Here is a 260,577-nt window from a genome sequence, read left to right as displayed (position 1 = left end):
ATTTACCTGATGCTTTGCATCCTTAATCCCAAACTCTGGTACATGTAGCTGTTTGGGCAGCTTCTTCCTGCAGAAGCTCTGAAGGGGAAGCAGCCTGGAGTTTGTGATGTTACTCCACCTCTAGTGCCATACAATGCATTGCAGTTTGACACCTTGGCATGGAAGCGAAGCCAGGAGATAGTGAATGCGCACATAAACAATTATATTTAGGAATTTCAGTTCAGTTTAGCTACTCTGGATAAATCTCTCCTGATGATTACATGGCTGTGATATGCTGCAATTTAGAGTTAATCAATTTAATATTATTTGGCTTTTACTGAAGACTATAACAGAGCTTTTGTATTGATGTAAAAAGCTGCCAGTAAGTAGTTATTGAAAAAATAGCAATTAAAAAAAAGGAGCTATTTTGAAATGCTTTTTTTGTTTCCTGGGAAGATTTTTCTGGGCTGTATCATGTTGTGCCTTTGATATGTAACAGGAAGTTGACTCTGTGTCAGAGAGAGGGGGATTGGTTTGTCACAGGGCCATTTTTAATATTTTCTTGTTATTTTTAGGTCATTTTCATGACTAGTGGTAAAAGGAAGATGTAGAAGTTGTGGTATGAAGCTTGTTTGTCATTTAGGTAACATCTAGCAAAGAGCTTCTGTAAGTGTGAGATGCTGGGGGACACGTCATCTGCTGCTCTGCTCTGGTCCATTTCAGCCTCTGCTCATGTTGTAATCCGGAGGATTTGGAAATGTGTGGGACTTGGTGGCTTCTGCTGTACTGGACCATGTGATCTGTGCTGAAGAGCAGTATCTTTTTGCTTGAGCATTCCCCAAATCACCAAATGCAGCTTCATTTGAGCTTGTGAAGAGCACCCAACTCCAGGAGAGCTGATTCTGCCCAGCTCTTAGGTAGTTCTTTAGAGCTGGACTCACGGTGTTCGATGGCTGGTAAAACTCAAGTTAAAAATCAATACCATGTGCATTTAATTTGTAGTAGGTCTTAGTCCCTGAAGCTGGACCTGTCAGCATATAATTGATAACAAATAGTGCAGGGCTCTTTGATCAGCTTAATCAAGGAGGAAGGAGACTGCCCAATAAAACACCCATGGGTTACTCAGTCTGGTTTCCAAAAAGATCAAAGCTGGGCAGGTACTCTTTATCTCTGCTGAGTAGCACTATAAATGCATTTTAAAGTGCTCCTTGCATCACTTCTGGAGCTGGAACATGACTGAAGAAACTGAGCTGGTCAAATAGCAGAAACTGCTAACTTTATTTTCTTGGATATTTACTTTGTGATTTCTAGAAGCCTAAATCTTCTCCCAGTGCTTTCCTAATCGGTAGGTGACTATTTTGGGTACTAGCTGCCTACTAGCAACTTCAAAGCACTGGTTCTTTTTATTGCTAGTGAATCTTTGTGTAAGGACCCCATCTCCAGACAGTGATGTGCTTTTGTGCTGGGGTGGAATGCTGTGGTTGGGCTGATGGTCAAGTAAATGACCTGACTTCTCCCGTCAAATTTGAACTGATTCCTTTCAGTGTTTATTCTGTGGACACTTAAAAAGTTGAAAGGAAACAATGATGGTATGTGCAACACTTTTTACGCGGTCATAAACCAAAGCTGTAGTTTGAGACTCACCCCTCTGCTGTTTGCAGAAACGCCTCTTTTTGAAGAAGTGGTGTTTTATTGTAGTAACTCCTTTCCTGGAGTTACTTCTGTACACCTCTGAGTATCTCTGTAGTGCATACAGCCAAGCCTTCCTTGTAGCACTGAGGGCTTATCTTCTCTTCTGCAGTCTGATCCACTGCTGAAGGCTTCCCAACTGGAAGAGGAACTTGATCAACTGCAGAATCTTGAAAAATAAAAAAAATCCCAATTATGTGATAACCAGCTCTCCAACTAAGCACCTTGCTAGATTTTTGAGAGAACTGTCAGTAAAAGCCTTGTGATGCTTGCTGGATAAAGTATCCAAAACCCATGCAGAATTGATATAATGGGGCCAAATTTGACTGGGAATGTTCTCTACTAGGAGGTGCCAAACTTTTAGTGTGGTTGTTGGATTTGAATGTGTTTTGAGGGTGATATATTCACAGCCATGGACTTCCTTATTTCTGGTTGAATGTTAATTTTTGTAGTAGTCCTGTAATGAGACCCTGTCGTGGCATTTTTAGCACAATGATTACATCCAAGCAGGAGCCAATACTGGATGATCAACAGCTGTTTGCTTAATCTAGCAGGCCTGTTAGCAGAGATTAATAGAAGCATCTCTGAAAACCGGATGGCCTAAACTCTGATTTCCAGTGGGAGCCACTGATTCAGTCAGGCTGATTTTGAGTAAACCACCAAACATTCAGTGCTTCAGATTGCTGGGTGTGAAGTACTTGCTGTGAAGTTTTGCATTGGGTGTTGACACAGAGTTTGCTGAGACAAGCCATGACTCCCTGCTGTCCATATTTGCATTCCCGCATGAAACTGCTAGGGGACAAAAACCCCAAATTAAAAAAAAAAAACCTTCAGGTCAAAGAAATAATACGGAAAAAGTGAAATTATGAGATCTGTAAAGAAAGGGGATGTTGGGTGCCTCTGCCTACCTTGAACCCTGAAGTTTTGATTTGACCTGCAGGTAAGAGTGTGCAGTCAGAGACGTGTTTGTGCTGAATGCTAGATGGCTCTATGATCATTATTTAATGAAAACCACACATGACAAATTATCAGGCCAGATACTTTGTTCTTTGCTGTAGAACACATGGAACAGCCCCTAAAATCTGTCAGCCTGCTGGTGCTGTTTGTGTTTTTTTGGAGATGGCTGTGTTGGTAACAGTTGGCTCCTGCTAGTCTAGGTTGAGCAGTTAATGGCTATCGAATTCCTGCAGCATCAGTAATGCCAGCAGCAGACTGGGGCTGACACAGGAGACGGTGATTTGAAAAGAGGGAAAGTCGAAGTTAGTGATGCAGAAGCACGGTGGGTGCACACATGAGGGACAAGAGGCTTTCCAGAGCTTTTGCTGACAAGGGATGCAATTAGTTAGAGCCAAATCCACTGGGTTCTGCCTTGTTTGTTATCCCTAAGGACTGCTGTTTTTTTCAGCTGCTTTTCCACTTGTCTTCTCTTTTCAGTATGAAGGACTGTCTGTAAATCAGTCTGAAATGTTGAGCTGGCATGATTCCTGCAGTCAGAGACTGAATTCAGTTGGAAAATAGGTAAAGTTCTCCAGCTATTGGAACAGGCTGAGCAAACATGTAGGATACACTGCCCTTTGGGAGCCTGGGGTGCCATCGGGGTCAGATGTGGCTGGAGACACTGTCACAGAAACCCTCTCCTGGCTGTGGGGCAGAAATGAATGCTACAGCCATTTCTGCAATGGAAAGATGACTCTCTGGAGTAGAAAATGCAAGTAAAAGAGATGGCTCCATGTGCTCATTTCTCCATCTCATCCTCTTTTAAAATTATATCTATGGATTCAATGAAAGCTCTGGGCTTTCATAAAGGTTTCCTTTGAAACTTAGTCTGAAATTCTGCATTGCTCTACTTCTAGTGTCAAAGCACCAAATATCCTTATGTGATTGGCTCCTACCAACTCTACCAACAAAGTCTATTTTTGAGTTAATTCAGTTAGAAAAAGGTGTTTCTAGAGGATATTTTGGGAATTCCCAGTGAGCAAGTATGGAAACCTTCCATCCTTTTTTAAATATCTCTGTACATAAGGGCTCACCAGAATACCCTCTGGAGCCAAAGGAAATGTTCTAATCCATTCTAGTAGTGAAAATCCTGTTAAATCAACATCTATTCTTCCTCTTTTTATAAATTTTGTCATCTCAACCAATTTTGGGTTTGACCTCATCCTTTTTCCTTGCATCAATTCTATCCTCTTGTTGCTGTGGGTAATAATTGTTGTAGCTGCTGTTCAAGGATCATCATTTGGAAGGACAGTCTTGTCTTATGATGATGAATGGTGGGGAAACAATAGCTTGATTTCTTATAAGCATGCAGTGCATCCTAAGCAGAGCAGCCTCAACTGGAACTGGTGATGTCTTTGAAATGCAATCATCCACTTGAGCAGTAGCTAAATGTACCATAAATGTTACTGACCTCACATCTGCCTCAGCTGAGGATTTGTCTTGGCTGGGAAAGCAGACAGCAGGGTAGTCATGCTGACCATGATGCAGGGCTCCCAAACAGCAGCTGCCTTGCTCTGACTTACCCTTCTAATCACCACCTCTCTCACCTGACCCAAAGTTGCCTTTGCTGTACTGCACCATACCCAGCTGGGATGGATCACCAGCTGTTGTCACTCACAGACGCCATCACAACCTTTCCCCTCATGTGAACGAGCTGTAACTTAAACCACAAGTAAAAGCTGTGCCATGTGAGTTACAGGTGTGTGTTTCTTTCTCAGTGGGAGCCACATATTCAGAAAAAAGCCTAATTTCTAAAGCTTGCTCCTTCGAATACAGTTAATGGGATAACTGGGGAAAGATAACTCAGAGCAGAAAATGAGGTGGCAATGAGTGTAATTGAGGCTGTAAATGTTGTTAGTGAAAAATTAGACCGGTTTTAATAGCACAGCCAGGATCAACAGCTCAGCTTCTCCGTCTGGATGAACAAGAGCTGGGGTTACAAGACTCAGAGATTGTCTCTGTTTTCACGCTGATGACTTGCAATTAGGACTTGGTGGATGTGACCACAGTTTTTGAACAAGTTCTCCTTTTCCATTAAGCTCAGAAAATAATTTTGCCTCTGGTTAGTGCTACTATATTACTCAAAAACAGATGCCAGTTTTACATTTGCACCTTTGCTTTTTCCACTTATGCTTATCTTAGGATAACATTCTCAAGGACACGCACGCTCGTGAGTACGCAGTGGTGGTGTCCCCTGTGAGCATTTACTGAATGCCTGGTCCTCAGGCAAAAAATGACATGGCCAAAACCCGTGCCAGTCATGGTTTTAGCTGTGCACAGTTCCCTGGGGCAGAGGGGATGTTAAAAGTATTCTTATGCTTTCATGGGCAGCAGTCAAGGGCTCTGGAGTGTCTGGTGTCACATGAATGCAAACCTCGGCACTTCTCAAATCTTGATTCCTCTAGCACCCTCCATCAATGAATCTGCTCTTCTCTAGTTACTGCTCATGCCTCAAGCACTGTGGAGGGATGATCTGATGGCATGAAACACTAAATCTGACTCCTGCTTTACTTAGAAAGAAGAGCAGCAGAGACTCATTTTCTGTGCCACCCTCGAGCTTCTTACTATGGACATGAAGTTAATAACTCAATAAGCCCCTTCCAGCCAGGACACCCTGTAGGGAATACTTCCCTTCTTACAGGACCAATAAAGGAGATTCAGACATTCAGAATGTATGGGAGTTTGGTGCAAATGAGTTGCTCTCTGGTGAGTAGGTGGGTGCTGCTCTCCATCCAGTGACACCTGGGGTGGTGTGGAGGAGGAGCTGTCCCTGGGGAGGGGGAGTGCTGGGAATGTCTCTGAGGGCTGGGGCTGCATCATTGCCACTGAGCTTTAGTAAATGCAGTGTCCCACAGTGTCCCAGCAGCTGAGTCTTTACAGAAGGGCAAGCAGAGGAGAGGGAATGCCAGTTTCACATTTTAATACAGAGGGGATTAAATATTTGGCCTCTGGTGGGGAGAGCTGCTATGATTTCAGGCACTGCCATTGCCTCATCTCTTACACACCTACGGGGAAGAAAGGGTTGACACTCACCCCCTCACACACAGCCAGCACTGAAGGGGGGAAAACTAACTTCTGAAGCCAACATTTTAGTAGAGAAAAGGCCCTCTAATGAGAGTATGGAGCAAGCCCAGTGCTTGTTACTATGCTGATTGGGAGTGACAAGTATATCTCTGGATATTAGGGAAGTAGTTTAAAATATGCCATAGTTTTTAGCATAATAAGATGCACTGCAGATATGTCACATCCATTTTATTTTCCACAGCTGTTTACAAAAGGAAAAAAAATCCCCAAAACCCTGAGATTGGAGCAGCTGTAGTCACTCAGCTGTCAATATGGGACAAGGCTCTTTCTGCTCTTTTATTTCCACTTCACTCTGTTCTGCTGCTCATATTTGGCTGTTCTGTGAATTTGCAGATCATGAGATTTTTTTTCAATCTGCTTTTGATCTATACAGAAAGACTCACCCCGTTCTCATTTGAATTCATTAATACTTTGAGTAGGCATTTTAATTTTATGTTTACTGGCTTGTTTCCCTTTGTAATGTTATCTAACTGACAAGTTTGTCATGCTCTGCATTACCTTTAGACTTCTGAATCTAAAACATTTCCTCTTTCCTGAAAGCTATGATAATTTTCAGAGATGCTACAAAGGCATCTTCATTTCCTCAGGAGAAAATCTGAATTACCCTCGGCTTTGATTACTATCAAATCAACATTGAAACACATAATTTCTTTTACAGCATGAACAAAGTATATTTTACACCATCAACTATAGTTTGAATTGTAGTTTAAAAAAATCTGCTTAAGCACTAACAGCAGCATTTTGTTTGTGATTTCCATGCCAGGGAAGTCACAGCATTAAAGGAATTTTCTGTGTTGGAGTTTTTCCCACAAAGGTCTGCTGTCTTTTCCCCAACAATTGTGAATTTAGCACAATGTACAGAATTTTAGCAAGAACCCTCATTCCTAAACATTTGGCCAGAAGGATGAGGAAAGGATTTGGTTTTTGTTGATCAAGCACAACCATTTCAGTGGAGAAAATGCACTACAGCTGGTCAGACAATTGATCTCCTTGGTGGGGTAGTGTTGTCTTTGGGGAGGGTATAGGTGTTAGCAGATCACCAAACTGTGAATCATTCACTGTCAGAAGCATTTGGCTTGTCTCTTCTTTATGTTCTTGTGGTCACATGTGGTACAGTGGGCTTGAGAAGGGAATGTGTTTTGGATGACCAGGATGATGAATGTATGATGCTTCACATTTATTTGTAATGTCCTTTTTATACTTAGAAATTGCTTACATGTGTATCTGTATGTAAATAAATGTTTAATCCTTTCCACTTGGTGTCTAAAGTGTTGGATTCATTTGGTTTTTGATTTGGACTGCAGAGCAAAGTTGCCTTAAATACAAAGCATTCAATTGACATGATTTGACATTAGACCAGCAAATGAACGGCTACTGAGGATTTTCTGCTTGGGCTGAGCATACCGAGGCTCTTGCAGCACTGAGACCTCACAAGAAGAGCAGATGTAGAGCTGCTGCCCATGGGAGCAAGGTCCCTTTGCAGTAGAAGAGAAAAAAATCCAAACAAACCTCAAAGTAGGAGAAATTGTAGACTTGAAATGCCAAAGAAATGCCAGCATCAGGCACTAGAGGGTGGCCTTTGACAGGGGCACCGTCCACCCGCTGACCTTGCAAACCTATGGCAGGTTAAACTCTTGTTCATGCAAGATGCTGAATTTGTGTAGGATAACTGCCAGATGATGGTTGAGTGCTTTGGTTGTCTTTTATTCTTTGACCTAGTCATTTTTTTGTTTTTTAATGCCATTCTTTCTGTTCAGCCTTCAACTTGCTGTTTTCATCCTCGCTGAACTCCCCTGAAGTTCCCCAGTGACCTGCCTTCCTCAAGGCCCTAAAATCCTTTTGGACAAGATCTCCCATTTTAAGCCTTTTGTCTTTTGGTAAATACATTTCAGTTTATGCTCTGACTTCTGGGGCTCAGGTTTCCTCCCCTGTGCTCTGCCCCACATCAAAGATAACTCCTGCTAACACTTAACACTGGGAAATGAGCTGTGAAGCTTGAAGACACCATGTGTCTTTTATTGCCTCTTCCGCTGACCTTGAAGCTCCTTCCTTGGTAAATGTCTGACATGAGGGCTGGACCATCTGCTCTTCCTTCCCCAGGAAGCTGGCAATTTGAGTCTGTGAGAGAACAGAGGTATTTGGACAGGGAAAACTCCCTGTATGCTTCCAGGTAGGTACAAGGCAAAGGGAGGGAAGGAAACATCCTTCAGATGCTCAGACCTCTTGAGGAGTGAATATTTACAGAAAGAGAGGAGGGCTGGAGTGTGTTGCTCTTGGGAGTTGTGTTATGTGTTGCTTTTGCTGGAGAAAACAGACCAAACTCTTCCTGGGGAAAGGTAAGGGGCAAGCGAAGAGTAGCAGCTCTTCCTTGCAAGGAGCATGAAACCAGTGTGATGTGCAACCTGCTTCTTGTTCAGCAGGTGTAGCAGCAAGGGTACAGCCTGTGCCAGGCTTTGCTGGGCTTGAAAGGAATGGGAGCAAAGGCTCCCTGCAAAAAGGGAACAAGCCCAGGGGAGCACATGCAAGGCTGGCTGACTACAGGAGCGAAAGCAAGAGAGCTTCTTGTGCCTCTTCCATCCTCTCATGGTCAAAGTCTCCCTACCGAGCATGAGGAGAGCTCTGCCCAGAAGATGCCATCTTGCTGACAGGGGCCTGTCACACAACAATACTTTTTGCTCTCACTCTGTGTGCAGTCCTCTTGCACAAAGCACAGGAGATCTGAGTGCTCTGCTTTAATTTCAATGGTATGGCACAGACAGTCCTGCCTAATTTAAAATCTAGTCTTGATTTATGGATTTCTATGCATAGGGAATCAATCACAAACCCAGTGTGCATTTTCAGGAGTTTTATTACCCTCAGAATTAAACATGCTGAGCTTTAGTATTTTTGTGCAAGCTTATAATTATAATCACATCAGCCTGCACCAAAGCTATCACTTACCCTGGTATGTGAATGAATTGTCTGCTGAAAAAAAATCATTTATGCTGGACCCAACATTTCTTGTCAAGATGCTGTCAGGTATATGATGTAGAAGCTCTAGCAGTGTTTCATAGCCAGCTGCATCGAGTCTCTGGTGTCTCACTTGGATCAGCTCTAACTCCTGGTGATAGAGTGGGTATCAGTCCAGTTCATCACAAGGGGGTGCTTAAAGAGCCAGTGATAACTGCAGTACCCTATTATGTGCTGCAGTAGAAACAACTGGTTTCAAGTGTTATGATGTCTTAAAATCTTTTCTGTATTGCCTTCCCTGTGCTCAGTGATTTGGCTATGAGTAATGCTATCTTTCACTTCATTTCTTCTACATAAGCTATACATGCAGATTTATAATCTCCAGGCAGGCAACATTTCTTACTCCTTTTCCACTTGCCCCAAGGGTTCATCAAGCTGGGTTTTATTTGCAATACATAAAATCTCTTCACTAGGCACAGCACTTGGTAAATGCTGGCATGAGTTCAGGCCTTTTCACTTGGCCTCATCCTGGAGCCCTGCCCTACCCTGACTGAAGCAGCCCTGGTGTGGTTTCGGTGTGCTGATTTGCTGGGCTAAAGCTCAGCTGGACAACTCAGCAGCAGCTTGCAAAGCCCTTGTACCTTCTTCTCCTGTGTGTGCCAGGAGGCCTTGCGTGGGGAGCTCCGTGTCCTTTACAGCAGAGCCCTGCCACGTTCTGCAACATGTTCTGCTGTCACTGGCACCACACTTTGCAGGCAACTACACCCACAGGTTACCTTGGTCACAGAACCACAGAATGGTTTTGGGTTGGAAGGGACTTCAAAGACCTTGTTCCAATCCCCCTGCCATGGGCAGGGACACCTTCCACTACACCAGGTTGCTCAGAGCTGCATCCAACCTGGCCTTGAATGCTTTCAGGGATGGGGCATCCACAGCTTCTCTGGGCAACCTGCGTCACTGCTCACCACCCTCACAGTGAAAAATTTCTTCTGTGTATTTAACCTAAATTTCCCCTCTCTGTTAAAAAACATCATTAGTTTATCAATTAAACATTGTTAAAAATTGTGATGCCTAATTCTGCTCTTTTCCTGTCTCTCTCTTTGCTATAGCAAGATGTTCCTATGTTCCTTTTTCTTCTGTTTATGTCTAGGGTTCAGGGACTGTAGAGCTCTAGGCTTGGACCTGTCAGAAGAAATCTTGCGCCTCTTTCCACTGCCATCTGCTGTTGCAGGATCCTTAAACACCAGAGGAACTTTTGTGGTGGGCTTGAGATTCTTGCTGGGGACAGCAAGTAGAGATAAGGTCTTTCAGTGATCTCCAGAGCTGTGCTCCCCTGTCTTTTCAATGCCAGGCAAGTCTTTGAACCTGTGCCTAAATTTCAACTGTAAATAAGGAGGGAAAAAAACAACCAAGCCAACCAATGCTGGCTTGAAAAAGCTTCTTTGTAGAAGGAATTTACCTGTGCAGACCTGCTGCATAACCATGTGTGACTTTTTCTTGGGTCAGCCTAAGGAATGCCTGCAGCCTCAGCACATCTGCACCCCTGGCAGGAGAGGCTGTACCTCATTTATACCCTGCTCAGCCACAGGAGAAGCTTATTTGATTCCAAATACCCTCCTCCCTCCCATCTCTCAAAGGGAAAAGCATTTGATTAGAGGGTGCAGAAGTTAGGCTAGAGACTGAGAAACTGAAAATGTTTACCTGTATGTTCTGTGATGGTGATCTATGCTAAAAATCATGGATAAGGAACAAGGTAGTGAGAGTAACTGCCCTTATTCCTGAAAAACTCTTCTGAACAAAGAGAGAGGCTTAAGTAGATGCTGTAGAAATTATGAGGCCTCAAACATAGGAAGATAAAAACATCTGCCTTGCAGCTGAGAAGGAACCAAGTAACCCCTCCCTGTCACCAGGCACAATGTAAATGGTTCATGTTCATTTTATACCTCAAAAGTCACATCAAGTCCTTTTAGGTCTGTTTATGGTTCTACAAGTGTGATGCATCCCTTCTCCCTTCGGGCCACAGTAGGACCTCAAAACACTCATTCACAACAACATGTCAGCTGCTCAGATCCTGTGACACCAGATTGCCACATCCTTCTGCAGAACCTGGCCTACAAGCTTACAAGCAGCAGATCCAAGATTTCTCTGTTCAATGATCCCAAATGCAGCTGGCTTGAATTTGGGATACAGAAGACCTTAAAGCAAGGGGAGGGAATACACTGTCAGGAATCTGCCACTAGCAGTCTTTAACTTGAAAAAGCCTGTAGGAAAACTGGGAGCTGCTGCCAAGCTCTCAGGATGGTCCCCTCCACCCAGCTCAAGGCTGTCACAGGATCTCAATGGGCTCAGATACAAGGCACCATCAAATCTTCAGTGAAAATTTGGCCCTTCTCCTGAGAGTCATCAGGCAAAAATGTGGAGTGGACATGGATTCCAGTGCTGCTCTTGTGATGAAAAGACAGCAGTGAACATTAAAATACTTCACGCACTTGTACTTTATGAAGTGAGATCTATTCAATACACACACATTTACAAAAGTGTTTATTGCACATCCTCATTAATTTTCAGGAGAATATAGTAACTACAAATTCTCATTTCCCTCATCTCTGTGGTACAAAGGTCTGAAAATAAACCCAAGGCCTCTTTGCAAGATACATGCTGACAGGTGTATAAACAATTTAACTTTTAAATAGCTCTTCTCTTCCACCAGATAATTCCCTAAAGTTTAAAAAAAAATTAAAAAGAACACAACATAGAAATGTATCTCTCCTAGTATTTTGGCTTCTTGGACAAAGGGGTCCGTGCTTGGAGGAACAGCTCAGGGGACCAGACTGTTGGCCTTTCTAACACAACCCCTGAATAATTTCCACCTGAGAGGTGATTCTCACCTTCTGAAGGGGAACAAGTTTTCAGGACAGGATCACTTAAAAACAAGGTCTTGGTGACACTTGCAGATAAAGGAGTTGTTAGAATCCTTGCTCTTTCCCCAGGGCTTATTCTCTCATTTTGGATGAAATTTTCATCATTTTCATTGCTCTTTCTGCTTTCAGAAATAGGGTTCCTGCCAGTGTGCCCACAGGTGGATTGCAAATCAGCAGCCCAGCTATCTGCTTTTAAATTTAAAGATGCAGCTGGTTTCAGCCCTTTGGTTGAAGATGGAGGGATCCACTCCTCCAAGCTGGCAGGCAGTTGGCTGCTCAGGAACTTCTGGGAAGCAGAGCTACCACTTTCTTTGTCCTTCCTGCTCCTTGGTCTCTCATGTTTCACTAACCTGCCGGTAAGCTGCTGCAGCAGAGTGTTCTGAAAGGAAGGCCTGGATCGCTTGCCTTTGGAATGGATTTTAGTGGGATCTTTAGGGGTGAAGAGGGTGGTGAAAGAGCTTCTTTCCCCAACAGGCCATAGTCTCTGCAGAGGTTTTGTCATAGGAGTTGACTGTGAATGAGGAACAAAGTCCTGAGCACAAACTGAACTGTATTCTGAATCCCAGAAGGAGTAAGTTACAGGTGTGCTGTGCTTACTGAAAGCATGAGGGGACCTGGGTAGGGATGAGCTCAATTTTGAACTGTTACAAGGAACACCTCCAGGAGAAAGCACTGATTCAGCTGTGACCTTCTCTGTCAAAGTATCTTCCTGTATTGAAGAACTACATGATTTATTTAAGAATTCCACAGGTTTTGCTACATCTCTTACACTTGCATCAAAGAGATCAGCAGAAGCATTGTAGCTGCCTTCAGGGAAGATGTTGTTCCACTGCAGCTCTTTCCTACTAACACTTTTGAAGGTATTATCTGACAGTTCTGTCAATGGTTTTAATTCTCTTTTATATAAACTTCTTGCATTGTTGGGAGCTGGTGGATCAGAGACCTGGGCCTCTGTGAGTATAAGATCTGTTTTTTGGCTCGGTGTAGAATAGTTTTCTTTATTTTCACAAGAAGCTAAACAGCTTTCACATGCAGAATGCACACAGGTGGCTGTCTTGCTCCTTTTTGAACAGGAGGTTTCTCCATGCAGCCTAATAAAAGACCAAGGTGAATTTGCAGGGTCATTATTTGCTTCTCTGGAGCGCACACATCTGCTCTGAGAAACAGAAGGCTCTGGTGTAACTGGTGAGGACGTTCCACCTTCCTTGAGGGTTGAAGATAAATCACTAGGGGAACACTCATATTGTGAGACGTCACTTGGAGGGTTTGCATTTGACTGAAGACAAGCAAACACTGTGGTCTCCCAACTATCATTCCCTACTGCTGGCAAGAGCCTCCCTGAGACATTGGCTGCAGGCAAATCACCTACAGCTTGCCTGGAATACGATTTGTTAACATTTACACCCAACTTGCTGCTCTCAAGATGGACAAGTTTGCCTGCATCAAGGCTGGGTGATGTTACAACACTCCTGCCATCCTCTATTCTGGCCAACAATTCATTTAGGCTTTCTGACAATGGGAGCTCTTCCCAAAGCGTGGAGTCCATTTGAGACACTCCAGTTACATTTACGTGATTAGGAGCTGAGGCATCTCTCTTGCAAACAAGGGAGTTGTGGGATTTTTCTGCATAAGAATAATTTCTACTATTAGTTTTTGGGTAATTGTTTCTTACCTCATATTCCAAGGGATGTTGTAACAACTTGGAACTGTTTCCATGAGAATGTTTGGTGTTTGAAGAGGAAACTCCAATTTATCCGTTGCAGAGATACTGTCAGTCCGACTAAGCTGAGAACTTGATTCATTATCCTTCTCTTTATCCCCTTCCTTCACAGCAGAGATCAGAAACTGTGAGTCCCAAAGAGTTTGATTGTTGAGGCTTACACTGCCCAATTCTGCAGAGACAGGCTTCTCCTCTTGTTCATGCTGTTCACTCACCAGCTTTCCCACTTCCAGAGTGGGAAAGTCTTCCGCTGTTACCCAAGCAACAGATGAAGTCAGACTTAAGGATTGCTGCCAGCACCCTAAAAAACTTTCCCTGCCACTAGACTGAACAGAACAGGAGCTCCTGCTCAGGCTAGACAAGCTGCTGAGCTCACTGAGAGGTTCATCTATGGGAGCTGATGACGCATCAGGTAAATCTGAGCTGTTCCTGCAGCTCCTGAGCTGTGCCGAATGCAGGAGATGATCTAAGCAGCTGATAACAGTGAAGCCAGTAACAGCAGCGCTTGGCGGGAAGATCTGGCACGCCACAAGGCTTTTCGTGCTTCTATTAATTCTGGAACACTTCTGCAAGATGCTGCTGGCAGCAGAATGCCCTCCATCTTCCCTTGCACAAACCTGGGCGAAGGGAAAGAAAACAAAAAAACAATAAACTAACAGAAAAAAATATTAACACATGTTCTTCTAAGTCAGGCGTAAATTCAGATCTCCCTTTTTGTCAGGATCTGCAGGGGAGAGAATACAAAACAGTCTATCACACAAGGCCCTCCCTGGGAAATAAACCCTGGCAAGGGCTGTAAAGGGCATCACAGTGAGAAGTTCTTTGCTTGTTGCAATTACAGAGTTTTGGAGCTGGAAAAACAACCAAGAACTCTGAGAAAGGACTTCACAGAAAATTTCTTCCTCCCTTTAGGGCACTGAATGCTTCCGGGCCTCCTCTAGTGCAGTTCAGAGTGAATGGCTGGCAGCCTAAGGCCAGTGCTTTGCTTTTATGCAGGAGGCACTGGGCAGCACTTGAAACAAAGCACTCTGGTAAGCAGACACTTGACTTGGCAGCTCAGCTGCCAAAGCCAGCGTGGTACTTTCTGTGCACTGCATCCGTGCAAGGGAAATAAGCTGCGACCTTCATCTGCTCAGAGTTTTTAGAGAGCAGTGTTTCAAAGGAGCTTCAACTGCAATCCTGTATAAAACCTGCTTCTCTCTACACTGAAATTACAGGTGAAAAATGACATTAAAAGGAGAGGGAATCAGCTCATATTTCATGAAGTGGATAAACCCTTTCTCATCTACCCCTCAAGGTCTGGCAAAGCCAGAGAGGCCAAAAAGCAGTTACAGTTATCTCCAACAACCCTCCTCCTCCCTGAGTCTGTGCACAGTTTGAGGCTGAAGGCTGTTAGCCAAGGACAACACCCTACTAGGTAAGTCTTTAGAAAGTATGTTATGCTAATTCTGAGAACTATCTGGGACATACACACAGCTGAACACAACTGCACAGAAATGTCTACAGTCAAGGGCTGAACAAAGTCTTTGAATGTGTGTTCAGCTCTTGTGTGTGCACGAGCAGCCACAAGGCTGCTGATATCTAGGATTAGTTCTATTTGTCAAGGCATCAGGCCCAGAGACCAGGTCAAGGGTTCCCGGTAAGTAAAGTTAATCCATTAAGTCCTCCAACTTCCATTACTTAAGGTGCTGTCCACCAGGAAAAATCTCAGTTCAGATACAAGCTGTGGGAGAGGCAAAACACCTGCCAGGTAGGATTTAGTTCAGAGATTTCACAATATGAATGACTCACATAAGCACCACTTGAAGAGAACTTTGAACACTGTTTCTATAGAAATATTGCTAAGAACTAATATTTCAAAGGGTGTTAAACACACAAAAGAGCCACCAATGCAGATGCTGAACAGCTGTACTTTAACAACATTTTGAAAATGCTCTTGAATCCAGAAATATTAAAATGCTACAAGGGGATGTGCTTTTCCTTACATTTCAGACTGGAAAGGAGAATACACAGCATGGGAAAGGTAGGGCAGTGCTTGGAAAGAGAGTCTGTTTCTTGCTCCAACCGTACATGGTTTTTTTACAGGCTGCAAGCTGTTACTGATATGCACAGGAACTGGCATTGCTCAGGCTCTCCAAAAAGCACCCTGACAAGCTGTTAAGCTGACTACTGCCATTCAAGATGATTTTTGGATGTGACTCATTCAAAAAAAAAAAAAACCAAACCACAGGAGTTTTCGGGAAAAGAAGCAGAGTCCTTCTCATGTCCTAGCCTTAAATTTTCTCAAAAAGAAGTTGTACTTGAAGCTTTGATAAGTCAGTCTATACCCCTAACTGGCTACAGAAACTCACTAAAAGGCCATAATGTGGATTAAAAGTTACCTTCACTCCAAATATAAACCTTTTTCCAATGAAACAGGTTTCCACTGCTTGAACTAACGCTCTTGCAGTTGACTCTGTGCTTATTTCTCCTGACAGCTGATTGAAGTCTTGAATATACCTAGAATAAAAACACACAGAGGTATTGGATCAACAGAGGAAGAAGACTTACACAGCATTTTAGCTGTACTATAGTGCTAATGAGGACACATGTTAAGGAAAATATTTTGTACTAGCTTCAACTAAACTCAGAATGAAAACAGGAAAACCAAGAAGCTATAAATTCAATTCTTTAGTTCACCTAACTTGTTAGTGAGATAAAGTAAACAAAACAACCACTCTGAACAAGGTCAATACACACACAATTTTCAGGTGTTCCCCATGTGGTTGTGATTTTCCTGCCACCACAGTGACTGTACAATGCTGGTCAAGATGCTGCTGCTCCTTACACATCCCTCCTGCCCAGCCTTTACAGCACAGCAGTATCCATGCAAGACATGGAAATAACTGCTTTCCACAGCTGACAGCAGTACAGCAGTGTAGGGCAGAATGCCTGTCATGGCATGTTATTAATGCTGCTAATATGCCATTACAAATAACTCATCTATGAGCCAAGGCACTGGGAAAATAACAGACTAGAGAAAGAAGCAGGGAATCTATCTGAATATCCCATCCTGGCAGTTTCACATTTCCGAAAATCTGAAGCCTATAATGTGGGTGGTCAGGCTCTGAGGACTAACAGACTTAGAAATCCCTTCTTTCTTCAGGAAAATATGGTTATACTGCCAATTAGTCACAAGGTGCATTCAAACTGTTAAAAAAGAAAAGCCAGAGGCTCTATCTGGAAGAGCCAATTTACTTAGACAAAGGAAATTCAATCATCTCAAAAAAAGGAGAAAGGACATAAGGAGGAAACCAAACCAACCAAGCAGTGAGGCTCACTTAACAGGTAGAAGCAGCCTTCAATAGACAAGAGGAGGATTTCTTTTACTACCTAGAAGTAATCCATCTCAAAACATCAAGACTTCAGGAAGAAACTAACTTCCCCACTTTCTCAAGGTGATGGGTACCAAGGAAATGCTGGAAGGGAGCACTTTAGCAGTTACTTCCCACTCATGTTCCCACCATCTAGGCTGGTTGCAGTTATTTTAGGCTGAACAAATAGCAGCAGCTATATGGTCAGACAATCTATTCCTTACCTCTGCAGATTCTCTGCGGTGACCCCAAAGAATGGATCTAAGCAACTTCCAAAAACAGTGATGTCAAACAAATCATTGGTGTCAGCAATCTTTAGGGACAATCTATATCTGTAGCTTGCATCTTTAGCTTCACCTGTGCGGCCACATTTTAGACAGCTGAACCTGACAAAAGACAGTAAAAGGATAGAAAAGATTGAATAGATGAAGTTCTGTTAATTACTGCTGAGGTAAGAATTTATCTGCAGCTGTAAATATTACTACTATAATGTGTCAAATATTCATCAAGAACTGTAAGATTTTTTCCTTATTCTTTACTCCTTGAGGTGAAGCATTAATCTTACCAAAGGCTCAGAGCAAGATGTGTGTATTATGACAGAATGTCTCTGGTTTCCTTCACTGATTTATTAAATGCTAGCCTGTTGTGAAATTGAAGGGACAGTGGGTTTTCAGAGACTGTTGGGGTGCAATTTTGAATTTTTGAATTTCCTGTGCTCACTTTTCTCACATTTCATTTTGGTTTGGGATTTTTCCTCCTGCAGCTTGAGTATAAATACCTAGGTTTAAAAAAATAACCAGGAAACAGCACTGTTATTTTGTACTTCAGCATTTGAGACAACAGATATCCTTGTTTTACAAAGTCAGCTCCTTCTATTTAGTGCTGGCATTCATTGATTTACTCTTCTTCTGAGTGTCAGAGATTTCACCCACTGCTGCAATTAAAAAAGAAAGCTCATCCCTTTCTGGACATGCACTCAGTGAAGAGTCATGCAGGTGCACTGCACTTGTAGAAGGAGATGAAAAAATAAAATCAGGATTTGATCTGGAGGGGCTGGATTTTCATCACTTTGTTTAGGGTTCAGCTAACAGAGTAATGGAAATTAGTAAGTTAATGGAAATCAGCACATGATCCCCCAAACAGGACATACCTCCTGGAATGCAGTATCAGCCTAGAAAAGCAGTTTTGACAGGCAGGATAGATGAAGCAGGAATTCTGGATGGAAATCACTGAGGCAGCCAAGAGTCCCTGCACACCATTCATGTGCTCACAGCATCACCTGAAACGAGAAAGTTGAAATGGTTTGAAGAGTTCTCATGAGATGTCAACATTAACTGCTTTCAGTTGGGTTATTTGAACATTTTGAACAGCGGCTTTCAGGACATTATGATCTCTCTTTGAAAACAGAAATTCTATAAATTACCTCTTAAAAAATAAAATTTAAAAAAGGATAAAGTTATGCAACATGAAGGAACTGTTCATGGCATTTGTACACCATTTGCACACCATTGCACACACTTGAATTTAGGGATCTTTATCAGAATTATCCTTGGGCACAGCACTGCAGGAAACAGCTTTTTAACTATTTTCCTTAATTTAGATTGAAGTCACAACATGGGGTTAAAAACTGAAATGATTCTGCACTTGTAATGCTACAAATGTTTCAACACCAATGACTTGGAGACGTTACTCAGAAAATCCTGAAAAAGGCTCACAACACAAACTCTATTTGCTCCCATATCATGCTCTTTGTGCTAAAAGGGAAGCTCCTGGTCAACAGAGGCTGCACAGATTTGACAAATAAATTATAAACTAAAGAAATAAATAGGAGTGAATTTATTTTTATTCAGTATTACTTTCCTGTAGATTTATTTGGGCTTTATTACACTATTGTGCCCAAAAACGTCAAGTTTTAGGAAACTTCCAGTATTTTAGACAGAGAACTTTTTTTCTCAGCAGATGTCAGGAAAATGTAGGCAACAATCACAGAATCCTGGAATGGTTTGGGTTGGAAGGGACCTTAAACATCACCTATTCCAGCCCCAAGGCCATGGGCAGGGACACCTTCCACTAGACCAAGCCACCTGGAGCCTCATCCAATACCTCAAACCACAGAGTTCCCACTGAAATGGCCAAAATGTTCTCTACAGCTGAATCAAACAACTCCTTAGAAGTCTGTATGTGCAAAAGCTCTTTTATCACAGCCACAGCTAAAGATAAATCTCTCTTTGATATAAACTGCAGAATAGGAAGGGAATTCCACATCTTCATTCCAAAACTCCCTTGAGAGGCAAAAGACCAAAGAGATAGAAGAGACTCAACTATGGTATTTACAGGTAAAAAAAAATTACCACATTCTATAATCAACAGTGATGTTTGGTCATATTTTGCCACCAGGAAGTTAAACTTATGGGCTATTCCTTTGCCCTTTGGAACACCTTTCTCAGCATCCTGGTGAACACAAGTTCTGTAACACTGAGTACTAGAAAAATGTGAGTGACTAAGCTCATTGCCTCTGAATAGGTCAGATAAAAAAAAAAAAAAAAGAATCCCAATATTCCCTTATTCCCTACATCTGGAAAATTGAGGTAGGAAAAGAGAAAAGCTGTAATAGGGGGCCAAACACAATAAGAAAAAACCCATCTCTTCAGAACATACATATTAACAGAAACTAATTTGACTCAGTATATTGAATGGTAAATGCCTTCAACTCTTACCAAAAGGGAACTATTTTGTTCTAGTAACAAAGACTTTGTTTTAGTACAAGACAACAGCAAAAAGTACATGGAAAATACATCAATATATAGAGGAGAAATAAAGTTGAGTCTGATTTTTTTATTGCCCAAAAAGGTGGGCTTGGAGAAACTAGCAGGTGCTTCATTCCCACCTTTTTTCAACTCAGAAATCCAGAAGCGAAGTTTATTACATAGTTTTTGTTACGTGCACTTTTTCGAGACATTAAAAAAAACACAACAAAACCACAAACGCACACCCCAGAAAACAGAGAACACTGCAAGTATTAAACTGAAATAGGGGAGATGAAGCACAGCGTGTAAATGCTAAACTGAAATAGGGGAGACAAAGCACAGCGTGGAAGTGCTCACACAAGTTCTGTCAATAACAAACGGACTCGAGGTCTCCAGCCCAATTTCCCTTCGGCACAAATACAGCACTCGCTACCAGGACGCACACTGACAGAGGCCGGCAAGAACAGATCTGTTTTACTTGAACTTTTTGTAACAAACCAAAGAACGCAAACCTCGGTGCCCGGCCGGGCGATCTCAGAGCGCTGCTGCCCTCGCTGCCGTTCAGCGCGGTCCCTGCTGCCCTCTGGCGATCCCGCTGCCTCGCTCTCTCCCTAAGGAAAACCAAAGCAGGGGTGGTTAACACATCTCGCTCCCGTTTGCACCCCTGAGCCTTCCCAAAGCCGACAGCGAGCGAGCGGCCGCTCCGGTCCCACTCACCCGGGCCGGTATGGGCCAGCAGCGGGGTCTGGGCCGGCGGGCGGGGCCGGGGGCTGAGGGCAGAGCGGAAGGGCGGAAGTGCGGCTGCTGAGCGCCGCCACGGGGGCGGGACGAGGCTGCGCTCAGCCAATCGCGATGCACTCTTAGCGGACAGTAGCTCGTCTCGCCCAATCACAGAGCGAGAATGTCGGCCGCGCCCCCGCACGGCGCGGAGCGGAGAGGCGGCTGGGTCACGTGCTTCGGAGCAGCCAATCGCTGCCTCCCTGCCTCAAGCCGCGCGGCCGAAACACCTATGGAAGCCGCCCCGGCCAACGGCCGACCGGCAGCCAATGGGAAGGGGCCGCTGGTTCGGGCCCGCCCCTGCACGTGTGGGCCGGCCCCGCCCCCAGGGCCCCGTCGCTCCCAGCGGGGCAGCCCCGGGCGGGGAAGCCGGGCGCGGATAAAGCGGCGGCGCCGAGCCCGCTCCCGCTTCTCCCCTTCCCGCTCCTGCTCCTGCCGCTCCTGCCGCCCGCGGCGATGCTGCGGCTCCTCCTGCTCCTGCCGCTCCTCGGCGCGGCCGGCGCCCTGCCCGCCCCGCTGCTCCGCCGCCGCCGGAGCGCCTCGCTGCCGGCCGGGCCCTACCAGACGCGCTACCTGAGGCAGCAGGTGGGAGCCGGCTGCGGGGGGACGGAGATTCCTTCGGGAGCGGGGGGCGCTTTCCTCTGTCATCAGCCTCACTCGGGCCGCGGGCGGGACACGAGTGTTCGCTGCAGGCTTTTAAAAAAGCGCTGAGTGCCGGCTCTCTTCGGTAAAATATTGCAAGCCGTGCGTGTTCCGGTTAAGCGCAGGTATTTAAAGTATTGCTGCACACGGCGAGGGGCTGCGCTCCGCGGCTGCACATACATCGTACCTGCGAACAGCGCAGCGTGGGGACTTTTGTTTGTTTGTTTAATCACAGAATGGTTTGGGTTCGGAGGCACCGTAAAGGTCCGTCTGATTCCACCTTCCCCCCCAGCCATGGGCAGGGAGAAATAGCTTTTCCCTGGATGAACAAAATAGGAAAATAGCTTTTCCCTGGATGGTGATATCCATTTCGTTTTTACTTTTTTTTTCCTTTTATACGTTCTCTATGTTCTTCGCACGTATATTCGTAGCTCTGTAGCCCGTTGTACTAGTGGCTGGTTTTTCCAGTTATTTTCTATGGCCTTTCCCTAGACAAAACAAATTCCAGAGCTCCAGCCCCAGGGGGCACAAGGTCCCTCTCCTATCTTGGCTCTTTCAGGGAGCCAAGGTTGAGAACAGCTCTTGGAGATACATTTCATGGACAAAGTACAGCTGGTGCCAAAGGGGGGACTCCAGAGAAGGGGCTTGACCTGGGGGGGGGAATTGCATCACCACTTGTCCTCCTAACTGCTGCTTTTTATTAATTATTCTGATTTCTCAAAACCTCTAAAAATATACTCAGCCCTGTGGGGCTGGGCTTCTGTGGACATGTTTTCATAGCTGCCTCTGAAAGCCTTCAATAAAGATCCACTTTTATGTTACCGCCTTAGTAAACTATCTCGAGTTTCATTAGAAAAAAAGGCAAAAATGGAACATGAAACAGATTTCTATTGCTTACTTGGACTTTGTCATCCTGTCTTGTCCAGCAATTCCTTGGTGAAATCCATGGCATGTGGATAGAAGAGAGGGCTCTGCAATGTCTTTAAGTGTTGGTGTGGTTTTATTGAATCAGGCTTTAAACCCTCCTTGTTAATAGATTTTCATAAAAGCAGTCAGCAGTTCCTTGGATGTGTCGAGCAGTGTTTGCAGCGTCCCCTGTTCTGTACCTGGGTTTCCTGGGGGAGGCAATGGTTGTTTTTGCTGGGAGGCACAGTAAGGGAGGTGGATGTTTTCCTAGTCCTAGGCCTCTCTTGGTTTGTTCAGAATCAGGCTTGGAGCATGTGTCTGAATTTCATGCCCTGGTCGGCATAGGGAGCGGTGCAAAGGAGAAGGCGTTTAATTTAGGATAGAATAATAAGAATAGAGTAGTTTAGGTTAAATTGAATTATAGAATAGAATCATTTAGGTTGGAAAAGACCTTTCAGATCATCTATTATTAACCCAGTACTGCCAAATGCACTACTAAGCAATGTCCCCAAGTTCCATATCTACATCTCTTTAAAAATCTCCAGGATTGTTGATTCAACCACTCCTCTGGGAAGCCTGTTCCATGCTTAATAACTCTGTCAGTGAAAAAAAATATTTTAATATCTTATTTAAATGTCTCTTGGTGCAACTTATGGCTGGGCATCTTGGATGATATGTGGATTGGATATCTCCTGTTTCAGCTTTGTACAAGATGAAGTTATGGTGGAGTGAGCAAAATGGGAAGATTACACTCACAGAGAGGACAGATGTAAAGAAAACAGATAATCTTTGTAAGATTATGCTAAATACCTATGGAATAATTTTAGGGTCAAGGTCCCTGTCATTTGAGGTGGAAGGTAGATTTGGAATGATTTTAGTGAGAAATCCAGCCACTGAGATTACAGTCTTCTGCAGGTAGTGTTAATGGTTTGGGAATGCTCCTGTTCCAGGTATCTCCCTGCATAAATCACAGAATTCCTGTGTCTTGCCAACATCTCTGCCATGTCCACTCAGGTAATTATTTGAGATCTGTGTCCTGCATTAACTCCTCTAAGAGCCCTGGGCTTGTATTGTGAGCATAGTGCAGATACTTCGGCAGTGTGTGGCCAGTGCTGGCCAGGACGCCACTCCTGCAGCAGTGCTGTAATTAACCCTCGTTGTCGCGGCACACTGGCTGTTGCACATTGCGATCATAGTATCAGTGGTACTAATTTTGTGCTGTGAGCTGAGCCACCCTTTGTCACACTTCTGTCCTCACCTCCTCCCGGGGCCGTGCTGTCACCTGGCTGTTCTCCTCAGCCCTGGGTGCCATCCAGCTGCCAGCAAAGCAGCAGATCTGTGGGGTTGCGACCTGTGGATTTTGGGACGTAGGTATTAAGAGATGGGAGGGAACAGTCACAGTAACAACCTATTTTAAATATTGATGCCCCATCTTGTTCACCCTTCTGTCTCTTCCTCTCATGCCTCAAGCACAGCCATCTTGGCTGAGAGCGGCTGCTGCAGGAAGGAGGGAGCCCGTTCACCAGCCTGGAAATCCTTGCTTTCCATTCCAAAGACTTACTAATATTGTTGAACAGAGTGTGAGAGGTTTGTTCATCAAAGATCTGAATTCTGCTGCATGACACTTGAAAGATACAGGGGTAGCATGAGAGGTCCAATCTCACGGAGAGCATAGGACACTGTCAGTAGCACAGTGTGTAGAACTGATGGCATTCAGCCCTGATAAAGCATGCACTCAGTGCTCTTGTCTGGGAATTTGTAATTGCATTATTGTCCTGTAGTGCAACATAAAATTATGTTTGTGATTAACATGGTAAATAAGGTGGGGTGACACTTTGCCACCTCTCAAGATTGTTGAAGTTTAATTACTTACATTATATTTCTTATGACATGAATTATCTGCTTGTGTTCCTTGCTGCCAAGTCTCTTCTTAGCTAAGGTTCCTGATTTGATTCTTGTTTCTCTCTTTGGTGATTTTCATCACAAGTTGAAATAATTTATCTAAAAGCATTCAATATAAAAAAAAAATACTTCATAATATGGCAAAATACTATGCTGTCACAAAGGAAATGTTTTTATACCTAATATTAAACATACCTTTAAATAGAGTCTTTAAATGCTTAATACTTCTACAGAAGAAAAATTTGAAAGGGTAAATAGATTCCTTACATGATTTGTTGCCTAAAAAGTTACTTCTTGATAACTGTGAATAATTTATTGGAATCTCTGGGCATGACAGTCTATAGACATGTAACATTGTTTGAGTGTCTAGTGTCAGCTTTTGCTGTGAATCAGTGACATTAAAGTCTGTTTTCATAAAAATGGGGAAATAACAGGGTCAGAGTTAAGCTCAATGCTCATTGCATTAAACTTCCTCCTGTTTACCACTTAAAGTGTCAGACATCTGTGATGATGGGGCTAAAGTCTAGAATATTGAGAAATCAGTCAAGCAGTGCCTGCGTCACTGTGACTAGCATCTTATGTTGTTTGCTAACTTGTGTATGCATTTAATAGCTTTTATTATTTTATCTTGGAGGTGTGATTTTTTTTTTTTTTCTTTTCCTCTCCCTTCAAAAGTAACTGATGTCTTTCAGCCCTCTACTCCTCCTATGTATGAGTGAAATACAAAGTTTTTACTCCAGTAAAAAGGTACCTCATGCACACCTAGAAGAGGAGATGGTCCTTGAAGGAGAAACTCTGCCATCAGCCACATCTTTAACAAATTTTGTGTGTTTAGGGGATGATTATTTCCTTTATAGCTTTTCTGATGTATTAATGTGACTTTTGTAGGCAAGTCTGTGGTAATTTGTTTGCCTGCTACGCAGTTGGTTGTGATTTGTGTGTTAAATTAATCCATCCAAAATGGAACTTTACAGAGAGAATGATGTGTAGAATGTGTAGAGCTGTAGCAGGATCACCACTGCTGGGATGGCTTCTTTGTAAGCAGCTGGGTCTGTGACCACAGTTCAAATTCATTGGAATGACTTGGTGAGGCATCCAAGATCCGTCCAGTTCTCTTTACCCAAGCAGAAATAACATTACAGCATACTGAGGAGGGTCTGGAACTAGTCAGTTCTGACTTTTGGTGAGCCTTGTCTTGTACCTTTGTGTCTGTCTTTGGCACACATACCAGTGTTACAAAACCCACAGCCTGAGGACTTGTGGTGCTTTATATGCAGTACTGCTGAGAGCATGATGCCTTAAAATTGCTGATATTTGAAGGCTTCTCAGTGATAAACTCATCTTAGAGAGGAGAGTGGACCTGGTGTCTCTTCACTCAGTTTGATGATTGATGGCTGTGTGAGACTCTGTGCTGAGGAACCCTTCACCTCAATCACAGTTTGTGAACCGCTGTGACTTTGTCTAAGAACAAGCGTAACAAGTACAAATTAATTTTTGTTCAGCAACTTCCTGAGTCTGGTCCTTCAATCAGATTGTCTTTTGAACTAATACAAGTCAGTTGTGTCACCCCTTCCAAAAGAAGGATTCTGATTACATTTCATAACTTCCTAGGTTTCACACCTATGTCAGTATCTTGTAATAAATTCACATGAAGTCTTTGTGCTCTGAAATGCATGCACACTTCATATTGTGTGTACATAAAAGGAAGATATGTTGAAGCTTCAAAGTGATGAAGTTTAAAAAGTAATGCAAATTGATCCTTTCTGGCTTTATCAGGGGTCTTTAATACCCTATTTTTTATTACAGACTGAAATTCTGAGGTATAGAAAATACCCTGATTGAAAATGTGAACATTAGAATGAATATGTTTTTTTAAACCTAATGAAGTAATTTTCTATCACAGGTCTAAAACTTGTTTAGGAAGACACTGAGATGGGTTGAGGTTATAATTTTTAATTGTGGTTAGCATCTTATTTAGCATATTATTGTGACTCAGAATAGTAACAGATGTCGGGAATAGTTAAGATGGGTTTGTTTTTCATGCCTGGCACCATAATACAATAGCACTTTTGGCTTCTGGTGAAGGAAAAAACAAAGTGCTTTTTACAGAGCCCCTTGGTACCAATTAAAAGTTATGCCGGTGTTGAGAGAAGAAGTGATGTTGATGTTTGTCTCTGAGGTGAATTACTTGGAATACGTGTTTTACTCATCAGGTAGTACAGGGGTTCTTGGCAGCTCTTTCTCTGTGATTTCATAGCATGATTTAAAATGGGAACTGTAAGCTATAAACCAGGAACAATAGCTCTTACTCAGTGAACAGGAAAACGGGGAAGTACTTGTTAAAGCTTGTCAGTGAAATTTTATTTTTATGCACTACTTATCTGTGGGGTCACAATGCAGACATCAACTTCTCAAATTAATCAGGAAACAATTTCCTCACAACTTGCAGCCTCTTCCTTCAAGTGAGCAGTTAATACTAGTGACTCAAAAAACATCAGTGATCACTACTGCCTCACTGAAAATGAGCCAATCTCACTAGCTTTAATCGTTCAAAGCTGTAATAGGCTACTGAAAGATTTCTGATAGGCTGTCTTGATTAAACAAAGTCTAAAGAACAAAACAGTAAGCAGAACTGCCTATGGCTGAAGTAGCAAGCTGTTCCCAAGCCAGATGTGCATGAGAACTCCTGTTGCCTCCATTAAATTTGGCTTGTGCCATGAGATTCTACAAGTTGAAGTAGAGTCTTAGAGCTGATTTTTTTTTTTTGGTGGGGAGATATGGAGGAAAATGAAGTTCAAAATGAAATTTTATGCTAATGAGTTCTGTATCTATTTCTTCATCTGTCTTTGATCAAAACCAGCCATCAGCATAAGAAGTTGTTGTAGATCACGCAGATAATTTGTAGCATTTTGCCAAGAGAGAGACCAGAAGTCAAACTTGATTATTTAATTTTAAGCTTTCAAAAATCAAATACCTTAATTTATTTCATACATCCTGTCATATTTGGATTTTATATCTAAAGCTGTGAGGCTTATAAGAAATTTAGTGGGGGTAAACCAGGCTGTACTGGGCCCTCTTACTAATATTCACAAAATGGTTAATTTCTTTGTTTTCCAGGCATGTCAATTCAGAGAATTAAACATACAAAGAAGAATGGGGATTGCATTTCTTTTAAGAACAGTCAGTAGATACCCTTTGCCTGTGGTGTAACGGGATAATTTTTTTTTATTTTAAATTTCTAGTTTGTCTCGTGCTTTTGTTCAGCTCTAGCACACATGTAGTATGTTCTGATACTTGGTGCTGTTAGAGTGCTGCTGTCAGGTGTGCTCTGCGTGCTTGTTTTACTCTAAACACACACAGTGAGCAAAGAACAAAACTTCTGATCCTTGTGTGCTGTTGTTTCTAACTTTAAATTGATGGAACAGCTTTTTCCATTATTCACATCTGCCGCCAAGATACAGAGCTTATGTACAAGTTCACGCTTGTTCAGGCTTGAAGCCAAAGTGGATATGTGAAGATGAGCTGGAAAAGGTGCTTGTGGAGGGAAATTTGAGATGTGTCTCTTTCCTGCAGATGGCTCACTGAAAAGCCTGTCTGCATGGGATACCGTGGAGCCATGATACTGTGTGATGTCCTTTCCCTCTGATTGCCAGTATGGATACACTCGGTGGTGCAGGGAGCCACAGATATTTCCCTGAATGCTGCTGGTTTCCCCATCATCCTGTCTACCAGCCCTGCAAGCAGAAGTTGTTCCTTGGTGTTGCAAGCTTGCCCAACTAGCTGCCACTATGGTATTTTTGCTGTTGCATCAGGGCTGCAGAAGTAATTGCTGCTTTCCTGCTTTGTTTTGTGAGATTTTCTCTCCCCCCACCTCAGTGCTGATCAGAATTGGTGGCTACTAAATGCATGATCCACAGTGGCACGTGTAAAACACTTAGCCTTTTGATGCTGATAAATTGCCATCCCTGCACTGAGCTGTTGTCATTTAGTCTGTGCCCTGCCTAATTAGAAGATTATCTGGATAGATGACAACACAGTTTTCCTGTTTGTTGTCATTGTTCATCTCTATTTCCTTGGATCCTCGTTTCTAGGATTAGCAATAGAAAATATAATACAAATAATAGTGGTTGAACTACGTTTGGGAGAATGATAAAGCAAATTTGTTTGTTGTTGTGAAAACTTGGGAAATAAAAAAGTTGTAAGCTGGGTTAAACCTTTTAAAATGTTTAGCAAATTAGACAGTTCTAGACCTTTTTGTGGTAGAGGTAGATCTGGTTTAAATATTTAATTTGACTAAATAAAAATATTATCTTGGATCTGAAATGCTTTTATTCCCTGTGTCTTTATGCAAAAAAGAAAAAAAGAAAAATTGAGGAAGTCTTTCAAATGAGAACCATGTTCATCAGAAAAAGTAAAATTTTGCAAATTCTCTTGTTTAAACAATTAGTCCTACACAGAACTTTAGGTCACTCTTAAAAAACCTGGAATGCTTTTATGCTGCTTAATCTGTGACATATTGACATTTCACATCCAATTTTTTCCTCTCCTCTGAAGTTAATCCTCTGAATGTGATGGATTTGTAATTCAATCTGGAAGGCACATGGAAAATATTAGTGGCCTTTGCCTGTTAGGGGTTTGAGAGGCCTTGCACAAGGGTAACTTTGTTCTTGCTGGTGTATTGCAACTTTGTGGTTTTTTCAGCCTTGAGAAATCACACCTTGTGAAGTAGGGCTCTGAGCTGGTTGTTCCCCATGCTTTGCCCCATCCCTTGTCCTGTGGAAGAATTTCACCAGGAAAATAATACCTTGAATGGAAGCATCACATTTGGGGTGTTTACTGCCTCAGTGGTTAGTAGCAGAGGTATGTAGCTGGTGGAGTCTGAGCAGCACAAGCCTCTTCGTGGCCCTGAAAAGAACCAGGTGGCAGGGGATGGAGACTGGTTAAGGAGTGACAGCTGATTGAAGAGATTCCTGCCTTGGTCACCCATTCTCCCCCTTGTGCTGGAGCTTTGTGGCTCTCAAGTCTGGGACAGAAACTGGTGAGAGTGCCTGTGGTACTTCTCCTTCCAAATGGAGGAGCTTTAACAGAGAATAGCACCTTCACTGTCTGCTGGAGGATTTTAAAGCCAAAATGTGTTTATGGACTTCATTTTTAAATGGTAAGCAGAATCTGGAGGTTCAGTTGCAGCATAAACCTATTAATGGTTTGTGGAAGTTGAAATCAATTTGTGTTCTCATTAGCTGGTTGGGCTTCCAACATAAAAATAACCTTTCATCATGTACTGTTTGTTTCTAACAAGGGCTGACCTGAGTACCCTGGTGTTTTCCTACAGCATATCCTGTCACTGTTTAAATTTTCTTTGGTCTTTTCCAGTGCCTGTCCAAACTGTGTGACTCAGGTAGAGTTCCTGTCTGAAGTTTTCCTTGTTTGTGTCTTTTAATCACTGAAGAGATAAATCAATGCTAAAAATCAGACTTCCTTAAACATCACAAGAGCAGGTGCTGTGATTTCTGCATCATAAGAGAAGCTTCAGAAAGATACATGAAGTGTAGATTCATAAACACATTTAGGCTGGAAGAGACCTTTAAGATCATCAAGTCCATTTGTAATGTAGCACTGCCAGGTCTATCACTAACCCGTGTGAATTATCAAAGGCCAGTTCATTCTCATGGACACAGTTGCAGTGATAGATTCTTTCTATTACAAGGATTTGATCTTAACCCTGCATTTGCTTTGGGGGCATGGTTGGCTGGAAGCTCATTATAGTCAAGGAAAACTTGGTAACAGTTGCCCTAGACTATTTCAATAGTTGAATAGAAATTGCAAACTATAAATAGTCAAAAAGCATGTCTGTTGTTATCCATATGGTTTGGTAACGATGATGGCTTAACAATTAAAATTAAGTCTGGTGAGCAAAACCTCTGAATTACGGATCTTGTGGAAAATAACAATGACAGAGGCAGTCCTGGCTTGGATGAGCATACTCTTTGCTGGGTGGAAAACTGGCTGGATAGCTAAGCCCAGAGAGTGGTGGTGAGTTGGGTTAAATCCACCTGCTGGTCTTCTGGGAGGGCAGGAAGGCCCAGCAGAGGGATCTGGACAGACTGATCCATTGTCTGAAGCCAGTTGTGTGAGGCTCAACAAGGCCAAGTGCTCAGTCCTGCCCTTGGGTCACAACAACCCCAGGCAGTGCTACCGGCTGGGGGAAGAATGGCTGGAAAGCTGCCCAGGGTAAAAGGACCTGGCAGTGCTGGTTGACAGCAGCTGAATGTGAGCCAGGGTGTGCCCAGGTGCCAAGAAGGCCAATGGCACCCTGGCCTGGATCAGCACTGGTGTGGCCAGCAGGACCAGGGCAGGGATTGTCCCTGCACTCAGCTCTGGTGAGGCCTCACCTCAAATGCTGTGTTCAGTTCTGGGCCCCTCACTGCAGGAAGGACATTGAGGGGCTGGAGCGTGTCCAGAGAAGGGAAATGGAGCTGGGGAAAGGTCTGGAGCACAAAACTGGTGAGGAACAGCTGAGGGAGCTGGGGGTGCTTAGCCTGGAGAAAAGGGGGCTGAGGAGAGACCCTAATGTTCCCTACAACTTTGTGAAAGAAGATTATAGGTAGGTGGGTTTCTGTCTCTTAAGTAAAAGGCAATAGAATGAGAAGAAATGGCCTCGAGTTAGAACAGGGGAGGTTTAGATTGGATAGTAGGAAATCTTCACTGAATGGCTTGTCAGGCACTGCAGCAGGATGTCCAGGGAAGTGGTGGAATTGCCATCTGAGGACCTGTTCTGAAGGTGTGTGGTTGTGGTTCTTGGGGATGTGGTTTTGGGCTGGGCTTCTCAGTGCTGTGTTAATGGTCAGTCTTAAGGTGTTGTTCCAGCCTAAACAGTTCTGTTATTCTAACCTATGATCCTATCTCTTAAATTTCTGGTATTATTTACATTGAAGACTTTCCAGTTAGTGAGTTACACAGCCTGATGCAAAAAGGTGCAGTTTACATCTCCCTGCTCTTCCACAGAACACCAAATGATTATGCATTTCAACAGAGGGGTGCAAGTCTTCAATCTCTGCTGTTCCTTGCACAACTATCAGCCTTGAAAGCAAGGAATCACCTCAATCCTTGCATTTAAAATGAAAAATATGAAACAAAGCTAAACTTGATTTTCTTGTCTTTTTTCCCCCTCCCTTTCCTGCACTGAGCAGGGACAAACAGAGAATCTTAGCAGGTACTGGTGGGATGAAACTTCAGTCCTGGCAGGCTCAATAAAATCTGCCCCCCACCCCTTCCTCCTTTTTATACAGACATGACAAGAAAGTTCCTGCCCTCATGAACTTCAAATTTGAGTAGAGGAAGCAAAGGTTGTAAGAGGAAACAAAACTAATAGGGCCAGCTGACTGGAGTCCCCCACAGCCCATCAGGAGTAAAAGCAGGAATAGAAACACATCAGTGAAATTCCAGGGGGAGGCTAAGGTCTACACTGCTGTTCACACAGGAGGATATCCTCAGGCTATCCTGTATCTTCCTGTCCTCAGGAAATAATTCAGACAGGATGAGCCCTCGAAACAGCTCCACGTACATGAGGAGAGTAAAGCGCAACTTAAAATCCCCTGGCTTCTCACCAGTAAAACAACTGGCTTGATTTCACGTGCAATATCCAGTTTGGGGAAACAAAGCTATCGCATAGAGGATTGAAATTCAAGGCATCACAGAAAAGCTTTCAAATGCTCACAATCTTGCCAGAAACCCAAAAGCATAAAGCCATCAGGTGCTGATTTACCACCTCAAATGGTATTAGATGCCTTTGGTTAAAAACTGCCCTGTGAATTATAGTCTTTTCTGGTAAAGGCTTGGCTTTGCTGCCCTGTCTCTGTAGTCACTGACGACCTTAAGGTGCTGCTGGGAAGGAAGTGGGTTTTAGCCCATGTGTCCTGTTTTGTCTTTGTACTCTACTCATTGCCTGAGTTCCTGAGTACTTCCAGAAGTACATTAAGCAGACTAACATCTGTACAATAGCTAACATCTGGTGAGCCTTTTTTGTCTCCTCCCCAGGGGAGATGTGTGGCAGAGTGGCTTGTTTTATTTTAATGGACTTTTAAAATAGCAAAAAAGCACATTGCAAAAACCACCTTGAGATAAGTAATCTTTGAGAGGTTAACAAAAGTACATGGTACATGTGCACTTATAAGATAAAGCTACAGAAAGGTGCTGTGTAGTTCAAACTGAAAGCACCAAGGTGGAGTTTGGCCAGTCCTTCCAGTGTGAGTTTGTTCAGTAAACCAGTCTGGGGAAGGTGCCTCACCCTGAGCTGAGCAGCTGCACTTCTCTGTAGAAAGTTTCTCAGAGCTGAAGGATTAAAGCTGCTGACTTGAGCCGTCAGTCTGCTCCTCTCGTCATCCTCATGGGCTCAGTGCCTTGTGCTGCCCACTGACATTTGTCCTCAGCTCAGGGAGTGTAGTTCCCAGCAGCCCTGCCTTGGGCAGCACCCACAGTCTTCCATCAGAGCTGCCTGTCTCACAAGCCATCTGCTGTAGGTTTGCTTTTATTTTCCCCAAATGCTTTGTGAGTCTTTGCACTCAAAGGTGTGCAGGAAAATACGAGGCTTTCTTAATTGAGCAGTATTCACAAAGGTTTTTGTATGTGGAACTGAAATTTAAGTGTTCACTTTGCCATCCTGCCTGCCTCAGCTGACAAGAATTTCTCTTAAAAACTTATGAATAACTTATGAGTTTCAGTGCTCCTTTTTCTAATTTTGTCCTTCCTCTTATTAGTATCAGAATGACTGTTCTTGTGTCAGTAGATCATACTTTCATCTGTAAAACATTTGTGTTGCATCACTGATGATGATTGTGTTATTATTTTTTATCAAACTTGCCACATAGTGCTGTTTACAGAAGCTTAGAACTTTGGGCTGAGTAACTGGTTTGCATTAATTCTAGAATTGTTTACTTTTAGAAGTGAACTGAGCCATCATCTCTTCAAACCTTCCACACAAAGTAGGGCCAATTTAAAAATTGTTTAGGATTGCTGAAGACCTTGTACTTACTGCTGACATTCTGGACATGGTTGTAATTATGAAAATTTTAATTGGAAAAACCACATATCTGCTGCAATACCATAGCCATTGTTTTAACCAGCAGTTAAGGTATTTTAAGTGTGTTCTGAACAGGTATTTTTTTCCTTTTTGCTGTTATGTCTGGTTGTAAAAGTAATTGCTTTTATCTTACTTCATTTGTGTTAGAGTGCAGAAAAAACCTTTCTCGTTCAACTTTTTAATGACATCTGCTTAAGGAAAAAAGCTATAAAAATACGTGGTTAATTTGAGTACTACAGTAGGCATCACTACAGTCGCTGGGGTTTATTACCTGTTTGCATGCCTTTCCATAAAGAATGGTGAGGTACAGCAATTGTTTGAGACCCAGCAGCCCCTGTGCCCAGCCCTGCCCGCTCCTGCTGCACTCTTGGGCTGCACAACAGCTCCATCTGCTGTTCCCCAACTGCAGCTTTCCTGTGTGTCCAAACCCTTCACCTGTGTATCAATGTAAAATATTCAATTTTACATTGATTATTGGGCTTCTTCCCTCTGCCTGGAAAAATTTTAACACAGTTTTTACTCTTTTGAGAAGATACTCCTTGGAATACCTCCACACTGTTTTGATGTTCTGGATTTAGAATTTCTTTAAATTTCTGGTTAATAACCAGCATTTGTGACACTTTTGTTTCTGACTGCCTTACAAACATTAGGTTTTGTTATGGCTTGGACTTTTTTTAAACTTATGTTGTATGTCTAACCCTCGCAAAGACAAGCTAGTACCAGGTATGAAGCCCCATCATCTAGAATTGAAAGGGTTTCTGCTCTTCAGCCAAGTAATGGCTACTTGTGATTTTTTTTCTTCTGGAGAAGTCTGGATTTGTGTTTGTTCTGCCTGGGATCATAGATGTGTCCACGGTTGGATGTGCTGTGAGTGTGTTGAACAGAGTCAATGTGGCTGTTGTGGGAGTATCAAATTTCTACAGATTGAGGGAGGAATAGCAAAGAATAACATGGCTGATGGCAGTGAGGGTGTGTACAGCATGTCAGAGTCAAGACAGAGGATCGTGACTCTCTGCTCAGTGTGGTTACTAAAACTGCCAAAAGAGAACTTAAATTCCTGTATTTTTTTCTCCCTCTTGGTTTTGGAAGACAGACTCACTAGAGCATTGTGATTTTGTGGTTTGTTTTGGGGAAGTAGATTTGCAGATCACATCAGAGGAAAACTCCAGTAAATCACATCTCTAAAGAAAACTAGCCATAATTTAGGAAAAGATATGCATGTTGGAGTATCACTCTCTTAATTTTCTAGCTCTTGTGAAATAGGAAGAGTAAGGTGGGCTTTAGAATCTGTTCTGCATAATACCCCATTGGATAAGTTCAGCCTAGTAGCAAAAATTTTCCGGTTTTTTTTGTTTGCTTGGGTTTTTTTTTGTTTTTGCTTTGGTTTTCCCTCTGCACTCTTTTTTGTCTGTTGCATGTTAAGTTGCCTGCACTGGTATCTATCTTTGTAGTTAGGAAAGTTGAATATTTTTTGGGGTGCAGTCCTCTAGCTGGCACTCTGGCTTCAGGCAGGAAGGATGCAGAATCAAGTTCTAAATCTAAGTATTTAATTTTATTTCATTTAGATGATTCCATAAAAGGCAATCAGGACACATGGGCCTGTATTTCCTATCTCTGGCAAGCAGCCTAACAAGAAATTTTAAATGAAAAAATAATTTCTCCTATTTACAAACAAACATGGAACAAAAGATGTGTTAGTTGTACTTTGTAACAGTGTTGAAGTTTATCAAACTATACAGTGACATTTTAGATGTGCCTTAACAGATTGTTCTCTTTAATTGTCCCAAGGTCTTATGACCAGAGGCTTTTTGAGTTGCTGACCTTGTTCTGCCTTTCTGCATTTAATCACTCTTAATAGGTGAAACTAAAATTAATAGCTGTGCAGGTGAGTTGTCAGTGTGAAACAAGCCCAGTGTGTGCTGGCAGTACTGAAGCTCAGTGAAAGAGCACTGAAACATGACATGATATAGTATTACCATGCACTTAAGAGTAAGGAGCAAATGGCTTCCTTGAGGAAAACTGAGAGTACATAAAATATTCGGGTCTGGAAGCAGTCACTGAAGTTACTTACTGAAGGCAAAGACTTTGTCTCTTGTTTGTCCACACCATGCCCAGACCTCCATGTGCTCCTGCTGTTGCAGCAGTGAGCTGCAGCACACACATCCTCCCACTTGAGTCCAAGAGTGAGTAACCCCTGAGGGAGTTCAGAAAAGACATTTTGCAGCAGACTGTGCATCTGAAATAAGTTCCTGTGCTCTCTTTGACCCAAAGCAAAGATAAGTACCTGGTGTGGAGTAGCCGGATCCTGCAGCTCAAGCATTAGGCTTTTCTGAGCTGCCCAAAGGAATCCACCTAGCAGGTATGTCACTGTGATATCAGCAAGTGCTTGGGTTTGGGTGCAGTCTGCTGCTCTTCAGCTTTAACTTGCAGATGTTCCCAAAACAGGGAATGTAGAAGTTTGTTTCCTGTAGCAGCTGAGAGATGTGGCACAGTTTGGGTGTGAAGGAGATGGATGGGTGAGCAGAGATCCTCAAGCCAGCAGATGTCAGGCTGTTACCACCAGCAGGAACTATGACAGGAAAAGGTGGATTGATGCACTGATAAAAGTCAAAATTGGGAAGCTACAGGTCATCTGCAGCTGATGAATAAAAATAGTGGAGAGCTGTGAATACATGGTAATTAAGTAGGATAGGTCTTCTGGAGTAACTCTGTGGTTTGGTTTGATTCTTTTTTTTTTTTTTAATATTTCATAGTAAAAGCCTGTATGGGTATTCCAGAATAAGATTATGCCTATGCAGGGAGTTACTTGCAAAAGCAATTTGCTTGTAAAAGCACCACTTTCCAGAGTGGATGAATTCTAGGGAAAGAGTCGAGGTGGATAGTGAATACAAAGCAGTCTCAGTAAAAGCTGAAAAAAAATGGCCTTAGGAATTGAATTTCTAATGAGAGAATAAATCTAACACTGTGGGGTTTGGGTTAAGGGCTATGATGTATATAGGCTGGCAATATTTGTAGAGCAGTGGTGAACAATAAAAACCCACTTTCTAACAAGAATCTGTTTAAATTTAATTCTTATGCCAGAAAGAGGACAGAAAGAAGAGGTGGGATTTTTGTTGGTTTTAGTTTTGGAGTTCTTTTTTGTTTAGTTTGCTGGGTTTTTCTTAGTAACTATGCTAGTAAGGTTTTCATGAGACTCAGAACATCCTGTGATGACTTTTTACTTGTTGATACAGTTTTATTGCATGAGGTACTTTGTGACCTCTCAGCAGATTTGTCCAAATTCCTAAATATATTTAGAATATCTGTTAAGTAGGATGCTATAAAAGGGGCATGGATTTTTTTTCTTAATGCCTGAAGATAGCATTTTTCCTTCAGTATAAACACATAGTAATTTGACTATTTTTTTTCACAAAGCAGAAATAATTTGATGAATTAGGAATATAAATTAATTTAATGACATATTTTTTTAACCTGTTAAGTAACTGTCAGCACTCCCAGTGGGCTCCAGGATCAGTTCTTGCTTTCTGACCATGTTGCTGACGCTTGTTCCTACAGATTGATCACTTTGGATTTGATGAAAATGGCACATTCCAGCAGAGGTACCTGGTAGCAGATCAGCACTGGAAGAAGGACGGTGGACCAATTTTGTTTTATACAGGCAATGAAGGAGACATCGAGTGGTTCTGCAACAACACGGTAGGTGGGAAACAGTGGGATTGCAGTCCTGCCTGCCAGCCATGGCATCCTGAAAAAGGGAGGGGAAGCAAGAAGACAGTCACAGAAGGTCATTGAAGGATAAGTTTGTAATGATTGCTGTGGTTGTTATAGGAGGAAGAGGAGCTGAACAAAAGCACAGAAAAAGTTTAAGGAGGTTCAGGGTCCTATTTGAAGCCCAAACAAATAAAGGGATACACTTCTGTTAAATTCCTGGGGCAGTGAAGAAAATTTTTAGAGGAAACACTGTAGTTGCCCTGAGCTAACAGTTCAGAATTTTGGACCAAATGAAACTTATCCTAGTACTTTAGAGTTCCCAAGTAAAATGGAAGGTTTTCATGTTTGGATTTTTGTTTCTCTATTAAGAAAAATATGAAGGGAAGTGGAAATCAGAGCCAAATAATTTTTGTTCTCTACAGTACCTGTGGAAGTTTTTACTTTCCTGACTGATACAAATGCAGAATGGAGTGTGTGGGTATTTTTCAGCCATTTCAATACAAAGTCCAGTAACATGATCGGAGGTGGCATGTGCTGAGCTCAAAGCCACCAAGGACTGCTTGCAGGCTTTGTGCTGCCAGCTGATGATCTCTGTCTGCTTCTTCTCATAGCTGGTGGTAACAAACTCTTATCAACAAGTAATGACAAGTTGTACTTTTTTATTAGTTGAAAATAACTGTATTGCAGTGCTCCAGATTACTGGTTATTGCCAAACAAATTTTGTGTTTTCTGTAATGTAGTCCTAGGTCAAATGCATGGTTTTCTCCTGTAGCCTGTTTTATTTTCTGTGTATTAAGCTTGTGCCATAGGAGTTCTGTTAAATTTCCTATGTGTAGTCACAAAACAAGGATATTTAATATTTTGCAGCATTGAACTATACATACTGTCTTTGTATATATCAGCTTCCCTGGGTTGATATCTATTTTGTGTGTTTCCTTACTTCAGTGATATCTTAAAACCAAATTGCACTCTGTCTTTCTAGCGGCATTTTGATAGTGATAGCTTTCTAATCAAAGAATTGGAATACACTAGATTGAAACTAGAGACTTTTAAACAAGTTGAGTCAATTACTTTCAGTGTCTGTTTTCCTCCACCCAGGGTTTTATGTGGGATGTGGCTGAAGAACTTAATGCCATGTTGGTATTTGCTGAACATAGATATTATGGAGAATCTTTGCCCTTTGGGAATGAATCTTTCAGTGTAAGTGTCATCTTTTGTCTTCCTAATAAATGTATTCCCTACAATCATAATTCTGCGTGTTTTAATTCTTGCCAGGGCATTGAGTGTTAACTTGAGTAATATATAACTCTTTTGTAGCTATCAATTCTAGGGTAAAAAAATAAAACCAAACTAGAAGGTTCTTTTTAGTGCTTCAAGGGACACCTGCAAAGAATATTTCATTTGTTCTCAGGCACAGATTTAGACTTGTGATTTTAGCTGTACACCTGATTTTAGCTGTAGCTGCTGTGGGGAACAGAAAGGCTGTTGCTGGAAATCACTTGTGCTGTCCATAACCTGTCTTCTTTCTCTCAGGATTCCAAGCATCTCAATTACCTGACATCAGAACAAGCTCTGGCAGACTTTGCAGTACTTGTTGAGTACTTAAAGACAACCATTGCAGGAGCCAAGCACAGTCCAGTCATAGCTATTGGAGGGTCTTATGGAGGAATGCTTGCAGCCTGGTTTAGGATGAAGTATCCCCATGTGGTGGTTGGGTGAGTGTGCTCCTCCTGCTTAAACATAGCAGGCGTTTGTTACTGCTGTGCTATAAATGTTACTGCTCTGGGAGAAGTACCATAATTCAAGCTGGTGTGAATTTTTCAGTACTGGGAGAAGGATTCAAGTTACTTTGAATTTGGGAAGAGGTGCTGTTTGCCTGACAAAGGCAACTGTCAGTCAGCAGGTACTGGATAGTGTATTTTGTCAGATTTGTGAAAGCAACATGTGAACACTGACTTGGTACCTAACTTTTTAGGGTCTCCAGACTTTAGGCAGGCCTTTAATCTCTTCAATACCCTAGTTACCCTCTTGGAAACAAGCTGGAGTGTATATTTTCATGGACTGGGCCTCTCTTCATTTGAGTTCACACAATGCTTAGTGAGAAAGACCTAATTGATAGGTGAGAATAAAAAGCAATAAAGTAATCAAGTCTGAATTCCTACCTTTTGTTTGCTGATATTGTTGTACCAGTGTCCAAGACTTATATCCTCCAGCAGCCTTTTGCATACAGATGTGTGGAATAATTTTGCAGCATTATGGTTGGCTCACCTAGAACCCAGTGTCCAAGCTGAATTATAAATGCTGCCTGGATAGTTGCTATTGGGCATTTTGGGATATTGCTATATGGAATTCCTTTTTGCAGGGGTTCAGGATCTTTTTATGTCCCTTTGCAGAGCTCTGGCAGCCTCTGCCCCAATCTGGCAGTTTGGTGATCTGGTTCCATGTGGCACATTTTTCAGCATAGTGACCAATGATTTCAAAAAGAGTGGCAAGGGCTGCTCAGAGAGCATCCGGAACTCCTGGAATGCTATTAACCACCTTTCCTCAACAGGTAAGACCTCACCAGTGCTTTTTCAAAGAATAGTAAAGATCAGGAGTGTGTTATGACTTTCACCTTTGTGTGTATTGGGTTTTTTGAAACTGCTGCTAATATTGAAAACTTCAATCTAGCACTACTTTTCAATGCCTGTTTTGTTGTATCACAGACTTCTTTCAGGCCTGGTGGGATGTAGAATCCAGGTCCAAACATTCCTAAGGTCAGATAAGGACAGACTTAAAATCAGAACCTCAAGGCTAATATTCCTTCTGACAAAATAGGGCAGATTGTCATTACTATAAAAAAGTACTTTGCCAACTGAGACATTGAAGAAAAGAAAATTACTGCAGTCACTGTGAACTCAGTGACAGGGATTCAGTTGGACTTGAGGATCTTTTCTAACCTAAGTGAGTCTGTGATTACGCAACTACCTGAAAAGAGGTTACAGTGAGGTGCTGACTAAAATTTGATCTGCTGTGCTTGTATGTCTGTGGAATAGTTTCAGTAAGTTAGTTAGGCTAAGTGAAAATGGTTTTTTAGTAGCAGCACAACTGACGTATGTGTTAATAGTACAATACATTAAATACTGTTTTATTCATTTGTTTTTATTAAAGATGCAGGTTTGCAGTGGCTTTCCAACACATTTCACTTGTGCAGCCCCTTAAAAACTCCTCAGGATGCTGCTGTCTTGAAAAATTGGCTGAGCGAGACATGGGTAAACTTGGCTATGGTGGATTATCCCTATAAAGCTGACTTCTTGCAGCCTCTGCCAGCTTGGCCTATACAGGTAATTTAGAATCAGTACTTTGTGGAATTGACTATTTGGTTTAATTAATTCTCTCCTCCCCTCCTAGCTTGCAACTTTTCCTTTGTTTTCTTGGCTCCATAGAAGCAATGTGCTGAGAAAAGATAACCAAGATAATATCTTGTGCATATCTTGGTTTGTTGCCTAACTGCCCCTTGTAGGTGTAACAAGTTACTGCAACAGCCCAGGTGAAAAAACGTGTCAGGGATGACTGAGAAACCTCAGCTGTCCTGCAGAGCTGTTCTTGAGTAGCAGAAATGCTGCACAAAAAGCACATGCAATTAGAGTTTCTGATGTCAGAATCAGCTGACAGAGCTTACAACAAACAAGTTTTGAGCCTATGTCCTTTTTGATGTGGGAAAACCAGTGAGAGAAAATGTGGATCTCCACAAATACACTCCTTGCAGGGTCTTTTCTCAAAGCAGAACCTCTTTTTACACTTGCAAGCCTTAGTTTGTGCAGTTCTCTTTATCCTTGGAGTGTTCTTATTCTTTTAAAACTCTGCCTGAATTTCCCTGCAGGACTTTGGGTTACTATGTGAGGTAGGTAAGATACAAGTATTTTAGGCAGTAGTTAATTATAAAATAAAATCTTTCCCTTGTGTAGAGCTGCCTGATGGAGGAGGGAGTGAAATGAATCTGTCCTATGTGGCTGTCTCGAAGAGCAGAATAAACACCTTGAAAATTATTTTTGCTTATAAACCTAACCCAGAAAAGGCCACTACCCATTGGACAATACTAATGTATGAAATCTGATTTATATAAGTTGTTAAGATACTTTATTTTCTGAAACAGTAGCTCTATTAGGACTCTGAGGGCAAGAAAGTGGGAGGGAAATGTGGACTTGATGATCTTGGAGGTCTTTTCCAATGTTAATGAGTGGCTGGATATGTATTTTTATACATATATTTATATATATATATATATATATGTATATATGTATGTATGTCCGTGTGTATGTTATTTAATCTGTTCTCTCTTGTGATCTACCTGCATCAAACTGCAGGGAACCCCAGTCAATACCTGGAGCTTCTCTGTTAGATATCTGTATGTGCTATCTTTAATTACAGAGGTACTAAATACTATTTATTAAATATAATCAATTTTAAAGTATGGAAAATGGATTGAAAAATTTGGTGAATGAAACATTAAGGTGGAACTGTTGGGTTTTGAAAAAAAAATTTTAGTCAGGAATTGCAAAGTTTCAGGTTCCTCATAGTAGCATGCACTACACATATATGATACTGCATTTTGTGATAATCAGGGTATATAACTTCATAGACACTTTCTGGAAGTGGTCTGATTGTGGAGAATAAATGAATATCACACCAGGTGTCATGTATTAATATTTAATTACTATAGCTTGAGATGACTTCTTTTCTCTTCATTGCAGGAAATCTGCAAGTTCTTGAAGGATCCCAGTCTCTCTGACAAATTGTTGCTGCAGAATGTTTTTCAGGCAGTAAATTTATATTACAATTATACAGGAGAGGCCTCATGCTTAGATGTGTCACAGACTGCAACGAAGAGTCTGGGTGAAATGGGTTGGTACTACCAGGTATGCTCACTAATCTTTATAAATTACAAGTTAGTGGTGGTTTTTTAATCTAGAGCTAATGAGAATTGTCATTTAGCTGTCAATATATTGTGCCAGAAGTATTGATGTGTGCTGATGACAAACATAGTCACAAACCAAGTGTGACTGTAGTGGGGAAGACAAGGCAGAAAAGAGAAGCAGCTTTCCCAGGAGGTTTAGATTGTATCTTCATTATCTAGCTACTTGCTGAGTTTCAGCTGTTCACTGACTGGAAAATGATGTACAGCAGACAGTTGTAAGTTGTGTAGGGCAGTCAGTTGTACAAGGTCTAACAAGGCCAAGTGGTGGGTCCTGCACTTGGGTCGCAACAACCCCAGGCAGGGCTAGAGGCTGAGGGCAGAGTGTCTGGAAAGCTGCCCAGGGTAAAAGGGCCTGGGGGTACTGGTGACAGCAGCTGAACCTGAGCCAGCAGTGCCCAGGTGGCCAAGAAGGCCAGTGGCACCCTGGCCTGGATCAGCACTGGTGTGGCCAGCAGGAGCAGGGCAGGGATTATCCCCATGCACTCAGGTCTGGTGAGGCCTCACCTCCAATCCTGTGTCCAGTTCTGGTCCCCTCACTGCAAGAAGGACATTGAGGGGCTGGAGAGTGTCCAGAGAAGGGAAATGGAGCTGGGGAAGGGTCTGGAGCACAATTCTGATGAGGAGTGGCTGAGGGAACTGAGGTGTTTAGCCTGGAGAAAAGGAGGATGCTGAAGAAAGACCTTACTGTTCTCTAGAACTTTGTGAAAGGAGATTGTAGGGAGGTGGGTTTCTGTCTCTTAAGTAGCAAGCAATAGAAAGAGAAGAAATGGACTCAAGCTGTACCAGGGGAGATGTAGATTGAATATTAGGAAAAATGTCAAGCACTGAAACAGGCTACATAGGGAAATGGTGGAGTCACCATCCTGGAGTTTTTTAAAAGATACTATGCACTTAGGTACATGGTTTAGAGGTGGACTTGACATGTTTTGGTTTATGGTTGAGCTCAGTCTTACAAGGTCTCTTCCAACCTAAATGATTCTGTAGTAGTTAAGTTGTAATTACTGATCAAATGCTGTTTGAGCCTGCCTTTTTAAATACTGCAGTAACAGCTATTGGATGTTCTCCTCAGAATATACTCTATTGACCTGCCCTTTCTTTCAGACTTGCACTGAGATGGTGATGCCCTTGTGCACAGATGGTGTCCATGACATGTTTGAGCCTCAGAAGTGGGACTTTGATGCACTTTCAGAAGAGTGTTACAGGATGTGGGGAGTGATGCCTCGCCTCTCTTGGATTCTTTCTATGTATGGAGGAAAAAACATCAGTTCACACAGCAACATCATCTTCAGGTAAGCCTTGTTTCAACTGATGGTGTAGTGTCTTCCACCAGCTTGTGTTTCCAGTGTAGAGAATCTGCTCCAAATAGCAAAGGCATGATAGCAAAGGGATCTGTCTCCAGCACTGCAGCAGAATAAATGATGGGCATGCTTTGTGTTGCTGTTGAGAGTAAAATGGTCAGTCTGCAGTGGCCAAAGAAGCCAACTGTTCTGTTACTGCCTGTGTGACTCTAAAACAAGCATCTGAGCTGGGATTCTGCCAAACATCTTCTTTCCATGTGGATTCCTTCTTACCTTGTGGCCAAATTCCAGGTTTCCCATGCTGGTGAATTCCTACTTTTATGAACCCAAAGCTCTGTTGCTTTACACACAAAAGGAAAGTCTAAATGAGTTCTGACTGTAACACAGAACCTTGGTCACCAAAATTACTGCTCTGAGAGATAGCCTTGTGAAGGGGCTGGCATGGCATTCCTTTTTGCCTTTCATACAGAAAGGAGAGGGAAGTAACTTTGAGAGTTTTTCTATTACTGCCAACAGCTTTTTCTTTTGATGGCATTTAGTCCAGTTTCAACAAACTTGTGTAAGATCTAGATACAGAGATGTTTCTATTTTTGTAAGGAATACTGGTAATACAACAAAAGTTTGTCTGAAACACATTTGTATGTGGACAAAAAGTGAAAGAAATGTTTCAGTCTAGCACAAAAAACTAGTCCATGCTGCTTGCTGTCTATTCAGCCTTTACTTCCCTGACTTTTAAGATTAAACTCTGCTGTCTTTAAAGGGAGGTTCATGTGGTTTTACTTATGCTGTGAGGTGATTCAGGTGAGTATTGTCTATCCATCTTATGTGGGTGGGAGGTGTTCCACAAACCCATTTGAGAGCTCAGGAGTCCTGACTTGCTGTACCCATTGCCCACTCTGGGAAGCTCCTGGATATGTAGTCCTCTGTGCTCTGGTTAAAATTTTGCAAGGCCTTTTCTTAAAACACCTTGCCACTTCTACAAACCAAGGTCAGAATTAGTCTTTTGGATATGGTAGATAGGTATGCAGTTTAAAAGTGGAAAGTTCTCACTTGAATTATTGGGGATTATTTTCTGGATCGCAGCTGTTAGTGTCGGTCTGTTTGGCTGCAAAGGCCTTTTGCTTTCCTCTTGTTTGCCTCTTGCTGTTTCTGTCCCAGCAGGATATCTACTCTGGAGGGAGAAATCCACCCTTTTTTGGAAAACTTTGTAATAAAAAAAATTTGTTGGTTTCACTTAGTTTCTGCAGAGTGTTGCTTATTTCCAAGGCTGCACAGCTCTGTACAGTAGAAATCTGCTTTGTAAGCGATAGACAAACAAATCTAAATAAGTGTTTAAGAATTTATGCCAGCTGAAGGAGCTGCAAATGAGAAAAGCCTGAAAGCAACCAAATGAATGTTAAAGTAGTGCTGTACACACAAAGCTTTTGGATCTCAAGCTGGGATGTTTCTCTTCAAACAAATACATTGTCAACACTGTACATTTTATATAAGAGCCTTTTATCCTCAAACACTGCTGAGTGCTTTACAAAAAACATCCCAGTGTTTACCAGGGGATGTGGCTCCCTGTGGGCTGAAAAGGACTGTGTTTCAAGTGACAGGCAACTTGCACAACAGTGTAGAGCAGGAAAGGAAAAGTACTCCATCTGAAGAGAACCACTGTAGGGTGGATTTATCCAGACACAGTGGGATTTGGCCAGGATGCTCAAACTGGTGCTGCTGCTTCTCCCTCTGTGAGCAGTACATCACTCTGCACAGTCACACTGTTGTTTGCACTGTGTGGGATTAGTGCAGGGAATTCCATTGCCATTCTGGTACCTTCCTGGAGTAATGTAGTGTGCAAGTGGTTACTTAGGCTGTGCGCAGGTGGTACTTGCCTGTTCTAGGCAGTAGAGCTTTATTTAAACTAGTCTGAGGAAATTGGGGGTTTCAGAACACTGTTTCCCCTTTCTCTTCCAGCAATTTCCCCTCTTCTTATGGGAATATGCTGTGTACTTCTTGTGGAAGTGTTGCACAGTGGTGGGAAGTGACATTTTAACATTGTTCATACATGTGGTGGCAGAGAGCTTGTAGCAGTTGTAGTGTCATCAGTATACTGTGTAGTCAGAATCAGCCCAGGTTATATCAGACAGTATGAAATTTGGTGTGCACAGTCTAAAAATGGGGGTTTTCAATCTCAGTGAATCACACCTAAGTTGTAGGCTTCTGAGTCAGGGCACCCACATATCCAGTCCTGCACTGGCACGGGAGAGGCAGAAAGAGAAGGCTCTGTTTTAAGAGATTCTGGTGCTCTGTGCAGAAGGGAGAATTGTTAGCACTAAAGGAAGGAATGAAGGCAGAGAAGACAGAACAACGTGTTGCTGAAGAGAAAAGGTTAGAGAAAAAAGTTAACAGGAAACATGACAATTGTGGAGGGTGGTCGTGTTAAAAAAGGATGCACAGACAGTGCTGCTACAATTGTGTAAAACTTCTGGACAGGACAGGAGGGCTGAAGAAAATACAGGAAACGGAGCTGTGTGCTGTGGGATAGGCAGAACCCTGTGGATGCTGTCAAGGAAGTATATGAATTGAAAGCAGGACTAGCATGCTGATTTTTGCACAAATTTTTTTCTGAAGTCCTGCTTGCCTGGCCACTGCTATAAAGAAATGGCTGACTTATTCTTTCTCTTCTTTTTCTTCTTTGGTTTATACTGGGAAATTCCTGTGAGATGGGCAACTGAGTACTTAAATGCTTGCTTAGTTTTAACACATAAATGATTGATTCCAGTTGGAATGATCTTAATCTGCAAAAACTGTAAAGATTTATGATTTTGTGGTGAGCCCTCCATCGCCCCTCCCTTCAAGTTTCACTTCCCAAACTGCGTCAGTGCCTCTGGTGCCATCCTTTGGAAGGAGCTGCAGAGGATGCAGCCAGAAGCTCACAGAAAAGCCTGTGGCATGCTTAGCTTCCACATGACTGGGACCAAAAGGTCCAAGTTCATGTGCATCATGGGTCTCTCAGCAACTCATTCCCCTGTTGCCAAGGTGCTCTGCTGATTCAGGTGACCTTTTAAATCCAATGCTTTTGGCTTATTGGGCGGCTCTCAATGCTTTTTGTTTTGCAGATACAAAATGTTTCTCTTGTCCTAAGTCATATTTAGAATCACTGAAAGTAAAGAACTACAGAGACTCAAGATACTTGGTTGTTTTGTTTTTTTTGCAGTGGTGAAACAAGTAAAATATTAGTTTAGACTCCAGGTTTTTACTTCTAGTTTTTTCTAAAAAGGCTTTAAAAAAAAAATCATTATTTTACTGTTATTTTCTGGTGCTACCATTGTGGTATTTTTCTAGCTGCATATCTCTGTATCAAGGATGTTTTAATTTCTTAGCTTCTTCTAGAAATTTACCCTCTCAGCCCATCTCTGACATTTCCTTTTGTGGGCAGGCCCAGTGTTTAAAGTGAGAAACGGATCTAGGTTTGTGTAGTTTTACAAGTATATGGATGTTGCTTTCTTTGTGCAGAAAGATGGGCCATGTGTGGGAAGGTCATTGCAGTAAAGGAAAATAAGATGTAGTTGGGGTTATTGGATCAAGTCCAAAGCTAGGAATGAGAGATGGAAAGCTCTCTCCCAGCTGAGCCATTGGCTCCCTGGACTATTATTTGGAGCTGTAACTATAGTGTAAGGAATTTTTAAAACTGATTTAGGATGAGAGAGAAGGAGGAGTAAATGGTATTAAGTTGTCCTGTCACAGAGGAAGAGTCAGTTTAGACAGTTTTTTAGGGATATAATCTTCATTTTCATAGGGTTGTTATTAAAGTCAATGCACTAACAAACCATCCAAGCATTTCTTTGCAAAACCAGGTTGGCACTCAGCTGAAACAGCGAAAGGTAGAACTTCCTAAAAATTGAGCTCTAAAGGGTCCAGTGGGTAATTTTTTTATGGCAGACTGTGAAGAAGGAAAGTAAAGTGCTTTGGTTTGGGAGTTTGGGCATGTTTTGGTAGAGGGAAACCTGAGACTTTAATGACAATTACAGGTAGCAGCATATTTCTCTTCACAGGTTTTTGAACTTTTATACGTTATTATCTGAATTAGCAGATAATTAATGAGAAGTATAGCCTTGCTTAAGCTGCTGATAGCTCCATACCTCTGTCAAAAAGTTGTTTATTAGCAGAGGGGTGGGCACAAGACATTCAGACAGGGCTGAGCTCTGTTTCTGTCGCTGCACGTGCAAAACTAGTAGAAATGGTGATGTGAGCTGCAGTCTTGCTGTTGACTGCTGTGCACATGTCCCCTAATGAAACCCCTAATGAAATAGTCTTTCCTTCCAGCAATGGTGGCCTGGATCCATGGTCTGCAGGTGGGGTGACCCAGAACATCACCGATTCCCTCGTGGCAGTTGTGATCCCGGATGGAGCCCATCACCTGGACCTGCGCAGCCGCCACCCTTTGGACCCCAAGTCTGTGCAGCAAGCTCGAGCCATGGAGATCCGCCTCATGAAGGAGTGGATTGAAAAGGCCAGGCACAGCCGCTGAAGTGCTACTGCAACATCTGTGGCCATTGCCCCTCTCTTGGCTTTGCTGGGAGTAGGGCCAGGCCTTGTGATACGTTCATTGGAGCATTTCCCTCCTCACCTGCAGCACAGTGGTCACCATGGCTTGTGTCCATGAGAGAGGCAGGCAGCAGATGGATGGAGAGCATGCTCAGATGATAAACTCCAGTCAAAGTGCATGGATTGAGCTGCCTGCTCTGGTTTGCTTTCCTCTTCTGCTCTTCTCAAATGCTGTGCTTTACTGCACAGTAATGGGTTCCTGTTCTAGGCTTGTTGCTCTTCCCCTTGCTGCACTGAGTGATTGTTCCAACTGCAGGTGGATCCAGCAGTGGATTACATGGGAGTGCTGTTGGTAGTGAAACTCTTGCTGTCTCCAGTGTGATTGAATTTCAGACATCCTCTGCTGGTGGAGATAACGAGGGAACAGAAATCACATCTTACTGTGATGTTTGGTGGAGATGTAGGGAAGGCCTGGGGAAAGTGGCTGTGCTGTTTGTAAGGAAACTAAACCCTTACCCAGCCCTTACCCTTTGGAATCAGTGTTGGAAAAGAAATAAATATACAACTTTTTTTCCTACCTAGTTTTCCAGCAGCTTATTAATCAGTGGATTTTTGTATTCTGTGCTGTACTGAATGGTCAGGGCTGGGCCCAGACTCACTCTGCTGATAACTGGCTGAGCATGCAGAATCTGCATCAAGATTTTACTACTTCTTTTGCTATGAGTCCTAATTCTGAGATATGTCACTCTCTGTGCTGATGGTTACCAAAGAAAAATGAGTGTATTTTGTTTATGTATGTGTGTGTATCCCTCACAAATACTTAGCTTTTTAAAATCAGGAAGCTTTTGAAGCTATTCTCTTGAAGAGCAAATGGGACACTTGTGCTGGCTACATCCTGTGAAGTGACAAATAATTGGGGCAGTGCCTTGTGTGGGTTCTTCCCTCCCCTCCATTCTGCGTATTGTTCAAATTCTGCATGATCTGTTTGCTGATGGCTCTTCAATAAAAGCCTTTTAAAAAAATTGTTTGCTGGACAAACTATTGAAAACACAGAATGCAGCTATTCCCTTGGATCAGCCCAAAGCCTGATGCTGAGCTCACCAAGCCAGGTGCACTGGCTTTCTGTAAGGCTTCCAAACCAGACAAACTGCCCTGATTCATGAGACAGCATATTTGACATTAATAAATGGCTGGGGCAATCCCCTTGTTTTCCAGCTTTGGCTTCATTCACACTGCAGCCCTTCTTCAGAAAGGATTCTTTGCAGTTTAAAGGACAACTCCGTTTTAGAATGACTCAGGCAAGTCTTCATGTTCCCAGACTTTTAAAATTCCATCTCTGTTGAAAAGTTTTCTCAGCTTTGGTGGTATGCCTGACAGTGGAGCATATTCCTAAGATCCCAGGTGGCCTTTTCTGTTTCCAGTCTCCTGTCCTCTGGGAACAAAGAGAACCCAACACTGAATTTTTATCTTTTCAAACACTCCTTAGATAGCAGATTATCTAAGATAATCTATTATCTTTTTCCTCATCTAGTGTTAAACATGGCATTTATGTTCAGACTCTGCAGTCTGAACATTCCTGTGCTTTTGAGCAAGGTAATTTAGAGACTCCAGAGAACAAGGCCAGGGCTAAAGGATGAGCTGTGGAGGATTTGCCTGAAAGCTGTTGGTGTTCCCCTTTTCCAGTAGTTCCAGTTTTGCTGTAAATATACTCCAGACTCTTACTCGTGGACTTTAGAACAACATATCCTTGATTCTTTTGAAATGAAATGTATTGCTTTTTAATCAATTATGTTACAGCAAAGTTTTTAGAAATACACATTAATTGGTGTGTGGTAATGCCCTGGTTCACTGTGGGGTAAGAAATGAAACCTGTAAGACTTAGTATAAATTTGGGGATCAGAAATTATTTACTTGAGCAAACAAGATCCTTGGTCCAATCACTCCCCACTAATTAGGGAGGCTCTAATTAATTAGGCTCCCACTAATCCACTGATTGCTCAGGGTGCTACTCCAAGTGAAAATTTTGGGATAAGCATTTCCATGTTGTATGCATAAAGATGTGAACAGCCCAAATTAACAGCTACTGTGTATTGTTAGTCAGCTTGTGTCTCCTCTCTCTCCCCTGCTCGTGAACTTACTGTCTCAGGAAACAGCTGCTGCTTTGTTGTATGGAAAACACTTTTTAGTGTCAAGCAGCATAAGTAATTTAAAATTTCATTGCTTTTCATTTGCTTTTCACTCCTTTCATAAGCAAAATGTTACCTTCAACAACATTTAGGACAACATGCAATTTTTCAGTTTTAAGTTTTGTGAAATGACACTTAGAAAATTTTTTTTCAGAGGGGTTATGTGTTTTTTGTTTGTTTGGGGGAGGATGTTAATAGTCCTTAATGTTCCATATGGTTTCTGTCTCTGAGACTGATTCAAGTGCACTTTGGATCAGGTTCTTATTGGTTGGACCAGTTTATGAATTATGTGACTTGTTTTTATGGTATTTTTAATTGATTTGACTTTTTTCCCATCAAGCTGAGTAGGTCTTATTTATCTCAAACATCTCAAAGAGGTCTTATTTATCTCAAACCTTCAGACCTCGTCTTAAAACCCATGCACACATCTCTGAATGCTACCAAGGGACTGCCTTGTGATTTGGCTGCCTTTTCTAAATGTTAGCTCTCCTGTGTGTTTCATACAGATGAGAATGATTTGGGCCATAACAAATGGCTTGATGTATCTTTCCAGGCATATGATGATGGGCCATACTTCATCTCAGGCTTATATAAGTTCTTGGCTTGTGTCAGAAATTACTGGAATTTAAGACTTAAAATTTTAAATTTCCTACTCACTGGGAAAAATGCAGAAGGAAAAAGAGTTAATGTTTTCCCCAAAGCATGAATCTTAGTGGTGAGCCTGCAGTTTGTATCAATAAAAATGCGTTAAGATAATGATGAGTTTCTGAAACTGGATTTTGTTTACAGGGACATAAATTTTGTATCCTTTGGCAGATTCCATGTTCTGAAAGTGACATTGTCTTGTTTGTACTTGACTGTTGAGGAGTGGGGGAAGAGCTGGTCACAGGAATCCTGGAGTCACACACATGGCAGTCAGGATGGCAGATGGTGAGTCTGCACTCCTTTGGGAGTTTCTCACTTCAGAGCTTTGGCTGTGCTGAGGAGCAGGTGTATGAGCTGGCTGTTCTCTGTAGGTGACCACACTGGATGCAGTCAAGCTACCTATAATGGGAAAAGTCCATTTTCCTTTTGAAAGCTTTCCCAGGCAAACACACACTTCCCTCATGTCCATACTGAGGAAGGTTGTGAGGACAGATCTGTAACCTCCCCTCACCTGGCAAGGGAAGATTTTATCCAAATAGTTAACAGGGCAGAGCTAAGGCTGCAGACTCTTGGGAAGGAGCTGAATAAGTTCTGCAACTCATTTTTTTTGTACAATAATTTTAATTTTGAAGATGAGCAAATATTTCATCATCCAAAGAGTGTATAGAAAAGAAACTCCCTCCTGGAGCATGGATTCTAAATCACAGGAAAAGTGAGAAGTTTTGTCACCCATGTTGTCTGCCCACCAAGGATGTTGCAAAAAAAGTCATTATGCTTTAAATAAAGGGATTTCTTTTTCTACCTCTGCTCTTAAAAGGGGTATTTAGCTGTTGTGAATTGAATCTCTAAGGAGTAATGAGTGACCTAAAGAGCTTTATGTAGGTTAAAGACAGCACAGAGACTCTTGGATATTTCAGCTCCTTGCAGGACTAATGGTGGAATCATTGTGCCTTTCTGGCAGTCAGGAGGACACTATGAAGCCACTAAATACGGGATGAAAGAATTCATGGGATTGTATACTCCAAGCCTCCATTTTTAGCTCTCCCTGTTGATTCAGAGCATCATTGTTATGCTGTAACTGGCATCTGACTGGATGTTTATACTGTAGCCTCTAGGTTTTGGGTTTTTTTTTAAATAATCTAACCTCTCTGTGTGTTTTTAAACCAAAGCCTTGGTCTTATGAAGATGACTACAAATCTGTCTTTTTTTAAAACCGTCCCTGTCAAAAATCCTAAAATGGTTTGTTTTGGCAGCGCAGGTTAGCAGAAAATGTGCAGTGAAGCAGTGGCAAAAAATATGAACTGAAGATATCTGCAGTAAATGAACAGTGCTTAAGTACTTTTTAATTTCCCTTCTATTGTTAAAAAAATCTAGATTTATCATCTAAAGATGCTGCGCATTGGAACTTCCACTGGTCTGAGCAGACTTGTGCTCCTGTTTTGTTTGCATTCTGTGATTTCCCAGTTGAGCATACTGGGAAATATGGAACATAAGCCATTATGCAGGAATATAAGCCTTTCTTGTTTTATCCCCCAGCCCAACTTTATTTTACCAGCAAATCTGAAACCATTTAATCCACATGCCTTAAGGCAGTGTCCATCTCTGTACACTTTCCATACAAGCCCAATGAAGAAATTGCTTTACAGCAGAGTTAGACTGCTGACAGCTGATTGTGCTCCTGGCCCGGACCCTGCTGAGGTGGGATGTGCTCTGTCCTTGCTGCACCCCCTGTGGGCATCCCTGGGGTGTGATGCAGAGACAGCAATGCCCTCAGCACCCACACCAGGGACGAGTGAGGAGGATGTGCTCCTTCAGCACAGAGCACCTCACAGCAGTGCTCTGCAAGGCAGCAATCAGCTCAGCCTCAGCTGTGGCTGCTCTTGCAGCTGGGTTTTGGATTTCTGCTGGATATTCAGCAGAGGAATATCAGCTGTGGGGCTGCTTTGGGTGTAACCCGTGGGCATCTCCATGTGTAACAATGTCCTCTCCAAAGCCTCAGTGCAGTACCCAAGTGTTTCCTGTGGGTGGGGGCTGCCCAGCTCTCAGGGGCTTTTCCCTCCGCTGGTGATTTGAAAAATCTTTTGGTTCCATCCCCCAGTTTAGAAAGTAGGGGCAGTGAAACACTGGGGCCAGGAATAGCAAATCCCTTCCGTTTGTCTTGTTGTTTTCTAATGTATGCGACCTCTCTGGGTGGTTTAAGCGGTTTAGGTACTTTCTATAAAAGGGATCTTTTAATGACAAAACTAATGTGATTATCTTACCAAGTGTGAGAGGCGTATTCAAGGTTTAAAGAAAATCTGTTAGAATAGCTGAATGTATCTGCTTAATCCTTTCTCTAATGTGGGTGGACAATGCTCTGGGAAGCAATTGGGCTTTCTTTCTTAGAGTAAATGCCTGGTCTCCAGAGGTAGGAACTTGTTTGCAGCTTTTTATACCCTTACGCTTCACCTTCTAGAGAATACAAAGGCACAGGAGAGAGGCAGAGAGCTTTGAGAGGCCAAGTTTTACCTCAAATAGCTGGGGGTGTAACCAATACAGGGCCAATTCCGGCAGGAGGCTGAGCACTCTCTGCTCCCTTTGACTGCCACCTGAATAGAGGGTCCGCCTTTTTTGCCCTCCTGCAAAACCACGCTCCCTGCAACATGGAATACAAGAATGCATTCTCCTTTATGAGCGTGTGCTGAAGTTGTCTGCAGTTCCTTGGATGATAAGACCCTGTCTGGTTTTGTGCTTTGGGTGAACAGCCCTACTGATGCAGATCCAGGGCTTTAGACCCTAAGGTCCAGTTTTCTGTATCAACCCCTTGGAAAGGTTTGACTTCTGACAAGTTTTTGCAGGATGGTGCCTGAGCAGGGGAGGGAGGACAGCACCAAAGGGTGATGCTGTGGGATGCAGCTGGACCTTGTCTGGCACCAGCCTGGTGGTGTTCAGCTTCTCTGCTCTTCATAGGCCTGTGCTTGTGATTCTTTGATTTCCCCGTGTCTATCTGAAGGCACAGGTTTTAGACACATTAGAAAATATTGTTGGGAACAGCTAGAAAGATAGGTAGAACCCCCCATGTTGCTGAAGCATTTAACAAAGCAAGTAGTGGCTCTGGGACGCTTTAGCAAATGCATTTGGCTTTACAGCAGAGACAAACATGTTGCATTTTCTAATTTGTTTTCTGAGCATCCTCAAAACAGCACATCAGGAGATAAAGGATATTGAGCTATTGCCTTTCCCAGTTGTAATGAAACACAATCTCCTCTCACCACCCAGTAGAACAGCACAGGAAAAGGAGATACCTCAACATCAGTGTGTCTTTCATGAAGACAGACACTCAGCTATACTCTTATATCTCATCTACCTGCCTTGACTGTGGGCTTGGTGCTGGGTTCTCTGTTGTGGAGAGAGAGACAGTGTTCAAGAACTTAGTGCGCCACATAACCAGTCCCAGATTGTATTAAACTGAATGTTCTGAAGGAGGGAAAAGCATTCTGCACCACTGCAATGAGTCCTTCCTTCCAAAGGAACAGGATTTTGTGCTCATTCTCACTGAATGCCATGAAGTTCTTGTCTCCCTCTTTCAGCACATGTATGAATGGCCACCCTTCCTTCAGTTCTTCCCGCTGACTTGGTGTCATCTGCAAGGCTAAGACATTCCAAAGAATTTGAAATCTGGGAACAACATAGCTTCTTCATTGTCTTTCTTGTAGAAGATATGCTTGGACTTGTTTTGAAAACACTTTTTCTCTAAAACTTTGGCAGCACTGAAAGGCTGACCAGCTTCCTGCTGTCTGCATCCCTACATCAATCCTGTCATGGATTCTCAGCTGAGATCTGACCAGCTGCCAGGACTAGAGAGGAAAAGCTTTGGCTGCTCTGAGCTTTAGAAGTGATGTGTAGTCCTCACAGCCTCCATGCTGCAGTGAAAACAGTGCCCAGTCATTTCTGAGGGACTGTGAGAGAGGTTTGACAGTTTATCTCTGTCCACACAACTGGGATGAGGAAGAGGAGCAGTCTGGGCTACTCCATACAAGGGTAAGGAATTTCTTTTGGAGGGTGGTTCAGAGGGTCAAACAAGTCTGAGAGGGCTGTGTATGGGATCACCAGTGCTTCATCACAGGTGTTATATAACTATCTCATAAGTGGGAAATTGGAACCAGAATAAGATCAGTCAGGACTAGACTGTTTTTCTTCAGAAGGAATTATAAACATTTTGATGTGCATCTCTGTCCAAATCTTGAGCGGTGCTCCAGGGCTGCTCAGCATTCCCTGGGAAGCTATCCAGTCATCAGGAGAGATGGCAGGCACAGCTCAGTGTGTCACTGTTTCCAGGACTGGCTTCCCAGGGCTCTGCTTCCACACCCGCATACCTGCATCAGGCTGATATGAAGCAACCCCACTTTTTGCAGTGCCTAATGTCTCTTGGTGCTCCTCCAAGCATCTCACAGCTGTGCTCAACTCCTTGACTGAGCAGGCTCTGGTGATGTGAGCCCCATTCCTTCAGTCTAAGGGGAGGAGAGCGCGCTCCCTCCACGGGACGCGTATCCATGTGTGAGCACGCAGATGAGGCCAGCGCTTGCTAGGCAAACGAGACTAATAAATGTCGGGGCAGCAGGAGGTGAGTGCAATCAACTGTGAGAGCCTGAGTTATAGCGGTAACCTGCTGAATTCCTGGGTCACAAAGTAATTTACAGAAGAGCCCCGATGTCACTCAATAATTGCTGGGCCAGCCCGGGCCCCGGGGGGTGCAGCCTCCTGCCGTGGCTGTTATTAATACCATCAGCCAGCAGCAGGATGTTGGTGTGAAGAAAAGAGCCACAGCACAAGCGTGTGAACCTAAGGAACAAATGGAAAATGGTATTAGTAGGATATTGGACCAGACTCTAGAAACTGATCCATCTTGTCCTAGCAAGGCATTCAGCGGAATATGAATGTGTCCCCAGTGGCAGGGGCTGATGGCAGCTTGCGGCAGGAGGGGAGGGAGATCCATGTGTCCGTGCTGCTCATTTCTGTCGCCCAGCCCCTGCGATAGTCCCCATGGAGACTGAACGGGAGCGGGGGGGAGGTGGTTTCTAAGCACCTCAGAATAATTTAAATTAATATCCAGTGAACAATGTAAACCTTCCCTTTGACGTGGCGTGGGAATAGGCAGTCCCAGCACTCGGGCTGGGTCAGCCGAAAGGGAAGGTAATGCCACAGCCCAGGATTTGATCAGCAGAGTGAGCCTGGGGCTCGACCTCTGCTACCTCAGTTCCTCCCTTCCCTTCCTACCCCCATCCTCCAGAACGCTGAGAAATGGCAGCAAAAATACCTTTTGGTGAATGGAGAATTTCTGGATAGAAAGGATGTATAGGAAACCTGTGAGTGGGTGTAGAGGGCAGTGCCTTCTGCAGTGTGTGTGGACCCCGGCATGTGGGTGCTAGGAGATGCAAGTGCCAGCAGGGTGGCATTGGAACAGCTGCAATTTTAAATCATTTCACAACACCACTTTGGGTTTTCTGAACTTTCCTGTCCCACTCGAAGTTCTGTGTGCTCTAAAGGTGACTGCAAATGCACAATAAGGAATTATGTGGGCAAAGCCTGAAGGGAATCAAAGCTGAAGTAAACCTGAGTTGTTTCTCAGCTGAGAAATGACAGCAGAGGGCTACTTGCTACTTTGCTCTGATCTGGTGCTCATGGCAAATAAACAGAGCCCTCCTGGTTGTGATCCTTCCTCATGCAGAGGAGCACACCGTTTATTTAAACATGAGGGCAAGTGATTCTCCAGGGCTTTTAGAGCATCAGAGCTGTTCCTGGCCCTTATGTCAGGGATAAAATAGCAGACATTGGCCTGTAGCAGAAGATCCTTAGGCCCAGGGCTGTTCCTGTAACACAGTGATGGAGCTGGACTGTTATCTCACACCTACCTGAGATGATGGATCCATGTCCTTGCTTGATCCAGCACCATGTGTGTGAGGAATAGGCCACCACCAGTGACCAGAAGTGACCATCATGCCTGGGGTGCCCTGCTCTGCACAGAGCCCTCCTGGAACATCTCTGGCCACAGGGTCAGGCTGTTACAGCATCAACACTTTGACTTGCAGTATGAGATGAACTCAGCGGTCCTTTTTGCCACTTTAATGTGCAAAATGAGTAAATCTCCTCAAAATTTTGTGGCAAACAGAAGCTGGCCATGTCGAGTTGCCCAGTGGCAGGCAGTACCCTGGACAAGTTCATCCTCCACTGGGCATGCCGGGTATGTGAGGAGTGAACACGGCCAATTCACTGCATTTTCATAGGCTGGATAGAATCCAGATGTCTGTGTAACTAAATCAGAATTAAGCAGAAGTCCAGCAGCTGATAAATGTTCATCTGCCAAGGAGAAGTGCCCAGGAACCTGCAGAACCACCAGGCTTGGAGAGAATCCCAGCAGGCAGGCATTTTATGACTTGGAAAATGCAGGGAGGGACAACTGTGGGGATGCTTCATTCCTAGAAATGTTCAAGGCTGGGTTGGATGGGGCTTTGAGCCATCTAGCGAAAGATGCCCCTCTCCATGACAAGGGGAATGTCCTAGATGGTCTTTAAATGTCCCTTCCAACCCAACTCATCTGATCTAAGGAAATGTGGTGATGGGATTTCTGGCTGGGAATCAGGGGGAAGTAGGATAGATGAGTGTGTCCTACACCCACCGTGAGCAGTCACAGCCTGAGGTTTAAGAAGCAGCTCAGCCATACAAATTGTTCCACTGGCCACAAATGACTTCTTTCTGTCATCTTTTCCAATATTAGACCATTTCAATAGAGACCAGCACTCTTTTTCAGTTCTCATTTCTGCTTTGCTTTTGTGCTGCCAGTGCCTATCAGGCAGACAGGAGGTCTGCAGAGCACTGCAGGCACTGATGACAGGAGGTGTGGGGCATTCTGATATTAGTTTTAGGCTCTGGGCCCTTCCTTTTGTTCACAGTTTAGCAATATATTGCTGGTGACCTCCCCCCCATCTAACGTCTCTCCTTGACTTTTCCTACACAGCACTGCCAGAAGTGACTGCAATTTTGTGCTTGTGCTGCTTCTCTTGATGAGACCCAGGAAAAAGGGGTGAGAGATATGTTATTGTGATGTTATCACTGTTGCTGCCTAAGAACAGGATTACCAAAATTCTTCTATTTCCTCTATTTCTCCTTTTGTGCTCATGCACGGATGTTGCGGCTGATATTCCCTGAATTCCCCTGAAAAATAAAGAGTGTTTTATCCTATTCCCCAAGTGCCCAATACAAATGCAAATCAGCTCTGGGCCATTGGTTTGTTGTTTGTTTGGTTTTTGGTTTTTTTTCTCTGTCTGGCCAGCATTGCTTGGCAGGCCTTTTCTCACTTGTTTCTTTTCCTCCCTTTCCTTTAGCTGGTGTGTCCGAAGCGAGGTCCCCAGGAGGGTCAGAGACCTGCTTCATTCCCACTCCTCTGCCTTCCTCTTCCTCCTCCTCCTGTTGCCCAACTTGTGTCTTCATTAACCCTTTGTGCAGAAAGAGCTGAAGGGCTAAAAATAGACCAGAACTCACTCAAATTCCCTAAAATAACAGTCAGGTGGGCCACTCTGGTTCCAGATGAGCCATTATGTTCCTGCTTTGTTGCTGCTCTGCACAGCTCATCCCTTGGACAAAACTGAGTAGGAAATCACAGCTCTGGAGACCCAAGATCAGGGGGAGGAAGGACTCTGAACTTTCCCATTGCTTTAAATACGTTGGGATTTTTAGGTAATAAACTACCTAAATGAGTGACTCCTATATCCCACAAGTGGGATTTGAAAAAGGGGGATTTAAACTAGTGAGGCTGGTGATACTAACCAGTTCCCTAAACCCCTTGGGCCAAAGCAAGTGCCTACTCACTTAGAAAATTCGTGCACAATTTTTTAAAAAGGACAGAAAGTAGACTAGGCTGCCAGGTTAAAGCCATGCCTGCCCTTTCTTCTTCTGCAGTTGGCACATTTCATTATGTGCTCAAATTTCAGTCTGATGCTGACTCTCTGTGACCTCAGCATCTCTTGCCTATTTTAAAAGAAATTGCTTTTAATTGTATTTAAAGCTACAGCTGAACATATTTACAGGTTATGTTTGGTATGTACAAGATTACTACAGGGAGAAGTGAAAAATGGGATACCAGCATCAAAATTCAGCTCTAACAATGCAGCCAAAGGCCGCCTGCAGGTGCTGTGATCCTGAGGTGAGCATCACTGCCAGGGGCAGCCAAGGACTTGGTCAGGATCCTTGCCTTCCTCTCATGGGTTTCAGATCAACCAAACACTTAAATACACATTGACTAGTGGTGCACGAGCAGCTCCTGCCTACCAAAGTGTTCCTGCAATGGGCCTGGCATTTGGGACAGCCTCAAACCCCAGCAAAGGGCTGGTGAAGCCTGGGTGAGGCTGAGATGTGGCTTCCTTCCCTGCTTGGGTCCACAAAAGAGGCTCAAGATCCCACAAATCTGCTGAGCCTGTGGCTTCATGTTGTGGTGTTGGGGCCCATGGAGACCAGGAGCTATCTGCTGGGGGTGAATGAATTTGTGTGGGAAACATGTGGGAACCAGCATGACCCCCTGCATCCCTTCATTGCCATTTCCCATTTCCCAGGTGCTGACACCAAGCGGTTTGTTCTGCCCTCAATGCTGCAGCTGAGCTTGTTCCTAAAAAAAAAAACAAAACAAAACTCAAAGGGAAAAAAATAATTTGTGTGGGTTTCCTTCTTCCCTTCTTCCCTTCTTCCCTTTTCATCTTCTTTCCTGCTGCTATTCATTTAGCATGAAATAACCCTCCAAATCAATCCGGAAGAGATAATTTGCAACTGTTGCTGTTTTCCCATTGCTAATTGCTGGTTTGAAATCCCATTCACATTGCCCTGAATACACAGTCCAATGTTCCTAAGCTAAGTGCCTACCAGGTATTTTTCCCAATGGGCTTTTATTTCCCTGCAAAAACCCCCACAAACAACCAGTCCTGGATCACTGGTTGGATTTAATGGGACAATAGCATCTCCATAGTACATCTTGTTTCCGAAGCAGAGCAGTGTTTTGGCAGGCACCGACCTCTGCTGAGTTTCACAGGCCTGGTGGCATGTTTTGGTACTGGCAGAGCCAGAAATGAAGCAGTTAATTGCCCTACTGGGAAGGAGGAAATTTCTTGTAAAAATCCAGAATCTGGTTGAACAATGTGGCCTTTTATTTTTCAGCCTTGGAATCAAGCCTGGCTGCCCTTGTAAACAAAGAAAGGAAAGAATCACTGAACCAACCCAACACATAAAAACTGACCACGTCTGTCTTTGAAGTTCCCTTTATGTTGTTTGGAAAACTTGGGATTATAGAGATTTTTTTCTTTCCTTTTTTTTTCTTTTCTTTTCCTTCTTTTTTTTTTTTTTTTTTTTTTTTTTTTCCCTTAGAAAAAGAGGGATGGAAGTTAAGGGCAAAATTTTTCTTAAACAGAGCAGAAGTCATTAATTAAGTATCCCATTCATCCCCGAGGCACCGGCTCATCAATCAGATTTCTTATTAGCATTCTGATGACCCGCCTGACCCCCTGTCTCTGCACTGTCTGCATGACGACACCGAGCAGCAGACCACACACCGAACGGAGCAGGAGGAGCAGGAGGAGGAGGATTATTCCACACTTTTCCTTGCTCCAGGGCAGGGCACCGGGCTGGGAAGGGGAACGAGGATGGATGTTGCTGTTTTGGGTTGAGGCGAGTCAGTAAGTGGCTCCTGGAGAAGCAGCCCTGGGAGGGTGACTCAGGAGGTGTCAGCTGCGTGCACAGGGCTGGCACCCATGGCTTGGTGCTCTCACAGGGTTATATCAGCTATCATAGGGTATTTCTGCTCCCACCGGGGTCACGGGGCGCTTAAATCCAGCGGGAAGATCAGGATTTTAGCACAGTGATCACAGTGCTCTTACTCTCAGGTAACCCCTATCAGGAAATGATTGGGTCCAGAAAATGGGCTCCATAAGTAGGCTGTGTCCTCAGGGTGGGTAAGGGCCCCACATTACCACTCCTCCAGCCTTTCTCCTTCCAAATTATCCTAATTACAAGCTCTTATCTGATTAAATCTTTACAAAACTGCTTTTGAACAAGGTTTTATGTTTAAAAAAGAAAGAGGACAGTGACAGCAGCAAGCTGGGAGGCGGACACATCTTGAGAGAAAATGCAACTGCAGCGGTCCCTTGTTCAGAATGGGAATTTACATGTGCACACACATGCTCAGAGCATGCAGGGTTGAAGGAGTATGGGTTCAGATTATGTATAAGAAAGAAGTTCTTTGCAATGAGGTACAGAGACACAGGTGTCCCAGAGAGGAGGTGGATGCCCCATCCTTGGAAACATTTGAGGCCAGGTTGGATGGGGCTCTGACCAGCCTGATGTAGTTGAAGGGGTCCCTGCTCATTGCAGGTTGGTTGGGCCAGATGGCCTTAATGGTCTCTTCCAACCCAAAGAATTCCATGATTCTGCCAGGGAAGGCCGTGGCCAGTGGAGGAAGGCAGCAGTGGCAGTGTGAGTGGTGTGCCCATGTGTCAATAGAACCAGGAAGAGAACCAGGAATATGGCACTACTCTTAGGGCAACTTGTTACCAAGAGTTGGCTGAGATTGCTAAAGGAGATTTTTTCTGCCAAGTGTTCTTAAAATAAGACATTTTGACGAAGCTGGGGCTGCTGTTTTCCTATTTCTTTGTTATTTTCTCTTTTTCTTTCTCTTTTTCAAAAGCAGAAGGAAGGTGATGTGGTGGTGGATGGGCAAAAGGAAAACTGGGAAATGTGAATAAAATTCCAAAGTTTCTAAAGTATAGTTGGCTTGAAGCTGACCAAGTGTCACATACTCTCCTTAAAGTCTCCCAACGCTGGAGAGTTATCACCACAGATCATCTCTGGCCTTAGGCAATATTCCCTGAGTCGTGCTAAAACTGGTAGGGATTAGACACCTTCAGGAGTCTGAGCCTCAAGATTTAGTCCAACAAGAAAAGTCCCTGCAAATGCAGCAAATTGCATCTTCTCTCCAGCCAAACCCCAGTGCATGAAACATCCTTGTCTCTGGGGCTCATCCTCAAGGCAGAGGGTTGCTGTGACAATAAAGAGAACACAAAGATCCTTCCTGGAGATACCAAGATGCACATCAGTCTTTGCTGATGGAGGAGGAAATGGAGAGGATGGGAATGAAAGTGGGCAGCAGTTTCATTGTCATGTTAAACACCAAAGCAGCACTGGGAGCCAATACCTGACCCCAGGGCTTCACAAGCCACGCAGGAGCCTTTGGCACAAAGCTACAGGAACTCTTCAGCTTGCTGTCCCAATGCACCCTCAATTACTGGGCACCAGTGTGAGGGGTGCAAGTCAACTTCTTCTGCACCGTGCTCTGAAATTAGCATTTTGTTGTGGTTTAACCCCAGCCAGCAGCTCAGCCCCACACAGCCATGCAGTCATTCCCCCCACCCCTAGAGCAGCACAGGGAAGAGAATGGGAAGGGTAGAAGTGAGAAATAATGACAGTTTAATAGGTGAAGAAAAAGCTGCACACACAAGCAGAGCAAAATAAGGAATTTGTTCCCCACTTCCTAGGGGCAGGCAGGTATTCAGCCATCCCCAGAGGAAAGCAAGCAATGGTGACTTGGAAATGTTTTCTTAAGCATCAGTCTGAACATCCCAGGCAGCCTCTGTGGCCTCAAGTGCCCAACTTTGACTAATACTACAGAGGTGTAAGCATCCCCTCCTTGGCAAATAACTGTGGACCAGAGCCAACAGGATCAGCTGGGCCAAAAAAAACAAAACTCAAAGGGAAAAAATAATTTCTGTGGGTTTCCTTCTTCCCTTTTCTTCTTCTTTCCTGCTGCTATTCATTTAGCATGAAATAACCCTAAGGATAAGGGCAAGTCAGATATTAGACTATCAGTCAAAGTAGCTGGAAACTGCTTCCCTGGGCTACCAACACAGATGTATCTTCCATGCTGTCAGAAAGGGATCTGTGCATCCCAGACACTTTTTAAAAGGCCATCTTTTTTTCTTGGTGATGGGAAGAGTGCTTTGACAGACAGCTCTTAATGATGGTGCCTGACCCTGGGCATCCTCCCAAAGCTGCTACTGCTCTCAGAGCCCTAAAGACTGATACCCCATTGGGTTATTGCTGGACCTCTCTGCACAGCCCTTCCTGTCATGGAGCAAATCATGGATGGCACATGTCAGACTGTGAGGCTCATCCCCACACCTCCATCCAGCTGATTGCTGGTGTGTGTTCTGCAGCTGGGAAACACAGAAAGGAATTAAACCCATCACTTCCTGAAATGTTAAGGGGGTGGTTTAGATATTGACAGTGAAGTCTAGTTTTCATGGCCCTTGTTAACCTAAGTATCAGGTGGGGAGAGACTTCTGTGTGGGAGATCAGAGAATGCACAGAATTGTGAGGAAGAAGGCTCAAACCCTCTCCAATCTCTCTGGTGCAGCAAACAAGGAGGTGAATTCAGCTGGGTACCAGTTTGGTGGCTGCTGTTCTGGTGCTGGACCATCTCACAGTCAGGTATTGTTTGCAAAGATGGCATAAATTAAATTCCATGGAAAAAAATGAAACTGGATCTCTGGTGTCAGCAGCTCCTCTTATCATTTTTGTAGCCTGTTCACATTCCCTGGCAGATAATTGCCATGACTAACATTTATCTGACACAGCCAATTTTGCCACCAAAATCTGTTTTCTGACCTTAGCTGACAATTCACAAACATGACAGCTCCCCCCACAATAGTATAAATGCTAACAAAGCTCTCCTAGAAAATATATCGGTTTTGTGGGCACTACAAAATCAAAACAAGATGTGATGAATGCCAGAGAGCTGGATGGAGGTGCTGAGTGCCTGTTATTTCTCCGTCTTAGTGGTGGTTTGCTTCATCTGATTTGTTTATTCTGCTGCTGTCTGTTGTATCTTCAGACGCAGACACAATTTGTGCAGTTAGATGGCCATGCTGGAGAACCTGACTTCTGGGCTTCCTTCCTCTGTGATTTTCTGTATTTCCAAGAGGTCTGTAAGGTAGGAAAAGCTGGTATAAAGGACAGGTTTGGCAATGCAGTGGAGGGCTCTGGGGGTTCAATCAGTGTTCAGGTGTCAAGATTGAAAAAGGACAGATTTATCTTTTAGCAGCAGTTTGGGCTGTTCACCATGGGGCTGTGTGTGATGCTGGCCACAGGCAGTGGTGGGAGCTGGGCTGAGACAGGGAAAAAGGAAGGACCACAGCAGAAAGAAGTGCACAGGTTTGCCTGTGGCTCATCAGCAGATTTCTAATCTAACAAGATTCTGCTGCCCTGCCCAATTCCCTCTGAAAGGGACCCAAGTTTCCATAGATCTCCACTCAAGTCATGTGCATAGTAAACCCCCAGTTTGTCCTCTGGGACACAGACTGGGCAGGATCTCAAGGAGCCCTAGCTGGATAGATGTGGGAACATTTCATCCACAATGATTTTTTGAGCACCTGATAGTTAAGTTGTCTTTCTCAAGAACTAAATTCTGCAAGTGAATCTGCCCACCCTTTCTAAAATTCTGTTAACAGTTCTTCTGCCCTCTTTCTCCTTCTGATTCTTCCTCCATGAAGCCCATACCATCCCATGAACCAAAATCATGCTTCTAAGGAAAACCACCTTTAAACAGTGCATCTAGGCCATGAGTTAACTCTGCAGTGATCCACACTAGTGGTTCCCACCTGAAGATCAGAGATGAAGGCTCCAGTCTGCAGAGACGGCTCAAAGATGGTATCTTGCACAAAAAATATCACCAGATGTACTGAAAACAGATATACATAACTTCCTCTGGGCAAAACTGAGAGCACAGTATTTGTATTTCCATATCTCCATGTCTGGCTGCTTGTGAGGGTGACAGGCTCAGAACTGGCCTGAGCCATTGGCAAAAGGGCCCACCCTGTCTGTGTCTGAGGATGTAGTCTGAATCCTCTCATCCCTCAGGGTTTTCCAGTGGATTCTATTCTTCCTCCTTGTGATGACACTAGGAGACTGAATTTTGTCGATATTGGTGAGTCTCCCCATCCAAGCTGAACGACGGCCCCATATTCCCTTTCAGATCCTTCTTAAGAGTCCCTTTCATAGGCCCACAAGAAATAATTAAAAGTTGTTTGGAAAATAATGTCTTTCCTCACTTCCATTTTCCTGAGCATCCAGTCATATGAACAAGGCTTACTACATCTGGCAACTATTTGTTGTGCTGTCTGTACATTCTTGGCATGAGGCTAATTATGGATATTTTGATATATTAGTAGATTTTCTAAACCTAAAAATGGGAGTAAGAGGGATTAGATGACTTGGAGATTTTGGAGAGAGGTGCTCTCTGTTTCTCCCTTTTCCAGCTTTGTTCCCAGTCCAGTTTAAACCTGCAATGAACAAAAGTAGTTACTGGATGGGAGTGTCCCCCTCAAGAAGGAGCGTGGTGACCTCTGAATTTCTAAAAACCATTTTCAGGACATTTTGGGCAACTGCCTGCACTGGTTTGGCGCTTGTAGCTCCAATGGATGTTGGGACAAATCTGGCAATTCTCCAGATCTGGTTGAGATTAGTTTGATTAAGTTGATAATGGGGCTCTTTTCAAGGTCAGCAGGAAAACAAGGTCAGCAGCATCACTGAAATAGGACAGGGGAGTTACTCTGGAGCTGCCTGCTTCTCCCCATGAATAAGAGATTAGGGGTGAGATCCCGCAGGGTCCTCTTTGACAGCCACAGTCAATGGCTTCGGAGTATTTCCTGTTTGGTTGTCCTGTGGCAATCTGGTGGGCAGGGCCTTGTGGTCCTCACTGAGGTCCTTGCTGAGCTGGATGAGGGCTGTGGCCATGGCTGTGCCCATCCTGGCTGGCACAGCCGGGCTCCTCTTGTGGCTCCATGGGGAGGGGATGACGAGAAACCCTTGCACAGCCCACCTGAGGGAGGATGGGTGTCCTAGGGTGATGTTATGATGCTTGTATCCCCATTGGTGTGTTCTGTTTATGCTGGATATCATGTTCTGTGCCTTCAAGACTGGCTCTGAAGAGTGAAAGTTTCGTTTTGGTTTCGTTATCAGCCTCTCCCCCATGGCTGGCGGGACACACAGATAGGGCGGTACATAGTGCTGCTTTTGCTTTTTGCTTTGCTCTTGCTCATGCTTCTGCTTTGCTTCTGCTTTGCTCTTGCTTTTTGCTTCTGCTCATTAGCTAGTTTAGCTAAGCAGTCCGAATTTTCCCTGGACTGTTTTTCCTTTCACTTTTTTGAACATACTTGAACCTGCTCCAGACTGGGACCTGGGAACACTGGGAGTTTTGCACCTTGTGGCTGCAGCAGCTGCCCCAGCACCGGAGGGACTCATAACAGAGTGTCCACCCCCAAAAGAGACTTTCTGAATTTGTCATCTTTTTCAGAGCGGTGACAGAGTGGTGTCATCCGGTATTGTTCATTTTCTGTGCTGGGGGGTGCTTTGCCTGTTAAATAAACAGGTTCTTTCCACTTCTCTCCAAGAAATCCTTCCTTAACTGGTTGAGACGAGGGGTCATGTGGATTTCCTTTCTGGAGGGGCCCCCTTTTGGAGGTTTTCTCCCAAATTTGCCCTAAACCAGGACAGTGGGAAGCAAAGAAACCCTGCATCCTCCAGCTGGGAACCCCTGAGAGCGCAGGGACGGAGACAAGAGCATCAACACACGGAAAGGGCTAGGCCTGAATGTGGTGATGGAGGCCCCATGGAGGGGGGCATGGAGGATGCTGGATGGGGCATGGAGGATGGCAGCCATGGAGCTGGTGCTGCCAGGCCCCACCTGTCAGGGACCCCCAGCCCGTCCCGCCTGGCGCTCCGGGCACGCCGGGCGGGAGCAGCACGTTCCCACCGCCGGGTGCGATATGACGGCGTGCCAAAGGATCTCTGCGAGCTGAACAGGGGGGAATATCCTGGCATAGAATTTAAAATGTGCTCTAACCTTTTCTGCAAACTGAAAGCAAGAAAAATGCTCATAAAACTAGTCTTTGTGCACAGAAAGAAGTCCGTTTTTATACTGTTGCTAAGTTCCTTATTGTTTTCTGGCTGTTTTTTGTGTTTCTGTGGCAGCCTTTTCTGTGGGCCTCTTTCAGTGACTTAGCTATATTGGCCTGCAGATAATTAGATCAGTGCTATCATTTTCACTGTCCTTTTTCCTCTGGAGCAATTTGCATGATAATGGCAGTTTGTGCGACTCTCTCCCTCCGTCTCCCTCTCTCTTTTAACCAGACACCATTTTTAAACATGAAATAATTCAGGGAACAATCTGTGAGTGGCTCTGTTAAGAAAAGACTGAAAAATCTGGTTAAGAAAATATTTCTGGTAACCAAGAATCCAATATTTATGTCAGCTGTAGGTTTAAAAAAGAGGTCTTTTCTTAACAGCATTTTTGGTCTATATTTTAGTCCATATACAGTATTGGCTGTATGCAAAGCTCCTAACCACAGCATACTCCCAGTCTGGGTATAAATGTCTTTATTATATGTCTATCTAGACAATTTATAGGAAAATAAAATATTAGAATCTAAACTCCTAATGAAACCTACGACAGGTACCATTTGAAAGGCAGCTGTGCCCCACAAACTTGCTCTGACCCCTCTTGCTGTGAGCAAAGCCTTTTGTCCTTCAGGATATGCCCAAATCTAAGCAGGAGAGCAAACCCACTGAGACCCAGAGCTTGGCCTGGGTGACTGACACTGGTGCTGTGGTGATTTAGGGTCTGGGCTTCCCATGGGACAACATATCATGGGCCAGGGAAGCTCTTTGTACAGGAGCAGAATCTGCTGCCGTGCCCAGGTCCTGCACACCAGTGGCCATCTCAGCCTCCAGGCCGTGCTGCACCACTGAGAACATCATCTTTGCTGTAACAAAGGGGCCTTGGGACCAATTCCTGCTCCTGATGAGATTAAACTCCCTGCAGACATACCTCAGCAAGGGAGAAAAATAAATAGTGGAAAAAAAAATAGAGAGTTAATAAAATTGATCCTGGTATCTGAAGACTGTGAAATTAATTTGAGACTCTGATTTCCCTGTGGTAGGTCAGGCAAGGAACATCAGCTGTCCTACACCTGCTAATTTTTCACATGGATCTTCATGTCACCCTGGCAAAAATGTACTCCTGGTCTGGCTTCAGATCTTGGAGGGCCCCTCAGAGGAGCCCAGTGCTGCAGTGGATGGGTAGCAAGGCTGAATATAAAAAAATCAAATTTGCCTGTTGAGTTAAGCTTATTAAAGATGATTTGAAATTTCCTAAAAGACAATTTTTGATAGGCAAGACTGGACACAGTTTTGATAGCTTTCTAAGTTAAAAGCAAAACAATTAAAATTTCCACAGTTGTTTTTCTTTTTATGAGAAAAAGGTTCCTGTAAAGAAATGGGGTTTAATGAGTTTTCATTTATGTGAGTTAATTAACCAATTATTTTTATTTAAGTACTGGAACCTGTTGCTGAACATGAGAAAAAGATTCTTGTAAAGAAATGGGGTTTAACCAATTTTCATTTATGTGAGTTAATTAACGAATTGTTTTTATTTAAATACTGGAGCATGTTGCTGAACAGTATTTTTACAGATGAACTTGTGCTGCAAATATCTCATAACAATTGTAACACATCAGAAAAACTTCCCTGTGGGTAAATATCTGCAAGGATTGGGCTCTCTTTTTGTGTGCCATGGGGTCACACGAATCCCAGAATGGTTTGGGCTGGAAGGGACTTTAAAAGTCTAATTCCAAACCCCTACCTTGGGCAGGGACACCTTTCACCAGACCAGATTGCTCAGAGCCTCATACATCCTGGCTTAGAACACTTCCAGGCTTGGGACATCCACAGCCTCTCTGGGCAATCTATTCCAGAGCCTCACCACTCTCTCAGTAAAGAATTTCTTTCTTACATCTAACCTAAACCTATCTTCTTTCAGTCTAAAGCCATTCCCTCTTGTCTTGTCACTCCAGGCACTTGTGAAAAGCCCCTCTCTGTCTCTCTTGTCGCCTCTTTAGGTACTGGAAGGCGCTTGAAGATTTCCCCAGAGCCTTCTCCTCTCCAGGCTGATCCATCAGCTTAGCTGCACTGAGAGACACAAAGGAGTAGGAAAAGTTATGATAACACTGCTGTGGTCAGATGTGCCTGAAAATCACCTTCAATTCAGACAGAAGTCACCTCCAAGTCAGCCTGGCTGAAGCATCATTTCAGAGCTGCCCAGAGAGGCAGAGAGTGCTGATCCCAGGCCACGGGGGAGCTGGAAGGACAAGCAGAGTCCAGCTCATTGCTACACGGAGCAAAGATGCCACAAATCATATGGAGATTTTGACATGGGGTTTCCTGGCTCAGGAAAATTGATTATTCCCAAAGAGAGGGCAGGGACAGGGAGCGGCTTACCAGAGTCATGAGAATTGCTGATGCCCAGCAATTGTGAATGTTATATCCACCCAGCAGAGTTATTCATCCCCCAATGAAATCCAGTGGAAGTGGCTTCACTGGGAATGGGACCAGGTCCTCACCTCAGAGCATAAATGCTGACAGAGAAGGCTTCTTTCTGCAGCAGTGCTGCCAAGCAGTGTGTGACCATGGCCACAGGCAGCCCAGAGGGCGCCGGGCCCTCCCCTGCTCTCCCCTGTGCTGTGGGTGCTGCATGGCAGGCCCTGAGGGACACCCAGCACCTCTGGTACCAGGGCCCACGCTGACATACATGAAGGCTCTTCTGCAGCGTTTGTAAATCCTCACCCTTTGCATCAGGTAAGGTTTGAGGAGCTCCTGTCCTCCCCAAAGCCACACAGCCCCTTCTCAAAGGCATGTAGCGCCTCCTCAAAGCCTGCCAGGGACCAGGAGATCAAACAAGCTGGCTCCTGCCAAGCAAAAAATCCCAACATTACAGGGAAGATAGTCTGCAGCAAACAGGACAGTGCTTGACATAACTTGCTGCCTGATAGCATTTCACATTTCATCCAAGAAGCAACCTGCACTACCAGAGAAATAAAGGAAGGAATTTGATCCTAACCCCTGCACATTTACCTTCAGAAATGTCCCTGAGTGAAGATAAAACCCTGAAAACTTAAAGGAATACACAAGAACTGAGGACAAAAAAAATTCTCAATAGTGTGAAAAATGGTTTATTTTCTAATTCATTTTATGTATTTGTAAATGTTTCCTCATAGAATATTTCTACCAGTAGCCAAGTGCCAGATTAGGAGCAGGACTTAATGAAAAACAAAATTACAATTTCAACCCCCAAGTCTCTTTCCTGAAGATGCCAGTGCTGTTTTTTGTACAGCACTTGCAGTGGTGAGTCAACAGTTGATAAACCACAAGAGGTGGCTTATCAACTTATTAAATGCACTATTTTTTTCACAGACAAGTTCATGATTTTGCAATTCTTGTGGGATTTTGATCTACTCCAGGTAATTTATAATCAAACTTTATTTTAATCTACTCCAGGTAATTTATAATCAAATTTCAAATAATTATAGACAATTTAGGTGGAAGACTGACGTATTTCAGCTAATTTCAGCATTCTTCCTGAATGCTCCATGTTTTCAGAGTATGAAAAAATATTAAGCCCATTGAAGGTAGCTTCAGTAAAGAGCTGAAAGCCTGCTGCCATCACTTTATATACAAGATTTGAACAAAAATCAGAACAGTGTGAAGAAGATGAGGGTTTCTTCAATCAGGAAGTTTACATAAGGAAAAAATAGCTACAATGTGAAATGTAATAGCAATACTACGTTTTTTAAGCTGATGCTGAGGTTTCTTTTCCGATGAGCTGCCCCAGGAATTAGATTTGGACATGGTCCCTTCCCCATTGCACGTTTCTTCTGATGTTCTTGTCCTTAAGCTTCCAGTCTACATTCACACAGATAGATTCTCTTCACAACATTTCATATATAAAGTACAGAACACAAGTGAGGAACAGGATTTAAAATTTCCAGATAAAGGAGACTGAGATGGCTGTGATGGAAGAGCTGACTCACTGCCCCAGGTTTCCACTGGAGTAACCTCACTGAAATAAGGAATTTCACCCCTCCAAAACCAAGAGTTGGGTCAGGCTCAGCTGAATGATGGAATTTTGCATTTATTCAGAAGATTAAATGGAGTCCCCCATGTGTGCTGGTTTTTCAGCTGAGTCCTGCACACCTCACATGGGCAAAACACCCCCTGCACTATGAGCAACATGATGGCAGACCTGGGCACTGAAGGACTGGACTGCACAGCACCGCAGAATTTCAGAAAATACTGGCAAACTGGAAATAAAGTGTTTCCCTCATGACTTTATGAACTCAGCTCCAGTGGAAGCTTTGCCTACATAAAGTTGATGTGATGAGGGATCTACATACAAATATTAAATTCATGTTAAGGGGACTAAATTTGGCTTAAGTGGAAAATGCCTTTCATCTCTCCTGATTTTATTGAGTATTTTATTGCAATTTTTTCTTTATTAGTGGGAAAGCAAATCAGTGTGTTTTAAAATTGTTCCCACTGTTGTGAGTATAAACTTCCTGAAGATTTTAGCCTGTTTGCAAGAGATTGAGTAAAATAAAGATTTTTTTTTTTTAGGTCAACATTTTCTTCTGGCAGACTGAGCCTGAAGTGCACTTTATTTCCCTTTAATTTAACAGCTCCAGCAGCTTTTCCAGTTAAATCGACTGTTCATTATTGAGCCCATTTATGAAGGGCTGTGCAGTGCAGCTTAATGAATCCCTGGCACAAAGCTCCCTTTCAGTGTAGGGAAAGAATAGCAGCCTATTTAGGTCCTGTAGGGCTGTATGTCAAAGGCTGCCTATAATACTTGTCAGGGAAGGGCAGAAATTCCCACTGATATAAGAATGTGCAAGAAATCAACTTTCACAACCAAGTCGCCGATTAAGGCGCGATCAGGAAATGAGTCTGTAGGTTGGGAGCGGTGACACCTGTTTGGGCAGCCAGATTTTCCCAGAACTCGATAACCATATGGGCCATACAACCAGGAAGGGGGAAAAAAAGAAAAAAAGAGCCCTCCCTCCCCTGTCTCAGAGATTTCCTTACTTTCACACTGCCTCCCTGATGCCACGATGAAAGGAAAGTGGGTGCTGTGAATTGTGAGAGCCGGGCTCAGCGCTGGATTTGGTTTGCCTTCCCTAGGAGAAGGTTTTGCTAGTGATCATAAAATCATGGAACAGTTTGGGTTGGAAGGGACTGCAAAGATCGCCTGGTTCCAACCTCCCTGCAGTGAGTGGGGACATCTTCAACAAGACCAGCTTGCTCAAAGCCTCATCCAGCCTGGCCTTGAACACTTCCAGGGATGGGGAATCAACCACCTCTCTGGGCAACTTGCACCAGTGTTTCACAACTCTCATCATAAGACATTTCTTCCTTATATCAGCCTGAATCTATTTCCTTTTAGTGATGAGGCACAACATGAGATATTTCTTTCAGGCTGAATCCCAGTGAGATCCTTCCCTGGCATGGAAGAGGATTTACCCTGGGACACTTGGACACTGAGGTGAGCAGCCCCATGAGCTTCAGGAGGGCAGACAGAGCTTCTGCAACTGGCTCCAGTGAGGAGCTGCTCCCCAGAAGTGCTGGCACTGTAATGCTGCCCTTGACTATGCAATGCTTCCTCGCTTGTGGAAACTGCTCTCCTTTCTGTCCCGCCTGGGCTGCAAGGATAGCAAATTGTTCTTCTTGTGAAGGGCTCAGTCGTGTGGCCATGAGCTCAATCTGTGGTCAGAGCAAAGCATTAGTGATCAGGGCATGCTCCTACTCCCTTTGATTCTCAGTGATTCTGCCCTGGTTTTCTAAAAAAGCCAAGTTTGATGCCAAGGGTGTTACTCTCAGAAGCCTTGGTTCAACCCCCAGACATGGTTGAGATGCTGCTCCCTATAACAAGCATAGGAAAATGCACAAAGCCAGATAAATTTCCTATGCAAAAGTGAGAAAAAAAAAAAAGCAGTATAACCCCTGGAGCCCATTAGTAAGCACTGAGTGCTTTCCTGTGGGATGAAGGTTTGGGATGGTGGAAGCAATTCTGCAGCCACTTCACTCACCCCAGTCTGTTCAGGGTAAAGTGCAGGGAAAAGCACATCTGGTCCAAAATTTTGCCTGGGACTGGGGCTATTTTGTGGGTCTAAACCCAGCATTTCCTGGACATTAGACCCTGCTAGTGAGCTGAGGTGGATAGCTGGGCCTGAGAGTCACCACAAGCGGACTCAGCATCAGCATCCTGAAAGGGCACAGGCAGAAGACAAGCAGTCTCATACAGCTGCTAGAAAAGAGATGTTTTTCAGAAATAACCAAACTGTTATTTCCTTGAAAAAAATCAAGTTTCTTTAAAAGTTGTTGACATCATGTGGCTTAGCAAATTTCCCTCCAGGCATTGCCCAACTCGGGGTAATCAGCTCTGCCTGAGAGAACACGGAGAATAAGCATGTTTAATGCAATTATGAAGGCTTTCTAAATCTCCAGATCTGGTTGAGAATATGTAAATTCAGCTGCTTAGCACAACTGAATGCAAACTTTCCTTTGCATGCCTGACAATTGTTTTAATACTCTCCAAGTTTTAGGAGGTAATAAAGTCTCCCGCTAAACCGTAGCTGAGCTCTCAAAGCTGTTTAATTGAATGAATTCAGCCTTACAGAAGAGAAGCTGGGGCTTTCAGCTCTTTTTTATCTGAGCCACCGGATATTTATCCACTCTTCATATAATGCCACCCAGACTCATTAACAAACCCTTTAGACAAGCCAGGGAATATTGCTGCTACAATGCTGAGGCGGATGCTAATTTGAGGACAACTTCATTGCCGCTCTCTTTGAATAATTTCATGTTGCTCACATAAGAAATAATCCCAGACTGTCTGCACATCCTGTGAAGGACAGTGACCCCCATTTTCTAGACCCATGTCCAGCTCAAAGTGGCCTCACAGGGGATGCAAAACTATCTAGTGGAGCACATGGGGGATGTATATGTTGTTCTTTACATTTTCCCATCAATAAGGGAGCTTGGAGCAGGCTGCAAAGCTTGACAGGGCTTGACAGGGCCTGAGGGTAACAGCTCGGATCGTTAATCCCTGTCAGTTGTATTCCAGCTAAGTCCTTTAAATCCACCTTCTATGTAGACATACTCATTCTGATATGGAGAGATACAGAAACTTCCCAGAGCCCTCTGCCTACCAGGGATCTTTTGCTTCAATCACACAGTTACACTCAGAGCAAGTCCCGAAATAAGAGACTCCGGGAGCCTCCAGCTGAGCAAGTTTGGCAAAGGCGACCCAGTCCGGATGGGCCGGCAGCAGAACCCAGGCTGTGCCTGGGACTGTGAGGTTCTGCTTGCTGCTGGGACCTTGCTGAGAGCTGCTGGTGAGAGATCAAGAAAATCAGCAATCTTGTTTTGTAGAACATATTGCGCCTTCTTTTCCTCCCACGAAACACATGCTTTCTCCTGTTTTCTCTTTGCAATACTTGCTTTGCATTCAACAAGTGTTTCAAACCACAGTGAGGTGAATTTGGCTAGTTTTTCCATTTTACCACTAATTACAGTCCAAGTCCTGTCTCACTTTCCTTCTGCAGTTTTGGTTTCTGTTTTTTCCTCCCAATATAAATCTGCTGCATTTCCAATGAACTGATGCAGACATTGAAAACTCACTTTATTTAATTCCAAATTGGATATGAATCTTCATTTAGTTTTGAGCATATAAAAACATTGAACATAAATCTGGAGCTGGGTTGTGGGTTGTTCTGCATCAGTGTAAGAGTTTTCTGAAGACAAATTGAAATACCTTTTCCCCATAAAAAAAGACAAGATAGTTTCTTCAGGAGTTGTTAATAGTACTTTAAGTAGCTTCACTAACTTTTTTATCTTTTATATGGAAGATTTATACTGCTGCTTCACTCAGCCCATGCAACACCACAAGCAAGGTGGTCCAGTGGAAGGTGTCTGTGCTCACTGTAGGGAAGTTGAACTAGATGAACTTTAGAGTCCCTACCAGTCCAAACGATTACATAATTCTGTGACTTTAAGTCCCCACACCCCAGCCGTTTGAAATCTCTACTGGATCACAGCTCTGATTTTTCTTAGGACTTGACTAGACAGAGAATACGCCACACAATGTGCATATCAATGAGCTTGGAAAGAAGCATCCTTTACAAATCAATTTAAGTGTGTGTATCCTGGCGGCTGTCAGAGCGGGAGCATGTCCCGAGCCCTCGCACCCAGAGCCGTGCGAGCGCCGGGCCGGACCCCAGAGGGAGGAACACGATTTGTGCCAGCCGGGCAGCTGCAGGAGCGGGGACACGGCTAATGGGGACTGAAGGATGCTGCGCACCGGCTCTGGGGTGCCTGCGAGTGTCTGGCCAGGTGATGCCGTGCACCTGTCCCGGAGAGTGTGTGTGTGTGTGTGTGTGTGTGTGTGTGTGTGTGTGTGTACACCTGTCCCGGGGTGTGTATGTGTGTGTGTACACCTGTCCCGGGGTGTGTGTGTGTGTGTGTGTGTACACCTGTCCCGGGGTGTATACACCAGTCCCGCGGGGCTGTGTCTCTGTCCCAGGGCGGGGGTGTCCCAGTCCCGGGGCGATGCTCGTCCCGCCCCGCCGCTGCCGGTGTTCCCGCCCGGCTCGGTGGGTTGGGGGGTGCAGCCGGCCCGGCCCCCGGGCTCCCGGCGGGGAGGGCCGGGCCAGCCCCGCTCTGATCCCTCCTCCTCCTCCTCCTCCTTCCCCGCCCGCCGCCTTTTCCCCGCTCCGCCGCCCGCCGGGCGCATCCCAGCGGACTCTGTCGGGACTCAGGGCGGCGGCGTTCGCCGCCGGCCATGGCCGTGCCCGCCGCTCTGCTCAGCCCGCACCACCTCCTCTCCTTCTGCTTCCCCGCCTCCGCCGGCGGGCTCCTGGGCTATGCCGACCTGGAGAAGGGCTACGAGGGCGGCGGCGGCGGCGAAGCGGGGGACTTTAGAGAAGCCACCCGGGACCTGCTGAGCTTCATCGACTCGGCTTCCAGCAACATCAAGCTGGCGCTGGACCGGCCGGTGAAGTCCCGGCGGAAGGTGAACCACAGGAAGTACCTGCAGAAGCAGATCAAGCGCTGCACCGGCATCATCGCCGCCGCCGCCCCGCCGCCCGCCGCCTGCCCGCCCGCCGCCTGCCCCGCCCGGCCCGCGCCGCGCCGGGAGCCCGCGCCGGGCAGCAGCCTGCAGAGCAAGAGCCTGGCCGCCCTCTTCGGCTCCCTGCAGCGGGGCCGGGGCGCGGCGGGCGGCGCCGAGGCACGGGCGGGCGGCGCGGAGCGGGCGGCGGGCGGCCCGCGGAAGGTGCCGCTGCGGGACCGTAACCTGCCGCCCTCCTTCTTCACGGAGCCCGCGTTGCCCGGGCCCGCCGCCCGCGGGCCGCCCTCCAAGGAGCCGGAGAAGGGCGGCGGGGCGGGCGGCGCCGAGGCCACCGAGTTCCTGGAGCTGCTGTGCCCCGAGTACGGCGCGCTGCTGCCCGAGCACGCCGCCCCGAGCGACGCCTTCGGCGGCCGGCTGCCCGCCGAGCTGGGGCTGGAGCACGGGCTGTACGAGCTGCCGCTGCCCGCCGGGCCGCACCCGCTGCTGGGCGGGCTGCTGTACCCCGAGCCGCCCTGGAGCCCGGCCGCGCCCTGCAGCCCGCCCAGGAAGGCGCCGCCCGAGCCGCTGCGCCCCATCTACCCCGGCGGCGGCGGCGCCGAGCCCGTGCCCGGCAGCGAGGAGCCGGGGGGACACCTGCCCGCGGGGTTCGCCCCCTTCTTCCCCGAGTGCCCGCTGCCCCCGCCGCAGCCGCCCTACGACTACGGCGGCGGGTACCACCGCGGGGCCTACCCCGGCCTCTAGGGCCGCCGGCGCCCCGCGGGCAGTGGGGCAGCGCGGGGATCCGCACACTGCGCTGCATGCGAGAGCCCCGCAGCCGAAACCGCAGCCACGGCCCCCGCAGGATTTACCCTTGTGCACTGCCAGTCTCCTCCTCCTGCGGTTTGGGCGACGCTGCAAATAAAATGTGAAACTTTGGGTTTCTTCAGGTCTTTTTGTAGCGGCCGGTGCCCCCCTTTCATCCTCCTTCCTTAGGGGCCCGGGCCTGGCTGGCTGTAGGCGGACGCGTTGCTGAACCTGTGGGCGACCTGGGGATAGGGGCTGCGCTCCTCAGAGGCCGCGGGGACCACTCGTCAGTGATTTCAGTCTAATTCTAAAGCTCGTGTCAACACTTGAGGTGCGTTTAACATTTTTCCCAGGCTCACGTTTGTCACAAGTGCTGGCAGGTGTTCAGCTGAGGACACAAAGGCAAGAAAGCAAAGCGAAATTAAAAATGCTGCTACAAAAACTCAGTGTCCTGAAATTTTAACAGCGTCTTGCAGAGTCTTGCAAAACGGCAATTTACAGCGATTCGTAAGTTAATTGATGGTGTAAGTTCGGGACAAAAATGTACTGTAGCCACTGCGGCCATGTGATTCCTACAGACTGTTGGATTTCTTCCAGGAATGTGTCAAAGCTCAGAAAGCGATGCGGCTCCGTCTCATTGTGTACAGGAGATTATTTGATAATCATTTAAGTTATGTAAAAGAGTCTATGATAGGTCCTATAAAAATAAAGCTACACAATAGATCCGAGATGTGTGGTTGTTACTGCTGTTGGGACGCGACGTTCAGGGGGCTTTCACCTCCATCCTCTGTAATAGTTTCTTGGCAGGAGTTAAGACAGGCAGCGGGTTTTGTCTTTTCCAAATCTTTTGAAATTGTGTATTTTATCCACAGCGACCCGTGCTTGTTTGGCCTTCATTTGTGCCGTCTGTTTCTGTAACTTGGTAGAAAGAAAGGAGCGATAATATGCTACAAAGTCAAGGGATGAAAATTGTTACAGTTATGAAAACAGATCAAAATACTCGGAGGTTTCCTATTGAAATGCAAGTTTTCAAAGGCAATCCTGCAGTCTGGCTCCCTGCCAGTGGATTGTTTGTTTTTTAAACGGGATCCACATAGGGATCAGCCTGGGGTTTTACCCTCAGCCTGGGGTTTTACCCTTGGTGGTGGTGACAAATCCTTGTGCCTTCTGTGTTTTAAAAGATAGTGTGGAAGGTAAAGCAATTTTTTTTCATTCTTCTACCCAGGTTTAACTTTTCAGAGATTTGGGGTCAGCATGCTGGGAAGTGTGGAGAGGTGAAGCAAAATCTTTTGGAGATAAACTGAGATAATTGTTTTGGCAAATGTTTTAATTTTACTTTCATAAGCAAGAGCTGTAACTGCTGCCTCCTCTTTCCTCCCCACAAGCTGCCCAAGTGTCCACAAGCTGTATGGAAGGAACCACCGTGGATGAATGTCCACAACACTCCAGCGTTTGATAGCTGGGTGCTGTTGAGGAAATGCACTTTTCAAGAACAATTTTGCAGCAGTTTATTTCACTCAGCTTCTCCAGAGCGTGTATGAGGATCAATGGCCAGCGTGTCCAGCCAAGGTAGCTACAAATTAGGTTAATCCTGCCCTGCTGCTGGTTTTGATGATGGGACAGTGTTCTGCTCTGTGAGCTCTGTCCTGCCTTCTTCACTTTGGCAAACCTCCCAGCTTGCATTAGTGAGCTGCACACTGCCAGCTCCCACCAGAGCTTGCATCCAACTGCGTCTGAGACTACCTGGGCAAGACCAGCTGGAAGGTTATTGCAGGTGGAGATGTGTTGGATTATTTTTTTGTTTGTTTAGCTCCTACTTCAAGCATGTCAGTTTGCAGTGTGTCTTGATACCTGCTCAGAATTATTTCAGCTTAATGATGCTGTGCTAATAATCTGAGTGCCCATTTTTCTCCCCTGAGCTGTGCACCTAAGATTTGCAAATGATGGGGGAGCTGATAATGCAGTGGTCCCAGGTAAGGAGCAAACCCACCTGTTTTAGGATTTATATATCTCATAACCTCAGTAGGCAAATGTGTATTAACTGGGCATCTAATCCTGAAGACTTTATAGCCTATCATGTCAGCTGTCTCACAGGTGTGAGATTTGCTCAGAAGTCAAAAAGAGGTTTTCAGGCATTGGTTCTGGGATAGACATTGCAAACCTGAATAGTCTGATTGCCCACAGACCTAATCTTCTTATTCCAACCAGCCCTGAAGGGCCACAAATCTGAGCAGCTGGTGGTTTTTGCTCATTTGGTGCTCTGCTGCCTTGTAGGTGGTGACCTGTGGTGCTCAGAAGCTGAGCATCAATCAGCATTCTTGGGTTAGGCCTTGTCTAAAGCCAGTGGGAGAAGCAGCTCTGTGGGTGCCAGCAGAGCTGGGCTGATCCAAGGCTGGGCTGGCAGCTCATTCCCAGTGCTGCCAGCTTGGGAGGGTTCTTTGTGGGCTTGCAGGTACTTTGGGTCAGGCTCTGGGAATCAGGCCGACAGAGCAGCAGCTGCACAAGCCTCTAACCTGCTATAGTTCCTTAAGGGGGATGCTCAGATTATGGGAGCTTGCACTAAAAGAAAAAAAAAGAAATCTAGAAATCAGTGTTTTTCTAAGTATGGCTACATTGCTGCCAGAGGATGATGTATTTGTACATGAGGAGTACCTGGCATGGTAGTCTGATAAGCCTGGAAAGGAGCTAACAGCAGCTTTTCCCAACACAGACCAAACAAAGACTTCTGTGTAACTCTTGAGGAGCAATGGAGCCCTTCTCCATGCTCTGGAGGTGGTGAGGGCACTTGGACAGCCCAGGGGTTGCCATCTAGTGAGGCTGCATCTCTGATCTCCTTTGTGCATGTGTGGGCTCTTTTTGTTGGGTTGTTTCCCCCACCTAGAACAGTGCAGGCACTGAAAACATCACCTGACAGTCTCGCTCAGAAACACCCTGGGGAAATTGTTTTCCCCTCTGAAACACTGAAGATCATCATCTTAAGCACCTGCAAGAATAGAAGCTTTTGTAATTGAACAAGATACTTTGGTTTTTTTGATGCACTTTTATAAGGAGTCTGTTCCTAAGGACTAAAGCTGATTCTTTTAAGCTTTTCTGTCTTAAAAGAAGTGTCTCCCTTTGAAAGGAAGAGGGTTCTGTTTGGTTGGATCGAGGTCAGACTACCAAACTATTTCATTTTAACAAAGCCTGCACTGAGGTCCTCAGATACACTAAACTCCATTTTATTGCTGATATATTTTACACATATTGCCTGATGTTACTGGAGGTTTTGATGGGAAAGCATACATGTGTTAATAATTTTTTATATATAGTCAAAGATGATAAAGGGGGATGACAAAAACCCTTGCTTCTCATTTTAAATGAGGGAATCTTAACCTTTCCTTAATGGTGATTTACTGACAAGTAAGTAAGGGTTCACCATGAATAATTACTACTGTGTCTCAGTATTTTGTGACTTAAATAGTCTGGGTCTATTCCAAAGCCACTTTCAGAAAGCAGAAAGATTCCTTTTTTAAAAGTGTTTTGAAACAGGCTCATTATTTCATGGCCTGAGCTTGGGAATGCTCTAGTACAGCCCAGCCATTGATGATGAGTTATTTTTGTTGAGCTTACATGCTTGATCAAAGTGTTTGTGAAAAAGATACAGAAGTTTATTCTAAACTCTTTTTGTTTTCTAACTTTCTAAATAAACTGCTTTTGGCTGCAGTGCAAAAACTGAAGGTCATTCTGCACTTGGCCACAGGAGAAAAAAGGTGGTGGAGCAATTCTGTAGAGATGTGCAAGAAATTCAGATGAGACTGTGAGAGTTCAAGCCTACAAGCCTGACTATATGAAGTGAGAGCTGGGAATGCTTTTAGGATAGCTTTGTGTCAGCCAAAGAGACTGCTGAACACTTCCTTAAAAATCCAGTGGTGTTTGTAACACATCTACAAAACCAGCCAAAAATAGTGTGTGGTAATGAGCGCTCTCTCCCCAACTCTGTGTGGGTAAATACTGGCAGGAGATTGCTGACAGACAATGCTATGAATGATGAAGGTGTTTTATGACATATTTTTCAATATCTCACTGTAACCCTGATTATCCCCTCCCTTACTGGCAAATAACTACTTCACCAGCCTGCAGGTTTTCAGGCTTTAATGCTTTTTGGACCCCCTCCATGTGAAATGTAAACAACTGTGCTGTCAAACCTTATCTTTAGGGCTGTTATGATTGTAGTCCACAGACCTGCAGTTGTCCAGAGGTCACAGAATCAATGTCACTGCATTGCTGTCAGTGGAATATATTTTTAATTACTTGAATTGGCCAGTGTGGGATTTGAGGAATAGGCAGCATTTCCCAAATGATCCTTCATCTTTCCTTCTCTGAAATGGGGGAATCACATCTTAGTTATACAGTCTGTGTCACCCTCCCAGAGGCAGCAGAACTGCACGATTTACCCTGTGCTCCCTCCAGGGATTCCCCAACAAAGTTGGGCATATAAGAAAATGTGGACTGGTCTGCAGTGAAGGAGGGAGGATTCAGGATCTGTAGTAAGGGGCTCTAGTGTGCCTGTTAGTGCATGTTTTGTGTGCTAGGATGTCTCCTGGTGGGCATTTTAGACTGCTTCAGCCTTAGCAGCTAATTGTAGTTCATTCTGTGGGCTCTGCTGAACATTCTGGCAAATCCTGCTGTGCCAGATGAAGAGGTGGCTGTCTCCATTTCCTGCCCTGTCTCTTTGCCATAGGTGCCATCCCTTAGCTACGTGCTGAAGAGAACTGCACCTGTGCCTCTGTTGCTACAATGTGTGATGAGTGCCCAAGTGCATCCTCCAGGAGGGTCTGGAGTGAAGTGGGGGCAGCTTGGCTTAGCCCAGGAATGGTTGGAGCTCAGCTCAGCCATTTCAGCCACAGCTAAGTGAAGCAAATCTCCTGTCAGACTGAGAGTGAGTTAAACCTAAAACACTGCATAACACATCACTTTACTGGTGCCTGTAGATGGGGAATACAGACTGCTCTCTCTTGGAGAAGTTGGCCATAATTGTTACTAACTTTATTTTTGTTGGGCTTCATGAAATATAGAGCCCACAGTTCCAACCCTTTGTACCTCCACTGTGGTGAAAGCTCAGTGAAGGATTTTTAATTTGATGTTGCCACAATACTCTTCAATCAGAGGAATCCTGCCTGAGAAGCTGCTGGACCAAGGATGCTGTCACAGGAGAAGTGGTGGCCCAGATTTTGTCCCTTTTTTAAATAGCAGAATATGATACAGGCTTTTCTGTACCACTGAGTAAAGGAGAAATTTATAGGAACTAATCCCCATGGCTCATTTCAGTGATGTAGCAGACATGACCTTTTCTGTCTTCCAAACCTCACAGCAAAGAGCTTGAGCTTGTGCCAGGTGTGCTCAGGACTCTGCTCTGGGGTGACAGACAAACACGCCAGGGTGTCATTGAGAGTTGTCCTGGACCCTCCCTTAGTATGACATTCTTATTTCATTCTCTTCCCATCTCTCTTTGATGTGTTCAGCTCCCAAGCTCACCAGAATGGTTTTCTGGGTATTGAGGCTGAGCACCCTGATAGGTGATAGAGGTTCATAGTCAGTCTGTGAGATCTCTGGACATCTCAGTGACTTTCCAGACCAATCTGCAGGAGTTGCAGATTAAAAAACATGTAGTGCTCTGACTGCTGACTGTATGAACACAGCCCTGGGTGACTGTGAGTTGAGCTGGGCTCTGGCAGATCTTGTTTCAATAATACCAGCAGTGTTACAGTTCTGTGATCAAATCCCCATGCCATGCCAGCAGTCTCTTCCCTGCCAGTGGTTTGTCAGCTAGATTTGCTAGGACTTGAGTAAACAGCCGTGTTATTCTCAAGGTACAGAAAGCAGAGATCAGAGGGGTAAAATTGGGTATGAAGTTTAAATGAGGAGAAATTCCATCCTTCTACCACCATTTTTCATCAGTGGGTAACTAATCATTTTTTTGCATAGAAACACCACACAGTAGAACTGGGCTTCAAATAACAGCTATAATTGCTTCTGTGCACTCCAATAATTGCATATAAATCAATTACCACCATTTTAGGTATTTGAACAGCTCGCTCTATGAAGAAAAACCTTTCTTTCCTGTTTAATAGCCAGACCTTTAGCTTCTTTGTTTGTCCACATATCTGGGACAAATGATTCAAGCTCAGTCATTAATTAGTGATTTTTTCAAGATTTTCCTTTCAGGATGGAAAGGTCATCACACCCTTGAAGTGCCAGCAGAACAAATGTCTCCCATTTGCACATGAAGTCAGGGCTTGTAAGGAAGAAGCCTCAGAACATGACTTAAAGGGTAGAGGCTTAATTTGGTTTGGCTACTTGTAAAAACATCCTAGTACAAATGTGATGGCCAGACATCCTGACTTTCTTCCTAAGGTCTGTGGTTAATTCTTTTTATGGCTTAGATGACCCTTAACACCTACAGCCAGCTGACAGAACACCAGGCATAGGGGCTGATGTAAAAAATCAGGCCAGAGGAGGATGGCCCTGACTTCAACATAATTTATTTTTATTGTATTGTCCAGAGCTCCTTGGGCTGTCAGAGCCACACACTGGTTCCTGGATGCTCCTGGAGAAAAGCCAGTGCTACAGCCTGTGGCAACTCCAAGCAATGTGCTATCTTGGCCAACAGATGGGCCCTGCCAGGGGAAGAAGAACATATTTTACTACAGGACAAATGCTACCTGGCTAATCCAGACCAACTGGAATTATAAATAAGATGAAATTTTGTTAAATAAGAGGAGAGACATGAGTGATTAAGCAAAGAGAAGTGAAGGTTTTTTCCTGGCAGAGGTAATTTAGGTATCAGGAAATTGCCAGGCCATCATGTTTGGATGAAACAATAATAGTTTCTGAGCTTGAAATAGGTATTATATAGGTATTAAATTAATTGCTAAATTATTGTGTGTATTGATATATTTTTCTTGTGTTTATGCTAGTTATATCACTGGTTTCAAATTACCTCCTTTCTCAAAGGAAGGAAAAAAGAACAATTTTAGAATAGAGACTTTTCCTGCTGCTGAGAGAAAAACTGGGAACAGAGAAATCCCAAACGAGCTGCTAGAAATATCCTTGCTTTAAATTAGAAAACAAAACACAGCAGCTAAAGTCCCACACTATTGAACTTGAGTTTTGCCTACACCAATTTAGTCTCTTTTATTGGTTGGTGTTCCTTGTAGGGCAGGCACCCAGCAGCTCCAACTCCAGTAAGTATTCCCTCTGCAGGAGACTTTTCCTGTGCAAGACTGGACAAGAAAAGAATATTCACTGCCACTGCTTAAGTCCCTGGTAAATGTGAGGTACTGCCGACAGGGCCTTCTCTCCTGGGGAAAAGCTGCACATGGAAGTGCTCTGCAGCCCTCCAGTGGTTCCCTTTGAATCCTACACGGTGGGAACACAGGCATAGCCTTGCTGCCATAAAAGGCTCCCACCCAACTTGCTGTGCTCCCCGAGCACACCTTCCCTTCAGCCCCACCTCCCTTCTGCCCCACCAGCACAGGGAGTGTGTGCTGGAAGAGTTGCCAGCAATCCCTGTGCTCTTTCCCAGTTATGCTCAGGAGCACCCATCCTGCTGGGATAGTATTTGGTGAGGCATGACAATGTCACAAGGCTGGGGGAGACCTCCCTGGAACTTTGTGACACAGAGAGACTCCCAGCGAGCCCTTGGCTGGTGGCAGTGCTTCCGTAGCTGTATCCATCAGGAGCTGTGATGCCTTTATGTGGTTTTGTGAGGGTCCTGCTCTCTGGCTTGGCCATCCCCTCTGTGTCCCTTCACTCTTGTTTTCTTCAGGGCTCCCTGAAGGGAGGAGGGGAGAGGTTCTGTTGTCCCCAAAGGGTTGTGGGAGGTTTTGGGGTTTGTTTCCATGGGGTGTGGCACATGACAGTCCAGGCTGTGTGACCCATGCACCAGTTTGGGTTGGTTGAGACTCCCCAACATCAGGGAGTTCAGAAGCAGAAAAGAGCAGTGCTTCCCAAGTGTGCAACTCTCCCAGGGCAATGCACACACTTCCCAATACATCCAGAGAGCCACAGACAAAGTGTGGCTCTCATGTGAGAGGGATGGCCACATGCATTTGAGCTTCCTAAGGGCACTCCCAGTAGCAATGTGATTCTGTGCTTCTGAGGTGGGCCAGGTAGCTTGTCCCAAGGCAGCTGAGAGCAGGCAGCATGTTAAGCAATCAGCAATCAGCAGTGCTGACTGACTGGGATGGGCTGCAGCCAGGCTGTCTCTCTCCTTGGAGTACCCACTGCCCACCCTGGACTCCATTTTATTCCCTACTGACATGCTCCCCCAGACAAAAATCAGTGGCAAGTAAAAAACAACTTGGATTAATTTACTTTTATCATTCTGCAAGCCTGGATTATATCAGCAATGACATGGGCCACAGGAACTGATGGCAGAAATGAGAGAACAATTCTCACAAACATTATATATGTTGTGTTTCCATGGCTGCAGGGGGCCAGCTGTATTCATCAAAAACAAAAGAATCGTAGTCAGAGCTGTACATGAGCTGTCTCACAAAGCTTTCCTTGTCTGCTGGCTCGGGGTACAAAGAAGCGAGGCCGTGCTTGTAGGCCCAGTCTACAATCTGCAAAAAGATAAACAAAATGAGCTGTTGAAACAATGCTGGCACATTATGGAGCTGAAACCAACTGCAGTTTGGCCCTGTCTGTGTTTTCTCTCTTTCCTCCTCTCAGAATTGTACAGTTTTTTGCTTTTTTCTCTTTGTGAGTCAGCTGCACTTCACCCTCAGTTGGGTGAGGGAATGTAAGCTGCCTGCAAGCAGTGGCTGCTAAGAAAAGCACTGCCTGCCCTAGCAGAATGGTTGGGGTGTGCAGGTGAAGGAGGAGAGCAGCCCTTTGGCCAGCTCTGCTCACACCTATAAGCTCTTCAGCCATGCTCTGCATCTATCAGGAGCTCTGAGCAGGCCAAGGAAATTCTCAGTGGGTGTCTCTGAATCACAGATCTGATGTATACAGAGCACCAAACCCATAATTAGACAAGTCCAGATCTGGAATAGTAGTTATGTACTGAGGTCCTCACCAAACACATGAGGAAAGGTTCCAAAATAGCAATTTGGAACCTAAAATCTTTTGGCAATTTGAGTCATGCTTGAATTTGACTCTAAACCTCATTTTTTGAAGTGCTGAAGACTCACAGCTTCAAGCAATAAAGCAGAGCTTTGTGAGCTGTGAGGCACCCAGAATCAGAATGTATTTTTCACATCTGGGTTTTAATGATGGAAGAAATCAAGGCAGCAATTATGGCCAGAATTCCTGAGAATGACTGTTTTAGACTATAAAATAAATTGAATTAAAAAAACACAACCAAAAATGATGCCAGGGCAATTCCTTCCCTTCCTACCATGAAAAGTGGAAATAAGAAAGGAAATACTCACTTTCACAGCAATTTTGAGAGACACTTCTCTGATGTTGTCCAAGGGGGGATAGAGTCTTCCTTCTGCAAGATGCTGCTCTGTCACCTCAGCAGCAATAGTCTAGAAAGAAGAGGATGGCAGTTTTTAGGGATGGTCTCAAGCAAACACCACATTCCCTCACATTACATGGTATGTGGCTGAAACCTCAGCAGCATCAGGGCTGGGACTAGTCCTGAGTGGGAACTCATGACCTGTTCAAACACACATGTGTACATGTTTCATCACAGACTTCAGACTGCAGCCAGAGTGGGGCAGTGCTGTGTTAGGGCAGCAGGTGTGGAGAAGGAGAACCCTGTCTTGGCCTCTGCACCTCTGCAGGTGTAATGGAAGCATGAGCTTTCCTGAGCCAGGAGAAGGCTGCAGCTTTTTGCTGAGGCTGAGCCATTTCCCCTCCACACAATGTCCTGGGCCAGGTTCTTTAAAACACCTGAAGTAGATACGTATGCCTCTTATCATCTTTTCTACAGTATCAGTGAAATGTCACTTGGAAACCTCTGCTGTGATGAGGAAGATTTCATCGGAGATGTGCCGGACCCCGCTGGCAATGACTCCCAGAGCCACTCCGGGGAAGACGTAGGCGTTGTTTCCTTGGCCAGGGAAGAAGGTCTGTCCATTGGGCAGCGTGACCTTTGGGAATGGACTCCCACTTGCAAATATTCCCCGGCCCTGATCAAAGAGAGAGAAAAAAGCATTCAGGTTCTGAAGAGATTTCTGCTGCTCATCATGACCTGTGCTCAGGGGACACTGGTGACAAAGTTGCCAAAACTCAGTCAGCAGAGGCATCTCCACCACAGCCACCTCCAGCTGACACTTTGGGAGGACCCACACATCCAGAGGCAGGATCAGGGCCTCTGGAAAAGGCTACCATGCACTGAACATGTGTTTGTACTGCAAGTGCTCTGATCTTGCTGAGGTCTTTCTACCTCTCTATCAACCATCTATGGAGTATGAAGAGACTCGTGGGATAAAGGTCTGGGGCTGTGTCATTGCTCTGGCCGTAGGTAGGTGGTGGGGAAGGCAAAGGGAAGAGTGAGACAAGAGTGAGACAAGGGCTCCTCTCTCAAGCCAAGTCAATCCACGTGACTGTAATTCTTCAGTGACATTGGGTCTAAGTTGGGTGATGAAATAGTTATATAAACAACTAGGTTGGGGTAACACAGGGGACAGAAACAGGAGAGAATGGGACATCTCAGACATGTGGGTGAAAGAGGCCAGCACTTTCTTTAGGGGATCACAAAGTAATTCAGGCTGGTTGGGACCCAAATTCTTGCTCATAGCAAGGTCAGCTGTGAAACCAGACCAGGCTGCTCAGGGCTTTCCCTAGTCTGCTCTTGGAAAACTTGCAAGGACAGAGACTGCATGAGCAACCTTGGCCCTGCCCCCTGCTCCACCTCCTGACCCTCCTCACAGCATCAAAGTCTCTTTTTACACCTAGCTCAACTGTCTCTTATTTCAATTTATGCAGGCTGTCACTTGTTTGCCAGCATGCCCCACTGTGGTGTCCTGGGTCCAGCCAGGCCCCGAGCTCCCTGTGCCGGGCCGCGGTACCAGGGTGAGGTACCATGGTGAGGTACCAGGGTGAGGTGGTACCAGGGTGAGGCAGTACCAGGGTGAGGTGGTACCACGGTGAGGTACCAGGGTGAGGCAGTACCAGGGTAAGGCAGTACCAGGGTGAGGTGGTACCTGGGTGAGGTTATACCAGGGTGAGGCAGTACCAGGGTAAGGCAGTACCAGGGTGAGGTGGTACCTGGGTGAGGCAGTACCAGGTGAGGCGGTACCAGGATGAGGTACCATGGTGGGGCGGTACCAGGGTGAGGCAGTACCAGGGTGAGGTGGTACCTGGGTGAGGTTATACCAGGGTGAGGCGGTACCTGGGTGAGGTACCAGGTGAGGCGGTACCAGGATGAGGTACAGGGTGAGGCAGTACCTGGGTGATGCGGTAGCACTGCTCCGCTGTGCACTCCGCTTTGCTGGTGGGGTTGCTCAGGGCGAACACGATGGGTCTCTCATTGAAGGCTGCCATGTCCTTCAGCAGCTTCTCGGTGAAAGCGCCTGCAACAGCCGCCACACCTGGAACAGCAACAGCAGAGTGAGTGTGCCTTCCCACCGTGCGACTTCAGAGCATGGCGCTGCTCCCTCTGGGACTGGTGAATGAACTGTGGCAGGGAACCAGCTTCATCTCTGGAGATGCAGTAACAGGCAATGTTACTTTCTCATATGACAGTGAGATTTAAAGCCTGTCTCAAAATAAAGCCCTCTGCTCCTCCAGGCAGAGTGGGCCCCAGGGTTTTGGCCAGCCTGACTGCAGCGCTCTGACTCCTGAAGAGCTGCCTGAGGTGCCTGTTGTCATCCTCATCCTGCCCAGCCTGACAGGGCCAAGTTTGTTGCTTGAGAGCCCCTGATCCTGCCTCCCCCAGCACCTCCCTCTACAGCCCTGTCTGAAAGAATTCTTGCAGCTCCAAAAGTGAGGAAGCCTGTGCCCCATAGTTAACACAAAAAGGATATGGAGAACTCAACTGACAAAATGGGGGTGAAAAAAAGCTCAATTTGTTTTGACTAGGAGAACAAAAGGAGACTCTGGAGGAAAGACAGAAACTTTCCTAAGAATTGAATTGACATGAAAAGGTCGTATTAAATGAACTCCACCTATAACTGCTGTAGGCTTCACTTTCTGCACAACCTCTTCCAGTGAGTCCACGTTGGGGTGGTCCTGGGCAAACATTTCTTTCTCGTGGTTCAGGTGGCTCCTGCCCTGTGAGGAAAAAGGAATCAAACTTTGGTCTGTTGGCAAATGATGGACACATAACATAATAACTCATCTTCAGATAATTTTGTCACTCAGCCCTCTATCTAAAGCAGATTCCTCATAGCAGGACCTCAGCATCAGCCAGTCAGGCACTGAGCAGTTGGTGTAATGTCACACTGGGCTGGCCTCTGCTCCTCTCAGCCACCGAAGCACATTGAGTGTGTGGAGGAAGGACCTGGCTGCTGTTCACTTGTACATAAAGCACAAGTCTCCTCCAGTCTGAGGAGGGACAAGGGCAGAGGCCCTGGGGACACAGGGAGTGCAGAATGGAGCTGGGCCAGGCTGGGTCACCAAGCAGGGCGGAATTTTTCTCTGATAATGCCCCATATAATGTGCAAGACTTCCAGCGCTGCTTGAGGCCAGCAGTGTATCCTTCCACTTTAGAGACCCAGCCTGAAGCATTGCCTTTAGGGCAGCCAGTGCTGCTGGCACACTTGTCAGCATGAGACCTCCTCTGAAAGCAGGAGTGTCAGCAATGCTGACACCAATACAACTGCAGCCTTCACTTCAGGGCTGAGCAGGGGTCCAAGGTATCTGCCTGCTCTGGCCTCTCTAGCTGGCAATGGATGGCAGGTGAGTGGAGCTCAGCTCTGGAGACAAATTCACCTTCACAATCAGTCCCTTGGAGTCCACCATCCAAATTTTTTTGAGGGCATCTTCTCGTGAAACTCCTTCCTTTTCCATGGCCATGAGGATGAGATGACCTATGCCCATTGCAGCCTGGAACACAGTATATAACACTTCATTGGGATACCGTCATCTTTTGGGGGAAGATTTTGAATGAGAGGTGGGTTGGATCATCCCCCAGCACTGCACAAAGCAGGGAGACTTTCTGTTGTACAGTGCCAAGGCATGGGGCTGATTTTAGCTTTGTAGGTGCTGCCATAAATCAAAACCCTCACAATCATTCAGCAGAGCATGTTGCAGGTGAGGCTGAAGAAGCAGAGGTGGTACCTTGACATGCAGGGGCTGTCTCCATAATTTAAACCAGCTGCTGCAGGGGAGGAAGAGAGGCAGACACTTAAAAAATGCTGGTGGCAATGCCAGTACGGAGGAACTCAAATCCAAGTGGGAGTGCTGCATCTGAAATACGGCCATGAGGAAAGTCTTCTCCCATTCCTGCCTGGGAAAGCAGCCCTGGATATTCTGTGTGTTTGTGGGCTATAGCCACGCCCCTTCTGCCCAGATGGGGACTAACAAGGCAGGAGGGACTTGGTGCCACAGAGATGGTGACCAGCACAGACATATCTGGCAGCAGGGGTGGAGAGACAGAGAGCCATCTTTGTCTCAGTGAGGGATATACAAGTAATAACAGACCTTCCCAAAGTCTCACAGGTGGGTGAGAGCTGAGACAGGTCCTGGACCAACACCTTTAGTCCATGGACCAGGCTTTGGAGGGCTCTTCTTCCTCTCTCTTTGAGCAAGCTGCCATGCAGGCGACCTGGCTTCTGCCATGGAGCACTATGACTGGCTCCAGATAGAAAGGTTGAGTTCTTACAGTTCTTTGACTCTGAGTCCTTTGGATTCTGCTGCTAAAGAAATTCTGGCTTGCCCTCGACATCAACCCTGAGAACTCAAACCAGCCTCCTTCATATTCCTGCTTCATAAGGAACTTCCCTAAAGGTACCTAAAGCCCCACTGACACATGGGCAGCCTCAGAGTACCCACAGAGTCTGCCTGGGACTCGTGGGCCAAAAAATCACTGACAGACTGTTGGTAACTTCCACACAGCAGCAAAATCCACCTGTAGAGCCCAGTCCTGCCCAGTGACAAGGAACCTGCTTCTGTGCTTCAGCCTCATGAAGCCAAGCCTTGCAGGAAGTTTCAAAGGTGACTTTTCTCTCTCTAAATTTGAAGATGGAGCATATTAAGGTATAAGATCAGGAACATTCCTACCTCTCCAGCTCCCTGGAAAACAAACTTATGGTCAGAGAGCTTGTTCTTTGTGATCCTTAAGGCTGCAATGAGGCCAGCGACTGCAACAGATGCTGTGCCTGAAAGAGAGAAACACCATGAGATGGACATCCTGGCAAATGCACTGCCTGCCCTGCAGAGGAACTGTCAGAAACCTTGTGGTAGGAATCATTCTCTTAGATTCTGTCACTGAAGGATCAGAGCGCCTTCCCTATGCTGAAATATAATATTGACATTCAAATTCTCCTGCAAGGCTGGAGAACACAAATTTTCCTCCATGTAGAGTCAAAGGGACACCAAATCCTAGAGTGTCAGAGGAAGTTAATACCTAACTTGCAAGGGTTTAAGATGCACCTGACTTCCCTATGGTCACATAAGACCCCTGTAGCAGAGCAGTGGTTTCAACTTGGGTCCCCTTGCCAAAAAATCCTCTGTGATTATGGAATTACCATCCTCTTCTCCTGTTTACCTTCACAGCCCAGCATCACCATTTTTTTACCTCTCTAACACCCTGGTACCCTGACTCCCAGCCATCATATCCTGCTGCTAAACATTAAGAAGTCATTGAGAACAGGATTTGGTCTCAGATTAGTGAGGAACAATGCAGTAAATGGAGCAGAGGCCTGTTACAGCCACTGTGATATCTACAGCTTGCCATGCATTAAGAGGGGCAAATGTCCAGACTGAATAACCTGCCTTTACCCCACATAGCTCACACATAAATCCATGCAACATTCATCTAATGTCCTGTCCCAGGTGAAAAAATATGGTGGAAATAAATAAGACACAAGCCACTAAGGATTCAGGCACTGGCAGTATCTCAGCTCATCTGGGCAAGCACGATGCAACATTAAAGGGGACCTGGGAGTGAAGGTAGAAGTTTGATAACAGAATATGGAAAGTTGGAAGGACCCTTAAGGATCATAAAGTTGACTAATATTCTTCCTTAACATTTGAAAGAATATCAGTTTGGACATGCCCTGATCTATTCCCAGCTTTTCCCTAGAGTTTTGATCTGTTCCCAGCTCTAGTGGTCTCTCCATTCTCATCTTTAGAAGCTTTGTGAGGAATCAGGGAGACTTGATAGTAACAAGTAATGAGTCTTGTGGGGGTGGTCATGGCTGGGGCAGGCAGTGACCACTTTTAGTCTAATACACCTGATTTCAGCAAATTTCCAGAATTTCCTATTTTGCTGCCCATGTAATCAGCCAGTGGTTCAGGGTTTTAAGTAGCCAGTGCTTCACTGAGGTTCCCTGCAGGGTCCTTAGGGCCTGGGGTGCTGCAAGGCATCAGGAACCAGCAGCTCCGAAGCAGACACAAGCACGAGCAGTGACACCAGCAGATGGAGCTGCTGTTTATCTCTGAAGGACCCACAAAACAAATTCAGCTTTACCTGCTCCTTTTCTTTAGTGCAAAAGCCACAGACAAGCTAGGAATCTGCTGGTATATAACCGGGGAATGATTCACACTCTTAGCATTTCCTAGCAAGCAGGAAATATAGTGGAAGCACAAGTACTCTGTCAAAGAAGTACTTTTATTGACACGACTTATCTTGTTTAGGGAACCTATATACACTGCTCTGACAAAGAAAATCTTTATAGGCCAGACCAGAAGGATTTGTCAGTACAATGTGAAACATTTTGTGATTGCAACTCAGATGAATTTTGCTCTCCAAAAGCTAATAATCAGCCTCTCTTAAGAGTGATTCTGGTTTAGCAGAGGTGACAGCAGCCCCACTTCTGCAACAGATGTGGTGCCCACACTGGCACAGTGGTACAGAATGGCAGCATCACTTCATAGAACCATGGAGTAGTTTGGGTTGGAAGGGACCTCAAAAGACATCTAGTTCCAACTCCCCTGACACAAGCAGGGACATCTTCCACTAGATCAGGTTGTTCCAAGCCCCATCCAACCCGTCCTTGAACACTTCCAGGGATGAGGCATCCGTGACTTCATGAAGGCATTGCAAGCATTCATGCCTTAAACACAAAACAGACTAGACTGATGGGTGATAACTTTGTACGCTTCTTTTTTGCAATGAATCACTTGAGACACTTGCTTCAGCACCTGAGACACTTGCTTCAGCACCAAGGATGAATTCCCTTTATCAGCTCAGAAAAGCTTTTACCATTACATTTCCAGACCCAGATCATCTGAGCCCAGTCACTTTAAAAGAGAGTTGATGGGGAGGTAACCAGCCACTGAGCACCTTGTTCCTTCAGTATTAACATGTCACACAACTGAAGGAAGTGTACAAAGGATTTCCTCTTGCTCCTCCTGCACTACATCTCTGCCTTTTAATGCTCTCTTTAGAGTAGTGTATTTGCCTGGTGAAATTCCACTGGACTGGGAAAATTACAGAGGAAGATAATGAACGTCCAGGAAATTTAAAAGAACACTGGATAATTGCCTTGTTTTTAGATTTTGTGTTTTATGGGTGTCACATAACCAGTCCATGCTCATTCTCTGTGTTAGGGTGAGTCTGTAATCAGCAGGACCACTTGGCTTGCCATGACAGATGCTGAGGATGGGACTCTGAACAAACGTGTATGATCCTGCTTATGCTAAAGCAGCCACCTGAACTGGGTCAAACGAAATAAACCCTAGAAGAGCCACTACCACCACATGTTTTTTAGAGAGACAAGGTAACTGGAATACATGTAGGCACTTCTGCTGCAGACATATAATCTGTGCAGGAAGAGATTCCACTCTGTAAGTCTGAGCTGCAAAGAAATGGGAAGAGACCAGGGTCCCCCAGCTGTGAGCAATGCCAAGCTTGTGACATACAATGGAGTATGAACATCTGTGTGTACACTCACACATGCTCACACACTATCTCCAAGGCTTACTTTGCACAGAAATCCCCAAATCCCTGTGTGGGCAGGAGTGGGGAACTGATCAAAGTTAAAAAACCAGAAGTGAAACCATTAAAGTGTGGTGGTGTAAGTGTCAGCTCATAGCATTAGCAGTGATAGATGCCTGGAAAGTATTGAAAAGACTGAAATGTAACTGGAGAAATATCTTGTTTCTCTTGGTCCTGACCCAGGCAGAACTGCTTTATACCCTGCAATTGTCAAGAAGTCTGATGGGACAAATGCTGGTATTTGCAAACCCATTTAAGTGGGAAATGCTCTTGAGAGATTTCAACAGAGGGAGGTGCTTGAGGTACTTTTTAAAGGTGTCACTAGCAGGAATTTGACAAGTGGTGTGTATGGAAAGAAAGGGGGCAGACTCAGTCTGCAGAGCAGAGACCTGTGGGATTGGGTGTGCCATTACTCATCCCCTGCACTTGTACTGCAACTTTGACTAACAGCAGGGCTCTGTTCAGCTCTGCCACTCCTAATCCTCCTCTCTTGTTCCAATGTGTTTCTAATCCCTCCAGTCTCCCAAACTTCATCTCACCCCCATTACTCAAGTAATAAAGTTACTGTACCTTGGCCTTAGCTCAATATATTTATTTGATAATTACAGTTTCTGAGCACAGAACAACGGAGTATCTCTGTGGAGAAGGGTTCACAGCTGGTTCATGTAAAGAACTGGCTAATCATTGTGCTTCAGTTCTAAAAGAATCACAAAGTCAGGCTGGGGCAGGGAACTCCTCAGCATGGCAAGAAAAAACCAGCCATCAGTCAACACATTGGTCTATCTGTTTTCCAAAGAGAATGAGTGCTGCTATTGCAGATAACTCCTTCCTAAGTAATTAGCAAGAGCCAGCTTGGCTGGTCTCTATCTGAGGTGAGATACAGAGGGATACAGAGAAAAGAAAGGAAAGTTCTTGCAAACCATCCTGTCTATCTCAGACTTAAAAGTGAGTGCTAAACTTGATATCACAAAATAGCAGGCAGACCTCGGGACCTCTCTGGGAAGTCCACAGCAACAGAACGAGTATAAAAAAAAGGCATTTATAACTAAGGCACAGTCAGGAACATGGCCATCTCTGCAGGAATCAATTTCTGACACTCAGGCACATTCAGAATATTGTAAAACATTAAGGAAAACCCTGTGGGGTTGATGTTCCACTTGTACTACTGCAAGTGAGAACAAGCCCCAGTAGGTGTCAGTGGAGATACACTGGAGTATTAGCTGATAAAGTATCTGTTCCCCAGCATCGCAGGGAAAGGCTGCATCAGAGAGGATCCCATTCCCGGGGACCTGACCCTTCCTCAGAGAGGGGAGAGGGGGCAGAGGGGGGAGCAGCTCTGCACTGGAGTGACAGGAAGCACTGCACGAGTCTCCGGGGAAAGCGCTGCCCAGTGCCGAGGACAAGGCTGTGCCGTGGCTGCCAGCAGCCAGTGGCTAAGCAGGGAACATGGGGGAAAGCATGGACCATGGGGGTGCTTGGGGGCAGGAGTCCTCTCATGCTGATGGCTGGCACTGCCCTGTCACCTGTCCTGGAGGCCTGACTGAGCTGAGCATCACCACCATGCTGAGTCCTTCCAACAGCAGCAGCAATGGGAACGTGCAGCCACACCACTGTCTGTTTCTTCACACAACACCTGTGTGAGTGATTCCTCCTTCTCCACAGTACACTGGTGGAAAAGATGACCACATTCAACCTGATCTTTTATTTTTCACTCTTGACCTGCCTGCTTACATTTCGCCCTGTCAAAACCATGCCAATATGAGGGCCCGGGGAACAGCAAACTCTAGTTTAACAGCTCCAGCAAAGGCCAGCCAGGGAAATATATCTAAATTTATGGATGAGGAGGAAGCCTAGGGCTTTTCCAAGTTCTGGTTCCCATTAACTCCCTGCAGCAGTTCCGCCCATTACTGGAAAGCAGAGTAGAGCTTGTCCAGATCCACTCTAAATGCATACTCAAAAGTCAAATACAACAAAGCTGGAGCAGAAAACTGCCACAGTGTTTGCAGCTCAAGGTCTTCCCCTCCATGGCTGTGGGCTGGTGTTACCCTTCCCCAGAGGGCCTCTGTAAGACATTAAGAAAATAAACTTAGAAACGGTGCAGAGTGAGTCAACAAGAAGAGCAGTAAAATGCAAAGCATTGATGCACAGGGATGGAACTTGCTCTCTGAAGGGTGACCCAGAATTGTTGGTGGCATGGAGAAGACCTGTCTGACAATGGAGAAGCCTAATGAGGCCATCTCTAGGTTCCTGCTTTTAATCTTTCCACTGTAAAGTGCTTGAACTGTACTGTGCATACCCTTAATGACGGGTTCTGACCATGGCAGCAGTGCCCTCCCTCCTGCCTGTAGGGTGCCAGCCTGCACCCGCTGTGCTCACGCAGGCTGAGCCCCCTCGTGTGCCCACATGGGCAGAGGCTGTCAGGCAGCTGCCTGCACTCTGCAAGAATGCATCCCAATCCCCATCACAGCACTGGGCACTGCTGCACACCAACAAGCTGAACCAGGTCAGAGCACAGCCCTTTCTTCTGTTCCTTTTGCCTCCTTTGCCTGGACTTAAAAGATGACAGACAGCTTATCACAGAGGGGACCTGTGCTGTTCTTCACTGCAGAGGAGGACTTGGCAGTGGCATCCAGTGAATGAGATACACAGCAAACAAGAAAAGCAGGAAAAGAAAGGGAAACAAATGCCACAATTCCCAAAAGTGACAGAAGATGAGGGCCTGATCTTTACAGTGCTGCACAGATGAGCCCAAGAAACTGAGGCCCGTTTACAGCCTGGAGTCCACACTGTCCTGACCTGCCTTGTGAAGCAGTCAGTGTGTGAATGCAACACAAACCCAGGAGCTGGCCCTTACAGCCTCTTCTGCTGTGGAGCACAGCAGGTCCAGAGGGGCTCTTAATAGTGCACCTCTGCAGGACTGAGAACACCTCCACATCTATCTCCAGGCTGGATAAATCCCCAGGGAAAGCGTGCTGCTCAGGAGCTGCCTGGCAAGACATTGCCTGCTTTGTTCCACAGTATGGTCCCGTCCCGCACTCCCTTCCTATTGTGCTTCCCCCTCCTTAGCTTCCTGTGATAATTACCCATGCATTTGCCACGCCAGCTGAAACAACAAAGTAAGATACTGTACCATTTTAATCTGCTGAAATTAGTTACTGCTGAGCCAAGAACTCTCACTTTGCCTGCTTCTCACAGCACATGGAAACGTGCCTGTGAAACAGGTCTCCTTTGCACATGATTGATTTCCAGCTTGCCCAAGTGTTTGAAGCTGCTCAGATTTGTGACACTGGAGTCAGCCTGTTCCCAGCCTCAGCTGAGATGTGGAGCACTGTTGCTTCAGGCCAGGCACTGCTTCCTGAAGTGTCTTGGGAAGGCTATGGAAAGGTTATCTGCTAGGATAATGAGAAAAGGTGGCTGGTGGGTCAAGAGATATTTTGAGGATCATCAGCAGTCACACATCCTACAACCAAGGGGAATCATTGCTGTAATGACTTGGAAAAGACTCAGAGGTGTTCTGTGAAAGGGGGGACCCTGAGCATTGCCCGCAGGCTACTTCAGATAACAGGCTCTATGCTTTTGTGCACTGCTGTCTTTGCCTTGCCTGTATGTGTGAAAAACTTTTGAATGACATGATCTGACACAATTAATAACACATTAAAGATTTCTTAATTTTTTCTGGAATTCTGTCTAAACTTGCAGAACTACTTCTGCTGTTCAGTACTGAGCAAACACCTCAAGAGGCAGCTACGTTGGTCAGGTATGATTTGCCTTGGTAGATCTATTCTGTTCTCATTCACCTTCATGTTCCTAGGTCCACTTCCAGAGCACTTGTTTTGTCATTCCCAGACACTGTGGTTAGGCTAGCTGGGCTAAAATTCCTTGGATCTTTCTTTTTGCCTTTTCTGGAGATAGGTGTGACATTTGTCTTTTTTTCAGGAATTAGGATCTCCTCAATTACCATAACCTTTCAAAGAGTGACTTTGTAATGCTGTTGGCCACATATCTAAGATGACTTCTTAGATGCATCTTATCAGGTCTCATGGACTTTGTGTCTTGAACAATCCCTGCTAAATAGGCAGAAGTCCATGGAGATGCTGTAATTTTGCATGCCTGAAGTTCTTATAATGGAAATAAAACTCTGGATGCTTTCCTTGATCTGCATGAGGCCTTTGACATAATCTCCCAAAATATCCTTGTAGCCAAACTGGAGAGGTACAGACTGAACAAGTGGGTGAAAAAGTGGCTGGGCTGGTAGGCTCAAAGGTTTGTGTTCAGTGGTACAAAGAGGCCAATGCTATTTAAGTTCTCATAACAATCTGGATTATAAAACAGAGTGCACTTTCATAAAGTTCATGGATGATTACAAGTTGGGGATAGTGATTGACACAGTGGTGGTATGACAGTCATTCAGGGATCTCAGCAGGCTGGAGAAATGGGCTCAGGGAAACCTCGTGAGGGTCAGCAAAGGCAAATGCTAAGTCCTAAAGCTTTGCAGAAGAAAACTTTGGGATCATTATGGACAGCAAGTGCAAGATGAGCCAGCAATAAGTCCTTGTGACACAGAAGGCCAACAGGCTGCTAGACTGTGTCAACAGTAGGTCAAAAAAAGTGATAATTTTTTCTATTTCAGTACTTTTGAGGTCATCCCTAGACAAGCACATCCCATTTGGGGCTTTCAGCACAATGACCAACTGGAGCAAGTCCAGAGGAGGGACACAAATATGACCAGGGTTTACAAAAAGGACTGAGGAGCTTGGGTTTGAAAGGGCTTGAGAAGACTAAGAGGATATCTAATTTCTGTTTACAAGCACTGGCTGGAGTGTTTGTAAAGAGGCCAGATTCTTCTCAGAGCTGTACAAAAAAACAATGAGGGGCAATGAACACAAATTTGAAAGTTTGAAGTTTGAACACAATTTTTAAGTTTGAAATCACCCTTTATTTGAGTGAGGACTAGCTGATGTCCAGAGGACCCTTCCAAACTAATGCCTTCAATGGCTTTATGTCATTTCTTGTATGAAGCAGGAATCCAGAGATGCCTGCTTCAAGGATTCACCAGACTTGACAACTTTGTGAGACTTTTAAGTTGTCTACTTTCTGTTTAACACTGTGAACAACTAAGTGGAGCAAAGTTAGAGGAGGAAGAGAAAGAGCAGGAGCTAAAGCCTTCTCATGTACCTCTAATCTTCTGTGCTTCAGAGCCTGCCCTTGTACTTTACTGGGAAAAAGGAAGAAGTGACAATCAATTTTCTCCCTCAGAGCTGTAATTGAAGCTGTTGCCCCTTGCATGAACCCAGACAGAGCTGGGAAAGGACTGATGTCATCACCCCCTTAGAGGAAGGAGAAGCACTCCCTCAATGGGAGCTCCCACACATGGGCACTGTGAGCCAGCTCCTGCCTAGATCCCAGGCTGATGGCTTTCAGAATAAGCTGCCACCTCATCCCAGTTGGTGGTACCTGGAAGGCATCCCACTCAGCATCAGCAGGCTGGCTCCAACTGGAAGGGTCTGAGTCACCTTCATTCTCTGGGGTTAGGATGGATTTGGAAATATAGTAATTTGTAGGACAAAAAAAAAAAAAAAAAAAAAAAAAAAAAGTAGGTATTAATATTTTAAACTGTTTTTCATTTTGTGTAGGCCCTGGGGCAGCAACAGGGAGGCCTAAAGGATCTTAAGGGAAGCAATTTATACCTTTTTTCCTCATCTCACCTGGGTGTGTATGTGTAGGCACACAGCATCCAGAGTCCCACAAACCAGTGGTCAATGAGTTTAATACTATAGCTCAGGCCTTATCTACCTTGCACTGCTTGTGCCTAAGATGTGTTTTTAATTCAACATACTTAAAACATTGCCAGCTCAGAAGTTGGAATAATTCAGGTTTCAGAAAGTCTGTTCCTGTCTTGCCTGAGTAAAATTAATCAGGCCTGCATTAAGAAGGCTTTGTATAATTCTCATTAATCATTTAAACACCACTTACATTGAAGTCTAACACTTTTTTAAGTAGGTGAGTTATGAAAGATCATCACGTTAGAAAAGAGAGTCTAAGGTAAACCCAAAGAACAGGAGGGTGTAAGTGAGAAAATGCCACTTCCTACATTTCCATGCCATCTGAGGACACAGAGGGATATATTAGAGTGGGTAAATCAGACTACTCATCCCAGATTCAACTCTTTTATCTCTGACATGACTCCAAGACAGAGGTAACTGAGTAGATCCACGTTACTTCAGCATTCCAAAGGTCCTCAAAACTGATTTCTGACTACAATCCTTGCTTGGATTTTCCTTTTCTTTCTGACAGCTCCATAAAAAAGCCTAAACAGGTGCTTGCTTACTTCATTGCTTGTTGTGCAAAAGCTCAGCAGGATTTCTTTATTATCTACTACTGAGAAACCAGTGCCAGCAAAATGCTTTATTTGAGACTATTACCATGTTTTATTACAAAGACGTAAAATCCTACTCTTTCAAAAGGCAGGAGTTCAAAGAATTTTCAGGGGACTTGACATCTCCTATGCACTGTGACATGCATCTAACTGGGCAGAATCAGATAAGGTCCATTTTACGACAATACTGTTTTACAGCATCCCCCTGGATTTGGTTTGCTGCTCTGGGGCAGTCATTACCAGGAACTGTCTGAGGCATTCAGCTATGACCTATGGCCAAAAGAGAACAATAAAAAATAGTCTGCTGCTTCCCACTCAGAATATGCAGTTTAGCTTTAATATTCTCTTTTTCTTCTGTTATTGAAGAAACCTTTCAAACTCACCAAGAAACCTTTGCCTTTCACTCCAGTTCTGCCAAGAAATCCTACATCCAGGCCCCTGATGCATCATTTGCCACAGCACCTGCCCTCTTTTTGACTGCTGAGTCCCCTTCCACTTTCAGAGAGAGCAACTAATCCAAAAGAAATCTGTACAACATTGGCTTCTTATTATGGCCTTCATCTGCCCATCTTCATAAAAGTCTGAGTGCTTGGTTCCCCCTTTTCAGTACTTCAATTCAAAAATGTGCCTCCTGGGTTTTCTCTTCCTGTACTTCTCTCTCCACTTGAAGAGAGAGGGGGTGGCAAGAACACCTGATGAGTCTCCTTGTACAGGAATATCCATGTGCCATTCCCTGAAATGCCTTTGGTTTGTGTGCTTCTAAACCCTCTTCATGAAAATGTCTTTGAGCAGGTCCATGCATCCCACTACACCAACCACATTCCCCCAAACCAGGATCTTACTCCTTGTGTCAGATAGGAAGAAGCTGCTATACACATTGCCAAATATTGTTAGATAAGCAGCAGAAGCAGAAACAGCACTGGAAAGTTTGCTCACAAAAGAACCAGCATTGTGTGAAAAATAACATTGATGTTTCTTTCAGTCTCTTTCAAGTACAAGTGAGGATGAGCCCAACTGACTGCAAATAATTAAATCAAACATTGGAAATTTCTGCATGTTTCAAGCAGGACTAGACAAAAGAAAAGATGAAGGGACTCAGAGGAGAACTGGTTGTTTGTAGACACTTGGGAATATCTTGTCCCTGTCAAATGGGCAAACAGCCCTTCCAAAGGTTTAAAGCAAAGTCAGCATCAGACCGGGATGCAGAGTGCATCCCAGTGGGCACTGAGCAATCCTGCTGACTGCTGAGCCTCTCAGGGCCTGGAGACCTGTTTTCTATAACCCTAGCTTTGCTGCTGTCACTTCTCTGTGACACTGGAAGAGTTATGTTAAACATGGTAAGGGAGAACAGATCTGTTCTCAGATTACTGCAGAGTTAGCATCCACAGAGAGGAAAGAAGCTAGTTTACCTTTATTTTTGTGCATGTAGTAAAGAGTATAACAATAGAGGGAAAATGCCAGGATCAGCTAATCACCACCTGGCTCATGAAAACGGAAAGCCTTGCATAACTGTTAAAATGTCATAATTGTTTCAGCTAAATTACAGAAAATTAATGGAACTCTCTAAGTTACCTGCATAATCTAAAGCATATGATCCATTTTGTCCCTTGAATGTTTCTTCAATGAACAGCTAAATTCCTAAAAACAATGGAGACTCACTTTTCAATTCAGATGGCTGAACTTTTGTTTATAGTTTTAAATGCTTCGGTATAAACTCTAAAATTTGTCAGACATCTGACTACTGTATAATAAACAGTCTTGTGATATTAACCACCGCCTCTCATGACATGGTGAAGGTTAAATCTGATTTTCCTGGCAGTACTCACCCTGAATATCATCATTGAATGTACAGTATCTGTTGCGGTATTTATTGAGGAGACGAAAAGCATTAGCATTGGCAAAATCTTCAAACTGGATCAGACAATTCATGCCATACCTGCAAGTTAAAGGGCAATTTAAAATGGATAAATATATTTATACAACATAGGACAAGATACACACCTATAACCAAGGCAATGTAGCTAGACACTGTAGTGCAGAAATAAAAGTATCACAACAGAAATGCAGCACAGCAACAGCAAACAGGATCACACCCATCCCAAGGTCCACACACTGATAAATGTGGAGTCACCAGGACACCAGGATTAAATTGCATTCGTAATTCAAGGGGCTTCTTGATATGTGTACTTATATACCTATATGTACATGCATCTTTGGACTTTTGGTATGAGAAATTTTCAGTGGTGAATTTGCAGAGGAGCTTCTCAAAGCAAAGGATAACAGCTGCCACACTGCATCACAGCAAATCTGACTGCAAAGGGACACCAGTTAAAGGAACACCACCAGGGGCCCACTTCAACTGAAGGTAGCCAAGAAATGAGAAAAAAATCTGCTTGTAGGATCCCATGGAGTGAGTGTTTCATGGTGGGACTGAGTGGTTCATGGTGTGATTTCACAGCCACACTTCTGTGCTTTGGAAATGTTTTTCTCCACTGAGTTGTTTAGCAGGAAACCAGCAGGCAATGACAGCTAGTGACCTGTAGAGTGAAAAGGCAGGAAATAATTGCAAACTTTCCATAATTGTCCAGTAATTTCCAGCAATTTCAAGGAGAAGTGTGCAGTTTATAAATTTGGTAATATTCAGATTGGTCTATATGTATACACATTCAGCAGTTTGTATGATTCTAGGCTGCATTAAAGTTTGCAAATAAAATCTAAAAGGGCCATAATTCTCATCTCAATGTGATAGGGCAGTGAGAGAAACTCAGGGAATGAGTAATGCAACTATTAGTAACCTCTGGGCTGCAGGCAGGTGAAGGGGCTCTAAATAGCTGCACTTTGTTAGACGTAGCATTACCTTACATATCTTCTATTCAGACTTTCCTCCTTTGCCACTGAAATCTGAAGTAGAACACCCCTGCTTTAGTGTAGAAACTGATACTGGATAAAACATTCTCCATTTGAGAACTGAGGCTTCTGTCATGAAGCCTTTTCATGGCACTCAGTGTGGGCAGTCAGGCTCTCCTAGAAGGGCCTTGATTTTTTTATTATTTTCCATTTCAATTATATCTGTCAGTAAGGAGACAAGGATAAGCACATGCATTATGCTCCCTTATTTTTCCATCCTGAGAATCTCTCACTTGACAAACCCCCTGGTCTCACAAAGGGACAAGGGTTGGCTCTAACTTGCTTCTCATTCTCCATGTTTGCTTTTAGAAAAGGACCACAATGGGGACAGAGTTTTTAGTAGGGCCTGTAGCAACAGGACGAGGGGTAACGGGTTTAAACTAAAAGAGGGTGAATTCAAACTAGATGTAAGGAAAATGCTTTCTACATTGAGGGTGGTGACACAGGTTGCTCAGAGAGATAGTGGATGCCCCATCCCTGGTCACATTCAGAGTGAGGGGTAGATGGGACTCTGAGTAACCTGGTCTGGTTGAAGATCAGCTTACTAATGGATGTTCCTCTTATTCATCATTTGGATGTGTAAGGAAAACACGGCTAAGAGGGAGGTGACACAGCATCCAGAACATCTGCCAAAATCTCACAGCAAATAATTGGCAAATTTTTATGCAACTTCAGTTGCTATAGAAACTATTTACCTAACACCAGTCTTATTTATTGATATCACTGAGGAAGTAACATTACTGACTTGCTTAACAAAACCAGTGATCTCAGCCAGCATTAATGTACGTGTGACCAGCTCTGTGAGCTCCTTCCTCACTTCACATTTGTGTGTGGTCTGCAGCAGGGGACAGTGCACAAGATACTTCTATTTTCATCTTTGATCTCTTTTTATTAAGCAGAGCACAAAAGAAGAATGGTAGCCTATGAACACTTCATTTCTCTTTCTGCCCCTCAGTATGACAGGACAGTGCTGCAGTGCATGCTCTTCTCACTAAGGTATTTTTTGAAGATTGCTTTCTTTTTCACTGCAATACATCTACTGAGCTTTTTGAAGTATGAACTCCATTTTTGAGCTTATGTGAGCCTTTGAATAACATGAAAACTAAAGTTTTCATTCATAAAGACCACGAACTGGCCATGGTAAGACCCAATGACTGGATGCTTTAAATGAAAGAACCAAGTATTTTGGATTCACAGCTAATCTCAGATCATGATCTTAGTCCTCAAGGGCTACTCAGCTTACTGAGGTTTTGAGAGAAATTTAAAGAACTTGTGCTACCCAAAGTCACTGAAATTAGAAATCTACCAGTGGATCTTGCTGCCCTTTTCTAGTGGTACTTTGGCAGCTGCGTGCTGTGCTCCATCCAAGGGTGACCAGAGCAGGTTAAGGATGAACTTAGCAAGGAGTTTGAACAAACCAACTGCTGGGGCCACGTGCAGTAAGATCTTTGTCAGCATCAACATTATGAGTCAGTTCTACTATCCCCCACAGCCAGCATCTCAATATTTGTGTAATTCTTTTCATCCCAAAGGAATTCAGAGCTTTCTATAAAGAATGTTTGGGTTGCACCCAAAAGTAAAATGTAGCCAACTTGGGACTGGAGCACAGAAGTCCTTTAATATTCAACAATGCTAAGAAAAGGTCCAGCTCAGGTAAGAAGGTGGAGAATACTTGGTACAGCAAAGGAAAAGGGTGTCCCGAGAGCTGCTACATGGATTGGAATCCAGCCAATAAAACACAGTGCAGAATGGGATTTCTTTCACTGCCTTTACATAACTAAAAGGTGGTTGTGTATTGCCCAGCTGTGTATTGCCCAGCTGGACAAGTCTGCCTGCCCTCTCAGACCATGGAGAGAAAGGGCATATCCAGAGCAACTTCTTTCAACTACTCTGAGTGAAAAATGGAAGTAGATAACATCTCTGGAGATGCCTCTTTCTTCAGAGTGTCTATGAAGGCAGACTAAGATGACCAACCTAAATTTAGATATCTAACTTTAGACATCTAAATTAGGAGAAGTAATCTAATATTATCTAATTATCACAGTTGGGAAGATCTGGTTGGGAGCATCTTAAATATATAAATATATGTCATGCACCTTAGGTCACTGGCTTATCACACTTTCACTGCAATACTATGCTGCCCTTCAATGTTTGCAATTTCTTTATTGATGTCTGCAGAAACCAAGTGGTCCCCTGTCAGCAAGCACAGAAGTACTTGATGAAGCGAATTACACTGGCCAGTTTCCCCCCATCATAGTGTTTTAAAACGAAAACTGATTTTGCAAAATTGTGTCTAATTGGAAACACTGTATTTCCCACTAAGAAATCAAAATAAATTAATTCCTTTGGAGGAATAATTTTTCATGAGGATTTTGTTGAACCTTCTGTTCTGTTTAATATGAGACATCTGATATGAATGCAGTCCCAGTTAGTACTCATATATTTGCTGTCTGCAGGTGCAGGATGCCTATAAAGTGAGTATTTGAACAAGGATTTCCGAAGATCCCTTCCAAGATATCTAAATATTCTTAAATTTGAAGCAAGAATTGATGCTGGCCCTGCAGAGAGATATTCAAAACTGCTGTGATAGGAAGAGACTCTTGAGGTCAGCCTGCTTGGCTTGTTGTCAGTTCTCATAGATTCTTCCACTGATCCATGTGACTCATCTCCTAACTTTCAGCTGAGAGCCCTGAAGGAGATTTGGAAGCAGATCAGCAGGTCACATCAGGACTGAATGTTTTCCAGTCCAGGAAAGGCACAGCCAGCTAAGGTTGGCTCTCTCCAGCAATCCCATCCTGACTGTCAATGATTCATCTTCTCTAGAGCATTCTATGATCTTCTTGGCATGGGACACGAGTAGTTAAACAGCCAGGATCTGACTGCCTTTATCTAAAAGGAAAGCTTAAATGTACACTATCTGGATTTCAGACCGACAAGGTACATAGAAACCGAACAAGTGCCATGGCCAGTGTGGTTTCTCCCATTTCTCAGTTATCTCCCTTTCAAAAAAGGGAAAGTTGTATTTTTGAATGGTTTTGGGCTCAAAGTGTTGCCATTCCTCTTGAGCACACTGCAGTTTGCATGTTGTGGGATCTCTGCAGTTCTATGTCTCCTTGTGGAACTGGAGCCTTCCCCTCAGCATGAGTCATTCTTACATCTGTAGGCTGTCAAGAAGGATCCTTGGACAGAGATGTTTTTGGAAAAATTCAGACATGCTGAAACTTGTAACTGGTTGCACTGCAAGAGGCATTATTTAATACTGTCACCATGTCTCCTGTTGGCTGCCAGACCACCATCTGGGGGATCCTGTTCTCTGCCACCTCTGGAATTAATTTACCCATTTTATAGAATTGGAAACAAAAAGATACAGTTTGTCCATTCTTGCTCTTCCAAAAATATTCACCAGTCTTTCAGGCAAAGATTATATTGCTGTCTTATTAGTTTGCTAATTTCATGGTTTTGTGCCACAAATAATTATGACCCAAATTCTGGCTCTCATATCTTGCAAAAATCTTCCTGTGAAAATAGCCTCACTGGGAAATGCTTTATAGAATGGTCCCATACACTCATTTTAGTCCAATCTCCAGCCTTTGCCTAGCAAATCTTGTACAAACAGTACTTCCAATAAAACAATACACTATTGATTAAAATAATAGTACAAACTGTCACCCTAATGAAGGATAACTCTAGGAGCTAAACACATATAATATAATATAATAAGCCTTTTGTAAAAATTATCACCTGAAAATCTGTATTAAGAATTGATCCCTTTTCCTGGGAAACACACAAACATAGGATTCATGCTTTGTTTATGGCTGTATTGTTGCTCTGGTACTGTTACTATCCACCTAGATCTACACAGAACCCCACGGCTGTGCCAAAAGAAAAGATGTTCTCAGCAAAGTCTGTATCCCCTGCAGGGAATGATACACATTTCCCTTGGATGACCACCTGGAACAAGTGGTGGAACAAAAATGTGGAACAAAAGACCATGAATCCCAGAAAAGGACCAATGATTACATTGCTTTTAGATTCATTATTCAAGAGACTTCTCAGTTGCCTAAACAATCTCAATATGCAATTTTCTCTTTCATCCTCTTTTGTATGTACCTCTTTGAGTTCATTCAGACTCATTATAAGCCATGAGGTCAGAGAGGAGAAAATTAATGAGGCAGCAGTTTCCATTTGAGAAGCATCTGACCAAAACTGCCCAAGTCAGAACTTCAAGGGTGGCCTGAGGACCTGTGCAGTGCCTTTGCTGACCAGTATCAAAAGGGGTTTTTTTTTGACAATGAAGAGGGAATATAATACATTCTTACATGCATGCATGCATGCATGCAAAAAAAAACCAAAACCCAAAGTATTTGCAAGAAGATCCTGTTCCTTTATGGAAAGAATTGTAAGAAAGAAGTTCCAGTCCTTGTCTGAATTTAAAATTTTATAGCACTGTTTTCAGCCATTCATGATGCAAGGAATCTGCTTTGAGGAGCCACAACTCCTTTCCATAGTTTTAGATAAAACCAGGCAGAGAAGAAACAAATTGTCCTTGCCCTTGTCCTCTTCCTATTGCTGCTTGAAACACCAGCAACCAAATTCTGATTTCCAAGAAAAACTAAGTTATCTGTAAAGAAGCCCATCATCAGAAAAATATCATGCTTGGCATGTGGTCAGCATTTAAGATTGGAAAAACAAAGTCCACTCAAGAAGTAAAACAAGACTAGAAGCTGAGTCTCTCTGGCGTCCTGAAGCCAATCTTAGCATTCAGTTGTTACTGTGATACTTGTCAGGCTTCTCATCAGCCGAGCAGTACTCTGCCACACAATTCCTGGCCACAGGCCACAGTTTGGTCAGGCACCTCCTCAGAGCCAGCTGAGAGCAGCCCTGTGGAGAAGGACCTGGGGATATTGCTGGATGGAGAACTGAATATGCTCCCATATTCAGAAAGCCAACTGTGTCCTGGGCTGCAGCCAAAGCAATGTGGGCAGCAGGGCAAGGGAGGGGATTCTGTCCCTCCTGAGACCCCACCTGGATCCAAATCCAGCGCTGGGGACTCCAACACAAGAAGAATGTGGACCTGTTGGAGTGGGTCCAGAGGAGGCTGTGAAGATTATCAAAGGGCTGGAGCATCTCTCCTACTGAAGACAGGCTGAGAGAGCTGGGGTTGTTCAGCCTGGAAGAGAGGAGGCTCCAGGGATACCTTGGAGCCAATACAAACTGAGGAACTCTGAGTCCTGGGTTAAGAAATCCCATGCCAGGGAACTGCATCACAAACGCAATGGCACCCACTGCCTTCCTCACCATCATCTTAGGCTACAGATCATTTCTAACATTGGGCAGGAGTCTCACTGCATTTCTGCCAACATAAACACAGGCACCATGCTCTGAGGCACAGAGCCTGCTGTGGATTCCAGGAGTGCTGTGTCAATTAAAGTACCTCAAGCACAAACACATCAGGAAATCCCAGAATTGTACATTTTGGAAACTGGGGGATGTGCTGAAGGACTGCTGTTCTTAGTCATATGCCAGGGCATCTGCTATGAGCTACTGTTAGAAACAGGATAAGGGGCAAAATGAAATTAAGATTACCAAGTTCTTGGGGAAAAAAGAATCTTGAAAGTTCATAGTCAACTTTCATTATACTCTGTTTAGGAAAAACCTCCAAACAACTATGTTGCACATCCAATCTCATGACATTGAAGCACTAAGACCAGCACTAATGGCTGCTTTGAGCATTCTACTGCTTTTATGCAAAATGACACCATTCTGCTTGCAGTTGGCAAGAGGAAGCACTGCAGCCGGAGCTACAAGGCTTCTCAGGAGCAGGCCAAAAGCAGGAGATGCAACCATATTAGTGCTGACCCTCACATGTAGCCTTAAGCTGCCCTCTGGCACACAACAAGGAGCAGAGACAGCCTCACCCAGTACCTTCTGCACAAACAGAGCTTCCCCAGCTGCATCTTACTGAAACTGCTGTGGCTTATCTGGCGTAGGTGGAAAAGCCCAGACAAAAGCCCACAGCAGAGGGCTTTGTGACATCTGTAACTGGGTTACCCCAAAGGATTTGAATTCATGGTAATAAAAACCACATTGATCCCTAGTAGCACATCTGGAGCTCAGTCATTCTTCAGTAGCAGAAAATCAAGCTAATGAAACCTAAATATTGTTCCTTGACTTAAAATATCATCCAGTGTCCTAAAGCAGATTACAGATGCTGGCTGATGATCTTATCTCACATCAAGCCAGGACAGTGGACAGCTGGGGTGGCTCTTCCTATCACCATCACTTCTCCCTCATGAATACTGTCAGAGTCCATCTGGCCATGGTAACTGGGGCAGATGGGCAAGGAGAATATCCACCTTGTATTCCATGAGGGATGGATCTGGTCTACATGATGCCCAGGCACCAGTGATGGTGTGCAGGCCTCCTAACAGACACACAGATGCTAGGGAGTGATTTTGAGTGTTAGCAGTACCTGTGAGGGCTTTTTTGAAGCCCATCAGTGCCTAGATACTGGTGCCTAGAAAATAAAGTCTAATCTTTCAGGATCAATTAGCCTCGTTAACCAGAGCATGTGAAGAAATAACATAGGGGTGTGCCTGTACTGGTGATTTTGTTTCTAGAAAGTGCTGGTGAATTTGTGATCCATGACCCTCAAGAACTGCTGAAACAGAGGTGGGTTCTGATTGTTGAAGAGCACATGAGACCTGACTTGGTGTGTTTGTGGGTAAAAGTACTGGGAAGGCATCAGGCGAAGAGAAATCAGGTATCCAACATTCACAAGGTAAAAGAAACTCAGCAGAGGTATCTTTCTTTTCCCATCTGAGAAACTGAACGCTTGATCTCCTGATGCCTCCTGTGCTCTGCCTTATGTCACAGAAGGCTTGTTCTCTTGGTCACTCTGTTAATAAGCACTGATGGGAAAGAAAATGGGAGTGAAGTTATGACAGGTTAATGAGGCTTCTGTGACACGGTTTGCTGGCGTGGGGAACTGCATCTCGTAGAGTCTCAGGCTGCACATTCCACATCTGCCAGCCAGCGACTGAGGCTAGAGCTCTAAATGGAGGCTGGAGTTCTGGGACAGGTCTGGCCCCTTGGAGCATGATGAAAGCTACACAAGCATTAATTTGATCAGATATTCAAGACCCAGAAGCTTTCGGGTTTATTCTGATTATAATCCTTGGACACTTAATGTGAATATTTATTTCAGCCTAAAGAGATGTACCAGGTTAAGAGCAAGACTGACTTTTTGCCACAGTAACTGAGCAGATGGAAAACTGAAGCACAGTGCATTTCCCATGTGAAGTATATTGCTGCTCACTGTGAGAAAACAGCAATTTGTCAGGCTGCTTCAGTCAGACACAGGTAGGCTCAATGGGCCAAATTTTGCATGTAGTTGCTTCCCAAGAGGAGTAAAAAGGCATATCTTAGAGCTGTTGTTAAAGAGCTTAGTCATTTTACATGTTTCACATGTTTTAGGTGAAAGAGTAATGAATGGTGGTTTAGGCAACAGGAAAAAAAAATTTATCCAGCTGTTCCAGAAAAAGCTTTTCTTCCTAAAATTGCCCAGGGTGCCCACACTTTATTTCAAAATATTGGAACTGCTAATTCTGAAGCCTCTGGCACACGCCTTGTTTCACTATTAGGTGGGTACTATGAGACCAGGAGTCCTTTCTATGACTCTATGGGTCTCCAGCAGCAGAAATTTGACATCTGGTTGATATTATTATTCCATTACAAGATTAAATCTTCACTCCCTTGGCTTTTTTGTGGGCTCCAACACATTCCACTTCAGTGACAAATGTCCCTTGAGCCAGCAGTGCTTTGACAGGGTGGGAGGTACCCCTGCAGAGGGACTGACAAATGGTTTCCATGAGAAGTTTAAGTACCCTCAGGAAGCAGACAGAATTTCTGCTTGAATATCAAGATGAAAAGGAAACCCCCAAATTGCAAGGGATTTGTGGCAAAAAACCAAAAGTAACTCCCCAAGTAACTGAATTTGCATGTTACATTACAGACTTGCATAAGACATTGCAGCAGCTCAGACTCACAGGTTGCCTCAAAAGTGGAAGCAGGCTACAATAAAGCAGCATGTTCTTGACCTTCTGAACAATTTCTACTTCCTTTTGTAACAGAAGCAAGAGCTCCTACTGGGTTCAATCCAATCATTCCAGTGGAAATTTGAGACCGAATGAACCTGCTTCATATGAGTTTGCCAAACCCAGGCTAATAGCAGGATTATTCACTAGCCCAGAGTGCATAAGGATCACACCCCCACAATGCTTTAAAGTATGATGGTGGTCAGGATGATAATATAGGGTAATGGTTCCTTTCACTTTAGGATCTCCAAATACTTTACAGATGTGAATGGAGAAGTGCAAAGCAGAATTTCCCAGCCCCACTTTGCTGAGAACTTTCAGGGGCATTACTGTGTTCAAGGAATTCATCCTGGTTAAGGGAAATAGAAAAGCAGGGACAGGGGCCCCAGGAACTTGATTACCAATACTTGGATGAAAGCATTAGACATGACTTCACAGCCTCCCAAGATAAGAGTTCATTGTTTCATGGTCTTCTCCCTTCAATGTGGAGATTAGCTCATGTAAACTAAACACAGGAAAATAACAGCCAATCCTTCCTTTCCAACAGCAAGCACAGAAAAGGCAAATTGTCTTTAGTGGGTGCAATGAGCTTTGCATTTAACACCACAAGCATAAATCTCACAGCAAAATTTATGATGGCTGAGACCATAATCTGCTTTCTCATTCTGTTGTTCCTATCCTATCATCAACACCAACGCTGCAATACCCCCATGGTCTTCTGGCCAGAAAAAAAGCAGGATAGAGTTTCCCTGAAGGATTAATTAGTGACTAAAATGAAAATAAACAAAACCCCCACAAATCAACCCTGATGACTCTTAAATTGTTTCTACTTGTCTCTTGTGATTTCCTAGTTGTGTTTTACCAGCTTTCTAGCCTCTAAGAATTTCGTCCCACTAGATAATACACAAAGCACCTAACATAATACTACAATGTAATCAAATGACATTTATCAAATGTCTTTTGTCCTATCAAATAATCTACCTTCTTTATCAAATATAAAGAAGGTTCAGCTGTGACTGGATAGTCCTCTGCATTTCTGTCCCTATTTCCTCCACCACAGCCAGCAGGGCAGTCCCACCATGTGCAAACCCATCCTTGTCAGTGGATGGGCAGGTGCTGTGTCAGACACTGCTCATGGTGCCTCCTGCCTCCAGGGAGACAGGGAACTGTGAGGTGGTGACACATGTACCACCTGCTCCCTCCCCTCTGTGCAGGAGCACACACACATACAGCTGCCTGGACACAGAGGGAGGGTCAAACATAGCTCCTTCCCTGGGAAGAAAAGACAGGCAGCAGCTTGGCAATCAGGCAGAGGCTGCAGCTCTCTACTGCTCCTTATCAGTATCCTCTGTGGTTTTAGGAAAGGCAAAAAAAGTTTTCCAAATATGAGTATTTTTCCCTTAACAATTGAGCTCACATTCCTTCTTATGATAATCTCTTTGGATAGTCATGGAGAGTTTAATACATTTTCTTTTATTTTTCAGAGAGAGGTGCACAGGGCTAAGGTGTAGTTCTGCTCTTCCCATATTAAACTTCCTGGCACATCAGAGACCCTCTATCCCAGTTAGTGAGTATGAAGGGAAGTATGCAGCTGGTCTGTCCCACACTTAAAAGGACAGTGCTTATAATCCTGGCCTTCTCATTCCACAGACTTAAATGCCAGCAGGAAAATTCCTATTTTTGACAAAGCCATAGGGAGGCAGTCTGCATACTCCACTCTGTGTGAAGGAACATGCCATTTCCATTTAGATGATTTCCTTCACAATGGCAAGAGCTAGAAACTTCCTCTCTAAAGTGTAAACAAAGCAAAGTTTAGGTTCTGACTATGCTGAATGAGGCTCATAAATACATGACAGAGGCCAGATCCAGCCCCCAGGACATATGTTTGACACCTCCAGCCTATGTGGATAGGAAATGCTTATAAATAGTCAGTCCCATTCCAGTTCTCTGGAGACAAATATTTTTGACACAGAGTGTTCAAGCACAAAGAGTCATTTGCAGACCACCCAGGAGACTTGCATTGAAATGACCTTCCTTTGCTTGGATGATCAATTATACTGATGTTTATTTCAGGAGTTGCAACATTTGTTCTGAAATGGAAGCAGCCCGGAGGAGCCATGTATCTAACCCCACTTACTTGTTGGTAACTGCCTGCATAAACTCATCCATCAGCTCGTCGTACTGCTTCCCACGAACCCTCTTGTGTTTCAGTCCAATATACAGTGGATCACTCAGGAGAGCCTAGGACACAAAGCAATTCTGTTGACATCTTCTCTTCTGCAGACGGACAGAGATTTATGTCCCAGCCTACCAAAAATTTCTGTCTGATGAAGTCATATTACTTTTACTTACTATGCCAGCTCACACGTCTCCTCCCAAGCAGGAAGTGTTTCTGTAGGAAGCTGTGGCCTATCTTTTAGCATAAATAAAGTCAGAGGGATGCAACAGCTCTTGACTGCCACAGGAAATGGAGTTCTGCACCCCCAGAACACCTCTACCAAAGGCCCTCTGCCAAAGTGCCTACTCTCAGTGAATAAAACTGACCCTGTGTGGGGGTGTTCACTGTGCATTCAGTTCTTAATTTTGCACTGAGGGCAGGGCAGCTGTTGACCACAAACAGCGTTTTGTGCAATGAAGGCCACCTGATGTAACTGGAAATGATGTGCCATTTAGGCCTTTTAGGTGACAGCACAGACCACAATGAATGATCAGATGGCAGACTGTTCCCAAGCCCTGCACCTGCCTAGCACTCACCTCAATTATCTGGCAGGTATAAAGTCAAGGTATTTCCATACAACAGATTAATTTATATTTTGGTTCTCAATAGGAACATAAATTCAGGCCATTCCTCCAAGGTGTTAAGTCAACATCCACAACTCACCTAAAAAGGATTGGGTCAGCACGGAAATTACAGGACAAACACCGGCAGGAGGCAGGTAGGCCAACACTTCTGAGAGTCACTGCAAAGGAACTCCCCTTCCAATTTCAGGAACCAAACTATCCACGTGAGGGGAGGATGACCCATCTCACATTTATTGTCCTGCAGCCATATAGCCCTAAATATTGGCAGGTATGCTAATATCAGATCTGTTTTTACAGCCACAGCTGTTTTCCCTTCGAAGGAAAGATGAAAGAGGTTTCCCTGTGAGTTTGATACATTAGGGCTCTGCAGGGCCACGAAACAGAAAGGAGACCATTTGCATAACTTCCCTGATTGCTCCTACAGCACTGTGTGCTCTGGGCCCTGTTCACGGAGCACAAAATTTTGCCACAGACAAGCTGAGAAATGCCAGGCTCTGAAAAGAGACTGATTTGCTGAAAGTGTACACAAAGTATTATGTGTACACAAAGACTGTCAGGAGGATAAGTTGGCAATTGATGCTAAAAATATAATACAATGGCTGTATTTACTGAGTTCTACCTGAGGTTCATGTGTTAGCAACAAGAGTCACCCTTGGCTCACCAGATGCTAATGGGAAGAGATGAACAGGATGAATGCCTGTAAGAGGTATCTTACTAATGCACTGATAAACAAGTTTACTTGTGGAGCAGGATGCTCCTAGGATGTGCTTAGGGTTCAGTTAATCTGGGTTTATGTGCAAGAGAATGCCATTAAATAAATAAGCAAACAAATTATTTATATGGTGAGGAAATACATTGTTCATATTGATGGAAAACATCAGCTTCTATATGTTAACCCCAGATGTGGAAATTGCCATCACAGAGAAGTTCCTAAAGACATAAATTACATCTAATCTTGGGCAGAAGAAAAAGGGTCCAAGACCGATTCTCTAAATCCCTTCTTCTGATGTCATCTGACCCTTGCAGAGGCCTAAAAATCATTGGTGCCACTTTGGATTTTAGTGTCCCCTGTCAGCTGAGACAGAAGCAAGATGGACATGCCCCATCAGATGCTTTTCATGGGAAGGGCACTTTTACCCAGGTCCCTCTGGGAGAAGCTCCAGCTGGGAGGCTCAAAGCACTGGTGGTGTGCAGATCAGCATGGAGGACAAGGAAGAGATGAAGGATCCAAAATAAAGTACAATGCTCTATTGACTGGAAACTGCAGTAAGTGAGAGACTGAGACTTAAATCCTGCTTTAGCCTCAGTGAGTGCAAACTCAGAGTTCTCCCTTTTCAGGAAAGACCATCAATCAGGCTGAGATGAGCACACCCTGTATTCCACAAGTCCATTACAGGCTGCTATGCTAAAGGGGTAACATAATCCTGGGGCCAGAGACCAAAGAGGTAATTGAGATTCTCAAATGTCAGTTATGGGCACTGATTTTGCATTCTTTCATTCTTTTCAAGGGTCCAATGTGAGAAGCTTGGGGCAGGACTGAAAGAGGTGTAGAAAATCTAGCTGTCCAGTGAGCATCAGCATGTCTGAAAATGTCAGCATTAATTCGTCCTTATACACAAACTCAAAGCTCTTATACCCCAGATTTTTCATGTCCCTCAAGAAATGTGTGTTTGGTTTGGGGTCATGTGAAGCACAAGTACATTTTACAAAAATGGGCAAGCCCAGGCTAACACAAATCGCTATAGGATATTAACTTTAAAAAGACATCCTCACAGATGTCCATTCTGGCATTGCTGAAATGTTTCACTTTGGCCTTTCTGAGCCAGAGTCATAAGGCAAGAATCTGCAAACAGATGTAGTCCTCTTGCTTAGTTATCGTGTGCAGTAACATGTGTAATCTAACAAAACAGTGACATTAATCATTCCCAAACCTCTCACCAGGGATTCTCCATTTCTGGAATATAGTCATCTCTACACAGACATGAATATCTGCCTGTTCCCTCACAATTACCAGAGGAACAATCATTCTGGGACCTCCTGTACGAAGCCTGTCAACTCACCTTGCCATGCTGAAAGGTGGAGCTGAGCTTTCAGCTCCAGCTGGTAACTCTGAGACTGAGTCTTCTCACCAGGGGACCATGAGTCTATTTAGTGCTTATTTCAGTTCCCCACAAGGAAAAAAGGTTCTCATGCATCAAACCAGAATTAAACCTTCCCATTTTTCTGCAGTGCTGGTCTAGCCATCATCTCATTTTGGATGTCTCCAGTCTTGTCTCCACATTTAGGGAACTGGCACCAGTTAAGCACGAATCTTGATTCTTTATTCCTCATGTCAGATTAATGAAAAATTGTCTTACCTCGTTGTCTGTGCCAACATCCAGCAGGACAGGGAGACACTGTTGTGGGTTAACTCCACCACAAGCTGTGTACAAAGCAAGCTTTCCAACTGGGATGCCCATGCCATAACTTCCTAGGTCTCCTAAACCAAGAATCCTCTCTCCATCTGTCACCACAATAGCCTAGGAGGATCAAAAGACACTGTTGTTTGAGGTTGCCAAGGCTCTAGAAGTAAACCAGCTCCACTGTTTCCACACTGATGCCACTTTGCAGATGCACTGTGCAATGGATATTTGCTTCTTGTCATGATAGCAGGTTAATTAGCTGTCAGCAACAGGAGGCAGCTCATTTTTGGGGGTAGAGAAAGTGTGGTTAACAGGAAGCAGCTCACAGTGTGGGACAACAGTAGCTCTGCTGGAGAGTACTTCAATTCACTGTAACAGGGCCCAAGCAGCATGGCTTTTCGTATATCCCAAGCTGTACTACAAGAAGTATCAAAAATGAGATCTGGCCTTGATTTTTTTCATCTTTTTTTCTAGAAGAATAAAGTGTGCTTAGGAACTGCATCTATGGAAAAAATGTATTTCAGTGTTCTTTCTTATTCAACATAAACTATACACATATTTGAACTTTTTGCTATTTGCTTTTCCTTTTGAGTCAATGTGAAGTGTCAGCAATGAGAAAGTCTCTTTTTGGGTGGGCTCCATCTGGTTTTGGGTGTGTGCTCACTTCTTTACCACGCCCAGAGGATGCAGTTGGGATTGAAAGGCAGTAATGGGAATAGGGAAATCAGCAAGCATATTAATTGCTGCAGGTTTATCCTGAAATTAAATGGAGTTAATATTCCAACTATGCAGAGAATATTAAAACAAAATTAAGTTCTAATGAATCAAACTATTTCTCTGGAGCACTGGTCCCCTTTCATCCAAATAAGTGTTCTCAGGCAAACCTAAAAACCTTTCAATAGCATTTAGATATCCATCAGAGAGAGAAAAATTCTGCAGCCTAGGATGGGCTGCAGCACTCTATAGTAACCAAAGTTCCTAAAGGCAACACTGACAAATGAATCAGAACAAAAAATACAGCATGGGAGAAATCCATTGCTATTGGTAAGAGAGGGGGAACTGGATTCACATTTGTTTGTGGCTTTTTTTGATTTGAAAAACACCCCAAAAAAAGAGCACAGTTTCTGTGAGCACCTGATACACAAGGATGTTAAAGTGATGTTTTTATTTGCTCACGTTCATATGATCAGAGCTCAACAAATAGGACATTAATCTCTGGCTCAGCAGGGCAGATCCTTCTACCTGAAGGTAGGAGGCTACAGGTTTAAGAGTTAGGAACCTGTTTTCTATTTTCATCTGTGATACAAATTTTCTTGATGACTCTAATGAAGTCACTGTATAAAGGTTAGGTGTGCAGTTTATGACAGCCATCTAAATGGTTTCTAAACTCATTTGACATTTGATGGGGAGAGACAGAAACCTCCAGAGGGCATCTGCTCTCTCCAGCTGCTGTTTGGGAACAGATGAATTTCTCTTTGAAAAGCTCAGCTCCCTCTTCACTGGCACTGCAGAAGTACTCACAATATGAGACTAGGTAGCTGATATTAACTAAGATGACTCTGGGACTCAGGCTGCACCCAGTTAACCAGTGCAGGTTTGCAGTGCCTTAGTAGCAGGCAGGTGGCCCAGCAGAGTGATCCAGAGTGCTACACTGATCTTCAAGCTGCCAAGTCAATGCAGAGAGGCAAGTGCTGCTGTTGGCATTCCCAGTTTTCTGCACTGATTGCACAAGGTCAGCCTTTACAGGGTGAACTGATACTCTACATTGAGTGAACCAGCAGAAAACACTCCACGGGAATGATTTTGAGCAGCCCTGTACAGCAGCAATCCTGGTGGGGATTCAAGATCCTGAGCGCACTTCTAGGGCAGGCATCCCACAGAAAGAGGGAGGAATGAAGGGAGGCAAGGAAGGATGGAAGGCCAGTGCAGTAGCTTGCATGGCAGCACACTTGTCTTGGAATAAAATACATGCTTCTTCACAATCCTCACTTTGAGTGGCTGGAATTCATAGCTGCCAGGATGACACCCCTCCTGTATGATTCTTTGCATTCTTTTTGCTTTAGCTGGGCCATTGTGGAGAAAAGAGTACAAGATTAGGGAACCAGAGAGAAAATTGTCATGGGAAGGCACTCCTGAGGATGGCCAGCATTTCATCCAATATTTCATCATGTCAGGATTCATTAGCCATCCTGGAAGAGACACAAACCTCCCACATTCCCACATAAGTATGACCAGAAATGGTTTCTTCTCACTTGTTCTGCTTCTGGTACTATGATTCTTTCAAGGCAGCCCAGCTTTGACAGGAGGGTTGAAAGTGTGGCTCATTAGAGCTTGGCTGAAGCTTTGCTAAGCTAAGCAGAGCAGCAGCACCCTTCCACACCTTCCAGGCAGAGGATTCAGGGTTTGGCCCAGATTTCCCATTTCTACAGTAAGCACTATTGCCATGAAGCCTTAATAAGCCAAATCCGATGAGCAAAATGTGGGCAGCATCTCCAGGTATTTCTGCACTGTCTTTAGTGGGTGGTGTTCAATAGTGGGGGGTGTTCAGCCTTTTAAAAACAACCAACAAAACTGGGTCCCTCCAGGGACTTAGGCACAGTCCAGGTGCCTCTCTGCTTATCTCAAAATCTTGAGTGTTCCAGTAGCCTACCAGTTCAGACATGAAGTCTGTGCACAAAGACACAGGGAACCTGTGCTGCTAAAATGAGCTGCCTTTGTAGTCTGGCAAACCTGGAAAGTAGATAGTCTGAATCTCTGTCATGGACCATTGCCTCTCCTATGGTCTGTTTTGGGTGCCAGAGGGGCTGTTTCAATAACAGCCTCTAATCTTTCTGTGCCAGTTTCCCCATCTGCAAAAACATTTCTATTAGCCATAATGAATTCTGCTCACAGTTCTGAGTCGGAAACAAATGGAAATACTGAGTTTGTTGGACAGAACAAGGACAAAACACCTAGCCTGCCTCTCTTCTCCATGGTTCCAAACACAAGTTTGTATGACTGTGATCACTTTTTCTGAAAATATGCTAAATTTCCATTTTTTTCCCCCTTAGAAATGGAAAATGCTTGCAAGATTTTCTCAGCTGCCAAACCTTTGTTCTGGGAAGAAGCAGATGATTGACAGGAAACCAAAACCCAGTCAACAGCCATGGAAATTCCCAGAAAGATGTACTTTCAGACTGATAGAATAAAGTGAGGTGACTGGCAAAACCTGTCTTAAGTGTTGACTTCATTTCATGCCAGGGACTTGCCCAGCCCCGAGCTCTAGTGAAAAACACTTCACAAGAACACTTTTTGGGTGGGGTGTCAGTAATATTTTCAGCTGCTGGATATCAAACATGATTTGCAGAGTTGCCAGTGTTCTTGATGCTGCATGACTCACTGGACTTGGGAAGGAGTCCTACAAGCATGTTAATTACAGAGATATTGTAAAGAGCTTTGTACAAGTTAGCCACACAATTCTTCAATACACATATCTTTCTTTTTCACTAGGGCCCTATTCTGTACACTTTTATTAATATGCACATTTTTTTTCACTGACCATGATCCTGCTACCTCTGAAAAAGTCGTTCTTGACTGCATACATACATGATAGAGTCTCTGATGTCCCAGCTTGACTGGAAATTGAAACTGAAGTTCAGCCTGAAAATTGTCTGAGGAAGAAAAGCATTCTTTGCTTGTCCTTTTAAACAGCCGGTTCTGTAAATGATGCCAAGCAGTTCCACTAAATTTTGCACCAAACTGCCTGTAATTTCCCAGTCCACAGAAGACATGCTACATACCTTAACATTTTCTTCAGGCCAAGAGTTTAGCATTGTTGCAATATGGCCTCTGTCATGGATGGTGATAAACAATCCCCTAAGAGAGAAAAAGAAAAGGAAAGAAAGAGAAGAAAAATAAGCCTTGTAATAAAACTAGTAACTCCAAGATAAAAGAAAACAGGTGAGCTTGAAAATGGAGGGATGTAAGCTGCTGAGTACAAAACCAGGCAACTCACTGACACAAAAATGAGACCTCCAGAGACTGCTAATAGCAAGGAAAATTCTCATTTTCAAACCAAAAGGCTCAACATCCTTAATGGCAACTTCATTGAGCAGCCACCAGTGTTGAACATTTTACACCTGTGAAACATCTTTGCTTCAAGGAGCAAACTCTGCCTTAGTGCAGAAGAGTCTTCTAGTTAAAATAATTTTGATAAATGCAGTGGAGGCTGATGGTCTTACCATAAGACTTGTTACTCATTCTTTCCTGAGGAGCTTATAGCTCCTGGCCATCCAGACAGTGAATGCATGAACCTTCTCACCCAGCTACCAGGGTCAATGATGGGGATGGCTACTGCAGAGCTAGATGTTTTGGGTCACCTCTCTAGTCCACAGAACTCCAATCCAACTGGATCAATATCTGCCATGACATTTGCTTTGATCAAGCCAAACCTGCCCTTGTGACAGTGTTTCCTTTTTCCCCATTAATATCTGATCCCAGATTTTGACATGCACCAAGTGAAAATCATGAAAAATTATGAGAAGTGAAACAGAAAATCAAGTGTTTGGGTGTAACTTCAGAGTGAATTGTTTATATAGAAAATAACATAGCTGATTGCAGTAAGGTTAATCACTTCTCAATGCAAAGGTTTTCAGAGTTTAAACAAAAGTGCCTTCTTTTTAAATAAAATTAGGATCTGGAAGAGATTGTTTTTGAAACATGTTTTAGATTTGTGGCTTCTTTTTTGTTTGCTTCTCTGCTGTTGTTATCAAAAAGAGTATCTATAGCAGGGATTCTTTCAACACCCAGGACAATATTATTTACATTGACTGATCTCTGCTCTGATACTGTGGGATTTTGCTGAAGTTCCTTTTAGGCTGTAGTAACCCCAAAAGAAGCAACCTGTCCTCTATACCTATGTCAGGGAAAATTGCTTACATTGCTCACACTGCCATCTAATCAGTGCAAACCAAAGGTTCTAACTCGAGGACTCCCCTTGGCAGAAGGATGCAGCCATTTTCCTTGCCTTGTTATCTGCTCACAAAAGCAGGAGTTGTGCCAGCAATTAGTAACAGTTGGAAAAATGGATTTTTGTTGCTTACATCTCTCAACTATTGCTCCACCCCAGAAAGTTCAGATCCGGTCATGGTTTGGGCTGCTAATGTGAAACACTAGGGAGAAGAAGCTTGAAAACAACTTCCATTGTAAGGCCATATGAGTGATGGATAATCAAACATAATTGGGCTACTCACTCTGGCAAGGGCTTATCTCACATGACTCTTCTAGGGGACAGATATCTTCCCACAGTCAACTGTGGGATTCCTAATGAAAATGCCCTTTACTTCGAAAAGAAGAAAAATAAAAGTGCTGACTTCAACACTGATCAAGTCACAATCACACAGACGGATCAGAAAGGCAAAAAAGGAAAATAACATTTCATTTATTCAGTGTAATTCTTTAACACTGTGCCAATAACCAATGAACTAATCACATACACATGGCTTGCCTCAAAGGCAGTATTCACAGATGTCAATCTTCATAAAAAGGGAGTACTGTACTGCTGCCATCCATGTTTAGAAAGCAGTTATTAACTGGGAATTAAAAGTGCAAATTAGTAACATCCCTGCGTACATTTCAGGTTGTGATATGCTGCTAGGAAGAATGCTATTGTTTGAAGGTAACATTTTCCATACATAATGAAGACATCTATTAAGTGTCTAGCTGTGTGCCTCATACATTCACATCTCTTCAGTACTGAAGGGAATCCACCAGCTACTTAACCTTTGAAAAACATCTTGAGCTCACAGCAGAAGCTGAACCCAACTGTCTACCCACTGCAGGTCATGCAGCTCAATGGAACTGAGAGTTGTTTCATATGAAAGTGGAGAGGGCAGCTACCCAATGCCCCTTGATTCTGACTCTTGAATTGGGAGGGAAGTGGTCTGGTCTTCAATCCCTGCTCCGGATTTGCCAGCAGAGAGAGTTCAGCTTGGGTCTTCCAAAATCTGATGACTACTTTCACTATGCTCCTTGGGAGTAGGACTCTCACAGCTGCCATCGGACTGCCTTGGCTTAGATAGCCTGGTTGGTGACTGAGAACTAAGCACGGAGAGACAGCCATCCAGAATTTGTGTTTCCTTCCTTAATATTATGTAATCAATGCTAATTGCTCCTTACTTTACTTCAGGCAAAATCAAATGGTTTATTTTAGACTAACGCCCTAATGGTACTACCAGCTTTGCAAGGGAAACCATCAGGAGGAGCAGAAATGAGGATCCATGGGGAAAAGTGGGGAAAGTGACCTCTCTCAGTGACACATCAGGAAGTGGGCATGTATCTAAGCAAGCCTCGTATTTTACTAATGCTGAATCTGAGAGCCAAGGGCCCAGGTTCAATAAAACACCTACATTTCCAATGCCTTTAGGCACCAGCTGAAGCAAGACCCTGAATCTGGTTGAGGCTCTGTGGCCTCCCATTAGGTGTTCAAGCATTCAGAAGGGGATCCTGGTAATAGTGAGTTGGAAATGCCTTTGCAGATGGAATATGCAATGACCAATTCTGACAGGCAGTTGAGCAAATTAATGCTATTTTTGAGACGCAAAGGGAAACAGACACATCAGACTTCAGAGTCAGGGGTCACAGGTATGTGCTCATTTTGTATGACCCCCAGGAGAGTTGTGCTCTCCCTCCTGACAGCACCTTACCCACAGAGATGAGCTGGCCAATTAGTTAAATAAACATGCTCCAAACTGGCAGAGGGTTTATCTGTCCAAAAATCCCTTCTGCAAGACAGGCAGAAGGAACAGACAAGCTCCACAAAACCAAACTCGGCAAAAGCTTTGCTGATGAGTAAACAAGGAGGAGTAGCAGCCAGGTTTGTCCCAAGGACACAGAAACACTTTACTATGAGGGTGGTGAGGCACTTGAACAGGTTGCCCAGAGAAACTGTGGATGCACCTTCCCTGGAGATATTCAAGGCCGGGTTGGATAGCCTCAAGCAAGTTGGTCTAGTGGAATGTGTCCCTGTCCATGGCAAGGGGGTGCTCTACATGATCTCTCATCATTTCCAACCCAAACCATTCTATGGTTCCATGATTATAGGAGAGGTAACAGGAGCAAAAGCTTATTTGTGCCTTTGAGAACAGCAAGGTAGAGCTCTGAATACTAAGAGGAACAGAATAGCCTATGTGGACCAGTAAGTAAGAAACATCCAAGGGGCAACAAAATGAATTAACTTAATTTTTCTGTGGAAAAGATGCAGCCTAAGCCTTCTGAAGGAGAAATGAAATCTCAGCAACCTTTATCATCTTTATTCTGCCTTTATCATCATGTCTGCTCCAACTCACTTGGGATTACAGTTCATAAATTGCTTCAGAGAAACAAGAAATGAAGCAGTTTTCCTTTAATCTCCTTGGCACTCAATAACAAGCATTAAATTAAAATGTAAAGCTAAAAAAGTAAGTAATTTTGATCAAGTCACATAACACAGGCATTCTGTGGGGCAGAGATACAATGTTTTTCCAGACCAGAAAACTCACCTGTGCCCAGGAACCTGCTATTCTACATGGGCTTAGTCATGCATGGGGACAAAATTACAAGAACTAGAGTTTAGTAAAAATTAACTACCTCAGCAATTTCAATCCAGAATGCAGATGGTGTACCATTACTTCTGGTTAAATAGTAACCTTCAGAGAGCTGTTAGCTCCGTGGGGGTAATTAAAAGCAGGGAGTGCTTCAGCCTGCATTCATTAGGGTTTCAGAGCTGCAGTCTCATATTCAGTCCATTAACATCACAGGTTTCAGTACAGCTGCCTTTGGTTATGGTGGAAGTCAGACTAGATTTTATTGTGCCACTGAGCACGTCTGTAAGAGTCCAGGAAACTTCAAGGAGGGTTACAGCTTCTTAATTTGTCACCGAGGCAGTATTTCTGTCTGGATGTCAGCAAGTCCAGTCAAACTTCCTGAACTGGACTGCAGGATCTAAAAAACTGCAGGTCACTGCAGAATCCATCAAAAGCCTTGAGTACATTCACCCACAAGGCCTTTTTTCATCCCTAAGCCAGGGCCATTATCTTTTCTTTTCTGGTTTTATCCTGCCTGAGTTCATGACAGTACTCTGGGACTTATAAAGATACACAGTGTACCATGTGAGCCATAAGAAGAATCCTGCTCTAAGTCCCAGTACTGGTTGGATCTTGGCCATTCTGAAGGCATTCTGGAAGTCCCACAATGACAACAATCCCTTAACTACAAGGCACATTATAGAAAAATTCAGAGACAAAGAAATCATGGCACATTTGATACCTAGAAGAAGTGGTACTAGATACTAGTGATGGCTTTTTGGAATAACATTTATATTTTTTACAAGGACTTGTAGTGATAGGACAAGAGATAATACCTCTTTCAAACAGGAACAGAGCAGGTTTAGATTAGCTATTAGAAAGAAATTGTTTACTGTGAGGATAGAGGGGCACCACAACATGTTGCCCAGAGAGTTTGGGGACTTGCCATCCCTAGAAGTGTTCAAGGCCAGGCTGGATGGAGCTTTGAGCAATCTGACCTCGTGGAAGGTGTCCCTGCCCATGGCAGGGAGGTTGAAGCTAGGTAATCAATAAGGTCCCTTTTAACCCAAACCATTCCATGGTTCTGTGATTCTTTTAGACATTTGGGAAGGAATTAGTTTTAACAGGTCTCAGATATTAGAAAAAAGAAATATCCATTAATCCTTTCATTCAGTAAGAAGTTACTTCATTAAAAAGGCTAAGCAGTGTTCCCCCTTCTGACAGTCCTGGTTAGCAACGGGAGCTATTTCCTATTAGAAACAGCAGTGGAGCCAGCAGTGCTATCTCTGAAGCGCTATTGTTTGTTTACAGAGAATGTTCACTCCCCAAAGCACAGAGGGGAGTGAAAAACATTATGCAATCCATCCTCACAGCTCTAAATCTCTCCTCACTTCCCTCCTACCCAGAAGTCTCTCTCCCTTTCCTAATGGCTTTTCCTTGGCAATTACCAATGCTCCTGTGGCTATGCTGGCAACCCTCCTGGTGTAGTCTTGCCCCACTGCTGCCTCTGATGTGAAATCAAACAGAAATCCACTGCAATCAAATGCAATCAAAGCCTTTGCTTCATCAAGCTCCATGTAAAATCTCTTTGGCCGTTGCTGTGCTCTTCTTTCAGTCTTGTCCTGTGCTGTGGGTTTGGGCAGCATTCCTATGACTTCACTTATCTGTTTACATCTATAAAATTAATGGCCTCTTTACACTTACCATATATGAGTAACATATATGTTACTCAGCAATTATACCCACCAGTATTCACTGGTAAAAAGCCACAGAAGAGCAGAACAAATGATGGCACTGATCACTGATATGTATACTAGCATGAAGCAAAAGGACATCACTCTTTGATTCACCTGAACTTCTCTTACAGGCTGAGACTAAAGATGCTTGCATATTTATGATCTGTGGAGGAAAAGAGAAACCACCAGAAGGATGTCAAAAGCTCCTAAGTTGACAGGACTTGAAAAACCAAACCCCTCCCACTCAACTATTGCAGCTTCATCCTTCTTCTCCTTGCTCACTCCTCCAAAGGACCTCTCTCTGAAGAATAAGATACTCAGTAATTGCACAGTGTTATCCAATATTTACTGACACAGCAATGGTCAGGCTTGCTCAGGGTTTGCAAATTCCACATGCTTTCTGCACAGAGATCAGGCCATCAGCCTTGTTTATTCAGAAAAGAGGTGTCTTCTTTAATGGGCTACCAGGCTTTGCCTTATGTAACTCCTTGTTCCTGAGAAGAGGAACTGATGAAGGGAACTGGATTAAAATGGTAGCTAATGGTAGCTAATTCTCTAGATACTTCTCAGCCAGCCAAGAAGGGTCCTTCCAAGGAGTCTGGCTCCCTGTGTGTATGCTGCCATTGCAGTTCAGTGATCTGCAAGACTAAAGGCAGCAAAACTCAAGCTTTGTTTGATTTTCTTTGCACTTACGACCTTCTAGTCTGGTTGCTATGAGGGGAACTTGCTCCACAAGTGAGGAGATGATAAAAACTACCGTGTAAATTAAAGTTACAAAAATGCATATATTCCCAATACTTATATCAGACAAGCAGGCATCATGAGCAAGTGCTTCTTTCTGGATAGGAATGGCTCATTCTTGGAATACTAATAAAGGTTAAGCATCTCCACTTACAACCTGAGGGTGATGAAATTCTACTCACATAAAAGTCCTTGAGTGTTTTAACTTAATTTGGCCTGGTTTTCCCTTAGAAGACATAGGAAGTGCATGGGAAATAATTACTTAAAAAAGCTACAAACAAAAGAGATGAGTCAGATCTTTGCCAGCATCCCAGCCTGCACCAGGCTGCAGTTGGACATTCATGAGAAAGTTGTGAGACAGCAGCCAGAAACCTACAGTGAGCTATAAGGTTGGACAGAAAACAGCTCTGACAGGCATGGCACAAGCTGGCCTTCTGCAGTGATCATAGCCATTCCTTACACAAAGGCACAATGCTTTCAAAACCTGGAGCAAGACTGTCTCAGAGCAACACTGAAATGCACATGTCAAAATTATTTTCACGCTGAGGAAATGAAAAACCAAGTTGGCTTGTTGGGGTGGAGGGCTGCTGACAGCCGCTGCACGCCGCTCTGTGCTCTCTGCAGTCTGGCTGAATGATGCCCCAAGCCCAGCTGACTGGTGGGTGTTTTGGCTGCCCAAGGCTGCAAAAGGAACACATGCAAGGGAGGGATCAGCTGATGGACTTGGCTTTTGTTGCATACTAACCACAGAAAGCTCCCACTGCTGTGCCAGAGGAACAGGCTGCAGGAGCCACTCTGGATTTAAGGCCAGTCTGTGTTAGAGATGAAATAAAATGTGGTTACAGGAAGGGTCTACATTTGGCTTATTTTCACTTTCAAAACTCATACAAAATTGACAGGTTGAGCAATATGAGCCTTTAGGGACATTTCCACCAACTGCACCCCCACTGTTGACTTTTTTTATATTCTGGTCTCTGCCAGAACAGGACAAAAGGCTTCAGAACAACAAAATAAACTTTGAAATTGCTTGGCTGTTTTAGGGAGCTTAAGATTACAAATGCCTGTGGGCTACAGACTTTGGAGAGAAACTTTGTGCTAGCATGCACTGATTTGTCTAAATACAGTACAATTAATCATCAGATCGGACAAAATCTCTGTGATGATTCATCAGCTATTTTTTTTTTCAGATTTTTTTATAAAGGTCAGGAAATTTTCATTGTTTTAGGTAATTTTCTTTGTAAATTGTAGGCTGCTGACCAGTACCCTGTGGTAATAATGGAAAAATAATAGAAACCAAGCACAATCAACTATTAGTGAAATCTATACAGACTTACAAGGCAATAAATCTATAATTTAAATACAGTAAGAGATTTCATTGCAAATGATCTGCAACATGAATAATTTCATTACTACTATAAATGTCCTTGCTGTTATCACCATATATTTTAGGTAGGAAACCCAAAATTCAGTGTGGAAGCCAGAAGATGCAGGCTTCAAGGTGCAACAATGAAAGATTCACTATCCACACTGGGAAATCTCCATGATCCCAAGGGATTGAGAGCTGCTAAGCTGCTGAAAACTGTCAAAGATTGGGCACAGGGAGATTAAAGTGAGCACATATGAGTGCAAGCTGTAGCTCTCCCCATGCTCTGGTACAGTCCACTCCCTGCCACAGCAGGAAGGTCCAGACCACAGCCTAGAGCAAAGCTTTTGGATCCATCTCCTATCTGCCAAATTATTAACACCTACCACTATTTTTAGCAGGGCCTTTTTTCCCAGGAAACAGGCAATTATCCTGTGTCCTCTCATACCTGTTAGCCCATTTCAACAAATTTATCAGAAAGGAAAAGGTCCCCATGATGTTTGTTCCCATACCCTTTTATGAAAATTACTGTTGAGATAAAGAGAAAAGATAAAGGGGTTCATGCCCTCACCACTCTGGGGAGGGGAACATAGACCTTACAATCCTGACATCCTGACAGCTGCCCAAAAACACAGTTTGCAGCTGCACACAACATGTGCTGCTTCCCACCTAGTACCTACTTTAGTACCTACTCAGCCCTTGCTAACAAAGCCTTAGAGCTCTCCTGGGCTGCAGGAATAAACAGAAGGCAGAGAAAAGGAGGAAAAGGGTGACTGTAGAGGGAACCAAATGAAAAACCAGAATCGTTATGGGGCAGGATGAAAAAGGTACAGATAGGAAATCAGAGGGGACAGCAAACAGAGCACTGAAAGCTGTGCTCACTGCTCCCTAAGGCAGAGGTGAGGGAAGGGGAGGAGCACAAGCTGCTGTGGGGGGCTATGGTGAAGCACAGGTGGATGTGAAAAAAGGATGAAGGGGATGTGGAAAGGAACAGAAGGTTTCACAGATATGAAATGTTAGGGGACAGTGGACAGAAACCAGGAGGAATCCCGGATTTATCAGTTCTGCTAGTCAGGCATCAGCCTAAAGAATGAATATCCGTTCCTAGGGGGAAGTTGATGGAGAAAGACCAGCTCAGTACTTGTTGTTATTGGTCATTATGCAGCAATGTGAAAAGGCAAGAGGGTTGGAAGCAGGTCCCTAGTGGATCTCTGCTGTCCACATTCTAGGATTAAGGCAAGAGGCAAGCAGACCCATGTTGCTCTTGGCTTGTCATGATCTGCTTTTTCCTACTGTATTCTCAAGACTGGATTCTCTGGTTGAACCAGAGAACAGCCAAGTCACAGCATAATTTGGGGATTAAATCCTCCTTGTGTTTTAAAACTTGACAACCCCAAATTTCCCAGTGTCTTTTCCAGCAGTGGTGTTACAATACTGTTTAGGAGGGCCTCCGAGGAGGTCTGTGTGTGTGAGGGTCAGGCTGCTGGAGCCAAGGACTGGGTAAGAGCCAAGCAGGTCTGCAGTATGGGGTCTCACTCTGGCTAATCCCAGATCCCCCTTCTTGCTAATGTGCGGGAGGGAGAAGGAAAGACCAGACTGCCTTCTGTCACCCACAAATAAATTTACAGATGCAGTTTGGTAAAGGGTAGGCGTATGTTTTCACCATCCAGGGATTCCACCAACCAGCAAGAGTGGGCATTTCCCAAATTCAGTAACCTTTGCTGCATTTAAGGTCATCATGCTCAAGGGACTTGATATTCTTTGTTCAAAAACAATTTCAAGTGTAGGAAAATTTGACTTGGCCCTGATTTTCCTCTGCCTTTTTGGAGGTTGTGTCCTACACCTGACTGTGTGCTGGATCCTGGAAGTATCTCAGTATAACTGGAAGATTATAGGATTACAAAGAGAAACAGGCTGAGATGGTCAATCAGTGCTGTTGCTCAGTTGATTTTGACCAAGGAGCCCTTATCTGTTTCACTGCTAAGCACACAATGTATTCTGTTTTACTTGATAGTGCAGAGGTTAAGGTGGGACCAAAAACCACTGGGAAGTTAAATTAAGTCCTACCCTGATTATATTTCCTTCCTGTGCTGTGCAAATTCTTCCAGGACCCACACCTTCCCTTTTAAAATACACTGCAGGGAGTCCCAAGAATGATTACAGAATTAGAACAAAGTTTGACAAAGAAAAGAAGGATTATTTTGATAATATTAGAGAAATTAGCTTCCAGATAAATAAAATATAATTTGGTATGCTTTTAGTGAATCCATCTAATAAAAAAAATCTAACTTTTGCCATAAATTGCAGCAAATACAGAAAGTAACGGCAGCTTTTATATTAATTCTTCCATTATCAGGTCATAGAATCTTAGGCTCTTGGAACTGTTTGGTCTGAAGGGGACCTTAGAGTTAATCTAACCATGGCAAACCATCTAATCATGGCAAACCTCTTGCCATGGGCAGGGACACCTTTTCCTACACCAGGGTGCTCAGAGCCCCATCCAGTCTGGCCTTGAACACTTCCAGAGACAGGGCATCCACAGCTTCTCTTGGGAACCTATGCCAGTGCCTCATCACCCTCACATTCAAAAACTTCATGTATCTGACCTAAACCTACCTTCTTTCAGTTTAAAACCACTGCTCCTTATCCTATTACTACATGCCCTCGTGCAAGCCCCTCTCCAGCTTTCCTGGAACTGCAGGTGCTGTAAGGTGTCCTTCCCTTCTCCAGGCTGAACAAGCCCGGCTCTCTCAGCCTGTCTTCACAAGAGAGCCTCTCCAGCCATCTGAGTATCTTTGTGGCCTTCTCTGAACTCTCTAAAACAGGTCCATGTCCTTCTTGTGTTGGGGGCCCCAGGGCTGGGCACAGCATCCCAGGTGGGTCTCACCAGAGCAGATAGAGGGGAGAATCACCTCTCTTGCCCTGCTGGCCACTCTGCTTTTGATGCAGCCCAGGACACGGTTGGCCTTCTGAGCACAATCTATGCCTGTTCCACAGCCCAATGCATACTGCTGTGCAAGGTTTTCATGACAGTCAGCACCATTTCCCCTCAAATTTACATCCTGGTATTCATTATTCTAAATAATTCTTCTCCCTCCTCCCTGTCTTTGGCATTTTTTGTTTGAGGTGGGGTTGTTTCTTGTGGCAGCAGCACAGATTTATGCCAGATCAAAGGAGAACACATTCTCTTGTATTTCCTTCACCAGGTCAACCTCTTTCTTTTGGACAACTCCACCTCTTCCTTCGAGCTTCTCCTGGTAATTTTGGGAATTTCAACAGACTTAGACCTAAATCACCTCTGACAGGAGCAGAAAGCCTGACCTTCATAAATTAACATGAGATTTGCTGTTAACTTCTGTAGGCCTGACATTTTCTTCATGCCCATAAAAGTTTATCATGGTTGTTAGAGCCAGTGCATACACATTTTTCTTAGGAAATGTGAGGAAAAGAGAGAGAGAGAAGACTAGAGACATGGAACAAGGAGCATTGACTGGTTTTCTAATGAAAAGATGGAGCTAAGTCCTTTTTCACTCCCTTTTTCACTCATTGCAATGTAGGAACTGTGTTACAGCCTCACAACACTGAGAATGTCCATCCCATTCCCCAGCCTGCATGGAACTTCAGAGCAGGACCAATACAGCAGCTCTTCTCTCTGTATGCCCACAAACCAATCTGTGCTTGTCTCCACATTTTGAAAAACACTTCAGTGAAGTGGGAACAGAGAAGGGACAAGGATGGGGTACAGCACATTGAAAAGGCTTGCCTGAAGAAAGTTGGGGGAGAGAGAGCAGTGGGAACCTTTGAATTTCTTTGCCAGCTCTCAAGTTCCAAACAGGCTGAGCCATTTTCAGCAGCTTTGGGCTCCCTCTGCATGAACTACTTTCTCCTCACCTATTCCAACCATGGTCTTCATCCCCTCATTTAATAATTTTGTCCCTTACCAATGACTGACTCCCACCCATGTGTCCTGAGAGCCTCTTCAGGGCTTTCTGGCTACACATGGTCTCTGTGAGGGTTTCCACAGGCACTCCCTCCCCTTCAGTCAGTCACAAGACCAGTCTTTGGCTGGCTGTGGCAATGTTATCCAAACACACTCTTAAACACATTCCCCTTCTCATGCACTGACTTCAGCTGCCTCTGCAAGAAGGCTGAACCAGGCTGGGGGGCAACAAGAGAAGTTATGATGACTGGTTTTACAAGAAGTAGAGATTGTCTAAAGGGGTTATAAAACAAACTTTCAGGACAATAATCCAAACCCCAGTCTTCCCACTTACTTCTGGTCTCCAATGTTTTATAGAAGAGGGAATGGAGACAATTCTGTGGTTAGGGACATGTCTGTGGGATTACCACTTATGTTCTAATTCCATTTGACTTGGTCTTAAAGTGTCCAAAAATGACAGGTAACTTTCTCTCTTTCCCTCCTTTCCCGTCTGCTGTTCAGACAGCACAACACCACAAAAAATAGTCACTGATCAGAGCCAGACCTGCTGACAAGACAATTCTGTAGATTGACTGATGTTTCATTTACTCATTTTTCATCAGACACACAGATCATTATTCTGTCAGACCCAATTTTCACACCATCTGCATCCTGTTAGCTTTCTCCAGGTTCAGCTTAATCCCAACATGTTTTGCATTGTTCCGCAAGCAGTTCTCAAGGATATTTACGTTTATAGGAAAAAGAAGTGAACTTAGGCAAGTATTTTCTGTCCCCATAGCCATTCTCCAATGGTGATACAATCACCTTTTCCAGTCCTACTCTCAGGGGATGTCAAAAGCTTTTGAGGAGCAGTTGACAACTTTTTACTTTCAAATACCACTGTGTTTATGAATTAACTAGTGTCTTGAGAGACTGTGGTCTCATGCCACTGTAATAAACTACCCCTCACCATCACAGAAGAAATAAACCCCTAATTCCATGCCCTAAACTTCCTCTTTACTATCTTTTTGTGAAGATACTAAAGCGATACTTTCAAAGGTACTGTCACAATTAAAAAGAGATCCTCAGGCTTAAAACATACCTTTTAAATAGCATTGCACATGTTCAGTCCTGTGCTCCATAAGGACCCCCACAGTACTCATTAAGTGCATGTTACATTAAAAAAAGAGCAAAAAAAATCGAAATACTACTATGCACATTTTTTTGTAGAGGCTTTGTATGCTTACTCTAAAGCAAAAACGACTCTCAAGCACAGTCTGAAAGCTTATAGGGGTGGTAGAAGCATTTCATAAGGAAATGGTGACTCTGTCTGTTAGCAGGATCAAAGAACCAAGATTCCTCCTTCGTTCCTTCCTTCATTTAGTGTCTCAAAGTTGCAAGCCCTGCTCTATTTCATTCTTTCCTTCTAGCAAACTTCTGATGTGTATGAGGGGTTCCTGAGCTTTGAAAAGCAAACACTTCAAGGCACATCTTCCTTGGATACCCTAGGATAGCCTGTCATTTGCTTGAGGCCAGTTTTGTTATCACTGCTGCTGAATGTAAGCAAACCTGCTCTCCCCACTCCTTGAGCAGCTTGCTTCGGCTTCAGCACAGCAGCACAGCTCCTGTCCAGGTGGAAGTGAACTGGCTGTTTGGATTACTGCCAGCCTGGCCCAAAAAGGACTTGGATCTGCCCAGATTTATCCTTGAAACATCATTACACAGCAGCATGGACATCTGTAGAGGCACCGGAGTGATGGGAGGGAGGAGTGAAGGATGCCAGGGCTGGATTGCAGGAGACAGTCTGCAAAGCTGCACATGTGCAGACATAGGAGCTGAAGCTGTACAACTCTGCAAGAAATCTCCCTTAAGTCTGAATCATCCTTGTTCATCCTACACTGCAACAGATATATTCCTTATATGGAACATGTCTTGCCACCTTGGGACTCTTTATTTTCAGTCACATCCTTTGGCCTTGACAATGTGCAAACATCTGGGTCCCCTCACCACCTTTACAGAACTTGCGAGTCAAAGAGGGCAATGGATTATTGCAACAAAACTGCAACCACAAGACACAAAATGAGGAGGAGCATAACCTGAGAGGACCCAAAAAGTGAGCATGTTTGCCTATCTAGTCCTGTTACTGTCCACAGCTGCAGACAGAACCTGTGCTTAGGAAGACTTCTCTCTGGACATGTTACTCTTCTTTTGTGCTTATTTAACATGGTTTGATCATACAAAAGAGATTGTGACAGGCTTCTTAATCATTACTGCAGTGCTATTGCTTAGTACTTTAACCTGTACTTACAAATTACATAAAAATTTATATTTCTTATTTAAAAAAATCAAAATACCAAATGAAACTGTACTTTAGCCTGAAGGCTGTAATGCTTATTACATGGCTTTAAATAAACAAATATTGTTAAATCACCAGGGAGCTGGCTGGAAAACAAGATAGGAAAAATGTATTCAAGATAGACACCTTCCAGCAAAAACTTCATAGTTCTTAGGCAACAGTGCCTGAATGTCATTTTTATAAATGTTATGGCTCCACCTCTATTTCAGTCATTTTAAACCTCTGAGGCTTAATCACAGTGGAAGAAGTCTGAGGTCAATGGAAAAAAAATCCTGCCTGAAGGATTTAAAGCAACTAGTAAAGAGAAAGGCAGTAGGAGTTGGGGAAGGCAGAGAACCTGCTGAGGCATCAGGAGCTATGCCTTCAGGCCCATCAGAAGAAGTGGGGAAAGTGTAGGCATCATAGATAAGCATGACAACAGCTGAATGCCTAGAAGTATTTTTGTTCCTAGCAGCTCTTTTCTACTGTTAAATATAGAAAACCTGTTCATTTACACTGCTGGCTGGATAGCTTTTTGAAAGAAAGGAACACCAGGTGTCTTATTCCATTTGGAGCAGATGAATCTGCTAGCAGGGAGTATATGCTGGAGCCCTGACCTGGAAGGAAACTCTGTCCACTGGCCCCATAAAAGTGCAGGTTAGAGAGATTTACCCTTTAAGGGTTTGTATATAAAGACTAAGAAAGGGAAGAGAGGCATTGAGTCCTGCAATTACAACAATATCTGACAAAGAAAGCCTGCAGGCATGTTAACATAGATAAATGTGCTCTGATAAAGGATTCTGAGAGAAGCCCTGCTGGACATCTTAGGACTGTTTTTAGATGCTGTTGTACAAGAGCTGCTTTGTAAGAAAGTTACATGCACTGGATCCTTCCAGGCTCAACCCTCTAGTATAAAGCCAAGCACTAATGGGGCTGAGAAAGATCCCAGCATGGGGAAGAAGCTGACTGCATCCAAAGGAGACTGCAGAACAAGCTGTGCTATGTGGGCACATCCACCCATGTTGGACCACAGTGTGGGGCTTTAAAATCGAGATTTTAGCAGAAGTATTGGCATCCTATCTTGAACTATGTGTCTTGCAGGCCAACTCCTAATGTACATAATATGCTCCAGGACAGGAAAATATATCCTCCAAGACAGTAAGAGTCAGATTGAAAGAAATAGCACATATATACACTTCCCATTTTAGTCTCATCACTTTACATGATATAACAGCTCTTTTATTTTCACAATAAAAACAGTCTGCTAAAACAACTTGATTACATCCAAATCTGAAGCTAGGCTGGAATTAATTCTCTATCTTCAGGGAAACAAACTCCCCACCACAGGAAATCCAGTGTACCAAGGACATGGTCATTTGCTCTTTCCTGAAGAAGCCATAGGCTGGAATCCAGAACAGACCCCGCCCAAATTTAGCAGCAAAACTGTTGGAATATGAGAACAGACATTCCTATCACATTAGTAAAATAACGTGGATTTTAAACATGAGAAAGACAGGAGCTACAGGAAGGGGAATTCTCCAACAGAAACAACTGCAGAAAGAGCTCAGCATGTGGAAAGACATCCCTGCTTTTCTGAAGATAACAATGGATGGAAAATAAAAGAAGCAAAGCTCCCAAATATTGTTTTAACCTATTGCAAGGTAAAGGCAGCCAGGAGGCAAAGACACAGTGGGTGTACAGCAGCAATTGCTGCATGAATATTGATTACCTGAGAATCAGCAGCTGCTGCATTAATATTGATTAGCTGAGAACCAGCAGTGTGCCCTTCTCTGCCTGACAGTCCTCACAGGTCCTGGAGACACAATCTGGGCTGTCTTATCTCTGATACCTTTAACTCATGCCCAGAAGAAGTTAGTGTCCTCCCCCCTTAAAACATGCAGATCCTTCTCTGGCTTCCTTATACACACTGAAGAGGAGGATGGGATAAGATCAAGGCTTGGATAGATGAATGACTTTTCCACAGCCCAGCAGATCCACAAGTTGCACATCAAGGCCCAGAACACAATTACCTGGTGCAGACACGAGCCAAAAAGCAGTCATGAGGAGCAGTTCACATGAAGGAATACACTGGCTTTATTGGGAATTTTCATCACAAGAGGGAAGCAAGCATGTTTGCCAAGATAATCTTATACCTAAAATGCTATTAATTATCTTGTCTGCACAGCCCTTACATCTTTGAGGTGTGCCTCAGGGACCCCTCGTGACCTAGAGTCAGTAGAACTTGCCTCAGCTGCCCCACCTGTAGCACTACCCTCAGCTGAAACTGGAGTCAAACCTCATGCTTGTGAAATGCTTTGAAAATGATATTATTCCATTCCTTAACTTTGCAAATTTCTATTTCAAAAGCTTAAATGTTCATCTGACTACTGGTACATTTCAAGGACCAAAAAATTTAAAAGCCTACAAAGAAAACTGAACCATACCATTGAATTTTCAGGCTAGGTTAAAATGTACTTCAAAAAGCTAACAAGGGATTTATGTAAGCATTAATCATTAAAAAGAATTATGCAGAATGGGGTCTTCCAACATGGTACAGAGTGCTTAATGTTGCATGAATTTATACAGTGACTGTTCTGAGCAGAGAGGGAGGCACTGATGCAGAGCATCATCTATGAAGATGATTCTAGTGGGGTAGTTTGTGGAAGTGCATACAAAAGTTCAAAATCAGCACAACGTATCCAAAACCCAACGATTACTCAAACAGCATTGCAGAGGGCACTCGGTGCTCCTGAGACAGCAGATGGGGAGGGCTGCAGCCCTAAGTTCAGCAAGCTGTTTGGGGACTGTACAGCACTGTTTGAGAACAAAACCACTCTGTTCCCTGTTTATAGGAAGAAGTCAGGGCTATTCTCGACTCCCCAACTCATCATCAAATGTACACACACGAAGCTGTTGGCTGGTTCACTTTTTGATGAGGGATTGAGTTTTAGATGTTTTGGGCCACCCACATAAAGATGGTGTCCATACAAAAGAAACATTCACATGAAATGAAAAAACTGCAAATGCAGTCTCTTCACTCACCGTGGTCTCCTGAAAGCCAAACCATACTGCTGACAAGCCAGGCCAACTGTTGGGGTGTAAACTATGGGCATGAATTTCTCGATATCAGAAGTCAGCAGTCGGTAAAAAAGCTTCTCATTTCTGTCTTGCAATGTCATAAGAATAATGTACCTTTAAAGTAATAAAAACAAGATATACATCAGTATTTATGGTAGTTCATAGTTTCACAACAAGCAGTCATTGGCTCACTCAGTATGCACTCAATTCTCCCAAGCCCTGACACTCCTTTGTGCCACATCATAAGCAAGTACTTGGAGTAAAATTTCCCAGAGGGCCTGGTCAGCTCCACCACCCTCAGTGACAGCTCGCAATGACTCAGCAGGGCTGGGCGTCACACCCATGCACAACCTTAGAATTTTGAAATTTGCATCAAAAGGCATCATACACAGCTATCAATACAGAATTTTCAAGATCAGCATGGATATTTGTGACACAGAAAAGCCAGTGCAATTGGTCTACAGGATAAGAGTCCTACTGCCTCAGTCCTCAGATCAATGGAGGTGAGGTGCAAACCCTACTGTTTGCAGCTGAGAGAGACGGAGGTGCAAACCCTACTGTCCTCACAGCAGGAATCAAACAGCATTTTCCATCAGTAACCCTGATGAACAATACTGGATGCAATGAAAACTCGAAAGATTAGCCAATACAATATTGCTTCTGTTTTTTATTTTTTCCTAACACACTGTCAGGTTTTTTTTCTGTTCTTCCATCCAGTGTTTTAGTGAATGTATTGGGGAGCACACAGAGAGGTACATCAACTACATGTGTTCCCTCTACCTTCAGTGCCCTGCTTCTTTCTTGCAGCCAAAGTACACCAGAACTCTCCAAAACTAGAGTGGTAGAAAAAAGTAACATCAGTGACCTGTTGGAACAGGTCCAGAGGAGAGTCATGAAGATAATTACAGGGCTGGAGCACCTCTCCTATGAAGACAGGCTGAGAGAGTTGGCATTGTTCAGCCTGGAGAAGGGACAGTGCTGGGGACATCTAGCAACTTCCAGTATCTAAACAGGGCCCAAATAAAAGCCCTGGAGAAGGACTTTTTACAAGGGCATGTATTGATAGGACAAGAGGGAAAGGTTTCAGACTGAAAGAGGGTAGGTTTAGATTAGATATTAGGAAGAAATTTTTGAGTGTCAGCATGATGAGGCACTGGCACATGTTGCCCAGAGAAGCTGTGGATGTCCCAGCCCTGTCCCAGCCCTGTTCAAGACTAGATTGAATAGGGTTTGAGCAACCTGGTCAAGTGGAAGGTGTCCCTGCCCATGGCAGGGGCTTTGGGCTTACATAATTTTTAAGGTCCCTTTAAACCTGAACTACTCTATGATTCTGCTGCTGGAGATTATGGAGAGCTGGAAAAAAGTGACTCAGAGAGAAACATGTACATTGACGCAGAATCCACAAGTTTTCCTCGAGGCTTTAAAGAACAGAAAAGTAAAGAGGAAAGGGAGAGGAAATAAGATGTTTTTGACATACTTGTCTAGATCATTAGATTGCTTTTCAAAGTTTTTTATCACACGAAGGAGTTGAACATCTTGGCTCAGGAAGCAAGGAGGAATGAGGCCATGAATTCCCAGCTGTAGCCTTTCTTTAAGTGTAAAAGCCATTCCCTGGGAAGAAAAAAGAGAGGCACATTCAAGTGGCATAATATGCACTACCAACTAGGATATCCAAGAAGAAAGCAAGCAACAGCATGCAGCCCCTGTGGGCCTGGAGGCAGTCCTGCCCCACAGGGAGTGTGGGTCCAGACCACCCAGACCTGCAGCTTCTGGATTTGCTGTCCAACACCAGTAATGCTGTAAAGACTCACACTCTTTTGCCATCTGAATTTGGTTTATTTCTATAGTGTTTTTACACATATTTTTAGTGTTTCTTTCACTTCACACTCTTTTTATGATACTTCATTAGCTCATGCCTACGAGTTTCCATGGCCTTCCTGGAAGCACAGTGATCATACTCCTTTACAAATCCCACAATGTGTAGAATCATGGAAGCATTTAGGTTGGAAAAGACTTCAAACTTCATCAAGTTCAACTGTTAACCCAGCACTGCCAAGTCCACCTCTAAACTATGTCCATAAGCACATCTACATGTTTTTTAAACACCTTCAGGTATGGTGACTCCACCACTTCCCTGGGCAGCCTGTTCCAATGCTTGACGACACTTCACATGAAGAAATCCTTCCTAATATCCAATACAAAACCTTCTTGGTGCAATTTGACACTGTCTCCTCTCATCCTATTTATCACTTGTTATCGGGGTAAAGAGACTGACCTGACTACAACCACCTTTAGGTGGTTATAGAGAGCAACAAGGCCCCTATAAAGCCTCCTTTTCTCCAGGATAAACACCCCCAGCTTCCTCAGCTGCTCCTCATCAATTTTGTGCTCCAGACCCTTCCCCAGCTCTGCTGCCCTTCTTTGGACACGCTCCAGCCCCTCAATGTCTTTTGGTAGTGAGGGGCCCAGAACTGAACACAGCATTTGAGGTGAGGCCTCACCAGTGTCAAGCACAGGGGACAATCCCTGCCCTGCTCCTGCTGACCACACCATTGCTGATCCAGGCCAGGGTGCCACTGGCCTTGCAGGACCCAGCACTTCACTTTGTTGAACTTAATACAATTTGCCTTGGCCCATCAATCTAGCCACTGCAGATCCCTCTGCAGAGCCTTCCTGCCTCCATCAGATTAACACTCCCACACAACCTGCAAGTGGTGCAGATGCTGGCAAAAATGTTTGTAAAACTATCAGCAATGCCAAGGAACCCATGCCAGGACAGAGGGAAGGACTGAAACGAATTTTCCTGTTTGCCAGATCCATGCTTTTTACATACATGCTGTGACACTCCTTTAATCAGAAAAATGTGCACTAGCACAAATTAAATGAAAAAAAGTCTTCATATATCTTAGAAAAGTTATTCAGCCTCCAGGATAGCTGAAAACAATCTTTATCTCACAAGCATTCTCATAGGACTTTTCTGCTCTAAAATAAGATAGAGTCAAATATTTTCAAAAATTGCTGTAAGAGCATAGCAGAGAGAAACTGTTCCGCTTCCAGCCAGTAAATGAGGAGTCAGCAGTTGCCTGGGAGGCAGGAGGCCAGGATTCTGCTGCCAAGCCCAGAAACAGCATTGAGCCCTCCATGGTCGTTGTTGAACGTTATACCCAGGACATGTCTGTTTCTGCTGAAATGATTGACATTTCTGACACAAATTTCCTTCCTGGACAACAGCAACTTTCCCTCAAATGAGTTGCATAGCAGAACTGGTACATTCCCACAAGATAAAGTTTGAGTTTTTATAAGTCATCATTTCTGAATTTAAAAAGAGGCAATAAGTTCTCATCAGAAAACTTGTAATCATCTGCATTCTCCAGGCTGGAGACTTCTGAAGTACTAGACTAAGATCAACACTGGACATCAGCTCGGCATCAGTATTTGGCTTTACATTGGCAATATGAGACCACAGCAGGGAAAATACAGCTACTGTGAATGTCTAAGTTTATCTACAATGAATGGGTAAAAAAGAATACTATTTCAAACCATTTACTTCCTGTGACCTTTGCACATGGAAGACAGATAATGAGAGACAGAAATATTTGTCAGTAAATACTCTACTTGCTTGTCTAGAGAAAGTCACATCAAAGACTGGCCAATCAAGGTTCAGACCTGCCCCCTGCTCATACCCTAGCACAGAAATGAAGCAAGCAAACACACTAAACCAGCAGTGGTTACTCTTCAGAAAAGGCAGAAACACAGGATCGTAGCCGTTTCTGCATCCAACCACTCAAAATCTTCTTGTGGTAATTTTTCAATAGGAAATAAAGTCCGTTCAGTGATTTTCCCACACAATAAAACAGTGAGAAGTTTTAGTATTTCATCAAATGATCACACATCCAACACAAGAAAAACTTTCTGCATTTCAGCTCATTTCTATTCAAAAAGGTACCACGATGCCTTACAGAAACAAGAGCCTGAATGGCCACTACAGTAACCCTTTCTTGTTTCCTGTCTTGGGCTCTGCCTAAATGACATCTCCAACCATTCCACAAGACCAGGAGCAGCTCAAACTTCTCCAACAGCCCAAGCTGTTTAAACACAACCGCAGTTGTGCTGTTAATAGTCCCAGGCTAAGCATGGCAATAGCAACACACAACATCTCTAACTCACTGCATTTACTGCAGCTCTGCATTTATCTGAATGAGCTATACCAGTATAAGCATCTTCATACTGGAGCAATTGCAGACACGTGTGATGAGGAACCTGCTGCTTCCACAACCCGTTAAATCTCCAAAACACTTTTCAGTACAGAGCTGGTCCATCATCCAGTGCCTCCGTGGCAGGGGTGGGAGTGGTACAGAAATTGCCAGCTCCAACATTAAGGCTGCTTTCTGAAGCTTCTGTGAAGGCCTAGGAGTAGGACCCCATGGTGAGGTGGTTATATTCACTGAAACAGCACAGCGTGAAATGAATCTGGAAACACATTCTGCCCCAGATCAAAAGCTCAAATTCACTGAAGTATTGCTATGTTTAAGATTAAAGCTTTTAGAATTGTTTTTTTTTTAAAGCCTGCCTGAAAGCCATATTGTACCTCTCTTTTTCTGGTCTTGAAAGGTCTAATGATTAGATGATGGGCCACAACCTTGCAGAGCTAAAGCCAGGTGCTGCAATTCAATTTTAAATGTATTGGAAATGAGTTGGCATGGAGAGGGCAGATGCTATGTCACTAACCAAAAACAAAGGCAAAAATATCAGCTGCCCACCATGCTTCACGCTACATGGAGGTTAAGTGAGGGGTTTTGTTCTGAACAAGGCTTGCTGCAAATAACCTCAAATGCTTCTGTTTTCTTACTGCTGACAGCACCAAGACTGTTACGTGGCAGGTCCCTCTGTGCAGTTCAATCCTATAAAAGCCACTTATTTTGTAAACTGAAGGGTGAAGCCAGTTCACAGATAATGATTAGTTTTATCACTGTCTGCACTTTATAGCAGTGAGAAGGGGTTGTTTCACTCAGGGCTGGATACAAGCAGGGGGAATGCTGGCAAGGCTTGTGTTTATAATTTACTCGTTATAGATCAGCCTTCGGTAAGTGGGAATAAAGACACAAACGAAAGTTCCTATGGTATCAGAAAACTACTTTTAACATAATGGGTGCTTAATCAGGGGCTGAATTACTCTTTACCTAATGTAGAACATCCAGAGTCCAGTGTAACTCAGATAATCTCCAGCTCCTGAGCATTTTTTTTGGAGCAAAGCTTTGGCTTACTGCATCTATCCATATCCCTGTGCTCTAGAGAGCAATGAACAGCCACAGCACAGGGAAGACTGTGGGACTTCTTGGATGGCCAGTCCAAGGGGTTCATGCAGTTTATACCGTCCCAGGCCATTGCCCTCTGTGACGCTGGGACTCCAGCTGCAGTTCTCAGGAAACCTTTGGGACCACATCCTTCATCCATGCAAGTGAAAGCTGGTTTGGCAGTCTCTGAGCTGAGTAAACAAGTAAACATCCCCAACCCTTTGGCAACAGTCCCTGCAACTGGGAACTTCCTAGTCTGACTAGAGCAGAGTGCTGGAAGGGCACACTGGGGAAATACAGACACACAGGGATCACCACTGCAAGCTGCAAGAACAGGTGCAGTTAATCTATTTCTCCTTTACAACTAGTATGTTAGCAGCCAGGCTAAGGAAGAGAAGACCTAACAGGGAACTCAACAAGTTTATTCTGTATAGATTTTTTTCCTGTAATGTATTTTCCATATATTCCCATAATGTCTTTTGCACCTGTCCAGTTTTATGGTAGGGATGTACTTTGACTATCTGCAAGCAAAAGTTCCTTCCATAAGGGGTCAGCATCAGAAGCTAAACTAATCCCCACTGAGACTGCACATGGGCTGGGGAGCAGAGAGCAACAGCAGAAAACATCCATTTTCTACAGGGAGAAAGACTTTTCTACAGAGATCAGATCCTACAGTGACCTCCTTGACTCCAACTGACTTGATAAGCTTCCTCACAGTGTTCCTTCTCAGCTACTCCAGCTTCTCTTCCTGGTGTGGATGGACTGACAGGTACTGAACTCCACCCCGGGAAAAGCTGTATTGAAAATATTTGCAAAAAAAAGAGTGAGGGAGGGACATCAGAGCAGCAGTTCTTTGTTTTCTCCTGTTAAGTCTTGTAGCTTCATATTACCTTTTATTTAAATGTGTTTTGCTCTTAAGCTTAGGAAAAACCCAAACCTGTGATGCTTTGGGGTATGGGGAAGACATCTCTGAAACCTGGAAAGAATCCCCTCTGTGTCTTCTCAGCAATTATTGCTGGGCAAACCTTTTGTTGATTGTGATTTACAAACTCTTCTCACAGTGCCTTTTCCTCTTTCTGAGTTTGCAGTCACTGGTTGAAAAATCCCTCACTCTCAGCCATCCCCTTTGTCACAAAATGATATAATAGTGGATTTCCAATCCTTTCATATTCATCCTTCCTCTCCCACAGGGCCTGGGAACACTATTAAAAACTCCAAGACAAGGGTAATTAAGCAACTCAACTTTGTATTCATTTTAGTTCCTGGAGAACCATCTTTAATGAGGTCCTCTAATTCAATTACAACGTAAGTTGTCCCTACTATTAATGAGGTTTTACCAGTAACTCTTTTCTTTTGTGCAAGTAACTTTTTTTCACTGGATTACATTTCTATTATTCTTCTCAGTGACTTCTGATTTACACCAATGTACGACTGAGCAGAACTGGAAGATGACAAAGCCCCTGTGCCAGAGGGACCTGATCCTGCACAGTTTCATCTCACAGAAGTAACCACTTTCCTGGTGAGGAGACTCCTGCTGCAAGATGTGTCAGGGTCCCAGGCAAAAAGCAGCAAAGCTTGCTGTTCTCACGTGTTGCAGGAGGTTTTCTTAAATAAATAAAACTCATAAGGGAAATGTCTTCAGGGATTTGTTCATTAATCCATAGGAAGAACTGCAGTGCCAAACTCCTCAAGCCCCGCACTGTGATTTCAGACTGCAGTGGTACAGCTCTATACTAAAGTTAGTAGAGAACTCATTATGATTTCCTGCAGTTTGTCAGCTCCAGGGCAGCAATTCATCCTCCATATCAAAAAAATAAATGAATCTATTTGCTACAGACTTAATGTGTTTTGTCTGCAAATAAGTTTCTGTTGCATTGAGAAAAGCAGATTTTTAAAAGATGAATGACACAAAATTCCCCAAAGAACAGCTTGTTTGGCACACTTGCTTCTTCCCACAAAAGCAATGTTAAGATCCTCACAAAGTTCTAGCCAAGCTAATGGGAATATTTCTTTGGCTCTGCGGAGGGATAGATAAGTCTTTTGATTTTGACTAGATTCACAAATGTGTTTATATGCATGATGTGTCTACATACAAGCTTCAGTGTCTTTTGGTAAAGGAGAAAAGTTAAATCACTTCAGGGAGAACAAGACTGCCACATACAGAAAAATGTGTTGACATGGGGAAGAAAAACCCCAGAGAAATCCTGAGAAATTATGACGAGCAATAGAGCACTGCAGAATCCCAAATGGTGGTGGACACATGGTGCATGCAAACAAGTGAGTACAAGACCATTCCTGCCTGGATCAACCTAAATCATGAAGCGCTTGTTGGTTTCCCTCTCATGTGTAGCAAAATATGGCAGACAAGGGCAGCTTGATGGAGTAAGCAGCAATGAGGACATCAGGTTTTGGGCTACTGCCAAGCTGTTGGGCAGAACCCTGAGGCAAACCCCAAATTCTCAGTTCCTCACCAAAATATCCCATGTAATCCTGGCACACAGATTCTGGTGGATTGCCCCTCCTAAATCCAAAGCAAAGGAAGACTCTCTGGTGCCTCCCCTAATAAATTCCCTAAATAATTCCACATCAGTTTTACACCTACAACTGTCACAGCTTTTCATGCTAATTAGTGAGTGAAACAAGCTAGTCCAGGATAGAAATGTATCATACTCCACGGGCCCATGTCTCAGCTAAGGGGGAAGCTATTATTTCTTTTCATGAGGAAAGGGGTCAGGGTAAAATCAGTTTCTGCAGGCAGTTTGCCAAGCACTAACCCAAATATTTCAGTTACTGTGATGTTGGAGACACTTTTCTCCCAAATATAATGTTGCCACTAGACAGGAAGAATGCAGCACAAATGACAATGCTTGCTTTCCCAAGCCTGTGAAAACCACCCATCATCATCAATTTGAAAGAGCAAGTATGTCTGAGAAGAAAGATCAAGGCAATCCTAAGGTTTAAATGTGATCCAAAACATTAAGAAAATACAGTTTAGAAAGCCAGTTTTACAATGTCTGGAAACTTCTCCCACTGTACATGCAGCTGATCATGTGAGTTGTGGCTGCATACAATTTTTGTTTGGTGCTACTGAGAGCACTAACTTCCTTTTGAAGTCCCTTTTGAGTAAATCACATAAAATGAGACTTGTGCACTTACTGCTTGCACACAAACTGCACCATGCTGTAGGTCTGGAGTGTGGGAGCCGATCTGCAATTTGTATCTCTTTTGCTACTGCCACCCCAGCAAATGGGGCTGCTCCAAACATAGGCTGCAGCTGGATTGCAGTTCATGGATGATTGCTGATGCTGTATTCTGTTAAACAACACTGAAAAACACTGCTTCAGCCATAAAATTAGCTGTTTCACAAGAAAACAGCTTGGAAGGAAGCTGAATCTGAATGAAAGTAAGAGTAGTTTTGTTACTGACTGAACCGGAGATGTTTTCCCTGCTGTAGCATTCCAATGTCCTTGTCACTGTCCTCCTTCACATGCTGCTTCTACCAAAGCTCTGTAGAAAGGAACCATAGCAGCAGCTTCTTGAGCATTACCAGATGCTCTTTGCACATCCTTGTCTAATCCAGGAGAAGCAGGCTTGGCTCCTGAACCAGGATTTTGATAGCTGTGCAAGGAGATCTAACACATGTCGGCTTCGGAACATTCGAGATGTTTACAAAACATTCAGATACCCTCTCAGATAAAGTATTCTAGAGAAATGCAATGTTGTCTTTTAAAAATCAGGAACAAGAGAAACACACAAGGCTCTAACTAAGAAATTTGCCATCTTAGTAAAACAAACACACTAGAAAAGACACCTTGAGCTCTCATTTAATGATAAAACCACCACTTGAAGGCAGCTAAACATGCAGGTAAACAGAGAGAACCCCACAGGAAATCTATGTGAGCCTCCATTTCCTATTGGAGTAATTTGCACAACTTTTGTTTTTCCCTAGCTGCTTCTGCAGTCCTGCATGGCAAGGTCACTGATGGACTTCAACCCAGGCAGCTTGTGCTTTCAACAGAGAAACCATCCCCCAGTGCAGTGCCCATTGGCACTGGAACACACCAGAGGCATACAGCAATCAAGAGTGTCCAGCTTCCCTTTGGAGATCTTTGTGCAGTCCTCATTTGGAATCTCACCTTAGAATTTAGCTGTGCTCTGTGCCATGCTGGGATTTTTCTTCCCGCTTCTCACCCTTCCAGAGATTCAACCTTCCAGTAATTCAACCTTCGTCTCTCAAGGCATTAAGCAAGTTGCTTTCCTCTCTTTACTCCAGCATTTCTACAGCTGCATTTCACAAAACCCCTTTATAAGACTGACAGGTAGCTAAAGGTTTATATGCACATACACAAATGTGTGTGTGTGTGTGTGTACATATATACAAACAGCCCCAGTGCATGTTCTTTTCCAATCCAGCTTCCAGCCAGTCCCAAATGATCTCCATGCTGACCTCAGGGGCCTGTCTCTTTGCCAAGCACATGTTTTTCCTAAGCACACATGGGCCCTCTAACTGTCCAAACTACTTTTGGCACCACCAGGAGAGTAGCTGGCCTATCATGACTACGCTAGGACTCATCCCCTTGTCCTCCTTGTCTGAACACTTTACTTCAAAATTTTTATTCCTTTTAATGCATATAGGAAAAAGGAAGATGCATGAAGTACTCACATACATGCAGTCTGACCCTCTGTCTCCAGCTCTCATCACCTCTGTGTGCACTCTCCCTGCTTTGCTTACTGACAACTGCATGTGAGCTGTTGCTAAATCCTGGGCAGCTGAATGCTCAGCACTTGGCACACTTGGCCCTGACACCAAAGCATCTGGGCTGCAATTTCTACAGAAACACAATACAAAATGATACATCCTTTCTATCAAACTTCCCCTTCAGGACCTCTAAATATTCTTCCAATTATACAGTCCTTTTATTTTGCACTTTCTTTGCTCCTCAAAATTTCAGTTCTATTATTTCCATATGGTGTGAGTACACTATGTCCAAATATTCCAGGTGACAAAATACCACTAATTTCATACCAGTGTTTTAATTTTTATCACTTTCTCAAGACTGAGCTTAACCACTTCAAGTTTCAAAAGCACACACTGCTCTATAAACTATAAATCAAATACCTAATAAAGTTCCTGAGATTTTTTAGAAAGAAAGTTCAAAAATAAAACTCTCATCCTCCTCTTCCAACTGTTTTTAATCAAGGACAGTATAAAATAAGTTATCCAAGTTCAGAATGAAAAAAAAGAGAACGCAAAATTACTTGGAGATTAAATTTGAAGATTAAACCCCTTTTGATTCCTTGAACTGTCTGACAAACATTTCTGTGGGACAGCAATTGCAGCAAGAGGTTATGAAATATTTATGCTGGTTTGTAACATGCGTGACCACATGTTGGTCAAGACAGCTGAACTGTTCATTATTGCTAGGAAGCTGTAAATCACCCCTCTGGCAAACCTTCAAATGAGTTTCGAAATAAATTAGTTCTGTTCTTGGTCCCATTAGATGCTATAGCTTGAAATGCAAACAATATTATTGTTGGCATGGCTGCTGCCTGTCACCTCAGCTCATATTACTCCAGCCTGTCCTAGCTCAAACAAGTATTGTCCGAGGCCAAAGCAGTGGCTTCCTTCCTCCAGCAGAACATCCATTCCTCTGTACCCAAAACAATTTGGCTAAATGACACAAAGAAGAAGCGTGACTGCAGTAAGGGTAACCAACAGTCCAGGCTCTTTGAATAAACAAGTGTTATCCCAAAATAATTTGATATATGGGTGGTCAGGTAAAGATTATGGTTAAGGGATTGATTACACTCGTGCACCTCAGTCAGGAGACACCAATCAAACCTCCAAACCTGCTATTCAAAGTGGGGTTTCGACTTAGTAACAGCTGCCTCGCTAAAAAGAAATGTTGCAGTGTGGGGAGCATTGGAGGCAGAGCCAGAGTCTGCAAATACTGGGAACGCTGACATGATTTTTGCTCATGGCCTGCCATGAAAGACCTGTAGACAGGGCATATCTTTGGGAATAGACCCCTCAAACTCAGGTTTGAGACCAAGGTTTTGGTTCTCCTCTGCCTGGCATCACAGTAATGCAGCAACATCAGAGTAAAGCAAATGTAAAATAACTTTTAACTTCTCAGTGTTTGAAATAAATGAAGGTCTGGACAGCCAGAGCCGAAAAGTTGGATGGAGACCTTATACTGACCTTTAAAAATAAAAAAGGACACTTATAGAAAGGATGAGGACAGACGTTTTAGTAGGGCCTGTTGCGATAGGAGAAGGGTTAGTGGTTTTAAACTGAAAGAGGGTAGGTTTAGATTGGACATAAGGAAGACTTATTTTAGAATAATATTAGTATTTTTTACAAGGGCATGTAGTGATGGACAAGGGGGAATGGCTTTAAAATGAAAGAGGGCAGGTTTAGATTAGATACTAGGGAGAAATTGTTTCCAGAGAAGCTGTGGATGTCCCATCCCTGAAAATGTTCAAGGCCACTTTGAATAGAGATTTGAGTAATCTGGTCTAGTGGGTGACATCCTAACCCATGGGAGGAGATGATCTTTAAGGTCCCCTCCAACCCAATGAGTCTGTGTTCTGGGGAAAACGAGGCTACAATTCATCATCAGCACGATTTTGGCAGTTGTCAATGGCTATATGGAGTTTTATCATATCCAGCATCTTCCTCCTGGGTCTGAAACTCAGATGTAAGAAGTTATCACACTATCTATAAAATCTGAGTGAAGGAGCACTCCTGAAGTCGTAGATTACCATTACATTTAGCATTGAACAAAACCCAACAAGTTACACTCTCCTTAAGTCATACTCACAATAAAAGCATGGTTGTCAGAGTATGTGTCCATATGGAATGTCTTTTGTGTGCTTACAAAAGCTTTGTCTTCTGTCCCATCAGTACACAGAAGTGCTGACTTTTCCATGTCAGTCATTAACCAACATCACTTACTTCCAGCAGTGTGTCTGACTTGCTGCCACACAGCAGCATCCCTTCCAAACCCAGGAGGAGAGGTTGGCAGTTTTGACTGACTGATCCATCACTGATTTTGATGAACTAAGGATTCTTTTGGAGAGAAGTCCTGAAGCTGAGCAGCTGAACTGTTCTTGCAAATGTGCATACAACTGCATCAGCAGCCTCTCAGGTAAATAAAAGCCATAGGCTGGACAGAAGTCCATGGGCCAGAGAGATGGAATTCCAGCCCTGATGCTGGTGTGGGCAAACAGAGAAATTGATTTTTTGGTGCAGCTTTCTAATAGTATACAATGGTCAGGAGAAAGCCAGTGGGATATTTCAGCCCCCCCAGCAGGGTCAGCACTGCCCCAGGAGCTGCCTCTTTCCAGAGCCCAAGGGGAGTACCCGGTCACTTGGACCCGAGCATTTCCAAGCTCAAGTGCATTCCCATTCGTAGAGCAGTTTCTACTGCGTTGTTACAACACAGATGTAGAATGCTTCTTCTGTCCTCTCTCTTCTGATTTTCTTTCACAGAAAATGCAAAGAACTTACGTGGCAGAGATGACAACGAATGCCAGATTATCTCGTGGCTGTTGCTATTTCCAGGATGTATCACTCAGAGCTTTCAAGAACGTCAGTGAACATTTTGTTTGGGCTGCAGTACTGACACACTTATTGTATTTCCTCTGATGACTTCCTGAAGCAAGGTTTTTGTTTTTTCTAGCTAATAGCAGATGTATGTGTGCCAGAAGCTAAGGAAATGAACACCGTTAGTGCCAAACCTGCAGGATGAACCTGACTGCTGCTTCAGCACACAATTAAAAAAAACCTTGCACTAAAAGATGATTATTTTCACAGTTATTAGTAACTTGTTGTTAGTACTTTCATTATAGCATTCTGTGTACAAATAATGTCAGTAATAACCAAAGATAATCCTACAGACAATTGCTACACATTTACTGCTCTAGGCTGTGTTAGGCAACTTGATACACACTTTATTTAAAGATCACAAAATCACTCCTGCTGGCATACACTGGTGACCTGCTCCCTTTGGGACAGTGGCTGTTGAGAGTTCACAGCCTCCTGTTCAAGTGTACACACTGTATTTCAGCCAACAATGTTAAACCTCTCTTTTTAAAGAAATCAATCTCTCAAGTTGCTTCCAACCTGTACTAAGATTTCGTGGACCGAGCTCTTGAATACAGATTGAATTTTGACTTAGAGCTTGGTCTCTGAATCACTGCAATGTCTGGTGCACTGAGGCAGGGCACACACCACATCCCAAGGCAAAATGTGTGCAAGCTTCATATATGTTGTCAAAGATATCTAGCTCTGGAAGAAGCTTTCAGAGAATGTCAAGAAGATCCTGGGTGGGGCCTTCTGGAAATAACCAAAAGCCTTTCCCTTCAGCAACAACAACCCTAACAATTTGAAACAACCTTTTATTCCTAAACCCTATCAACTCAACTCTTCAAAAACACAAAGCACAACAGAGAGCTTAACCACAGATGGAGTCTGGACTCCCCAAGGGAAAGAGGGTGGTGTCTCCATGTCTGCATCCCAGGATGAAAATCAGTGATATGAAGTCTAAAGATGAGCAGTTGCTTGTCTAAAGACAAAAGCACTGAGTTAATCCTTCTGCTAGAACAAATTTAAAAAATTTAAACTTTAAAAGCAATTTAAAAATTTTTCTGAAAGCCATCTCTTCTGTCCAAAGCTTGCACATTTGTTCTGAGCCTAATGCAGGCCTTCACTCTGCAGCAGGCTAGGGTGGAAATGATGAAGCTGACATTTAGGCCTGGCAAAATCAAACCCTGTATGTACTGAAACAGAAAGCAAAGTAGAATAAGGTTCCTTTGTTCCTTAGCCAGAGAGTTTGGCTAAACCCTTAGCCTAGCCCTTCTTCCCAGCTTAAGAGAAACTGGACTCCAGTGGTAAAACCCTGTCTCCACAGCAAAACTCATGGTGAATCCAGAGCAGATCAGATATCATAAGTCTTTGGAATTTTTTTGCTAGACAAAAACATAAATGTAAACAATGACAATTACTACATTATTATTAAAAAATAAAGCCTCCTTTAAGTGGAAATTGAAGCAATGGCAAGACATACCAAGGTTTAATCATACTAAACCTGCAAGGTCCTGTGAGGAGCAGGGAGTAGGACTCAGTGATCCTTATGGGTCACTTCCAGCCAGAGATATACAATTCTGTGATTTTACAGACTTAAGGTTTTTAAGATAAATGTAACTTTTGTAGCAAAATAAATGTTGCATTATTAAGTTACATGTCTAAGAAGAAAATCTCATGCTTTTAAATTTATGTAGAATCAACAGAGCCAAATTCAGTATCAGGTACAAATGCCAGTGAAGTGCACTCTTTCAAATATAAATCTTTTAATTTCTGCCATTCTGAAATACCCTCAACTTAATGTCTTTGGATTTGAATTTAGCTTGCAGGTACGATATTTTCTCTCTATGATATTTGGGCTAGCCACAAAGTTGGAAAATCAACTTATATTTGATAAAGGATTTTTCCTTTACCATTCTCTAGCAAGAAAATGAATCAAAAATAAAATCCATTTAGTCAAAACAAAAATAAAATGAAAACAAAATTTCATTTTCTTCATGAAAACAGAGTTCTACTTTCCAGGTGCATTTAGATACTTGTAGATGCATAAATACACCTACTTGGATTATCAAAGATATGTTAATAAAATATGTCTCTAATCTGCATTCATCTGTGTTCAGACCCCAGAGATTTGAAACAGCTCTGCCTAAATACTTCCACAAGTCTGACTGGAAAGATAGTAAGAAACAAGATATTCTCAATTGGCTGTATTTTATTTATTTTATAAACTAGGTTTTCTCATAACATTATCTGTGAGGTTGGGTATACACACACACACACACACACACACACACACCAAAAAAAAGAAGCCATAAAAATTTATTTAAAAAACACCTTGCCAAATGGCCTTAATATAAAATTACAATAAAGGCATCTGGGAAAGGAAAAGAGAGTACATACAAATGGATCTAGACAAGCTTATCTGGCTGCTCAACTAAAAACAATGTCTTGGGGCTGTCTTACAACAAGAACTTGCTTACACTGTACATGTGCATAAGCATTGCCAGTCAAGGAGAAAGAACATTAAGGAAAATAAAGACAAAATACAAAATTAGGTTTCCCTCTTGTTCCAGCCAGTACTTCCCTCCAGATCATTTACTCCAGCAGGATGCTGTTTCTGCACCACAGTGCTGTGACTCATGAGTTGCTTTTGCTACAGGGGTTCATTTTGTTGAGGGGGCTACATGAATTTTTCTAGATTAGTAGTTTTTTGGACAACCAAGTTCCTCATCTTCTAATTTTGTGACCTTCTCTGCAATTTCTAAGGCTTAGAACATCCCAGTTTATTAAAAGGATGTGCACATACATGGTATTGATAATTTTTTTAATGAGTCCATAATCAGTAGGAGGTTAGTGTCCCTAACAAAAGCGCTAAAGGTAGAATGGCGTTTTGGGAAAGCTCCACCAGTTGATTTCTTCTATTTAACCATGAACAAACAAAAAGAAAAAAAAAGAAATTAAAACTGAATAAACAACACATTTTTCACATGGAGCCATGTAAATGAATCTTTTCTATTAATTTTTTTTTTTTGTTTAGAGAAAGAGAAAACAATGATGTGCAGGTATTAAATCATACTGAGGAGACAGACATACTCTGTTAGTGTGGTTTTGTCAGCAAACATTTGATTACTTGGAGCTTTCTTTAGAGCCTGGAGCAGAGCCAGGTGGTGACTAGTGGTGGCACTGAAAGAAGAGGAAGACGGTGGAAGTCAGCCACCAGAAGGGACCTTTTTTGCTTGTGCTTTGCCAAGTTGCTTGACAACGTGGCTGATGGAAACAGCTTCTTTTCATCAGTTACAATGCGATTCTTTCAGGCTCTTTCTCAGCTCAGCCTCATTGTCAGCCCTGTACACAGCCCAGTGCCGAGTTCTGCAATGAAGTCACCATAGAAATGACATGATGAGCATGTACTGACCTCCCAACTGTGTTTCCTGGTCCTGAAATAAATTTGAGCTCAGTTATTACGGCGCCTCTGATTTAATAATTGGCTTTTGGGAGACACTCAAATGCTTCAAATGGAATCTTTTCTTAGGGTCAAATCCTGTCTCTTATTGTAGCCTACGGGAATTCTGCCATTGGACTTTAATGAGACAACAATTTGGCCATTAATCCATGAAAATTTGCTACTCTGGTTCACACTGCCCTCCCATTTAGGACCCTGTTGTTCAATTCACTCTGAACCAGCTTGTTTTCACTTTCAAGATAATTGTGCAGACTAAAGAGTAATTCAAACAACAAATTCAGCAAGAGCAGGCATTAGCTGCATTAACTGTATGGCTGCTGGCTGGATACTGCTAAACCCCACTGCAGCATCCTCCCAAACCTGCTAACAGTCACTAAGTCACTGAATAATAATTTCAACAAAAAGACAATAAAAGCACCATAAACAAGGAGTTTCTATGGTACACAGCCTAGGAACATGAATATCTTTCCCCTCTGAGAGAGAGGAGTCAATTCTTCAGGTCAGGAAGCATCAAGGATCAAATTCTCTCTAGTTGTATATGAGGGCTCACATTACTGGGAGCGTACCTTAGGGCACACCTTCCAACTGCCTCTTGCACACTGGCTGACTCCTGTAAGTTTCTGTCTACCATAACATACTGCATTTTTGTAGTATTGTTTGAGTTGTAGGTTTCTGGTAATCTTCAAGCAAGATACAAATGTTCTTTTAGAAATGTCTGTAAAGTGCTGTTCAGCAGCTGCACACTTGTATTCCTAACCACTCTTCACAGACTTGCTTAGAAGCAATTAATGAACTTCTGGGGCTCACAGATTAAACACCAGTAGTACAAAAAATAATGCAGATTTTCAAAAGGTAACCAAGATCACAGTAACTACCACTAATTTCAAGTCTGTTAGATAACTTTTCCTCCCTTGGCAATTGCTCATCGCTCTTGTTCACAGCTAATTTCAAATTATACTCCTGGACTTCATTCCTACAACATTTTGCAGCACCTAGAGAAATGCCTTTATAAATACGATGGCAGATTCTCTGTGTGGAAGAGGGTTGAATAAAAGAATATCCATTTTTCCATGTCTCTGGTTAATAAAACATAGCATTTCTCCCCTGTTGCCTCTCATGGATCCTGTTTAAGTGGTCTGGCACACTCTGAAAATGCACAAGGGCTCCATTATGTCCAGGCAGTAGGTACAGCAGGTTTCACTGGACTGTAACTGATTTGTTTCAGATGAAGGGATGCTGTTAACCACCACTGTGAATATAATTGCTTAGTTGATTTCCACATTCTTGTCATTGTTGGCCTGGCTACTGCAAGAACAAGCTGGTGAGGAATTCCCTACTGCTGGTTAAAAAAAGAAAAGTAAAAAAAAGGAAGTCTTCAGGTCAAACCAGGAGTTCATCCAGACATGCCCACACCAGAGGCAATACAAATATGCCTTTTCACCACTTCACTGCTTTTCCTTTGCTCCTTCTTTAGACCAGAATCGACTCCAGAAGGGGAGATTCTCCAGGTGAAGAGGGAAAGGGACCTGTGCATATGGTCAGAATACAGAGACGCCACCTCCGAGCTCTGGGATGAACACTATTTGATTCATTCTGTGACACGTGGCAGGGGACTCAGAAGCCTTTAGCAGACTTTCAGTGCTGGTTGTTGCCCACAGTCTGTCCTTACACAAAGCACAGCTCAGCGCCTGATGTGCTGCCTCTGTAGCATGTCCTGTGCTATGAAGTTTGTGGGAAAGCCCCCAGATTTCAGCTGAAACCAGAGCTGCGTGCTTCCACCAGAGCATAAAGAAAAGACACAGTTGATTTATCACAATGGGTCTTAGCAGTTCTGATTTGGTTCCCTCCCCTCTCACAGGCTCAGACCAGAGTGTTTCCACTGTGGAGTCTGGCAGTACCTGCAGCCTCCAAGAAAGACCGATGCCTGCCTGTACCAGACATTACACATACGTGGGGTCCATGGGTTCTGATCCAAAGGTTGTTGAGCAGCATAGCGTTAGGATTGGGAATGTTACAGGGAAGGTATTTGCAAAGGTGTAACTGGAGAAGTCTGGCTCTCCATGGGTCCTGGGTATTCAGGAGACCTTAACATCTCTCTACTGCCAAATCCCGCTACATTTTTAATCTACGTTCTTTGGATTTTTGTTAACTTCGTCTGTCCCATGGAAAACTCACCTGCACATCCTTCCTCCTCTGACTTACTCTTTTCAAAACACCAGAAATGAAGGCCTTCTGTTTTTACAGAGGTTTTTGGACACGCTTTTTCCCTCCATTCTGACATGTAATGTCAAGTGCACACATAATTCTTTGTAGACTGGGATTACTAAGCCTGCTTTCTTACCATTTAACTTATCACCTTCATCATTATTATCTACATATGGGGGGTATCATAATATTAATTTCTCAGTAAAACTCCTTGGAAAATAAGGTGGAAACACTATCATTTATAGCCTTTAGAACATTTCACTTGGTTTAAGTAATTAACCAACATAAAATCTCCTTGAAAAAAACCAAACCAAACCAAAAAACCACTGTGGTGAGACACAGCCCTTAACAGAATCAGCCTGGCAGCATTAAGTATAGACAACTATGCTTGCAAGCTTTGCTTACCAGCAGCACAGACACATAAGCTCAATGCACTCCAGGTACCAGCAGAGGACTGTAACTTGCAGACCGACTGAAAGAAAAGCAGCCGATTTCTTTTAAATAAACGCAAAGCTCTTGTTCTGGACTATGAACAAACCCTCAGAAACATTCATATTAGAACAGCCCTTGTCATGTATCACAGCCTTAGGGTCCAAAGCACATTATAAAAAAAGACATGGGAGATCAAAACAAAGCAATGAAGAAAGGTGGGCTCTGTCCCAAAGACATGACTGGTACAGAGAGGCAGGACACAGCAGAGGAGCAGCACTGATTAGCATGATGAGCTCCATCCTCAGCACAAGCCTCACAGCGCTCTCAGCACGCCTGCTTGCCAAGTCAGTAAGTCAGCTCAAAAATATTTGTTATGTTAAAGTAATCCTCTGTGCAAGTGGTTTTAGTGTAGGATGACATTCGTCTCGGAGGTAAAACACAAAGGATCTTTGGCTGAATTCTTATTGTGAGTGACACGAAGAAAAACCCCTCACCATAGGACACCGATTTATTGCCTATGGCCCCATTGAAATGTCTGCATAGAAAATCAGGCTACTCCCATCGAGCTGCATGACACCCAGCTGGGCATGCCGTGCAAATGAGGAGCTCACAGTGCCAGCTCTGGCAGCCACCAGGCCTGCTGAGCACAGACATGGCTAAGCAGGACAATCATCCTATAGCATAACACAGGCAAGGGGTGCTTCCTTGGAGAGACAACACTGAACAGACCCTATGGATCTACACAGCAGAGTGGAAAAGACAGCATCTTGTTCTTTTTAAAAGCAAGGAAGACTGAGGAAGAGATGCTCCAGATTTCTGTCTTGCTTCACGTAATTGGGAAGCATTACCAGCTGCAGGAGGTATGTAACCAGCATAAATTACTGCATCATTAGCTACCTAATAGGCAACTCTTGCTCTCAGAATTAATTGGGTGAGCCAGGAAGGGCAGAATAAAACTAGACAATGACACTGTATGAGATGTCTTCCCTCTAAAACCATTCAGTAGCAGCATTAGATCATCCCCATCTAAAGGCTGTAAAGAAAAATTTTGGGATGGCACTAAAGCAAAGAGTACAGATGGCTCCTAGTAATATTCCTTCACCAGGGACCTTGTATTGAGCCCTATTACATTCTTTCACATATTTTGTGAATATATCACTGATTCTACAAATCCGACATGTAGTAAATAAGAAGTTAAAAGATGCACAATTTTCCCAATAGCTCTCTTCCCATATACATTTTACTGCAAACACAAAGGCATTTCAGCTTTCTGGCACTGCTGCCATGCAAAGTTCACAAGCTGAATTTCATGGTCTGTGTCTGACTTATGCAAAATGACTTTTTAGTTTTACTGCATCAAAGGGAAGTTTCTCCAGACTGCAGAAGTGCAGTCAAACATGGATGTTTAGTTTCAGCCTCACAGGAAGGGCTGAGAAGCACACGCAAAGCAAGCTCCTGCCAGCACAGCCCTTCAGGGAGGTCACAGGCTAAAGGTTTACAGCACTTTCCCTAAAACAGGAAAGGAATTAAATAATTGTTTCTATACTGGACAAAAAGTTAAAGAAAGACTCAAAGGCCAGGCTCAGCAGTAAGCAGATGGAACCCACCAAATACTTCATAAACTTCCTTCTCTCCTTGAACTGCCATGGCACCTTTGGGGGACATCTCTGCTAGTGAGACCCAGAGCAGTTGTTTTGGAGGTGGTACCAACAGAGCAAATCTTGCCCAAATAGACTAATACAGCATAGGAAGTCCAGCTTCCAGGTCCAGGCACACAGCAGGGCACAAATGTGTACCTGCAAGATAAGCAATGATTTTGAGAGATGTGGTCCTTAGGGACATGGTTTAGGGATGGACTTGGCACTGCCATTCTAACAGCTGGACTTGATCTTAGAGATCTTTTCCCACTTAAACAACTCTATGATTCTCTATCAGTAGCTTAGCTTGGTCAGGTAGTAGTTTTTTTGAAAAGTTGGTTGAATGTTTCACTTTGTTGGTACTCAAAGGAAGTTCTTTCTAATGTGGAGAAAATGAGAGAAAGCAGAAAATATTACAAAGGAATGACAGAGGCTCATGTTGCAGGCTGCTTTGAATCAGGAGTCAACATCTGACAATAAATAAAAGAAGCCATGCAATGAGAATCACCTGTGAACTGCTCTGACCACAAAGACTGGTTAGATTCATTACAGAAAAGTGGAGAAAGAACAGCAGCACACAGAAAAGCCAGAAACAAAGCAAAATTACTTCAGGTTAATTCATATACAAGATTCTAAAAGTGTACATGAAACGACAGCTGTAAGACATTTCAGCATAAGAAAGACCATGCACTGGAGATGTTATGCAAAAAACACTGAGAACATGCAGATATGCTGAGTACAGCCTTTAGAGAGACACAGAGTGCCTGCTTACATTGGGATGGAGGTTGATGGAGCTTACAGTGATCCAAAAAGGGAGGGAATGAAATACCAAGTGCACCATCCTCAGTACACAAGGACGAGCTAATAGCCAGATAGCCTTAAGAAAGGTCAGATAAAATTGCATCTGACATAGGCTAAGTTGTAGTTTGTAGAGAAAGGACTGCAGTTTGGAAAGAGATTTGCATGTGGAGAAATATAAAATGTACATCACACATGGCTGATGATAGTTGCACTTGTAGTTATGGTTAAGGTCAAGGGAAAAGAAAGGGACAAACGGCAGGAGATGTTCCCCCAGGAAGTCTTCTAGTGAGCAGAAAATAAAAATGTGATGAGAGATGTATGAATAGAGGCAAACAGCCACAGATGGCAAAGGATGATGGGACTTCAAGAATAGAGATGTCATGGACTTTGTTGAAGCTGGCAGAGACTGGAATAGAAGGAAGGGTGTAAAATACGTTCTTTGAGTTAGTTTTTTTCCTAAGACAAGGAGGTCTTGTCACTAGAAATGTTTCTCCCAGCTGGAATATGCAGTATGTACCATATTGTTATTTAGACCACAGAGAAATGCTGATTTGAACTTTTATCAAAGAAGAAGAAACTTCTACATCACTAGGATGGGATCTGGTTCTACTCCACTAATTTCTCATTCCCGGTGTCATATCTGTTGCTTCTGAAAAAGAAAAAAAAAGTGAGGCAAAGGATTTATGACTTTCTTAAATCACAGCTTAGCTGTAAATTTTGAGACAGGGAGAAACTTGCATGAAAAGACAGCAAAACCTCAGAAAGGGGTGAAGTAGAGACAATGGAATGACAATATCTCTGAGTGCGCAACTCCTGTCCCATGACAACAGGTTGAACATTTTGATGTGAAAAGCTTATATCAGCTTTAAAACACCCATAAGGTATGAAGCCTTGCACTTCTTAGAAATTAATACCTAGCCTTCAAAAACCTTGCCAAGGAACCCGCCCTGTCCAAAAGCTCCAGGTCTCTGCATCCACTTCTACATGGAGCCTACCAAGAGGGCAACGCCACCAGCAGCAGCAGTACTGGGGATGCCCCTCTGGTATCTGGAGGAATGTCTTAAGCTAAGCCAGCAATCTCCTGCAACCAACACCAGAGCTGAAGGCAGCTGTCAAGAAGGAAGATTCCCCACAGCTCGAGATCCTTCTCTGTTTTTCTTTTGATTCCTTCTGAATCCTGAGCAGCTCATCAGGGCAATTCTCTGATCGTGAACCAAAACAATTTGAACACTTACACCATGGTGGTTACTGAACATTTCCCCCAAGAGCGTGCATCTCTGTTTATAGTGCCCTTGACTAATGCAGGCCCTTCCCAATGCTGAACCTATAGGACTGCGTATTTTAACAGAGTATTCACCTTGTATTAAAAAAGCATCCCTTAACTGTAGCCAGATGTCCACTGAACTCTGCAAAAAGCTTTTTCCACCAGTGCCACTTGGTTTACTCTTACATCTGTTGCGTAGCTCAGGAATTAGTAGAATGTAAAACGTTTTATGAATTCCCTCTGCTCTCATTCAGTGTTAATGTATTCAACATGTTTTTCTAAAGCCACATGCACGTTTTTTCCATTTCTTCTAATTTACTTGCATAACTTAACTCCCAAAGCTAACCTGGAAAATTTGCAGAAATTGGAGACAAACCCCATCCACCTATATAAAAGCTTGGTCCATTTCTTGTTCCAGAAAGGATCATTTCCAAAGGGTGAAATCTGACCTGATTGAAGTTAAGGGCAAAACTTTGAGGGGCATCATTAAAAGCAAGTTTGTCTCAAAACTACCCCCAGGACTCTTCTCTCACCCCTGTTTTTTATGGTTATGACACACCATTCACTCCATATGAACATGTTTGAATCAGTATTCAGAAGTTTAAAGCTCCTTGGACTGTACTCAAGCTTATACACACCATAATGGCATCATGGAATTATTAGCATCATGGTTTGGTATATTCCTAGACATTTCTTTTCTGTCTGAGACTGAACTTTCCATCTCTATTTTCCCCCCTTTAGTGTCAAGAAGTAAGCATTGGTGTCAGATTTGCCAAATAAATCCCAATTCATCTTGGTCAATTTTTTTGGAAATGAGCGAGGGAAAAATGACAAACTGTAATCACCATCTTATTCTCTATTGTGTGAAACCCAAATTGCTTCATACTCAGCATAAATAATAGTTTTGTTTTTTAAAGTAAATTCTGACCTGATTTCAATTTCCTTCTTAGTTGAAAAGCTGGTTGGTTGTTGCAAATACTCCCCATGTTGCCTATGTGGCACAGACGTACCAAGAAAGGTTGTGAAAACCAATGAGCAGGAATTTGCTGGTTTGGATGCTGCATTTCCATCATTCTGATTTCAGGCTGTGCTCACAGTGCCAACATAAATCCACAGAGAGAAGCAGCCTCTGCACATCTTGTACTTCCAGCTGAACTTGCTACTTTAATGAAAGTGAATTCCTGTGCACGCTGTTCCCCAGCTGAATGCTTCAATGGGCAAATCCAGCTCCTCTCTCCTTGCCAATGTCCTGCTGACATAGCCCACATAATGACACTGCATGTTGGCACAGGGTAGGAAATACATCTGGACAATGTTCTATGTCCAATTTTGTAGTCATGAGCTAATTTTTTTTGCCAAATGCTTCTTGCCCCTATTAGTTCTCCTGGGGTGGGGAAAGAAAATATGATTTTTGATTTGCCTGGAGGGGTTACATTCCCCATCAAGTGGCCTTGGGAGAGTATTAATTTCCTTCCCACTCAGTCAAGCTTCCATGAGAATGTCACACAGCCAATACATCCTTTGGGTCTAAGGTCTGCTCAGCTGCAAAGTTACTTTCTTTTAGTTACAGAGAAGAAAAGGGGTTGGAAGGGCTCATAAAGCAAGAGGAGCTACACCTACATCTCTCTGGACAGACCTCTTTAGTCTTAACTATCTCCCATGTTAGATGTTATGTTAAGGCCCCACTTCAGGTATGTGAAGACCACTGTCCTTTATGGAACATACCTCCAGCTTCTGACCAAGGGGCCACCTCTCTTTGGAAGTGCTGTGTGCCAGATGGGGTGTGGCATCCTGCTCAATTGCACAGGCCAAAGGGAGGAGAAGGTTCACTAAATACATCTTGCAAAGAACAACCCAATCTATACATAATCATATGGAGATTGGATTTTTTTTCCACAACAGTATGAGATTGTTGTCTTCTGTTTGGTTTGAGATCTGCCATAACCTCCCCAGCCCCCCTTTGGTTCTGTTCCTGCAGATGTGTTCCCTGGCTGGATTTCTCCCCTCAGCTTGTGTTTGCACTGTTGATTATTGCAAATCAACCTCACAAATGTATGTTTTTTCATGTAATTCCTGCAGTTTGTGCAAATCCTTTTGAGTTCTAGTTCTGGCATGGATGTGCCCACAGACATTGCATACCTTGTTGTCATCAGCAAATGTAAGGAATAAATACCGTAATTGCCTTGCTTTAAAATCACTGCTAACTCAAACCCTACAATACACAGAAAGCAGTAAAAAGCACAGAAAGTAGAGCCCTCTGTTGTATCACTGCTGGCATCTAAATTTCTAACAGTCAGCTCAAAGGAATGATTTCTCAGTTTTGTGTTCTGCCATGGCAAAGTGCACGGACCATGACAGAAGGTTCTTCTGGTCTCAGTGAACTCAGGAAGGGGGAATCACTGCTCCCAGTGCCAACAGCATTCCCATGATCTCAAGCAACAGCTGATAAATGCAGATTTAGGCTCAGGCCTCCTGAGTCCTTGGGAACTTGGAGGGAGCAGAAAGTACAGTGACCAAGCAGGTAACATTACCATGGAATAATTTTACTATATAATTTCTTTATTGTTTACTGTATAATTTCTATCAATACCACACAAAGCACAAGCTGTTCAGGCAAATAGAAAGTAAGTATTGCAACTGCCACTATCAGAAATGTTTGCTGCATCTCATATTTCAGGAGAAAACTCCTAGACTGGATGCTTCAAAGAGCAGCAGGTTCCCACCAGAATGAGTTACTTGGCAGCTACAGCCAAGAGAACTTCTGTACCATTCTTCTTGGGGGAACAGTGCAGGACTGGAAAAGTCAAAATGGAACAAGCCATTTGTTTCATTTGTATACCATGGTTGTTATAAAAGTGTAACAATCAGGTGGGAAAATATCTCCAAAAGCATGAAATGAAGCAAAAAATGGTTAAAGGAAGTGCAGGTTATGTACATCTTTCTCTCTTTTGTACATCTTTTGTTTCCTGCCTTTGTTCTCTCCTTCGTGTTCCTTTAAGCTTAGGCACAGTTGTTACTACATGACAGTGATGAGCATTCTTGAGTTATCATTCCTGGACACTACCATGTCCTACATCACAGCCCTGTGCACAGCATCCAGGCAGCTCACTGCTGTCTGGCACGGCTGTCCATCGCCAGACACAGCTCTCAGCTGTGGCTGCAATCAGCTGGGACAGCTCAGGGCTGCAGGCAGAAGTAGCTGCCAGCTCACATCTGGAGCCAGCTGATGGCTGCTTCAGTCAGCTGAAGGACTTGTTCCTCACTGCACACTCCCAGCAATGCCACTCACAGCCCATGACTTTTACAGTTCCCCTGCAAATCCTCTGCACTGAAATGGAAAGAGATGCAGAGGGCTTGGTGCCAGCTCATCTCTGCACTGAAAAAACCCTTTTATATCAGCTTTATCTGCCCAGTACACAGGCCTTTTATGATCCTGCATCAGCCAACCTACAGACCAAATGCTAGGCACAGTATCATTGCATTCATGACTTGCATTGAGGGAATGAAAACAAAAATTTCCCCATTCCCTAATGTACAGCCAGGAAGGATAAACAACATATTTCAGCCTCAGAAGGTCTCGTCTTCCAGACTTGGACAATAATCCAGAGGCAGTCAAGGAAAACTGGCAGTAACCAAGAAGGCATCTCCTGCCTCCCATGGGAGCAGAGTAAGTAAGAATGTTAAGCTGTGCTTTCCCATTTCTCCCAGCCTCTCCAAAGACCATATCAAAAAGGGAGTAGGAAACAAACAACTTGGTGAAGTGATCCTGCTGCAGTACATCTGTCTTTTCAAAAGCCTGAGTCAGCAAGCTGTGGAGGTTGGAGCACTTGGCTTGGAAGTGCATCAACCCCACAAAAGAGCATGGCAGCAGCGGAGCCTCAGCATGTCACAGCAAGTTCCCCTCCACCACAGCACCCTGCTGCACTGGCAAAGTCCAGCCTCTGTGTTTCTGAAAAGCTGGACTCTGCAGTGTGGGAATGCACGGGATGGAGGGAAGGCAGGAGGTGCCAGCAGGATGCAGAGCAGCCACAGCAGCACAACCAGAACAGCAATGGTGTCAGACCAGTGACCCAAGCAACCTGCTCAGGAGAGCAGGCTCTGACAACAGCCAGCACCAGCTGTTTGAAAAAGTGGGAAATTATATGCAAAGATAGCAAAAGGGCATCTGCTTTGCATCCTGTGTGTTTCCTTTCAAAGGTCTGGGGCTTTTGCCTGAACAGTGTATCTGTACCCACACATGCATTGGCTGAGGTGTTCGTGCACTCAGTTTAAGAGGCTTTGGAAGTAGAAAATAAAGACCTGTATTTGTATTATGATTTGCAATACTTCAAACTTTCAAGTTAATTCAGTAAATAACAGGAAAATCCAGGGAACTACAACACCAAGTCTCTTAAATTTCAACCTTTCTGTGAGTCTCACTTGAAAAAACAGGTGATGCTCCTCACTTCACTGCTTCTTTCCACTTTTCATCCATCTCATAGGGGCTACTGCTGCCCCTTCAGCATCCATCTCAAGCACAGCACAGATTCATCATCCTGGTCTTACTGCCCCAACTCCATCTCTCCAACATGCAAGCAGAGCTCTGCATTAGGCTATGGCTCAGGCAGAGAGTACTCTACTTCTTCCAAGAGTCCAGATTTCCAACCCAGTACCTTTACAGTCTCATCTCGGGTAACTGTAAATACCATATTAAATGTTAGCTTTAACAGTGTCCAGAATTTGGTGGGTTTTATAAGCAATTTTCTTCTCCTTGTAACTACACTATTGAAACTGTGGCATGCTGGGAAGAAAAAAAAAAAAAAAGGGCAGCCCCAAAATGTTTAGAAATCTCACGTTTTGATGAAGCAGAAAATTATTTTTATTTCACCAAAGCATGGGATATGGGCTAAAACATTTGAATACTTTAGATTTCTGCACACAGGAGAATAGGAAAAAATTAGCAAACAACTCAGGTACCTACTAAACAAAGGGCAGAAACAGGTCACAGCAGGTCAAATAGCTAAAACCCACTTTTCAGGCCAAACTGATCTGAATTCAAATCAATGATGTCAAATTCTGTAATTTACAGCTTAGTAGCATCTCCCTCTGGAATGTCAAAATAGCAACTCAATGCATAGTCCAGTGCTTTCACACTTCCTTAATGGAGTTATTCACATGCTGAACAAAGCCTGAAAGGAGCCAGGCTAGGAGGAAAAAATGTATGAATCTCACTAAATATTCAGTATTTAAAATGCAGGTCAGAGAACACAATTGAGTTTAATTAGAAAACTCAAACGGGACCCTGCATGTTAATGCACTTGCTCTCTGCTTGGGTTCATTTCAAAGTGCTCCCACTTGATTGTCCTTGGAGACATTTGTGTTTGTATCTAACAAAGAAGATAAAAAATGACAGGAAATGTTTGTTCTGGGTGTATCTGTGTAAATCTGCTTGCAGCAAAGCTGTTATTGCAGCCCTCCACTACAGCACTGAGTTCATGAGACAGGAATGGCTGGACACTCGGTGCTGAGTGAACTTTCTTCCTTGGAAAACCCCTTACTAAACTGCATCCGTAGCAAAATGTAGTTTCCAGAGCACTGGGGTTTGACTTTTAGAACTCTGGAAAATATTGTCAAGAATTACAGCAGTGACACAGAACTGTACAGATCACAACCTGCCTGGAAATAATCAGGTTTTCAATTCCCAGCTGCAGTGCACAGGGATGCTGCTTAAATACACAGATGCAATGATGATGAATTTATAAAACAAAACCTCACATGCTTTTATTTAGGGTTATAAATAAAATTGCTTCTTGAAATGACTCAGTTTAATAATAAACCCCTAGTGTGTGAAGCACAGTCCCCACTGAAGCCCATGAGCTGCTCCTGTTGGTGCTACTCAAATATGATTATAGTGAAACAAGTTGGGTAGCATTCCTCTAGATAAATTTTTCAAACCCTTTGAAGTTTAGCCCTTCACTATCTGTTTTTCAGAAGTTATCATATAATATAAATCAGCAATTTTTATTGCTAGATTTAATATATTTTATAGAACCGAAAATAAAGATGTGTTGTGTTTATGTTTCCTTCAGTTTATGGCTTTTGTGGAAAAAAACATAGGGCACAAGTCAGAGCTGAATGAAAATATATTTAAGAAACTACAAAATATATTTAAGAAACAGTTTAGATTACTTCAGACCAGGACTGTCCTGAAGGGAGCTACTAGAGGATTATTGCCAGTATCCTTATGAAGGATTGACCTCCTTCCTTGTCCTTCCTAAATACATTATAAGAAGTACATATATAGGTATAAGAAAAAAAGGGAATTAAATACTGACTGGAGACACACAAGGTTTGCAGCAGACCTGAACAAACAGCCCAGTGGGAATGGTCCAAAAAGTCTGAATGTTTTCAGACTACTCCTTCCTATCTTTCTGTTGTGTTTGCAGTGCAAAAGTTTTCAATGCTAAACTAGTGCACTGGTTCTCAAATTTACCTGACAGATCTCCTTTCCTTCAGAGAGACCTGTCCTGACTAGAAGATATCAGTTCTGTTTGCAAGGTGCAGTAAAGGATGGAGAGCTGGAATCCCAGTGCTGGGGCACACAATGAAGCGAATTGGAATCAAAACAGATTATGAACAGAAGATTAACCTGTGTAGATGCTTGTTACTTCAGCTGAATTAAATGCAACTAATAGCAAGTGGGAGCAAACACACGCATGTAAACTAAAGTTGTTAACATCAAATATAGGATGTAAATCATACTTTTGAAGAAATATTCAAGCCCATTTTAAAGCATTATCCACAGATATAGCCATAAAAAAACCCCAACAAAACAAGTCACAGTAATATAATGAGGTGAAGATCTGAAAGAATATCCTGTTCTGTTCTTTAGGACTGGCTCAGGATCAAGAACAATTGTAAAGCTGGAAACTCAACATGGGATTGTCCTGTGTTGTGTGACAGCCACCTATAAGGTGGCCAGTGTGTGTATGATGATAAGTCTTGTTTTGTGTTGCTTCAGCTGGGACAAGGCTGACTTAAGTGGTTGCTCACTGAAATAACTCAATATCCAGTTCATACACTTGGTCAAGAGTGGTGGATGTGGCTCATGCTCCTTGGTGTGACCCAGGCCCACGGGGCAGGGCCAAGGAGTCCATCCACGGTTCAGTGCTCACCACTGTCTGTCTCACAATCTGCACATTATGGAACCAGCCATGGGGATCTTTCTGAGTTTTAATCTCAGAGGATCAATATCTTATCCTAGACAAGGTCTGCTGCTGCTACAAGCTGTTCCATGAGGGGCATTCCCCCTCCACACAGACTGAGTGCACTCAAGAACAGTCTCAATCTAAGACCACTTCCAGCAGCTGCAGATGGGACTGGACAAAGGCACAAGTCTCCATCCCATCTTCCTGCCCTTATTCTCTCTTGTGGTCATCAACCAATCCCATGCCCACTTGAGGAGTCCGTTTGGACACTGACATCCCAAACAATTCTTCCCAGGAGGGACTAGCAGAGCTGTGGCATCTCTCTAGCCACCCCCACGTGAAGAGCACACACTGCTCTTCAGAGAAGGAAACTGAAACATGGGACAACTGTTAATCACCTCATTTGAGTCAAACCTGACACAAATAAACCAGACCCTGCTTTTAAATCCCATAACTCCTAATTTGTGACTATTTGGCTTGCAGATGCCTGTATGCTTATATTTGGTCTAATGAGAGATGTTCCCCTTCCTGCCCACAGCAAAATACCCTGGATTTCACTCTCCAGCAGTGCAACAGGAATTTGAGGGCTGCATTTTTCCCTTTAAAGGGGAGACAAAAAGCTACCAAGCATCTCTACTCCTTTGAACCTTGCAGACAAACTGAAAAAAAATCTCATTACTTGGGACATATTTTACCTCCTGCAAAGGGTGAAACAGGCCAAGTGCAGAGATAGTTAAAAAAGCAAACCCAGTAACGCTTCCTCCATCCTTGCAAACTCACTGTAGCTTGAAGCATTTGCAGAGATCTCCCACTGCGGGGAGCTACAGACCACAGTGCCCTCAAATCACCCAGAAAGAAATAAAATTAAGGGTCTTTAACACAGCAGGTAGGAACTGGATGTCAGGATTTCCTTCTGGAGAATGTGGAATAATTGTGGAATAATTCTGTGGTACACAGAAAGTCAAAGAGATGAGTACCCAGATGCCAGAACCAGCTGGCAGGTCCCCTTTGGCATGTCCCCATCTAAGCTGCAGGTAGCCGATGTCCTGAAGGAATTTGAGCTTTTCCCTCCTTCAGAAATGCTTCTGGCTCTTTGTGTGCTGCTCCTGACAGAGGAAATCCCTTCCCAACCCCCAGCAGGAGATCACTTTAGGCATGTGCACAGACAGACAGCCTGCTATGCCAGCCAAAATAGGTTTTCTTAAATCCTGCACATTGACATCAGGTCGTGAGCTGATGTCTAAGAAAATTAGTAGAAAAACTCATTGCTGTAAACAGATGGCCCCATTTCACCTAGCAGAGGGCAATGAGAAAAATCAAAGAACTGTCAGATAACCACTTGAATGAAGAGAGACAAAGTAGCACAAAGATTTCAACATGAGCTAAACACATAAACGAGAGCTTAAATCTGACAGGAGCTTTTGGGTCCCAGCAAAAACCTTCACGCAGAAAGGAGTGACAGTACAACACAGAAAGCCATGGCAAAGTGGCAGCCTATCCATCAAAAGCAGATGAGAAGATGCTTCTCCCTAAGATAGCTGCAGGGCTGACTTGTATTTGAAGATTTAGCTCAAATACTCACTCACCTACAAGACTCTTGGGTGCACCAACATACTGACCTCCCAAAAGGTCAAATTCTTAATAAGCATCGGAGTGAAGAAAGCACAAGAAACAGCCTGTTTTTCAAATTCCAGGCAGGACAAATGCACCCCATCAGCCACGGAGCAGTGTCTGACAATGCCAAATTCAGCCCTGCTTGGGGCTGGACTTCAGCTGCCAGGCTGAATCTGATCCAAGCAGTTCAAAGACAGTAGTTTTGTATCCCTCACACACTCCCAAACTACTACTATTTTCCCATCTTTTAGAAAAATTAAGACCTGGTGCAAAGAACACAGGCCAGACAAATGAAAGTTGCTCCATTTGAAATTGCTAAGGTGAGAGGCCTCCTTTGTTGGCAGGGAGACTGAATCAAGATCACTTACAGGGCTGCTTAAGTTGGTTTGTTTGGATTCACAGCAGAGATCACAAAAAGTATTCACAGATACAGCAATGAAGGCATTATGATCCCCACAGCTTTTCAGGCTGAACAAGAAAGTAATTTTCTGCAGCAGGTTATAGAAGTATAAAATCCTTCTTTCCTGTATTTTCACTGTATCTGCTGTGTTTTCACCCCCATAACAGGGGGTAAGTTCTTAAAAGCACAAGACCCGATGATTCAGCAGAAGCACTGGCAATATGCAACACACACAAAATGAGGGTAAATTTCCCTCAGTTCCTCCTTTCCATCTGCCTTATGGCCTCTTCTGTCTCTTGCCTACTCCCTGTGCTCATTTAGACTCTCTCATTTACCTCTCTCTCTGCATGTGATTTTGGTAAATTATCTGGAGGCATCAACATTGTGAACTTTTAGGAGCTTCAGTTTATACAAATGAAAGAAAAATGGCCCAACAGCAAAGCTGCAATTAAATGTTTGCTTTTTACTTCAGAGAGGTTGAACACCTCAGAAAAAAGTTTATTTTAAATACCTGCAGAGTCTGGTGAACCACAGCATCAAAACACCAGCGCAAAGGCTCCCTCATGCTCTGTGAGCTTAGAGTTTTATTGAGTAGATGTAGCCTAAAATAGGATAGCTGCATTCCTGGCAATAGATGAGGAGCTTTTAGGTAAACAGTCTTAGGGAAAAGTTGATGGAGACAACAAACACCCATTTTATAACATGCTGCAGCAATTCCTCTCTTTGAACTCTTCCTCTTCTTTCACAGCCCTGTGTTGAATTGCCCAGCCTATATTAGACTCACAGAAGATGCAGTACTCATATGCAGGATGCCCCCAAAGGCAGAAAACACTTGTGTAGAAGCACACACTAATTTCCCATTAACTTCAGCAGAACTGAAACCATGCTGACATGAGACCATAGTTTATGTCTTGTTCGGGTTCTAATTACTATAAGTAGTTGTCCTCCCAAAACTGTGTACAGGCACATGCATAGCTGCTGAAGTGGATGCAGGTAGGAAACACATTTAATGTGAAACTCTCCAAGAGTTAGAAAAAATGGTTGGCTAACAGTAATTTTTTCTCTCAATGGTAACATTTTACCAATATAGTTACATAGCCTGTAAATAAAAACCAGAAAAAGAAGACATTAGAGATACATCACCTTTAGATCTTTTGGTGTTAAAGCAGTTAAATTTTCAATGTTTCATACACCAGAGCCCTCCCAGAATTTCATATCAAATGTACATGGCCAAAGTGGATGAAAAGCAAAGTGACAACAAATCACAGGCAAAAAACAGCACAGGCAGCAGAATTCTACATTTTAAGGTCCCTTCAGGAACTGTCTTTCTAGAGATTTTGAATGCAACTCTAATGTAAATTTAATATTCACAGTACATGTTGAGCATCTGCATTTACAGGTTGAAAAGGAAACAAACCTTGGAACTGGCAGAACGTAATCTTCTTATGCCTTTAGGAGAGCACGCTCAGGTGCAACAAAACACCTGGAAGCACAGGATTCTGTAACAGCAAAATCCTCCAAATAACACAAAGCAAGAGTGGGCAGGTGGGGGGAGTAATTTAGGACAGGACTCTGTGCCAAATCTGGCATATATTAGGTTATTGTGTGTGAAGCATGAAATGCCTGCAGCAAGCTCCACATGGCAAATCCAATGTGATACGCATATCTTTAAGCACCCTGGGATTTCTGAATGCTGCAAACAGGGAAAATCAGTTTGAAGTCAGGAAAGATGTGGCATCTGAGAATCCCAGGAAAGTGTTAGTGACACAAGGTCAGAAAGCAGAGAAAAGTCCAGTCTAGAAGCAGCATGAGGGATCGGTGTCCTCCCAGATGGAAAAGGAGGAAAAGAAACAAATTTTCAACATACATTTAATCAAGTCCTAAAGCAGAATTACTACTGAAAAGCCCAAAACAAGAAGCCTAAAAGGACAGGGATAGGAGGAAACACCATCCCATCTACAGAGGGCAAAGTGTCACCCTGAGTGACCACAGAGTACCCACAAGGTCAAGTCAGCTCTTTGGCTGAGCAGCCTCAGGTGGCTGGAAGAGGAACTGGAGTTGGCCCCAGCTGCAGTGGGCCAAGACACTCCTATGAAAAAGAAGGCTATTGGCTAAATACCTCCTAGAAGGACATTTTCTTATCATTATCTTTTTTAGATGTTCAAAGCAGTACAATTGAAGCCTATGATCATGTTTATGAAGATAAAGATCAAACATAACTCCTTGAGTTATGGCTGGTACTGAACAACTTCCCAGTGATCTGACAGTTTTGGGGAACCTTTGGGAGCAGCAAAGTGAATTAATAAATTCTCTCATAAATAAGCTAATGGGTTCTCTAAAGTTGGAGATACTCTTTACACCCTCCTGGAAGCAGCTGATTTAGGGACTGGTGGAACAACAGAAAGGACTTCAGGTCTCTTCAGTGGGTGAGAATCCACTGCCTGAAGGCAAAGAGCAGGAGTGTAAATCAGTCACTGACCCTGAAAACACTGTCTCATTCCATCATTCAGAAATTAATATGGTTAAACTGAATATCCTGGGAATAAATAAGTCATTTGAAGGACACAGTATAGAACAGATAGTTTGGGCATTCATGACTTTGGGTTGATTTTTGAACTTATTAACTGGGCATCTTGCAAAAAAATGCATTTCTTTGACCCCACGTGCAACTCTAAAAGCTAGTATGTGCTTCAGAGACCTAAGTCTACCCAAGAGTCTTTACTTGTACGTTAATTACAGATGCACTGTCCTGGGACGAGACAAACTTTTCTCTGCCCAATCTGACCAACCCTCACAGTCTGATGATTACAAAATTTCATTTTTTTTAGCAATTTTCATGGTCTTCAGACACAAGCATTTGCAATTATTGCATTATCTAGATCAACACATTAATACATAAATTAAAATTACATAGTTAAGCTCGCAATCTTGCCTAGCAGCATTTCCTGTTCAGTGATTCAGATCAGCGTGGGCTGATCCTTATTGGAATGCCTGAAACCTTTAATTGTATTGCACGTGAACACAACAGGATTTTATGCTCATGGCAGTGATTTAATGTCCACTCCTCTCTATAATGAAGTCTTTTAAGTTATCCATAGAGAAAAAGTTAACAGCTTTAATACTCTGGCTTACAGGAGTCCCTTTATCGATCAGCATAAACCCCAATACTTCTGCAACAACTCTCATAGCAAATAAATGGTTTGGAAGTGAGTGCTGCTCTTCTGGCAACAGTTTAAGGACACAGTTTTCCCTTGAAATAGTGAGCTCCATTCTCATTAAAAATCTGATTCTGATAGCACTTATCAGCAATACCTGGAGCAACTCTACTGATGTTAATAACATAACAATGGGGTAAAATCAGGCTAAGTGAAAATAAGGACTCGGACACAGGCAATACAAGTTTTGTGTCTGTTTATATTGGACCCAAGCTTGGCCTGGCTGATCTAAGTCCCATGTATGCATGAAAAACAAGTATGTACAATGCAGCAGAAGTACCCAAGTAAAGCTGAAAAACCACCCACTGGAATATTTTTGGCTGCTTCTAATCTTCTAATCTTTTATTTACTCAGTGAATGCTTTCCCCCCCCCCAATACAGACAAACTCAAAAATTACTTTCCTTTTTCCTTTTTACTCTGGCAACATCCTTCAGAAGACTATGAACAATCTGGGGGCTGTATCATACACCTACATGAAAGAGCAGGAATTTACTGTCCTCACATTCCAATCTGAATGAACCCAGAGCCACTCTGCTCTGGAAGCAAAGCAGCAGGCTACTTTGGCAGTGACTAATGTGGCCACAGTCTTCTTAACAGGAACTATGTTATTACTGGCCAGTTTTCTAGCAGAGGCAAGTAAAGTCAAGTCTCTCTAAACCCATTTCCTTAGGTAAAACTTGTGTCTTACAAAATATTCTCCAAGCTATACTCAGCAATTTGAGTATTGTGACTAATTTGGAGGTCTCATGCTGAAGCACTTCATGTCTGACTTTTAGATACCAGGAGAAGACATAACTTTATCAATCTCTACAGATGGCCAGGACTTCAGAAACAAAATGAAACTGGAAAGACTAAAACAAATCAAATTAAATTTATGTCTCGATTTTAGACCTGAGAAGTTAAGGAAAGTGCTAAGAAATACAGATGAAACTTGTGACATTTCCAGCTCACTATTTTAACTCCTGGGGATTTTCTTTCAAGGGATAACTTCTGAAAATTATACCCTACTTTTCATACATACTTGAAAAACCAAAGTCATCTTTGTCCATCCCTTCCATGCCATTCACAATTTTGGAACCCAAATAATCCAAATATGCTTCTTATCTGAAGTTCTGCTGCCATTCTGGTGACCTTTGGCAGGAGATCCCTTTTTGCAGGGCATTTACAAATGAGATGAGCAGAACAGATCTCAGCACAGATTCTTCTGGGATGTCACTGGTAACTCCATTTACCCCAAGTCTTTGTTTCCTATCTTTAAATTACAGATATAACTATGCCAAGAATTTATCCCAAAATGCTCTGTCTGTCTCACCTGTTTTTTCAATAGTGAATAACAATGGAGATAATGAATTTGGCCTCTCTGCAATGGAATGTCCATCATGTCAAGCTGCTCAGTTTTAAACTATGATAATAAAGTGATGCTACAGTCTCTGGTCAGCTTTTTGCTTTTGAGGGTTTGAAGAATTAATACTGGTTTTTCTAGTTCTTTACTTAATTGCCCAATTTTTTGCTTTATATTTTTGTATCTTTATATCTCCTTATGGAGATTGGTATTGGTATCCTTTTCCTTCTCATCCTTTGGATATGTTTTTAGATTTTTAAAAACTGTCTTTCTATCTTTCATAACCTAATTTACTTTCCTGTTTAGCCTGCACCTGCTCCCTTTCACCATTTCCTTTTTTTCACTCTTGTTAGAGGGTGATAATATATTAACAATTCTGGTTGGGTATTGTTCAGCAGTCCCTTATCTCCTCTAAGTGTTTAATTCTCTTAAAAACCCATTTTAATGTGCTTTTATCAAATTTCTTCATAAACACACACATACTTAATCTTACAGAGCTGAGCATAACCGCAGTGGATGTTTGGCCTTTTTATTCTGCAGGGACAGTGAATCTAATGGATGCTGTAGTCACTGGTATGAGCTGCATTTCAAATGCAAAACTTTCAGCCAAGTCTGGCACATTACTTAATGTCAAATCAAGGCTTTTTCTTTTTTGTTTTTGTGGTGCACCTTGATTAGCTGCTCCAGGAAACAAATACTGACACTGTCTGTCCATTTCACCTCTGGGAAAATCTTAGACAAGATGTGAGGCAACAGCTATGGTGGTAACCAGATCTTCCACATACAAGAGTATTTTCTGCCCCTGTGATCTCTGTGTATGCAGTTAGAGTCATGGTTCTAGTAGAAAGGACAATACTAAGGATCTTATGTCATTCTCTTCTTATTGAAAATGAAATTTCAGCCCAGATTGCACAAAATTCCTAACAATTCCTGCTACCAAATGTGATCTTTAAAGTATTCACAGGTTTTTTTAACTGATCTCAAGTGCTACAAATTCATGTCCAGACTTGCACCTCACTGTGAATTAAGTCCTTCCAGATGGCAGGTGACACTCACACACACTCATTCACACAGTTACATGGTCACACTCACACTCACAAACTGGTTGCAAAGTATGGATTAATTTTTGTGTGGAACTGCTATTTGTAAGGACTTTATGTTGGTGCCCGTGAGAGATGAGATGGCAGCAGCTATCTGTCTGCCTGGCTTTACATACACACAGCAGATGCTATTCTCAGAATTATTCTCCACATCCCTGTAGCACTATACCAAGCACATGGACTCTCATCTTGAGCAATGGCATAGATATTTCTAGTGGAAAACAAGTCAAGCCCTGGCTTCAAGTTTTAAATGAGCCAGAGACTTTCGTGCATGGAAACAAGCTGTCCAAGTAATTCTTGCCATCCAAGAGTGCATTTAAATAATCTTTTAAGACCTACCTGGCAAGAGCAATGTCCTTGCTCTTCTCTGCTTCAGAGATGCTCTATGGATGTGCATGCTTTTTTTAACTTTGAAAGCTCTATGCTGAGGAATAGGGAAGGGGAAATAAACAACAATTCTCTTGGCACAGATTAAAAATAAATACACCTTCTGCCAAAAGTTGTAGTTTAATTTTGGTCTTACTTAAAAAATAATCTTTACAGAACATTAAAATTCTACATTTTGTGTCCCTCAGGCAACAATAAAGTATCAATTAATGTCAAGCTAAGTAAAAAAAAAAACAAACCCATTTGTTTTTAATATCTAGAAATTAATGGCTAGAAATTAAAGTCTTCAACCCCTTAAGCTCTTGGCTTCAACCACAAGGACAGAGCTACTCTTCTTGCTGTCCAGGTCAGCAGTAGAGGCAGAATTCCAAGAACAAAATTTACTGAAGTACAGTCTCCCTCAGGAACACGAATTTCCCATGGCCACTGATGAATTGAGGCAGAAAGGGACCTCCAGAGATGATCTAGCCCTGCTCAGTGCAGGTCAGCTTGTTCAGGATCATGCCTTCTCACTGCTTTGCAAAAACCAGGTGGGTTTGACAGAACAAAGAGAATAGTCTGACTGGAGCACAGCACTGATGTAATAATTTAGAATTTAGAAACTTTTCAGAAAAAGAGATGGAATCAGTAGAAAAATGAACATGTTTTGGACACCCATAGTAAACCTAGTTTTGTAGTGTGGGGTTTTGTTTGTTTGTTTTAAAGAAAATGACCAGGAAGAGAGACAAGCAAAGTATTTCTTGTGGCCCAGACCTGGCATGCTGTGCAAGGTGACCTGAACCAGGCATGCCAGACTGTCTCACCCTCCTGGAGTTCTTCACTGACAGTCACTGACAGAGCATCTGCATCCTCGTTCATCTGCCTGAAGGAACCAATGCCAAATGCCTCTTGATCTTTAATTGCTCCTCTCCCATTCCCTGCTTCTCTCACGAGGCAGAGAACAACAGAACAGTGTTTCTCACTATTTGAATTAACCTAATTAGCGCAGTGAGACCCCAGGCCACACATGCTGTACAGATCTAAACAATATAATTACACAAATATTTTCATTTTCAGAACGTTTTTGTTTGTATATTCCCCTTTTGCCTCAGTTTTCCTCAGATGAATTACTGAAAAACTCATCTGATTGTGTTCACTGAGTGCCTATAGGAACCTTGGAGAAGGCTGGCTTTTGTTATTCATATCTTACTTCCTCCTCTCCTGTTCTGTCTTTCAGTTCTTTCCTCCTTCCACATTTTAAACTCCTTTTTCCTTATTCTAGCTTCTTAAGTTTGAGCTATTAAAATAAAAAAAACCCACTGCAATATGGTAACAGGAGAAAGAACAAAAAACAGTAGGTAGGCTTTTATTGTACTTAGTGACAAAAAGTAAAACTTCTTTTAAAAGGCTGAACTAAAAACAAGAGAGTTTTAACATTTCATTTCTATTAGAAAATGGGAAACTTCTAACAAAAGCCTTTGCAAAAAATTTTGAAAGACACTTTTGTAAGGGAAAAGACTTTTAACAGCAAATAAATGAAAGCCCAAAGTAAGCTCTCATCTTAGAACTTTGGCAACAGGCCTTTTAGTAGTGCCTGTAGGGACAGCACAAGAGATAATGGTTTTCTACTAAAAGAGGGTAAATTCAGGCTACTTACAAGAAAGAATTTTTTTGCAATGAAGGTGGACCTGGAACAGGTTGCCCAGAGATGTGGTAGATGCCCCATCCCTAGAAACATTCAAGGCCAGGCTGGACAGGGCTCTGAGCAACCCTGATCATGGCAGGAGAGTTGGACTAGATGAACTTGAAAGGTTCCTTCCAACCCAAAATATCCAGTATTTCTGTTTGTTCCTATTTACAAGACATCAGGTTGACCCCTTGTCCAGCACTATCAGCCCTACTGGAAAAGCTGATTAATAATTTTCAGCTGATCTCCAACTTCTAATTAGACTTCAGGACAAAACAGCTCAGTTCCCTGCACTCTACCACAAATCAACAGGGACCTGCTGAAAGAATTCCAGGTCAAATTCCCTGGATGCAAGTGAGGTGAATTATGGCAACCATAACACAGGCTCAAATAACAGTCTGAAATAAAAAAAAGCAAAACATCCCAACAGAAAACCCAACCACACTGCTGAACAAATAGCCAGGACAGATGAAACTGCACAGACCCACAGGGCTTCCCGCAGTCGCAACTTGGAAGTTGATGCCAGAAGTGCTGCTTAATGTACCTGGGCTACAAAAGCTGACAAAGCTACAAATGATGTGGCCAGGAAAGAATTTTAGAGGCAAAGTTGAGAGGAGTGCTTTAGCAGAGCTGCAGCTCTCCAGAGACATGAGCACTCCTGGCCATGCCAGTCCTCACAGGCCTCTCCAAGGGCACACAGTCATTCTGAGGACAACACAGGAGCTGAGTCCACATCTGCCTTGACTTCCCTCAGGTTTGTCCTCATGTGTCATCTCCAGCACTGTACTGGCAGAAATCTCCCCACAATTTGGAAGAAAGTGAAAGGGCTTTCCTTTTATCTCCATATTATCTCCATATTTCTCCAATCAGCAAAATTTGGTTCTAGGTTTCAGACTTTCTTTCTTTCACATTCTCTGCAGAACTGAAGCCAGTGTGAGATCCTCAGAGAAACCTCTCAGTGAGTGATAGGAGTGCCCAGTAAGATAAAGCAGATGGGATTGAGAGCATAAATGAGTTTTGGGATCTGCTCCTACAGCTTCACAGCACATCCCTAGGGAGTTTCCACTGAGGCTGCAATGATAAACCTGCTGGTTTTGCATTCGCTCTCTTACAAGCTAATAATGAACCCTCAGAGTAGCAGATGACTTCAAAATACGTGGAAATTTCAAGGCCAGCCTGTGACAATATAGATATTTTCTTTAAATTAAAGCCAGATTCAGATCAAATAATTATGTAAAATGGGCAAGGACTGTTTTCTTAAGAAAAAGTGTATTTTAGTGGTTTGTTTTTAAAGAAAATCAACACAAAATCCCCTGTTGTAAAGACCCTTATGGCTTATCTCTACAGCTCTACCACCACAGTGGTGTTTACCCTTTCATAGAGGAATTTGTATTGAAATTCTATCCTATAGATTTATCAAATATGCTTTGAGGCTGTAGAATATGTTCTTATGTGCTGCACTTGAAGTTACATTTTCAGATTAGGGTAGTAATTTTCATTTCAGAGGTGTACTTTAGATACTGCTTTAGAACTCTAATTTTCTTATGAAATGAGAAACATTACTTTCTATAAATGCACATTTCAAATTCATTTTCTAGCTCAACTCCAACACACTAGGGCTTGTAAAAATCAAGTCTCCACCTGATTTTTAAAGTTTTTCATTCATTCACCATGAGAATTTTAGTAGCTGGCTGAGAACCAATTACTTTTTAAAATATGTGCTAATTTCTCATAATAATCTTTTGTGGTGTTTATTATTATTTGTTGCTTGTTTGTTATTCTTTCACCTTGGTGAGACTCAAAATGAATCTGCTTCAAATGGAACCAACATTTCCTGACTCGTAGTATTATTCTCTTCCCTGCACACACTGGAAAAAAAAACCAAACCAGTGTTGAGATTGAGGAGGTCATAAATATATTAAGCAGAAAACTTGAAAGTAAAGAAGAGAGATCTACTCTGTCTAATTAGCCCCAGTAACAGGTCCCCAAGACAGAAACTGAATTAGACTGGTACATGTTGTCCTACTTCAGAGCCTTCATCCCACCACCTCGAGGCCTTCTTTAGTAATGCCTTTGTTCCATCAGCACCTCAGGCTCTGAGATTCTCTAGATGTCTCTCTTGAAAAGTTGCTAGAAATAATTTTTTTCCTGGAGGGATAAAGAAATCTGTGATTATTCCCAGTCTTTTCTAAAAGAAGGGCAAGAGAACATCAAACAATTCTACCAAACCACAGGTTCAAAATAAATGAAGTATTTCTTTATACAACTCTCAGTCGTCTTAATCAACTCATTACCTTGGATGTTACTTCTTTTAATATGCAGCTTAAAAGCATTTAACAAGCAGGAGGAGAAAAAATATTTTGAAGGTTATTAAATGGAGTTATTTAAGTTTGTAGGTCCCTGAGACAGATGCTGCCGGTGGCAGGAAACACTGTTGCTGCTTGCCTGCCTTCCCCTATCTTTCCCTAAGCATCTGCTGCTGGCCACTCTAGGAACAGGACACTGGCATAAACCATCTGGTCTAATTAAAGCCAAATAGACATACCCAAGGACTGAAATTACTATTCTACTTGAAATCCAGGAAAGACAGGATATGAACAGCCATTTGCTTGGCAGAATACAAGGAGCCCCCACATTAGCTGAAGTTGCTCATGGCTTTTTCCATACTATTCTTGCTGTGGGGCTCTCCACACATACCTTTAGCATTGACTGTCCAAACCCAATTCATTGCAGAGCCAAGGCATGTGTCAGGAGATCTTACCACACAGTTTGTGCAAAAACCAAAATTCTGCAACTACCAAGTAGTGGCTTGTAACAATATCCTTTAAAAAGGCAAAAGGATATTCTAATAGTTTATAAAGCATTGAAAACAGCATTAAGAACAACTTGAGTAGCTGGACATTGTGGAACTGATTCTTAACACCAACACAAGATTGCACTTTCTGAACAGTAAACTTCACACTGGGGTGGTTATGATTCATGGCTGAAATGGATTTCCTAACAACAGAGAACTGGGCATGAAGCAGGGGAACCTCTGAGATTTCTTCACTTTCATATTTTTCCTTTCCAAACTGTGAAACAGGGGAAAGCGAATCAGAGGGTGGGTGGAGGGAGAGCAGAATAGAGTCAGCTTGACCAGCCAAACTCTGCTGACAGAGCCAAGTATCATCCAGCATGTTATTGGCCAAAAAGCCTTACACTGCCAAACACTGACTGTATAGCTTCTGCAATTGAGGTACATGCAGTTACAGCCACAACAGCCAGGCATAAATGCTGAAATAAACACAAACAAGGTATTGGTAGTGCTACAGAAACAGCAACCCTGACAGAGTGAAACAGACATGAATGGCTTTAGATGAACAGGCTGGAAAGAAAAAAAATGCCGGAGTGTTTTGCAATTTGAAATTCTTTGCATGTAACACTGCTGTTAATGCAAGCATATTGAGAAGGAAATTTTACTCTATAAAGAGCAAGACTAAAGAAGCTATTATCAAGAGCAAGATTAAGAAACTGTATGATCCATAGCTGTTTTTTTTTCCCCTGTATGTACCCACCTAAATGTAACAAGGTGATTTTCAAACTTCTGCTTGTGGGGCAGTTCTCTGGCTGTGAAAGGCCTTCACAGAAAAGAAGCTGCCTATGATCTGTCTCTGGAAATATTAGCAAGGCACAAACATCCTTTGGAACAACAGCATAAACCCTATCACACGCTCTCTACTACTAACATGTTCACATGTACCCAGCTGGCAGTACTTTGAGGATTTATCCCACAGATAAGCAGTCAATAAAAAATCCACGTCTCACAAGTTTGGGAAGTCAGAAACTAAGATGTAGTGCTTCACAAAAAACATTAAATACACTTAAAATCTGAATGCTTTTCTGAAGTGCTGAAGTATGGCACAGAGCAAGCATGTGCCATGCAGCTAGATCCCATCCCTGTGCCAGATCTGTCTGAAATATCACACTGACAGCTGACAGTGCTTAGAACTGAGTTTTGCTCAGCGTAACAACAGCAGGCTTTTCTTCATATTTAATGAAAACAAGACCTTCCTGCAAAGAAACACACTCAATTTTTTTGCCCTTTTATACAGAAACATGACCTTTATTTGTAGAAAGGAGACTTGACAACACTCTACAAATGAGCAGAATCCCTTCAGGGCTCACAGATGCAGCAGATCCTGCCACCAAAAGCCAAACACCCACATAGAAGGGTTTGCACCACAACAGTGACGAGGGTCCTTTGGGGGGTCTGTGAACTGCTATGGTGGTGAAACTTTTTGTTCAAGGCAGGAACACTGGCTTTTGGGTAGAATGGGTATCACAAGGCCCTGAAGATAATTGCTGAGGCATTTTAAGGTCTTTTAGTCTCTGATGGTCCAATTTGACTGTTTAGTCTTGCTTAAGTTGACTGCTGCTGTAGTGAGGTGAGCAAGACTCTGTCCACATAAAGCATGAAGCAACTAGTCTAAACCACTGATGAAATGTCAACTGTGAAGCACAATGGATATAAATAAATTTTGAAGCTCCCTTTGACCTTGGCTCTTTAAGTCCAGAACACCCCTTACCTAATTACTGAACATCATTCATCCCTTGACAGGCATAATTTTTGGAAGGATAATGAACTAGTCATGAAAAACAAGTCTTGAACCACACTTGAAACACAAGTCACCACTTACTCTGGGGTTGAAGAAGTACTACTTTTCAGAGGTCCATCAGACTACTTGCCTTGTATTTGGAACCTCTCCCACACAGGTATTTCTGTGAGAGGCCTTTAAAATGCACGTTCCAATCCCTCCAATCCTACAGGTGTTTCAGGTAGGAGAACATTTCCTTCAATGGCCAAAAAATCCCAAGAGTACCGGCAATCTCCAGAAGTTGTGAGGCTTTAAACAACCCTGTTCCAGAAAACACACCTTCTAAATGGGCTCTAGTTCTTCATTCCTCTCTAAAACAGCTATCCAATTTAGGTGAGAAGCAACAAGCAAAATACCATAAACTCTTAATGCAAATCAATTAAGAACCCAAGGTTTAAAAGACATTATTAGTAAACAAAATGTTTTAAATAATAGTTCGAAAACTAAAAAGATCAATTCTCCTATGTAAAATTATCTGTAAGTGCTTTCTCAGCTTTCATATTAATTATCATAATGAAAAATTAGTCCAAGAGAAAAAGTACCATCCCAGGGGAATGAAAAGCTTTCCAATTAGAAATGCTAGGCAAACACATTAACCATTCTGCACTAACCACAACCACTGCCATTCTCAGTCTCAGAATTATGAGCCCCTGGAATATGCCCATCATTGCCATTTAGGTTGGCAATGCAATACAGTTGTGGATTAAAAAGTAATGGATAAGCTTTCAGGGTCACAAATTCTTCTTCAAATACTGGAAATTTTTGTTTACTCTAGACCATCCAACCAAGCTATAATTTGTGGGTTTAATGCCTCATGATTCACCAACACCAAGGAAGCCCACAAGAAATATAATTTTCAAAGAATTTCTTAAAAATGTGAGTGGAAAATCCCTGTTTGCTGCACAAGAGGTCTTTGACCCTGCTGTGGACAAGCATAAAAATCCACAAGCAGCTGTCATACAGACCACACTGGAATCACACTGAAAAGGTGCAGGCAGAAAGGTCTGGGCAAGCAGAGCTGCACTGACACTCTAAGGTGTCAATGTCCTTTTCCATTGTCTAAGCTTTTAGCCACAACTTTGTAAGTTCCATTAAAGCAAGATGACACCACATACACACACACAAAATTCATAATTTTCATACCTTATTCCAAAGAAAATAAACAGAAATAACATCACAACTGAGTTACCTCATGAAGAATAGTAAGGCAATGTGAAGTGCTTTGCATATTTTATATTTTAAGACTAAAATTAGAATTAGAATTAGATTTCGCTTCAATAAGAAATTCTACTTCTATCCAGAAGTTCTTCACATGGGGACTCATGTCTTTAAGTAGAAAGAAAGGAACAAAAGAAATGAAATCCTGGGGTCATCACTGATGTGGAAAGACAAAGAAATGCAACAAACCAAACCAAATAAACACAACGCCTACCCCTCAAATTAAAACAACATCATCAATTAAGTCTCCCTGGCTAAAAAAATGAAAGACTGTAAACCCTAGTTTGTATTTTGAGATTTAAAGAAAACTGATCATAAAAACTAAATTGTACTGTTGTTACTATATCAAAAGTAGAATTGCACTTGAACATAAGTGTAGGAGAATAATTAAATACATGTATATAGAAAACTGTCGCTACCAATACTGCATTTTACCTATGTATCCATGATGTTCCCCAGTAACAGTAGATGCAAAACCTCTGTAGCAGTGAGTCTTATTTATAGGCCCAGTGATTCCTAGACTGGCAGTTTGGGAGTTACCATGGGTCACAGAGCAGACTCAGTCATAAAGACTCACTGTTGCAAAGATAAAGGCCTTAGTAGTGTGCATGCAGACCCTGCAGCTGGCTTTGGTTGTTTATGCTGTATATACTGAATTTGTTAGTACAGAAACTGCCTACATCTGATGTATGTAATCCGGGGTTTCTAGAGTTTTTACATCAGCAGGAATCCAGTACAACACAAAACTGAAAGCAGACCAATTCACAGAAAGTGTTAACCGACATCTTCCCCTGAGACAGGGATGAACTTGAGCTATAAAGCCTGCATTAAGAAACTGTAATCAGATTATAAATGTGAACATTTAATTATGTCACTGAAACTAGTTCAGATGCCAAAGTAGCCCAAAGTGGTTTTAAATGAGCATCAGGATGTCCTGATCAATTAGTAGTCCAAGGAAGTCTGGTAGTGATCATAAGACTGTTGAGAGCTCGCAGATTACTGGAGGTTGAGAAGGATAATTCATCACATTTGATTTTGATTATAGAGGTGAAGCCATAACCTTTCTGGATATCACCCCCACAAAAAAAACCTCCAATCACTTTCAAAAAGCTTATGCCACCATTTCCCCAGGAGCTTATCTGCAATACCTGCCAATTAAAATAGTACACCACTTTCAACACCATGATATCACCAAAACCTGATGTCTGTTCAAGCACAGTGAAGACAAAGAGGTATTTCTAAGGGAAATCTTAATTTCAATTTTAAATCAGATGTTTTCCTGAAGTCTTTCTAGATGTATCAGACAGCTAAGTAAACTGTGGGCAACTATGCTTACATAAACTGTGGGCAATTATGCTTACATGCAGTGAATGAATTTGTTTGTAGCAAAAAGCATCCGGATTGAAAAAATGGTTTCTCTATTCTTTTCTTGGTAGCTGATCATGTTTCCAGAAGAAGATAAAATCTTGCAAACCTTACACTTGACTGCAAATTCTCACCACATGTTTAAGTCCACAAAGGCAAGAGAGAGGCATATGTATCCATTTTACATTTGCTTTCCTGAGACATATTCATAAAGTTAAAAAAATTATCATCTCCTTGACTTCGGGGTGGCACCAGATACCTATCTCTGTGCTAATGTGCTGCAAACTCAGAGAGCTACTGACACAGAATGAGGAGACAAAGTGCACTGTGCTGCAGCTATATGGTACTTTATACCTATAAACTGCATTATGCAGACTTCACTCCCCTCCCTCCCCACTGTACAGGAGCAGAATTTTGTTTTAGTCATTTTGAGAGGATTATTTTTTGCTTAAAGATACAGAAAAGTAAACTAACTGGAAAGAAATATATGTCATACAAGATTTCAGAAACAGGAACACCACCTACTTCTCCTGTGTCTTTCAAAATGCCAGGCTCAAGGCCTGTTTCACTGCTTGCCCATCCTGTTCACCCTCAAAAACTCACAATGGGACACTACCAGGACAATCAGGCTGCCACACCTAAGAAAAGATCTCAAGTACAGTCTGTACCTTACAGTACACTGAAGAATATCTCCTGTGGGGCAACAGATCACAGGGAGGCTCAAATATCCCCTCTCTCATCCAGTTTTCAGCGACCTGATGCCAACAGATAGGACCACATATACTTTTTCCTGAAGAGGTTTGCACAAGAGGTTCCATTTCATGAACAAGATGAAGCCAAGGTGCTTACCAAGACAAATGGACAGACAGAACCAGGATCTGGGCTCCTCCAAACTAGCCCAAATACAGTATAGACACAGGCAAAATATCAAATCACTTTTGTTATTGGTCTTGCTTTTATTATAGGGCAGAGATTTTGTTTCTCATCTCCTTATCTCATATTCCTGATGATAAAATCCCCTTAGTTATGTTAAAATTGTTTTCTGACATGTCATATTCAAAATAAGGTTGCATTAATAGGATGAAACATTTCACATTTTTTTCAAAAGTGTTACAGATTGTCCACAGAATGCAGCTTCAGATTTGAAGTTATGCCTGCATTTCCAAAGCATTTCTATTCAGGATCTACACACAATATTAATAAAAATAGAGCTCTAAAAGAGACAGTTTTTGTAAATATGTGTAGAAGATATTATTCAAAGCTGTTACTGCTTCAGAAAAATGTTTTCAGTTGTAAAATACAAAATATGGATTAACACAAAGTAGATAAACACATCATTTGTAGACCACAGGACACACAAACTGAAGGTGATGTTCACCTAACAAATTGGTTACATGACAAAACACATTCAGTCTCTTAATTTCCGTGTTTGACATAAGATAAGGATATGCCTTTGAACATTCTCAAAAAGTCACCATATGCTGAGAGGTCAGTGTGGTTTTAGCATGATGTAGATGCTGATGCACTGCAGATGGCAGCAGCAATGCCTCTGCCTGAATGATAATGAGAAGAGAATTTCAGACAACAGCAGGAGTGAATCAGAACTTAGAATAAAAAGGCCAGATTCTGCCAAAAACCATGGTCTAGGTACATGCATGTGATTGTTTATGGGGGGAAAAAAAGGGCAGTTTCAGACAAATTTAATATAAAATTCTACTTTGATAGGCATCCACACTATATTAAGTTGTTCAAATCTTATACTGTTAGGAGTATTTTGAATCTATGACAATCTCACTGCTGACTAGAAGTTATGTTAAATGCAAAGACATTCCCTTGCAGTTGCACATTTTAAAGTCACTTCCTATAACATGCAAATATACAGAATCTATATTACATTATGCTGGCCTCAGTCAAACTTTCTGCATAAAAGCTAACCTGATGCTTCTACAAGCCTTTTTCTCTCCAGACAATATAAAGTTCTGCAAAGTCTGAGGTTACCTGAATAACTCAGAGACATTAAAAAAATTGTTTTTCCTAAAAGCCAACAACTTCTAAGCTATGTTTATGTTGGAACAACATTGCTAAGACTCAGCAAGAGGCAAACATTCTGGGTTTATTTTTGTCCTTACTGAAAATCTATGCCTTGGAGTATTGTTTGCACAGACCTAGGCATCCACATTCACATTATTCACCAATCTTTCTATCAGTGAATTTTCTCATCAAATCTCAGAATCTGTGCATAGTCCTGAACCTACTACCTGGTATAAGTCTTTCAATGTGGATCAAGGAGATAAGATTTCACTTCCTGACTGTAACCAACTGTATCTAAGGATCTGTAGGATCAACCCCCAGACATGTACACAAAGTTGTTGATCTGATTTCTTTCCAAGAAATACACTGACTTTTGGCTTGCAAAGTGCCTGGTATATAGAAGAGGGCCCAAGTTTGTCATGACTATGGGTTTTATTCCTTTTAACATATATTTATCATATATTATATTTTTATCACTATGATCTTTGTTACTGCTACACTTTGCTTTGCTTTCCCTAGCTTTCCATACGCAGGAACAAGAGAGCTGGGACATGGGATTTCTGAACCAGAACAGCAAATGTCTCAGAGTATGTTCTTTCACACCAAGACAAAGTGAACCAAAATTTAATGTCTGACTATTTGGGGAAAATGGTTTAGAGAGGTTTGCTCTTCATGGCTTGCAGGCAGGTCCTGGCTCCAAACACCCTTAATGTGTCTATTTTACCAACCATAGTTTAATCTTACTGCTGAGTTACTGCATAGCACATGGGGAAGACAGGTCAAACTCCTACAAACTCCTATTAGAGAATCCAGGATCTAAACCCACTACAATATAAGGGTCTGTCATACCACTTCAGGATTTCTTCTTCCATGCATCCACTACACTTCTGCTCTTTCTTTTTCAAATAAAGAAAGTGATTCAGTGAAAAAATGCCATGTAACCTCAGCTGAAGGCAGATGTATACATTCAAAGTGACTGTGTTTTACTTCTCATTTATTTAATACAGCAAATGCCAACTGGAGACATCATAAACTGTCTGAAGCTCATCCTGCAAGTTCATTTCAGTTTTGCAGTTGGTTTTCTACTGCCTGGTACTCAGAAATTCAGATTATTGTCTTGTAGTTTTGCTTCTCCTCCCTCTGAATGCAGAGCAAAGTGCATCACCATTTGTTTACAACCCAGCTGTGCTCCTATAAATCCACTGCTCACATAGGCGTTAGCCAGAGGACACCCGCAGTCTTACAGCACTGGGATACTAAATCAAAAACCTATGCCCTAGTTCAGCAAAGCACTTCCTTAAACAATACCAGGCCAGTAAGATTATAACTTCACTGCAAAGGGCTGCAAATATTCATTTGCTTCCCATAAAATTCAGTCTGCTTTGGATCTAGTCCTAGACATTTGCTGGAAGGTGTTATTAAATAAAATGAGAGGAAAGGCAGGCCAATAATATTTTGATTTCTAAGAAATCACTGGTTGTTACATCTGCCTCATCAGATACTTGAGCAGCAGTCACAGGGGGACCACACAGCACACCCACTAACCCACTTTCTGGCCCACTAGCTTTAAAGCGTAATTATTTAGTCTATTTTGGTTCTCTCCTTGAATTACTATTTTAATTATGCAAACAAGGTAATAACCTCAAGTTTACAGGTATTGGTATCTGTAACTTATACACACTGTGACTCAAAGTTTTGAACTGTTATGAAATAAAGCCAGAAATTTCAAGTGAATAAATAAAATAAAAAAAAGTGAGCTCTGGTAAACAGAATTAAAATAACCTCCTATAACAGCTGTGTATTAGCACTCACTTCCTTTGAGCACAGCTTTTGGGAAATATTTCACAAAGTGTTTTTCATTTTATACAACAATGCAATTTGATGGCATGTATGGGATAAAGCAGTTGATCCATCACGTGTGTTTCTACCAGGCTGTGCTGGAGATCATTTTTGGTACAGATAATAGATGCTACAATAAGACAACTGAGCAAACAGGTTTGCTGGCTGAATGGTGAGCAAATTTATTCTGAGGGACTCTGTTTACCTACAAATGCCCCATATTACCTTGGGCAAGCTAAATTCAGCTCCCCACTGAAGTAGTCCAAAACCAAATGTAAATTATGACAACATGATGCCCATGACTGCATGATCCTTTCTGGAATGCTTATCAGTGATTCAGAAACTGTCCTCCATAACTGATAAGAAATGAGACAGAGTTCCAACGTGCTTGATGTAATGCAGCAGTGTGTTAGGGCTCCTGTAGTCTGAATGACTCTTATTAATGAGAAGCAGAAAGTGAATGATATATGCCTTGAAAGTCCCAAGAATCAGGAATAAGAAATAAGCCACAAATATTTCTCTCAGTCACATTTTTTCCTTTTCTGTTTTTTTTTCAAGTCCTGATGTTCAAACTCAATAGTTTTTATATTTTGCTAAAATCTGGAAGCCACAGCTGGGGATTATGTGTCTAACCACAGTCTCACTGGACTGAAAAAGTAATCTGTAACTCCATTTTACGCTCAAGTTGGAGAAAATTCTACATAAATCATGCATTCTACCTAATTGTTTCTTAATTTTCAGAGCAATAAGCAAGTACCTTTACAACTTCCAGTATACCTTCTTTTCACCTCTCATTTGTCAGGTTAATTAACAAACATGAATGGGGATGCTCTTCCTAAAGAATGAGCTCTGAGATCTATGCTCTCCTGTACAGGTATCTCAAGGCATTCCCTCTGTTTCTACCTAGATTTTCTACTGGGGAAAAAATATAAGGATTTTGGCTGTTGCCCTGTGATTTCTGATAGTCCAGGATCTAGCTCAGATCTTCAGTCTCACATGATGAATTAGTCTGCAAGTGGACAGCAAATCCAATGCATCCCAAATATGATCAGCCTTTGCATATGCACAGCCTATATGCAAAGGAGATGCTGCATGCCTAGAAGCCCCAGATACCTGCCCCACCTCATCCAGAATGGAGATGGGAATATCTACAATGCACAAAGTTTGTCCAGATGGTCTAGTAACCATGCCTACCACAGATCTGGAAACTCTCACATACTTGCAGCTCCTCAGCCTCACCTAAGCATTCTTCTGCCTGGATAGGAAAACACATCCCAGAGTAAAGGCTGAAGCCTCTTTTCAAGAGACATAAAGCACTTTCCATAGTATAAAATTACTACAAATTTGAAAGGAAGGAGGCTCACAGTACTTCAAGCCAATTTGGTTCGGGCCCTAACAGGGTTCGCTGCAGTCAGTTCAGAGTTTGAGAAAAATTTTCCAACGCTAGTAAAATTAACGCCAGTGATGAACTGACCAGGTGACTCTTTTATCAACAACTTTCTGCCTCTTACAAGCACACTTGATACAGTGCTGCAGTTCAGAGAGTATATTATGGTGGTGCCAATCCGACATTGAGAAAGACCTGAGAATGGTTCCAGCTGCTCACTGTGTCCTAGCAGATCTGTAGCCATCTCCTCTTCCCTGCTCCAACACTGTGCCACATGTAAGATGTTATAGTCATTCTCTGACAATAAAAGAAAAAAACAACAAAACCTGAAAAGTTAAAAGCATCTACTTTTTCCTGAGAATTTGCTGTTTCTCAGGAAATACTAATTGAAAACTTCTTGCTCTGTGTTACAAATTGCAGCACAAATATTATGACTCTGTAAGTCAAACAAGATTAATATCCCTCTTTCCCTGCAGGAAATCCTAATAAATGCTACAGGGGTTTCCAGCTTTGCAGGAAGTGAAACTGCTGGACTCTCATACTCTTTTATATTTGGCTACAGTGGGAAACTCATTTTGCAACTCCATCAAATACCAGTTACATTCCTACAAGAAAAACAGTCCAGCTGCCAGTCAATAGGACATTCGACCTTGCAGAGAAACCTGAAAGGCACTTGTACAAAACAACAAGATCTGGTTACAGTTTCACTGTCACTGCCAATTCCATTAAAGCTTATCTTTAAAATGTAATAAGCTTTTCAAAAGTGGCCAGCACTAAACCCATTTTACAGCAGCAGCCAGAGTCTCGCTGCTGCTTTCCAGCACCTTCCCATCACTTTCTTTCTATGTATATGAGAAATTACTTTGTTATCATATAATTTCAAGTACAGTTAACATGCTAAATACAAAACAATTACTGGCCTCTAGGAAGAGTGACCCAGTTTCAGCAAGCTTGAGTCATGCACTCCTTCTGCTTTCATAACCCCACCCCATTACCCTTGACCAGTGGGCATTTGGAAGGTCAGAGTTCAAAGGCACTTTTGTAAATTTTATTAAGCTACAAGAACTCTGCAGGACAGCTTCAAGCTCTCCAAGGCATCTTACTTAGTGCCCTCGTTTTTCCTCCAGCAGCTCTTCTTGCTTGCATGCCAGAGGACAGCTTCTGGCATTGGAAAGGCATCCCTGAGCGGGTCACTCCAAAGCTCTTATGCAAGATGAATGAGTTTAGGCAGACCACACTAATATAAAGAACACTAACATGCACTTTTGATTTTTAGGACACGCAACTGTGGGAGTAGCTGGAGCCTTCATGGGATTATCTATCAGTAGAAATTGGTATTATTAATAAATTCCATTTTTGCTTTGAGACTTTGGCTTAAACAATCAGTAAGCACAATTTTTTACACATGCTTTCATTTTAATTGCCATTTATTAACAGAGCAAAATGACAAAATTTAACAATGTACTACCTTTAACCTTCATAGTTTGTAATGAAAATGACCTTGTATCTTGAATGGTGCAGCTGCTTGAATTCCTAAATTCAAAAAAGGCTCAATGAATGTAAAGTTGACTGAAGTCAACAGAAACCCTCCCAACGACTTAAGCCTATGCTGCCCCTTAGAAACCAAAGAGCAATGCTCAGGCAGGGCTCTGCTGCAGCAAGCATTTTTCCTCCCTAGACAAAAGCCAGGAAAAGCTGCTGGCATCAGCACATGGAGTGAAAGGCACGTTCCACATCTCCTTCGAATAAATACTGCTGCACATCACAACCTGGGCAAGTTACCAAACCTAAGAGGAATCTGCTGCATGTGTGCAATGAGCAACAAGGCACGGTGGTATGTGCACTGAAAATCTTTACAACTTGAGACAGAAAAAATTCTTTTATTTTACCTTTACCTTTGAACATCTATTTCTGTGTTGGAATATAATTTACAAACTCATGAGCCACTGATGGCAGGCCAATTCACTAATGAGTACAAAGTAGTAGAAACTGCAGAATGAGCCTCTGTATTAAGACCAGCAGTGAATTCCACTTGGAAAGTTTTCTGTAAAGCTGCCTACCTGGAGCACATGGTCACCTCTATCATTACTTTTCATGGCTTTCATACATCAAGTCACTGTATCTGCCAGGCATCAGGGGAAAAGTTTTCAATTATTCTTCCCAATATCCTCTTCACTTCAAGTATTTCGGGATCGTATCCCATAAAGTGTGTGTCTCTTGTCCAGGGAGCACCTGAACTACTAAGTTGTTCTAGTACAAGTGCCTTTCACACTTTTGCAACCATCGTACAACACTTTTCCCTAAGAGTCTGAATTCTGCTGGAATTCAGACTTTATGCACACTCTACTACTGCAAATTACTTCCTCTTGCAGCAGGTTTGGGTTTTTTTTTTTTTTTTGCTAGATTTTAAAGAGGTTTTTTCATAGAAAAATAAAGTCCAAAACAATGGGAGATACGATTTTTAGATGTTTTTCCCCCCAATAGTTAGATTTAGCCTTTCAACAAACAATTTTTGTTACTTTTCTCATTTGATGGCTAGATCTAGAAGCCTTCGTACAGTATGGGGGAAAGAAGGCACTTGACCCTCCAATAATTGTGATCAAGGAACGTGATTTACAGAGGGAGTTGTTTTATCACAGAAATTAGCTACAGACACAAGTGACAACATAAAAACATAAAATTCCCTGCGAGGTAAGAAATGGCTAAAAGGGAGAAGTTTTTTTGGCTTGGGTGGTGGTAGGGTGTTTGGGGTTTTTTTGTTGGATTTTTCTTTCTTTCTTTATTGGACCAAGTAATCTAGCTGGGGATACAAAATACTAGAGTTGCTAGAAGAAGGGCTATGAACATGAAAATCCCTGGATTTACTTCTCCCCTTTCCCCTCACCTTTAAATCATTAGGCACAATAAAACAGATTATCTCTTGCTCCAGCCTCTGCCCTGCTTAGACCATCTTGATAACAGAAACCCTTAATAATCTGGACACTTCAAAAAATAACAGGATTTGGCAGTTTGATCCATTCTCTCATTTGTAATAATCCCAAATAATGCAAATAATCATAGCTGAAATCACCTGCAGGTTTTGCATCAAACCATTCAAATGAAGATTAGACAGAATTTAATAGTTTCCATAATGAATTTAACCACTAGGCAAAGTGACAAGTCGATTGGTCCAGCCAAAGAGAAAACATACAAGACATCTTGTCCAGGAGAAAATAGCACTGTTGTTTTTGAAGTAACACATTTTTTCCAATATTTAGAAACACATAGAAGTCTTAACTACACGTTTTATGAGACTGAACATACCTAATCCATAGGGACCTATTGTAAAATAGACTTACCATTTTTTAAGATAGACATCAGAATAGAATACTTTAAGGTGTGGAGATAATATTTTTTTATTTAAACAGATAGGTACTGAAAATCTGTTTCAGTTCTATGGGTCCACATGTTGAAAAAGGTTACATATGCAACAGAGAGCTGCAAAGTAGAAAAGGTTGATAGGCAGAAAACTTTTCCATTGGCCTTATTTTCTTTGTCCGAAGCATAGTCTGCTCAGTCACCCTTAGTTTTGTGTTTGGCAGCTGCAGAACTATAAAAAGCTTTGCCATTTAAAACATTTTTAGAAGAATGATATTGTATTAGGCTGACAATACAGAAGTCATTTATCAAAATGTCACATTGTCTGGAGAGACAGATAGTGTCACCCCTGGGCCTCAAAGAGGAGGTTAAAAAATTAAAGACATGCTCATCATCTCCACTAGAACACATTCTAAACTCAAAGTAGTGAAGTTTGCTGTTGTGCTAAGCCTTCTATTGAAAGAGAGGGAATTTCAGCAGTGTTTATTCTCCCCCAAGCACTTCCAAGGCCTGCCTGACCTGCTTACAACAGTTCTAAAGCTAAGTCTGTCCCAAAAGAATTTATTTGGGTGAGTGCTACAATAGGCTCAAGGTTTGGTAGCAGGTGTGTGTTTCAGTGAGAAAAAGATAAAAAAAAAATAAGTAACAGAGGAAAAGAAAGAGACAAAGCAAAACCCAAACCAATAAAAAAACCTAAAAACCCCCAGCAAAATAAGATTATCTACAGAACTGCATGTCATTTAATTAAGAGAGAGGTTAGAGGCAAGGCTCCTCCTATGCAGGGCAGCATCCAACTTTCAGCTACAGCAGCCATGTGCATTGGCAGCTTTCCTATCAAACTCGAGGCCCAGCCTCTGCCAGGGGCTCAGTGCCAGAAATGCCAGAGTCCTGCCTGCATGGGGGTACGTGGTGGCAGAGGCTTTCTTTGAGAGTGAAGAATGAGTAAAACACCTAAAGTACAGGAGAGCTGCCAAAAGGTATATTTGAAAAATATGTCACATCAGCCTGGCAAATGAGGCAGGGCAGGAAGGCAGACCAGCATAATTTATACCAAGTCAGAAAAGAAAACTATCCCAAAGCCCTGGAGGGGCATAAATGCTATAAAAAAATTGTAACTATCCCACCTTCAGCAAGGGGTAACAAGAGAGCACAGTCATTCGTTAAAGAACAAACTTTCTCATCTCTGAATGAAGGTCAGTAAGAGCACCAAGTGTTCTTCTGGAGGTGGCTTGTGCAGAAGCAAAGAGGAATTCAATTTACATTCTCCTAATCAGCAGAACTTAATACAGTAAAAAAAGAGGCAGTTCAGGAAGATTTTAGACAACAAAGGACAACTTTTTGTTGCAGCTGGTGAGTGAGCCCACCAGGGGAGGGACTAGGTTAGACCTGCTGTTTGCAAATAGAGATGGGCTGGTGGGAGATGTGGTGGTTGGAGGCTACTTGGGGCACAGTGATCATGAAATTATAGAGTTCTCTATATTTGGTGATATCAGGAGGAACATCAATGAGACTTCTATACTGGACTTCCAGAGGGCAGACTTTGGCCTATTTAGGGGACTTATTCAGAGAGTTCCTTGAGAAGCAGCCCTTAAAAACAAAGGAGTCCAGGAAAGGTAGGCATGCTTCAAAACAGAGATCTTGAGGGCACAGGAACAGACTGTCCCTGTGTGCCAAAACACAAGCTGATGAGGCAAATGTCCAGCCTAGATGGGCAAGGTGGTTTTGAAAGAACTTAGGAATAAAAAGAGGATGTGTCATCTTTGGAAGGAGGGTCAGATCTCTCAGGAAGTATTTAAGCGGGTTGCTAGGGCATGTAGGAAAAAATTAGGGAGGCCAAAGCTCAGTTTGAACTTAATTTGGAAACTTTTGTAAAGGAAAATCAAAAATGTTTTTACAAATACATTAATGCTAGAAGGAAGGGTAAGACCAACCTTTGTTCTCTGCTGGATGAGGGAGGGAATTTAGCAACTGCAGATGAGGAGAAGGCAGAAGTGCTTAATGCCTTCTTTGCCTCAGTCTTTAGTGGGAAGATGGCTTACCCTCAGGACAGCTGTCTTCCTGGGCTGGTAGATGGTGTCAGGGAGCAGAATGGTCACCCTGCTGCTTGGATGTTCATAAATCTATGGGCCCAGATGGGATCCATCCCAGGGTGATGAGAGCTGGCAGATGAGCTTGTAAAGCCACTCTCCATCATTTGCCAACAGACTTGGCTCACTGGTGAGGTTCCAGATAACTGGAAGCTGGCCAGTGTGACCGCCATTCACAAAAAGGGTAGGAAGGAGGATCCTGGTAACTATAAGCCAGTTAACCTGACCTCAGTACCTGGTAAGGTAATGGAGCAGTTTATATTGAGTGTCCTCACACAGCACTTACAGGGTGGCCAGGGTATCAGACCCAGCCAGCAGGGGTTTAGGAGGGGTAGGTCATGTTTGACCAGCCTGGTCTCCTTTTAGGTGACCTGGCTGGTGGATGCAGGAAAGGCTGTGGATGTTGTGTACCTGGACTTCAGCATGGCCTTTGGCACTGCCTGTCACTGCACACTCCTGGAAAAGCTGGCAGCCCATGGGTTGCACAGGAGCACTCTGTGCTGGATTAGGAACTGGCTGCATGGCCGGGCCCAGAGGGTGGTGGTGAACACTGCTGCCTCCAGCTGGGGCCAGGTACCAGTGGTGTCCCTCAGGGGTCTGTGGTGGGACCTGCTCTGTTCAATGTCTTTACTGATTACATGGATGAGGGGATCAAGTCTTTCATTAGTAAATTTGCAGACTACATGGGAGTGTGTGTTGATCTGCTGGAAGGTAGGAGGGTTCTGCAGACAGACCTGGAATGGCTGAATGGATGGGCAGAGTCCAACGGGAAGAAGTTTAATAAATCCAAGTGCCAAGTCCTGCATTTTGGCCATAATAACCCCCTGCAGCATTACAGGCTGGGGATGGTGTGGCTGGACAGTGCCCAGGCAGAAAGGGACCTGGGGGCACTGGTGACAGCCAGCTGAACATGAGCCAGCAGTGCCCTGGGGGCCAAGAATGCTAAGGGCATCCTGGCCTGTGTCAGGAACAGTGTGGCCAGCAGGAGCAGGGAGGTCATCCCTTCATCCTTCCCCTGTACTCGGCACTGGTGAGGGCACACCTTGAGTGCTGTGTCCAGCTCTGGGCCCTCAGTTTGGGAAGGACCTTGAGACACCCGAGCACATCCAGAGGAGGCAACGAGGCTGGAGAGGGGCTGGGAACACAAACCCTGTGAGGAACGGCTGAGGGAGCTGGGGGTGTTTAGCCTGGAGAAAAGGAGACTCAAAGGTGACCTTATCACTCTCTACAACTCCCTGAAAGGGGCTGTAGCCTGGTGGGGTTGGTCTCTTTCTCCAGGCAGCAACTGACAGAACCAGAGAGGACACAGCCTCAAACTGTGTCAAGGGAAATAGAGGTTGGATATTAGGAAAAAGTTTTTTACAGAAAGAGTGATCAGCACAGTCTCTAACATCAGTGACATCGTATGTCGTGCTACTTATGAGGGGCAAGGCTTGGAGCGTGCTGAGGTCACTATTCACCCCACACATAATATGCTCAGTCTTCCTGACAACATCTACAGTGTTTCCAAAGTAATCAACTAGTAGCTTACCCTGTATTTCACTAGATGGAAGGAACAGGAATGTGAACAAGCTGCAATATTCAGCACTAAATCCATTCTAACTGCAACAATATCGATATTCATATTCTTCACCAAAGAGTTTGTGTTACTTAAGTGCAAATTTTATTTAAGTGCCAGAAAAGCTTAGTCCATCCTTTGAAACCAGAGCTACATTCATTCTTGGCTCTGCCTTACCAAAATGTGCCCAAAAGAAAAGGCATGATAAAAAGAAAGCAACATAAGCATATGCCAAACTGATGAATTTCCTCAACTAAAAGGCAGTTTTAAAGGTATTTTTACAACATTTTCAGAAAACAGAAAGAAGCATTTTGTTCCAAAACCAATTTATTTTTATTAAAATGTTATACTGAGTGCAAGCATAAACTCAGCACTTATAAAAGCTGCCCAACCAATGCTTCCAAGACCTCTCAATCTCATTTATAAGGGCTGAAGGGAAAACAAGGACCAACATATTACCCGATTAGTACAGCACAGAGGCAGGGTCTGCATCAGCACCCCTCTGACCCTCACAGCAACAGATACCCTATCCACTTCCAAGCTTCTCCATGGGAACACCAATCCCAAAGCACTAGCAGCATCTCAAAGGGGAGAGTGACAGTGTTGGCAAGAGGTTATGCAGGCAGACAGGGAGGCAGATGGCTCCTTGGTTTGGCTATGATAAGGGAGACAAACTGGAATCCAAGCTGGGGGAGTAAAGGGACTTTTGCAGGCTGCTTCTAATACCAGAAGCACCAACAGATTTATTTTGGGCGCAGTCTGCTGACCACACCATAACAACAAGTTCTTTGGCATCAAAACATTGGGAAATGTCCTTGCCAAAAGACAGTCTGGCCTCAGAAAAATATGATTGACACTAACACCAAACAAATAAAAATGAAAGTTCACATGCCAGGATGATGGCCAAAACAAATCTAACTGAGCAATCGTATTTCCAAAACACACAACGTTTGCCAAAATATTTGGCCAAAGCTCACCTTTGTGGAGTTTGTTTCCAATTGAAGTCATGGGGATACGTGCACCTTGGCTTGACTAATGAAGCACAAACATGTAAAGAGCCTCTCTGCTCCAGGCACCATCAAGGCTCATCACAATGCACAGTGCTGCAGCTCACTCACATTTCTACTCTAGAGTATTTAGAACCTGATTTGACAAAACTCATCTCTCAACTAGAGTTTTACTTGGGTCTAAAGTTGCAGGGTTTGGCTATGCAAGCGTCTTGTTTGTTACCCCTAGAAACTCAGTAGCACCATCAGGTCAGTTCATGTACATGAGCATCCTGTCTCCTGCAGCAATCACAAGCCTTAAGAAGAGTAAATAACACAGGTTAATAGGTTACTCTCCCACTGCCCTCTCCCATCTTTTCATAATTTTCAGTTTGGGGACTTTCTACGTCAGATGTTTTTTTAAAGTATTTAGCAACCCCCAGTGGATTTTTTCCCTCTAAATTAACTTGTCCAGTCTAAAATTTGCCCCCCAAACCTTGCTCAAATAGTTTTGGGCTCTTGAAAAGATATGAGGGGAACCTCTAAACTCTGCCCACCTCATAGTCTTCCTTTGCAAAACATGAACAGATGGCAAGTTAACAAACACTGGAATGCATACACTTAAAGCCCCACACATCACTCAGTTGTTATGTATCTATCAGACCTAAAGCTAGCCAACCGAAATCTCCAGCTGCAAGAGAAACTCCAGTTGTAAAAACTCAATCCTGTGGATTTAGAGATTCACTACTTTGAAAACAGAATTCTGCCTTGGTCTGATCTTGCCAACTAATTTCAGACACACTGCTCTTGTGCCCAGTAGTATTTTTTTAAAATCAAATAATTTTACAAATCCACCTAATTTTAGCTCTGTTTCACCACAGCTGCCAAGTGCAGCTGTGTGCAAGATCACACGATTTGTTTCTCAGCTGCAGTGGCAAATTACTGACACTATTCAAAGAACCCTCAGTTAGCTCAATTCCAATCCTTGCAAAGCTGAAGGACAAACAACCTTTCTGCATTTTAATCATGTATACAGCAGTACATTCAAAAATGCTGCAGAAGCCTACAGCAGTTCTTTAAGGTTTGATTCTTACAGATCCAGACTAGTAATTTTGTTTTGTTAGTTTTTTTTTTTTTTTTGTAATTCATCATGACATTCCATGAAAAAAAATGGAGACTATGCATGCAAATCAGAGGAGAGTATAATGTACTCTCAGACGTACTCAGAGACCACAAAGTCAGATCCCTGCATTGCACTTGCAGGAAAGTTTAATGGATTATCTTAACCCTTCAAGTAGGGCAATATCCTGCCACTCTGAAAACAAACCGTGACCTCCAGTGCTGCATCTGTTTGTGATGGCAGATCTCCAAGCAGGCATGATTTATCTCAAAATTAGAACTTCCAGAAAAATGTCAGAAGTGTCATCAACCTTCCAGTCAGATGTCATGAACAAAGTTACAATCAATTTTGGACACAACAAGATTTTTGAGTCCCTGCAGGTGTGTGGTCAAACTGGGAATTGTCCAGCTCAGCCTTTGCTTGTTCAAATACAAAAAAGGCATATGAATTTGACAGAGTCCCTGGACAAACTGGGAATCATAAAAGGCACATGTGAGATGAATAGAACTGCACAAATCTCAAGAACTGACAGCAGTGTCAGAGAGAACACGACATGGACTTGACCACACCAAACACACAGCAGCTCTGATAAACAAGGCAGTGGGTAAGGGAGGCCTCATCTTTCCTCCCAGGGTCTGAGCACTGAATCAGCTTTTCACAAGGCTGAGGTCCCACAGCAGAACAGACTTATTTCTCAGCAACTGCAGTTTTCATTAGATCGCCACAGATCACTCTTACGAGTGCTCTGTGGTTATCTGACATAGTTAACATGTCTAGGCTTTCCAATTTTATGGCATTCCAGGTCTGGAAAACAACTTCTTCATGAGGCACTTCATAAAAACATGTGACAAGTTCTTCTTCATCCTTTTGTTATTTCTGAGACTCCTCAGACAAACAACAGCAACTGCTATTGCCTTTTGAAGCTGCAAGTACCTCTCACAAGAATGCTGATGATGTTTCCCAAGTCCTGTCCTTGGATTAAACATGGGACTGTCACACTTCACAACACAAGGAAGAACAGTATTTGAATACCACAGTAGTAAAAAATGTAGTACATGGTAAACAAAGATCAAAGGGAAGAAACAACTGCAAATTTATTAAATTCATAACTAGTTTTTGGATTTATTTTTCTTCTTCTTCTCAGGCAGCTTTGGAAACCAGGGAGACTTCTCAGAGGACAGCCTGCTATCACTTTTACTAATATTTAGGATATTACAGAGGACCTGCCAGCAGTGGATTTTGAGTCTGCTTCTTCTTCAAAGCACCTTCAACCTAGTAAGCAAGCAAAGACTTGGATCAATAACCTCCGACTGTAAATCTGTCTGCAGTTCTGCTGAAGGGACAGTGTTCTTCGTTGAATAAATACCACACACTTGACAGCTTCAGACTGACAGCTTCAACTTCATCCAAAAGCTATAAAACACCCATGAATTGAATAAATAAGCGAAACACTTGCTGCATTAAGTCTCACTTCTGAATATTTTTTTCGGAGGTTCTTGGAGACATGTAAGGACTGGTCCGTGCAGAGCTGCTTGCAATCAGTTGAAAACTTAGATTAAAGTGAGATCCACTGCAGAAAAACAGCAATAACTCCATGCCTGCATTTAGTTACCAAAGGGGTACAGAGCAATTGCAACGTGAGGAGAGTACAACAGCTGAAAACAAACCTAAATTAGGGATCCCTAATTTTGATTTACACTGCTGCAGCACAACAGACCAAAGAGTCACCATGCTGACAAGAGATGAACTGCCTGAAAAACACCGTTTCAGCTGAACACAGGTAACTCTTCAGAGGCTACAAGGAACTGCTAAGAGCCACAGAGAAATGGAAGCCTGTTTAGAAAAGCCTGGAAGGAGGTCTTGAGCGTTTAGTAATGATGGGTTACCTAGGTGCATACACAGGCAGTCCTTATCTCTTACCACAGATGTAAGCCATCTCTGTCTTGACTTGGATGCTCTGCAGATGATTTATCACAGCGACTGAGAAACGTAACAAACAGCAAACACACAGGCTGGAGACCAGCTGGGAGACTTCTCATGGCCAATTAAACACGGCACACCACAGTACATTTTTCCTCTAACAGGAACAGTTGTCTACCCTTCTCTTCACATGGCCAAAAATTCCATTTGAATGTCAAAAAAAATAGTTTATTTCACTGGGAAGAGAGAAAACACTCAAGAAAAGCCTCAGTTCTGAAAATTACAGAATAGGACATAAAAAAATCTACTCTTGCATCAACCAGATTCAACTGTGTGTTATTATGGCATTACATAGAGGAAAGGTCGAAGCATTTTCAGTTCAAATCCATACATGCAAGAAAACAAGAAACATTAGCTATATCACTCTTTGTAACTACCAAGAAGCACCCATCAAAACCTCTTAATGCTGACAAATTACTGTTATTTATGACCTAGTTGGCAGTCCCTTTCTCTTCAGCCTTACACACAGGCACTAATGATTCAAACCAGACTGCCTATGAAGTTGTTGCATATTGAGTAATATCCAGTGTCATCACATGCCTTGGTCCTTAGGGATTCATCTCTGTGGATGCTGAAATGGTCCCAGAAGATGCAACTCAATGTACAGTATCCTACACAAAGCAAAAGTGGTCATCCAAAGGGTCTCCAGTCTGGAAGACAACATAGGAAGCTCATGGACTGGATAACTGTGTACCAAGCGTACGACAAATAGTAACAGCCCAATCAATCAAACAATCAATCAATTTCAATACCCTGTTCAATACCTGCTCATTTTAGGTAAATAACACACTTGTAGTTATTTCTATTAATATTAGCACAAGAAAGTAGAACCCAGCTGAGTCTGACATATTTGATCCCAATATTGGCACCCAGATTATTTTTTCCCTTCAAATCACATAAAGTTAAGTTATTGGGTCTCACTTCACATGCTTTGTAGATTTCGCTAAAAACTTTCTCCAAAAGCATTTAAAAAAAATTCTTCTTATTACAACTGTACTGTTAAAGTTTCCACAGTTTTGATGATAAACACATCTTCAGCCTGGCGAGATGTTGCTTTGGTAGTGGAGCACACAGAGCCATGGATACGCTATGAAAGGAAGAGTGAAAACAAGAACAGCCACACATGCTTGTTTCAACATGAAGGTGTAAACGATCCGTTTCACAGCTACATGCGTAAAACAACATACACACACATATATATACACACACATATATACATACATATAAAAACCCAGATTTTGGTACTGGACTTTAAAGAGAAGTTGTATTTGTATTTTCTCCATCCCAATTTTTTGTGCTTTCAGGCAAACAGCTTCAGTTCCCAGGCAAGGGCACTTCTGGCTCTGTGGGTGCCGCCGCGGCAGCAGGACAGCGGCCAGAGAGGACGCAGGTGCCCGGCTCCCCAGGAGGCCGCAGTACCGAGCCAGCAGCCGGGCACCCATCACACATCCCGGGCTCCGTTCAGGTCAACCCTTGGCTCCCCCTCCGCAGCATTTCACCCTTTGGGACCGTCCCCGCTCCCTGGGGACGGTCACGGGTGACGCTGCCAGCCCCAGCAGCCGGGACACCTGCGCTCCGGGCCTTCCCCACGCCCGCCGCCCTCCCCGCGGCCCGGCCGCGCCTCGCCCCCGCCCAGGCACGCACCTTGTTGAGGTGGGGGTTCCTGGTGACATCGTAGCCTCGCCTCTTGATGTTCGGGCCGCGGCCAGGGCCGGCCGGGCCGGGGCACCCTGCCTGGCTGCAGCGGGCCCGGCTGAGGGCGAGCAGCAGCGGCGCCCGGCCGGCCCCCACTATGGGCAGCAGGCGGCGGGCGCAGACCCCGCCGCACACCGGCACCATCGCCGCCGCTCCTGCCGCGGGGAGCCCGGCGGGCTGGGCTGGGCGGCCGGCCCGGCCCAGGCGTGCCCTGCCCAGGTGAGCCCGGCGCGGCGCACCCGCCGAAGCGAATGGAAACCCGGGAAGGAGATCCCGCCGCAACCCCGCGGCGGCCGCCCCTCCTCCGTTACCTGTTAAGGCTCAGCCGCCGGCGGCGGGGAGGGGGAGCCGGGCCGGGCCCGCCCCCACCGGAGACCGCGGCACGTCCGGCCCGGGGGTGGCGGTGGGAGCGGAGCTGCCCGGCCGCGGCGATACCGTGCTCGCCCCTCTGGGCCCGCACTGCCCCCGAGAGCCGCCATAAAGGGATCGGGGGGGGCTGCAGCCTGGGGACCCTGGACAAGGACACGGGACCTTGGCGGGACTCGGAGCATGGCAGCGGAGCAAAGCCGCTCGCCATGAGTTGTTGGTGCTGAAGGAGCATCTTCAAAGAACTTGTCAGTCCAGGAGTGTGAACAGCCGTGGTTGCTTAGGCATTTCAAGCTGCATATAATCCGTAAATTCCCTACGTGAAAATTATGTACACCGTATATTGTACATAAATGTGTTTACTATGCATGTGGTTATATAATGTATACAACCTGTATTTATTCATGTTGTAATTATACATTTGCTGAAGAAGGCAGCTCCCTGCATCCCTCGGTTGTTTTTTTTTTTTTATAAATTAACTCTTTTATCCTTGAAAATAGTGAAAATATCATCACCACCACCGCTACCATCACCACAACCACTTCTGTGGAAAAAACAGTGCTCTGATTACCCCCCAAAACAGTGGAAGTTTTGTGTTCAAATTCATCTTAAGATCAACCCTGCTTCTGTACCTGCATCCCTCTCATGAAGTTCACATCTGCTTTGCTAGAGGGACACTCTTATCCTTCCATAGTATTGCTGTCTGCATGTGTATTTTTTAATATGCTTTAATATATTTGTGGATAAATGATACAGTCCATGCACACCAAAAAACGACTAGATGGATATGGTTGTTTTTCCTTGCTCTGCCTCTAGGCACTCAATAGAGTAGACTGTTGCAATTCAATTCCATAACCCTATGATTTCTCCCAAAAGAGCACATGGCTTCATGCATTGTTCTGGGTGTGTTCAGGATATTTACATCCCTGCTGTAGGCAATGGTTATATTCAAACCTCATACTTGAGGACTGTGGCAACTTCCTAACTACTATGGGGGGAAAAAGAGTCCTGGAAGCAGGGTTGTCTGTCTGGTCTTTGGGTCTTTCCCTAAAAAATTGGTCAAAAATGGAGACACACTCCTGAGGAGACCCAGACAGGGGAGAAGAGGAGTATGTGCATCACTTAGGCTAGAATATTATCAAGGAGTTTGTTAGTGCATAGAAGACGCACAAGAAGAAATATACCACTATTCTTACTTTGTGTAGCTATTAACTGGAAAAATCCAAAGAATTTGACCTCCTCAGGAACAAATTGCATAAAAGCCAAGTCAATATCATGCCTACTTGCCAAAGCTTTCTTCCTTCTGTGAGATGCAAAGCTGTGTTTCGTGTCAGGTACAAACAGGCGACGTGTGTATTTGTGAATGCGAAATGTGTGTGTACCCGACAATGGGAGAGCTGTGAATTCTAATAATAACTGAGGAAAATAAAGCATGGAAAAAGGCCTTTGAACCCATCTTTTGTTTGCAATTAACCCTAGTTGATTTAGGAGCATTGGAATTAAGGTGTTAAAGATGTTGCTTTTTGCTTGCATTTAATCCATAAAAAGTTCTGCAATAATAACCTTTTGAAGTATAATTTTAGACTATTACTTGTATCCTTGAAACTATAGCTTTGGAATATATATAAAGGAAATATGTTTATCTCATGCCTTATTGAAGCAGAGAAAAACAGCTTGAGAAAGGAAGATGAACATCACCTCAAGGATTTATGGTTTCAACCAAAGGGAAGCTGGACATCACTGTTATGAGATTTAGAGTCTCTGCAATCAAGAGGTGGACACACATCTGGGGAGCTGGACCCCACCAGATGGGAGTCGTCTTTCTTCTTTTGGAAACTGGACTGTCACCGTCTGGGGATACTCCTTTGAGATACATCCTGAGAAATTAAAATCACAATAGTGTATAGAATTGTGATGTAATAATTTGAAATAAAAATTGCTGATGAGTAAAAGATTGGAAATAGAAACTGCTGAAAAAAACTGATGAGTACCCCTATAAATACCTGTAACCATCAATTATCGATGTGCAGTTGGAGGGAAAACTTCCCCCACTGTTCCCAGCACTGTATTGCTCATACTTTACCATATTAAATAATAAATTGATTGCTGCTTGAATATTGCCCTAGTCAAGCTTCTTAGTCATAACACTTCCACCAGCCAGCTGGTACACCAGCCCCCATGTCAGTCCTCTGATATCCTCATGGACTCCTCTGGACCTGCTCCAACAGATCCAAATCCTTCTTATGTTGGGGGTCCAGAACTGGATGCAGCACTCTGGGTGGGGTGTCATGAGAGTGAAATAAAGGGGGAGAATCCCCTGACCTGCTGGGCACACTGCTTCTGATGCAGCCCGGGAATGTAGGCAGGGGAGAAATCGTTTGCCTCGGGCTACACAACAGTCAAATGGCAAAGGTGGGAACTCCTACACAGCCCTTCTACTATGGACAGGCAAAAAGTGAGAACTGGGGGAATAAGGGAAGTGCTGCACCTGTAGTTTCTCATTCCTAAAGGGGCTGCAGAAATGGTTGCATATGACTGCTGAGGTTATTGTACAGGGCTATTTTTAACAGGTGCACAGGATTATACACATTTTTGGCTCATGCACACACTGCCACAAGAAGCTAAATACACATATGTATGCTTTTGACTTTATTGTTACTGTATGGACTCTTTCACACACTTTAATTCTAAAATTCTGAAATTCTAGCTTATGTGCTTTTCAGAGCAGGGATCTATTATAAATGTATATGTGTAAAATTAATTTTTTTCTCTGCAGCCACAAATTGTCTCCTTACTTTTGTGCAGCCACTGAATAATCCCTTGCAGGGGCCATCTCATCTTTTATCTGACAGTAGCCATCAAACTGACTTTTTCATCTTAGTGAGAAATAAATTGCTAATGCTGGGCCTCTGAAATTTACCTGGCACTGCAAAATAAAGCCTGAATCTGATTTAGATTCATTATCTCCAAGCTGCAGAGTGCTTGCTGTCAGATGCACATGAATGTACTTCATCTAATGTGCAAACCTCTCTTGAATGCAAATTGAATAAAAGAGATGGTCACATTCTTGATTACAAAACTAGAAAGAACATTACAAAAAAAGCTATAAAAGCAATGAAATGCACACTTATATTAATCATTGAGGTCTTTGGATTTTTTAAAGCTATTTTGCAGCAGCAGGAAGGAAACAATGGTTTGTGGAGTGGGATTCCATATACACTTGGGGATTTGAGAGTCGCTGCAGAATGCAATTGAAATTACAAAGCATGTTACAAGACCCAATTTATTCCTCCAATAATTTAAGAAACCTCTTTGTGCTGTGGCCTTGCATTTAATAGCTTGGCATCTAAGAGAATGCCAATGAAATACTCTTCAAGCTTACCAGAGAATGAATCTCTGACATATAAAGCAGAATTGTATAGTGTCTATTCTTCTATGGTATTATCTTTCCTCTCACGAAATGAATTGAGCTGCAGTTATAAACTTTCATTGTAGTGATTTTCAAATCAGATACCTTGAGAATTCCTGGTATTGTGCAGCCATGTGTCCCCTGATTTATTAGATTTTGCACAGACTATATACTATTCAGACTGTTAATTGAAATTCATTGTGACATGAGAAGCCTAACACAACTGGAGTAATGAGTTTTGGTTGGGAGCCCTCTGTACAACAAATAGTGGCTAGAAAAACTGTAAGTGCTGTAGAAGAGTCTGGAGCCAACTGATTCACAGATAGACTCACAGTCATGTAGACTTGAAAAGACCTAAAATTATCAGGTTCCAGCTTTAACCTAACACTGCCAAATCCAGCACTGAACCATGTCTCTACACACTACATCTATATGACTTCCAAATACCTTCAGGGATAGTGAGTGAACCACTTCCCTGGGCAGCATATTCCAGTGCTTGATCACCTTTCAGTGGAGAAATTTTTCCTAGTTTCTAATCTGAGCCTCCTCTGGTGCAATTTGAGGCCATTTCCTCTGGTCATGTCTCTTCTTGCTTGGTAGATGAGACTGAGCCCCCCTCACTGCAGCCTCCTTACAGGCAGCTGTGGAGAGCAATGAGGTCTCCTCTGAGCCTCTGTTTCTCCAGGCTAAACACCCCCAGCTCCCTCAGCCACTCCTCATCAGACTTGTGCTCCAGACCCTTCCCCAGCTCAGTTGCTGTTCTCCAGCCATGCCTCAGCCCCACAATGTCTTTTTGGTAGTGAGTGGCCCAAAACTGAACACAGAATTTGAGGCCTCACCAGTGCCAGGTACAGGGGGACAATCACTGCCCTGCTCCTGCTGGGATTTGGAGACACCACAGGGATCATTGTGCCAACCTTCCCCATGTGCAAGAAGTGAACTACTTGGTGTTTAATCCACAAGGATTCAAAAAAAGTCTGTTTTAGATGCAGCAGCTACAGAACCCTTCTGTTCACCTCTAGTGAACTCAAGACCCAGTGTTACAGACAGAATGCCAAAGATGCTGCCATAAAACAGCAGACCCCTGCAATGGGATAACGAGCCTCTCTGGTCTCAAAAATCCTTACTACTGCAACCTGTCCAATGCAGTGAAGTTCAAAGTTTTTTAACGTATAGGTAGGGTTAATGCCACTGTGCTAACTCCATATTTTCTCATACACATTACAGATGGAGGGATACGCAGAGGATTCTTGTTCGTGGTCACATAGTCAGACAGTGATGGAGCTGGGAACAGGATCCATACATCCTGGCTGTCAGTCCCTTGCTTACTCTGTCTTCTATCACTAGGCTGCCTTTGTCACTGTTTATTTCCTTGCTCTCATGGTGTTATTCTTCAGCAGTGAGAGACTTTACTGTCATCCAGACAAAAAAAAAAAAACCTCTTCAGTGATGCCTTAATCAGACTCCTGGGCCTCTTTCTTGGCTTTGGCTAATTTTAAGTGATAATGATGATGGTTTGGACTTACACCTCTTCAAATGAATAATGAGGATGGAAATAAACATACTTCAGTCAATAAATTCTCCCTTCGTCTCCAATACAAATGCTGTCTTTTGGTTGCTATGTTGTTTTACTCCCATCTTACTACTTACATCCTAAGCAGTGCAGTAACCCTATAGAGCACATGCAGGATCCTCAGTGCCCAAAGTTTTTAAGAGGACAGAACAGCAAAGATAATGCACTGTTAAATGCCTCAATCAATTTACAGTGATGTATAAGCATTTAATGTTGATTTATTTTAAAAATAATTTTTTAATATGCATAGTCTTCAAGCTTCCTGCCATAGAAGGTGGCATAGATTTTACAGTTGTCTTCAATAGGACTTAGTAATAGTGCTAAAGTCCAGCTATAAATTTTAGCCATATTTTAAATTTAAAAATGGTTCCATATACAGGGCAAGAGTACATTTTTTCATCTAGCATGATAACACTATTTTTGAGTAACATCGTACATATCTAAACAGAAGATTCTGAAGTCAAAAAAGAGGAGGTGATTTTCTTTTTTTAAGTCTGTTTGTTATTTGGAGGAGCATATTGGACTGACATCCGGCTGGTAATGTGGCACAAGTCTGACCTGGACCATTTCTTTTGCTAGAAAACTTTGAGCAGTTGAGAGATTAAATTGACAATATGGATTCACAAAAATGATGCTGAGTGAAGCTTTGCAGCTTACAAAAAAAAAAAAAAAGAAAGAAAAAAAAGGTGTCCCAATAATCTCTTGTGATAGAAAAGGAGTCAAGAGGGTGATCAAAGATTCAGACACATGAACAGGAGCCATTATGCAAGTTACTGAGGGATAAAATTACTGTGTCAACTAGTTCACCCATGCACATCCTCACTTACTGCTGCTGTGAACGCAGTTCAGGGTGGGTTAACTATAACTGAAAGTGCACTACAGTGATCTGTGTTCCCTTCAGTCTGACTGAGGCAAGCACACAGACAGTTAAGGTGTTCCTGAATATCTCACATTTGCCATGGTATGGAAACATGCACATGTACAGCTGATATGCAACATGTTTAACAATTCATGGCCAGTAAAGTTTTAACAGTCCTCTCTGGTTGTAAAGCAACAAAATACTTATCTTCATACCACAGTTTTGTCAGAGGAGCTTTAACTTTTTAAACTCTTTTATTAGTTTCAGACTAATATAAAGGAAATATTTTTTTATGATGAGGGTGGTGAAACACATGAACAGATTGCTGAGAAAGGTGGTGGAGGCCCCATCTGTAAACATTCAAAGTCTGTTTGGATGTGGCTCTGAGCAGCCTGACCTAGTTGAAGATGTCCCTGATCACTGCAGGGCTGTTGCTACTAGATGACTTTAAAACTGTTCTATCATTTTATAATTCTATTTATTGCAGGTCATGTTCTAACATTCATAAGTGTTCTAGGGCAGTATGAGTCTATATGATGAAAGGACAAAGCTGTGTGAGGAGATTTTAATCAGAGAGGATAGTTTTACTTCTTAAGTATATTAATTGGCATCTTTCACAATGGGATTTTAAAATGTTTTAATTGTATGTGTGAAAAGGCAAGGTTTAAAAATAGCTATATTTGAACATTGCAAAATGAGAAAATAATACCAGTTTGTGCATAAGTGAACATTCTGAAAATGGCTTCAGAGCCAGGTAAACCTGGATATCATTAAAAAAAAATATTGAGAAGAAATCTGCGTGCCTACATGCAAAGCATTTCTTCACTCATCTTCTACAACCTTCATTTTTTCAATATCATTCCTAGAAGACAAGGCTTACCAATGTTAGGTGGAGCACTCTCCAAGTGCCATACTTATATAATGCTCCTTATACTCATCCCTATCCCAAAAGGTATATTCCTTAGCAGGCAAGTCTCCAGTAAGAACTGTAGTAAGAGTAAGGACTGGAAGAATTCATCTGTTGAAGATTTCTCGGACTCTCAGAGAAACTGGGGCTGATGTGGTACAAGACCCCCTTAGAAATCTGTTTTAACTTGGCTGGCCTCTGTATAATTGTATTAGCCCTGCCATTAACAATCAGGAGCCATCAAGTGAAACTGCAACCATGGCCTGCTGGTGAAATCATCTCATTAGTGCTGTATCCAAAAGTGTGCCTCCTCTAAACTCTTTGGGAGAGGGAGAACACTGGCACAAAATTTCCAAGTGATAACCAGTTCACAGAAGGCAGCAGCCTCTCGCTGACCTTGCTGTCCAGTTATGCATGACAGAGCTCTTCAGAGCTCTATGGGTGAAATACAGGGCTGATAAGCAAAGTAAACAGCTGAAAGTGAGAAGTGGCTTGAAAGGTCAGTTACAGAACAGGTACAGATGTACTCAGCTGCCAGCACGCTCTCCTACCTGGAGCAGAGCTCTCAGTCTTGCTGCCATTTAAAAAAAATATATGTAAGGTCAGTTTTGCAGAGTCCCGTGCAATCATAAAATAATCTTTTTGAAGAAGTGACAGGCTTCAAATCATGTGGCATAAAAACATGTTATTTACATAAGTCAAGCAGAAATGTTTTCTGGTTTTCTCATTCAAGTGCTCTTCCTTGGCAATATGAAGGTTTACAAAATTTCTACCTGTTCATCAAGCCTTCAGTTAATTCTTAAACTTCCAAAATAATCTTCCTAAAAGCCTTTGGGTCTGATTTTTGGAGACTTTGAGTCTCTTATGCATCTTAAAATGAATGAGGGCTAACATTTTTTAAGTCAATGTGCCTATATTTTTGACTGATATAAATCAGCATAGCTTTTTTTGACATTTCTCTTATTTGCACACTAGCAGATAGTGGCCTTGTATCACTGACCTTATCTCTTCATTCCAAACAAACAGCACTTCTCCAGAGTGCTTGTAGTCAGAAGTACCTATTTATTGCAGAGACAGGAAAACCAGAAAGTAGGAAATGAACACTTTAATAAAAGTACAGGAAAACTTGCGCTGCTAAAAGTAAATTATATCGGATGGTTCACTGAGAAAAATCTCTCAGATACTCTGCTGAGAAGATTTGACAATTCAGGTAATACACTTTATTTCATGGAACCTGCATGCATGCGACAGCTGTAGAAAGGAATTTTAATCAGTGTGTTCATTTTTAATCAAAGCTGCTGCCCATCATGAAAAATAGTGGCCTGCCAAGCTCCAGCTGCAGCCCAGCTTTGCACTGAGGCTGCTGGGAGCTGGGCAGATGTGCTTCTGCTGACTCTGCTCTGAGAAATCAATTTCTGGCAAAGGAGGTTGACAGCAGCTGTCTCTGCTGATGTTGTAAACTTCTGCAGCACAAGTTGCCAGCCCTGCGTGTCAGAGAGAGGGGTGTTGTTGCTTTTGGTTTTGTTGGGTTTTTTTGCCTTTTTTTTTTTTTTTTTTTCAATTATAACATTGAACCAGGCAGCAATGAGTTTGGGTTGGTTTTTTTTTTGCAAATAGACATTCTTTAGGTCACAGTGGGGAATTGTGACATTGTAAAGGGGATGAATGAATTAGTAGGCAAAGTAAGAAGAGTCTCTACTTGTAGCTGTAATATACAAATGCTGCCAGCACATCCATACAGGCTATTGGATCCATGCAGAAGTCTAGGAGGCTTCTAAAAGCTTTTTAACCCATGGAAAATGCCACATGTGAAAGTTAATGCTTTCTGAATTGCCATTTAATACAAGGGGAAAACACAGATCATTGTAATGGTGAACATAATTTATGTTGTAATGAATCTTTAATGGTGAACTGATTTGTGTTACTTCTAAATTAAGAGGGAAGGATATAGCAAGCCACAGGCCCATCCCTAGGGAGCTCAGACTAACTCTACTAAAACCTATTGGCATGTGCAATGCTGATGAATAAGCTCATTCTCTAGAGCTGAGTGGAGACAATCCATCACTGATACAGAGAAATCTGCAAGCAGCAAAGATTGAGCAAGCCATTTATTAGTGAGGAGACACTTCCCAGGAATCACAAAAGGCAATTTGATAGCAAAATAACTTCCTGTCCAAAACTCGTATCAAAATCAACATAAAACTGTGTTTCCCAACAACACTACAGACAGCAATGGAAAGAATCTCAGGGGAGAAAGGCAGAGACATTCCAAGTTCAAAGTGCACACACAAATTATAGATAATCTCTAAAATCTGAAGAGCTATAAAACCCAAACATTTCCACAGGATACATCATGCACCTAGCAGCAGTGTGGGGGTGGACAGGCTATGCAGCAGTGCATATTTCACTGAAATGGAGCTGTGAATGTCAACATGGGCAGCTCCTAAGGACCCTCTCTTTTTCCACTACAGCAGAGCATGTAACAGTTCAGTGCAGGGAGCAGCTGAGGGTTAGTGGGACAGATTCTCAAAACTGAACCACCAGAATAATAAAGAGGAAAGAGATACCATCTTTTTATCACAAGACAAACTATCAATTGCACAAGTGTCAAATTGCCAATGCAGTGTAATAAAAAATTGTATAGCACAGTAAAAAGATTGAAGAACCTTTGAAGCCCAAAATTATACAAAATGCTCCTAAAACATTAGATGTTGCTTAACTGCTGAAAACAGGAGGGATAGTCTAAGATAGGTGAGCAGAGTCTAATCTTGAGCAAACAGAGAAAGATATCACCAGAGGCCACTTTCTCCCATCCTAAGATCAGCACCTAGGGGGCTGTGAATCACCAGCTGGGAAGTGCCTGACTTGTCTCATCCTAAAGAATGGAGATGCATCTTCAAGCTGTTGTCTAATATTTAAACATGCAAAACAAACCAGGATTAACCCTTAGAATCCACCTGTAATGAGTCCAGCTTGTATGCCTTGTTCAGTACAGTTTATAAACTGTTTATAAACAGTTTATAAACAATTATTTTTCTCTCACTGAAGCTGGCTCCCTCTGTTACTGTGTATTCACATTGGTATTCCCTGACAAAAGCTATTTTCCTGCAGTGAGAGAAGGGTCTCTGCTGACAGATAACTCCCAGTTAGGTGCTGTATCTGCAGCAGCGACATCTTGATAACTGAAGGATTAAATCTGAAAAAGTAGGTCTGTGTGCGTGTTGGAAGGAGGGAGGAAGAGAAGATGAAAAACAGAAGCAAAATTGCTTTGGAGTACTAAATGTGCTGGAGCCTCTGGTATGACAGTCTGTGTACCAACAGCCATAACTAAAGTGCAGACATATCCCTGCAGCCTGCCAGGCTTCTCCCCCGTCCCAGCACAGGCAGATACAAGAGACCTTCCCCTTCCCACTCACATTCCCTAAAACCTGCATGCTCACTGACACTTGGCTGTATTTCAGAGCCTGTGTGAGTCACTGAGCAAGGGTTGATTACTCATTGCTGAGCAATAGCTCAGGAATTAGGAGCTCCGGGGTTCATGTGTCGGTGGTCACTGTGGATGTGATCTTAAATAGGGCAGGTTTGCCTGGGAACCCTCCGAGTCATCCCTCTTTTCCTTTTATTTATTTATTTATTTATTTATTTATTTATTTAGTTTTCAGCAGGGTTCAGGGACAGGGTGTTCCTGCTTTCTGGGTTATTTTGCTACCCGAGGGTGAGCAAGAAGACAAACTGTGCAAGAAAATGGATTTTATTCATTGTGGGAAAGTCAGCGTATATGGGGGAAAAAAAATGTGTTCCACATTCTCTCCACATGATGAATCTAAGATTCATGTGGAGATAAACCAAAAATACCCATGACACAGCTTTGGTTTTTGCATTTCATTTCCACAGGAGATTCCCAGAGTTGTTTGTTTGAAATAAACAACATAAAAGGAGACCCTCTGCCCACTCTGATGTGAAGCAATTAATGGCTGGATCAGCATTTCCACTCTTAATTCTGCTTTTCATATGGTTTGTTTTAAAAATTTGCTCCAGTCATGAACTTACCATGTAATAATACTTGCATTTAGAAAAGTCTTTCATCTGAGCAGCACAAAGTGCTTTGAAAATGTTAGTCAATTAGTATTCACACTAGCATGAGAAATAAAGGCTTTTTTCCCCAAGAGAAACTGAGGCATTTGGAGTGAGACAACCTGATGACATTTTGTACAGTGATATGACAGAGTATAAAAACCCCAGATTTCTGTTCATGAATTCTGATAATCATTTGAACCCATCACTCTTTTGATGTTCTACTTAAAAACAACCTTTTTCACTTCCATGCTGAGAAGAAATTTTAAACAGTTACTTCACTAAATTTTTTCTACATGGCTAGATGTAGGTTTAGGATATGAGATAATAATAAATAATAGAACATGGCTAGATGTAGGTTTAGGATATGAGGTAATAATAAATAATAGATTGTAGAAAATATCTTGTATGTATAATCCTCATGAATAATTGTAAGACTTCATTGATGAAACAGAGAAAGTTCTCACACCTGCTGTTGATCTGCAGTCACCTTATGATGTTGAGCATCAAATATTAACAGAATACTACATCTTCACTGCAGCAGAGCTTGCAACTGATTTTGCAGATGGGAAAAGGAGCTGTAAATTATACTTACTTGGGACAGAATTTGCCCTTGGTCTCATGGTCACTGAGAGCCTGCATGGGGTTAAGTCTAGGTAATTTAGGCTACAAATTTACACTCTAAATTTCCCAAACTGAGTGTAACAGTTCTTGTTCATTACAGGCTGGGTGTCCATTTCCAAAGGCACTGTAAGCTTCCAAAGACACTTCCCTCTTTTCATTGGCCATACATACCATATGGATTCTGAGGTTCTGACTTTTAAAATATTACTTAGCTGGATAGAATTCAGGGTACCAATTGGTTGCTTCCATTAGGCAGACTGGATGCACATTTCCTTATGATGTTCTGCAAAAATTGCAGTGGGATCTACAATGCCTATCTCTCCTACTGATTTCAGCACTCACTGCAGCATTCAGGACTTGCTTAAGGATCTCTCAGCCCAGTTTTTGGAGCTGGTCTTCTCTGTGAGAATATGTAAGTTCACAGCACAATACAGCCAAACTACATGTGAGAATCATATTTTTACAGCACAAGAAGCAACTCTAAAAGTATAATTATTTTCTTGCTAATTTTCTTGCTTAGGCAGAACAGCTGCTAATATGTTCTGCACTGTGGCAGACAAGATTACCCAACCATACCCTGCATGATGAGACACCCAGTCTAAGCCTGTGGGTGCTCTGCATATTATGGGAATGATCTATAAAGAAATTACCCTTGTCCTTTACAACCTTGCTCCCTGACTTTGGAAGATTGCAGAAAGTGGTTGTATCATGCAATCAGGAGGAATGGAGGAAAGAAAAGAAATTTTATAGGATCCCACAGGATTACAGAGCTCTATTGAATGCCAAAACAGGTCGTTTCAAGTCATGTAGTTACAAAAGAGTGAAGTACATGAAGGAGGCATAAAATTGATGAAAAGGAGGTGAGATGCCTCTCCTGCCCACCTGCCCACCTGCAAGCTGGAACAGTTTGGCACAAGACATAGTGGCAGGTGTAGGAAAAGCTGGCAGACAAACTGGAGGAACTGGAGCTGGAGCTTGGCTATTTAATACCTAGTAATTCCCGAAGTCACAGATTTCACAAAATTAATGTGGACAGTGGCACTCTGATATGCTACTTGGCTTGTGACATTCAGTTTGACCTTGATATCCTATTTTGGAACAAGACAATGCCATTACCTTAGCTGAGAAACAAGAGCCCTGGAAAGAAAACTGTAGTGAGCTGAGGGAGAAGGTAAGTCCTCATTAGTCCTGTTAACTCTATTTCTCTTTCTGAACACATTTTTTCCACCAATAACAACAATTTATCAAATTTCAGTAGTCAAGGACCACCATATCTGCTCCTCTCATGGTCCAATCTGCAATGTAGAGATTAATTACCCATGTTTTGCACTTAATTGCATAACTAAGGACAAAAAGTATCAGTATATCAGTAAGTTTCCATCCAAACAAATACATTTAACCTTTGTTTTAACCATGACATACGAGGTTGGCAGGAACCTCAAGGATCAGCTGGTCCAACCTGTTCAAATCCCCTGAAGACTCTAATACCAAAGTCTGCATATAAACTGGTTCCCTGACCTTTACCAGGAGAAAATGTATTTCATCTTTAACTCTGGAGTGGCAAGGGTAAGGAACTTGTGTGACTGCTAATAAGCCATGCAGCACACGAGGTTCTGGGAGGGTTGCAGAGTCATGCATTACCCTAATGACTCCTCTTGAGAGGGAGTGACAGTCCTGCTCCACAGTGTATTGATCACCAGAGCAGCTGCCAAACAAAACAGCAGTGACACATCAAATATACATTGAACTTGGCTCTATTTCTCACAGTATCTTGTTCCAGGGTTTGTAACCGCACAACTTGAGGCACAAAATGGTCATGTTTGCATTTACTGTGTATTCCTTCTGGAGAGCTCTCTGTAACTGTGGTGTCAAAATGCTTCCCATCTTCTGACGCATAGTTCTTGCTCCAGTCTCCTGTGATTCCCGTTTTTCAGAAGACGACCAGCACTATAACTGAACAGGGTCTTTTTTAGCATCATGGAAAGTGTGTATCAAAACAGGGGAGTTTCACCTGTGCATCATAGTGGCCTAAGAGCAAAGTCATCTTTCAGTAGGTTCTCAGGTATAATCCTTTTTTCTGCCAAACTGTTATAATGCTGAGTGCCACAGTGCCTTCTGATTGCAAGTGCAGTAAATGCAAATAGAAACAATTCTTGTGGCACTAAACAAGGAACTGGGGAAGCTGCATGCAGTAACAAGAGGTGACTCTAAACTGGTGTATTGCACCAAGCATCGTGGTAGCAAAGGGACTGATGGAGGGATTGTAAATAGAAGGAACATCCCTGCTGCAGACAGGGCTTCAACTTTCATTTTGTGTGGAAGCTTGTTATGTTGCAGCTTCTCCTCTTTTTTCTTTTTTGATTAATCTAGGGCCATTGTTGGTGGTATAAAATCCTTTTAACAGATTGCCTAGGGCATCGCCCACTGTAATCAAGGGCAGCACATTCAGTCCCTGTCATTAAACAGTGCTGCCTTTAATCCCCAGAGGTGAGTGATGTTACATACTTTTATGATGTGGCAAATACATATGGAAATGTTCAGATGTGGGTTATGAGAGAGAGTTTTTACAGGCACGAATGCAAACATATAAAACTGTTCTGAGCAAGGTTCCAATAATTCATGATACATATTTTGGCTCAGCTTGAGGATCATCAGCAAAACCTGCATACAGAAAATAGCAGGCAAGATTAATAGAAAATCTAACAGTTTGTTATGATTTGGTTGAAGAGCCCTTTCAGCTGCTCTTTTCTCATGCCAATAAACATTGGCCATTGCCTGCCCATGTACCTTTGTTCATATGAACCACCCCTCAGAAAAGACACTACAAGAAAGCTGTACAGGAAAGGAACTTTCTACAAGGGCACGTAGTGATAGGATGAAAGGGAATGGTTTTAAGCTGAGTGAGGGCAGGTTTAGATTAGATATTGGGAGGAAATTCTTTACTGTGAGGGTGGTGAGGCACTGGCACAGGTAGCCCTGAAAATTGTGGATGTCCCACCCTGGAAGTGTTCAAGGCCAGGCTAGATGGGATTTTGAGCAACCTGGTGAAGTGAAGGGGTCCCAGCCTATGTGTAAAGACTTACAGACTGCAGTTGCCTGTCTCAAACACTGTGAAGGCCACAGAAGGACTCTGCAATGAAATAAGTACAGAAGGGAGCAACAGGATGGCACTAACTCCAGTCCTGGTGGAGGTGAGATCTGGTTAGCACATCCCGGGTAATGCATCCAGACAAAAATTTACACTGTGGTAAACTTTATAAAGAAGTAACTGCTTGTAGGGATATCACTGGTCAGACAAAAATCACTCCAAGTTATGGGACAGATGGCATCTGTGACCACCAATGACCATCAAAGCCCCCTGAATATAAGCTGGAACCTGAACTGTAAGTTAAGCTGCCATAGAAGGAGCCTGAGATAAGATAAAGGTGGTACTATTGTCTTAGGTGTTATCTCAGACCTAGGGGAAGGTTAACAAAGCTAGGGGAGAAGAATGCATCACTGATAATGGACATAAAAAAGGCAGAATTTATGGCTCGCTTGGAAAACCAACTCAGCTGAAATCAGCTCAGATAGGGTAAAAGGTAGGTCTGGCAAGGGGAGATCGTGACCCCCAGCTCACAGACCAGCAACTCAAGAAACTGAACTCAAAAAAAGAGAAAGACAGAGCATGTGGACTAATTAGCATTAGAAATGAGGGAATAATTTAAGCAATAGAATAAGAGAACTGTGTAGCCAATGAGCATTAATTCCTTTGTTTGCTAAGCTGTAAAGAGTGAAAAGTTTTGAATGACATTGGGACCTCCACCACCAAGAAATTCAGGGTGAAGAAGGATGAACAGGACAGGATGCTGCTGGATCCATAGGTTGAGACTGTCTGCTGCTTGATCCCTCACTCTCTCTCTTTCTTCTTGTTCTTCTATTTCTTTCTCTCTACCTCACATTTATTGTTAAATAAAACTGTATTATTGACTTCCACATATGGTCTTGTTTGCACCTTATTTGGGCAGAGACAGCTCTCAGTAGCTGGATCATGGCAGGGAGTTTGAAGCTAGATGATCTTTAATAGCCCAGTCCAAAACCATTGTAGGATTCTATATGGGAAGGATGCTTGTGTAGACACTCAGTGGTCTGTAAGAACCAAGCCAGATCTGGTATTTTATATCTGCACCCAGAAGAACTACATCGGAGTCACTTCTCTGTGTCAAAAGTCAGTTTCAAAACACAGCCTTGTTTATAAACTATTCCTTTTTAAGGCTAATTCCAGAACATTAGATGTTTCTGGGTAGTTTTAACTATTATTTTATTTGTCTGATAAGAGTCCTACTTGAATATTTGAGACTTATCCTGGTGAGCACACTAACAGGATACGGTCTCATCATCATCTGATGGGAAGGTTCACTAGCTGTGAACTCACAAAACCTCAGCTATTTTGTGGAAACAGCCCTCTGCACGCCTGATCCCCTGGCGCCAGGGAACAAGCTCCCTGGATCAGAGCACACTGACCATGGAGTATGCTCCAGCAGCTACTGGGATGCTCCAGCAGTTACCGGATGCTCTGTGAACCCACATCCCAATTAACCCCTCAAGAACATGTTCACAGGCCTGAACACGAGACATTTAATCTGCAATATACAATAACAGAGACTCTTCAGCATCAGGTAGAGAGTGTTCTTGTCATGTGAGGGATTTTGGATGTTAACAGAGGGTGGGAGCAACTGCTTTGCCAGTGAGTGGGTTTTGAGACAAGCTTTTAAGGAAGAGAAGATTCTTAGGGTGCTGAAAGCCTGAAAAGCAAGGATTTTTTTCCCCCTCCAAATAACAAACAAAGCTGAAACCACAGTCTGCCCATCCTGAGTCCCTGGGATACTGGAGGGAGATGATTAGTGATTAGAAACAGCTGAAATACTGTTTTAAACATCTATTAATTAATCCTGTAGCAATCCCACTGTCTTCAGAACTTCCTTCAACAGGAAATTTTCCTTCCATTCTCTGAAAGCTGGAGACCATTTTTTACTTATTATTATATATCAAGAACTTCTTTTGAAATGAATCTGTCAGACTGCCCTGAGTGATGCTGTACCTACCAAATAACCCTGCAAACGTGAAGAGCCACCACAGAGCATTAAACAGCTCACTCCACCTATAGGAAACAGCCTGTAGTGCATAAACATCGCCTGGGGCAGGATCACATCTGCATTCCCACTGCCAGGTGTCCAGCTTGGCAGGACACCAACACTGAGCTTCTAAAACCAAACCTGTGGCAGCAGCAGGAGGCTGTCACGGGCTCGCTCCCACAGCCAGCTTTAGTCATCTTCCAAAGCTGGGGCTGGGAAGTTGGTGCGTCATTTGGCGCCTTTGAAGAGGAGCCAACAGGGAGAATTTTCCTGCAGGGAGAGTCTGCACCTCAGGATATGTGTGTGTATGGATCCCATCAGCACTACTGCACAGCTGGGACACCCAGATATTGTAGGGCTGAAAACCCCAGCAATTCCGGACCCTCACCTGCAATAAAAAAGAGGCAGGAACACACATGAAATGGGTGTTAATTGTGTTGTTCTTGCTCTGCAAGACACTGACTCATTCCTTCCATTTTGACAGGCTATATCCAGAAAAACAACTCAATGATGGCTGGGGCTGCCCGCAATCCTGGCAGAGCGACAGCAAGAGAGATCACACCTGTTTTTATGGGTGTAAAAAGGCCAACATCGAGAAACAGTTAAGATGGAAGAAGGCCTTTATTGTTAACTCAGCAAAGCTGTTTGAGAAGTGGGCACATGCTATTCTGTCCTTTCCACCTTTTCTCCTGGATTACTTTGTCACTGGGACAGGCTCTAATCCCTCCAACATGAAGAGAAAAACATGGGGGCAGTGTAAGTAACCTGGCCTTGCATCTGTGAGTTCTGCTTGCACTGAGCTTGCTTTGTTCTTGAGTGTGTCAGCTCTGTGTGTGTCATCTGGGAAAGCCAGAGGATTTCTCTGACACAAAACTCACATGGGAATAATTTCCTAAAACTGAGCCACAACCTCATAATGGATCTCTACACGAAGAGGGGAAGATGCTGGGAAGAAATGCCAGGATCAGGAATGGTGACTGCATTGGAAACTGCAATGGTAACTAATGGAAGATGCAGCTGATTACAAGAGAAGGGAAGAGAGTCCCAAGAAGCTTAAAAGAGTGAACCTCATGTATCAAAACATGTTGCTGCTGTCCTGCTCTGAGGATAACTAAAATGTCTGAGATAGACTGGCAATTAAATGTGGTGTGGTCCTCTGAAAGCTCATGGGGTATAAAGCAGCATGTGGGAGAAGGATGCTGTCCTTTACCATTGCACAGTGGTTTTTCCATGGCCATGTAGGAAGCTGAGCTGGGCTGAGCTGTGGCAGAGCTGGGCCTTGGACATGGTCTGAGGAGCCCCAGCAGCCACAGCCACCCCTGTTTGCTGGCTGCAGATGCTGCACTTCTCCCATGGACTGAACGAGGCCTGAACGTCTCAAGTGTCCAAAAGGCAGAAGCATTAAACTGGTATTATCTCACAGAGTGAAACAAAAAGAAGCACAAACATAGAATTGTGTAAATCCATGGGATTATGAACATATATAAGAAAATAAAAATAGCCCAAAAACCTGAATATACTCAGTCCCAGTTCCCACTGGAACGTGCTGCAGTTCCTTTACCCGCAGGGAAGGGATGGGAGAACAAATTCCAAATGCCAGATGTTTTATTGCATAATGTGTTACTGGAAAATGGAATAATGATTAATGTATAGATCAGTGGTGAATAATACAGAATAAGTAAAAACAAAATTCACTCTCATGCAAGAAGCCCAATAATTATCCATAGGAACAAGAGGAAACTCCATCCCTTGTCAGAGTTTCAGCTAGACTTGACAGAGTACACCTATCAGGAATATGCATGGGAAAATGATAAATCAATACATTTAAACTGGACCAGTTAACATCTCTCAAAAAAGTCATACTATAGAAAATTCTGGTTTAATACATTCAGTTCACAAATGGGCCAGTTTTGTTCTTGGTAAGATAACTTGGCAGAAGCTGACTGCCTTATTTACGCACTTGAAGATTTTCCTATGTTAGATAAGAATTAAGAAAATATCTTTTTTAGCTCATTGAAGAAAACAAAAATTACTTTAATAGTGACTGCTCCTCTTCTTCCAAAGACTAGAAGTCATTGTAAAACAGGCCTATGATGAACCTCTTGGTGTAAATCTACCCACACTTGCCCAGGCCACCAACTCCTACCAGTATGTGGTGAAATTTTAAGTAACTACAGCTTGAAGGGAACATCTGTTCTGAGAGACTTCACGGTACAGGGACTAGCAGGTACTGAGACTGCATTTTAACAGATTCTTTCCTGAGTTCCTATGCCACCTACTTCTAAACAGCAAGGTCCACGACACGCTTTAAAACCCTAAGATATGATTTACACAGAGGCAAACAGCTTGGTGCACCATAGGCCACCTTTTTTCAGAACTGCTGAAAGTCATTGGTTATTTTCCTTACCTCTACTTTTCTCCATGCCTTGCTCCTTTTTACTGGTTCCTGACTCCAAGATGACTATTTGAATACATCATGAAACCACACACTGAGCCTGAGACTATTTCTAGAGAATTGCTTGTGATACCTGTTGAGAAAGGGTATGGCAACAACAGGATGGTGACCACATGCCTGGAAGAAGGCATAGAGAGGGAAATAAAAAGACAGGTGAAGGTACAGAAAGTAAATTTCTACATATTGTCCTGATGAATGCAGTAGAAACACCTTAAAGAGGAATAAGGATTTGGAAGTGCTGATACAGAGAGCCTGTGCAAGCAAGTGGACAAAGACCAGTCAATGGAGATAGATTTAGCCAGGCAAAGAGAAGGAAGAGGGAAGGACGGACTTAGATGATGGCAGTACTAAGGGCTTTATCATCTGGGCATCCTTACACAGAGGCTGAAGTTCATGGTTTCATGCTGTAGAACAGCACTGAGGCATTGAACCTTGGGGTTTGGGAGGGAAAATGGGGTTGCCATTTCAGGCATCCAAACCAGAGTGCAGGAATACAACAAGAGGGCTGTGCTACTACATCTTGATGAATCACTGCCCACCAGCTGTACACACCAACATAAAGCAACTTCACCTTTCATATCTGCCAGCCAAAATGTGTGAACTAACCCTAAGATGAAGGTGGATCCCTTCCAAGGCACTGTGAGAGGAGTTTCAGCAAATGCATGTTGATTGTTACCTAGACAGGCTTAAAACAAACCTGAGGTGCATGTTATGGGACAGATGGCAAAGTCACAGTATTCACATTGCTTTTATTCAGATAGCCATATAAATTACCACGGTTTTGGCCACTGATAGTCTGCAGTCAGTGGCTTCCCCATATACTTCATGGACTTTCCTTATAAGACACACTGAAAAACTGTTATTTCCTTTCTTGGACCCTGTATTAAAAAGAAGTAAGAATATTATTAAACTGCCCTGGGAAAAGAGAGAGGGCTGAATTTCATACCAATAGCTACAGGTTTTTTTTTCTAATCCAAGCCCAGATGACAAGGCACCCTTCATGTATTATAAAACACTCCGTGTAAATAAATCACAAGCCTCTTAGGTGGAGGAGGAGTTAGGGACTGCTAACTTTTCCCTTCAGGGTTTGTGCACTGAGTAGTTTAGGAACCTCCCTTTTTTTCTGTGCGGCAGGCAGATGTTTGAGTTCAGCTAAGCCATTCCAACAGATATTTCCCAACATTCATGAGCCTTATGGATACCCTCCATCCCAAGCAAGCAGTCATTGGCATTGCTGGTGTATGGTGAGATCATTCACTCGCTCTGTTAGCAAGGAACTAGCAAAAGTGTAGGGGACAAAGCCAAGAAAGCAGCAAAGTGTCACTAGGCATTTTTTTAACATTTTCATTCAGTTTATTATGCAGAGGTAGTTTTAAAGATCATCATTGCATTGTTCCTCAGTTTAGGGAAGCACCAAAGCTGCAGGATGTCCAGTAGTAATCTTTCTCATGGCTAAATAAAACTTTGTGTTTACATGGCACTTTCTGGTGTGAAAAAGGCTCTATATTTCTTTATATACATATATATATATATATATTTCTTTTCTTATTATTTTCTCCTCTATCTAAGGAGTTTGATCCTTACATATTCAAAAAGCAGTGGGTTCCAGTTCAAACTGGGCTGCTGATAAAAAAGTAAATGTGGCCAAATGCAACAGAGGCCATGTAAACATTGCACACACAAGCACACTCACAGATATGTGGGAAATGTACATGTAAGTAGTGTATCTGAGGCATATGTATGCTTAAGTAGTGGCTCTGTGTGCCCTGAACACTGTACACTTGAATGAACTTTCCCTCAGAGCAAAAGTGTAGTTTTCCATCTTGTACTCATAATTTTTCCCCATAAAAATTTTAATGATTTAAGTCCCACAAGCCCAAGAGCTCCAGATGCATATTTTAGTTGTTTGTCATAAGAACTATCCAAGATAAAAAATGACCACCCTTTTAGCCAAAATGAGTTTGCACAATGTTTAATGTTAAAGTGAAGTAGAAGAGTTTTTCACTGTAATGAAATAAGTTCAGTAAAAGTGTCATTTGTGAAACTTTAAAGCCAGCAGTGGAAAAATAAGATTTTTTTTTTTTGCCATCTGAAATTCTTTAAAAGGAAATAGGTGTCTAGAAGGTTAACTCTTGTTCCCATCAAAGGCAGCGATAACCTTCCAATTGATTTCAGTGGTGCTTAAATTTTAGACAGAGATACATCTTTTAGCTTTTTGGAGTCTTGAATTATCACCATCCCACTCTTTTGGGAAGAACTATGTACCTACCATATTAACCACACTCTCCTGCAAGGGTGAACAAATAAAAGTCACAGAAGTTTTTCCTAAGCCATCCTTATAGATGAGTGAAACAAAGCACTGATTTTCCAGAGAGACACACAACTCACTGCTCACCTGCCTGGAATTGCTGCTGAATCAAGGCAAGGCATGGATCTACCTGTCTGGCTTCCTCTTTCTTCTACTGGGTGCACCCATCCACTTTGTTGGGGCCCGGATTTGCATGCAACCCAAAGAGAAACCCAACAGAATTCCATGGATGGATGGAAATGGATGCATGTTTCAGTGCAAACTGGATTTGCACTGATTTCAGGAGGCAAAATTCACTATCATCTCCTGAGGAACAGGATTTGGATGTATGTCTTAGGACCTTTTCTTCCAAACATACCTATCTCTACCTCTTGGTGAAAAGTGCTTGCAGGGCCACATGCCAGAGGGAGCAGACTGCTTCAAGTCAGATGTGCTTAATGGAACATCCACTTCTCATCTCTGTATAAGACAGTGTCATCCATTTCCCAATTCTTTTTCAAACTGTTTATTTTTCCCTCTGGGTTAATGATTTTCCCATAAGCAATACTCTTTGTTTCTGGAATTGCTTGGGTGATGCCCACTCAATTGCCCTCTGCCCTTTTCACCTTGGGGTGGACTCAGATATGGAGAGTGATTTACCTGAAAGGGAAAGTTCCTGCAGTCTTCAGCTGAATATTTACTTATGCCTTTTTTGGTGTGCCTCGTCCTCGGTCCTCTGAGACACCAGTATCAATTCCCAGTGACTCTGCAGACACTCCCCTCCTCAAGGAGGGTTACTCAATACTCTTTTGGACACATTTTCTGCTACTTAACTTGACTGCAAATATTTTTGTATTTGTGTTACTAAGGTCAACAGAGACCTTGTGGACAATTTCCTTCTGTTCTTAGAAAAGTATGTGCAAGTGTGGTTAGGATGCAGACATTTCAAGCTGGGTTCAGAGTGGACTGCAGGAGCAGGCTGAGGAGACTTGTGGCACTCCAAGGTGTTCCCTGCCTCTGTGAGAATTCCTGTGTGCTGCCAATTTGAAGAGTGCTGTTCAGGGTGGCAGCTGGCCGAGGCAATCCCAACCCTCCCATTTGGGAACTTGTGTAAAAGCACCTCAGGTTAGAAGGTTTTTGTGTTTGTCTTGAAGATGACTGATCAGATTGAAGCCAAGCTGTTTTGAACAAGCCTTGAACATGCCCACAGGGATGGGAGGTATTTGGGAGGGACATGCTAAGCCTTCTTGGTACATGTTTAGGTTGCTGATAACATTTGAAAAGTGTGACAAAACCCTCATTGCACAGCATGTACTTTGACATAGCACCAAGTCCTTGGTGGAAATGTTGTCTTCCCCTAAAGGTGATTGGGCTCCTATGTACATATAATGAGATTTCTTCAAAAGCTACCCAGTGATGCTTTGCCCAGTGTGCTTAACTGGTCCATGGAGCTTGTTATTTAGAAGTCCCACTGGCTGCAGCTGTAGCACTAAATGCAACAGACTAGTGACTGCTGCCTGGCATGAAGCCAGAGGCATGTTATGATTCATACCCAACTGGCTGAACTCTTTTACCCCTAAAAACAAGGTGGCCACACCCAGCCTACCTTTTGGGAATGGTCCCAAGAATGTGCTGTTCTCCACACTGTGCTAACAGGCATGGATTTTCTGCTGGCTGATGCTAATCCATGCCAAGGGGCCATGAAACAACATAGACAAGCATGGAGCAGTGTCAGAAGTGGTGTCGTGGCCCTGTTTAATTTAGAGGTCTAGACACAGCCATTAATACCAAGAGTTTAGCAGGATTCTTGGAAGGGCCAATGCATTTATATGGCCAGTGAGAATATCCAAAGGAATGGGAAAAATATTTCAAAAGCCAAAAAAAAACCCAACAAAAATCAGATTTTTGGAACTGAAAAAGGATTAAGTTCTTCTGGGATCAGATTACACAGAGTTTCTGGTATCCTCCCTAGCAGCATCTGCAGGTTTTTGGGAAGAGGATGCTGGACATAATAGCCCTCTGTCCACTCTGCTGTGTCCATCCTGGTGCTAACTGCCACACACTGTTACATTTGTGGTAAAATCTATGGAGAAAATGTGAAAATACCTCTCATGCCCTCTGATTTCCTTGGCTCACTCTCTGATATGAACAGGGAAAAGCCTGGAGCTGGAAGCTGACAGCTGGCTTCTGCCCAGGGCTCCATTGAGATTAGGGGCCCTGAGTGCACTGGCCCTGCTGAGTGAAGCTGTTCTGCCCCACTCCTGGGATGGCACATTGAAACAAAATGTGCATCTAGTTCCTAAGGCAGTTTTGCTGCCTAATGTCTTTATACTTGTGGGAAGTACACAAAGTAGACAAGTACATCTTAGCTGTGTCTGTCACGATTTTTGCAGTCAGTTCTGCAACTGATCCCCCACTTAAGCTTTTTCTCTTGTTTTCCTATTTAAACCTATCTAAACAAAGATGTTTCATCTCCCCCATGCACACATACCACAGCTTGCCTCCTGTATCCCTTCTCTTACCTCCAGGTTTCAACTTGATATCTTCTTCCAAACATGCCTGTGGTGTGATGAGCTGGGGAGTTTTAACTTCCACCTGAGGTTCCTTTTGTGAAGGTCCATGAGAAGCAGCAACTGTAGAAAAGGGGGCTGAAGCAGCTGTGTAGAAATGACACCAGGGGCAAACCCAGTCACTCATTCTTAGAGCAGCCAGCCCACATGATTTCTCTGGCTGGAAATACCAATAGATTCTGGGGAGTTCAGAATAGATACAAACATCATCTGCACCCTCTTTCCTGAGGGCAGAATTTGGGACACAAACATAGCCATTATAGGAGAAAATAAAGTGATACCTGAGTGAAGAACCAGTGTTGGCAACTGAGCTGTAGTCCCAGTAGTGTCTGTAGCAAGATCCCAAGGGAATTGCATGCACAGATCAGTTTGCATGGCCATGGTACAGGCACAATGCTTCTTAGTGTGGGAGTGAAGACATGGATTGTGTAGTCCCCATGAGAGACCCTGAGCCAAAATGACTCATGTCACACCATTTCCTCCAGGTGAGAGGCACTGTCTCAGATGGGTGATTGTTGGTCTACAGATATTTTACGTGCAGTGTCCTATCACCAAAGGGGACAGACAAGGGTGATACAGAGACTCCATCATTAGGAGGCATGAAAAAGCACTTTATTATTAGAAATCTACAGTTCTTACAGAAACAATGGGGGATCTAAGACCTGATTGGCCTTGAGGAATCTTTTTATCTATTGGTCAAGAAGGGACAACTCCTCGTAAACATCTTTGGCAAACAGAGGTTGCCTGCCAGGTGCAGAGATTGAGATAATAATTGTTTAAATTCTTTCTCTGAGCTTTCCCACAGCTTCTCACAGCTTCCCAGGAAAATCCTGGAACAGCTATGTCTCCCTCTGTTCAGAGGATATGTGATTACCACAGTGTCCATTTACAATGAAGAAATCTTATCCTGGATAATATGTCTGTATGCCCCTTTCATTGCAAAGGCAGGCTTCAGGTATGAGGTGAAATGTAAAGCCACATCCTATATCTCATCTTGACTACAAATTCCCACCTAAAAAGGGTTTGGAAATACAGAATCAGACCCAGGCAAAATCTAAAAGCAGTTTGTCCCTGCTCTTTCTCGTGGGTGATATTCCATCCATTACTGAGGCTTAGCACAAAGCGTAGCCAGCACTTAAACCCTCAGCAGGATGTTAAGTGGTGTCTAGGCTTTGTGCTGGGTCTCTGCACTAGCATGAATTTGTACCAGTGAGGAGAAGGATTGCTTTGTCCATACTGAAAAGTACACAGCCAGTCTTCTCTGTAGTATGCCATTTAATTTAGTTTTGATTTAATCCTTTGCATAGAGGGGATGCTGATTGCCCCAAAAGAATAAAAGCTGCCACTCTGAGGCATGTGCCTTTGGCTGGCCATGTGATCCAAACAGTTGCATTAAATGAAATCAAAGCACTTCAAGGGCCAAATATAGTGCAGTTTTTCTTACTTGGATGTAAAGTTTCACTTATTTTTTTAATATTTTAAGACAAATAAGAAGCAGTATTCTAAATGCTGAGCATTAAGGACACTAGCCTCATACATGCAAGTACTCCCACACTTCTTACTTTATATGATTTTCCACTAGCAGCTGCTTTTTGGATGCTGGGACATCAGATATGGCCATGTTTTCTTTGCATCGCAGGTTTCTAGTGAACAACTCAAGGATTTCGGCTATAAAATAGCCATCAAGTAAAAAGAGGAGCTGAAAAGCTCTGAAAAAGCAAAATGTAAAAACAAAGTTTTGGTTCAGTGGCTTGGTAAATATTCCAGGAACTACTCTTCTTTCTGTGGTATTAGGGAGGAAATCCTCCCTCCTTTTCCTTGTCTCCTTGTGGAGGCTGATGTATCTGGTCCTCATTAGGGGGTGGTTATAGCAGTGGGATCAAACGAGCTCAGACTGTAGCTGTGAGGCACTGCAGTCTCCTGGTTCAGGCAGGGGGCTGTGGCTCCGACATCCTGACCTGCATTCCTGGGTTTGACTCCCAGTCAGGCTATGGACAAGGTATCCAGAGTCCTTTGAACCTGTCTCTCAGGTACACACAGCACACTCCAGCTGTGTGCAGAGCCTGGGACATGTATGAGCTTCTCTTGAGTTCCTCTGAAGTATTTAGCTTATATAGACTTACCTTGGCAACTCAGGTGTTGGTCTGTCCCTATCTCCTCACAAGTAGGATTGTCACATGGCTACAGGATGGAAAGAGTCAGCCCATCCCTCACATAGGAGTGTTGTCCTAGCCCATCTCAGCTAACTAGAAACTTATCTCCTACATCTAAGGGTGCAGCTCCACTAAGAAATTAAACAAGCCATGGAATGCTGCAGGGCGCAGGATTTGAAGTGCTGCTGTACTGTCAGAAGGGCCCTTGACACCGGTGTAGTGGAGGGCACCGGCCATGTTCAAACAGAGCCCTGCCACCACCTGGGAACCTGCCATGACCCAACACAGACACCTTGGTGAGGAGAGCAGGAAGATTTACTTCCTGCAGTTGTATTGGGCAGTTTGGGCTCAGACCCAGAGCTTGGACACATTTAACTTCCTAATACAGACCAAGTCTAGGGCCTGGAAAGATACAGACACTTCCAGAGTCTGAGTCAGCCCAGCCATGATCTGAATCACTCCTGAAGGTGTCTGTCTGTCTGTCTGTCTGTCTCTCTGCAGTGGAAGACTTGGGTGTTATCTTCTTCAGTAGCTGCCTCAGCTGTAGGTGTACAGCCAGGGCAGAGGAACGTGGGCAAGCCAAGATGTGTTGGCTGAGACCTGAGTAGTGTAATTTCCTTTGTACTCTGCTAGATGATAAATTAATTATTTGATTGATATTGGTTTTATTACCCACATCCTGTTATCACTAATAAATAATGGCCATAATTAAAACATTTAGAGCTTTGAAAGCTGAAATGTTGGTTTTGGAATGGATAGTTTTGGAATACCAGAATTAGGTATCTGCATCCACCCAGCATTACAGACTGCTCTATAAATTGTAATTAATTTCCACAACATTCTAAGATGACTCTGAGTAGTGGTGTGTGTCCCTGCTCCATGAATGTGCAGGCTGAGGTACAGAGAGGTGAAAGCATGGTTTGTCCTTCCTTTCCCCCATACATCTATTCATAGATGAAGCTGGAAGCCTCTGGGACTCGGTTCCTACTCTTCCAAACCTGCCAGCCAAGGAAGTGTCTTGCTTTGTTTTAATGAAGCTCTGTTTGCCATTTCATTTTACAGACTGTTAGCCCAGAAGAATGGGAAGTGGATACCCTGATGGACGACAGGAAGCCTTTGTAATTTGTCAAACTACAATTAATAGCTGGCAAGCTCAAGACCAGCTCTCTGTCAGTAAATACCATTTGGGCCAGAGTCACTTAGAGATTTCTGTCCTTGTGCCTCCAAGTTGACAAGGTCAGCTGCAGCTCAGGCTGGAATCTGAATCCAAAAGTGCAGAAGCAATCCTGATCCTGGAGAGCCCTCTTAGAAACTATATTCCAGGCCTCCAAGATCATGAGTCTTTTACATCTGGTCAGAATAAAAGCAGAGAGATAGTAAGAAAAGGCCAAGGTCTGATTTGTGTTTTTAATGGAGTTTTGTCCTCAAGCTCTTCTCTGAGGTGAATTTTCTTGCCAGACATTATCAGCTTCAGTGGTTTGGCTCAGATTTTTGCTCTAGATTCTTTTGTCCTGTTGACTTTTGGATCAACTCTGCACTGGCTCTGTTTTGAAGATTGCTTTACCCATATTAATGTTTAACTTACACAAGTATTAAATCATAAGTTTAGCATGGAAATGTTTTAGTCTCTGGGCAGTTCCTTTCCTTGCTGATTTCACACTGTACATAAGTACAGCTTCACTTGGCAGGATTTCTTCTGTTTGGTGCTGGTCTCATGACACTCTGTTATTACTGTGGCCTTGATTCAGAGGAAAACAATAAAAAAAAAAAACTCACTATGGTGTTGTAGGCATTATTGTGGGTTCCTGTGAATCAGAATGGCCCAAAGTAGGGGCCTTGGGTGAAGCCTGAAACTAATTTATTTCACATTATATCCATGAGTGTCCACAGTTAGGGCTGGGAACTTGGTGGTGAATCTGGAGGCTGTATGAGGAAGAAAAATGTCTCTTACTGTTGTCATATAACATTGCAGCTCATTGTGGCAGTCATGGTTTGATTGCTAGATACAACTAACAATAGAAACAGGAGAGAAAAAGAGATAGAAGATGCATCAGGACAGCTATCCTCATAAAGACTGTCTTAACTTTCCATGTTGACACTATTTTGGGCAGACTTTCCAGGGAACACAGAGACAAGAGTTGTTGTTGTGGCTCCCACTGCCCTGAGTTGCCTGCAAGATCTCACAGAACCACAGATTATGCTGAGTTGGAAGGGAATCACAAGGACCATCGAGTCCAGCTCTTAACCCTGCACAGAACCATCCCCAAGAGTCACACCATGTGCCTGAGAGCATTGTCCGAATGCTTCTTGAACTCTGTCAGGCTTGGGGCTGCAAACACTTCCCTGGGGAGCTGTTCCAGTGCCCAAGCACCCTCTGGGTGGAGAGCCTTTTTCTAACATCCAACCTAAACCTCCCCTGACACAGCTTCAGGCCATTCCCTTGGGTCCTGCCACCACAGAGAGAGATCAGTGCCTGCCCCTCCTCTTCCCCTCACGAGGAAATTGCAGGCTGCAATGAGGTCTCTCCTCAGTCTCTTCTTCTCCAGGCTGAACAGACCAAGTGCCCTCAGCTGCTTCTCATATGGCTTCTCCTCAAGGCCCTTCACCATCCTTGTGGTCCACTTTTGGACACTCTCTAATGGCTTAATGTCTTTCTCAAACTGTGCTGCCCTAAACTGTGCACAGGACTTGAGGTGAGGCTACACCAGTGCAGAGCAGAGTGGGACAATCACCTCCCTCAATCTCAAATAAAAGCTTCCAAAGGCTTAATATCCTGAACAGCACAGGCCTACAGCTTGCCTTTTGGGATGTAACTTCATTCCTGTTTCTGTCAGTACCAGCCTTTGTAGAAGATTAATATATAGCAGAGTCAAAAAACATCTCGTCAATGTTTGAGAGTCATGGAAGAACAGTGAAAATAAGAACTAAGACCTCTCCAAATGGCCTCAGTTCTCATTTCATCTATGTTTGCTTGGCTGGTTGGTTTTTTGTGGGATAGGTTTTTAGAAAAAGATTGACTCATTTTGTCCCTATGTCCAGCACACTTGTCAACCAACAACTCTGCCTTTGCTCCTGCAGGTGAGGGTGTCATCAACTCGCATTGCTTCAACTCCCTCTCCTGCTATCTCCAAATGTCTCCACTAGGACACATTTTGAAGGAAATGCTATTGGGCTCAGTGACAGAAAGGTGAAGCAGCCTAGGAGTGAAAAGAGGAGCTCCACACATTAATCTCATGTTACCATCTTGCTTTTCTATCTCCTTCTAAGGCCCCAGCAGACAGCTCTGCCTTTGCAGAAAACCATCCTCCCTAGCACGTGAGTGAGTTCTACAGACCCTTCTACTCTCTCTGTACAGCACATCCCACCTGCCCATTCACATCCATGGCAGTCTCATGTGCAAATAAAGCACATCAAAGCACAGACAACTCAGGCTGCTGACCACCTCCTGAGGCACAAACACAGTGCAAATGCCTAATGCCTACCTTGTTCAGGTGAGCTGGGGGACAACCCAAGGGCCCAGAGCTGTGGTTCCCCTCTTGGCATTCTCCAGAGGAGTGAGCAAGCTGCTCATGGCCTGATGGTGCTGGAGTTCTGGGTTCACCAAGTCCCCTTCCTCGTGGTTTAGGTTCTGGGTGGATATGCTTGGGGTTTTCAAAAAGCTTGCAATTTATTGTGTGATGTTCTCACAGCATTCTATAAGTGTAATACTGAAAGCCTGCTCTGCTTAGCACTGGAATACTCCCAGCTAGGCTGGTGCTGGGCAGAGCAGATGCTCAGACAGTGCTGGTGTTGCTGCTAAAGTCAGAGAGTGATGGATTAGTGTCCTACTGCTGCTGGCAAAGCATTGTGGATAAGCACAGTGTACTTAGACTGGAATTTGTCTAAGGCTCAGAACTGAACAGCTTTGTCTTACAAAAATATTTCAGGGTCTTTAGGGAGCATGGGTGGGTTGGTCTTCAGATTTATGTCCCCTGTTCTCCTGGCAGTACGTGGGCCATCATACACAGCACGATGTTTGCCTGCTGCTTAGTGCAATAAAAGTCACTGCCTGTGATGGCTGGGAGGATCTTTTGGAGCCTGTCTGCTCCTTCCTGACTTCTCCTGCTGCTGCTCACCAGAGAGATCCCAGCCAAAGGGTAACTCTGGCATCTCTGCCCTATTTCATAAAACAGATACCAACAGTATGAGTAAGGCAGGATCCCATGTGACTGTGTAACCACTGCTTTCCATGGGAAGATATTTCTCACATTAGAAAGCCCAGTGAGTGGGAGGGGGGAAATCTATAGCAGTGGTTTGGCTTGTGACTCTGGAAAAGATATGCGATGCAAGCTAAACTACTGGCCCCTCTCACCTTCCCTTGGCATGGGAAAAGTTTTCTTTCTAACTCTGAACTACCAATGACAGTGCAAATGGTTATCTACTAGAAGGAGTTTCTCGCTGTGTTTTGCATTTTATTACATGCAAAAACTCAAAAACTTTGGCTTTGTTGTTGTGGCTATAAATAAAAAAGCTGGTGAGAATCATTCCTCCAACAGGGTTGCTCAGAAAATGAGTAGGAAGTTCACTCAGTGAAGTGAAAGGGGTGGTAAGTGTAGCTGTGTACATTGTTCTTCACTCCAAACAGCTCATTGAGATAGCTTGCCAACCTCTCTCATCAATGTTAATGTATTCCATTTTCTTCTCCATGACATGTGAAGTTCAAATTTATCCGAGCAGCAAGCAGAGACAGAATCTCTATTGACTGATTTTGGCTGGAAGTACATTTTCTGATTTCCAACCAAATTTTTCATGGAAGTTCAGATTATTTTATGAAACAACCATGTCTTCCTGCTTTTATGAGAATACAGCTGGATTCTGCAGAACAGGTGTGAGCTCCTGTCCCTCATGTTTTAGTCTGTATTAAAATAAGGGATTAATTAAAAGTGATTAGATCTATCTGAAACCTCAAGTTTCCATTCTACATGAAATGCCAACATTTTAAGGTCAGTTCTATTATGGTGAGAACAAAGAATACTATTATGACTTTAGCTTTGGGGAGTATTAATATAATGTCATATAGAACAAAATATGTTTGGAGACAACAAGTTGTTGTGAGATAAAAAAAAATCAGTCAAAGAAGTCAATCCAAAATACCATCAAAGTCAGTACTGTTACAGAGGAAGTTTTGAATATAGATGAAACAGGAAAAAATCATGTCTGAATATTTTCAGGCAGTTGTAGATGCTTTAATTATAGCTGCATTATCAGTAGGTAGATTAAATAAATGTACAGCTCTTCTCCTGGAGAAATTCAGGCAAAATGTTTTTTCATTTGCTCCTATTCAGTGTCAGCAGTCTAGTGAGAGACACAGCTAATATAAATATACACAGACACACAGACACATATACATATATATACACATACATACATATATGTGTATATATGTGTATATATGTGTATATATGTGTGTATATGTGTATATATATGGTATATATATATATATATATATATATATACTTGGTACAATCCAGCAAATGGGTGGATAGGAACTTTCCACAGTGACACATTTCCAGGGACAGTGCAAAATGACTTTCAATAAGGAAGTCTGCTTTGAGGAGACCTCAGCACTGATACCTGTGACAGAGGAATAAGCTGTCCTTTTGCAGTGAGGATTTACTTACCTGGGGGATGCTGTGGAGGCGGCTGCTCTCCTCTTTAGCACTGCCCACTGCTCCTCCTCAGCCCTGGATGACACAAGCTGTGTATCTGTGTCTCCTCTTGCTGTTAGCCAAGTATTTATGTCCTGCCTTATGTTGCAGCACGTCCACAGAGACATACACATAGGGCATGGGACTAGCTGAGTCGCCAGGTTTTGGATCACCTGTTTGCACCAGAGGGATATTTTCAGGCTGCCTGACCCAGAAAAGATAATATGTCCCCGAGCCATGGGGCACGAGCAATGCTGACATTTTAGAATGGTTGGCACAAATCCCTGCCTGGCCACTAGATTCTTGTCCTTGAGACATTCAAGTTCACACGAGATTTTGATTTGATTCCTGTATCCCAGTACCTCTTCTTTGCCTTCCAAGGTTCCAGCTGCTCACTGCACTGCACTGGACCCCTACACACTGTCAAATTGCACCTCTCAGCTGCAGGTAACTTGGTCCAAATTCCCTTATGGCCCTGTTGTGCATTCTTACTATTTTGTACAGCTTCATTTCTCCATACAAATATCTGGATCCTACAGTGGGAAGATCAGAGATGGAAAAAATAAAGTATCAACACAGTTACCCACACATAGCTTGCTTTATAATTTTCTTATTGCCATTGCCTTTCTTCTGCTGGCAGACAGGAGCAGTGTGCATTTCCATAACTCCACAGAGTATTTGAACTTGTTTGTGTTCAGCTTCTCAGAGAAATCTCTCATGGAAAAATGTCTTCTGACCACAGAGTAATCACTAAGTGAAAAATGCTTTGCCAATCTGCAGTCATTCCCAGTTCAGCACCAAAGGAGCTCTTCCTTGGAAATCACTGGAAAACATAAATGCAGAATTAAGGTGGCACCTATCTTCCATTCCAGTCTTCTAGCTTCCAGAAGGCTATTTGTGAGAGGGTCTTGCAGGCTTGGCATCCAAATCATGAGGAGGCTGTAGGAGCTATCCAGAGCAGTTAACTGTGAAACTATGCACTTCCTATCCACTGCATTGAAACCACAATCTAATAAAACAATTAACTGCTTTTATCCTTGAATGTAAGTTTTCATCTGCTGTAAATTAATATAATTGAACAGGAAAAGTGGTTGGTTAGAGTAGTTTCTGAAATGCTTTAAGAAAAATATTGAATACGAGCTTTCAAATTTTCACAAGGCATGTCTTTATGCTATGGCTCTGATTGTAGTGTTCCCTCAAATAATGCTTTGCAAAGCTGCTTTCAACATGAGTTAGTTTTCCAGGTTACTATTTGCTGTAACAACAGAAAATGCTACTGCCTGCAGCTGGGCATGGGAATGATTGCAGGATTCTGGGCAGCAGGGGCAAAGCTCCCTCTTCTGATGGCACCAGAGCTGAGGCCAGAAGGCCCGAGGAGACATGAAGGAAGGACTGGGGGAGAAAAATGCCACCAGGCATTTCAAGGAAAGTCAAGTTAAGGGTAAAGCAACTTGGAGATGTCAGTACAGGTGTAACTTCAGCTGTTTATCCCACTGTTCTCTCTCAGTACTTTCTATTCCAGTCCATCCCTCCATGCGATACACAGCTTTAAATTCTTGTTGTGACTGCACCCTAACAGACTTCTGGGCTTCTAATATTTTGAAGTACTAAAATGTCTACTTCTAGATCAGAAAGCCTGTCCTACTTCTGCTCTTAGCATTTATTGCTGTTTCTTAGGTTGCCCTGTTTTCCTCTAGAAACCCAATGCTTGCAAGAAACAACTGAATGTGAGATTACAAAATGAGAACTAAATCCTGATCAATATTCCCAGACACAAGTGATTTTTCAACAGAGGATGTCAGAAACTTGTCTTCTTGACAGTGTCTTCATAATTCCAGTTTTATCATTAATTCTGACAAGAGACCAAGAGGGAAAGATGTTTCCTAGCAGAATGCAGTGGAGATAAAGTGTGGCAAGGGAAAATGGGCAATGTAGGCTGGGCTCCTGAAGAGGGAATCTGTGATGCTAAGGAATAATCCTCCAAGGAAAATGCAACATGGGGAATTGTAGAGAAATTTACTTTGTAAAGGACCTCTGGAGATACCTAGTCATCCTGCACAATAGAGCTCTCCTTGACAATGAGCACAGCCTTCTTCCATCTTCTTTGTACTTCCTGAAGAGTGAGATGCATGTTACAGCTCCACCTGGGAACATCTCTGCACTCTAGCCATGCAAACATCCCACCACACCTCTATAACTGCAGTGATGGCATAGTTCCACAGCTGCACAGTCCTCCAGTTCCTCCTGTTTGTTTCCCAGGTGGTGTATTAATGTTCAGGAACTCCCCAGGATGTCCTCTGCTTCTGGGGAACATAAGGACCTCCCCAATGCCCTGCTTCCTCTGTGATTTCATCTCCATGCACAGATGAACCACTTAAGTCTTCCTCAGAAAAAGGGTTAGAAAAGAGCCAGAGGAGCTTTTCCATTGAGGCAGACGATGGCACATGGAGCTTTCCCCTTTTGTCAGGCATTCCAATCAGTTCCAAGGCAGCAGCAGCCAGAGTTACTGCCAGCTGGCAATTTGGAGACACAGGCTTGTAATATAAATTACTCTTCCAACAGCACCACTTTTAAACATATTTATCAATCATCTCAGCAGAAAGGCCTGAGTGAGTGAGGAGGGCCTGGGGGTCCCCTTGCCGCAGCACAGGCACCACTGCACACTAAAGGAGCAGAGTGCTGGTGCACTAGAGGTACACCACTGATCTCCAGGGGAATCACAGAACTTGCTTCCTAAACTCAGAGTCTCTCTTCAATTCCCACACCTCATGATCTCTGTCAAACTATGACATTAATTAACCACCATGAGGAAACAAACAGATCCTCAAACAAATTTCCAAGAGAGAAACAGTTTAATCTCAAAAGCTGCTGTTTTCCAGCTCCACACTTCTTTTGCTTTCTGTTCCTGAAACACTTCCAAGAAATAACTAAATCAGTTCCAAAAAATTATTATCTCCTCAAGCACATTAGAGACAAATTAAAAGTTCGTTCCTTCACTGAATTACACAGGGGGTTGTACTGCAGAATCTGACAGTCTCCTGAAACTACTATGAGGAATAGGGAAAGTGGAAGAATATGAAATTCAAAAGCAAGTCAAGTCCTAATGTTAGGAATGTAGCTGAGAAGCCCAATTACCTGTTGAAAGGAAGTTCTGGGATGCTGACTCTATTTTAGGTTGTGCCAGTTACAAAGTATGCAAAATTAGACAGATAGACTAATTAGACTATCTAGACTATCTAGACTATAGATATTTTTTCCTATCATGATTGCAAATAGGGTAAGAAAACATCTTTTTTTCTTTAAGTTCTATTATGTATAGCACAGTGCAGTTCCAAACAGAGTTAAGACTTGTGGATTCCAGAGGAATACAAATAATATATGAACCAACATAATACAATATTGTTCCTAATCAGACAGAGCTCCCATTTATTTCAGTGAGAACATTGCCTGCAGGATCAGGTTGACAGGTCCTAACCAGGGCTCTGTCAGCTGTCAGCCTTCCCCGGCAAGTGGAGTACAGGGGATTCGACTTCACCTCACCCTCCTTCTGCCACTCCTCTGCCCTCACAACAGAAGCTCCATATTCACATTCAGAACAGCACACTGGTTTCATTCTGGCATGTCCCGTCTTTGTCAGCGCCTGCTCTGCCTCGGTGCCGTCCTTTATTGTCAGCCTAATAAGTGCATAAAGGCTGAGGGGATCCTGTGAGCAGGCTCGCAGCAATCAGCCTCCAGGAGCTTGTTTGCCCGGCCAGACAGGCTGGGTAAACAATTAGCTCCAGCTCCAACATTCAGGTCCTGCAGAAGAATTGGATGCTTGGCACTGGTCGCTCTCCATGACATTCAAAATTTGGCTTTTCTCCAGTCAAATATTTAAACATTCGCAACCGTTTGTCCGGACCCAAAGCCTCGGTTAGGAATTTCTGCTCCATTCTAATTTTGTAACTGGAGATTTGGAGATTATTTACTGGGAACTTTGAAAAAAAAAAAAAATGTACTTAGCTTTACAGCAAGGGTAAAAGAGAGTTTGTTTGAAAGTCATATAATGGAAGAGGTCAGCACTACCAGCATATACTACCAACACTCTAAGCAGTGTACACTTGGGCAAAGTATAACTTGGAGTGTTGCTGTCACAGACCCTTCAGTGTTCACTGCTGGTAGCAAACAGCTGGCTTTTAATGAAACATAATAGAGAATTTGTTATTTTAAAACTGCCTTTCCATTTATAATCATGCCTGTTGCAGTACAATGGTGGATTGTATCCTTATTCCTTCATGCTGGCAATCCAGAAAATATTTAAACAAGTGCTTGTGAAGTATTTATTTTCAAATACATTAATGATGTGTCTCCAAATCAGTAAAGTTAGTGCACCCTGAGTTATGCATGCAGGTATTACCTTTTGTATCAGGACTTTATGCTTATTATAATCCATGCCTTTTCTAGTTTCAGATTGATAGAGTAAAAGATACACAGTATTATCTAAGTCAATCTCCTGCACATCACAAACTCTTATATTTTACCCTAATTAATTTTATCCAACCAATTTTTTCCACATCTCTTCAATGCGAGTAAGGGATTTGAGTAATTCTCAAGGAAATTAACATTCTGAATGCCAGAGATCTGTCAAGTCAGCTTTGACATGGTAATAAATAAACAAAATATGGTAAACAAAAAGGAAAATTTGCAGGAAAATATTTTTGATTAGATGTTGGAAGAGAGTGAGAAACAAAGGTTGCTTGTTTTCCTGGCAGGTCGGACATGAGCCGGCAGTGTGCGCTTGCTGCCTGGAAAGCCAAATGTACCCTGGGCTGCACCAGGAGCAGCGTGGCCAGCAGGTCAAGGCAGTGATGCCACCCCTCTGCTTTGCCCTCATGGGACTCCACCTGCAGTGCTGTATCCAGCTCTGGGCTCCTCAGCACCAGAAAGACACGGGCCTGTTAGAGAGACACAGAAATTACTAGGGGGAAGGAACACCTCTCCTATGAGTAAAGGCTGACAGAAATGGGGCTGTTTAGCCTAGAGAAGAGAAGGCTCTGGGATTACCTTATTGTGACCTTCCAGTGCCTGAAAGGGGCCTGCAAGAAAGCTGAGGAGGGACTTTTTACAAGGGTATGTAGTGACAGGACAAGGGGGGAATGGCTTTAAAAATGGAAGAGAGAAGGTTTAGATTAGATAGAAGGAAGAGATTCTTTACTGTGAGGGCACAAGTCACTGGCACAGCTTGCCCAGAGAAATTGTGGATGCCCTATCCCTGGAAGTGTTGAAGGCCAGGTTGGATGTAGCAACCTGGTCTAGTGGAAGGTGTCTCCCTGCTCATGGTGGAGGGATTGGAACTAGATGATTTTAAAGATCCATTCCAGCTCAAACCATTTTGTGATTCTATTATTGCTTTTCACTTGTCTTTGAGAGTAGAATCAAGCCACTCTTGCACATGATCACTGAAATTGGTATTAATTGTTTTCTTCAGCCACCTACACACAAAATGCTTAGAAAAAACCCAGAGCATATAGGAAAGATCACTGTAGAAGTCTTAACCTGTGAGGCTGTACATGTTCTGTACAAGAAGTCACAACCTGTTCAAAGGCAGAGGATGGTCCTTGCTGAATATTCTGCAAGAGAGGTGGGAATTGGACTTAAAAGGGAAATCTAAGGCTCAGCTTCGTTATATGGGCTCTAAATCAAGAGAGAGATCAGACTGAGGCATTAAGCTGGTAGAAAAAGAGCAGAAAGAAAGTAGAGCAAAAGCACTCATTAGCACAAATTTAAAACACCATGAAAGGAATCAGCAAAGGAACCAGAAGACTAGCACGGAAGAAAATATCTAATTTACTTAAGTTAATACTCAGTCTGGAAAATAGGCAAAAAGAATTTTCCTGGCCACTAGTAAACATCAATTTGACCCAACAGATATTACCAAATTTAGTGGCAGGATTTCTGTGACTAGACAGTTTAAAACACTCGCTATAACTCAAACAGCAAGGAGTGACCCCAAAACAACAGAAGCTGTACGTCAATAAAGGGCATCAGCTCTTGCTGTCATTGGTGAGGGAAACCATTGAACTCAAATGTTTTTGAACTACAGGATAAGCACCTACTGAAAACATCCCTCTGCACTGTATAGAGACAGTGACTTTGGCTGAATGATCTATTCTGGATTTCTCACAGTAACAGTGGGACTATCAGCAGTTACCTAGATTGAAAATCAGCACAGAAAATATATGTTAGCCTTGCCAGGTAACAAAGGCATAGTTCCAAGAACTAAATACTGTTGTTCACAACCATTTCTAAAATTAGAAATTTTAAAATCAGGAGTTCCCAGAAACCTTTCAAGATCTCTTGACCATTACTGTCAATTTTCAATTAGTCCTAAAACAGATGAAAAAATGTAGAAGTTTGGCAGAAAGTGAGGGTTATATAAGTAGTTAAATAAGATATGGAATGACCCAGAAAACTGTGGGCTTTTTTTACTTGATTTCAATCTCAGATCACATAATTAGATTGAAAATACATTTCAAAAATGATCAAAGTAATATAATTAAGATTTATGGAAACAGATTTTGTCAAAGTATAATTCAGCTTTTGATGCATGTGCAGGTTTTAGAACAACAGTATGTGTGTGTATATATATATACTGATATATACAGTGTATATATAGGACGCCATAATACACTAGGACTTTTAGGGCCTTTGACCTTAACATACCTTGCTAAACAGCTGAAATATAAATAGAAATAACTAGACAATGATGAACTAAAGGCTGTAATGTACACCTACACTGTGATAATTTTTAGCTCAAGACTGACTGTTCTGCAAAATATCTTTCTGGCTCAAACAGAATTAGCAGCCAGGGGCAGAGAACTCCATGGGTAATGCAGGAAGTCAGGCTGGATCTGAGTGCTTCATCCCAGCTGTAAAACCCTATTTGTGTGGGTAACTTGACTATTAAGTGAAACACCAAAGTGTTTTGCATCACCTAAGGTACTGCTGGACAGGGTCTTTCCTCATTGCCCAGGTTTTACTACTCCAATCAGTGGCTATAAGGGATCTTCCCGCTAACAGACTATGGTGAGGGCATATTTAATGACCTTTATTTCTCCTGAGAGCAGCTAAACTGCCATTCCAGGTGTATCTGTGTGAATGTCTTTGTTGGGTGTGCTGCTCACTCCTTTTCTGTCCCAGGAAGTCTCCGGCCAAAGTGGCCATGCAATATTGCCATGGAGTTCTTCAGCATGCCTCTTAGGCTATTGATAAATTCAGGTAGATACCTATACTTTGCTTGTCTTAGTTTGTATTTTCAATGAGAATTAGAAAGTAATATGAAATTCTAAATTATATTTACAGGTTTGATGCATGACTCAGCTCCTGGTGCAAACGTGGTCCCAAGTCTTGGGTTTGTAGTGTCTGTATCTTTATCTGATTTGCCTTGTGTGAGGCTGTATACATGCAATCAAAAACTAAATATTTCCACCTAAAACTCTCCCCTTGGTTCCAAAGGGAACCCAGGTTAAATGAAAGATCATAGGCTGGGTACATATATTTGACATTTTGGAGACAGAGAGGAAATATTAATGGACCACCAGTTAGTACCTGGTTCATTCTATGGAGCAGCACAGGGTTATTTTTATATATTCATCTTTGAGCTTTGAAATGCACTCAAAGGCAGACTGTGTCACAAGTAAGTTATAAGACTTGCTATAAGTATTTCCCATGGGATATGTCTCTGCAAGACATATCATCAAATGGTTTGCCTATCTTCCAGGCTTTGATCTGTAGATTGTAGTAATTAGTGTTGGGAAAGATCTCTTGGATTGCCTAAACTGCTACATGATATTCAGCACAGTTTCCCCTTCTTGATGTTTTGCCTCACACAGTTTATGTATCCAGGGGGCAGGGGGCAGAAATCCCCTGGGATACTATTTCACAACCAATTTGCACAGTCAGCTATTTTTCTGGTGAGGTTCAGCCCAAATACATCTTTTCTAATCTCATTGCATTAAACTCTTGTCATTGTACTCCTTAGTGTCATGTGAAATAATTCCTCCTTAGGGTCCTATATATCCTGCACTGCAAGTGCAGACTGTTAGATTCATACTATCATAAACTATGCAAGTTTTCTTTATTCACCTTTAATGTATTTTTTTTTTTCTTATTTACCTCCAATCTGTCTGTGTCTCACATAGAGCTAGGAAGCCAGACCTAAATACAGTCCTGCACCTGCAGTCACAGGTGAGAAGGATAAAATTGCAGTTAGTACCTTGCAAATGAAAGATGTCATCTGTCCCACAGGAAAGAAAAGAATCATAGGTTAGTGAAACAGGTTACCTCTTTGGGAGAAAAATCATCATTCTCCTTGTAGCTGGATCCAACAGATTTGGAAAACAACCCAAGTTCATCTTGACAAGATGTGAACAAGAGCCACCCGAGAGCAATTCTCTGGTGAGGAGCATGTCCACCCCACACAAGCTGTCTAGGCTGCCTCTATTGATGCCCAGGAGAAAATCATTCCAGACTGTAATTCCATAATAACATCAGCATCTATCATGGGTGGGCTGGATTGCATTCTCTCCTCAGCTTAAAGACAGCCTTCCCTAGGCTATTGACATAATCTTTAGATGGCTAAAACTAGCCAAGGCTGATCTTGCTTGCTTGTTCCCAAGCTAATAATAACTGACCTCTCCTGGTTCTACTATGATTGCTCTTAATTTTTCACAACAGAAGCCCCTCACAGACAGCCCCATGTGCTGGCTTTGGTGGCTAAACAGCCCTCCTGTGTGCCTTGGGCCCTCATGTTCATTTCCCTTAAAAGCACTGATCCACGGGACATTATGTTGACTCACAGAAATTCTACTAGCAAATGCTTATTTGACCAAGAAATTGAGACAGAACCATTAAAAAAAATAGTCCCAGTCCCTGGTTAGTTCTCCTTTTTCTTTGCCTCCCTAAGATGGGGAGATAGACTGGATTTTGTTGTCCCCACAGGGCCTACATCCATTGCAGGATGATCTTCACAAGAACACACCTTGTTTAGACCATAGCTAAAACATGGTCTGAAATATGATGAGGTCCTTCAGAGTCACACTGCTAACTTCAAGGTGCCTTCATGCTGCTGCAAGATGACCAGGCCCCAATATTAGTATGAGTTCAAGCATCTCACTGGAAATGCTACCAAATCTGTCTGCACAATGGGACAGGAAAGGCTCTTCCCAGCTCTGAAGGTTGGGCTCTCACTCACTGTTTTGCCATGAATACTGAATATGGGATTCTCTTAGAACAAGCTGGGCATGAGGTATTATCTTCAAAAGAGCTGAAAAAATTATCTACTAATATCCTCAACTACTGTGTGATTATACAGTAGCTTCATGGTCACATACAGCACTTAGAAAATGTTGCAGCTCACTATTCTTAAATGAGCACTTAGTGGATTCAAAGTCACCAGACAGAGCAGTGGCACCACGGCAGAATCTGAACCCAGCAGACAGACACAGGCTGGCATTGAAACAAAAACAGTAGCGATGAATTCAATCCAATTTTGCACAACACTAAAGATCCTGTTTTTCAGAAAATTCCTGAAGTTCTCAGAGAGAGCAGTTGCAGTGGATGTTTTATTTTTAAGGTGTCATTTTGGAATTACTTCACTGTAGTGATATGCTGTTTATTCAAATAGTGAAGATGCAGCGTCTTAAAAGAATCTCAGTCTTGCTGGAGCAAATCCAGATGCCTGTTTTGTTTCAACAAGTTTTCACTATCATTAAATTAAAGAGGTATTGTTAGTTTAAATATCACTCATCATAAATGTTTTCAATAACATGAATAGTAGGAATTCTCAATAAGTTAAGAGTGTATATTATATATATAGCTGTGAATTTTGAAACAAACTGAATTCAAAATATTAATTCTCTTTTTCTTCTTTCTATGCACCTCATAGTTTGATCAAGACTATCTACATAATATGATCTACTTAAAGAATCCCATGTCATGTCTGACAGATATGGATAATCCCATTAAGCCTTTAAGCTGAAAATTCTGGTGGGGGGAAAAACAGCTACAAAATCATTTCTAAACCTAGTGTATTTTCAGTCCAATGTTACCTCTTGTGTTTCCCATATAGTAGTAGATTAGTTTTCCAATAGATTTAGAAACTTTCAGTAAAGGTTGAGTTTTCTCAGGCAAGGCCTTTTATTTGCAGTTGTATGTGCAGGTGCAGCAGAAACCTTCCCCTGTCTGAGTGAATTGCAACTAGATGCTCAAATATCCCTATCTATCCAGGAAGAAGATGGACACACCAAGTGGGCTTCACTTCATGTTACTTTAGGCACCCAAAAGTCGATTTAACACCTCATGATAGACAGTAGACTAAAATGACTATTTCTAAGGAAGGATTGTCTGGCCTAACTTACATCCTATTTAGCATGTGATTGTTTGCCCTCTGAGGTAGCCCCTTAAGGCCCACAAAAGGAGCCTAGAGTGGTCATGACTAGCTTTTCATTGTCTTTATCATCAGTGGAGTCCCTGCAAGGCCAGGGCCCTCCTCCATGCTGCTCCACAGTGTCACTTGCTGATGACAAGAATTTTGCCAACACAGGAAGGATATTGTATACATTCAGCTGTCAGTTTTCCCACTTGGCAATCTTTTCCATAAACTAAGCAACTCAGATTCCCAGTCCTGACGTGCTTCCTTTCAGAGCTGACAGTAAAAGCATTTAGCTTCTGGGAACTAGGAATAAGTACCTTCCCCACCACCCTTGTATCCACAGTCTTGAAAAACCTGAGGAAGAGTTCCTTCTCTCCTAATGGTTTTCATCTTGTGGTGCAGCTCATTTGAGGTGAATGCCTGTCCTTCCCCTTCCCATCAGCACAGCACCCAGTCATGGGAGAGTCACCACTGTAATTGTCATCAAAACACTTCATTGAGATAGGATATGCTCTCACACTTGTTGCACAGATTTGGGAACTGTGGCACCAGAGCCTTCCAGAAATACTGAGCTGAAGTAGGGGTGGGGATGAGAGAAGTACTTTCTTCTCCAGAGTCCAAGTCTGCATCATTCCTGCCTTCAAAATAGACTGTTTTTAAAGGGGTAGAGAGTGTCCTCACCTTTAACTTTTTCTGACAGTTAAAAAGCATTTCAGGAATCAGGGCATCCATGAGGATGGGTCTGTGTCTCAGGGAAAGCAGAGGGAGCTGGCTGGAGAGATGCCACTGCAGTGGGGAACTCCAAGGACTTTTCTTCTGCATTGCATCAGCAGTGAGCAATGGGGACACTGATTTGAGCCAACTGTGGGTTGTCATTCTTCCTTCCAGACTCAGTGGCCTCTGAAATCACTTCATTGTCTGCAGCGGAATCTGGCACAGGACCGTAATGCCAGGTTACTTCACTTCCCTGCAGAATAAAAGATTTCTTCAACCATGAGAAATTATCTCCTGACAGTGCCATTCATTAGGGCTCCCACCTGTAGACTGTTTCATTTTCAGCTTACTCACAGGGTGCTGAAAAGTCAGTGTGTGTGTTATCACTTGACAATATAGTACAGCTAATACCTCTTCACCCTTATGTATGTTGTCACTTACTGCTCTTTGCTTCAACAATGGCTCACAGAAACACTCAGATCTTGGACTTCACTCTCTTTAAAAAAAACCCAAAAACTTGTACAGCTCAATTTTACCAGAGCTCTTGGTTCTTAAGAGTTATACACATAGGGGAAAAAGAAATCTATAATTTTTTTTTCCTCTTTTGAATTACAGAGTTAAACCAGAAAATTTTGTCTATAGATGCTCAATAGAACAGGACAGTAGTTCATTATTTCTAAAGACAAGCCAGACAAATTGTCTTTTCTGAGCTTATGGTTTAATGTACACACTAAAACTACTAGAAATCAGAAGTTTTTATGACCACAAAATGTCGACTAACTAAATGTCAAACTAAACATTCTTCACCACTCCTTTTGTCATGACAGTTTCACCCAACACTTTCTTTAAGGTTTCATTCTCAGGAGGGGGTCTGTAGACACCAAGCCTTGTGGTTCTTATTCATCCACCTGTGTTGTACAAAGAGACACACTTCATGGAATCACATCATCACAGGATGGTTTGGGTTGGAAGTGATCTCAGTGATCTCCTGGTGACACCCTGCCACAGGCAAGGACAATGTCCACTGCTGCTGCTTCAGGCATGGAAGGTTTGCAGTCCTGTATTGTATCATGGATAGCCCAGGGCACCCCAAACAACTAAGTGAGGTGAGTCCCACATCTTAGCATCTCTGTATCTCTGCCCCCTGTCTGCTGTAAAAACTTCTATCAGCATCATATCCTCTAGGATGGTGTCTATTTGAATTTGGGTCTGGAAGGCCCTGGAGCACGTATGGCAGCCGTGACACAAGAGACTGCATGTCCATGGGAAATGAGAACCCACCCGGACCCCTGCTGCAGCCTGAGACCCACTATAACCAAACCTCACAACATTTTCACCCCTACAAGGCATGGGCCAGCCCTTCCATCATGCAAATCAGCAGATGTGTGTGTACAGGACAAAGCTGCTGAGCCTGCACACGTTGTCAGATGTGATAGACAGAGTCACACCAGGAAGGGATCTATGGTCAATATGGCACTGCAGACAGAGCCTGACTCGTCTGCTGCCTTGTCCGCTCATACTCCAGGGATCTGCCTCACTTGCATGGTCATTCCCTCATGGCCCAAGAGCAGCTGCACTGGTGTCACCAGCCCTTCTCCAACACCAGTTGTATTCTCTAGCTGTCTGAGTAGCTACTTTTTTTTTTTTTTAATTATTTAGTATGTGCTTTTTTCATTCATTTGGTAAAATCTTTCTGTAGACTCAGATGGGGATGGTGCTAGGGCCAAGCAAATGCAAATGAGAAAAATCATGTCTGAGAATGTAAAATCCTGGCATATTTTGGCTTTTCACAGATTGGCCATGGGTGAAGCATAGCTTTTGCTTTGCTTCAGGCTCTTTGCATCCTTTGTCAGGGCAGCAGTGGCTGAAAAGGTCAGTACAAGATTGTAAATAAATTGACTCCTATGAAATTTCTATTTCCTTTATAGAATAATGGTGATCAGCTGGGAATTTTGAAAAAACTTTTTCTTGGGTGACTTTTTCTTGTGCAGTTAAAACATTGCAGGATTTTTGCCTTCTTGGCTCCGGTTTCCTCTTTTCTTGCCAGATATCATTATAAGGCTTCAAGAAGGATGAGTAATTAAAACCCATGCAAACAATGTGTCGGACAATTAAATTTAAATGTCCGCCTGATGAGGCAACACGGGTGAGTGACCGCAGAGCTCCTGGAGCTGATGGCCTGCGGAGGCAGGAAATCCGAGGGGGCTCAAGAGTTACCAGGAACCCGCTGAAAAGGGACTTGAGGACCCAGACACGGGGGACAAAGAACCTGTTGCCTTTGGGGCTGCAGAAGTGCCACGGGCTGCACCCCAAAACCTCGCACCGAGATGGCAGCCACTGAGCCGCCCGTCGTGCCAGAACAAGGCTGGGGAAAACCCACTATGTTTTTCCTCGGGGAATAAATGGAAATAGCAGTAAAGGATTAGAAGGGGGATGACGCGGCCCGAGGGGCAGCCTGCGCGGAGGGACGGGGCGGCGGGGCCCGGCGGGCGGCGGTGCCGGCGGGAGCGCTGCGGGGCGGGAGCGCTGCGGGGCGGGGCGGGTTCCAGCGGCGGGATCCAGCGGCGGATCCACCTGCGGGAGGCGCCGCTCCGCCCCGCCCCGGCCCGCCCCGCTCCGAGCGCGCCGCCGAGGGCCGGCGCCCGGCGGGAGGGAGGGAAGGGAGGCGCTCCCGAGCCCCGCGGAGGCGGCGGGAGAGATGGGACCGGCACCGGCCCCGCCACCTGCCTGAGCCGCTCCCGGAGCCGCCGCCGCCGCTGCTGCTGCGGGGAGCCGGTAGGTAGCGGGCCCCGGCGGCGGGGAGGGCACCGCGGGGTGCGGGTCGCCCCGGGGGACAAAGGGGCGGCGGGAGGATGGCGAGCGCCGGGCTCGCCCTGCGCTGCCCCGGGCACTGCCTCACCTGCCCGGCCGGGCGGGACTCCGGGCGGGGGCAGCGGCTGTCCCGGCCCGCGGCGAGCGCTCCCTCCGCGCTGGGCTTAATGTTTAACCCCGCTCGCATCCACCGGAGCGCACCGGGCACCGCCTCCCCGGCGGCGCCGGCCACAAAAGGCGAGCGCGGCCGCTGCCCGCCGGTCCCCGCTGCGGGTCCGCCGCCGCTGCCGGGGACCAACTCTGAAAGCACGGCGGCTGAGGAAGGAACAGCTGGGATAAAAGTCGCCTTCGCTGCCTGTTCTTGCTTTGGAGGCGTCTGAAGGTAGCGCTCCGCTGCGGTGCTGTACTTGGGCTCGTCGCTGTGTTTGAGTACATCGGTATTTTTGGGTGGCCTTTTAAGACGTACGTGACACGAGCTGTTCAGTGAAGCGGCTGCTGGAGCCTGGGGAAGTTGCTTTTTGCGAGGTCCGAGGGGTTGGTGTTGGTGCTGTCCCACCGGGACACAGCTTGTGCAGCCGCCCCGTCACTCAGGTGGTTTGGGAGCCCTGGGGATGCAGGTCCTTCCCACAGCTTCACCCCGTTATGCAGACACCGTCACCGTCTGCTCGTAATGCGGATTGCTCTTGTGCTGTGATACCGGAGCTGCGTGACATGCAGGGAAAGAGAAAGAAGAAAAAAAGGAGGGTGAAAAGAGGCAGTTCTAGGAGTCGGACTAAATGGAAACACGTACTATGCTCCCTTTTCTCCGTGTGTGCATGTCGCTGGCACACGTGCCAAAAGAGCCGCTGTGCCCGGTGTGAGTGCTAATGGACACACCCGTGGGCTAACAGTATCAAAGTTAGCTTTCCAATGCATCTCTTCCTAGAGCCCTCAGTCTAGCAGGTAAGGCAGTGTAACCCTCGCACCACCCTCAGCATCTCAGGCAGGCTAATAAAGTTGTTAGATTTTAATGGCAGGAAGGCTTCTGTAGTTATTAAAGTGCAACTCCATTATTTTTGCTGTGTTTTAACAAGTTCTGTGACCAGGAAAAGCAGCAGAGGTATTTTGGCACGGCACTGACAGTGATTTAGTTCTCCTTTATGATTTGGTTTGAGGCAGATTTTTCTCTCTCACTGTCTTGGTGTTCTCTCTTGATTTTTTTTTTTTTTTTTTGGTATGTTTCCAGCGCTGTGGAAAAACTTTCTTCATTTCAAAATGTAATGGAGACTGGTTCATGGTCTTTCATACTAGATGATCCATGATTTATTGTTATTTAACCATCTACTGCAAGAACCACCCCTGAAGTAATGAACTCTTGCAGAAAAATTAATTGCTTATTAGAAAATTATTCATGTCCATCCTGAACAAGGCAATTTTCTTTCAGCAGCATCTATCTTGGAGCGTGAATGCCCACAGCAAGCAGGAAAATGTGTCTGTAAAGTGTTTCAGCAACACGGAGAGCCCCGGGGTAGCTGTCACTGTTTCCATTCTCTAAACAATTTTAATGCCATTAGCGAGTGTGATTATGTACAAACCGCTTCTAGGGGGTTCCTAGGCTGGATGTCAGAGCAGGGCTTTGTGCTGAGTCAAAGGGTGGATTGAGTTTATGACACAGTTTAAATAGAAACAGAAGAGCAGAGCTACAGTAGAGCAGCACATCGTAATTCATTCAGCGCTGCTCTGTGATCGCCGGGCAGGGAAGTGCTCACTCCTCACCGTCTGCTCAGTCTGAGAGCATCTCCCCGGGTCACCCATGAGTAAGTAGCTGAGGACAGAGAGTTTTTAAACCCTGGGGTTTTTTGCAGCCATTTGATTGTGTTTCAAATGAGAAGAGAAAGTAAAAGGAAAGAAGATCGTTACCGGAGAGTCTCTGTGTAAATGTAGACTGCTTTTTCAATTCCTTTATTTTTTAAGAGGAAGGATCTACACAGAAAGAGGTACTGTGGGCTAATTCGCATCCTGTTATAAGCAAGACATATTTATTCTATTTATTGCTGCCTATCTGATTTAGTACCAGTTATGTCTCCAGACGGAATTTAACTATGACGACTTCGGTAAATGAGCACTGTTTAGCTTCTGTAGGTATAAACTCACAACTGTATTTTATTGTCAGGTTTAAATAACATCTTAAATAATAGAAGCGTTCTGTAACTGGTGAAAAGGCTTTTTTATCCCCTGGAGCTGCAATGTGATCACAGCACAGAAGCAGCAGTGGAGGGGGTGGGAGGCTTGCTCAGAGACGTGAAGTGGAGTAAGTACCACTTTACAGAGTGCAGCACAGACACAAATACATCTTCTGAAGCCTTTTTTCTGGGACCAGCTCGAGTCCCATCTCCTGTCTGCTCTCTTCATAGGGCGGCTGCCCTCTGCTGTCTGAAGCTGCCCTTCCAAGCGCTGGCGGTGCTGTGGGGAGATATGGGAGGGCAGGTTGCAGGGCGAGGTAATCTCTCTCCTCAGCCCAGATGATCATCTCGGAGGAAGCAGAGGAGCTGTTTGGCACACAGTCCCTCCGTCGGGCCGCCGTGCTGACAGGCACGAGGGAATCTGGCTGCTTGTGCAAATAACAACTGACAGGATGCTTCTGGTTTTCCCCTGCCAGCTAAATAAACCAGCCAAGGGCCAGCAGAGGCTCAGTTAGCATGGGTGGGTTTTAGCTCCAAGAAGTGGCACGAGTGGTGCAATTTAGAGAGATGCAATCCATCAAGAAATCTGAGGGCAGCGAGGGCAAACTGCCTAGAAATGCATGTTCTTACTGATGGGATCATACCTGATGCACAGCTTAACTGTGGTTTAGTCTGCTATCAGCTTCTGACTGTGAGACCAGTGAGCACTGCTGCATCTTTCACTGACACAAGCAGGACAGTTAGCAGTTGACTCATACCAGTGTATATTGTCTTTGTGGGGATGGAGCAGTGTCATTTGTCCCTGTTACCTTCTTTTTTTTTTTTTTTTTTTTCTGTCTTTCTAATCACTGTCCTACAACAATAGATGTGATAATACAGCAGGTGTTCCCTGTGTCATCCTTACAACATTTGGAAGTCTTTCATTTCATAGCTTGCAAAATGCAGCCACATCCAATACTAAAATTTGCTGTGGAAGGAGTCAGAGGAGTGTTTGGTTTTCCTTGAATACCAAGTATTTTCTGATTTTGAGACATATAACATGATGCAATTCTGATTAATGTTTATAATGGCTTTTATTTGCCAGCATGAGTCATCAGTTAGGTATAATGCATCATATTTGGTGGAGACTAACCTAGGAAAAAGTATGTTCCTTTAAAGATGTTCTGTTTGTTAATGAAAAGTTTGCCAACAGAATGTGTGGTCATTTCTGAAAGAGTCCTGAAAGAGTCCACCTGCCTCTGTGGGTTTCAGTAGCATCAGTTCTGTTCATCTACATCTGTTTTTTGGACTTTTAAGTCTTTTGATATCTTGCATGAGTCAATTGATATTTTAAACATTGTGTGCTTTAATGATAACCTCTGTTCCCAAAGAGGATGGTACCAAAATTCTAAGAATCTGGGCCCAATATTTGAGTTGAGCACCACTGGACATCAGCAGCCTGTAGCTTTCAAAGTCTTGTTTGATGCAATTTAGGGATGGAGTATTTCTACACAAAGCACTGGAGAGAAGGATTTTTCTTTTTTATTCTTAGATAGCTGTGGTCATTTCCTGTGTGATTTGCTTTGGTTTACTCGTTTGAGGCATTTCAGGAATGATCCTGCAGTTGTGATCAGTGTAACCTCAGCAGGGTTTTAAATATGTGTAAGCTCAACATAACGGTGAACTTTCCTTTGAATAATCTTTGTGTGAGGGAGATCCTGCCTGCCTTCTCACCCAGGACACAGTGCCTCCTGCAGCGATTCAGCTGTATGGTTAATTTTCAAATAAACTGAAGTTAGGCATTTTTTTGACACAGTTGTAGTGCACGCTGTTCTCTGCAGTCCCAGGCACTCCACCTGCGGTTCATAAACACATTTACAGCCACATTTGCCTCCCTGTGCTCAGAGGGGGTTGGTTTGCATTTCTAATTAATTGAGTTTATAAAGCAATAAGCCAGTGTGTTAACTGAAAATTCCCTCAAGAATTGTAATCTTCCTTCATTAGCTGCCTGTGTGTAATCATATCACCCTTTCTCATGTAAGCCTCGGGGAGAGCCAGTGCCACTTGGTGCAGAGCCTTTGTCTGCTGTGAGCTGCAAGGGGAGGTGAGTCTCCTCTGTGGTTGTGTTCTGCAGCACAGCCCCTGTCAGGTCACCTTCTTTGTCCCTCCCCACCTGTCCCTGCCATCAGCCTGGTGTCTCTGGCTGAGACAGCAAATGGTGTGAAGGGATTTAAAGGACATCTTTCAGCAAAGTCAGAGAGCAGGGGAGAGCTTTCAGAGAGTGTTCTAATCTAGCTGAAGACAGACATATTTCCTTTTTGCAGGAGCTCTGTTTACTGGATGAATGGATTTAAACAGAATCTGAATTTTCTTTAAACTGTGTGAGGACAAGTACTATAACTTCCCACTGATGTCAGCTGGGAGTTGTTGGCTCAGCACACCTGAGGGTTAAATGTCCTGTATTTCAGTGTTAACCTGGGAGACTTGTTTTGAGACTCCGGCTAAGGCATTAGTTTGGCACTGAGAAATCTGAGCTACTTGATGTAAGTTAACTCCATTCAAATTGCTTGACCCTTATTACATTTATACTGGGTTAGCAAGCCACTACTTAGCAAGGTAGGATAATCTTGCAGTGGGTTTGGGTGAATAACTGTATTTGCTTTTGCCTTCCACAGACCGACGTTCAGAATGGCAGCCTTGTCCACTTTAATCCTCCTTTTGTGTGCTGCTAAAGATGTGATGCCTTCCAGTCCTCACTGGAAGCCAACTTGGCCGTCTTACAGAGTTCCCGTTATCCTGCCGCAGTCTACCCTGAACTTGGACAGGCCCCAGTTTGATGCTGAAGCCAGACTGGAAGTGGTATCTCCGTGTGGCCCGGCATGCCACAAAAGCTCTCCGCTGCCGACGTACGAGGAGGTGAAGAACTACCTGTCCTACGAAACCTTGTACGCCAACGGCAGCCTCACGGAAACTGAGGTGGGCATCTACATCCTGAGCAACGGCGGCGACGGCTCCCGAGGCAGAGCTCGAACTAAGAGGCAGATCTATGGCTATGACAGCAGGTTTAGCATTTTTGGGAAAGACTTCTTGTTGAATTACCCGTTCTCCACGTCGGTGAAGCTCTCTACGGGTTGCACGGGGACGCTGGTGGCCGAAAAGCACGTTCTTACTGCTGCTCATTGTATCCATGACGGAAAGAGTTACGTCAAGGGAGCTCAGAAACTGCGGGTGGGGTTCCTAAAGCCCAAACAGAAAGATGGCAGCAAGGGGTCCAATATCACCAACTCGGCAATGCCTGAGAAAATGAAATTCCAGTGGATCCGTGTGAAACGGACGCATGTCCCCAAAGGATGGATCAAAGGCAATGCCAATGACATCGGCATGGATTATGACTATGCCCTGCTGGAGCTGAAGAAGCCACATAAGAGAAAGTTTATGAAGATTGGCGTGAGCCCACCAGCAAGACACTTACCTGGAGGGAGGATTCACTTCTCTGGCTACGACAATGACCGTCCAGGAAACCTGGTTTACCGTTTCTGCGATGTCAAAGACGAAACGTACGACCTGCTGTACCAGCAGTGCGATGCCCAGCCGGGTGCCAGTGGATCTGGGGTGTATGTGAGGATGTGGAAGAGGCAGAATCACAAATGGGAGCGTAAAATTATTGGTATATTTTCAGGCCATCAGTGGGTGGACATGAATGGCACCCCGCAGGATTTCAATGTAGCTGTTCGCATCACACCGCTCAAATACGCACAGATCTGTTACTGGATCAAAGGCAACTACCTTGACTGCAGGGAAGGATAAAGACAATGAAACTCCATGAAAGCACTTAATGACTGGTTTTAGTTACTCATCTGAGGAAAGGCTAGACTTTGTGCTGCAAATGCATGGGATCACGTAACATCAAGAGGTTATATGTAGCTTTTCAAGCCAGCCACCTTGTTCTTGGGACAGGGACTGGGTGGTGCTATCATTACAGCCTGAAACTGGGGAGAAAGGAACGTCTGCTGGGTGGGGAAGGAGCAGGTGGACTTGCTGAATTTGCAGCTGAGCAACTGAAGATTAATTAGGGGCGGATCAGTAAACAGTATGAAAACAGAACCGTCTCCAAAGAATCTTGTAAAAGGGACGCTGTTGACTATCTCATGCCTACAATGTTTGTTTTAATAAATCCTAGGATTAGTAGAAATGCTTTGATCTGAACTTTTAAAAGAAAATATTTCTATGCTGTTGGGGGCTGAAGAGGGGCATTTAATGGTGTTTGCAACCCAAACATTACAGCTTTGTGTTCCTGCATGAGAAAAGGGAGTGTGAAAAGGGCAAGGCATGTGCCGTGGGAGATGAATGCCACACAAATAGCGTGAAGGGTAAATAACCACATAACACTTCTAACTTCCTTTCAGCCTGAGTGATTTGAGACTTTATTAGTAACACAGTTAAGAAAAATGCTTTTTGAGCAGACAGACCTTGATGTTGTAATGATTTGACTGTGAAGATGATGTTGGTCATATGATCAGTGCAGTTACATCCTGCTTTGAGAAACACTGATTGCACGTGGGATTAAATCCATGTAGGAGCTGGGACCTATGAAGGAGCAGGATCCCTATGAATATACTAGAAAGCATGTGGGGAAAGGGGCTTTTCTGTTTATGACCTACTTAGGCCTTTTAAGGAAAATCTCATGTCAGCAACTCAGATTTTCAGAGGGGAAGCCTGTCTTCCCTGTTTGTTGAAGATCCTTGCTGTTCTACCTAATAGTACACCACATAGAGGGACTCTAGACTTAAAAGTGTCTCTCAGCCATATCCCATTGACAGTGTAATTTGGGCATCTTGACTAATGTTTCTTGTGGCTTTTGAAAAGGAATATTCCTCCCCACCTAGCTGTTGAGTTACAAATAATTCTTAGCAAATGCACAGTTCAGGATTTCTGCAGCTGGAATAGAACCACTTTATAGGATGCAGCCTGGGTTTGCTATTAAGTGATCCTCTGCTGTCTCTTACAGATAAGTGATACTTTTACTGTAGAAGAATTAGAGTTGAAAACAAGAACTGTCTTTTTGGGGTAAAACCAGTGCTGCCAAATGCTGTAGCTCAGCAAACAGTATTTGGAAATCAACATGGTCTGTGCAGCCAGCCTTTCTTAGGTGGATTGTGCCACTGTATTTCAGTGACATGGTTGAGGACATGCTGCCCTGCCAAGATGATTTTTTAAAGTAGGAGGATAGAGACCGGCTCCTGTTCCTCTTCCATCCATCCCTCACTGACTCCTGAAGCTTCCCAAGCTGCCCATGGTGCTTGGTCTTGTGGGGCAAATGCATGTTCCTGGTGAGAAATATCAAAGCTGGGAAGGAGTGAATCCAAGCAGAGCTTCCCTGTGCTATACCAATACAAGGAAAATGTTAATTCAGCTAAGCCTTTTTTTACACTCTACTAATTACTACGGCATTTGTAAACATTTGCCTGATGGTGCTTTATCTTTGTGGTGGCTTTGGCTCTAGTTCTGACAAACATTTATGCTGGAGCTGCCTATGATTATTATTTTTATAGAAGCAGTGTACAAAAATGTGGACTCTCATGTGGGTTTTTGGTGCACTCAGATACAAGCAGTTACTAATGCTTTGAAATATGAATAATCACCATATGTATCTGATGGTTTTTTTCTGACTTTTTGTTTTAATTTCCTTTACTCTGTGGATGTTATCTGGAGCACTTTTGTTTGAATGTATCACAGTGAATAAAGAAAAGTTATGGAATTTCAATGCAGACATTCTTGTATTTGTGCTGTATTGGGTTGCACTTTCAATCTCATTTCAGCTACTTATTTCTAAAGACATTCAGATACAGATTTATTAAAATCCTCAGTGCTGTTTATTTTCCTTCAATTTTCTTCTGCTCTTACCTGTTGGAAGTTTTTGTTTTGGTGTATTGTTTTTGGGGTTTTTGGTAGGTTTAATTACTTTAACACATTTGGATGCTAATAATCAATCTTAGCTTTTGTATGACTCTTACAGTTCCAAAGCCAGTCATGAGCTCTGATTAGTTAGAGCTGAAAATAACCTATTAGACTGAAAAGCCACATTGTTTTTATGAACTTCAGGGTAAATAAACTATGGAGGAATGTGAACCAGTCAGTATAAGGTCAAAATTGAGGTCAGTCCATCTTCTTTTTCTTTTAGTTGATGCAGTATAAAAAATAGTTCCTTTGAGGCCAACAGTGAGACTCGGAGTTTTTAGAGAAACACTGGATGCAGAAAGTTTTTCTTTTTGAAATTGCTGTTTGTACAAGTTTCCTGACCTTTAACAATGCACGCTACGTCATGTGGGCTTGAGAACATCAGTCCTGATTTATTGGATGTATTTCCCATCCACTGATCCTGTGTTCTCAACTGCTTTCTTAGATTGTGGACTAAGAACTTTTCACAGAATCACAAAGCCATTTAGGCTGGAAAAGATCTGTAAGATCTTCAAGGCCAATTGTAAACCTAACGCTGCCTGGTCCACCACTAAACCAAGTTGTGAAATGCCACATTTATATGTCTTTAAAAACCTCAAGGGGTGGTGACTCCACCACTTGCCTGAGCAGCCTGTTCCAATGCTTGACATACCTTCTGGTGGAGAAAATTTTCCTAATATTCAGTCTGAACCTCTGCTGGCACAACTTGAGCCCATTTCCTCTAGGGTGATGTGAGCAAGGTGGTTTTTTGTTGTTTTTTTCTAAGAATGTGTGCAGCAAGTTCGGTGTAATCAGGAGTGGGAGAGTCTCTTCCCACTGCACACCCTGTGCAAACATTCCAGTTTTAGAAAGAAAAGGAAATCTCAGATAACACAGGCAGAGTTGTGGTGCTGAACTTCAGCACTGTGCCCACCGGAGTTGGTGGTAATTTTGCCAGTGTAATCATGTGCAGCAAGGCTGGGCATGCTAGACAGGTTTGACAATTATATCCTGAGGATATTTGCTTTGATGCTGCAAAGTAGGATCTTCTTTTAAAACCAGAACTTTAAAATTATGAGAAAGATAGCCATGCAGCCAAAATAAGGCTCATCAAGAAAACACAAGTAACTAATTTATATACAGGCATGGCACTTGAAATTTCATTGTCCAGCCAATGACTGCCTGTGACCTGCAGGACTGAATGAAGTGCCTCATTATTCTTGTATATGAAGGCAAGACAGTAGCTAGGCATAGAGGTACTGTTTTGACTGTGATTGAAAAGGATTAAAGCCTGCTCCTGCATCTGTAAGAGGCTGACATGTGAAAAATTTTACTTAATTTTGCTATAAATCCCTCGGAGAACAGTGCTGGAGATGGAAAGTGAGGTCTCGAGAGAACACAGATCCTGCTGAGCTCTTCCCCAGCACACACTGAACTTAGCCTACTGAAGACTGCAGAATATCATCAAGTTTCCTTTTCAGAGAAAAAGTATTTTCCTTGCATCTGTAATTGTTTTGCAACTGAATTCCCAGGCCTGCCTGGTTAGAGGGCAGCCCTCATCTTAAAGTTGCAGGCTGAACCCCAAGCTAGTATAATACATGCTTGAAATTCTTTTCTGTGTTTCCACTTAATCTGCCATTTGTTAGCAGGTTTTGGTAGCCTGCCAACTCAATATGCACAGGCCTTGGGAAGAGAAGCTTTCAGTGAGTGCATAAAGTATGTTGGGTGGGTAAAAACTTTGCTTTTCTGGAAGAAAAAGGAAGCATGGACAGAGAAGAGCAGCAGAGAGTGAAAGGGCAGTGTGATTTGTGTCACAGGGCGAGGATTCCTAGAGCATCAGTTTTGTGGATGTGCATGTGTGTAGGGTTTTTATAAATAATACTGTTACTTTCCATTCCTTGTTCTCCCAGGTGGAGAAGAAAAACTTAGGAGCTGGAGTAAATTAGGTTTCTTCAAAGGAGCACCTTAGTGCCAGCTCTGAAGCCAGTGTGCAGCACAGATGAGAAGTTTAGGCTGTGACTTGTCTAATAGATACATAAAAGAAGAGTGACAGTGACATAAGCATTAGGAACCTGATCTCCTCCTCCCAGATGTTTTTTCCTGTCTTACACGGTGACTATTAGGTTGCACGTGCTTTGTGCCTGCTGGCAAAGGCAGTGTGGGCTTTTATAGGTGAATGGTTATGCAAGGGAAGAGAAGTACCTCAGCATGCTCCAGACGCTATTATCAACACTGGTTATTCCCAGGATAAAATTATCGGCAATGCTTTGGGTGTGGATTGATTTTTAACTAAATGGGCATAGGCTGAGCCGTGAATCAGGCTTATACTGTTTGGTTTTTATCGAAAGATCTCTAGCAGTAATTAAGTGTTGTGGCTCAAGGAGAGGATGGTGAATGTTCCTCTGCAAACTTTTCATGAACAATGGTTTGTTTTATTTTACAATAAATTCCATTTAAAAGATTTGTGCATGAGCAGATACAAGAAGTTAAACACTTCTATTAGTCTCAGCAAATAACAATGATTTAAATGGCACATGTAATATGTAATATCTGAGATATCTTTAATAACATTTGCTTGTTTGCACTCATTTCAATCTTGGAAATCACCAGTTATGCTGATTTGGTGAGGAGAGTGTATTTTTCTAGCAAGTGTGCCCAAGTTGAAAACAAAAAGCTCAAGAAATTCTGGCTTGTGATGAGAGTATGAAGATTGTAAGTTCGTATTGGAGTGACAGCAGTAATAAGGTACAACAACTTCCTGTGACAGCTTTTTGCCACATTATCGTAGATTTGGTGATTTTCCACAGGTTGCATTCATGAAGAAGTTAATTTAATGATTATTAAGGTGGTGGTTGACATAAAGTTGAACATGTGTCAGCAGTGCCCTGGCAGCCAGGAGGGCTGAGTGTGTCCTGGGGTGCATCAGGCGCAGCATGGCCAGCCGGGCAAGGGAGGGGATTGTCCTGCTGTGCTCTGCACTAGGATGGCCTCACCTCGAGTGCTGGGGGCAGTTCTGAGTCACAGTAGAAAAAAGACATTAAACTAGAGAGAGTGTCCAAAGGAGGACAGTGAGGATGGTGAGGGCCTTGATGAGAAGCCATATGAGGACTGGCTGGGGTCACTTGGTCTGTTCAGCCTGGAGGAGACTGAGAAGGGACCTCATTGCAGTCTGCAATATCCTTTTGAGGGGAAGGGGAGGAGCAGGCACTGATCTCTTCTCTCTGGTGACCAGTGACAGGACCCAAGGGAATGGCCTGAAGCCGTGTCAGGGGAGGTTTAGGTTGGATATCAGGAAAAGCCTCTTCACCCAGAGGGTGCTTGGGCACTGGAACAGCTCCCCAGAGCAGTACCCACAGCCCCAAGCCTGACAGAGTTCAAGAAGCGTTTGGACAATGCTCCCAGGCACATGGTGTGGTTCTTGGTGTGTTCTGTGCAGGACCAGGAGTTGATGATCCTTGTGAATCCCTTCCAACTCAGCAAATGCTATTATTCTGTGATTTTTTGCCTTTTTTGCCTTTTTGCCTCACCTTTGAGGCCAGATATATTTACTACTATGGACAGGTCAGAAGAACAGAAAAATGTTCACATTTGCAAAAGTTTGGTGAAGGCTTGTCCGACATAAAGTCTGTTTCTGAAGTTGAGGAAGGGCAAGTGAATTGGAATTGTTCAGCTTGGAAAAGAGAAGGCTTTTGGGTGACCTTATTGTGGCCTTCCACTATCTGAAGGGAGCCTACAAGAAAGATGGAGAGAGACTACAAGACAGGGCAAGGGGGAATGGCTTCAAACTGAAAGAGAATGGGTTTAGATATTAGGAAAAGAGTATGGTGGTGGTGGTGAGAAACTGGAACAAGTTGCCCAGAGAAGCTGTGGATGCCTCATCCCTAGAAGTGTTCAAGGCCAGGTTGGATGGGGCTCTGAGCACCCTGGGCTAGTGGAAGGTGTCCCTGCCCATGGCAGAGGGTGGGAACCATATGGTCTTTAAAAGTCCCTTTCAACCCAAACCATTCTATGATTCTGTATTTGTCATCATACAGAAAGGAGTACGTTTAAATGGGGTAGTTTCGATGAGTTTAAATCTGAGCTAGCAGGAAAATGGTTTGTTTTATCTGTTTTTCTATCTTTTCTATCCTCTTTCTGTTCCTGCCTATCCTTGGAAAATAAATTTCCTGTGATGGAAAAGAATGGGCATCCTTAGAAGTGAGGGGATCAGGTGCACTTAAGAGAGCCTGTTCAACTGGTGTGTTTGTGCTTTCCTGCTGCAAAAAAGAGAGCTACCCAACAGCTTGGCTGCTCTGCCTTTTCTGGGACAGACAGGTCATACTTGCTTTGGTCTTGGCCAAAAATTTGCACCTGGGTCAGAGGCCTTTCTAATAAAAACTCTTTTGAAATCAGGATGTTTCAAGAAAGTCTTTTCTATTAGTAGGAGTTCATAGAAACCAAACATATTTTCCTAATGAATTTCCAATCATACCCTGCTACAGGTAATTTTTCCTGCTGCGTTCTGGTCCCCATGGGAATGAGGATGATACCCCTACATGGAAGATGATATTATGTCTTATCCACAGCATTCAACAAAATTCTCCTGTCCAAAAGTCATATTTTTCCTGAATCAGTTGCAGGGTTTTTGTCACTCTGACTGGAGCATACAGGGGTTGGTTTCATTGTTGGTGGGGCAAGGAGGACATGAGAAGATCACCACTGCACCAAAGGGTCAGCCAGCTGTGGGACTGGAGCCCACACAAACAGGTGGGGCCACAGGGGTTTTCTGGTCTCTGCCATCTCACAAAAGCTGCACTCAGCAAAGAAGCGTGGGGTGGAAGAAAATGTCACCCTGGGCTTCGTCCTGCACCCACCCAGTCAGCTATTGTGCTGGCTGGGAGCAGAGTTGGGCACAGAGGGATCTGCCACACGGCCTAAATGTCACCAGGCGTGTGGGAGCACTTCTCTTCAGCCAGCCCTTCTGAGGGAGCATTGTAGGCAATGAAAGGGCAGGAAAGACTTCTGCAGAAAGTGTGGGTGGCAGAAAAGCAGCCCTTCATGCTGGGAATACATCAGATGTGTGAAAAAACTCTGAAACGTCTTTTCCCTGAAGTAAAGAGCTAGGCTGAGGGATCCCTGCAGGTGGAAGGAGGGCAGCTTTGCTCAGCAGGACCCCTCCCCACGCCCAGAGGTGTCCCTGGCAACAGCTGAGCAGGAGGGGGATTGCCACACTCTCACCTTTGTGGATGAGCTACTCAATACCTGCCATCTGCCTCCAGTGGGAAGTAATTATTTAACAGGAAGAACAATAAAAATTGAGAGAATAACCTGACAGAAGCTGTGTTAGGTACAGCTTAAATAGGTACCAATTAAATAACTGTGTACAAACAGGTATCCAGAAGTACTCTTGTTTTTTCTAAGTAACTGTGGCCACTGCT

At 43.2% G+C, this 260,577-nt stretch overlaps 5 protein-coding genes across 6 annotated transcripts; 3 read left to right on the top strand and 2 right to left on the bottom strand.

Moving 5' to 3' along the window:
- Window positions 1-11,242: 11,242 nt before the first annotated feature.
- Window positions 11,243-20,865, bottom strand: DDIAS (DNA damage induced apoptosis suppressor). The gene is given in 7 exon segments (XM_054270075.1): window positions 11,243-13,361; window positions 13,364-13,955; window positions 15,720-15,837; window positions 16,916-17,077; window positions 17,842-17,970; window positions 19,951-20,049; window positions 20,789-20,865. Coding segments are annotated over 5 exon segments (2,880 nt in total). The 5' UTR covers window positions 17,955-17,970; window positions 19,951-20,049; window positions 20,789-20,865; the 3' UTR covers window positions 11,243-11,466.
- PRCP (prolylcarboxypeptidase) lies at window positions 20,571-48,243 on the top strand. The gene is made up of 9 exons (XM_054270078.1): window positions 20,571-20,800; window positions 36,300-36,440; window positions 37,554-37,655; window positions 37,989-38,170; window positions 38,849-39,006; window positions 39,606-39,778; window positions 41,189-41,353; window positions 42,514-42,701; window positions 47,019-48,243. The coding sequence occupies exons 1-9, from the start codon at window positions 20,672-20,674 to the stop codon at window positions 47,221-47,223; spliced, it is 1,443 nt and encodes a 480-aa protein (XP_054126053.1). The 5' UTR covers window positions 20,571-20,671; the 3' UTR covers window positions 47,224-48,243.
- Window positions 48,244-65,750: 17,507 nt separating this feature from the next.
- FAM181B (family with sequence similarity 181 member B) lies at window positions 65,751-75,853 on the top strand. The gene is given in 3 exon segments (XM_054270130.1): window positions 65,751-65,974; window positions 74,526-74,740; window positions 74,743-75,853. Coding segments are annotated over 3 exon segments (1,536 nt in total). The 3' UTR covers window positions 75,840-75,853.
- An 8,358-nt stretch (window positions 75,854-84,211) lies between these two features.
- ME3 (malic enzyme 3) lies at window positions 84,212-201,212 on the bottom strand. 2 transcript variants are annotated; one of them, XM_054270076.1, is made up of 14 exons: window positions 201,018-201,212; window positions 137,693-137,826; window positions 136,180-136,329; window positions 119,282-119,357; window positions 115,458-115,619; window positions 112,436-112,539; window positions 101,122-101,231; window positions 90,039-90,136; window positions 88,749-88,862; window positions 87,983-88,088; window positions 87,264-87,406; window positions 85,829-86,002; window positions 85,298-85,396; window positions 84,212-84,487 (listed from the first exon to the last, which is right to left on the bottom strand). In XM_054270076.1, exons 1-14 carry the CDS (start codon window positions 201,210-201,212, stop codon window positions 84,326-84,328), a joined length of 1,827 nt encoding a protein of 608 aa, XP_054126051.1. In that variant the 3' UTR covers window positions 84,212-84,325. The 2 variants fall into 2 exon arrangements, with proteins under 2 accessions (XP_054126051.1, XP_054126052.1); XM_054270077.1 differs by lacking the exon at window positions 201,018-201,212 and adding an exon at window positions 196,265-196,573.
- Window positions 201,213-246,906: 45,694 nt separating this feature from the next.
- Window positions 246,907-253,941, top strand: PRSS23 (serine protease 23). The gene is made up of 2 exons (XM_054269870.1): window positions 246,907-247,046; window positions 251,899-253,941. Exon 2 carries the CDS (start codon window positions 251,912-251,914, stop codon window positions 253,028-253,030), a length of 1,119 nt encoding a protein of 372 aa, XP_054125845.1. The 5' UTR covers window positions 246,907-247,046; window positions 251,899-251,911; the 3' UTR covers window positions 253,031-253,941.
- The last annotated feature ends 6,636 nt before the right edge of the window (window positions 253,942-260,577 follow it).

Source organism: Melozone crissalis, unplaced genomic scaffold, assembly GCF_028551555.1.
Source record: "Melozone crissalis strain CALT ecotype California unplaced genomic scaffold, PUWL_Pcris_2 ptg000008l_1, whole genome shotgun sequence".
In the NCBI taxonomy this organism is placed as follows: Eukaryota; Metazoa; Chordata; class Aves; order Passeriformes; family Passerellidae; genus Melozone; species Melozone crissalis.
This window is presented reverse-complemented; position numbering and strand designations above follow the sequence as displayed.

Coding starts and splice junctions, on each gene's coding strand:
- PRCP (XM_054270078.1), top strand. CDS start 20,672: ATGCTGCGGCTCCTCCTGCTCCTGCCGCTCCTCGGCGCGGCCGGCGCC. Junction 20,801..36,299: donor CGCGCTACCTGAGGCAGCAG/GTGGGAGCCGGC, acceptor TTGTTCCTACAG/ATTGATCACTTTGGATTTGA. Junction 37,656..37,988: donor TTGGGAATGAATCTTTCAGT/GTAAGTGTCATC, acceptor TCTTTCTCTCAG/GATTCCAAGCATCTCAATTA.
- ME3 (XM_054270076.1), bottom strand. CDS start 201,212: ATGGTGCCGGTGTGCGGCGGGGTCTGCGCCCGCCGCCTGCTGCCCATA. Junction 88,863..90,038: donor TTTTCCAGGGAGCTGGAGAG/GTAGGAATGTTC, acceptor ACTGTGTTCCAG/GCTGCAATGGGCATAGGTCA. Junction 88,089..88,748: donor CCAAGGGACTGATTGTGAAG/GTGAATTTGTCT, acceptor TTTTCCTCACAG/GGCAGGAGCCACCTGAACCA.
- PRSS23 (XM_054269870.1), top strand. CDS start 251,912: ATGGCAGCCTTGTCCACTTTAATCCTCCTTTTGTGTGCTGCTAAAGAT.